The sequence below is a fragment of the Apis mellifera genome, linkage group LG4 (assembly GCF_003254395.2).
Source record: "Apis mellifera strain DH4 linkage group LG4, Amel_HAv3.1, whole genome shotgun sequence".
In the NCBI taxonomy this organism is placed as follows: Eukaryota; Metazoa; Arthropoda; class Insecta; order Hymenoptera; family Apidae; genus Apis; species Apis mellifera.
Window position 1 is genome coordinate 11,285,319 of NC_037641.1, and position 205,884 is coordinate 11,491,202.

Sequence of the window (205,884 nt, forward strand, 5' to 3'; positions counted from 1 at the left end):
ATGTAGAGAATAAATTTAATATTAATTTAGATTCATATTCTTTATCACGTATTCATAGAACGATAAATTTAATAAATCAAAAATAGGAAATTTCTTTTAAGATTAAAAAATTTAATAAATAAAAAGAAATTATATATAGAATAATTATATATATATAGAATAATTTAATACATTTATGAAAAATTTCTTATTTCTTAAATTTAAAAAATTATTACATTGTAAATTATTGCAATAATATTAACAAATTAAATAATAAAGTATTAGAATATATAAATAAATAAAGTATTAGCAGAAAATTATAGCATTTAACATTTTATATTTTAAAATATTTGTTTCGAATTTATGGATAATAATTTACGTATCATTTAAAATTATATCTATAATTCTCGATAATCTTATCTGCTAAGCAACAGTTACTAAGTGAGAAAAAAATCATAAATTAATTTCGCTTCAACCGTTGTATTATTTAGACAAAATAAAATGTTTTATATGCAAATTATATGCGTTTTGTGTATAATTCAATTTTATATTTAAAATATATTTATAAGTAATTTCTTTTGATGTATTTTATTGCAAATAAATTGCACAACAATGTATCATCTCAGACGAGAAACAGAATAGACGTGACATCTTACAGAATTTTGTGTCGCATATTCTAACGTTAATCTCAATCAAAAATATTGATCGAAGTCGGTATGTTAGAACAACATACAATTTCATAAAATGTTCTTTTGGTAAACATTATCAACTGTAGGTATGTCTGTTCTTTTTTTTTGGTAAACAACTATATTATCAACGGTAGGTATTTTACCTTACGAGTTATATTTGAGAACGAAATTATCAATACCATGATTTCTGAATAATATCTACAGTACATATATAAAGTTTCGCCATACAATTTTTCTATATTCAGGAAAAAATAACATTCGTTATACACACATTATAATTTTTGAAGAATAACGTTTTAAAAAATATTAAATTTATCGTTCGTATTTGATCGATCCTAATGGTTTTTTTTTCTATTGCAATATTACGAATCTACAAACTTTTACGAAGTAAAAGTAATATTCTGAAATATTGGCAATAAACGCTAGATATATAATAGCGAAATGAATGTTTCGTTTTAATCTAATAATTATAAAATATACGTACTATGACACTACGTATATACTTGTCACTTTGTGTCATCGTTTTTATGGATGTGGTATCATTAAACAAGATCAAATGTAAATTTCTATGCGGATATCGTGGAAGCCTTTACGAACGTTAAGAGTATCCATGGTTTTCAAGGTGATACGAACCTTGTATCGTAAAAGCAGCGAGGTGTGCGAAAGGTGATCAATAACCGTCAATATGCAGGACGACGTTTTAATAAGAGTGTAAGCCTGAGATCCTGGGGCCCAGTTTATGACTCCGCGACACAGGACGTCACTTCGCCGCTCTTACTGCTTGCTCTTTATTATTACTTGTCTCTGTCTCTCTTTTTTCTTCATCTCTTTCTAACCTCCCTCGCCACCGTACCTTATTTTACAACGCTCTCTCTCTCTCTCTCTCTCCCCCTTTACATTGTCTCCTCCATACTGGTTTCTTCCTTTTCCCTCCTCTTTGTCTCTCTGTTTTCACGCGAATTTATTATTTATAAAGTCGAAGGAGCTTGTACCACCTCGGGCGTATTCTAACTTGCTCTCTCCGACTTTCAGCTTTACAACAAAATTCTTGCGAAGCTACCACCCCAGCTCGACTCGTTTCACGACTTCCTACCATTCTTTTCGTTAAAAAATGTCTCATCGTTTCTCGAGCGCACTCGCCCATCTATTATTTATTCTCCACGCTGACGACGCGAAAGAGAGACATCTCGATTTCGAAATTTTCGAAATACCACGAAACTCACGCGACAGATGTGATAACCGTGGGTGAAGAGTAGTGGCGGCAAGTTACATTATCTCTTCACGATAGCTCGGGTCGAAATGCATTTAAGGGAACCGTGTATGATTCGATCGTTCGTTTTCTCGTTCCTCCCGATGCTGATTAGATTATTGTAAAAGCATCGGATTATATCTGAAGTGGCAACATATGTTAGACATTTCCGGAAGTCGTCGTCGCTCGTTCGAGTGGCTTACCGTCGACTATGCGCTATATGGATGTTAATTTTTATCGGCAAGTTCGATAGACCGGCCGGTTCGAGTAACTCGCGTAACGAGAGAAGTTAAACGGGAGTAGGGGGGGGAGGGTAAGAGTACAACACAACGCGTTCTCTGTAAACGTATGCATTCGCCGGGAAGCCGAGGCCGCCAGGATGCGCCTGTGTCGGCTACGCCAAGTAAACCCAAACTCCCGGCTTTCTGTTCCGGTAAACAACGTTTTAATCCTATCGAGATTGCTCGTTACAGGGCGCGAGACAATATCTAAGTTTCATACCTGAAACCATACCTCGGCCTCGCAACGCGTCTCCTACAACGTCTGCTTCCCGCGATCGCGAACTTGCCACTCGACCTCTCGACAATCGAATCGCCTTTTATCCCTTAAACTGGAAACTTTGGTTGTTTCGAGACGAGGTGAGAAGAGAGAGGGAGAGATTAATTTTGTCACGGGTTCCAGATGTCGAGAGAGAGAGAGAGAGAGAGAATCGAAATGGAGGAAGGGAAGGGAAGAAAGCAAGAGGAGGGAAGCGGGGAGGGGGAAGTAGAAGGAAAGCGGTGGCAGGGCGAGAGAATCGAGGCGATGTGCATGCGTTTAATCGATAATCACCGGCAAGTGGTCTCGTCCCGAAAAGGGTGCGGAGGTTACATCTGCGAGGTATCATCAGAGCGAACGGCCTACGAAACGGCGATCCATCATCTCTCGGCAGTCGAAATCCGAAATTGCTCGGCCATTTCCTCGGGCTACGCGTGCGGCTATAATAGGGATTAAGCCCGGTGTAAATAAATTTCGAATCGCGAGTAATCCTATCTATTTAAGCATTTCGCTGCTCGACGAGTCCCGAAGCAACTTCTCTTCCTCTCTCGTCGAATCTCGTCGGAACGATCGAAAAATCGTTCATCGACAGAATCGTGCATAATCCATTCTTCGTATTAGAGAGTGATTCGAAAGAAACGCAATAAGCCTCGTGCGATACGGAGGAGAGGGGAGGGTGGCTTGATTTTTCCACCTCCCTCCAGTCTCTCATTCTAAACGAGGCGAAGGAGTTCGCGACACGGGTTGATAACGAGAAGTGACAGGGAAGGTGGTTCGTTACCGTTTCACGTTGCTACGGCAAAGCCATCGGACTCGGTTGTCTTCTTGGCCGCGGTTGCTGAAATAGTATTGTTACGCTGTTCATTGAGCACGAGGCACGTCAGATTGTCGGCAGGGACAACCTTTGCCGTGTAATAATAGATATGCTGTCACCAGGATGTTTCGACATTCGATCGCAAACTTTTTCCCTCCTTACCTGACGGCCCAAGGAAGTCGATCGAGGTAGAGAGAAAGAGAAAGAGAGAGAGAGAGAGAGAAGGGGGGAGGAGAAAGGGGAGATTCGGGGATGACGCGGACTTAGGCCGTGTCGGCGAGAGTTGGTGGCGAGGTGGTGAGCGGCGGGAGAGGAAAAAAGGACGCGGAGGAAGATGGAAAGGATTACGGTGCGTCAGAGGCGATGACTGAACGGCCGGTAATCGCCGTTGCCGCTCTAATATTTCGAATAGTTCGCATTTACAATGGGCTTTATTGGCGGGAAAACTGAGGGGGGTATTTTGAGCAGCGAGGACATCCATCACTGGATGTCGACGTGATTGTCTTGCGTCGCGCGTTCACCGTGGAAAAGTATTGACGTGGGGAGAGGGAGAGGGAGAGAGAGAGAAAGAGAGGAGGCCCGCGATTAACCAACGCCATACCGCTTGCGAATCGAATGACGTTTTCGGTTTAGCCGTTGGCCAAAGCTGGAATACCGCGAGTCATCCCGTCGAGTGGCATGCGCTAATCAGTTTTGCACCGTGAATGGAAGAATCGCCAAAGTGTTTCGATAATATTCGGCCGGACCGTTTTTGGACAGAATTATTCCGACCGACCAATGATACCGTGCCGCTGCCATGGACCGCTCGCTCCTGCATTGTGTTATATTTAAATGAGCTTTCTAATGCGTTTAGTTTGAATATCATGGCGGACCAACAACGCGTCACCCGTGCGGATGCGTAGGAAGCTATTAGATATTTCGTCGAATCCCTCGCTCGTTGTTTTTAAATTAAGAATAAAAAAGAAAAAAATCTATCACGGAACAAAAATTTATTCTTATCTTATCGAACTCGAAAAGCGTGGATTTGTCACGAGTTAAGAAATTATTATTATTATTGGGGGGGAGGGGAGGGGAAAGAAAAAGAGAAAGGAAAAAAAAAAGAGAAAGAAGATTGAAAAAAAAAAATGGAAATTTCGAAGTTAAGCGGTATCGACTTTTTCGTCGCTTTTCTTAATAATTTCCCCCCTTTTATGGAAGGCATCCTCGTTTCGTCGAGCAGATATTCAAAGGGAGCGAGAATCGAGAGCGTCGTATAACGAATAAAAGTGATCGGCGTTGTCGTCAGCGTGCGGATTAAAGTCGACGAGAAATAAAAGCTGGTCGTTGGTTGGGAAAACAGTACGGGTGGCCAGAGAGTAGGTACATACGCTCACGGGAGAGGCGTCGATGCATAATCGGAGCGCACCCTCCCGTGGCTATCCGTTTTATTTATCCGATAACACGCCATTATGGGCGAATCGCGGATGCGGCTGTGTCGGTAACGATTGGCTATTTATAATAACACGTGGCATATGGGTAATTAGTTGCGCGTAAGCCGCGCTGAAAAACCGAACGGTGGCGTACGTGTCCAGAAAAATTACCGTCGTTTTTCATCCCGCCTCAAAATCCATTATTTTAGCTCTTGATTTTTCTCTCTCGTGCCCGGCCACCTCTCTGTGCCATGCCGCGTCCTCTATATATACATATATACACACATATATATATATATAAACCGCGCGCAATTAACGTTTTGTAAAATTCCCGCTCTTTCGTGACTCTCGATCGACTTTGACGCCTGTTTTGCCACGACGCGCGCGTATCTTGCACGAACGAGTAATTACGTTAATTCGATCGATCGTTCCCTTTTGCCTCCGATATACACGATATATATCGGTGACGAATCGAAACGACGAGGGATAAAAAAGGTACGAAAGAGGAAAATGAGGAGAGAGGGAGAGAAGCGGAAACAATGTCGAGCGATCGAAGCGACGGACAAGATGGCAAAGAAGACGATCGCCAGCTTCGATTCGTCCGTGATATAAATACACGGCATCGATCCTTTTTCTTCTCTTCCTTTTTCTCTACGCCAGCTAACGCGGACTAATGGAGATAGGATAACGGAGGGAAAAGGAAGAAAAAAATAAGCACGGACAAAAATCCGTGTCGCGGGTTACGGTACACACAGAAGCTCGGACAAAGAAACGGAGAAGAGCGACGCTTCCGGTGCAGTGAAGTCCTTCTGACGCGTGTCCGGTTGGTTGGCGCGGAATACCTTCCTTCTATGCATGCTCTTTCGACAAAAATTCGCGCTTTTTTCTCCCTCTCTTATCCCAACGTTACACGTTACCCTCCTTTTTGCCGTACGCTCTGTTACAGTTCTGTGACGACGACGCGCAAACAATGACGAGGGTTACGTAACAACGCTATGCACGGAGAGAAACAGAGAGAGAGAGAGAGAGAGAGAGAGAGGCAGCGAGCGTGTTTCTCTCTGCTTGCGCTTCGCGCAATTCTCCCGTGCAGGGTGGCCAATGAGCAGTAACAGGAACGCTGCTAGCGAACCGCACTCCCGTGAACGCTCGAACAATGCGTATCATACTCACCCGACTTGCCTGAAAATCCGTCTGTCCACGATCGCCGTTTCGCCTCCCCGACGTAAATATACTCCCTAGCTTATATGCTTGATTATTTAAGGGAAAAAAATTTTCGAACAACTCCTTTCTGGAAACGAAGAACGAGGAGGAAGAAGATTTTTCCGTATCGATTTCTTCTACGAGGATGGGAATTGCGAATTACAAATCGTCGTTGGAGGGTTGGCCGAGAAAGACGCGAAGATCCGTTGGCCCGGGCCACGCTCAAAGTCGTGGGCTCTCAGAGATATTTTCTCGTGACCGCAAAACAAGAGGAGGTAGCGGTTGCTTGGACGAGCGAATGCATCGGGCTCTCTGCCTCGGCCCAACCGACGGGATTGTCCTTCATTACGCACGAAGGAAAGTGCAGTCATCGACGTGCATACCCGTAGGTATGCACACAGAGGCATTAGCTCCCCCAAAGCCAACCGGTATTAATTCCACTAATTGGACGTGGTTTGGTTCGTGGCAAACATCGGTCCCCTACCGATCCTCGACCTTCCTCCGGACGAGGGACTCTTGGATCTCGCGATCGATCGCCTTTTCGCCGCGTACGATCGCTTTATCGCCCATGGAAACGAATATCCCCCTTCCACCTTCGTCAATCTTTCTCCTCTTCGCGACCTACCTTTCACGTCTCTTTTATATGGAAGACGCGAATATATCGTCATTGACGATGTTTGAGATTATCGAAGGAAGAGGAAATGGAACGGAGAAGAGGAGAGTCTGTTGAAAGAGCCTTGGAAGAAGATCAAAATTCCCTGAAACGAGTGGTCAATGAACGTTAGGCCCAGGGAGTCTCGTTTCGTTTGGGGTTGCGCGAGGTCAAGGGATCAGCTGCGGTGGAGGAATACGCGTGTTACGAAGCCTGTTACGTATATATATATATATATATCTATCGTAACAAACGAGGAGGGTCTTTCCTCGTTCGATCTGGGTCACCAGGCTGATGAGGACTGATCGGGGGTTGACCGGTAGAAAAAGGCTGGACGATGCTGCTCCCCTTCCTCTCCTCCTCCCTTCCCATTTCCTTTTTCTTACACATCTCGACACAGCTTTCCCATTCTTTTCGCCACAGTTAACCGTACTCTACTTCCATTCTTAATTCTTCCCGTTTCGCGTATATCGATTTCACAAATACTTGTAAAATACTGTTAACGTCTTCATCGTTTCTCTAAGATACGTTGCAACATTCGTGAGGTTTCGCGATTACCACCTCTCGTACATATGTTACACACGGATCTAGAAACAACAATTCAATTATCTGGAATATCTCTTTATCCATCTCATATTACAGACAGTGATATAACTTCAATTCAAAGTGTTGCATACGTATATATATATATACATATACATATACGTGTTATATACGACGTATTTTGAAGAGGACACACGATGTCGTCGCGTACAGTGAAAATAGAAGTTTTCGGCCATAGGAATAAGTGGCGGTGGAAATTAGCGAACGAGTAAGAGAGAGAGGCTCGAGGCGAAAGTTCGGACGTAAGAGGCATCGGCGAATACGGACGGTTCGGGTATGGTACAAAGATATTAAGCACTCATACTCGAAGCTTACCGAGAGCCGTGGAGAGTGTCGGGTATATGGTATATATCGCCGCGTATCGCCGGCGTGGAGGAGGAGGAGGTGGGGGTGGAGGTGGGGGGAGGAGCGGTGGCAGCGAAGGTTGAGGGGGTGGTGGAGGAGGAGGAGGTAGCTGGTCGAAGGGAGGGAGAGGGTGGTCGAGGAGGCAGCGAGAGAGATCGCGAGGAAGCGAGCCGAGTTACCTACAGAAGAAATAAGTGCGCTCGTGTAATGCTGATGGCGAATATGGTAGAGGAGATCCGAACGAGGGAACGGCGAAGAAGAAGGTGGCAGAGGAGGAAGAGGAGGAGGAGGAGGAGGAGGAGGAGGCTCTCTCTACGGGGAGGGGGAGGAGGAGGAGAGGATACGAGTTCCGGAAGGGGGGACCCCCCCGCGCGCGCGGAGACCGACCGATCGATTCGAACGCCGGCGACATTCTTCGTCGTACACGGACAGAGAGCCGAGGAACACGGGGAGAAACCTGAGAGAGAGACGGTTGGGCATGAAAACGGGACGGTGGGAGAGGGGGAGAGAGGCGGGAGGAGGAGGGGGGGAGGGGAGAGCAGAGGAGAATAGGACGGGCGCGAAAGAGGAAACGAGGTGGAGACTGCTGCCGCTGGTCGCGCGAGAGAGCGCGAGTCGGAGAGAGCGTATAAGCCGTAAGCCAAAGTGGGAGGAGAAGCTGGAAGAAGAAGTGGGAGGGAGGGAGGGAGGTAGGTAGGTAGGTAGGTAGGAAGGAAGAAGAAAGAGAGAGAGAGAAAGAGAGATCGCGTTCGTTGGAAACAGAGAGGGACGCGTGTGCGTGAGAAAAGAGAAATAAAGAGAGGAGAGACGTAGAAAGCGAGGGTAGACAGGTGAAGAAGGGAGCGAAAAAAAAGGAAGAAAGGAAGAGAGAAAGAGAAAAAGAAAGAAAGGAAGAAGGAACGAAAGAAAGAAGGAAAGAAAGAAAGAAAGAAAGAAAGGTGGAAGAGAAGGCGCGAAAAGAAGAGAAGAGAAGAGAACGGGACGGATAGAAGAGAAAGAGGGAGAGAAGCGTACGAAGAAAGCGAAGAGAGGGTGATGGTCGGCAAACGAAAGGGGTCGAAAAACGAAAGGAAACGAGTGGTGAACGGAAGAGAAGAAAGAAAAGGGAAGGTAGAGGGGAGGTATGCATCGCGGAGAAGGAAGGAAAAAGTGGAAGAGAAGAAAGGAGAAGGGAAGAGCCGAAATGCGACAAGGAACGGTGGGGTGGGTTGGCGCGCTAGGGGGAGGTTAGGTTTAGGTGAGGCGCGGCGAAGAGCAACACGGCGGGCTGTAGGGGAGGAGAGGCGAGCGAAGGAGCGAGCGAGCGAGCGAGCGAGCGAGCGAGGCGAGGCGAGGCGAGAGAGAGAGCGAGGGAGAAGGAGGGCGGGGGGGGAGGGGGAGCGCAGGGTGGCGGAGAGAGGTCGCGAGGAAAAAGAAGAAATCCCCACTCGTAGCGCGTAGATCGGCGGTAGGTTCGAATCGTACTGTCTTGTCGGGACTCGCGTCTGCGTCTGGATGTCTCCGTGTGTTAGTCGCCCCCGAAATCGTCCCGGTCGGCATCGTCGGTGCGCGTCGCGTCGTCGGTGGCAGAGGTTGCCTCGTAGTGGGGAATACTCGCTCGTCCCGCCACCAGCCGAGGGAAGGTTCGAAAGGCGTCGACGGTACGAGGTTACCGTCCAATAGGGAGAACTGCCACCCCGGTGGCTCCGCCAACCGGATAGTCGGTTGCGCGCACAGAACGCCCATCCTCCCCGTTCCTCGAGCTCCCACTGATGTTTTTATTTATTACATCTGTGACTGGGTAGGGAAATACTCCCGACTCGACCGAGAGAGCGTTTGCCACTTTGAGAACGAGCGACGCGCGTCCCTGCGAGTTACCGCCGCAGCCGCAGCTGCTTTCGTCGTCGTCGTCGTCGTCGTCGTCGTCGTCGTCGTCGTCGTCGTCGTCGTCGCCGCCGCCGCCGTTGCCGCCGTTCTTGCCGCCGTTGTCGTCGATCGTCATCGCCGTCCTTGTGTTCGTTGACATCGTTCCCGTTGTCGCGGTTCCCTGTCGTCGCGACATCGTCTTCATCTTTATCGTCGTCGTCGTCGTCGTCGTCATCGCCGCCGTCGTTGCGTTCTCTCGTTCGGTGTTGGTCGTGGTGATCGTGCGCGTCGATCGTATTCTATACCGATCGTTCGTTTTCTCGCGTCGACGATCGCGCGACGTTCTTTCTCGGGTTGTTCGTAAAGCGGTGATACGACAGAGTCGCCGTGTGAAAGAAAGTTTGGTTGGTGGTGAGAACAGGAGAGGAGTTGGCGCGTCGGAAAAATCGTGGTTGGTGAATCGTCGAACGAGGAGCAGCTCGGCTGCTCCTCGACCGAAGCGAACCAGCATCACGCGGAACGGGGACCTGTCCGGAACGAGAACGAAGAGGTCGAGATCGTGTGACAACGGGCAATTGACATGGACACGGTTGTTGCAGTGGTTGTGCGCAGTGAATTTGTTACGTACGTGCACGGTCCAACGTACTCCGTGAGACGCGACAACAGTTTACCCGACGAGTGACGACAGTGAGAGGCTCGCCAACGACTCGGCCGATCGATCAATCCTGGATCGACGGGATTTTTCTCGTCGGCTGGTTTCGGCAGCCGAACGAGTGAGAATCGTGGTCGCCGCGAAGAGAAGAGGAAGAGATCGAGCCGATAGTATGCGTTGACCGGTGCCGTTGGTCCCGAGTTGGTCCCGTATCTCGAGGACGCGTCTGTCCACGTGGCGAGAGAAGACGAACGACAGGGCGAGCAGGGATATAGGATAAAAGAAAGGAGGAGGCGCAGGTGGAGGAGGAGGAGGAGGTGGAGAGGGAGAAGGAGAAGGAGAGAAAGAGGGAGAGGAGAGGAAAGAAAAGGGAAGAAGGAAAGGAACGCGGTCGTCGACGAAGGGACGGTCGATGGATCACGGAGCGATGGATAGCGCTTCTGACCACAGCAGCCGCGCCAGCCCCGTAACCGGCAGTCCGAAACATCCGCACAGCCCGTCGGCTCAGCAAGGTCAGCAACAGCTTCACGGGTCCCAGCACCAGCCACCGGCGTCCCATCAACAGCCTCATCCGCGGGACCAGATCCGCGAGCAACAATCCCAACAGCAACAGCACCGCGGCGTTCCCACGCCGGGATCGCCGACCAGAGGCTCGCCGCCCCAAGGACTTCCGTTGAGTCCTCCGCCTCTTTCCGCCGGAGGAGCACCCGGCGCACCGCCAGGCATGGTGCCCCGTATGCCGGGCCTGCCGCCGCCGGGGCTAGGACTGTTGGGACAACTGGGCGGCATGCTGAGCGGTCATCACGGCTCGCCGCTCGAGCTGATGGCCGCCCATCACGCTGTTCTACCTCCGAGATCGTACAACAGCCCTCCGCCGATCAGCACCAGCGATCCGACCGCGAACGAGTGCAAGCTGGTCGACTACCGCGGGCAAAAGGTGGCCGCGTTCATCATCGCCGGGGACACGATGCTCTGCTTGCCGCAGGCGTTCGAGCTGTTTCTCAAACACCTCGTTGGCGGCCTGCACACCGTCTACACCAAGCTCAAGAGGCTCGATATAGTGCCGTTGGTGTGCAATGTCGAACAGGTTAGGATTCTGCGTGGACTCGGAGCCATCCAGCCGGGCGTCAATCGATGCAAGCTGCTCAGCTGCAAGGACTTCGACATACTCTACAGGGACTGCACCACGGCCAGGTAAGCGGAAATAACGCTGCTAGTAGCGCTATTCGACTCACCCTATTCTCTTTGCGTGTTTACCATTACAAAGGGGGAGGGGGAGAACCGATAACGAAGGCGAGAAATCGATCGATACCCCTCCCCCTCCGCTTCGTTTCTCCGCCGATCTCGTTCCTTCGTCCCTTTGCTCTCACGCTATACACGCGTGTACACGCGCGTACCACGATAACTCGCCGCGATAACGATGATCCGGATAGAGCCGACAACCGTTTGTTTGCCCGTCCTCGCTTTTTGTGCATTCTTTTACGGGGAGAGAGAGAACGGAAGCTACGATCCTCGCGCGTATTAATAACGCCCGGTGTCGCCTCTGGGCAGCACTTTATCTTCGCCTTACCGGCTACGTTCCTTATCCCGGTGGCTACCGGTCGACCAAAAAATATTTTAATCGTCCCCTCTCCCCTTAATACTTTTTACGCCCGACTCTTCCTCTCTTCTTCTCCACCCACCGTCGAATTTCTTCGTCTGTCCGAATCGAATTCGTTCTCTCGAATCGAGTCCCGTTCCCGAATGGAGGGAAAAGGAGGCTGCCACGGCAAAGGCACGCGTGCCCTTGTATCTGGAATTGTCAACGGGCCTACGTGCCAACAGGTGTCCCTTTCACGGCAGTTTCTCTGAATGAATCGTCCCCACACCGAGCAGGCAGAGAGAAGTGGCTGTAGTACAAGCTTACCCCACCCACGAGTCAGAGAGACGGCAGACGAAACGGAATGGTAAACGGAACGAGGGGATCCGCTCTTATCCGGGGAAATTATTGTCCCCGACTTCGCACCCCGCCGCCGCCCTCCCGCGCCCCGCCGCGATTTTTCCCCCCCCGATTCGGCGAACCGCGTCACACGTCCCCGCGTCGCGAGGATCGCGATCCACAGCCCGACCGCCGATTCGGCCGAGGGTGGACGGGATCGATCGGGCGGGCGGGCGATCGTGACAATAGGATCGCGGCGAGGCGGCGCGCAGTGGCAGTCGCAACGGAAACGGATTCACAGCGCGACACGGAGAGAGGGCGAAGGAGAAAGAGGGCCGAGGGATGGCCCGCGGAGGGAACGGAGACGGGCGATCGAAGGAGAGAGCGAGAGAGGAAACGGGAGGAAAGAGAGAGAGCCGTAGGGATCCGAATAATCCGAGTCGTAGCGAGGAGAACAGAGTCGGCCGAGCCGTCGGCTCGTGCGCGACAGCCCTTCGCTCTCTCTTTCTCTTTCTCAACGTTTGAAAAATATCAAGCGTTTCTCTAAAATCTCCATTTTATCTCTATCCACGAAAAATATGCCGTTGAAAAATATTCTAGAAGCATTTCTCTTCTCCTCCTTCGAGCGAAAAGCGAAAGTTCGATTGTACGTACATTCGTACGTTCGTGTATATACAGATATATATTAGGGGAGTTGTAAAGGTGGTTGGACGAAACACGCGGTTCGAAAATCGATTGGAAAAACGAGGGGAGGGAGAATCGCCAGGAAAAATCGGATGATTAAGAGACCGCGGTATGGTTCTCGGTGTGCTGCGCGGTCCGGGGTGGTCGCGTGTACCGCTGACGTCGTTACATTCTGATAATGCACGGCGGTGGTAACAGCGCGGCAACGGGCTAACACACCGATGGAAGCATCGATGGAACGTCGCGTCCGAGCGCGGCCGGTTGCAACACGGCCTCCGCCCGTGGCTAAGCGCGCCTCCATCGCTTCCATCCGTGCAACACCATGCACACAGAACCGCACCGATAATTCAGGGGGATTTTTCTTGCGGTTTATAGCCGGGCACCGGGTGTGCTCCAATGCCCGCTTCCTCGTTGTCGTCCACCACCGCTCTGCCTCCCCTCCGGGACGGGGAGTCCTCTTCTCCGGTTCGAAGGATCGAATAGAAGAACGCCCACGCAGGAGGCAAGGAAGAAACGGTCAACCGCTTTGTCCCCGATTCCCGACCGATTCCTTTCTTCCTCCATAATCTTACGCGGCTAATTGATGTATACGTCTACGCTAACGAGCCGGCCAATTATCCTCCCTCTCTCTCTCTCTCTCACTCGTCAATTTCTTCGACCGATTCTTGGAGAGCCGCGGAAAACTTCGATTCGCGTTGCGTTGCGTTCGATCGAAGCGCAACGCGGGGGAAAGAGAGAGAAAAAGAAAGAGAGAGAAGAATGAAGCGAGCGAAGCGAGCAAGCGTTCGCGATCGCGATAAGAATTGGCGCGCACGAACGAGAGATTTCCTCGTTTCTCTCTTCTTTCCTCTTTACCTTAAATGTCTTTCTCGCGTACGCGTACGCGTAACCCACGAACGGAGCAGGATACGTGGGAGTGCGCGCGGCCCTGGACTATAATTCTATGCGCTATTAGCCGTTTAATTATAAAATTGTGCATAGATTAATTGGCTCCCGTAATGGCCCTAACAATGCACAGACGCGCACTCGGAGAGACTAACGGGGAGAGAGGGAGAGGGAGGGCGAGAGGAGAGGAGAGGAGAGGACGTAGACATAGTTGCATCGGGGGAAGAAAGGAGAGCGCGAGAGTGGGAAGAGGTGGAGGAGAGATCGAAAAGAATATAGCGGCGAGGGGGGGAGAGGGAGGGAGCCGGCGAGAGGAGGGTGGTTGGGGGCACAGTTGGGGAGGAAGCATCGTTATTAATATTTATTTCCTTGGCTCGCCTCCTCCCAACTACTCTCGTTGTTGCCGTGTGCTTATGCACAATCGCGTCTCGAGTCTGGATACGCGATTAAATAGGTATATACGCGCTTTCGAGTTAAGCACACGCCTCGTATGGAAAGTGGTACGATTTCCAAATCGAAGCGGAGAGGAAAGATGGTGGAAGAGGTGATAGATGGAATCCTAGGATATTCAAACGAACGGAAAAAAAGTAGAAGAAGAAGAGGAGGAAGAAGAAGAAAGAGAAGAGGAATCGCGTTTTCCAAACCTCGAACGCGTTCTTCCATTTATCTTCCGCAAAGAACTTATCCGATTGTATCGAATACGGCAGCTGCCTCGGCCGCTCAACGTTTTTACCTTTTTTTTTTTTTCCTCCCTTTTTCGGTTTCATAACCCACGCGCGCTCAACTGGCCCGCTAGCCAGCTTTACGTTTTTAAGGGCTTCTATTATTGTCCGGGGAGGGGTTGCTTTTGACACAGATACTTTTTATTATACGGCTCGTCACAGTTTTTCGTCCATCTCCTTTCTCCGCTCCCTTGTTTCTCCCCTTTCTCCCTTCCCGCATCATCGTTTCATCGTTTCCACGTACTTCAACTTCTTCTTCCCTCTTCGACGAACGAATCTCGATTCTTCCATCGAGAAGAGATACCTCTACGCACAGACGATTTTCTTTCCAAGCCCTCCTCGAAGCCCCTTAACCAGTCCGGTAATTCTCGGTAATTAATAATCCGCAATAAGTAATAATCGAGGGAGTAATCCCGCGACAAGCAGCGTTCTTAATTCTAGATAATTAACGCAAAGACAAACAAGAAGGATTAACCCAACTTCCTTCCTCTCCCTCCTTTATTTTTCCTCCCAACTTTTCCTTCCTTCCTTCTTCTCTCCTCCGATTCGATTCGTTCGAGAATAATCCGTTTAATTCTCCTCTCTCTCTGGAAGCAACGAATCATCCGTGAAAACTATTCGAATTTTCCTCGCTGGAAAAAGATTCTTCTCGGCCGCCAAACCTAGGCAGCGGCGACTCTATGAAATCTAATAATAAACGCGGCAGACGATGAAATCGTTGCTCGTGAACTACGTGAATTCGTAGACGTGGGTTGGACGAGGGGAAAGGGGGGAGGGATGTTAGAAGGAAGTCGAACGAAACCGCCTGTGGCTGGGATCCACCGATTCTCCTCCACGTTGCAGCCCGATACGAATGCAAGTCATCTCAGGGTCGGCATTGTATCGAAACGGCGCCAGGCTCCCGTTCCGTTTTCAACTCCTTGTCTCTCTTCCGTCTCGATTATCCGCTATATTTCCATCGATCCCTATTCTCGCGAATCGGCCACATTTCTCCTCGAATCGCGAGTGGAGAGAAATAATATTTTCATCCGTGAATTATTGAATTATTGAACGACGAGTAAAAGTTGATAAAATCGAGTTCTTTCTTTCTTTCTTCTTGATTCCTCTCGAATGCGCGACTATCGAATCGACGGTTGTTTCTTTTTGGACGAATTCTTATCTGAAATATCCGTACACGATCTTCTCGCGAAAGTTTCTCGCTCATTGCGAATGAGTAAACGTAATAATACACCGTATTTGGAGGTAATAAAATACAATAATGAATTCTTTCGTTGCAATTTAAATTAAATACGCGGTATCATGAGAAATATTATTATTACGTATCAACTTTGTTACATATATATATATGTATATATATGTATATACATATAGAATATATATATATATATAGAAAGGAATTGTTCGTATTATATACACACAATAACGTAGCGCCTATAGAAAAGTAATCAACGAGATGGTAAATGGGCGTGACGTGGCATTAATTGCTGTTACGAAGCCCCGTAATGAAAGAAATGTTTAATTTAACTTAAAATAGTTTAATTAAAAATAGATTTAATGGGAAGCGAAGAGAAAGAGAGAGAAAGAGAGAGAGAGAGAGAAAGAGAATGGAGTAAATAAAACGAGAAGGAAGGAACGATATGTTCGATGGATGCGATAGATGGAAAGTTAGGAATACGGGCAGAGAGATGGAATTGAAACGATGAAGGATACGGTTTGTAACTACGACTCCTATGATTTTTAATGGACTCTAATGATAAATGAGGGGGGATTTCAGAGATAAACGCTTTACCAACGATTGTTGGATAGAGATTAACAATTTTTTTTATCATTTCCCTCGAGCGAGAGAGAAACAAAGAGCGAAAAAGAGAGAGAGAGAAAGAGGAAATTTCATATAGGGATATTTTTAGTAAATAAGAATCCACTTCTTCTTCTTCTTATTTCGCCTCTCCTCGAAATTAAAACGTTCCCTTTAAGTCGAAGAATCCCACGTAAAGTGGAAAAGAGCAGTTTCTGTTCTACTCTCTCGACTTTTTTATCGGGTCAGTGAGTTTGTTGGAACTTGGCGTTCTTAGAGCGACGCGAGTTACGCCTCCTACATAAATATGTATTCGCCATGTGCGCGCGTACCTCCAGCTTATATCTTGCCAGTAGCGTGTGCACACCAGCGTTGTTCGGTTCGAGTAAACAACGACGAGAGAGAGAGAGAGAGAGAGAGAAAAAGAGTCATCTTTTTCTTCTTCCTCCGTTTCCACGAAGATTCGTCGCTCCGCGCGAAACTTTCAAACCCTCCCTCAGATTCGATCTTCCTGCAAAGAAAGCTCGACGTACGCAACGACGTACGCTCGAAATCGCGACATCGACACCGACCATCTGTTACATCGGCATCGTCCAACCTCTTATTTTTCCACATTGTGTGTTCGCGCGGGCATAAATCATGGCGGAGTGGATGGAATATTTTAACCGGCAGATCCGGCCTCTCTTTCAACGTTTCTCGATCGCTATCGCGATCGTGTATAGATCGTATCGGCGGCGGTGGTGGTGGTGGTGGTGGTACCCGACGAAAAGTGGACGAGCGTTCACGAGGCGATCGATCGAGAGGGTGCCGAGAAACCGAGCGTTTCGATCGTGCGCTGAATGTTCTTCTCCAACTTTTCAAGTTTTCGGAAGAAGAAAACTGTGGAAAAGGAGAATAGAAATGTGGTCGAATTCGAAGTTGCGGACAGGAAGGAAATCGATCGTTTTTGTAGGAACTGGTGACCCACATTAAAACAGCTGACTGCAGGGAGACCCCTGGGTATCTCGTTCCTTCTCCTCCCCTCCACCCTCGCCTCGTATCAACGAGGCCTACCCTTCTAGCCCGACCCTATCTCCTAAAAGACAACCTACCGCTATCGAGCCGTTTCCACTCCACATTTTTTTCTCCTACTTAACACACTCGACCCTTCTCCCCCGTCCCTTCCAAGATTCGCCGAGACGAGCGCACGACACGAACGCGTTCCTCCTACACATTCGCATATAAAAAAAAAGAAAAAAGAATAATAATAATACCGTTTCGAGAGAACACGCTCGATTCGTTTCTGATGGATTCTCGAGAGCGAGACCTGGGACAGGTTTCGAGCCTCCCCTCCCTTTTCCCCTCGGTTTTGTAATTGCACTGATTATCTGGCTGGATTGAAACGGTTGCGCGCGTAGAAACGCGTACGGGAAAGGTGGCCTAACGTTGGATAAGGCGGAGCGAGGGGTGGGGTTGGAGGCCGCCGGGACAGGAGGTGGGCTGCCAAAGGGTTGATGCGGAAAAAAGAGAGAGAGAGAGAAAGGGAGGGACGCGAGAAGGAGGGGTGGTAACGGTACTCGGTAATTTCGAGTGATTCGTGGACGACGTCGGCGAGCATATCGCACCCCTTTCTCGAGAGAGAGGTTTCGTGCGCGCCACGCCAACCACTCGAACTCGTTACACGCGGTAATTAAACGACGCACGAGACCTCCCCGGTAAGTCTGGTTTCGCCGTTTCCCCAACCCAACCCGATGCGTTACGGTCCTCGAAGCATCTCTCCGCCTAATTTTTCCCCCCACTCTCCCCTCGTGGTTCGCACGACCCCGATTTCCGATTATCTCGCGAACCACCAGGAACACCGCCGATCGTGTTCGGTGGCGTGAGACGAGCAGAGGAATTCCCGATTCGTTTTCGAATCGAGGAGGATTACTTATATCCGTGCGCTATGGCCGGGCGAAACGATGCTTCGAAGAGAGATGGAAGGAGAGGATCGTGGGGATCGTGAAAATCGTGGCAAGAGAAGAAATCGGAATTTCCAATAGTGCACGGATGGATGGATGGATGGGTTTGGCTCGAAGCCACTCATTCGAGGTAACGTCGGTGGACGTTGCATCGTCGGCCAACGACTGTAATCTAGTAATCTGGTAGCGGAGGATAGTCCCCGCCACGTATAATCGGCACGGCCTCGCGTACCGCGCGCCTCGTGCGATGGCGATCCGCGAGCGGCGCAAGAATGGAAGAAATCGCGTGGAGCTGACTGTACACCCCCTTCGGGGTCTATCCCGAGCCGGAGCTCGGGAGTCGAGGAGTTAGTTTGTTTGCCAGTTACCGAGGCGAAATCGCTACCAATCGAGGCCGTTTGCTCGGCTCGCGTGCCGCCGAGTTTGGCGTAACGTCGCGCGTCAATCAACGCTAGTCCCTCTCACGGACTCCCACGACGAGTAACGATCCCTGGGTAAGTACTGTACGGAAGGGGGGTATATCTCTACGTACGTTACGTACACGGATAGCCCCGTCGCTTTTGTCGTCGTGATAGGCGCGATGTACGTTGGAAGGGGATGCTTTTCGTTTCGAAAGCATCGAATCGAGGTACGAAAGGGGGTCGAAGTGGTTGGAAGTCGAAGTCGAAGTCGAAGGCGTTTGCTCGTCAAGAGGGCCGTCGTCTCGTCGACTCGTAACTATCTTTACACGCGTGCGGTCAGCTCGCGTGTTGCACGCACCTTCTTCCGTCCGATTCTGTTCTCTCTTCTCCGCCTCCGCTTTCTTTTCACCCATTCTCTCTCTTTCTTTCTCTTTCTCTCCGCTTTCTTCGTTCACAGCCTCGTCTCGTGCATCGCGTCCGTATTACACTCCCCGATTCTTTGTTCTTCTTCTTCTTTTTCTTTTTCCTCGTGGATCGATATCGCGATATGATTTTGATACGCCTCGCCTCTTCGTCTCGACCGTCTATGATTTCTATGATACGGAGCAATCGAGGTGATCGTCGTACACGTATAATTATATCATTGCGCCAAATTACCTGGCGGCGTTCACGATCGTCGTTACGGTTCCCGACCCTGGAGAAGGAACGAGGCTACGTACGAGGTGTTATTAAGCATCGACATCCAGCTGCGGATCAGTTTCGGCGTCGTATCGATATTTCTCCGTTCGAAAGAAGGAAAGAAAGAAGGAAGAAAGGAAGGAAAGAAGGAAGAAAGGAAGGAATCGGAACGTTTCGCGACGATTCGAGATCGATACTCCGAAAATGTATTACGTTGGGCGATAAAGAAGAGTGGCGTTGCAGGATCGTGGCAGTTATTGGGACATTTACCGATCGCCGGGCGTCGGTTGGGAGAGGCGCGATCGGCACACTGGGCATAGACGTGTAATTACCAAGGGCTCCAGTTCTCTCGAAGCGGTCCGCTATTTATCAACGTCGCTCGTTACCCGACCTCTCTTCCGTTTAACCCAAAAGAAATTGCGCCCGATCTACGATCCGGTTCCACAGCCCGCCCGAATTTCGCATATATACATCTCGTTTCGTTTCGTTCCCCGAAAAACTATTCGTTCCTCGAATATCTCGACGATTCTCGTCGATCGTACGTAAATAGTTGCAGATCGTCGATTTCGATCACGGCGAGAGCGAGATGACAAGAACCGAGAAAGAGAGAGAGAGATTCTTATGCCGATCGCTATCGGCTGACACGAGCCATAAAGTACATTTTAATTCGAGCTCACCGCGATAGATAAAGCACGAACGGGCTAGGCGAGCCGCGCGTGTAAGCCGATGGATCGCACGTACGGACAATCAGACTTGCAAAAGCGGAGCTTAATTGGCCTCTTAACCGCGCGGGACGATGATTAATTGGCGCGGAACCGGCCTGGGCCCCCGCGAGGAGCCCCTGCCACGAACACTCTCCTCCTCCTCCTCTCTCTCTCCTTGCCTCCTCGCGACGACTTGACCGAATCTCTTCAACGTACAGAGATAACAGGGAGAGGCGCGACGAACGGAGACCGGTCGTTAAAACTTGCCGTGAAATATCATCCGAAATGATCGAGCGGAATACGTACAACATTCCCTCCACCGCTTTTTCTATACGTCCAGAGCGTATACCGCGTCTCCTCCTCTCCCTCGAGGTTTCCCTCGTCCGCCTCTGGTACAGGGGGAGGGGGGGGTAGAGGTAGATTCGGTCGATCGTTCCCTTCCACGATAATTCCTGAAAATTCCTACCTTTCGAGCCGGCCTGCGAGCCGGGAACCTTCGATACTTACGATCGTACGCTACTCGAGAGCGGGAAAAAGCAGTCCTCCGAGCGATTCGACCGGCGCCCGTCCTTGGCTTCGTATTCGTATTCGCGCCGACGATTCTTCTTCTTTCTTCTCCCCTCCCTCCCTCCCTTCCACCGTTTCTGAAACTGCAAAAGGAGGGAGAAAAAGGGAAAAGAGAAAAGGAAGCTCGTAACCGAAGAGGCGAAGAAAAGTGCCGCCTTCTTCGAGCGAGTGAACAACAACACGCGATCGTTTCGTTTCTTTTCGCATTTTCGAGCCGTGTGTCGCGTCGAAAAAACTCTACACGCTAGGTGTGTAATTGTCGGTTGTGCGTACACCGAAGAGAAGAAGAAACGGAATTACGAGATGACCAGGATGGGGACCGAGGCCAGGGAGCAGAACGGAAGGGGCGCGGCGTATTCTCTTTTCTCTCTCCCGAGAGAGGCAGAGAGAGTTCGCAAACGAGCTGCCGTTAATGAGGCGATATTTCAGTTTTTGAATAACTGACCTAGCCTGGACCGGACACACGTCGAACCGGTTCCAAGGAGAGGAATCTCGCCTCTGTCTACCGGCGCAAGGCATATGTCTCCACGATATTTCTTCCCCTCTTTTGTCCGTTCGTTTTCGCCGATGTTTCGCCTCGATTTTCGATCGGGGAACGTTTCCTTTCCAAATTTTTACATCTCTTTTTCTTTTCCCTCGGAGTAAATCTATATACAACGAAAGCGAAAGCGAGGAGATGATAGAATAGAATCGTGGTGGAGAGGGTTGGTCAGAGGAGAAGGAGGAGGAGTAACATGGTATGGGTAAAAGATACACAAGAACGGACGTATCGACGGATGAATCGAAATGAAAACCAAACAAGTCCCCTCCCCCCGCCTCTATTCGTTTCTTGCCAATAATTGATAGAATAAATTAAATCATTTGTCTTGGCGGGAAATTAAAAAGGTAATTTATATACGGCGAGGATCGGGGCGTACCTGGGGCCGAGGAGTCCAGGGGACCGACGGCCGCGAGAAGAGAGACGGTTGTATACACCTACGCTCCTCGAGGAACGAGGAGGACGAACGCGTGGAAACGTTGCACTCGGGGGACCCTCACGACGAAACGACGAATCTTTTCTCACAGAGAGGAAAGGCCTGAGACGGGGAGGGAGGAGGAGGAGGAGGAGGAGGAAGGAACGAAACGTACGCGCGGTGGCTCGTTTCGTTTCGTTTTTCTTTCTTTCTTTCTTTCTTTCTTTCGTACACGTCTTTCGATTTATTCCACGTTGATGAATCAGGTGTGGCGCTCTCCTTCTCCCTCCTCCTTCCTCCTCTCTTTCACCGCGCCCGGGCGAGAGATTACTTTTTGTGGGCGGGAACGCTTTCTGTCAGTGCCTCCGAGGGTAAAAAATATTCAGGTATAGAAACGAACTCTTTCTCGTACGTTCCAACGCGCTGGCCGTGCATATATACATATACATATATATATATATATATATGCACCTTTTGCTCTACCGTTTCGACTCCCCTCTCTCCGTTCCTTCTCTCCTCCAGCAGGACGTTTAAATTGGAACGCGAGACGCAAACTCTGGTCCCGCGACAAGCGGGTTTCAGATTCTCGTGGATCTCTCCTCTCGTGGCGCCACGAGAGAGAGGAGAGCCTCTCGTCCACGTGTTTGGCATGGCGATAAATGTCGGGCAGGGCGAGCGGGGGAAACGATGTTTTGACAGATGAAGCGGCGCGTCGCGTGACGGGGGCTCCTTCCCGTTCGTACCCGCTCGTAATCGCGGCCATACTTTCGCCGACTACTTGGTACACATGCACCAACATCCGCGGCGCCACTAACGATATTGGCTCAGGCGTTTCGCTCGTGGACCATCGATAAATAACACCGCGTTTCCGGAGTCGTTCGTCCCTTCCTTTCCCTTCCTTTCCTTTCGTTTCCATCGGAAAAATCTTCCACAGAGAGAGATGTCGGCATTTGGAATTTTTACTTCTCCTCTCCGAAGGAATCGAGTCGGAAAATCTGGCGGCCGCGATGATTCTCGAGGAAGAGGCCGTTTGGTTCGTGGAGCCGGTGGTTGGAACAGGGAGGAGGGAGGGGGGGATTGGAAAACGGAGGAGAGAAAGAAGAAACAAAGCTCACGGCGGCAGCGACGGACGATTTGTTCGCGCCGCGGGAGTTCGGCTTAACGAAAATAAGCCAACTTCTCACATAACTCACTGGGAAGTTGGAGGGGCCCACCGTCTCCTCTCCGCCGCTGAACGAACCAACAAACGGAGAATACAAATAGAAATCATTAATGGTTTTGTTTCACGGGTCTAACCTAGGCTCTTCCTGGCCAGGGAGGAAGAGCGCGAGATAATGATTCGTTAATGATTCCATCGGTTGGGCTTGGCCTTGCTCCAACTGCACATGTATATATATATATGGGAACGTTTCTTTTTTTTTCTGCTTCGACCCCGTAACGATGGAACGAACGAGATTTCACGCGGGACTGGTAAACTGATTCGTTGAAACAGTGGAACAGCGGGGGTGATTGGAAAAGGGAACGAATAGCAGCCGATTCATCGTCGGGTGATTTCCACCGTTCGCGCGGCTTCCTACGAATCTTCTGTGAAAAAAGAGGAGGGGAAAAAAGGAGGAATGGAAAGGAAGAAAAAAAAAGAGAGAGAGAGAGAGAAAGGAAACGTGGAACGGGAAGAAGGCCGACGTTTAACGCGTGACATCGAGCGAAGCGTGGTCGTCGATTTTTAGATAGTAGCACGGGCCGGGGGTTTCCCACTGGAAGGCTAAACCGGGGAAAGCGGCGTCGTATCGATCAATGACACGAGCGTTTCGAACAATGCAACCCCGTTTCTCTATTACGGTCATCAGTCATTCGGTATAAATATTAAATTCGCTAAAAAACTGTTAGACGGTGGGGTCGAAGTTGCACCGTCAGCCGAGTATACAATAGGCGGGGCCAGCTGATCGACATCGCCGCCGATCGAAGGGATCCCGATCGCGAGAATCTTTTTCTCTCCTCTCCTCTCTCTCTCTTCGTTCCTAGAATCGATTCTCTCCAATTCTCCCCCTTTCTTCCTCTTCTTCTTCGTTTGAAAGAACCTCTCCTCTCCTGGTATTTCGGTTCTCCTCCACTCGACGCCGTGTCGCGAAACCACGCGCTTTTTTGTTTCTGTCCGATCTTAAACATCTGTCTCCCTCCCCTCCCCTCCCCCCCAATCGAGCGAATCGAAAGCAGATTCTTCTCCGTTTCGTCCATTCATCGTCCATCGATCGTCCATTCATCCGTTTCTTCCGTCCCCCCCCGAGATCGACAATGAGCGAAGAATCGTTTTTCTTTTTCTCGTTGGAAGACGGGCCTCATTGTCGCCGCGATCGAGGAGGGACAAAACTAATTTCGCTAAAGAGGTCTTGGAGAGGAGGCATTGTCGGTCCCGGAGAAAACGGCCGTTTAGCGTTCGATAATGAAGCGTATCACACGGCGTTGGACAGGGACAGGACGGCGGCGCGTCCGTGCTGCGCGCACTTCTCTCGAGTGCGGCCTCGAGGGCACTCGAGCCGGAGGATCGAAGCCGAGTGGTAAGAAACGCACCGGTTCCCTCTTCTCTTCTCTTCCCCTGTGCGGACAATGCGTTTGATCGTTGTAACGCGTCGCGATCCAGCCACTAGGATCTCAAAAGGGAAGGATTTATCGCCGCTCGAGAGTGCTTCCTTCCTTCCTTCCTTCTATTCTCTATCGTTTCCTCTTTCTTTCTTTCGATTCTCCTTCTCGCGCGTTCCTACGAGATGGACGGTCAAGGAAAGGAAAACAGGAAGCCAGATGGAAGGATCGAAGCGCGCGTTATTCTATACGCGTTTCTATAACGCGTTTTATATATATATATATAGTAATCGTTTGCGCAGGTATATACGCGAGGCACAATGAGACTCGGCATTAATTAACGGAGGAAATTAGCATTGCCGGGGTTAGCGAACGGCAGTGATTACGTTTTAATGATAGCAAGCATCAGCGCGGTAGGAACGGTAGCAGACACCAGATAACTATAACGCGACTCGTACGGGTTGTTGGCTGCGCGTCGAGCCGCCGCAACCAATCTATCTAACATCTATTCCCTACTTTTTCGCGCTTCCTCTCTCGCTTCAACTCTCCTCTCCTTTCTTCCTTTAATCGCGCGATCCTTCACAATTACTCCGATTTCCTTCCCTTCTCCCTTTCTTTCGTGGAACGAGGAAAGGATTGTTAAAATTCGAGATGAAGGATTAAATGGTTACGCAAGACGGGGCGAGAGCGTAGGAAATTCGATTGGATCGGTCGGGGAGGATGGATGGTTATAGAAATCGGCGCCCGGTTTTCCCAATGTTCCCACGAATATAGAGTTACGCGAGTAGCACGTGCGCTTTGGAAAAACTGGAAGGATGGAAGGAAACGCGGCGTCGAGAGAGATGGAAGGATGCGCGGGGGGAGATGCGGTATCCGGGCGAGAAAAATCACGCGGTGCTACGTGGATGCTACGTGGATGGAGGAAGATCGGTGAAATCTCGCGCTGTTCTTAATTAGCCTTCCTTTGGTTAAAGGGGAACGCGAGTAGTAGCGCGCGTCTCGCTTCGCGTTTCCCCTCCTCGCTCGTGCTCACGCTTAATATACCGCAATAGAACGCAAAGCTGGGAAATACGCGCGTTAACACGCCGTGTTAAACGCGTTAAAAGTCCGCGTTGCTCGAAAAGTCCGTTTCGAAAAATCCCATTCTTCTTCCCTCCATCGTGCGTCGTTAATTTCCCCTCCCTTCCCTGTTTTTTTTTTTTCTTTCTTTTTATTTCCCGATTCGTAACGAACCGTACGAAACCGTCGAAGGAAAATCGAAGCGCTATATAATTAACGGACACGTCACTCCGGCGTGGGTATACCTAGCCATTTCATTCTAAAATACCGGCCAATCAGCGGAGATTGCCTATCGCTCGTTCCCTGACTATTTAATTAAACCGGGTCACGGTGACTCGCGCTCCTCCTCCTCCCTTCCTAACTCGCCATAATAAATTCCCGCCAATCTCCCTAATTTTGTCCCTTTTTACGCGATTTTTGCTTGCGATCAAGTCGAGGCAAGGGTTTTTATTTCTATTTTATCCTAATCTCTCTCTCTCTTGATGACGATTCGTCGAGAATTGGAACGGCGAAGGAGGAGGAACGAATCGAACAATGGACGGATCTCACGACGGAGGGAATGATCGAGTGTCGCGCGAGCGAGGGGCCCGTTACGCGTATCGCGTGCACCCGCCGATCCTGTTACTCGTCCTTCTCTCTCTCTCTCTCTCTTACGTCTCACCACGCGCGTGCACGATCCGCTCCGTTTTCTCCTTTTCTTCCTCTTTTTTCAAACCGCTCGGATAATCGTTATATCCGCCGGATAATTAGCGATTACGCTCCCTTATGCTCTCGGGTTTTAAATACGAGCGTTCTTTTTTTCGCAATGGACGGCACGTTGGGAGATTCACTGATCGAGGAGGAGGAGAGACGCGTGTCATACATACGAGCTTCGCGTACGTGCTCTGCTTTTCCGCCCGATCCTTGCCTTTAATCCGATATTTGTATCGCGTCTCTGGGAGCGTCTCCCTTCTCCTCCTCCTCTTTCTTTCTCTTTTTTTTCTCCGCTTTTCGGCGTCACGCTCGAGCGTAGCTGAAAGCGTCGCGTCGCATAATCGCGCCGCGGGTGTCGCGTCCCCCCCCCCCCCCCCCGAAGAGGTGCCCAATTTCTCGCCCCCGTCGATCGCGCGACGGGTGGTAGACCGTTTGGTTGGCAACAAACGTTACCGCCACCGGTAACTGTCGCCGACAAAATGCACCCTAAATGTCTCTCTTATTTCCCTCCGTCCCCAAGGTCTCTCGCCCTTGCGAAATCGCTCACGCCCCGTTTATCGGGGCGAATAGAGCCGCGCCACTGGATTTCACGCATCCCCGAATTATTTCAGACACCGTTCTTTCTCGCTAAAAGCGAGAGAGAAAGACGCCGCCCCCTTCTCTTTCTCTCCCCCCGAATAATCGAGCCGCTCGCAATTTCCACCTCTCTCTCTCTCTCTCTCTCTCTCTCGATCTCCAACTTTCCTCTCTTCCTTTGTCCGCCGGGAAACGAAATGGAAATGCAATAAAAAGTTGTAATCGAGCCTCGAATATCCATTTCGCGCGGATATAACGCGCGTTCCTCCTCGGCATCGTGATTTCTCATTACACAGTTCTCGAACCCGAGAAACGCCACCGACTCGCTTTTTAAATAAGAGATGGAATTTAAAGCCGGAGTTAAGCACCGTGGAACGGACGCCTGCGTTTCCTCGTTCGTTCATTCGTACATTTCTTCCGCGTTACGTTTCGAGCGTGTGCCTCGCGTAAAACGTATCGAGGCCGAGTCGAAACGTGAGACGAGAGAGAGAGAGAGAGAGAGAGAAAGGGCGCGAAATACTCGAAACATTTGACACGATCGATTCGAGGTACGCGGGGAACGCGCGTAAACCGCGCCGCGTTCCCCGAATCGGTGCCGTTCCTCGGTCTCTCGGCTAAGGACGTCGTAATAACGCGACGTTACACCGACGAGCCTGCGTTTTCGTCGGGTTGTAATTTATTCGAGGCCACCCTGTAATTAGCGGGTAGCCCCACGCCGTAATATCCCCCACCCAGCCCGCGTTCCCGGCATTCCATTTATCACAAATCAGCAGCTGCCTGTGCAAACTTCGCACCGGCTACCTCTCCCGCTCCGGATTGGTATTTATACGGTTTCCAAGTTTCAGACGATGGAACGGAATGACGACGATAATGATGACGACGATGATGTTCCATTTTCGCTCCCTTCTCCTTTCTTTCTTTCTTTCTTCTTCTTTCAATCTTCCTTCACTTCTGTAAAACTCTCGTTCTTTTAGAATTGGAGATCCACTAGAATTGGAGTGGACGAAGGAATGAAGCGAAGGTGAATCGGGGAAGGAGAGCAATCGAGCGAATGCCTGCAATTTCCTCCCCCGTCTTCCTTTGCCTCCCCCCTCCGCCCCAGTTTCTCTGTTTCTCCGTTGGACTCTGTTGGGCGCAGAGGGCGCAACGGAGCAACAGGTGTCCGCGGGGACATTCGCAGAAACGCGGAGGGTGCGAGAGACGGTGGAACGGTGTAGAGGGTGAAGGCCAAAGGGTGGTTCGAGAGCAGGGCGGCGAGAGAATTCCTCCTCTTTATTTATGAGCTTTTTTATTCGACTTGTTGAACGCCTTCCTGCTCTCTTTTTCCCTTTTTCCCTCTCTCGCCCCCATTTTTACCCCGTTTCCCTCTTTGCCCCCGTTCCTCGTTCGCGAATCCACGTCCCCTTGCGTTAATTCCACGGAAGTCACGGCACACGATCCGGTATCGCGGGGAGGGGGCGAAAAATCCTCTCTTTCTCTCTCTCTCTCTCTCTCTCGATCGTACGAGTGGAAAAGCAGCCGGAGATATTTCAGGTGGTTGCTCCCCAGGTAGACGCCTCGCATCTCAAAGAGACGCGAGCAGGGGATAGATACGATTTGGGCGTAATCCGTCAAAGAGTTCTTTCAACGTCCGTCGGAACGATTTATCTACGATCTCCATTAAAGTTCAGTTAACGCCCTCTTGCCTCTCTTCTTTCGTTTTTCGTTCCTCGCCTCGCTTTTTCTTCCCTCGCTCCCGCTGCCGCTTCTTTCTTTCCCACCCCGCTCTCTCACTCCTCTTTCTCTCTCTCTCTCCACCTCTGTCTTTCCCTCAACCAAAGGCTTTTCGGATTTGTGCGCGAACAATTCTTCTCCTCGAGGAGAGATCCCCGAGTTTGGGCGCAAAAGCGTCAATTATCTTCGCGCTTCCGTTGCCACGCTCAAAGATCATCGGATCTATTCCATCTCGATCCTCTACTATTATCTGCTACCTCGTGCTTCAAATTTTCTCCAATCCGTCCAATATTTCTCTCACGGAACGACATTTTCCGCGGGTGACGGACCGTTTTTAACGCTATTCCTCCTCTCTCTTCTCCTCCTTGTCCCTTCCCTACTTCGATCGCTCCCACGAGATGCGGACGAAACCGGTGGAAGCCGGCGTAAAAGTTAAACGCAACGTCCGAGCGATCCTCTCCTCGAGATAGGAAGGAAGCGCGCGCGTTCGCGCGTATCGTGTAACATTACGTTCATTAAAGGCGGATACGCGTGTGCGTGTGCTCTCTTATGCGCCTCTCTCTCTCTTTCTCTCAACCCTTCGTTCTTACGTTGTTGAGTCCTCCCTCCGTCTCGTCTCCCCTTTCTTCCCTCTCAACCCGCGAAAAGGTATCGAGTTACCCCCGGCATAATTCCGTTAATTATGATTTCGTAGGATGATTTTCCCTGTCTCGCGTTCCTACGCCGCGAAATTCTCGTTTCACGCTGGCGTGGAGATCGGATCGGGGACGTTCTCGAACAGGGTGGCAGCCACCCTGTTACGCCGATTCTCGCAGTAGACGAATATAAATATATATATATATATATACATGTATATAAGACGGTAGGTGGTGGAGCAATTTAAACGTCGTTAAATGCAAAATCGCGCGATGATTGCGTTCATAAAGCGCGTAGGCAGCTCGGTGGACGTCTCCTCCTTGGCTGATATCTAGGCGGAACGTAAGGGTAATTTACATTGATATTTATGCCGTGTCATAACCGGGGCCTTCGCCACGGAACGGATTGGTATCGCTAATCCCCCGTCGTGCCGGGGGGTTGTTTTAATTGAAATCTTACTCGCCGCCTCGACTCTCCTCCACGATTCGCGTAACGGGGGCGAGGAGAGGGAGGGAGAGAGAGGAAGAGAGAAGAAGGGGGAAGGACGCGTTGCTCGTGTACGAAGGGGTTAACGAGGGAACGTTACACGTGTCTCGCGTACTTCTCGAGTTAAAGCACCTCGCGAGAACATACCATTTTCACCCTCTGACGGAGGAGGAAAGGAAAGAAAGGGGACGCGAAATCGTATTTGTTGCGGCGGCAAATGCAGAGAGATATATATATCCTCCCCGGTTTGCGCAAAGGCCGGTATACACGGTATAATGAGATAAAATTTGGGGAAAAGAAACGATTTGATTTCGGATACGAGAATTGCGAACGTATAGGAAATTGTATTTGAAACAGGAGTTGCTTAAATGGCGCTAAAGGTTCAATTTGCGATAAGCATCGTCTGCGAAAGTCAGTTTTCTCGCGTTTCTAGAAGAAGGCAGGCCCGTGAGAAAATTTCGTAGAATAATTTCTGTTTCCTTCGCGCCTCTCGTTTCGTTTCCTTTCGTTTCGCGTCGAATCGGGGAAATGGGATTCCGAAGAAAGTTTTCATGCGTTGTTTCGCATTTCGATGGGTTCGTCGGTGTAGATCGCCCTTAAGACTCGACCCTTAAGGATGAGGGGGAGGCGAGGAAGACGCTGCGCGATAGCGCAGGCGCGTACATACGTAATTCATAGCGCTCCCGGCGAATATTATTCTGGTTCTGGTTGAGGGGAGGGGATTGTTTCCGGGGGCCGCGTTCCAACGCGTTTTTCGAAACGACGAAAGTTGCTCAATTCCGCGGGATGGTCGGCGCGAGCCGAAATGTCAACCGCGAGACTACTAAAACGAGAGAAACTTTTAATTCGTTCATTTCGCCGGGCTCAAAGGGTCGGCGAATGAGGCTTATTAAAATTTATACGAGCCTCCTCTTCCCTTTTTCTACCACCTTATCTCCTCTCTCTCTCTTCTCTTCCGGTAACGGAAACAATTTTTTTCCTTCTTTTCTTCTCCTTCTTTCAACTTCGGCTATACGATGTCGTTAAACGTTTTCATTTCGCTTGTTAGACGAAATGAAATCGTTCGTAATATCGAGTTTTATCTTCGAAAGGGACGTTTCGCTTGTTAATCCACCTTCTCCTCGCGAGTATTGCGCAAAGAGAGAAAAAAAAAAAGAGAGAGAGAGAGAGATTACGAGGGAGGGATACAAGACCGTGGTTTGTTCTGGAAACGTTAGACGTTCACCCTTTAATCCTTGAGACAATAGCCGGAGATGAAGAGAAAGAGAGAGGAAGCGTGTCCCTTTCGGCAAAGGGTTGCTAGTTCGCATCGACCCTCAAGGTCCGTTTCATCCGTTCCACTCTCTCTCTCTCTCTCTCTGTCTCTCGCCACTCTTCCCGGCCGTGCTAATATTTTTCGAAGGGTTGAAATCTAATTTTTTTTTCAACCCCTGACAGAATTCCCGGCCGCGGTTCGCGTTCGTTTCACTCCCCTCCTCGTCTTACCCCCCCTTCCCCTAGCCGGAGAAAGAACGGAACAGGGGGAGGGAGAGTAAAGTTCGCTCCCAATAGACATAATAAAAACGCCATCTGAAATATGCATCCCTTAATAAAACTGTCCAATTAGGCGAGAATGGAATTAAGTATTTAAGGGGTGTCGGTGAAGACTTTTCTTCTGCCTCGGTGCTCCTCAGGTGCTCCCGGAAACCCTTTTTACGAAAAGATTAGGTTCTTAGATCCCCCTTCCAACCTCCCCTCTTTGACCGCTTCACCGAAGAAACGAACGAGTCGACACGGGGGGTGAAGAAAGGAAAAGCGGAGTAGAGGGAGAAGAAAAGAAGAATCCTGCCTAACCGAAAGGGGAAGGTGGTGGGTGGATTCCCTCGCCGCGAGGACGGGACCTGAATTATTTATGGAAACGAAATTCTTTCGTCGTCTTCTCCTCGTCGTCGCCTCGATCGTTCATCGTCGCGTCCGCTAATTTGTCCGCCACGTACAGTTGCCCGCGTCCATCCCCCTCCCCCTGCCTCCACCTTTCTGCGGCCGGGATATTCGATACCCGTTCGAATCCGTCCACGGATGAAACGGTCCACGAGCGAAAACGGTGGAAGTAGGTACAAGGGGCAAGATCGATGGTGCGGCGGAGGATCCGAAAGGGCTCGTGGCACAAGGGACAGCTTGGTCATTTATAAAATTAAATCCCTCGAATATTTCAGTCGTACAAATCCCCGGGGCTGGGTGCGGGAGGAGGGGGGGAAGGGCTGGCAGTGGGGCAATCGTAAAAATTCCACGAGGTCTGGACGCATTGGAAATCCGCGTAATTAACCGAAGGAATTCCAGGGAGTATACGCCGGGGTTGGAGAGGGGGGGTGGCGGTGGCGATGGTCGATTAAAAAACGCGAGCAACGCCTAGAATGGAAAGGGGGGAGGGGGAGGGAGCAGTCTCTTCCTCTCGCTCGTGCCAGCCACGCGCAAACACTTCCTCCTCCGTTCTCTCACTCGCCTCCTCCTCCTCCTCTCCTCTCCTCTCCTCCACCTCGCCTTCTTCGTTTTTCTTTTTTTTTTTTTTTTCGCGTTTCCACCTTTCGTTCGTTCCGAATCGTTCCGCAACGCGTGTATACACGCTGCTCCCTCCCTCCCTCCTCCGCTCTCGCCAAATATTTTTCGATCCCCGTTTCGGGAGGCAGTTTCGATCATCGCTGGTCGAAAATCCTCGTCAAAAGTTTCCTCCCCGCAGTTTTTTCTCCGCAAACCTCCTCCTCCCACGTGCTCATCGTTCCACTCGATTTCACTCGCCGCGCTACCGTTTCCAGATATTGACACGAATACGAGGAAGGACACGAGGCCTTGTGGAAACAACGGCCCATTAATTTTTAGGACGCATATACGAGGTTATCGCGTCGGGGAGGATATTGTTGTATCGCGAGGAGTGGCGGCGAGCGATTTAATTGATACAAATGGTTCTTTGCGACCGCGAAGAAAAGGCGGTGGAGAAAAGGAGGAGATGGAGGAGAGGAAGGTAGGAATACGAGAGGGAGAGGAAAAGGTTCGGAAAACGTCGTGGCGTGGCGTGGAAACGGAATCTAAGGTCGGGCAAAATTTATACGAAATAATACACGGGGAGTCTTAATATCCAACGGGCGTGCGATGAAAGCAGGCGAGTTTAAAAAGTGCAATATCACGGAATACATAAATGCGAGATGAGGCGATTTGAATGAAAACCAAATAAATTTCGCCACCGACTCCCGCTTCTTTGCCGAGTATCCGTCCGTGTATCCAATTTCGCTTTCGCGCCGGGTTTCATTTATTTTATCCCGCGCCGTCACGCGTCTTCTCCTCTCTCGCCTCCCCCCTCCTTCTCCCTCTCCCTCACCCTCACCCCTCCTCCTGCGCCCGAGATTTCCTCCTCGTCTTAATTGCCGAGTACAAGCGCGTTAACCCATATCTCCGCGTTGCGGAGCGCGCAGAACCGAGCGAATTTCTTCGATCGCGGCCGCGAGCCGGAAAACGGAACGAGAAACACAACGAGCGTGATCCCCGCCGCACACGACTCGAGCTCGTTAACGCTTCTCTTCTTCTTCCTCCTCTTCTTCCTCTTCTTCTTCTTCTCTCCATTGCCGCAACCAGTCCATTTCCACGTACCGTTGGATGAAGAATCCTTGCACGGTGCCAACGGAAGGATGAAGAAAAGGAAGGAGGGGAGGGAGCAATTGGTTAGATTCGCGAGATTCCGCGTTACACGAAGCCCCTGCGGGGAGGGGGGGAGAGAGGGATCTCCGTGCTACTTTCGATGGATGCTCACTCGATACGGCGAGATACGGGTATTACGGGGGATCGAGATAAAAGAAGCGAGTGGGTAGAACGTGACGAGACAATGGATCACCGGTCCACTAGCCATAATACAATCGCATCAGCATCTCGCCGTATTGTTTGCCTTGCTTTGATATCGGGCCCGGACCTCTCCAATTCTTTCTCCCCGTCCTCTCCTCCTCCTCCTCCTTTCTCCGAGATCATCTCTTCCGAGTGTGTTCGATTGTCGACACTCGACGCCTCGAAGGGAGCCCGATATTTCCCTTTCTCTCTCTCTCCCTCTCCCGCTTCCTTTTCACCTCCTCCTCGTCCGCAACACTTTTACTCTTGCTGTTGTTTTCGAAATCTCATCCTGGTCTTGTCGCTCGCCCCTCGACTCGTCAGCGCTTTTTTTTTCTTTTTCTCTCTCTCTCTTTTTTATAGCCACGATACGAGCAACGAGCGAGCAGATAGCGATAGCGGAACAGAGGTGTCGCGGCGGAAATTCGCAAGAAAGAAGCGCAGCGAGATGGAAAGGGAGAAGCGGTTAGTTAACGCGAGTTCTCGCCGAGTTCGTATAGATAATAAGCCACGATAAATTCGTAACCGTGCAAGTATCCACACGATGTGGGCGGGCCGGGCTGCGAACGACCGAGCAAGGAGCACACAGCGCGTCCGTGGATCGCTCTTAAAACGACTAACGTCTATCCGCAACTTTGGCCTCGTTTCACCTTCTTCGATTCGCGCCTAATTCATTTTCGTTTCGTTCCTCCTCCAACCTGTCGATCGAGGTCCATTCTCCTCCTTCGAGTTTGTTCCGAATCTCGACGAGGATCGAGATCGAGAGAAGAGGATGGAACGTTTTACTCTCGAGATCGATCGACTCGAGGCTCGACCTTTTCGAAGCCTCGAATTTTCAAGAAAATTTAAGGGGAGCGGAGATCAAACGAGGGTGGAAAGCCTGGTCTCTCACGGTACGCTGCTTCCTCCTATCGCGACTTCGCGATTGTCCCTCTCCCGTCCCGTCCTATTCCTTTCGAGAGAAGGAGGAGGAGGTGGATCGGGAGTACAGAGATTAAACGATAGAATTCCGCGCCCTTCCAACCGTGTTTTCGCGGGATCGGTCTGCCGACTCTCGACAAATTAGTACAATTAGAATCCCTCAAAGAAAATTGATAAATTCCTTCGGAACAATTTCTCGACTCATTTCACCCCGGCCCACCCTTCGACGTCCCATCCTTCTTCTTCCGTTCCATCCTCCGAGTTATTCGCGCGAAAATTTCTCTCCGCCCGAATCTCTCTCTCTCTCTCTCTTTCGTTTCCCTTCGCTCGGAAATCGAGACGAGGGAAAAACGATGTTTACCGTATCGTGTTTCTCTGTTTCCATACGAACGGCAAGAGGTCACGCGACGTTTGTATCGTTGCGCGTCGTTTCGCCTCGCCTCTGTATTAATTCGGTTCACCGAGCCGGGCGTGGCGGGGAGATAGATTTTAATTTTCTTGCTTGGGACGAATGAGTCAGTCGAGTTTAACGCTTGCCGCGATACGCTTGTCGTGCGATATCGCGCTTCCCAATTACGTTCCAAACCGAGCTCGCCTGTATTCCACGCCATATTCGATCCTTCGTATTGGACCGTCATTGGAAAGAATTCAAGGTAAGAGGATTTCTCCCGTTCACAATTCGTTGTTGGAACGGAGGTGGCCGGATTCCTGTTAATTATCGTACGATCGTATCCCCCTTCGCCCCCGTTGCACACGAGGAAACAACAAAGGTCTTTGTTCCCGCGAAGAGCGAGAAAGTTTCTTTATCGCGATATCTCGCGATTTACATTGGCGCGTTCGAGGCGAGTTTCTCGATAATCGATGGGAGAGCGAAAGGGTGAAAAAGGAAAAGATGGATGGACGGATGGACGGACGGACGGATGGATGGATAGAAAAATGGCGTGGCTCGTTTCCTCCTCGGCTCGGCTCGGTTCCGCACACGGTTGCGCTCGCGTATATCCATCCATCGCGTTGAAGATTCGCACCCACGGCGGGATTCACGGCGATTAATCGTAATACCGTTTCCGAGAGCGTGCGAAGTAACGAGTTCTTTGCCTACCGTGCGAATGCACCGTAATGCAGCCCAGACTCTTATCCAAACGAGATCGTCGGCGTGGCGGGGGAAAAATGGAATTAAAAGAAACATCCGATCCACACAATCGTCCTTCCTCGCGTTCTCGTTCTTCCATCTTCTTTCTCGAGGGAAGCCGTTCCTCGACTAGCCTCCTCGTTAACGCCTCGTCGTTTTTATCATTATTTATTTACCCGTATTTGGGTAAAAGTTTCTTTTCTCTCGGAGGAGAGAAGGAGGGGGGCTTCGTGGGAACGGCGTTGGGACGAACGATTCGAATTCATTCGTCTCGAAAGGAGGAAGGAAGGTAGTGGCACGCGCTCTGCCCTCGAAACCCAGGAAAACCCTTCCCTTATCTCTCTCTCTCTCTCTCTCTTTCACGACCCTTCCCTCGCCGGCTTTCTTCGCCCCCTCTTCGCCTCCTCCTCTCTCTCCGCCACGCTTCCGCGAGCCACCGGCAAGCATTAAGAGCTCCTAGATTTATTTATAACTACATTTACGCGCATGCCATGCCCGCGCAACCCCTTTCGAGCGCTGCGAATTATTGCGTTTATGCGAACTGTGATGGGGTGTTGTGCGTGGGTAGGGCGTTCCTCCCTTGGAACAACTCGTCGAAGAAGCCCGTCTCGAGAATTACTACCAACTTTCCATCCTCTCGTCTTTCCTCTCCTTCTTCCATCCCTCTGCAGTTTTTCTCGATCTCCCTCCATTCGAGTTTTCTCTCTTCGATTCCTCGAGGAACCACGATCTTAATATTAAGAGTGTTGCTTGCTCGGCGAATCGAGAAAAAGGGGAAGAAAAGAGAAGAAGAAGAAGAAGAAAATGGTCGCACGTGTCGTTTCTCGAGCTCGAAAAAGCGCGTGGTGGTTTGGAACGACGTCGAGAGCGGGCGGGCGGCGCAAGGCGTGTGTACGCTTGTCTCGCGGAGCGGATGAACGTTAAACAACGTTACCTTTACCGCGTCACGTATATTTGCCCGAATAAACTTTCCACTTGACAAACTGTGGCTCACCGTTGATATATACGCACGCGTACGTGCGTTCCTCGTTCGTGGAATCGTTGCCTTCCGCCTCTCTCTCCCGCGCATAACCCGGCCCTATATACCATCCTTTCGTCGAGAATTATTCGGGCTTTACGTCAAGCCTTACGACGTCCCTCGAGCTAAGGAATCTAATTTGAGCGATGTACGACTATACCCGAGCGATACCAGACCGTGCGCACCTTCCTAAGCTCTTTCTCTCCTCGCCCTCTTCTCTCCTTCGTCCTCCCCCCTCCCCTTCCGTGCGTGCCTCTATCTCGAGTATCGTGCAAAGTATTCAGCCCGTATACATCCGGTTTCGCGATAGGAGGGGGAATAACACGGCGGAAATCGTGGAAATCGAGGGACGAATCTCTCGCGACTTGTTGATTTTCGATTACTCGAGTCGAGTCGAAGGCGAGGAAGGGGGAGGAGTAAGCGTTGCTTAAAATTAATCGACGCGGAGAGGATTAATTTCGATCGGATCGCGAGTGAAATTCGGGAGGGTGGGCCAGTCTTCTCCTCCTCCTCGTCTGGGAAAACTGGGAAAGATTGGCTCGTGAACGGCGTCGCAGGCGAGGCGAGCAGCGGCGCTCTTCTCGCAAGACGGCCGAATCGAATTTGCAAACTTGCAGATTGGATTCCAACTTGCCTATTATAGGGTGCGTCTGTTCCGGTTAAAAGCAGGGGGGGGAGGAGGGGGGAGGGCAAGGGAATTAATGTCGATACGGCAAGGAAGACCGGAGGATTACTCCAAAGGCCCGTATCTCATTGTCTTAGATGTTGCTCCCTGCCCTCTAACCTCTCTCTCTCTGCTCCAACCCCCGGCGGAATCTCTTCCCCTTCCATATCCCTCCGTTCCAGCTTTGCCCCGTTACTATCTCCTCCCGTTTCCTCGTCATAGCTGGACGAGTTTGCTCCCGATTCGAAACTTTGAGAAGAGAATTAATTCCATCTTGCGCGTTTCCAATTCGATCGTTCCTTTTTTTCTCTTTAGGTTTACGCGCATTTGCCACCTATTCCTTTCCTCCTCCTCCTCCCTGTTATTATTATCATATCCTGCGCGACGAGAGAATACGAGAATCGTGTTCCCCCTTCGAGGAACGGAATTCCACCCTTCCGAGAGAAATTTTCGAGACGGAGGAGCCCTTTCTTTCTCTCCTCCGTTTCGAGTGCTCTCCACGAGACGGATGCGTTTCCAAGCGTATTCTCGATGCTCGTCTCTCTCTCTCTCTCTCTCTTCGAGGCAACTTTGTAATGCATTTTATTTATTCACAAAGGCAAATACTCATTTACCGTGGCGGCACGGGTAAATGTCCGCGAGAGCGAGGCACACAGGGGCCGCGACCGTTCCCTTTTTCCAGCTTTCTCCTCCCCATTGCGTACAGTTGTGGGAAGAGAGAGGGGCCACCCTCTTGGTGGTCGTCGTAGCCACAGCGTCATTAGCTTTCGTCGCCACTTCACCCTTGGCCGCGCGGCAGAGTCGCGGCGCCTCCGGAGCTGGCGAACTTTGAAGAGCGCAACGCGACGCGAGAGATCCCTTTGATGGAGTTTCTGTAAATGGAGCGGCGGCGGCGAGATCGGTCCGCGAGTCAAGGGTGAGCTCGACCCCCCCTCCCCTCGACCCTCCCTGCCCACTTTGAAACGCCACCGAACCTTTCAAAACCGCGGGCATTTTTAATTTCCGAGGATTACCAGCCGAGAAGCAGCGGCGATCCCACTCCTGCCTTTTCTTCGCCTGTCCTTCCTTCCTCCACTCTATTTGCCAATTCGATTTTTCCGCCTCCCTCTCCTTTTTCAAATTCCTCTTTGTTTACCTCCTTTCTCGAAAGCGAATAAGAGTTATAGCAATCGGGGGATGCAGATGTTTTTTACTCTCTCTCCCTTTCTGTAGATGACACTTGTTCTCAAAGGATCTGAAACGATTTAACAAATCGTAGCGGTTGAGAGGCACTGGCGCGGTCTCGGCGGTAGCCTTTCATCGGGTCTTCGTTAGGCCGTGGTAAATGTATTATGACTTCTGATTGAGTGCCGCCGCAGCAGAGTTACGCGCGTGCACATATAGCCTCTCGCTTCTGTCGTCGACCATTTGCACTCCCGCTCCTCTCCCCCCTCCTGGAAACCATTCGGAAACCATCCCTTTCAACGTCGGCGGAATCGTCGGCGACAATACGATTCCGTGCACGCTTTTTGGCGGCGAGCGCTGCGCGATCGATCGTAAACGAAATAAAGCGGAAGCTTTAGTAGGTGGCAGGCGAAGCTTTGGCCCGCCGCGCGTGGCGCAACGGAAAGGGAAACCGTTTCGCCTCCGGGAATGCCCCCGAATTTTTCACCTCGGTATCCACGAAATCGCGGTTTCGCCGGTATATTTTTTTCGCCGGCCCGCCAATAGGCGGATAGAGGCGATCCCACCGGCCGTGGGTATCATTCGCATACGCGCGTATATATAATAATTAATGGCGCTCTCGCGTAGGTGTGGGAACGGCGTATACCGGCATCCAGAGAGATGGATAGATAGAGAGAGAGAGAGAGAACGCGACGTATATCTGCACGGGCAAAGATGCGTAATTGCGTTACCCATCGAATTCAGTTATACCGGCATGGCGAGTCTGATGCATAAAATGACGGGGCCAAATTCAGTTATAGTTCGCTTCACAAAGCGAATATACGCTCGCGTCGTTAATATCGCGCGCCGTATTCCGAACCAGTGTGATATCGTTACGACGGAATTTCCCTCGTCATCGGGGGCCCGGGGAGGGGGAGGGAGGAGAAAGGGAGGAGAGACAGTCATTGGGAGAAACGAGCATCTTCGCGGATGGAGGAGGCGCGCTCCTCGGTGGCGAGAGAACAAAGTTGTTCGCCTTCTTCCATCCCTCCATCCCGTCTCCGAGCTAATTTTTTTTCTTTCGCCTCTGAGGCGGAATACGGCTTCTTTCTCCTTTTTCCTTTCTTTATTTTTTTTTTTCTTCCGTTCATATCCGAGTTGTACGCAGAGATAGAGAGAGAGAGAGAGAGAGAGAAATGAAGGGCAACGAAGAGCGGATGGGAAGGAGAGAGCGTGGTAACGGCGAGGGTGAGCGAGAACGAGAGAGAGAGAGAGAGAGAGAGAGAGATCGATCCGCTTTTACTCTTATTTTTCCCGGAGCTCGCGACTTAATTAATCGCATAACACCGGGCCTAATGAAATCAGAACTCTCCCACCCCCTCCCCCGGCGCCCAAGCTCTCCGAGTCTATTCTCGCCCCCTCGTTGGCCGCCATCGCCGGCGCTACCGGCGGAAAAAACGGAAATATTTGCCGGGGAATACTTTTCCGCCTCCTCCGGCCGTCGGTTCTTGCCGCTTATTTTAGCGCGCCATTGGCGAGCCCCCGAGGGGCTCCACGACGCCCTCGTGGAAAGGAAACTCGCGGCGCCCAGCTTCGAAAATCGATCGTGTCCGTTTCGACGCGAATAAATTTCTCTCCCTTGGACGGAGAAACGAGAAGTTTCGCGAGAACCGATCGTCGACGTATCGTGGTTCCGCGATGGAACTTAATCACGATCCCTCTCTCCCCCTCCTTGTAGAGCGAGAGCGAGAGCGAGAGAGAGAGAGAGGGGGGCCACGTGGAAGTCGAGGAATGCCGGGTACTCGGTGAAGCGTGCACGAGTAGCGGCAGCCAGGATGTCTCGAGTTCCTTCGGGAATCAAGGGGGTTCCCGATTCGTTTGCCGATTGCCTCGCTGCGCCTCGCCGCGGCTTCTCCGTATCGAGGGCAAAGTAATTTCTTCGATGAGAAAGTCCGGATTGCTGAGCGGGATCCTTGCCTCTCCTTCCCTCCCTCCCTCTCTCTCTCTCTCCTTCTCTCCTCTCCGAGGATTAATTAAAATCTCGAGCGTGCCGCCGATTAATCAACGCTGCTCGATGCGCCGAACAGCTTCGTAACAACGATTAATAATGTATACCGCACCGCGTGGCTTGCTCGTGCGAGAGATCGATTTCTTCTTCTTCTTCTTCTTCCTCTCTTCTTCTTCTTCTCCTTCTACGTCTCCTCTTAGAGTTATTCGTCGCCCAGAGTTATTCTCTCCACTCTCAATTTCAACAATAATATTCCCCGCGAGGGAAGAATTGGGACGAATCGTGTAGCAGAAAATCGCGAAACGGGTTCGTCCAGGGAAGTTGTAGGCCGCCTATTGGCAGGCCCGTTAACGCGGGACGACACGGTTCTCGCGCACCTGACCGATTCGCACGACGCGTTTAACACTCGGTATTAATTGAACGACCGCCTCCAACCGACGACCATTCGTCTCGTGGCACCCGCTTAAAATAATAAACGATAGCCGATAGCCTTGGGGGAGGGAGGGAGGGAGGGTTCAACGCTCGTCGAACCGATGGTGTCGCACCACCGATGGCCGATCGATTTCCCCGCGGCCCTTTATGGATTTAGGGCTTTGCGCGATTCCACGCGACCTTCGATCCTCGACGATCCTCCAGGCCATATTTTCGATCGATCGACCGTGTCGTTTTTGCCACGATTCGCCTCGACTCCGCGTGGATCGACGGGGGGATCGACGCGGAATCGGCGCGAGGGGCAGGCCTCGTTTCATCGATCGAGGCCGATTCGAGGCCGGTGGCACGTAGCCGTCATTACACGGGCGATAATTCGACTTATCTGGAGAGATTCGTTAACGCGATACATGGTGGCGCGTGGTCGTTACAGGTGTCGCGAGAGATCGACAACAGGTGATAGAGAATTCGTATTGGGATCCAACTGCGAGCACGGTTTCGACCGGCGATATATCTTCTCGCAAGTACAGCCTTGTCCCGGCCTGCGAGCGGAGAAGAATTTAAATTCGAATTGGAAATATATATATATCGAAGGCAGACAGCCTCGTAAACGGCGTATCTCTCTCTCCGTTCGTCCACGTGTTCCATTCGTGCCCCGATTAAATTAAAACTCGCTTGTAATTTAACGTTATAAATAACGTTCTCGCGTTTCTTTCCATCTCCGCGATCACCCGCCCTTTAAATTTTCTACCCGTTTCGTTCGAACATCTTACATATATATATATTGGTCCGACCGGTTCAGACGTGCGCCAGGTTTGAAACTCGGCCGATTAGCGGCCGATAAACGCGCACTTTCGAGTGTTTGCTGTCGTCCCGGCCACGCCGAGTCGATTGATTTCCCTCGAATAATAATACGCCGGCGATAAGCCGGCGTATCCCCTCGTTACCCTGCGTCGCGTCCGCACCTGGACGTTTCGCACACGCCTTCGCCCGTTTCTCCGATTTGTCGAAACAATATTCTCGAAACGCGGTGACAATATCGCGTTCCCATCCGCTTATATCCGACTCATTATTAATTTCGCCGAACGAACGCCGCTCGGTTACTCGGCGAAAATTACCCGTTGTAACGCTCTTCTATTATTTATTGAAAATGCGACGCGCCCACCGCTTTTGCGAACGAGGTGGGAACAAGGGGGGAGGGGGAGGGGAGGGGAAAGAGGGAGGGAGGAGGGAAGCTGAAAATTCGTTGTTGGTGGAATCTATCTAAAAACCGTGCGCGTGTCCACCAGAGACCAAGTTATTTGCGCAATTTCGAGGCGCAACACGAGTCGCGTAGTTGCGGGGAATCGCGTATGCCGCTACTTCGTAACCGGGAGGGAGGGGTTGGAAAATGTTTGGAACAACGTTTCCGACCAATTTTCCACTAAGATCGCGTCACCACGAGGTGATTATTGTTACTTAAAGTACTATTTATTCGATGCGTCGATATTATTTATTCATTTCGAGAAGACGATCGAGAGTCGTCGTTTCTGAAAAAAATTCCGTTTAACCGTGGAAAAGTCTCGACTCGCGGCACGCGTCCGTGCGAAACGATGCGAATCGAAGTCGGGGAACGAAGTGGTTAGGGACAAAGAGCGCGCGGGATTCGAGTAGCCGTCCATTTACAAGCGCTTACACGCGCTCTCGTTTGTTCCTGCACGCGTTCCTTGGACTTCGTGCGTGCGTGCGTGTCCAGCCGTTAAGCCTGGTTGACTCTCGCCGCCGCCGCCGCTGCCTTTCGCACGCGGGAATGACATTTCGTCGCACCTGCTCTCATCCTGCTTCCCCAGCTTTTCTTTCGCGGAGAAAAAAAATTGAGACGAGAAGAATCCATGTTCGAGTATATTTTATATATATTTTATTTAGAAAGAGATTTCTCTCTAATCACTTAATGACATTTCATTGCACTTGTTCATCCTTTCGCGAAAGAAAAAATTGGATGAGAAACGTGTCTGGATTCCGGAAGAATCCATGTTCGAATTTATATATATACATTTAACTATTTAGATGAGGATTTTATCGAGTTCTCTCTAAACGAGGAATAGGATCTCGTCAACGTGGACATTTCATTGCATTTACTCATCCTTTTGCGGGGGAAAAATTGTCTGGAATCCGGAAGAATCCATGTTCGAATATATATTCATTTAGCTATTTAGACGAGGATTTTATCGAAGGGAGGAATGAGACGAATCTCGTCGCTTAACAACGCGGAAATGACATTTCATAGCATTTGTTCATCCTCTCGAGGATGAGAAAAGAAAGAAATTGGAGGAGAAATGGCGTTTCTGGATTCAGAAGGAATTCACGTTTGAATATATTTATATATATATTAAGCTCGACGAGGAATTTATGGAAGGAAGGAGGAAGGGGATCTCTGGAGCGAGGGCTGGAAGAATTTCGTCACTTAACAACGCGGGAAATACATTGGATCGGTCTATTTTCATGGGCGCGCCCCGCCGCGGTATTACGAGGGCGCGTTAATCCGGTATTCTGACAGGACTCGCGCGCGGCCGCGGAGAGCCTTTTCCAATCCCGACACACTGATTGTTCGGATTCAATGCGCAGTGGCATTTGGCAGTTGGCAGTTCAGGAGGTGGGCAGACCGGTGGAATAAGCTGTCAGAATGTTGCACGCCCGATGAAAACTCTCTGCCGGAGCGAGGAGGAGGAAACACGCTCCTCTTCCCTCCCTCCCCCTTCCACCCTCCTCTTCCCCCGTTCCCTCGTCCCGCCCTCTCTTTCTTTCCCTCTTTTTATTTTCGTTCGGATTCGTTTCCACGCACTTTCTCTCTCTCTTTTTTTTATCGCGACGTCGACGCGCTCACCACGCGCTCGTAGGGAATAATAAGCGCGAGTTGGACACGGACGCGATTCCGAAAGGCAATTTTTCATCGAGCCGGCTAACAATTCCCTCCCCCTTCGTCAGACTCGAAGATCCTTGGATCCGCTTCCATACCACTATTACTATACGTTACCATCGTGCTACTAATACATGATCTCGATCGAGGCTACGACGACGACGACGACGACGATGAGGACGATGATGGGCGCTCGAATATCCCGTAAATAGGGGAGGCAACGTAACGAGGTTCCACTTTTCCACCGTCGCGCAACCACCGAGCGTGGAAAGAAAAGTAATCGAGCCTAGGATTATCGGGGACGGGGGAGGAGGGAGGATAGAGGGGATCGTTAGACACACGAGCTACCGGAGAAGTTTAATTACCGCACTTGAGTAAAGTAATTACAATCAGACACCCTTGTACAGGGTCGAAGCGGAGCGGTCGTTGGTGGGTCGTCGGCGAGCGAGGAGGGAGGAAAGAGGGAGTCGAGTGCCAAGGGAAGCGGGATTCGTGGTCTATGATTAGCCGGAGGTGACCAACTGAAACGAGCCGCGGAACGGCTCCCCCCCTCCCCTTCTCCCCGGTTCCTCTGTTGTAACGGGCAACGCGGACACTGTCCAGGAGGAGGGCTCTTTCGATTAATTACCTGTCGTCGCGTTAGTTAACTCGAGATTCATCGAGAGCCCGAGCGCCAAGAACCCGATAGTTAAGCGGAATTCGGAGAAGGGCGACGATTACACACCGTTACGCCGTTGTAACGTTGTTACCAAGCCTGGAACCGATAACCGGGTGGAAGGTCGATCGATACTGATTCACGCTCCCGATGCGGAAACCGCTTCTCCTTCCCTTTTCCCAACTTCTGCCGGTAGTGCTCTTCCTCCGTGCCGTTCTCTCCCGTGGAAATGGTACGAATTCGGAATTTCATCGTCAAGCTACGTGAAAGAAAAAGAAAAGAAAGGAAAGAAAGAAAGAGAAAAAAAAAAATCATCGGCAGTTTAATTACGCCAATTTTGACGCTCGCAGGCGCGCCGCGAATTTTCGCAATTACCAGAGGAATTTTCGTGGCTGTCCTCGCGAAATGGTACGTACAAAAAAAAAAAAATGAAAAAAGAAAAGAAAAGAGAAACAAAACGAACGGATGCGCCTTCTCTCGAAACGTCTCACCCGTAATTACGATGACGGGCCGGCGCGTTCGGCACGAGCGCGGGAACGCAGATCGGAGCGGATAGAGCGTTCCTCTCCCACCCCCCTTTCGCCCATCTTCTCTCGCACACCCTGTATCCCCCTTTTTTCCCCTCCACCTCCTTCCCTCGTCTCTCGTTTGGACGCGAGAGACCGCCGCGCGCGCACTTTCGCTTTTATCGCCGAGTAGGCCGAGCGGTATTCCGCAAATCCAAGGGGGAGGGGGAGGGTAGATGAGTATATATATATATATATATATATATATCGCTCGTCGTAAAACCACTCCCGAATGGCCCGGTCATTCCGTCGAACGGCCGAGAAGAAAACTTTCCTATTATTCTGCCGATCCTCTGTCGCTCCACGCCGATTCCCCTTCCCTTTGCTTTTTCCTCCGCTCCCACTCCACCCCGCTTCTATCGGTCGTTATCACGGCGGCAAACATACATGTCGGACCGTGTACGACAGCGAGATCTAACAGCAGATGAGACACATTCGGCGACGATCGACACATTCGCCTCGAGGCGAACGCGATGGAGAGGGGAGGGGGGGGGGGGAATAAAGTCGTCGGCGTTATATATTATTATTAGCGTAAAACGGCTCGGCTTACAGGTAATTTAAATCCCATCGAGAAATAAAGGCTCGCCACGTACGTAGGTACGTATGTACGTACGATCAGATTACCGGGCGAAGCGAGGCTGTATTTGCATAAGTCAGCTTGTCAGTCAGACTGCGTGGCAACTGCACGACCCTCTTGCCCTCTCTTGCCCCCGAAACAACCCCGGGACAGGAAACCGCTTGAACACGCTTCGCCTTCGTACTTTCCGATCCCTCTCGAATTTATTCCCCCCCTCTCCCCTCTCTTCCTAAGGCTAATCGAAATCTACTCTCTCTCTTTCTCCACCGACGAACGAATAAACCCAATTCCAAACGGATATTTCCCTCCGTAGTTTTCCTTTCGCGCAAATGTCGCGTATATCGCGTCGTAGAAATATCATCTATCGCGCTCGTCTTACAACTCTCTCTCTCTCTATATATATATATTTATACACGTGAAAACGAGAGGCAAGCACGGTCGATTAATCATACTTTCGTAGGAATTACCCTTGTATACGAGGCGGCGTTCGCGAGGTCGAAGGGCAGTCCCGGCTGCCTCCCCTTTCCCCCCGAGTCGATCCACCACCACCGCTCGCCCCTGTGCGGAGTGCTTATAGCCGGTTCCCCCCCCGGTACACGCGAGCACGCTCTTGCCAGACACGTGAATTACGTAAGGGGGCCCCGCGAGAGCGTGTACGGTACGGAGATTACGATATTCTCCGATCGGAGTTGGCTTGACACGAGCGTTCAAGAGGCACCGCTGACGGCGGCCACGCACGCATGCACACGCACCTGAGCCCTCCCGGCTCTCTCTCTCTCCCTCTCTCTCGCCTCGAAATCCGTCGTACCTCTTCCTCTTCCCGACGACGTGGACTCGAGATATGCGCGAGCCACGTCACGAGGGTCAAATCATCTCTCTCTGTCTTTCGGAGGTGTCGAGGTCCGAAGGATGTCCGAGAGACGTCCGTTGGAAAGAAGGAGAAGCTCGATATTCCTTTTCTCTTTTTACCCTTCCGTCTCTCGTTTCCCTTCATCGATCGCTCTTAGCGAGGCGCCAAGTGTCGCCGCGCCTGAATTTCGGTGGCGCGAAAGAGGGAGTAAAAGGATAGCAGGATAGCAGGAATGCGAAGGAAAGTCCGGGATCGTGGATGTCCGCGGCGAACGTTTCCTCGTTCCCGCGGGTTTCCGCGCACTGTTTGAACACGAAATGGACAACATATGTAACAGCCGTGTGCGCGGTTGACCGATCGCCACAGGGACTTTTCTCCCTCTCTCTCTCTCTCTATCTGGCGGAGAGAAAATAAAACGCGACCGAGGAGGGGACGCGGAGATGTTTGCCGAGCCATCCGCGTGATTGCACGCTCGACGAGGTTCGATCGGTTCTCCGCTTCCTCCTCGATTTCCTCCGTCCTCTCTCTGTCTTTTTCTCTCTCTCTCCGGACTCCCCGCGGTGCAACGTTCGAGGAAGATCCTCGCACGAATGGAATTCGTCCAGTTCAGGGAAGAAGGGACCACTATTCTCTCTCTCTCTCTCTCTTCTCTTGCTCGATCGACGACAGCGGTTTTGCGGTCTAAAACCTGGCAAATCGTGTATACACGAGCGAACGATCACCGGCGCCGCTTTGCGCTTCGCTTCGCTTCCTCGTTTCCCTTCCTTCTCCTCCTCGATCTCCCTCCATCTAAATTTCGCCCTTTTATCCGAGGCGGCAGTTTACCGAGCGAAAGCCGGTCGGTGATTCGGCAAGGGGGAGGACACGTGGATCGGCGGAGGAGGAGGAGGAGGAGGTGAGCGAAGGGCGCGCGAAAATCCGGCAAAGCTACTCCCCGAGATACGACACCAATAACAAAAATCATAAACACTCGGACCCGTTGATTAAGTCCTTTCGCGAGGACGTTCCCAAGCCTCCTTTTCCCCGAGATGAGGATCGTATCGTAGCGAGCACGGCTACGGGCCATCTCTTCCCGCCTTCATTTCGCGTAATACTCTCGGGACACGGCCGGTATGGGTATATAGGAACTCGTCTCTCTCTCTCTCTCTCCCCCTCTTTCTCTCACTCTCGAGTATCGCCGTGCGAGAACGTCCATCGCGGCTTTACGTCGTCGTCGCTTCGATTGCCCGTCTCTAATTCCACCGTTACGATACTCCTCGCGTTAATACTCCTTATTTCTCTTCTTTATCCGTTTCCCCTCTCTCCCTTCCCCGGCATACCGAGGCATCGTCCCTCGACCTCGGCCGATTTTATTAAACGCGGGATGAATCGATCTCGAATCGATTTTATTTTAGAGAAACGAGGGAAACGAATAAATAAACGTTCTTTCTCTCCTCGAGGAGGATGATTTTTGAGAAGGTGGACACGGTGAACCGCTCGTCGTATCGTTACAACGCTAACTCGTCGAGTATCGATCGAGAAGATTTCTGATGGAATTTTCTTCCTCCTCCTCTTTTTTTTTTCTTCTGGTCCACGCGCGATTCTCTCTCTCTGGAGTGCGGAGCATGTATATATACGAGTCTTATGAGAGGGAGGATGGGGGAGAAACACTCGAGGACCCGATGGCGGAGAGGACCGATCCTCTTGGCCGTAGGCAGGCTACAACGCGGAAACAAGGGAGTACATTGTCGCGTGTACCGGGCCCTGTACGTAATACAACGACACGCCGCCGAGCCGAGAGTACTCTCGACTCGGGTTTTCCGTATTCGGTTCTCATGTCGCGGCGGCTTTGCCGACCGTGACGAGATAGATAGGACGGGGCCGATGGACAAACTTGGAAATATTTGCGACAGGGAGCCGTCGTCTCCTCCTCCTCGGTGTGTACCCGCCGCCGTCTCGTCCACGGGATGGCAGCGCGCCTCTCCAAGCTACGCAACACACGCCGCGGCCGAGCGCAACGACGCGTACACGCGAACGCACGCGCATAACGAATGCAACGTACGGTACCGCGTGTCGAGGATAATTACATCGGTCGAAAGAATGATACGGAATTGCGCGGCGCCCCGATCCCACCGTCCAGATAACCACCTCCGATGAATTTGTTACCGTGGAAAAAAAATGCACGCCCATCTCTCTCTCTCTCTCTCTTTTTTTCCTTTTCTTTTTTTCCTTTCCTTTCCTTTCCTTTTTTTTTTCCAACGCCCGTATCACGCGAAATCGTTCTCACACGATGGTCGAACGATGGAAGGAGGAACGGAAAGGGTCGATTCTTTCTACGATGCTTTCACGACAGACAGAGAAAAAGAGAGTTGAAATTTTCTCTCGCAAGGAACAGCGCTCTCCCCTTGTTTCTGTAAAAGATCCCGCGTTATCGCGAAGGGTCTGCATCATTTTTCGAGAGAGCGACAGCCTCGAGTCTCTCTCCTCTCCAAAGAGAGAGAGACAGAGAGAGACTCGAAAGCTCGAGTGGCGCCGGCCTCTTTGGAGAAACCAGAAGTCCTCCTCTCCATGGGACGGATAGGACGAAAAGCAGATACTCTCTCGTTCTCGGTGTTTCTTGGAGCTGGATTCTAAATAGAAAAAAAAAAAAGAAAAAAAAAAGAAAGAATACGTCGAAATGATTATCCCTCTCTCTCTCTGTCTCTCTCTTCCCCTCCCTCCTCGTTCCCTAATTTATCAAGATATCCGTCGAGGACTCGAGGTCTCGATCGAGGGCGCGATCCCAGACGCGATTTCGAATCGAGTGTGTGCGTCGGGTGGGGTGGGGAGGGGAAGGATCGTGAGAAGGCGAGCGATATTCCATTTTTAAAAGCGGCACGATGGCTTTTCCGGTAGACGGAGCAACCGGGGCCCGCCGCGCCGCGTCTCCTCGCCACCTCGTTTGCATAGCCATCGCTGCGAATAATAAATAACGAGCGAACGAACCAGGATAAAAATAAAGAGAGTCGAGGGGAAATGCGGGGGAGGGAGAGAGGGGGGAGGGGGGAGGGGGAGAGGATCCACGGTTCGATGTATGCGTGCGACTTGGCCGCGCGTGAGCGTGCGCCAGACTACAAAGCCACCATCTCACAATGGTGAGAGGTACCGTGCGATATCCATCCTCCCCTCCTCTCCTCCTCCTCCTCCTCCTCCTCCACCTCCCCCTCCCCCCTCCCCCTCCGACTCTCTGCGCGTTTCCGTTCAAACAGACCTCCTCCGCCTCGGTTCTCAAGGCGCAGGTGTCAACCCTGCCTCGCTTCCGGACCAGATTTCTCTCCGTTCCTCTCCGTCGAGAATCGGCATCGACCGTGGGCTAGGAGGGGAAGGGGAGTGGAGGGAAGGGGAGGGGTGGAAGAGGACCGTTCTCTCCTCTCGAGAGATTTTGTATCGATCGCGGAAGAAATTTTTGAGCGTGAATCATCCGAAGAAAGAGGAAGAGGAAGAGGAAGAGGAAGAGGAAGAGGAAGAGGAAGAGGAAGAAGAGAAGACAAGTCCGAGGGGGTGTTGTTCGAGAGAGAGAAGTGGAGCGTAATTCTGGAAATCGAGTGAAGGAGCTCGATTCTGGAAACGATAGGGAGAAAAAAGGAGGAGGAGGAAGGAACATCGTCTTCTATGCTCGTCCTTGCGACCGGTCGTTTCCTCGAGGAAGCGATGATAGTTTCTCGAGAAGCCGCGATTCCCCTCTGCTCGACCTCGAGTGGTCGAGGTATATCCCGTGGTATTGCGTACACGTACACGCGCATACACGCGTGTAGGAGCGATGGTAGCCGGAGAGCACGGCAGTGTCAATACCATGGACGGGGAGAGCGAGTTAACACCGTGGCTTTTAACCTTCCCCGAAGTTGAGTCCGAGCTCAATGATTGCCGATCTAGCTTTTACGATTCATAACTCAAACATAGCTAGGCGAAACGAAGAGAGGAATCGAGGAAGGGAGGAAGGATCGGCCAGACCCCGGGTATATAAACCGTTTATTTATATGTTCTACATAATGTTCGTTGGTTCGTTCGCCACCCTACGGAATTTATTTATTACGGCTGCTCTGTCGAGCGATGGGCTCGACCGACCTAAAACCTTCGCCTAAACCAAACCGATCAACCGTCGATTTTCTTGATGCAAACTTTACCCCTCCCACTCTTTCTCTCCCTCTCTCTCTCCCTCCCTCTGTCGATCGAGCGGAGGAACGCAGCACTCGGAGGAACGTCAATTTGCCGCGATGGACAGGAGAGGAACTGATCGATCGAACTTAAGCATTGTCCTCGGGACGCGAGAGAGACTCGAACGAGGACATGGGTGGGCGCGGGGAAGGAGCGGGTTCGGTAGATAGCATTACGCAATGAAATCTAGTTGTCCAGCCAATGGATCCGCATCCTCTACCGGAGAAGAGCGCAGATTCACGCATCGAGGCTGGTTGCCGCGCGTGATTCGAGCTAACCGGCTCGAACGTCTGTCACCGACGAGCTAACCGTCTCCTCTCCCGGTTAACGACGTCCACTTAACGCTAATAATTATTTTCATTGGGGGCCTCGTGTACCACACGGGTCTCCCCCATCCTACGGGGGCCAACTTCCTGCACGAACGGATATAAAAATAGAGCTCGTATCGCTCGGACATTCTCTCGGCTCAGACGCTTGAAACGATTTGTTTTTTCTTTCTTTTTTTTATTTTTTTTCCTTTTTATCACAATCCGTGTTCGTTCGTTCCATTTCGATTCCTAGAGTCTCGAGTCTCGAGTTTCCTCGAATTTCGCAATGAGAGGACACTGGTGACACGGGAGAAGAGGAAGAAGAAATGGGCTCGTAAATTATTTAGGAGGTAGGGCGAAGGTGTCGGGGTTCTGCCCAATCCGGGAGAAAATTAAATAACAACAAAACGATAAAAGACAATTGTTTCTAAGTTTTATGAGGCTGGTTCTCGCGGCCTCTCCCGACGAACGCTACGAGACGAAGGGAGTGTTTTATTGCTGCTCGGGAGATGTTTCGGCCCAGGTCCACCCCTGATCCATGGTCACTTTATTTAGCAGGAAAGCGTAGCGGTGGATGGGGTGACGACCTCCCTCCTCTCTCCCCCAAGTTGGATCTTTTCCCTCTCTCTCCCTTTTCTTCGTTTCCTCTCTCAACAACGCTCCAACAAATCTCCTCCTCCTCTTTCTTCTCGATTATTTAACGCGCGTTAAAACGCCGCTTAGAATTACGATCGATCGATTCGAAGAAAGGAAGAAAGGAAAGGAAGATAAAGTCGCGAGCGAAGCGAAAATGAAGCAGAAGAAGGGCCAGTTTTTTTCGCCTCCGTTCTTCTTTTCTTCCCTCCCCTCTCGCTTTCCTGTTCCACCATCTTTCCCCCCTTCCTCCCTCGCTGGAAGGTATCGTCGGTGGTGTGCGAGCACGGAATACGCGGCCACGAGTCTCTCTATCATCGCACAACCGTGGCAATAAGAGAGGGGCTTACGGTTCTCGCCATATATTGCGGCCACATTTTTATTTTGACACTAATAGCCACGTGGTATCGACCGCGAGCATGACTCGAGTCCGTCCGATCGTGCTAATCCCGACTCGATATTGCCCGTATAAATCGCCCGAGACTCGCGCGCAGGACGTGAGCAGCGCACACACACACACGCTTACTCGCGTGTACACAAACGACACGTGTGTAGGAATAGAAGCGTGGTAACCGTTTCCTCTCTCTCTCTCCCTCTTTGGCGGGAGGGAAGGGAGAGATCGCGGATCCAATACGGAGTGTGGCGCCTAATGCTATCCTGATTTATCGATCCGATCACCGAGCTACCACCATCCCGTGGAAGAGTTGGAATTAGAAAGAACCTGTTCCACAAATCAACGCCCTTTCTTCCTCTTCCCTAGTTCCATCCACTTCCTTTTGTTTCGCTCCCTTTTACGATTCACCACCGCCGCATCGATCTCTCTCTCTCTCTCTCTCCTTCGAATAACTATAATATCGCTTCGTTGTTAAACCACTTTGCTCGTCACAACACTCGTCCTATCCTATCTCCTCGAAAAAAAAAAAAAGAAACGTTTCATCGTTTTTCTTTTCTCTCTTCTTTGTTCCAGGTATGTATCGGATTGGATTCACCGGTGGATACACATCGGAGTGGCGGAAGGCGACGTTTCGAGAACGGCGAGCAGCCACGGAGACCCGGCAAACGTTTGTCAGTCACGCGATTGCACGGCAAGTGGTTTTCTCGAATTCCACGTTTCGTTACGTTTCTTCGACTTCACCGGTCGTCGCTCGGCCACGGACAAAACCACGACGACGACAATATCGCCAACATATATCGCGATACACGTATATATTTATATACGGAGAGAAATTCGTATGGAATGGAATAGGATAGGATAGGATAGAGCGCAACGGATCGTCGACGTCCCTCCCTCCTTTGTCCAATCGTCGAAATTATTCCGCAAGAGCGGGGATTCCACTCGGCCTACGAGGGATCACAAACGGCGGAGAATCGAAGACGAGCAGAGCAGAGTGGTGCGCGGAAAGAGACGCGGTTTACTGCTTCATAACTCGGGCGCGGGGCACGGACAATCGGCCGTTATGATTTCGGCTGCTATTTTGACTGCTCGGAATCGCGGTGGGTGGCCCACCGACAACAGAACACTACCAGAAATATGCTACCTCGTAAACGAGCGACCCTAGCACGCTCTACTATCCTCCCTCCTTTCCTCCTCCTCCTCCTTCTTCTTCTTCCTCTTCTTCCCTCTTGTCCTCTGTTCCCCGATTTCGTGGAAACGGCGCGCAAGCACCGTTGGATTTCCTCGAAGGAAAAATCGTGCTCGATAACAACGGGGGCGCGAAACGTCATGGTGGAGGAACACGTGGAAGAACCCGAAGAGAGAGGGAGAGAGAGAGCACGTTCGTTCTCGATTAGTTTCGTAGCCGGGGCGAGGTATGGTCGATCGATGGACGCGTTCCCCGGAGAATAGACGACTTCTCTCCCTCCCTCTCCGCCCGGTAATAAATTTGTCCGAAGCAGTCTCGAAATCGTTGCGTAATAGCTATCGATCTCCCGCGCGGCGAATATCGTTGTCACCGGACACGGCCTCGCTTTCCGTCTCCGTGGCCAATCAAACCGATGGACGAAATTATTATATATCCCTCCAACTCCACCGATCGTTGTTTCCTTTCCTCGTGGCTCGCTTGGCCGGCGCAAATTGTTTCCAACACCGTTCCACGGATTCCACGGTGGATAAGTGGATTCCCTATCTTGTTATACAATTTTACCGTCTCTCCAATTGCTCTCTCTCTCTCGGTTACTTAATAATCTTCCACTCCACGCTCGAGGATCGATGATTCTCCTCCATCGGGAATACGCGAAAGCACGCGAATCGAAAACTTGGTACTTTATAGGAGGACGCTCGTTTCGAAGGGACGAATGGTTGGTAAACACGAACAACGGTCGTGGCCGCGATTTTTCCCGCGTTCGAGTCGCGGCTTTGTTGAACGTTCCGCCGCGTAATACCGCGGCGAGGGCCGATGACACGCCTCGGCAGTAAAACGAATCTGTTAACGATTCCATCCATCTTCGCGATAACTCGACCGAAGGGAAGAAGCGAGAATGATCGAAAAAGCGTTCGAGAGATTAACGATCGAAAGGCTCGTAAAGCCTTTTACGTATACGCGTCGAAGAGACGATTTCGATTCTCTTTTCCGAGAAAGTAGCGACGATGTCGATCGCACGAGGAGAGGAAGAACAGTTTGCTATCAGGTTTTAAAGGTGGAAAGAAGGAGGAAAAAGGTGTGTCGCGAAAGGAGTCACGAAAATCACGAAGATATTATGATTGTATAGACCGATACCTCCCCACAGGGGGAGGAAAATAATATTAACATAAGCTTTATCTAAATGATAATACGAGGCGTTGGTCGCGTCGAGCGTCACGCACAGAATTCCCAGAGTGTCGTCGACTGCTTCTCTTTCTCTCTCTCTCTCTTTCTCTCTCTCTTTGAGAGCCTCACCGAGCCTGTTCACCCCACGTTGGTTGTTCGTCTGTCGTTGGGCGGGGGTTGCCGCGGGGTTGCTCGAAAACGAACGCTTAAAAATGTAATAGCGAGGAGCCCCGGAATCGTCGGACGCGAAAACGACGACGCCGGGCCTCTTTATTTTCCCCATTATTCAAATATAAATGTAAATGTTGATACAAACGGATAGGTAAATGGAAAGAGAGAATTCAATTGTTCGACACCGAGCGAGCCGACAGCAGGGAGGCGCTCCGCGCGAAATTAGTTTATAAGGAAGCGAGCGAGCGAGCGGCGCGACGGGGGTAAAAAATACACGGTCGAGGAGGGAGGGACGGAGGAGGAGGAGGAGGGTGGTCGGCCGTGGTGGATGCCTTGGTCGCTCCTCCCGGCTATTCGAATTTCCGGTTTTTCCAACGCGTTTTATAACGCGACCGAGTCTGTCTATCGGTGTTGCTTCGTTCCGTTGTCCCCGTTATACGTATATATATATATATATATATATATATATATATATTTGGAAGAGGAGATACGAATTCCACGAGATTCTTGGGAGAAAACAGAAGGGGAGGAGGAGGTGGTAATATCGTTGGGGTTCTCTGTCGCGTTCACCCCGGCATCGCATTGTTCTCGCCCTTCGACCCGGCATTGTGCCACGATCGGCGATTGGGGTTGCACCATCGATGCAGGGTGCATACACGCTGATAGCTCGTAATGCCATCTCTAATTCCATGCAAGAGCCGATTTGATTTTGGCATTAAGATAAAGCGAGGACTCTCCGTTTACCCTCCCCGACTCATCGCTCCCTTCGATATTCCACCATCACTTTCGCAACTCGAAATAACACGAGGGACGAATCCGAACTTGAAACGCGATATCGATGCTGTTGCAATAATAACCGCGTTACCGCTTAACCCCATCGGGACCGGCGTGCCGTCCACGTACACGCGCGGCCGATATTCGATGAGAGCCGTAGATAACTCGTGCTCGACGAGAGAAAAGAAACGGCTAGGATCGTGTCGTCCTCGGGGATGGAGGGACTGAGAGATGGGGATGGACGAGGTCTGGTCCGAGGAAGAAAAGGAGGGGGGAGGAGAGGAAGGGGAGCGCGCGCTCGATCCGCTTGGTCGCCAAGGAGTGACGAAGCGTTTCGCTAATCCTTCTCGATCGCGTGCCACGAGAGGGCGCGAAAACGCTTGGTAGGATCGCGCTCGAAGCGCGATCTCCTCTTCCGCTCGATCGACGACGACGAGGACGACGATAAAAGCGTTGCTCGTTCAACCGCGACACGGGACTCGCGCAAGGGACCGGTTCTCCTCTCCCAGTTCTTTTCGCGCGAATTTTCGAGAGCAATTTGCAAAGGGAGGGCGCGGATTCTTGGAGGCGTCGTTCCCCACGTCGTCGCCGTTATTGGCGATGCGGTGGAGCCGCGACCGCAGAGGTATCGGAGCGCGGTACGGCACGGGTCGACCGCAAACCGACAACGTCCACGCGCCCTCCCCCTCCCTCTCGGTCGGTTGTTCGCGTTCCGTTGCGGCTCCTTGGATGGCGCACACCCTCGCGCATCGTTTCGACGACGCGGCTCGCTGCAAGTAAGCAACCCCCCCGAACTAATGCCGCTGCGACCACTCGATAATAATCGGGGAAGCTGGTGAATCAAAGGATACGCGGGGATAAGACGGGGTACATGGCGCATAGCTGGGGCGGTAATTGGGCGGAGGATGGCGGAGCGGAGCGGCGGATCTACGGAGGGAGGAGGAGGGAGGGGAGCAACCGGTTTACGTAGAGCGAAATTCGTTGGGCCGTTGCGCGGCGGCGGCGGCGTTCAGGGCGGAAGCGGGCGCGGCAGGTGCAACCGGGTAATTGCAAACGTTTGATATTTAATTATAATTTAGCGGCGCGGCGTGGCGCGGCGGGGGCTGTCCTCGACGAGTAACCCTCGTCTCCGCTTCGATGGGATCTCGAGATCCTCTTGGAAACAAAATAATTCCCTAATTATTCTTGCCGCGGCGGCTGGGCCACGACGCTCGCGTTGAGTTACGGCCTCGGCTTAATTACGATATTAATTAGTCCTCGTCGCGGAACGACAACGCCGTGTCCGAACTTGCTCCCCTTCTCCTTGTTCGTCGAGCAACGACGGAGTTTCGCCCGCCGATATTCCGTCGGTTTCGACGTCCAAACGTTCCTCCTCTTCTTCTTCTTTAACGACTCGATAACGAAACGTAGGAGAAGACCGATGACAGAATTCTCTCACGAGAAAAAGATTGGAGGGTTTACGTATCTCGTACTTCGTTGGATACATCCCAGGGACTTATTATTTCGATTTGGACGCGTTAGAGCGCCCCGCTCGTAAAAAAACCGGCCGCATCGAGCAGAGCGCGAAGGAGTGAAAGAAAAGCCCGTTGGAGATACGCCGCCCGTTCGTTATTTATTCGAGGAGTCGCGTGGAGTCGTAAAAAGGGTCGGGGCGCGCGGATTTATCGTAGAAATATTAAAAGGAGAGGCGGGCGCTGCTTTTGGCAGGTTTTCCCCCCACCTTTCGTCTCGAGGTCGAGGCAAAAAAATTATCGACCGGCCGTCCAAGTCGACGTATTTTACCCTCCCTTTATTATCGAACCTTATTCGACCTTCGATGTCCCGCATTCGAACGAATAGCACGAGGAGCACACGTTCCAAGAAGAACGACAGAGGGTTTCCCGATCGAAACTTTCCGACGCCTCTTCTCACACGCATTCCTCTTCCTCCTCCTCCTCTTCTTCTTCTTCTTCTTCTTCTTGGATAATCCGAGGTCCAAATTGGCAGGATTACCCGTAGCGAAGACCGGGCCACGTTCTCGAGATTGGCGGGATTACGCGGGTGTAACGCGCGTCGTGCACGCGCAAATACAGGTATTACGGAGGGGGTGGGGGGATTACGATATATCGCGAGGAGGAGGAGGGGGGGAATCCGAAATCGAGCGCGAATCCGAGGTATCGCGTGCCGGTAACGCGGCGAAGGAACGCCACCGGTGCAGCAATAAACTCGCCCGATACCTTCACGAGGGTTTCGAAATTGAAATTGGCGCGTACGAGGCGCGAAGAAAAAAAAAAGAATATACCCCCGTACGATTACGACGAGCGAAGGCCTCGGGACATCTGCCTGGAGGAGCGCGCTTACACGCCTCGTACGCGGATTAATCGTATCGCGCATCTGCGCCCGCTCGACCAACCTCGTCTTCCTCCTCTCGCCACCGATTAATCGCAATCGGCGAGTCAGGTGTCGCCACCTGATTTGCCTAATTTTCTCGCCACCTCGCCGTTCGTCGAAGAGCAACGTCTGATGATGAGCAACGGCCCGCCACCCACCATTAAGGAATCGAGAAACATAAATAAACCGAGGAGGAGGAGGAGGAGGCGGCACGTTGAGGTGTCGTAACACGGGGTGGTTTCCCCAGCGAGGAGGCATCGAAATTAAAATTAGCCCTAGGAGGATGATGGGGAGCGGAGGAGAGATCGCGGATCGGGAGGAGATGAGGGGTGTAGGATGCGAAAGGAATATTATGCAAAGCCGCGAGCAATAAAAATAACGTATTGCGACCGAGAGAAGCATAAGTTTTAATCCAATATTACTAAGATAAGTCTCTACTCTCCCCTCCCCTCCCCCATTCTCGGCGAACAGAGAGAAAGATTTCTTTTGTGCGTAACGCACCCCAACTTTACGTCGTGGTTATTAGAAAATGCTCTCTCTCGATGCTAGCGCGAGGGGAGAGTCTCTCTCTCTCTTCTTCTCTCTCTGTCTCCCTTAATAGCGGCTCGTAAAGAGATACTACGGGAATACTACGCGTTGTTAACGTTTGCCAATTTGCTTACGCTACTATTATTACGCGGGGAACGGACCGATCTTTTCTTTTCTTTCTCCTTCCTTTCCTTCTTTCCTTCTCTTTTTTTTTCTTCCACTCGCGAACGATTCCTTCGCGAATGAAACACGACCTTCTTACGAATCGCGCCGCTCGAACGGGTATACGATTTCACGACTCGTTCGTAGGCGCACCGCGTTCCTACGACTTCCTATTAGTATTTCACTCTCTCAGCAAAATATCAAGTGGAACAAACGTTAATTCAAAGTTACGATCCATCGAGCAGCACAGCTTTCTTATTACTCTATTTCACGCAACTCTCTCTCCCTCTCTCTCTCTCTCTCTCTTGTATATATATATATATATATATTCTTTGATTCTTTGTTTCTCGGTCGAGGAACGAGAACGGAGCGTGAAAAGGAATAATATGGAGGGTGGTTGAGTGGGAGAGAGAGGGAGAGGGGGGGACGCGCGAGGGAGAAAGACGAAATGGACCGCGCGCATCCAGACCCTCGCACCACGTTCTTTTCCACTCCGGGCGCGAAATCGGACAAATCCAATCTGACTGACGGGATTGCCGCGATCCAGAGGAGGAAGGGAGTGAATTGTGCGTGCGGGGATCGGAGGGCGGATGGAAAGGAAATAATAGAGAGAGAGAGGGAGGGAGACGCTCGCTCTTCTGGCTCTATCGAGCCCTCGTAAAAATTTATAATTTGGAAAATGCTTGCCCGATTTCATGCTGAGCCGAGCGATCGAGTTTATAAACCGAGAAATCGAAAAGAAGACCGGAGGAGCACGAGAGAGAGAGAGAGAGAGAGAAAATGGAAAAAAAGAAAATGGAGATCTCGCGCTACGACGACGACGACGACGACGATAACGCCGAAAGACTTTTGACGAAAATTGAAGTCGTTGTTATGACGGGAATTGGCCGCGACGACGCTTTACGAGAGGGACGCAACCCGTGTCGACTCTCGCAACTTTTGGAAAAAGATTTCATGGGATGAGGGGATGACTCGTGTGTGCTGTGCGTGCGCGTGTATGCACAGCGACGAGAGAGAGGAGGGACGGAAGAACGATTATGGTCGGCAATGGGCGGAAAAGCGGGGAAAAGACGTAAAAGGCGAAACTGACAATTAGAAGCGGAGCCACGAACGCTCGTATTATTATTCGTTATATCGTTTTACGACTTCGCGTCGGTTGCGAGCCGCGCCGCGGTTAAGCGGTTTATAGTTTTTTTAATTGCCAAAGGGTGGTTCCGCGTTGTACAAGAGGCCTCCCCTCCCTCCCCCCCCTCTTCGTGCGTCTACCGCGGAGGAGGAAATCTGTATTATTGCGGAGGGGAGACGTTGAGAGACGCGTCGATAAATTGCGCGCGGATGCGTCACGACACGGTCGCAAACGAGAGACACACGAGGTTATCCCCGTTACTTCGAATTAACGCCCGTTAATGACATGGTTGACGCTTCCCTCCCGCAATCGCGACACAATCGTAAAAAAGAGAGAAAAAAAGAATCTTTCGCAACACGACGCGATCTATCTTTCGAGATCTTTCTTTCCTTTCGCGCGCAGGCCTCGACACGCTTATCGCACACGCTTAAAATTCCCCGAGTGCTTATTGTCTCCTCCTCTTCCAGTATATATATATATACGGGAGAGGAAGTGCTCGATATCGGAACAGCGTGCGGGGCGCGATTGGTGATGCAGATGTTGCGAATCGACGTCGGTGGAACGGACGTCCGAGAGGGCTGTCGAGGGACGACATCCTTTAGTGGTTTAACGGAGAAAGAAAGACAATAGAATTCGTGAGCGACAACGTGGCCACGATGGTAACGCAACTTGTGAAGAGAAGAAGGATCTCACGGTGGAAAGAAGGCGGCGTTTAATAGCCGGATAATGCTGGTTCGTTCCTCTCTCTCTCTCTCTCGTTTCTCTTCCCGCGTTTTCGGGGGAGGTGGTGGTGTTTGGACGGCGCAGAACGGTAGCAGAACGGATGCGATAACGCTGCTCTCGCTGGCATCGTAATTCAAAGATAGCGCTCGTGTTGTTTAACGAGAAACAGTGGCTCCTTTGTCGAGGCGTGCCCCGCGAATTCCAACGCCGCCGTTGCGTTGGACAGAGAAGTGGGTTGGGACGGTGGAGAAAAATCCGGAAGAAGGAATAGCGAATAGGAGGGGGAGAAGGGAGAAGGGGAGGGGATCCCCGATCAACTCGTGCGCGCCAAGTGTGCCGCGTAGTCGACGACTCGGCGAGCGCGCGCCGTTTAATCCCGGAATGCCGAATACGAGAGAGCGTATCGCCGGCCCCGAGCGATAGATTTGGCCAGTGCGCGAAAACGGGGTTGCAACCCTCCGCTCCAGAGTGCACCCTATCCCTCGCCGGCCCATTAATAATATACCCATATTGGACACAATTCACCTTGAAATTAACCGGCAGCCGATTGGTAAGCCCGGCCAAATTGACTTCGAAATTGACAATTTATAGTCGCTCCATTCCGCTCTCCTCTCTCTCACTCTCTCTTTCTCCTACCCTTCTCCTATCCCGCGTCTTTTTATTCCCGCTCCACTCGTCGTTTCTCGTCTTTTCTTTCGAGTCTATCTCCCGTCGTCGCCGATTCCACGAAAATTTCGACGAAACGAAACGTGCGAGGCGATCGAAAGGGAAGGAATTTTGGAAGATCGATCGCTATAAGAGCTCGTCCGTAGAATTGGAACCTCTTTGTATTCCTTTCAGCCTCGAAGAGAAGATAGAATTCTTTTTTACGTTGCAACGATCATTAAGGCGGGGAATGATCGGATCAAAGCATAGCAGCAGCTGGCGCGATCATCGCGAATCCTACACGCGATACTCGACCGGACGCGAACCGAAACTCGTACTCTTATATCTGATCGATCCGATCCGGATAGGTGAATTCGATCGAGATATCGTAAATCGTGGGCGTATCCCTTTTAACCGGCCATCCGCCCGTCCAAAATTCCAACGAACGCGTTGTTTGCGGATTGCCTGCAAAATTATACCTGTAATCGCCGAGCTAATCGATGGAAAAGTTCGATAAAAGTTGCGATCGAAAAGTGTCGAGGATGAATTTACTGCTTTCAATATATATATATATATATATATATATATATATATATATATATATATATATATATATATATATATTATATATATATATATATATATATATATATATATATATATATATATATATATATATATATATATATATATATATATATATATATTTCGTTCACTCTGCGTGAACCACTCTCCGTTCTGTCGTTTCGAGCTCTGAATTAATCATCGATTCAATCCGCCAAAAGCAAACACACCTTTCACCGAGTATAAATCATCCGCCGAACGTCCGAAATTTAAATTCTGGCCTTTAAGAGGGCAGACCCTCGTTACCTCGTCCATCGTTCCCTGTGCTCGACCGTTCCAACACAGATTCCTTCGATCTCGTTTAACGTCAAATAATCCATCGCCATTGTACAATTTAGAATTTCCACGAGTCGGTGGAAATTCCAACGATCCCTTTCCTCCTTGAACGAGGCCGCGATTACGATCCATCGCGATTACGGCCATCCCCCTCAACACCCCGCGAAACCAAAGGGGAGCAAGTTGTCAGCAAACACCTTTCTAGATATCCGGTTTGATCGTTTCCGCTGCGACTCGTTTCTTCGATTTGCATTCGCCACCTGCCTCGTTATTAAACGGAGATCGGTCCTCGATCGCTGCCAAAGCGTTTATTAAATTTCCCAAATTTGGAGCGTGGGGTAACACGCGTTTGAAAGTGGAAGAAGCGGTTCGCTTCGAGGGGAGGGATAAGAGACGAGTCCCGATCGGCGAGAAACTTTTCTTATTTAGCCGGTGTACCGAAACGCGCGCAAACAAGTACGTATTATACGGGGTCTAAGCGTTGGAGAGCGCGTTCTTGTTTTCGGTGTAACCCGAAGCTAAGCGGTTTAAGAGATCAACGCCGTATAAACCGGCCGTCTGAGAATCGTCTGGAGATCTCGTGCGTGAGAGGGCAAGGAGGCGCGGAGCGAGGAGGAGGAGGGGGAGAGGGAGGAGAGGAGAAGAGGTGGCGGGAGAGGGCGCCAGGGAAACGAGAGAAGGAGGAACGGAGATGCTCTCGCGATGAAGAGAATCGGAGAAAGCACCCCACTGGAACGATAGAGGGACGCGGAGGTGAACCCAGAATCGAGGATGAGGAAGAGACTCTCCCTCTCTCTCTCTCTCTATGTAAGAGATGAAGAAATAAATAGAGACAGAAAGAGAGAGAGAAAGAAGAGCCAGAAAGACGGGATGAAAAATTAGATTTACAAATCTGTCCTGACTACTATGAGATTGCTCGCTTACCAGAGCAGAGATCCTCAACTCGAATATACTTCTCGTCCCGTCATAAAAGTATATATATAAAGAAAGAGAGAGAGGAATACTTTCGAAGGAGATTTCTCGTTTTCCTTCTTCGTTTCACCGATTTTCGTCACTGCTATACTGCCTCTTCCTCTCCCCGTTGTCTCGACGTGGCGCTCTTATCGCGAAACTTGGACGTAAAAAAAATTTGTTTGCGAGTAGGCGCGGTTTGGGTCGAGATTATCCGGATTAAATCGCGGAAAAGCGATTCGACGAAAGATAAAGGGAGAGAGAGAGAGAGAGGGAGAGCGAATTCGAAGGAATCGAGCACCACTGGATGAAGCACCGGGCCGCCGCCCCGCTATATCGGGAACGATACAGAAGAGGAAAGGATCCTTGTTGGCTTACGGTAACGACGCGAGCGTCTCAGACACGCGGCGTTTCCCCGGCGCGAGCGAAAGGAATCGAGGAGGCGCGTTTGTTGCGAGTCGATACGGCCGCGCGTATATATGGAAGCGCCTCTCCGGCGCCTGGCGGAGCCGGCTAATGAAAAATGAATGCGTTTGCTCGCCGCGGCATCGTTCGCTTCGCTACCAAGACGTTTCCACGGCATTTTCACGCCGATTCGCGACACAGTGACTCGCGGTGGTCCGATCGGAGAGCCGGCATCGTCCCACTCCTCGCTCCTCGGCCGGGGAACGGAGTTGGAGGAGTTGGAGAGAGAGAGAATAATGGAGTGTTTTCGAGACGCGATAAGTTGCGCAAATGCAGCCTGTTTGGCCCGTTTCGTCGCGTACTTTTATCTTCCCCTCCGCTAGGTTTATCGCGGCAACGTCACTACTTATTAGCCGGTGGTATCTCGTGGCTGCGAGAGCTCGCTCGCTCGCGACCACGCTTGTCCCGCACTGATCCACGCGGGAAGGTGAGTTTGATCGGGCCGTGGTCGGCCGAGAACCAGTTTCTCGAAACGTAACCGCCGCCGCCGCCGCCGCGTTCCACATCTCCAGAGAGAGAGACTACTAATCGACACTTGTAGCGAGACCAGCGTTTCCTCTCTCTTCGATCGCGAGGCCCGAGAAGGAGTTGTGTTCCTTCGAGTCGAGGAGCCGGAGCCAAGATTCATCCATGTTTTTTTTTCTCGCGAGAAAATACGCGGAAATATAATTTCGATCGATCGAAAAGAAAGAAAGAAATAGGAATAGGAATAGGATTAGGAGTAGGAATGAAGGAAGGAAGGAAGGAAAGAAGGAAGAAAGGGAAGGAAGGAGAGGCGTGTTTTCTCGCGCGAACTTGCAACTTTTCTCAAGTTTTCATCGCTTGCGACGAACGTCGTAAGCCCTCGGATCGGGGTAAAGCGTTACCTCGATGACAGGTGTCTCTAACCACAGTAACTCTCTACCACTGTGCAGCTCCAGGCCGGGAAGACCACCGAAGAGAGCTTCAGTCGGTTTGAGCCTCGCAGCCAGCCACTTGGCCGCTGCCACCACCGGCCACCACCCCCAGCATTCGCTCAAGAAGCACAGAATGGACAACGGGGATTACTACGAGAACGGGCATTTGGGTAAGTGTATCCAACCTCTCTCTCTCTCTCTCTCTCTCTTTCTCTTTATCTTTCTCTTCTTCTTCTTCCACGTTTGTCCTTTTGTACGCCTCGTAACAGAGGCCATCATCCAACGCTCGATCGATTCCGGTTACGAGCGCGCGAACGACTTTTCAGCCATTCGCGGCCTCTCCCTCCCTCCCCCTATCGTCCCGTCCCGTCCCGTCCCGGCCCTCCGAGACGTTCGTATTTCACGCCACACGTTCCGCCACGTCCTTTCTCTCGATAACCGCGCCACGTTTTATGGAGACGGCGAGGATTTCGCGACAACGTTGTTTCACGATCTTGCCGGCCGGCCATTCCACGCCACCCTTGTCCCACCACGGCTGTTGGCGACGCGCGACAACGGCCGAGACATCGCGCCTCGATGCGTTGCAAATGCTTGGCGGAGGGCGAGAATTCCTCCAAATTTTCGAATTAAAATTTCCATATTTTTCTCTCCATTTCGAAAAGTATTCCAAATTTTTCTACAGGGGACGGAAAACGTGAAACTTGGATAGATTCGTTCGATAAAGGAGGGAGGGGTGGTGTATCGAATCGAGGATGAAAAGACGTCGGAATAGGAGTGCGTGGCTCTCGTAGGTAAACCCTATTGCTCGCGTAGATAGGCCTGGTACCGGGGGCACGCACTTGATTACCGCCATCCGTATATACGCGCCATGGTGACCCTACCGATCAATTAATTAGGGGAATCAAACACACTTGGAGTGAGCAAATTAACTGCAACTGCACCGTCGTGTTGCGGCCTGCGCTAGCGGTTCCCGACTCCGATATTCGCCCGTTTCCAAACTACTCCACCTACTTCGACTTCCCACTCCCCTTCCCGCTCCACTCCACCTCCTCTAAATCTTCTCGATGCCCGTCTCCCCCTCGCGTCGTCGAATAAATTTCCAAACAACGACGAGGAGGAAAAAAAAAGAAAGAAAAAAGTAAAAAACGGGGAAAAATTTTCCCAAAAAATTCCACGAGATGGAGAAATTTCCATCCATTTCCGTTTTTTTTTGGAAGGACGCGTTGATCAACGATGCGCATCGCGAAAGTCGCGAAAGAGGGGACGAATGGGAGGGGAGGGGAGGGGGAGCGCGCGCTTCTACGATCGCCGTTTTCGGGAATTGGTTAAGCAAATAATCGCGAATACGCCGCCCGTTCAATTTTACGGGCAAATACGTTTGACGGTGGAACGTTAATGAATTAATGGCACGCGGACGGGGCGTGAGCGCGAGAGCGCAACAACTCGACGATTGCAGCCGGGGTAAACGTTGAAACGGCTGGCAATTAATTACGAGCCCGCGGTAATTGTATAATTGTTTTACGATTGGATCCCCCGTTCCGGCTACGATTGATCGCGGCCGCGATTTCCTTTCTCTCCGCTTTGCCGATCGTCCAGGATGCCCCCGCCTCGGCCGAGGAGCTCGCTCGTTACTCGCCGCGCACGCAGCCTCGTAAAATCGGGATCGTAAACATTGACGTGTCGCGCGCGTATATATATACATGTACGTATATATATTCGTCTTTTAATCTCTCCGCACCATCGCCGTGGAAAAGTGGTTCTCTTCCTTTCTCCTTTTCGAGGAAATACTTGTAGCCTTTTTTTTCTCTCCCCCTCTCGTAAAAGGAAGGAGGAGGGGATCGCGTTTGTCACGGGTTGGCAAAAGTTACGAGAGTGAGTGCGCATGTATATATACATATATGTACGTGGTTTAATCGTCGTGGGCAATAAACGAAGGGTTATCGAGGACGCGATCGAACACCCAGAAGCACGCGTTTCGCGCCGAGGATTATCTTCCATCCCTTACGATATCAATTTACAAAGTGCGCAAGAGGAAGGGGGAGGAGAGACTCTCGCGTCCCTCTTGCACGCGAACAAGAAGAATAAGAACAGAAGAAAGTGAAGGAGGGAGGTTTAAAAACGGGAATGAAAGAGAGAGAGAGAGGGAGGGAGAGAGTGGCGTGGATTTTTTTTCAATTTGAACCGGTAGGCGAGCGCCACTTGCCATAACGCAATTAATAAACTCAACGAGCGAGATCCGATCCCGATAGCGGCGGCATAACATCCATTCGGGACGTGGCTGGCACAATGGCCGGCACAATGGCCGTGTATATACGTGGATCGAACGGTTCTCGGGCACGGGCAGCACGCCCGATACGCATCTATGTTGTCTCTACAAAATTAAAACCCATGAGAAAAATAAATAGCTCGAAGGGGTAGGAGCCCTGGGCAGGAGGGGGTGGGAAGAGAGAACGGAGGGCGCGCGCGGGGGTTGTTGTTGGCTCGGCTTAGGTTAACGACGCGATGCTCTCGACGAGCGCGTGCACGAGAGACGGAGTCTTTTCCCGATGGATCGCGCCGCCTTCTGCTCGAATCGCTCGCGAGCTCTCTCTCTCGCTCTTTTTCTCCCCTCCCCTCTCCTCGCATTCGGTCCGATCGTTTTTCGATCAAACTATTCCCGGAGCTGGAACTATTAGGCTACGCTGCGTAATAAACTAATGACTATCGGCTAACGTCGAGCCGTTCTCGACGTGTGCGTTTTCGGCCCCCGTAATTATTTAATGCATCGATTACCGAAATAGCATTAATCAAATTGGCCGGCCGCTATTTATATTATATGACCTAATGCATGGCGAATCGTGTATTAATGCGCAAACTAAGTAAATTATCCAAGCATTCCCCCCTCCCCTTCTCTTGGCGAATTCGCGCGCCAATTTTCCTTCCTTCCTTCCTTCCTTCCTTCCTTCCTTCCTTCCTTCGTTCGAGAGAACGCGCACGACGGGAAGGGTTTCGCCTACTTTGCCTTCGGCTTTCGTTTCGATCCGTATCGATGATCGGACGAAGACGGGTTCGATGGAAATCTAACGTTCGGGATGAGCGATCGAACGACGCAGTATCGTCGAGCGAATCGTAAAACGAATCGTAAAAGCATCGATTGAACCGTTACCGGTCGTAGGCCAAAGCGCGACTGTCTCGCGTACAACCTATAAAATCCGGTTAATAATAGGGGGTCGATATCTCGCCATATCTACCGTTCCCTTTTACTCCAACTCTCTCTCTTTCTCTCTCTCTCTCTCTCTCTCTCGAGGTCCAATGCAAAATAATTAATTAACGAATAGTAAACGAAGGAATAGAGGGACGAATTCTTGAAAGGAGGGAATCGAGTGGTTCCTCTTTCGATGAAACGACAATCGAAACAACGATTGAAAGGTGGGAGGGTGGTCGAGAAGCAGCGGGGGTTCGCGTGGAATTTTCATCTGGCTGCGGTCAGAAATTACGCGGAGGGGCCAAAACCGAGTTTGGACGCGGAAGTGAAATAATCCTAGCGATTAAAGCGCGTTAATAATCGTGGCGCGAGATTATTACAACGGTCGAAGCGGTTAAACGCTACGCTACGATACGGCGAGGGGATATACGCGATGTTTTCGTTCCTCCGAGTATCGGCGCTCGAGTATCGTGGCCTCGCGCGGGCGACGGCTTCGGAGGCGAGCGGAGTACGGGACGGAACGGGCTCTCGGGCCGGGATGAATTAAAACCCGTTCGTTGGTGGAACATCGTTCTGCGTGGCACGTCGCCGTAAATCAGGCGGGAATTTTCGCGTTTCGCCCGGTTTTTGCCTCGTCGCACGAAACGCGGCCCAAATGAAGACGTTAAGAGGGGAGAAAAAGTGGTGGTGGTGCGCCGTAGGGAGTTCCGTGTTCGCTTCAACCGATCTATTCGCGTTAATAAATCCGAAAATGCACGCGGTTTCGAGCGTTATACTCGCGCATAAAGGATCCCTCGAAACCGGACGCGTTTCCAACCTCGACTCGGGGGACAACGCGGGGACTCGCCGCGGTTTTACCGCGACTCGATTATCGCCCTCCGTTTAATCGGCCGTTTTGTGCCGTTGCATAGAGCTCGGCCCCGATTCGCAGCTCCATCCGCGTTGACGGACATTGTCCGCGAATGGTCCGTCAACGGTAATGGTATAACTCGCACGACACGCTCGATTGAAATATCGCGTCGAATATATTTCCAGGGGGCGATCGTCTTACTCTCTCTCTTCCTTTTCTTTCTTCTTTCCACCCGCGAATCGTTCGTGGAACGCGATACGAGAGAAAGAGAGAGGAAGAAAAATTGGGAGAAGGAGAAAAGATGTTGGCGAAAAGCGGGGGGAAGATGATTCGTAGGCTTTTTAGAGAGAAGTGACGGCAATTTCCTGCGGTTAAAACCGAGGTTAATTGGTTCAAAAATCTGTACTAATTTGCCGGCCATTCCGGGCGCTCGCGAGAGGGAGGAGAGGGAGAGAGAGAGGGGCAGGTCAGCGCTCGCCCCGGCACCGGGGCGCGATGGTGGTAGTCAACAATTTACTCGTTAGCGGCCGGCAAGTGCCGCGCCGCTCAATTAACTCGCGAATCAACGAGCGGCCCGCTTTGTCCTCGAGCGAGCGGGCACAGCGCTCTCTAGCGCTCTCTCTAGCCGTCCGCCGCTCGTTTCGGTATTTTTATAATTTGCACGGGGGCCCTCGTGACCAACAAACCGGCGGAAGTGCGCGGAACAACGCGCGGCCTCCGACGTGTCGAACGGGGGTGGAGGGACGAGAGAGAGAGAGAGAGAGAGAGAGGGGACGAGACGAACACGAACGAGAACACGCGCGCGCATCGACAAACGCGGGTGAAACGCGGGAGGAGGGGGAGTAACGCGAAAAAAAAAGCGCGAGGGAAATGAAAACCGACACCACGGATCGTGGCTTGTTTTCTGCCGGTGAAACCAACCCCCTCGACACGGGGTAAATGTCTACTTTGGAGGGCGGCCGGCCCGGTTGCTCGTTTACACGGGCACATGTCAAAGGTCCTGGTTACGCGTGTACCCACGCAAACGAGCCGCGGTTTTTTGCCGCGCTATTTATTTTCTTTTCATTTCCGTTCTCGTTCCGGGCTGAAAGGGCCGCGGCGGTGGCGAGAGCACGCCACCACCGCCACGAGTGGTGTGTCGGGCTCGCAACCGGGACGCGCCGCGCCCGGGGATTGCCTTTAAATCGCTCCCGACACTCGATATTCGTGCGGTGTGCCGTGCACCCCGCGCTCCAACAACGCCTCCTCATCGTTCCTAAATAATACTTAACCCCCCCCGCGCGATGAAATCGGAAACGTTACGTTACGGGGAGGGAAAAAAAAAAAGAAAAAAAGAGAGAGAAGAAAAAAGGGAGGAAAACACGTTTCGATTCGATTGGAGCGGAAAACGTTTGCACGATCGATGCGAATTGGAAACGAAACCGTTCCTAGTTCGGGATAATACAAATCCCGGTAGGCATTGCGCGATAAAGGAAACCGGTATCGAGCATCGTCTCCCTTTCACTCTCTCTCTCTCTCTCGCTCTCTCTCCCCGTCCCCGTTCAACCGTGCTACAGGCAGGTTTACCTTCGGCGAATGCACAAAAGTGGCCCGGTCCCGGCTTCTGGGGCCCAGCCAGTCGGAAGATATTAATAACAAAATATGATATAATGGGAGCATCCCCGGCGAAATACAATACAATGTTTATACAGAGGATTAACCGATGTTACGAGCACACGTGAAAAAGTATCGGAGTGTTGCAACGCTGGCCGGCGTTGGCTGACGGGCAGATGGTTGGCCCACGATCCTAGGGTTTTGATTAGGCCGCGGGGAAGATTTACCTTCGAGATTAGGCATTCGGATTTTTTCGAACGAGGCATTCTCGTTCCCGATTCCAAACTAAAAGTGTATATATACATACACGTGTACAACTATATTCCGTTTCGAAAATAAAGATCGCGTGGACGAAAGATGGTTGCGTTCGGGTGTCGAGAGATTGGAAACGGAACAAAATCGAAGCAACGTCGTCGAATAGAGGTTTTTACGAGGGACGGAGAATCGGCGGCGCCACTGCGTTCCGTGCGAAGAAGATTGGCGAGAATCGGAGCGACCGGCGGCGGCGTCGAATTGGCGCGATAAAATCGAACAACAGCGTGGCGATGGAGATTTCGTGCGTATCATCATCATTTCGAGAATAAAATATGCGGTCCCGGTCTCAGTTTCGGGAGGAGTTGCGTGCCGGAGTCGCAGGGCGAAATTCGAAATCCGCGCCGCCGGCTATACTACGATCGGCCGCGTACGATCGGAATAGATAATTTCGCGAGGAAGGATGGAATGGATGGCGCGATCGTGTCTAATTTTATAAATTCGCGGTGCCGGCCAATCTACGCTGGGACCAAGCGAAACCGATCTTCTTTCCTCGTTCGTTTCGTTCGATTCGGAAGGAAGGATCGCGCGTCGAATCGATCGATGGAAAAGCAAAAAACGGGAAAGGGGATTTTTCGAAGAAGAGAAAAAAAAAAAGAAACGGCGATGACGTTGTCGAAGAGACAAACGGGGCGAGCGAGAGGAGAGCCGCGAAACGGAGCGAGCGAAAGAAAAACGAAACGAAATGAAAGGAAAGGGGGGCGGATGGGGACGAAGATGCGAGACAACCGACTACAAACCACGAGGAGTGTAAATAATACTAAGGCTGATTGTGGGCGTGGCTGACAGAACTCTAAAAACCTTCGACTATATATCAAAAGGTTTACTGCCCTCGGATGATGCTCGTATCCGAGAAGAGTCTGGAAGAACAAATACCGGACTGCTCTTTCGCGAGGAGAAGGCGACGCGTGGTAGGCAGCCGGACGGGTTCGAAGGGACCGGGTTTGGGGTTGGGGGATTTCGAACAGGAAACCCTGCACGTCGAGCCTCTTATCGCGGTCTTGGGTCACTACGCGAGAATCATCGACCGTATCTTATACCTTTTCACCCGCCTTCCGTAAGGTAGCCCCTACGTCTCAATATTCTCTTCCTCCCCATCTTTCCTTCCATCACTTTCCTGCCTCCTCCTCCTTCTCCTCCTTCTCGAGGCCCCGTTTCTCGATCTCGATCGAATCTTCGCCTCCCCTCCCCGAATCTGTCGGAGGAATGGAAATTATCGAAACGGAAGGAGGCACGAGGAGGGAATGGAAATCGGCGGCTGACTCGCGGCGACTCGAGACGACAGCTACGTCTCAATACGGGAGGGCGAGCTCGATTAAGAAGAATGGGTGTGGTGAAAGAGGAAAGCGAGGAAAGAAGAGCAGCGGGAGGAAGGAAGAGGAGAAGGAGGAGGGGCAAGGAGGAGAAGGATGAGGAGGCGATATACGTAGCGATGGTATCCACTCCTCTCTCTCTCTCTCTCCCTCTCTGGTTGTTTCCAGACTGGACGCAGGGAGCTACCTCGATGGCTGCCCGCCTGCCTGTCTGCTCGCCTGCCCGCTCGCTCGCTCGCTCGCTCGCTCGCCTGCTAGGCCCGGCTTCTCTCGATTACTTGAAAAACCGGATTCCTCCTGCGCGAAACTGTGTTTCCCGTCTCCCGTGTTTATATACCAATACACGAGTCGGGGAACAATGTTGGATGCGATGCACGTGCACGACGGGGCCCCGGCTAACGGGCCCCGCGTTTCCCCCCGCGTAGTTCACCGAGAAGTTCCACCGGGGCTCCCGATCCCGAGCGAATCGCGCAGGAAAACACGAACGGGAGGAGAAGGAAGAGGAGAGGAGGGCAGGGGGGAGGCAGAGAGAGCGGCGTGGAAGGTACTTAAAGGGCCACGATGTCATCGGCCGTAGCCGGAGGGTCGGTGTTCGAGGGTTAAATCCGAGGGTTTTGAGGGAGTCGGTGTCGAGGGTAAACATATATATATACACATATCTATAAGTAACAAGCAAGTTACAGTAGACGATGGTCGAGCATCGAGAGAGTGGAAAGAGAAGATTCTTGGCCGATTTCTTGGCCGTTTGGTAAGAACAATGACGGGAGCTGCGGGGGTTGCCGGGGATCCGCGGACAAAGGGCAAATTTTCCGAATAATTTCACGATACCTTGGTCTCCGGTGGTGGTCGTTCAAGCGGAGAAAGTGGCGGCCGAGAAAAAGACTACAAAGGGAGGAAGGAAAACTCACCTCCCCCCTCCCCACCCGAACGCTTTTACGTACCGAAGAGGCGGATATCGAATTGGAAATATTCGAAGGATCTCCACGGACAGAAGCGAACGTCGGATTCTCTCTCTCTCTTCTTGTAGCGGTTCTCGGTGGGAAGAAGGAGTTGGATGGATGGAAGATGAGATAGATGGAGAGAGAGAGAGAGAGAGAGAAAAGCGTACGGCCGTGATCGCGACGCATAACGAATTCCACCTGTGCGCGGGACGGACGGCTCGCCCTTCCATTCATCCGTCCGTCGCGGAGGGCCGCCGCTCCTCCAACGAGGAACAGACGTGACGAGGTCGCGGCCGAGAGAGGGTATGCCGGCCGCCGCTCGTTTCACTCGCCAATTTATTCTCGCGTTTTGTAATTAACACCAGAAAAGAAGTAGCTTAGTCGGTGACTCCCTCCGCCTTCCTACTCGCTCTCCCGAGTCCGACTGCTGATCTCCGCTTCTCCCCGCCTCCGCCGCGAACCACGTTATGCACCACGTTATAAACACGGTGAGCGCGCACGGAACGAGAACACGCGGCGCGTTGTTGTATCGTTATTGCGAGCGGCGTGCACTGGGCCGAGAGTAGGCCGGATCGGAAACGGTGGATGAGAAACCAGCGTGCCGGTTGGAAGGAGCGAAGGGGGATGAACGAGGATGAAAAAGCGAGATCCGAAGATACGTGGAAGGAGCGCGGAGAGAGTGGAGATAGGAAGGAGGGAGGGAGAAAGAAAGAAAGAAAGAAAGAAAGAAGGGTAGGAGAGGAGAGGAAAGGGAGAGGAACGAAGGAGGAGGATGATGGAGGCCTCTCCTCCGCATGCCACTGCAGTCAGCCCAGACAGAAAGCGGTCTGTATAATTATGGGTTGTCACCTCATCAGCCACGAGAGGGGCAAAGAGGTGGCGGTATACGTCCGCGCGCGGGCTCATGGGGTGGGAAGTTATAGGAGCGCGGTCTTTAGCTCAAATTGTGTTTTATCGTCCCCCTCGCGTTCCGCTCTGCCCGCGATCCGATAGAACATCCTCGGCTCCTGCTTCCTTCCTTTCTTTCCTTCTTTCTTTCTTTCTTTCTTTCTTTTTCTCCCAATTCTCCCGATTACCCGTTCCACGCGATGGACGTGGAAGAAGAATGTTGCGAGCGAAACCGACCAAGTTTCGAATTTTCGAAAAGGGTTAAAACTCGACGCGAGGTTTTCAGGGTTTCCAGGTTTCGGTCGAAACGTCTTCATCGGTCGTGGTCGTAGCGTTACGACGACGGTACACACACGTATATATATATATGTATATATGTATATATAAAACGCGACTGGCAAATAGCCGTTGTCGGGGTTATAAAATCGGGGAACGTGCGTTTTAAGCGATCCAACGGTGATCGGAACGTGCCAAGCTGTTCTCTCTCTCTCTCGCTCCCTTCTTTTCACGACCCTTTTCACCCCCGTACCCTTTTTTTCTCGCTTCCCGCCCGCCCGTATCCGCGCACTCTCCTCTCTCTCTCTCTCTCTTCCCCCTCCGTGGGGTTTTTTCTCTCGGTCACGTCGGTGCACACACGTAGCAATCTACGAAAGGAGAGGGAGGGAGGGAGGGGAAGAGAAAAAGGAAAGAAGGGTACCGCGCGAGAAGGTACTGAGGCTAAGTGGAGAGTTTAGAGGGATTTCATTAAATCATATGGATTGGGGATAATGTATGTTATCGAGCGGAGCGTTCAAATCGCGCTCTATAAGTTGTAATAAGTCCAATTTTAGGGCCGGTCATGGGCCGGGGTCCCACAGTGGTTGTCAAACGATCCACGCCGTCGTCCCGTGCCGAGTCGCGGGCCGTGCCGGGATCCGCGGGATCGACAGTCACTGTCCAGCGAACCCGCCACTTACTCGTCAAACGGCCAGCCGGTCCGCCGAAATCACTGCCATTTAGATAATTTGTAATGAATAGGCACCGCTCATTTTCTACCCCTTCCCACTCTTCTCCTCCTCCTTCTCCTTCTCCTCCTCCCCCTCCGCCTTCCAACGCTCTCTTTCTCTCGCCCTCGCCTTTCGTTGCACCGTGTACACACACACATACATATATATTTATATATATATATCGTGCCCTCCTTTCGACCTCTCTCGCAATAGCATCATCTTCGACATTTAGGTCGACTCGCACTCGGGCGGAGTGGCAAAAAAAGGGACCTGGTTCGATGATCGTCGCCTCTGTCAACGATGCAAACGTTGAAGCGTATCCCCGTATCTTCGTCGCTGGTCGCCCCCCGACCGCGTCCAGCCTTGTGACGAAGATATACGGGCTGTTTCGAAGCGCGAGAAATCCTCTCGGCAAATACGGCGTATTTGCGGGGAGGACGACGACACATCTATCTATCGACCCCTGGCGTGCGTTTCCCCCGAAACTAACGCGAGACTTGGCTGGTTTCCGGTTTCAGATGTGCCGAGGATGGAGAAGTCGCCGCTGCTTGCGAACGGGTACAACCATCCGCCCACGCACCTCAGTCACATGCAATTCATGCAACTGGGCGGACATCCGGGCGCAGGACACACGGCCATCCTGTCGCCGGCCAGTCTGCCGCATCATCTGCAGGCGCAGGCACAGGCGCGGGCCGAGCAGGGGCTCAAGGTGAACCCGAACATGTCCAACATGGAGGCGCTGGCGAGGTAAGATGGTGGATCCAGGCCGCGGGGATTTGGCCGCGAGAAACGCGGGACGCGCCCGTTCATCCGTTCGGGACGATAGAGCTCGCGTTTGTTCCGTGTTGTTGCGTACAGTCGCGAGGAAAGGGGCGGCGAGGCCAAAAGAATACAACTTTAAGAGGATTTGAAGAGACGGCGAAGCCGTGGAAATCCGAGGGGTCTCGACACCGCTTGATCTTTTCTTCCCTCTCTCGCCTTCCACGTCTCTCGATGGCGGAATCCAAGTCCGTTTCCTTGGCTGACTCGCGTTCCTTCTAGGTCGTTTACTCGGCTCGCGTTACAATCTCTCTCTCTCTCTCTCTATTTCTCTCCCTTCGCCCTTTCGCCTTCGTTTCGCTGCGAATCGACTCCATCGATCTCACCGCGGGGAGAGTTTCGATCCAGAATCCCCTCTTTTCCGTACCTAATGTTATACTCGTTCGTCGTTCCCTTTGGGAGATCCACGACGAGATCCACCTGGAACGGGAGGGGAGCAGTGAGGTTAAATAATCCTGGCGTTGCGGTCCCGAGACGTATATCGCGGATTTAACGCGAGCCCCTGCACGAAGGAGAAACGAAGACGCGCCCGGTAGTCCGCCGAAGGAGTCGATCCTGCTCCGCAGCGAAGGATGTAGTCTGGTAACCGCTTCGGTTAATCCAAGCATTTGTTAACGCGTTTCTAATAGATGCCGTTCCCTTCTTCGTTCCACGGGGCGGAGGGGAGCTTTTCGAGGATACTTAGAAGTGGTGCTGTGATCAGCCTCGCTCTCTCCGTTCGTCATTCTCGTCCATCGATTCGATTCGTTCGATTCGAAGAAGGAACGGAGAAGGGAATCGGAATCGGTTCGATTCGACTCGACTCGCCTCGGTGTCGCTTGTCCTTCCGAGGCTGTACACGTCCGTATGTATAACGGCGCGACGAAGGCGGTGGCGGCGCCGCACGTTTCGCATTATGATTTCAGCGCTTTGCTTTTAATTAAAATGCAAATCTATCGTGGCAGAGGAGCGAGAGAGATCGGGAGGTAAGACGGATTACGTCTGGGGGCGGCACGACAAACACCGGAATATGATTAATTCAACGCAACCCCATCCCGGGCCGTCAGCGCACCGTTTGCCCTCCATCGCCTCCACCCTCCGATTCAACCCTTGCCGCGACCACCTCCACCTAACCTCCACCCCCCCGTTTCTCCGTTTCGCTCTCTCGCCGCGGCCGGAACTTGCTCCAAGAGTAGCGCTCCCCGTTTCTCCGCGCGATCAATTTCCCTCCCCCCCCTCTCCTGTCGTGGAAATCGTTCTGGAAAAAAGAATCGGCCGATATTCGTCGCTCTTTCCACTCCGACTTCGAGTGGAAAATTAGCGAGGAGAGTCTGGACGGGACTCTGGGGGAGGGAGAGGAGGAGAGTCGACGACGTCTTTTTTAATCAACGACTTCAAAGCGCGTTCGTTTTCGTTGGAGCAGCACGCGATCGAATCAAAGGACAAACGAAAGACGGCCGAGAGACGAGGCACGAGGCGAAGGCGCTCTTAATCAACTCTGCGGATCCACTTTCCTTCGAGGATATCCCGTGGCAGGCTTATAATTAACCGATTCGCTTATCAACTCCCACCCCACCCTCCCTATCCCCGCTCCCCGTCCTTTCTTCTCCCCCTTTCCGAGCTTTCGCGGGATCTCGGCCGAAAAGAAAAACACCGTTCTTTCTCTCTCTCTCTCTCTCTCTCTCTTTTTCTTTCTTCTTTCTCCTCAACCGTGTATCTTCGGATTCACGTTTCACCGTCGTATCTCAAGTGTCGCTTTTTTTTATGATCCACAGGTCCGGGACGGTTTGGGAAAACTGCCGTGCTGCCTACGAAGATATTGTCAAACATCTCGAAAGGTAGGAGATCACATTGAAATCACATTGAACCCGTAGTGCTTGTAAACGAACTGAAAGGGTCGGATGAGGGTGGAGGGGGAAGAAAAGAAAAGAAAAGAAAAGAAAACAGACGAAGGAAAAAAGGAGAACGATTGAACTCGTGCGGGATACTTTTCGCGTAGATGATTCTCGTAGAAAGAGAGAGAGAGAGAGAGGGGGGGGGACGAGAAAAACGATGCCGCGAGACGCGGGAAACGTAAGCGGACGCACGGTGCAACGCGCGATCGTTTCGCGCCCGATAAATCAGCATTATCTTTGGCATCGAGTTTCCGGCCGCGCGACAGGTTGAGTCCAGCCGTGACGCTGTAATGCCCGCATGATTTGTACGGTGTGCGAGCGCACCCTCCTTCCGCACCGTCCTCAAATCCATCCGCCACCGCCACCAGTCCGTATGGGTCCCGCCGTCACCGATACGACACCACCAACGTCGACCACCGACCATCGCCACCACCGCCACCCTTTCTCTCTCTCTCTCTCTCGCTCTCTCTCGCTCTCTGCATCCGCACCGCGCGCGGATCGCCCATCAAGCGCCATCACCCATCGTCATCCGCCACCGAGGTTTCCCCGTGATCCTAACCACTTGTCACTTCACGGCACGCAGATCATCGTCGCGACGTGCCCGTCCATCATTCGGGGATTAAATCATTCGACTGCCTGTGCGAAATACTCGCACCACGGACAACGCAGCTTCCTTTTACACTGATCGGGGAGATTTGGACGCGCGAGTCTCTCTCTCTCTCTCTCTTTCTCTCTTCGTACCCCACCGTCTTTCCCTTTTTTCTCGCGAGACAAGACGGGTCTGAGGGGTGAGGGATTTCTCCTTTTGACCCCGTGGTTGAAAGGAAGAAGGAGGAGGAAGCAGCGGCTAGGTGCGAGAACCCCAGCCTCTCCTTCGTTAATACGGGGGGAGTGAAAATCGACACTTGACCGGCCGAAAACGTAATTTCCAATTCAAAGGCAATGACCATTGGCTCGCTCCTCTCCCTTCGTACGCGTCGCTCCCTCACTTTCTCTCGTTCTATTTGCTTTCGGCCGTTCGAGTCGACTTCGTCAACCGGACAAACGCGTATTGTGATTTCAGCCTTTGACTGGTAGCCGTTCGATGGATATCGCAGGGGGTGGCAAATGGGTCGTGGAGCCGTACGGAGCGATACACGAGGCGAGGGAAAGGGTGGGCGAATCGACGGGCACGACGACGAAGGGCTGGGAAGGGACGGGCGGGCGGACGGACGGACGGACGGACGGACGGAGCACCGTGAATATTCATGCCGAGAACCCTAGACGAATTCGGACTTGTTGCGACTGACACTGATGTAAACCTTTGTTTATCCCGCGTGCACCGCGCCCTCGCCGTATCCCTTTCGAGCCTCGCTGCTCGCCTCGTCCATCCCAGCCGGAGTATTTAACTGCGAGTTAAATTCTGATTAATCGTCGGTAGCGGGGTTATTAATTGTTTGTCCTTTTGATTTTACAAGCTCACGAAACTCACGCCCGCCGGACGAAATCTCGCTCTCTCCCTGTCGGATTCCAACCCTTTTCCACCCTCTCCTCTCTCTCACCCTTCCGTATTTCTTTCTATCCGCGACTCGATCCAACCCGCGCCCCTGTTTCCGTTCTAATCCCGATGATTTGTCGCCGTTGATCCCGCCGTTGAGCCCGCGTCACATCGGAAACCCGAATTCCGCCGCGAAACTCGCTCCGCTCGTTTGTCTTTCCGCCGATCCGCGCAATTAAATCTCATAAGCCAGAAGTCGAGGCGGCCCTCGAAAAACTGGGGAACAGGAGGAGCGTATCCACGCCGGTTTTTCGCTTTATCCACCGAGAAACTCGGGCGGAGGGAGGGAGGGGGAGAAATCGCGGAAACGAGTGGATGGAACGTGGACGGATCCATCTACATCCGACCCCCGCCCGTCGCGAGCTACGCCCGTAAACTAAGTAATATTAATGGTCCGCGGCCGATGGCGCAAGGTATCAATGCGCTAATGTCGGCTTCCTGCCTTTAAAACTTACCCCGTCATTCCGGGATAATTCTGGCGCATTGTCGTTCGCCATCCACCCATCCACCGGTTTTCCCTTATCGCCGGCCAACTTACCTCTCAAATTCTCCTCCCCCCTCCCCTTTCTCGCGCCGAATTCGCCGACAAACCCCCGGAAAGATGTCATTAATTACGACGACGACTACAACGACGACGACGACGACGAGGTTCTATCGTCGGGGACATCTGCTGGAAAATAATATTCATAAAGTTGAGCCCCGAGACGTTACGAGCCTCGTTTTCGATCCATCTTCGCGCCTATTCCATTTTACACCCAACCCTCCTTACGAGATATTCGATTCTGCTTATCTCTTGGGAGACGGGAGAAGCTTCGAGACGAAGGAGAAAAGAACGTTTCTCGACGTAACGAAAACGATTAAATAGCGGAAACGACGAAACTCCTATTTCTACTATTCTCATAATCGTACTTCGAGTATATCTCTTTTCCCACGTCTTCGAAAAAAAAAGAACATCTCGATCGTTTCTCGCGTCGACTTTTTCGCTTTAAAGAACGGAAGAAGAAGTGTCGTTCCCCTTCTCCGATCCCATCCACACCCCTCGACGGGGTAAGCGAGGAGAGATTGAAAAGAAGCGTGAAGAACTCTCGAGATATCTCTCTCCCCTCCCCTCCTCCCCTGGCGCGGGGCGCAGTGGACCGTTTTGCGTGGAGCGGGGTTCGACGAAACGGTTAATTCGATTCGACGATCGTTGGCCGCGATAGGCGAGGCTTCGCGCCGACGACTATCAAGCGGCTGCGGCGGCGGCGGCGGCGCGTTAATTGCGTTCAAACGAACTGTCAGCGCGCCGACACGCACGCGCGCGCATCCGAGCCGCGTGCAAATACGCGCATTATGATTAATACCGTGACACGCGGGCTCCAGGCGTCGGCTTGTCAGCGGCCCGCAATCAGGGGATACGCTAATTACGATCTCGCGTCTCGATCGTTCACCTACTACCTTCCCTTTCTTCCGTACATATATATATATCTACGCACACTTACACGTACACACATATATATATATCCTTCTCGATATTTCGAGCACCGATATTTCGATCGAGAAACGAAAGGCGCTGCGGGCCCGCCTTCTCGTGACAGGAATGGCAAGACCGGACCCAGATGGCTAATGAAGTCGATAACGCGAAAATAGCATAAGCTTGGAATTCGAATTTAAAGAGTAAAGTTATATTTAACTCTCGAGAGGTAGAAAGGAGAGAGAGAGGGAGAGAATTAAAAGGAAGGAGAGTAGGAGGAGGAGGTGGTGGTGGTGGTATTCGATTCGATGCCCGGCCGAACATGTCAGAACGAAATTAGTAATAACAGGTTACTCGTCCGCTATAGATCGCTCCGAGCATTAGTCACGCTCTTCCTTTTGTCTTCCATTTTTCCACCGCTATACACCGATACACGTACGTGATCGTTCCACCGATCATCCTTCCCTCCGCGAATCACCTCCGCAGGCGCTCCGCGGACGGATAATAGCGCGCCCACGTGATTTAGAGATCCAGTTCACGGATCCACGATCCGACGAATCTAATCGGTTATTCGTTTCGTTACCCGCGTTCGTGGAACGAACGGCTCGATCGAAGTCCCGGCCGGGCGACACCAGCCCCGTCAAATCGGCTCACCACGGGAATCGGTTCCCCGAAACCGAGCCACGGTCCACGCTCGTGCCTCGAACGGGGACGGACCTGACCCCGAAATCGAGGACCCCTCTTAACGACCCTCTTACGCAACAACGATACGCTCTCGATCTCGGGCCCCTCGGCTTTTCAACGACCCAATAAATTGCTCCTCGCCTTTCGCGCATCGATCCGGATGAATCATTCTCTCCTCTCTCTCTTCGACGTGGAAGAGCGAGTAAACTCGAGTGCCGAACTCGTAAAGCTCGGCTCGCGACAGGGTGCCGTCCGAGAGAAAGAAAGAGTCGTCACCACCTGGTCGCCAACTTTTCGGGACATCCGTTTTATTAACTCGACGACGAATTATTTACTTGGTTAGCGGCGGTGGAGCAATTTCGTTCGGGGAGGACGGCGATAATTATCGTTCGAACGATAATTAACGTCGCGCCGTTAACGATGTCGTCGCGGCGCCCTCTTTATTCTCTCTGTCTCTCTCTCTCTCTCCGCTTGGAAATTTTCGCTCCGCGCCCGTATTTTTACCCACGAAGCGCAGACGGTTTCCGGGTCATTTACGCCGCGAACCACACCTCCCCGGCTTGCTTCGGGATTATTTCGATAGCCTTGTCGCCCGGAGAGAAGGAGCGGAGAAGAAGGAAGGAAATAACGAGGAGGAAGACGGCCGCCTCGGTTTACAGGGGGAGGGGGCGTGAACTTTGTCGCCCGTTTCCTCGACGCGCGTTATTAGGCCGCGTAACGAGCGTGGACGAGTAAACTTTGCCCGCGACGAAACGCGATGATTAATTAAAAACATAATTAGTGGCCGTGTTCGTACGGCCGGATCCACCCACGGATCACCGATCTACCGTGAAATTGTCAACCGTCTCCACCTCGAGAGAGCGGAGACCACCTTGTTTTCCGACCGTCTTTTTCCACCAGACGCGATCTCGTTATTATATTTTCCCGCTCTTTCCAGTCTTTCGGAAGGCGACGGCGACGGCGCTCGATCTTCGTGGGAGTATCGAACGTCGTGACTAACGAGCTACTACTACTATTACTCCTCCTCCTCCTCGTCTAATTTGCCTGCTCGATCGCCTCGTTTAGCCGGCTCCGTGCCCCTTCCACGCTCTTTTTTCTTCCTTTCCCTTCCGTCTATTTTTCGAAGAAGACGAAAGGATCGAATTCGAGGCGAGGAAATAACACCGAGACTCTAATGATAAAATATCTTTCTCGAGTCGAGCTCGCCTCTCCCCTCTCTCTCCCTCCTTAGCCTCCTTTATTTCCCGGCCACGATTCCCATGTACCTTGGCGACGTCCGAGATATATTGTTATTAAACGGTCTCCCTTCGACGGTGCACTATATTACGTAGCTTGTACACGCACGCACGTGCAGACGTACGTATCCCGCACGCACCGCGTCTAGCCTTCCGCGCCTCGAATTCGCCGCTCTTATTTACGATCCTCCGTCATGCGAGTCAACTTCCGCCTCGCTTCTCCGCCTCCTTCCAATCCTCGAATCCGCGAGAATATATTTCCAGATATCGAAATCCTTCGAAGGTCAACGTGTGGAAGGAGAGAGAAAGAGAGAAAGAGAGGGAAGAGGCGATGGGGAGGTTAATTGAAAAGCAGCGGAAGGGTGTCATTAAATAAACCGCGGACGAACGTTCCTGCGGTTCCGCGGCGCTACCGTTCGCAGCCTCGGTTTCGCCGCCACTTTTGGTAATGAACTAATATTTGCAGTGTCCGTCCGGACGGCGGTTTCCACGCGGTATACGCAATACGGCTTACCTTTTTCCCCCTCCCCGCCCTTCTCTCTTTCTCTCTCTCTCTCTCTCTCTCTCGCTGCGGCGAGATTGGCCTTGGACAAATACGCGACCCTCGCGGGGATGGCCTCTGGTACACGGCTGGGTTTAAAGGTTAGGGAACGATCGGAAATTCAATCGTCCCGCGGCAAGGAAGCCGCGCATATCGCCATTTGTATTATATACCGATCGGTTTGCCGGTCGAAGAATCGGTCGTCGAATTCGATAAATAATTCGGATGGAAAGAGCGGAGAGGAAGGGAGAGGGGGAGAGGAAAAAATTGGATGACAAACGAGGCGAGGCGACGGAACGCCACTCGAGAGGCGTTCGTTCATCGTTTCCCTTCGAATCGAAACGATCGAGTGGCGGCTAAACGACACTCCGACGCGCGTTCCGTTCCATTGATCATCGGTCTAAACTGTTTCTGACGCGAATTATGCGCGAAACGGTGGCGGACGGTTAGGAAAAAAGCGAGGACCGAGGTGGGAGGAGGGTGGGCATCGCGTCGTCGCCCATCCTTCGCGACGCGCCGAGGACTTCGCGTGGAATTTTCAAGAATTTAAATAATATCCTTTTATATTATCGAGGATGGGGCGAAAGTAAGAGGGGTGGACGGGAGGAGCGGGTCGTAGGTTGACGCGGCGACTATCATAAATCCAGCGCGGTTGCGGTGGCAGCCACGGAGAGAGAGAAAATCTACAATTCTAAAGCTTTCCATAAAACACTCGACAAAACGCTTCGCCCGCGGTTTTCGAGTGGCTACCGGGGCCCCTTCTCCGCCGCGTCCCTCGCCACTTTTCCCGCGTCTTCCCTGCCTCGTCGGCCGCGAATCTGTTGAAATATGTAAAACCGTGTAACCTCTTCAATTTACATAGGAACGCGTGGGCGCGCTCCCCCTCCCTCCCGCTCCCGATGAAAAGTGGCCGATCCTCCTCTTATTAATTGATCCGTCGTCCAACGAACCAAATCCACCGATCCCACTCGCTTCGATGTATAACCCTTCCTCGGTTTTTCCCCTTGCGAACATTCCCTCTCCCTCTCCCTCTCTCTCTCTCTATCTCGATCCGAAAGAGCGAGAGTGGAATTTCGAAGCGGAGAACTAAAAGGGGAACTCGGCGAAGAATGAGAGGGAACGTTGTCTCACGTGATAGACGTCCATCATCGGGCACGACGAAAGCCTTAACGTCGCGGACGCGACACGTAAATACACGCGTGTATCGTGGTTGATACAAGCATCATTTTTTTTCCTTCCGCCCGCGTCGACGATAATCGCAGTCGCCCGCTTCGTTTTCCTTCCACCTCTGCCTCGTCGTTCCATCCGCGCCGTCTACTGCTCTTCCTTCTCCCTCTCCCCCTCCCTCTCTCCCTCCCTCTCTCGCCCGATCTCCATATACCGCCGCTCTCGCCGCGCTATCCGTGATCCAGGGCGACGGCACGCCGTTGCCACTGGTATTTCGAAACTCGCTGAACAAACAAGCGCCGATAAAAGTACCGCGGTATATAGTACATCTGGAAGTAGGGACCATCAGTCACGGCGCATCTGCGAACCACTTTCCTTCCCATCCACCACCACCCTCCTCCCCCCTCAGCCTCTGCCCCCTCCTCCCGCCATCGCCATCGCCATCGCCATCGCCATCGCTATCGCCGCCGCCGCCGCCGCCGCCAGCTCTCTCCCAGACCCCTCCGGGAGAGAGAGTGCAGCGGGTGTCCCGAACTTCTCCTATCCACCCACCCAGCGCCGCTAAAAACCATTTGTCATCGGCCGCGTAAATATGTTCTCGAGCGAAACGTGCGTTCGACTTTTTTCTTTTTTTCCTTTTTTTTTTTTCCTTTTTTCGCCCCCTCCTCCCTTCTCTTTCTCTCGCGCCCACGGAAATACGAGTCCGCGCGTCAAACGACGATGATGGTCACGGCCGACCATCCATTTCCTGGATTCTTTCTCTCTTCTTTCTCTATCCTACTGATATACCCTTTTATCGCGAGGGAAGGGGAAACGATTCGATTTTTTTTTCGAATTATCAGCGTTTTCGCGATCGTTCGATTTCGTTCGAGACACGAAATCGTTGGCGGATTTTTCGGTAAAATTAAAAACGAACGGACGAATTGTTTCTCGTTCGACATTTTTTTTTTTTTCGTTTTCGCGAGACGACTACGAGCTACGAGCTACGAGCTACGAGTTGCTATCGAATATCGGAATACGAATACGATCACTATCCTAATCCCGTGTATGTTTTCGCAAGCTTTCACAACCAAATCAAGCCGGGGCTAATAGCAGGCTCCCTGGCGTTGTACCAAAATTGCTGGCCCATCCACGTTTATCGTGGAAACGAGTAAATAAGCATCGCTCTCGTTGAAATAAGCATCCTCGCCTCGACGGAGGAGGAGGAGGAGGAGGAGGAGGAGAAGAGTTTATCTTTATTTCGAGGCGAGGATGGTTGTTCGCCGCGTGCAGGGAGCGCGAGTAGGTTAAAAAGTTGGTCCAATAAAAGCGAGGGCCCATTTGTCAAGGGGGTGGCGGCATTTGTACGGCTGCTCTGTTGCGAAACGTATGTAAAACACATCTCGGCATGAGTCGTAACACGCGCGGGCGGTCGTGATGGGCCGACATCTAAAATAATAAAAGTTGCCTCCGTCATTTGTCAACGCTTCCTCTAAGGAGCGACTACTTCCACCGCCACCTCGTAATTTCGCCATGTCGCAGCTGCTACTCCCACCCCTTCTTGCCTCCTCCCCTCTTGTCTCCTCCAACCCTCCAACGTTACGCGATTCCCTACCTTAATTTTACGACACTCGACACCAGACGTCGCGCTTCTTCCTCTTCCGCTTCCCTCTTCTTCTTCTTCTTCTTTCGTCACACGCGCGGAAAACGCGATTTACTCGACTCGACGAATCTCGACGATCTTTGCTTCGGGATTCTTTTGCCAATAACGTGGCGAGAGATCCAAGTGGCAGAGGGAGAGAGAGAGAGTTCGGTTTCGATTTGGAAAGTTTAATCAGCGGCGCGGTTCGAAGAGGAATAAATACTATATACCCCGACCGTTTTGCACGGTTCTTTATGCGAGGGCCCTTTAATCCTTGCTCGAAGGAAGACGCGCGCGTTTTAAGTGAAATAATAAATAAAATAATACGTGGGAAGGTTGTCGGTGTCGGCCGGCCCGCGCTGCAATAATCTACGGGAACAAATGTGCCAGACGACTTTTATGAAACCGGGGGTCCCCTTCGCTCTCTTCAGCCCTTTTTACGCGGTTGAAAAATAAAATCCTTAACCCTTTCTTCCTTCCCCCTCTGCCCTCCCGGAGCCAGGCCGCGGAGAGGCGAAACGGAGGCGGCGGGATAAAACCTTAAATACGACCGCTGAACACCGGGGGCCGACAATAAAATTCTCGTAAACCATTTCGCTCGAACGACGCACCTGCTTTCGCGTCGCGTCTCTCGGACCCAACTTTCCTCTCTCCCTCTCTCTCTCTCTTTCTCTCGTTTCGCGCTTCGTCACCCCCCAACGAATCGCGCCACGCGATTTTCCTTAGCTCTCTTTCCCCCGCGGAGAAATGAGGAGAAATCTCGCGGATCGTTTCTATTCGCACGGGATGGAAACGACGTTCCCGCGTTGAAAGAATGATCGAGCACCAAACGGAACGGGGCGGGATAAGCTTCGTTCCTTTCCGAGTTTATTTTCCGAGTAACCCTTCAACATTACGCTAATGTATTTCTTTGAAAACCGCTATTCACCTCGTCGACGTTTCAATCCGGTCCATTCACCGTCTCTCTCCGCCTCCCCGCCCCTCCCACCTTCGTTTCTCGAAACACACCGACCGATCGATCTAACCACCTCCCCTATCTATCGTCAATTTTCGCACGACTTAATCCGCAACCGCTCTGCTCCCCCCCCCCCTCGGTGACTCGTACTTTTACTCTTCCACCCCGCTGTTTTTCTTTTCCACGCCGCATTTCCTCCGAGCGGAGCGAGATGGGGCTGACGGATCGATCGATCGAAACCGGTGAAAAGAGGGGGAGGGGGAAGGAAGGTCGATCGATCCCGATCATCGACCGACCAGGTGTCGCGCGCGCGCGCGATCGTCTTTGTGGGGTGGAAGGAAGGAGGTGGAAGGAAGGAGAGGAAAGGCAGGAGGAGACGCGTGACGCGCGACGACAAGGGGTTATCGCATTCCAGCTCGATTCGACGGCTAACGGGTCGACCGACAAAGGGAATATAGGGGGTGGGCCCCGTTTGAGCGCCCCCCCTCGGAGGATCGCTAAATATTTCATTTCGCATCCCTCGAAACGTTTAATCTCGGCTCAGGTGCGCGCTCGCGAGTCGCGTTGCACGCGCGTTTGTGCATCGTCGTCGATGGCAACTATCCAGCGGATACGATGCACCTTCTCTCTCTCTCCTCTTTCGATACTTGGAACGATCGAATCGATCCTCCACCTCCTCTTCCTCCACTATTCCAACCCCCTTCTCTCTCTCTTTCTCTCTCTCTTCGTTTGATCTCTCCAAACTCTTTTTCTTTTCCCTTCTATTTTTTTTTCTCCCTCCTCTCCCCTCCGACTCGGCAAAGGCCGGTCGAGGAAAAAGTCGGATGGCAGCATTCAGCCGGAAAATCATTCCCGTAGCCTCGATAAATCGGCAGGCGTAAAACCGTGCCACCGGTTATATCGCTTGGTGGCTCAGCTTTGTGGCTCCGAGGATCGAGGAACTTTCATTATCGGAGCGGAGGCGCGCGCGCGCGCGCAACCCCTCCCCTCTTGCCCATCTTCGTTTACATTTATGATTTAATATGATCGTCCATTGTTGCCGTCCCCTTTGATTCCTCCCCGCCCCGTCCCACCCTCGACAAATATCTCTTTCTCTCGGTTCCCGTTACGTGTGTAATTCGAACGCCACCCCTCTCCTTTCTCCCTTTTGTATCCACGTTTCTTTGGTCCGTGCTGCTCCAGATGAGAACACACACACACACACATATATATACGCCTAGATAATAATAATAACAAGGAAGAGGAAAAGATACGCGGGAAAGGAAGGAATCTCAATTTTCCTTGACGCTCGTTGCCCTACGAATTTTCGTTTCTCCCATTCCTTGTCCCGCGTCTCGTACTAACCCTCGAAAGATGGGGAAAGTTCACCTGCGATCTCCGCGCGAGAGAAAGGAAAAACTGCGAAAACCGCGCGATTTTTCGGATACTGGAAATCGCGGTGGTGGAAATACGCGGTGCGTCGAAACGAGAGAAGAAGGAGAGTAGAGGTGGAGAGGGGAAGAGAGGCGGGCGACGCGCGGTCGGAATATTAAATTGGCGCAAAATTCGAGCAACTTTTCAGCGTGGTATTATGGGCCGGCTATCCGGATGATGTAGCACCGAACTTGGAAAGACTCGGGCCGAGGCGAAACCCCCGAGAAGCCTCTTCTTCTCCACCCCGTCCGTGCCCGTCCTTTTCGTCGCTTTCTCCGCTCGCACGCGCGTCTTTCCTCCCTTCTCTCTTTCTCACTCCCCCTTATCCCATCCCTCTCTCTCACTTTCTCTCTCTCTCTCTCTCTCCCTCACCGGGCATAGCTTCCAGGGTAGCAATCTTTTATTATTAGCGCAGGCTTTACCAGACAATGAAACGAAAGGAACGGAATATGATATTGTAGTACAGAGGCTCGGCGGAAAGGGAAGCTATTGTCGGTCTCTTTGAATTTTAAAGTCAACGATCGATACGGCTCGGGGGATGCGCCTTTAGCCATATAAACCGCTCGCTCTCCTCCTCCTCCACCGGCTCTAGACCCCCTCTTTTCTCCGCGCCACGTTCGTCCCTCTTCCAGGCCCGATTTCACGATTATTTATTCGGGACCGCGATTACGCGAGTCGACTGCTCGGCTAGCCGCGGAGAACTCGAAAGCCTCGAGCGGAATCGGGAACGGGCGTGAAGGGCCGTGTCACCCAAATTGTCGGCCGTAATGATAAATTGCGCCCTCGGCCCCCGTCCGCACCGCCGACCGACCATGCGGCAAATCAAATTGCAATTTGTTATTTGTAATTCCGAGTGTCGCTTAATATACTCTCTCCCTGCTCGTTTCACTCGTTCACCCTTCCGCCAAGGGGTTAGAAATTAAGCGGAGCTTGATGAGAAAGCGCCAAGGTGTGAGCGTACCTCCTCCTCCTCCTCCTTCCCGCGAATCTCCCGCGCGTAATTAAGCGCGACACCCTTCTTTTCTCTTTCATATCTTTTTCATTATACGCGTATATACGTCGTAATATTCGTCCATTTCGTTCCGTTTTTCTAGACGACGCGTTTCGACAACAGTGTCGTCCCAATCGAAGAATTCGCTCGACGCGAAAGCGTCAGGAGGCAAATATAAATTCGATTTCGTCTATTCAATTTTCCAGAAAAATAACGCTTCGTTCTCCCTTCCTCGCGCACTTTCCTCCCTCTCTTGCCTCGGTGGCGGCATTATCGACGCCGAAGGTGGCGACGGAAGAAGGAGGAGGAACGATGGAGGAACGGCGGAGAGGAGAGGAATAAGTTGGATCAGTCAGAGGGTGGCGGTTACCGTTTCGGTTATGGGTTTCGGAAGCGTCGTCGAATCCTATTCTTGCGCAAACCCGATAAGCGGCCTTTTACGCGTCTATTTCTCGCACACGCGCCGCGCGGACAGAGGGAACGGAGAGGGGTTCTCTATCGCGGGCAAGCAGATCTCTCCGCGCGACAGATATCGGTCTCTCCTTTCCCGCGATAAACGATCGCCCCGCGTGCCCCGTATATTTCATTCCCTCTCTCTCTCCTTTCCTCCTCGCTCGAAGTCCACGATTTTCGCCAGATATCTTCTGCTCGAAATACGAGAGTACACCTACCTACCTACCTACACCTCCCCCTCGATCCGCTCTCTCTATTTTTTTCGCCGCGGCATATTTTTCTTCGATCTACTCCGACGCAGACCGGGACGGGCAAAGGGACGACGGGTCTCGTCGAGGGTGTACCGTGAAGGGGATTCGTCCGTTTATTTGCGTATTGCCTGCCGGCTGAGCATCGAGCCGTTCGTTCAACCTCGCGTTAAATCCCTTCGAATCGACTCGAAAATTCGCTTCGAGAAGCGGTGCGGAGTAACGAACGATGCGGGATAAAAATCTATACTCGTACGCGAGAAAAAAGGAAGGAAAGGGGAGGGGGGGAAACGATGGCGCGTGGCGTGGAGGGAATGCGTGGAACCCTCGATGGAAATCGGGCCCGTTCGAGAAAAAAAACCGCGATAAGCCTGGTCGCGTTTCCTTCCTTTCTTCTCTTTTTTTTTTTTCTTTTTTCCCTTCCACGAGGGGGTAGAGAGATCGACGAGGCGAGCCCCAGAGCGACCATCGATGGCCCTTAATCGAGCGATCCGGCCGCCAAAGTGATTTTTATTTTCCACGAATCTTGATTTATACGCGGAGGCTTTTCGCCTCGACCCCTCCTCCCCCGGCGTCGACACCCCGAAGGACCCCGAACAGGGTGGAAGGGAGAAGGTGGAAGAGAGTGCAGTCGGACGCGCATACGCGTACGGGCGTGCGGCTGCGGTTGCCTTCACGAGGGGTTTACCCTACGCGTTATCTCTCCGTTACGCGTTGGCAGGCATATGGCCGGTCGGTTGCAGGGTCGCAGGGGCGAACGGGGAACGGGCTCATAATTTTCAGATTTATGTACAAATGTTTCTGGCGAAGCGGTCGTTTCAGTCTCTCTCTCTCTCTTTTTCTCTCGCCCTCTCGTGGGGAAGATATCTATCGTAAAGTTTCGCGGAATTGAAAAATGCTTTCGAAGCTTTCTCGCCCTCTGGCGCACGGCCGGGGGAAGGGAACGTCGCCCGACGACGTCACGGATGACGTATCGTTCACGAACGAGATCCAACCAGCGCCCTCGCTCTCCCCTATCTTCCCCCGGATAAATGATTCTCGCGCAACGCGCGGCTGTTTCTCCTCCTCCCCCCCCCCCCGTTTATCGCTCGAATTTCTTCGTGACATTGACCCCGTTTGTAGATATAATTCAATTTCCGTAAAACGTAGGAACGAATTACGAAACGAATTCTATATTCTACCATTATTCTTGAAATCCAAGCCGAGATCTCATTCTCGCCTTTTAAACGAAAGAAATTCTCGTCGTCGAAATCGAAATAATTCCGAAACGAAACTTCGACTCGACGAACACTATCGAGAGAGAGAATGAGAGAGAAAGAGAGAGCCACGTGGTGCAAGTCTCGCGAGTCGGTATCCGAACGACCGGTTATCTGGCCGGTCGATCGGCATTGTCTTCCCTCATTGCCAGCCCAGGGAACTCCATTCGGAAGCGAAATGAAAGAGAGAGAGGGAGAGGGAGGGTTCACGATCGGGAGCCGGGAGGCTGAGGAAACAATTTAGCTCGATCACAACGGTTTCCAGCCGGAATCTCAGGCGTCGTCGTCTAATTAAACCGTTGTCCTGCGCGGATATAAAGTCGGAGGTTATCACCGTGGCGCGGGTGGGGTATCTGATCCCGAGACCTCCTCCCCCTCCCCTCCCCATCCTCTTAATCCGACTGTGCTTCCAGCCGGCCCGCTTTAAACGGGCCGCCCCCCCGTCTTACACAAAGCTCGCGTGTATTTCGCGTGGATATATACATATATACGGAACGAAATAGAAACTCGGGTAGTCTCATTTCCTGTCTGCGGGGGTCCCGCAGGGGATGCATAATTAGCCGCTACGCGCCCAACGCGTAGGGGAACGTAAGGAGCTCTCGTCGTCGTTGCAAACTTTTCCTCTCCACCGACTTATCGATTGCTCCACTGCAAATTATCGATTAGGTTAGAGAAAAGAAGCGGAAAAGAGCGAATTTCATTCCTCCCGAGATTGAAATTATTTTTCAACGAGAGAAACGTTGTTCTTACACGCGCGTGTAAATCGCAGGGATCGTTTCACTCTCTCTCTCTCTCTGTTCAGACCAATTTTCGGATGCTGAGGATGAACTCTCGAGATCGCGAGAGTATTAAAGGGGCGCGCGAAGTAGAACGAGAAATTAATCTGGATCGTGGTGGCGGGGCCTCGGCCCCGTCATTTATCACCGCTCGTTACTCGGGAACGGAATCCACGGATTGATACCGAAGTTGGTCGGTCCGTTGTTGCGTTGTCGTGGCCGCCGTTCGTATCTATTAGTCAAGGCAAGAGAGGAGGAGGGGGAGGGGTTGGAAAATGGAAGAAGAAAGCGCGCCACCCTTCCGGATGGAGCAGAGGGGTAGGAATCGCGAACAGGGGGATGAAAGGGGATGGGGCGGTGGTAGTTGATACAGCGCCGTGGGTGGGCTTTGTCGCGGGGATTCCTGGTCGCGAGACCTGCAGCAACTTCCCTCGACGACGAAACGACTCGCGTAAACGTCGCAATTAACGGCAGATCTCCCTTCCCTTTTGCCTCGATTCGGCCGAAACCCCGTGCGCCGACCTTAGCTTCGTTCGAAGAGGCGAAATCTGCATAAGTATATCGCGTCGCGTTAACGAGTTTCCGAGAAACGTTCGTTTTTTTTTTTTAATTCGCGTTAATCTCCCTCGATACGGAAAGAAAAGGGAGGGGAGGAGGAGGAAAGAGATCGGAGATTCGGAATTTACGATATACACGTATAATTGAGGGGTTCGCGACGAAAACAACTGCTCGGTCGATTTACGGCCAGGAGGGGAGAAGATAATCCTTAATTTTTCGATCGTGAGATTGAAAAAAAATTTAACGAAAAGTCGCTTTTTCTTCTCCTTTCTTTTTTCTTCTCTTCTCCACGAGAATCTCGTCGACTCGAATCGTTGCATCGAATAGATTGAAATTGAAAGGATCGAGTTGTTTCGAAGTATATATAAAATTGGATCTCGTGGATTGGAGCGACGCGACGGGTATATATATATATATATATATAGAAACGTTAACGAGTCTGGAAGGCAAGTAGGGGGATGATAGCCGCGAGGCGGACGTCTTACTCCGAGGCGGCATCGATTTGATCGACGAGCGGAAGAGAAACCGGAATCCTAGGAATCCGGTGATTGAAACGGTTCGCGGCCTCCTCCCCCTCCTCCCCATCCCCCGTGTCCGAGCGGTCGCGCGCAGTTTGATAAATGTTGTCCGTCTGCCGATACGTCGGATAATATTTGCGAGCGGATCCGGTAGAAATCGAAAGGCAGGGCTCGAGACGGTCGAGATCGGGCGTAATTCGATTCCATCTCCGACCCTTTATTCCATTCGTCCGGAGGAGCAACGTTCTGACACTCGTCCCACACGCACACGCACACACGGATCTCGGCCACTCTTGCCTTCTCCCCATTCTCCCCGAGCCAATTTTCTCCCCCTCCCTGCTCCCCTTCCCCCGCCTCTAGTTGTTGAATTATGTTTCTCATATTTTTCTCCCCACGCGAAGCCAGGAGAGGAGAGGAGAACGAACCGTTTCGCCCGTTCTTCCTTCGCGGAAAAGAAATTTCACGAAATTTCTAACATTCTCCTTTCTCTTCGTTTCGATCGATCGATCCAAGGGACGAATGAACGAATATTTTTGGTTATCGTTCGAAAGATTGGATCGAAAAGTTGAAATTTGGAATCCATACCCGCTTCTCTCCAGCTTCCTTCCACAAAGAAGGATATACGTCCTCGAAGAAGGAGAAGGACTCTCGTTAGGACACCCCTTTCGCCTCGAATGTCACACAGCTGAGCAGAGAGAGAGGGAGGGGAGGACGTCGTTTTCGAGATCGCGCACTTTGGATCCCGTTACCACTCCCAACCTCGTTTATTATTTCAACTCGGTGGAAATTTCGAGGGGGCGAAAAGCCCGACCACCGACCCGGTATTATATCGTCCCGGTGTCGTTTATCCCCCTTTCGTCCTTTCCGAGCTGTAACGCAATCGCGCCTCGGATTCCAGGGTCGTAATTAAAATTACGACGGCGTCGGTCAATCGTCGCTCGCGTTCGACTCGAGAGTGGAGGAGGAGGAGGAGGAGGAGGAGGGAGGGTTGGACGAAAAATATCGACGTTCCCCGCGTGTATCGTTTATCGAAAAAGCCGCGGCGGCCGGGTGGCAGGCATACTTTGCCCAATTAGCCCGGGCCCTCTTTGTCCTCTTGAAATTACAACTGTTCCCCTCCCTTCCCTTCCCCTCGTGTCATTATCGGAACGCGCTTTTGATTTTTCGCCAAAGTAACAACAACAACAACAACAACGAAACATAGGACGCCGCCTGCTGAAACTAGCTATAGTCGTTGATTAAAAACCGGCCGAAAAACGCAATCTGTGGAAACGGTTTCCAAACCGTTTCTCCTTTTTTTCTCTTTTTTTTTTTCGAAATTCGCGGTTCCACGCGAAAAACGCGAGTCAATCGTCCGATCCCGGAATCGAGAGAATTCGGCTTTAGCGGTTCTCCACCGCCGCTCTTCTTCGCGTTCGAGATACGAACCCGTTAATGAACTCCCGCTGCGCGGGGCCGCCCGTTCCTCCGCCATCGGGGAGGGAATCCCCGCGGAGTTCGTCATTACCGAATCAAAATTAAAGGCAAAGATCCGGGGAAGGGTGGGTAAGGATCGTTCCGTTCGGCTTATTAGCCGCGTACGTACCCCGTTTCGTATTCTCGCTAATGGATACGAGACGGGTTCGATCGAAAGCGGCAGAAATAAAATCTGCTGCTCCCGAAAGGGAGCGAGATCCTATTCTCGATTTGGAAAACGCACGCCTCGATCGTATAGATTTCCAAATATACCTACGATACGATATTTGTTGTTTAAGATTCGTTTCTCATCACCTTTTTCCATCTCTCAGGAAGCCTCGTTATTCCCTCGTTCCAAAATTGCTTGGTAACTTAAATATTCTTCGAGATTTTTATTTCTAATCTATGGATTGGAATTGTTTATCATGAAGAGAATTTTTTAATGAATAAGTGATAGTCAAACACAGAGCAAGATTTGCGAAGTGATGCAAAGTAGATCGTGCCAATCAAACTGTAACGATGCCTCGTGTTTTTGGCCGTTTTTCTTCTATTCAAACTTTCGATTTATCACGCTGATCAATATTTTGCAAAGCTCATAGTGGACTACCTTTCTTAGAACCTTTCCAGTCCAGCCTAATGGGCAACGAAAAAACCTTTTTCTCTGGGTGACGTCCACAATTTAAAGTCTATTGTCGTTAGATCGAGCGCACGTTTCGATACCGAAAATCCAAGAAAGGATCTCATTTATGCAAAAGCAATACACGTATACATATATATACAAGGAGGAAGTTTTGCACGAATCTCGCGACGCCTTATTAAAATTGAGCCGAGGCGAGATAGCGAGAGCGTACGGCGTACAAAGAAAATGCGGAATTACCCTTGACGTTTCTGGTAAGGAAGGGGTGGGGGGTTGAAGCTGTCGGTCCTCGGGAAGCGGGGCGCTCGCTAATTATTCGCGACTAGGAGCAAGGCCCGGCCGCGCTCGGTAACCCGTAGGCACGCGTAATGAAATCCATGATGTATTAACGCGGGCGTAAAGGCTCCGCTCGCTTCTACCAGGTGTCTACTCACGCGAGGCTGGGTAAACGCGCGCGGCTGAACGCACGCCGGCGCGCGTAAACGCGCACGCAAACGCTCCACCGTGCCGGCATACATGCGTGAAGGCGGCGGGGCCTTTGCCTCGCGCTTGCCCCTAATATTCGACTAATTAGAAATTTAATAACACCGTGGCGGTTGTTACGAGCTTACGACGACGACGACGACGACGACGACGATGAGAATCACCCCTTTCCTTCCCTTAATTTCAACCTTTTCTTACTCCCCCTCCTCTTATTCTTTCTTTTTCTTTTCCTCTCATCATCCTATATTCGAAATTTCGCCTCAGACGAGGGGAATCGAAACGGAGGCGGATCGAGATATCCATCGGTCGCGACTTAATCGACTCGTATTACCAATTAAAATTTAATCATCCTCGAAAATTAAGTCGTTACGAAGACGCGCCTAAGAGAGAGAGAAAGAGTGTTTATTACTTCGATACTGTTGATCGTGAATGGAAAATTTTATTCGCATCCCGATGACGAATAAAATTCCGGCTAAAATTTCGCAAGCTTCGTAAAATCGGTGGCCGAAAAACGAGACCCGACCGACCAGATATTCGTCTCCAGATATTCGCCTTCGTACTCGTCGCTCGAAACCGACGCCTTCTTCTTCTCCTCCCTTGCCTCGTAGACGGAGGCAAGGAGAAGGAAGGGCGAGGAGACAGAGAGAGAGATTCTCCTCCGCTCGCTCTTCCTCCATTCCGCTTAACGCGGCCGTAACTTATCGCTCGTAGACGCGCGGTATTTCTCTCCGGCTCTTTGAAAGCATTTTCTCATTAAAAAATTAAGGTTCGAGGGGTCGAGGACGGAGGAGGGAGGAGGGAGCGAGCGGTCGGAGGGGGGGAGACGGTTTCGCGGGTTTGCGGGGCGGAGGTGGTGGCGGTGGTTTGGGGCGAGTCGGTAAGTGCTCTGCGGCTCCCAGATGCGCCCAATATTATGTTTAATGATATTAACTTCTTACTTAATGGTCCGCGGTTCGATTCGAGGTGCGAAGAGGAGGCGCGCCCCTCCCTCCTCCCTTCCCGGCGGGGAGAAAGAAAAAGGAACTACACCCGGGAGAATAATTTGCGGGACGAGGAAAGAAACGTGGGTACTTTGGGGGTGGCGGGTGTGGAAGGGAGGGAGGGTGTCTAATCGTCCGGGAAACACCCATTTTTGGACGATTTCTTGCTTGGCCTCGCCTCGCCTCGCCGTGGAAAATAAATTCGTAAATACAATCAGCCCTCCCCCTCCTCCTTCCCGTAAAATAATTTCCTTGGCCGAGCCATTAGAGCGACCCCTCCGAAGGGCACCTCCATTGTCCCCGAGATTCCGGGACGGGAAGGAAGGAAAGAAAGGAAGGAAGGAAGGAAGGAAAAGAAATTTGAATTTACAACTTGGTTGTAGGAATTTGCAAACAGGCGGATGACAGTCGGAGTCGTTATCTCGATAAAGGCCGCGAATCTTAACGATTGCCGGCCGAGCTACCGGACTCGCGAGAGTTTGGAACGATGCGCGAGGAGGCGGGATTAAAAGTTTCGCGATTCGGAAAGAGGCATAAAGGCTCGGTGGTAGCTTAACGAGCCGAGATCCTCGTAAAACCTCGTAAAACATTCGAGGTTGAAGAAGAGCAAGAAAGAGAGAGAGAGAAAAAAGGAAAGGCGTCTCGCGAGTCCGGGAGTTGGAACAGCGGCGATTGCGGCCGAGACTTGGAAACGAACAATGTAATACGAGAAACTCGCGCGATCCCATCCGGGCGATGGAATGGAAAGAGGATACACGGTGGTGTGTACCTGGCACGGGTCGCGATGGAAATAAAAAGATGGAAAGAGAAAGAGAGAGAGAGAGGCCGGTTTTACGCGAGAACGGATGTATCGCCTCGAGGCGATACGCGACAGCTCCGCAAAGGGAGAGGGAGGGAGAGAGAGAGAGAAAGGGAAAAAGAGAAAAAAAGCGAATCGATTAACGGCGATAATCGGATGGAACGCGCGGCCGACAGAGAGACCGGCACTTATCTTCCTACGCGGCCGGGTTGGGTCCAAGACTTGGGAATAATTATTTAATTAATGGGGAGGGAGCGCGGCCGAGAGTCCACCTCCGCGCCCGCCCCGATTCGCGTCCATCCCGGTTGGAATCGATACTAAACATTTTCCCCCCGTCTGATTTGCTGATTCCAGGCTCCGCGAGGAGAGAGGAGACGCCGAGAGGGCACTCGCGTTGGACCAAAAACCCAGGGATCTGAGCTCGCACAATGGTAAGATAAATACGCGTACGCTCGTTTAACCGTAATTACAGTAATCGGCCGATAATACGGCGAATAACGCCGAGTTTTCGTATTATCGGGTCGAGCAAACCAATCCTTCTCTCTCCTTCCTTTCGAGGAGGAGGAAGGAGATTACTCGCACGTTTCTCTTCTCCCCTGTATTTTTTTCCCCCGAGTTTCGTTGGCGGATCTCCTCGTACGCGGCGCGAACGCTCGATATTCGCAATTGGAACGAGTCGCGGAGAGAAAGAAGATCGAACGTCCCCTCGATCGGTGCGGGAGAGGAGAGGAGAGGAGAGGAGGCGGCCGCTCGAGGCCAGGCCTGGAAAGAAGGAAGGACGAGTTAACCGAGCGTGTCCCGGTCCCTTTCTCGATTTCTTTATTTCTCTGGCCGCTGGCCCGGCCGAGCGTTTAGGCGGGCCGGGCAGATTAAGGCCGATATCGGGTTACCGGGGCACCACCGAACGCGCCGCCTTTCTTCTCATTCCCCGTAATATTTTAATCCGTTCGATCGAACCTTTTATCCCGGTGGCGAGTGCGCGCAAACTGGACGGGGGCGACAATCCCGACGTTTCGAGTTCGAATCCGATCCTCGGACCCCACGGAACCCCGCTTCTTCTTCTTCTTCTTCCCTCTTCTTCGACGGGGATATTTCGACGACCGGCCGACCGGAGAAGATGGGGGACGTCGACCGGTGTGCTTAATCGACCGCGGTCATCTTCCTCCGATCCGCTCGAATCTCCTCGCTTCGAAACACGACCGATCGAACAATATCTATCCACGTCAGGATTAAAATGCCTCGGATACGAAACAATAATAGGAAGGGAGGGAGGGAGGGAGCTCCTCCCTCTCTTCCTCCCTCTCGAAACACGAGGAGAAAGAAACGAGAAGATTTGCACGGGTGCAAATAATATCCATCAATCCTTGTCGTGTTCCACGTATTCCATTCTCGGGAAGGGAAGAAGAACGGGAGAATCGCGCGAGAATATGGTTTTGGTTATCGTTCGATCCGATCGATATACGCACACACACACATACACACACGCATATATATGTATATACGATAGATTGACGAAAGAATCGTGTCGACAGGTTCCTCGAACGGGCACAGTCCCGTGCTCAACCTGTCCAAGACGGCGGGAAGCGGAAGCGTGGGCGAGCACTCCGGAAGCGAGGCAGAGGCGTCGCACCGTTCCCAAGACGACGAGGAGGAGGACGACAATCTGTCCGAGGACCTGGACGACGACAACGAGAAGGACGAAGGTGAGATAGGATGCGCCTAAGCGTCGATCGATAAAGTCGGACGTGGCGATCGTGGTCGATCAATTAGAGGCAGGTAGAGCGTGACGCCGGATTTGACGTGTGCCGAAAGTCGGAACGATGTTGTGCTCGCCGTTCCGTTCCGCGCGGCGCGCATACGTAAAATAATTATATCGAATGGAGCGGACAGAGCGCGTTTAAAGATGAGTTCCCCGGGACGACTGGTAGGTCAGACCTTCTCATCGATCATCCCGGGGCCCGCCGCGGAACGACGCTTCTCTCTGGGATTCGTCTTCCATCTACCGACCGACCGACCGACCGACCAATCGACCGACCACTCCTCAGCGGTTGTCAAAACTTGTCAGTTGATCCGTACGCGATGAAATTTTCACCGCGTCAGAGATACGCGACCAATTTCACGCGCCTTCCATCCTTTTTTTCTTCCTTTCTTTCTTCGTCGCTAACGATATAACATATTCCGAGAATCGTATTTCTTTTTTCAAAAGGAATCGTATTCTTCGGAATATTATTTAACGTCAAACGTTTCCCATGATTCCGATTTAAATAAAAAAAAAAGGAAAAAAAGAAAAGAAAAAGGAAGAGGGGGGCTGATTACTCACTCGGGCATGGAAGAAGAACCACTGGCGGAAGAAGGGCCCGTCGGTCGTTAGACCAACGCATCTTCGGTATTTAGTTTCATTTTAATAATGAAAGATGGGTCGAGATAAAAATCTCGGAGGGCCGAGGAGCGGTGCTATCTCGGCGCTGTCCCGCCGCTTCGATCCACCCAAGCGTCATAATCACGCTGATTTCTAATCGATTCGCCGATTGTCCGCGCGTTAATTGGATATTCCAATTAGGGGCTGCGACTGCTCGCCTCGCGCGACGAGAGAACGGCGACACGTCTCCCTTTCGATCGATCGTCGCGCGAGCGAAACGTAAAAAAAAGAAAAGAAAGAAAGAAAGAGAAATGGAAAGAAACTCGAAATGGGGGATGGAAAACGGTAAACTGGCGCGAGGTTGGGCCCAGGCCAGAGAGGGATTAGCGGGCCCCTAAATTTCGAGAAAGACACGAGTTAGACGTATAAATTGCGGTCGTGGCCGTGTAGCCGGGAGGAGGAGGGGGGAAAGAAATCCGTGTCTCGCAGCGTGTCGTATACACGGGCTACATCCTACCTATGGTGCACGACGGTGATCGAAGTAGAACCCCATCGAACGGCCGTGGGAGTGTACACGCCCGTGGAATGCAGTTCTGATTTAATGAGACGCGCCGCTATCTCGCTCTCGTTCCTGGAATCCGCCGATCCACCGCCGATTTTCGCCCTCGGCCAGGAGGAGGACTTCCTGGAGATTTCGTTCTTTCCATTCCACCGACCCCCCTTCCTCGAGAGTCGTCGCGAAATTTCTGCAAAGGCTGTTTTCTGCGTTGTGGCCCCTTGGCCCGAGATAATTGTAATGGGTTTCCGAGCGAGGGACATCGATGCGTGGTCCACCGCGAGCGGAGAAACGGGGATTGGGGGGAGGGAGGGAGGGAGAGAGGGAAAAGGAGTGGAAGGAAAAGGAGGGGGAGGGAGCGTGGATGGTTCGCTATCAAAAAGGTTGCCGGCGAGAAAGGTTGGGGCAGAGAGCGAGCCGCGCGAGCATTAAATCGGCCAATGGCAATAAGTAACCGAATGCCGTGGCGTTGTAGGTGCGCGCTGATAATTAAAAGACGATACAATAAAGCACGTATCATTGGCCATAAAGCAAGGCCGGGCTAAAGCGTACGGTGTGGGCCGTAGGAGCGCGCGGGACCGGTCACTTAAGCTACGTAGAACCCACGCAGACGTCTTGTCTCGCCACTCTCTCTCTCTCTCTTCTGCTGCGAGACCTCTCTCCGGCCAATAACCATAAGGCATCCTTTGCACCACCGATCCCCGGGCCCCGGATCCTTCCTTCTTTCGACCACGAAAACCATGCTTCCAGGCTAATCGTCGATAGAGAGAGAATAACGAGGCTACTCCTCCTGCCCTCCTCCTCTCGGCGCGATCTTCTCTCCCTAAGTAAGCCGCGGCCTCGAGTAGAAAATGGAGGAAGAGAGAGAGAGAGAAAAAGAAGAAGAATCGCGCGTCCTTCGTGGAATCTCGAGAAGAGTTTTCCCTACCGAAATGAAGGCAGGCGAAATAAATAAATCGCTCGGCTGGAAACGAGCGACACGAGCACGGTGTATGCGGCAAGGGTTCGGCTGGCTAATCGGTCGGCCCGAGTGCCGTTTTAATTCGCGAATTTAATTCGTCCGCGGTGACGTTAAATCAGAGACGTGGCGAAGGGTAACAAGTAGTCGTCGCGGGATTACGACTCTGGAACACGCACGCGTTGTAAGTTGAGCAAGGAGGGAGAGATAGAGAGTGAGCGAGTGAGAGGGAAGGGGCGCGAGACCTCCCTCGAACGTTGTACCCCACGATCCTTGAACGAAATTTATCGGCAAACCGATCATCCGTTCTCTCGTACGTATGTGTGTATATATATATATGTATATATACGCGAGAGCAGACCGGACAAAAAATCGGAAAGAGATCGTAAGGAAGGGAGGGTTTCTCGTTGCGTCGAATTATTATCGTAACGAAGAAAGGAAGAAAGAAAGGTGGAAAAGAGGCGAACGAGTGGATTTTCTTTTCTCGTTTCAGATCTGTCGGACGTGCCGGAGAACCTGCCGTTGCCCGCGCCAGGATCGGAGAGTCCTCAGGCCCTCAACTATTCCCAGATCGCCTCCGCGGCGGTTGCCGTTTCACAGGGGGGCCAGGATCCCTCGGTCTCGAGTACGGAGACCCTGCTCAGGAATATCCAGGGCCTGCTCAAGGTCGCGGCAGACAACGCGAGGCAGCAGGAAAGGCAAATCAACTACGAGAAAGGTCAGTGCCGCATCCCCAGCCGAGGTCGTTCCTCTTATTATATCCTTTCCCTCTCGCGAGCTTGCATTAAGGGACATTAGGGATCTCCTCATCGACCCTCCTCCTCCTCTCCTTCGATCCACCTATTCCATCTTGTCGTTGGCGCGAAACGCGAACCCATCCACGATTAATTTGTCGTGGGTAATACTCTTGTTCGCGGATCCATTAAGGCTCGAAAAGAACGGCAATTTAGGTGCACGGATTTCCTTCTCCCCTTACGAACTATTATCTCTTCCCCCTCCCCCTCTCTCTCTCTCTCTCGGTTTACGAAATCTCGGTGGAAGATCTTCGCGTGTGCGGAGACCGGTCAACGTTCACCTCCGGTTTAATAAACGTAGGAAAAGTTCGGCTCGATCTCAATAAAATGGAACGAAAAGGGGGGAAAAGCTCGTTCGCTGGCAGATATCCAAGTCTCCGTGTAAAGAAAACGTTTATTCGTCGAGGTATCGTTGAAATATCGTTGTTGTAAAAGCATCGCAGATAAGCGACGCGTGTCTCGAGCAGGTAACGCGATTAACAAGGGTACGCGAACCGTGGCGTCGTGTACCCGCGCCTTCGTTCTCATTAACCGGCTGATAGATCGGCCTGTCTTGTTCTTGTTGTTATTATTATTATTATTATTACCATCATCGTTATTATCATTATTATTATTAGCGTCCGGCATGCAAAGTTGCAAAGGAAGTGATTGCGAAAGAAAGGATGGGAGAGAATTCGGACGCGATTTCGATGGGATCGTTCGACGGATCGATCGATCGATCGATCGACCGGATCTTTCTCCGCGGGCGGCTGGATCGCGTGCCCCGAGATGGAATGCACCGCGATCGGATAATCGAAATTAAAATATAACGAGGATAAAGTTGCAGAACGCATCATCCTCCATCCGAGAGGAAATGGACAGAGGAGGAGGAGGATGAGAGCGAAAGCGAGAGCGCGATCCTTCCCCGTCCCAGTTTCCGTTCGGTCGGATAACAACAAGGACGGCGAGAACGGAGGCCGCTTAATATATTCGAGGCGAAACGTAAAGCCGGCCTTTAATTGCCCATTAACCGGCGGTACGAAGTGTCGTTTCCACGGTCGTCCGCGCGGTGGAAACGCGCTTAACGACGTCCCTCGCTCGCTCGCTCGCTCCAGAGAGCTTCGCGTTCTATACCTTCGACCGCGTTTTTCCTCCACCTCGCGGCATTCTTTCTCGCGATGTATCTCGGCGGCGATCGCCGTCCGCGAGGAGGCCGTCCTTTGTTTCGCGATCGGTCGCCCGATTAAACCGGCGGACTTTAACGCGAGAGGACGTCGGACGTCGGCCGAGGCCGACGCGTGCGCGCGCGCGGGGAAGAGGAAGGGGAACGCGAGGATTCGACTTAGCGCGGATTCCCGCAGCAGCCCGCGCTTTCCTCCGCGGGGAGGGAAAGACGAAGGGATTCCAGGCGCGGGAGAGGCGAGGGGGGATAGAAGAGGATCGACGTGGGAGGAAGAGAATCGAGGGCGGCCTCTGATCGACGAGAGGATCGACGAAAAGAGTGTGTTGGCCTGGGCACGGGGGCGGAGGGGGCGGGTGGAGGGTGTAGCCAGGGGTGAGAGAGGGCCGATTTAATACTCGAACGAGCCAGCAGCTCGTTTTACACCAGATGGTTTTACATACGGCCGCTATCGTGTTACCGAGCTTCTCCGAGTATGGCTGCGTTGTTCGCCGCTTCGACGGGGCGCCCTAATACGCGCGGACGCGCGAACACGAGCAAAGTCCTCCGCGGAGATCCCCTCTCTCTCTCTCTCTCTCTCTCTTCTCTCGAGAAGAATCTCTTTCGAGAACCGGACTCGATCGCGCGCGCGCGTTACCTCGCTCCTCTCAAAGGCAGCCACGACGACTGTTATAAGGAAACCGGGCGGATTTTCGAGGAGGAACGCGGCGCGATGGAATCCTAAACTACGTTAAGGATCTACCTCGATGAACGCATCCTCGCTCGATGAAAAGGAGCTCGAGAAAAAGGAAGAGGAAAAGAAGAGAGAAGGAAGAGAAGCGAGCGTGCTCCGTTCTCGTTCGCTCGGTAAGTTACACGGCGCGCACGGAGGAGAACAATATGAGCTCGGCGAGGAGCAACGTGGAGAGCTCGCTATCTTCGATGCTCGCCGAGATAAGGGTACGAGGGGTAGCCAAGCGGCGGGAGCGCAAAAGATTGTGCGCGCCTCCTCTTCGTGTCCGCGGCAGAGGGAGAGAGAGAGAGAGAGAGAGAGTCCGTGGCGGGCCGGTTAAGGCTTAAGGCCCGCCGAGAGAGCGGAATAGAAAGAGGGGATTGAGTTGTAGCCGCGAGTGGAGGATCTTATGTAGATTCCTTGTAGATCGTGCACCCGATTCGATCGCGATCGGCTACCCGGTACCGGGTTAATTAAAATTGTACGGGCCGAACGTCTTTCTTTCTCGTTGCCCCCCCTCTCTCTCTCTCTTTCTCTCTCTCCTTTTCCTCTCCTCCTTTGTGTCCTCCGCCCTCCTCTCCCCGCTCGTTCTTCGGTGTCGCGTCGCCTTCCTCCGCCCCCGGCCGCCTCCTTCTCATCTTCCTTTTTCCCCCTCGGCCGTTCCGCGTACGAGCCAGCACGCTCGCTGCTGCACCGGCCGCATCTTCCTCCGTAAGCTCCTTCGATTTTTGGCCGCTGCCTGGGAGGCTGCTTACGTGAAATCCTATTACCGCGAGCCACGCCACGCCGCGCGACAGCGCACCGCGACCCAGCCTCTTCTCTCCTCTTTTTCTCTCCACGTGCTTTTTCTTTTTCTCCCTCCTCTCTCATTCCCTCTTCTCCTTGTCGTATCTCGTTGCGTACCGCGTGCACAGCTATATCCTCGCCACGGATACGACGAACTGTCTGGCTACTGGAGATAATTCGATTCTTATTCTTATTCGGAAACGATACATCACGCGTCTCTCTCGATTTTGCTAGGAATTCTTTTCCCTCTCGAGGAGGTGGATGATCGGCAAAGTTGGTTATCGTAAATATCGGAGGAACGGAACAACAACACGAGAGATCGACAATTTGTAGTATATCTTGGAGCGCGGCGGTACATCTTCCTAAACACAGTTGTAAACCGCAGGAGGGTCCGTCTCTCGGGGAGCGAATCGGTACCCCGATTCTCGAGCCCCCTCCTCACCCATAAATAGGAAAAGGGAGAAGAAACGTACAAAGAAGAAGAAAAAGAGGGGAAAAAAGCAAGGGAACGAGAGTTGTGGAAGGAATTACAATCCCACCAGGTCCCTCGTTCCTCCTCCATCCTCTCTCTCTCTCTCTCTCTCCTCCCTGTTCCCGTTGGATTCGCCCTTATTCGCGAGGCGAATCGGGTTTGGCCCCCCCGAGCATCATTAAACGTCCGCAACCGGTCGCAGGCTACCTTAAAGATCGTCGAGGGGTCGGAGGTCGGTGGCTGCGAGCGCGCGAACAACCAGCCGCTGCGATTATTATGCTTATTAAGGTGGAAAGTAATAAATTACGGGTTGGCTAATAGCGAAGAGAGAGAGAAAGAGAGGCGGAAAGGCGGAGGGGAAGAAACTTCTGGATCGTTCCAGCACCGTTCAGATCGATTCGTTCGAGGAACTTCTTCTTCCGGCCACTGAAAACAAAACCGACAACCCCCTCTCCCTCGCCGCTTCCTCGAGTCGCCCCTTGGCCGAGGTCCCTCGGTGGTGGTCTCTCACCGCGACACCAGGGGAGAACGTTTCCGTGGCAATAAAGCTGTTCCATTCTTAATTAAATCCGAGGCCACGCGAACGAGCTAATTAAAGCAAACATCCGACGTGATAAACCTCGAACGTTGCCCCGGCCTTCCCGAACGACATCCTGGAATAGGGCGAACCTAGTAGTCGTAAAGCTAGTAGTAGTAGTAGTAGTAATAATAGTAGTAGTGGTAATACGTTGCGAATTTAACCGACCTTGCTTCTTCTTCTTCTTCTTCTTCTATCTCGTCGTATCGATGGAGAAATTAGGAAACAAATTCGCGTCACATCAGTTAGACATCTAGCCATTCTTTAATTCGGAGGGACGAAGAAAGATCCTCGATCAAAAATATAACTTGTTCCTCCACGAATCTTACGATCAGCATCAGTAGAAAAGAAAGTACGAAAAGAGAGAGAGAGAGAGACACAATTTTATCCCCCGGTATCGAACTCTCGTGGAATTTTCATAACGAGCAGCAACAGCAGCAGCAGCGGCAAAGTCGAGTCCCGACCGGTTGGCAGAAAAAGGGCGCCTTTAATGGGACACGTTGGCGCCCGGGTCAGGGTGGCCCCGTTGTTACTCGTTAATTCGAGCCCGCGACCGAGAGAGCACGCACACCAGCGGGCCCTGTGTGCCTCCCCCCCCCCTTCCTCCCCCTTGGCCATTCTCGCGCGAATCCGTGGAAAGCGTAAACGAGCGTGATCTCGAGGTATGCGGTTCGTGAGCGCCTCCACCCTTTCCTCCCTCCTCTTCTCCCTTGGCGCGTAGCGACGAAGGGAATAGGGAATAAAAACGCGAGACAATACGATGTTGGAGCGGCGAGGTCGTTGTCGGTTCCCACCTTCGAGGCCCGAGCCCTCCTCTACGGGTTGGAGAACGCGGCCGATTGTCAATTAGAGAAACCAGGGGGCCTCGGTTTTAGCATAAGCCACCACGGCCAAAAGGGGCCATACGGCGGGGGGATATACGGCGGCGAGTTGTAGGCGAGGATCGCGGCGAAAGAAAAGAGAGAGAGAGAGAGAGGAGAGAGAGGGAGGGTTAAGCTAGGAACGAAACGAAGGGAGAAAGAATTCAAGAGACCGGGAGGGGCCCGATGGTGTTGGGGTAAAGCTAATAAATTATAGCTAACGTGGCTCCGCACAACGCGCACGCTTGATTATTTATTTAACGATGAAACGAGTCACGAACTCGCGAGAGTCGATTCGAGAATCGCGTTTATTTTCTTTCGTACGTGGATTTCGAATCGATCCGGGGAAGAGAAGAAAGGAAGGAAAAAAAGAAGGAAAGAAGGAAAGAAAAATGGTGGAATTTTCTCGAGGATGGAAACGGTATTTCGTGGGAAGGACGTTGGAGAAAGGTGGCGACAGGGATAGAGGAGGAAAAGTACGGGAGAGACGGTAGGCGATAAACTCGAGGTGTACGGGTGTCCCTTAAATCTTGGATTTAACGATCCTCGAACATCGATCCTGCCGCTCGATCGTCACCGATCGTTGTCGCGTTGGAATTAAGCGACAAAACGGCGGCCAACGCCGACTAACGACCCCGCCGCGATTTCCCGGCTGGAAAGGAGGCGAGACCACGCTCGCATCCAGCACACGATTATAAAGCGAAAATTTACGAGCCTCTCGAACCCCACGGGAGGAGATCTCGTGGATTCTTTCTCTTCTCCTCCTCCACCTATCTCCTCCCAGGCCCTGTTCGGGACTTTGTTGTTTGCGTCGCGGGTTTTATCGTCGCCGCCGTTTTTAAGTGTCTCCCGCGAGACTTTGTTGCCGAGAGGTCCTTCCTCTCGCGACCTTCGGCCGATTACCGATCACCGCCTCGAGATCCTCGCCCCGTCTCCTCTTCCTCCGTAACCGTACCCCGTGGAATCCTTCCCCTTTTCCGGATATTATTAGATAGTCAAATCGGCTTGAAATTCCTCCAAGATCGATAAAAAAGAAAAAAAGAAAAATCCGAAAACTTTTCGAAGAAACTTTCATCGTTCGCAATTTTCCACGAATTATTATTATTAAAGGGAAAGATATTTTGACCCGCGTATCGCGACACGTTCATTCGTACAATAATTTTAAATTCGAAAGAGTATCGCGAACGAATGAAAGGAATGGAGAATAAAAGAGAAAGGGAAGAGAGAGAGAGAGAGAGAGAGGTGGAAAGAAACTTGACCTACCGCAGTTTTAACTACCGTTCAATTATACAGTTTGCTTTCGGTTGGGTCGTCGCGCGGGTCGAATAAAGCGTGTAATTTACCGGCAATAAAAGAGCAGTGGTAACGGCCACGCGAGAGAGAGAGAAAGAGCGACGGCCGCGACGCTGTCCGGCGAAAGAGGGAAAGGGAGAGGAGAAGTCGCGTCGTTAACGACGCCGTTTACTGCCCCGAGGTACGGATATTTTGTTGCGAATCTCCGATCCGGGGATGGCACGCGGCTTCGCGCCTCTCCTCTCTCTCTCTCTCTCTCTCTCTCTTTCTCCCCCTCCTTTACTCGACCCACGGCCGAGGATCCATCGACGAACGAGCGAGAGAGGAGAAACGAACGAAAAATCCCGTCCTTTTTTTTTTCTTTTCTTTTTTCCCCGAGAGAGAGAGAGTGTCATCCGAGCCGGGGATTCTCGCCAACGGCGTAAAAGCGGCGCCGATAATTGGCCCTTAAAGCACGCCCCTCGCGGCCTAATGCATATAATCGCAAGCATTATGCGCCTGCGACTCCGTCCTCTATCTCGACCCGCGACACGGGTCTCTGGCTAATTTCCCCTCTATGACGTAATCGGCCGATTAGAGGCTTAGAGAGAGAGAGGAGGTTGCAAGCTGGGCAAATAAGGAAGAAACTGAAACGTGTTCTTTGGCTGCCAGGTGTTTCACCTGTTTCCCCCAAATGTCTCGAACAAAGTGCATCTTTCTTCGGAAAATTATGAATCACGGTTTGTACAGTCTCGCGTTCGGGGCTAAGGAACTCTTTACAAAAAAAAAAAAAAAAAAAAAGAAGAAGGAAACCTACGTATAATCGTAGGCAGGAGAAAATAATCGCACGCAAAAGTTGGAAACGAGCAAGCTCGATTTGCTCGGACCGATTCGGGACGATCGTATCTATACGACGTCTAATTACAGGTGTCGGTGTATACGCCACAATCTAGCCTATCCGCGTTTCATACACGGCGCGAAGAATGGAATAGGTTCGAACGGTTCGGTCGAATCTACGCGATCCATCTACGGCGGTGACAACTGGCTAACGGTGGATGCGCGATCGCATCGGGTAACGAAGAGGTCGATGCGCCCGGAGGAGATGAAGATACGACGACGACGACGACGATGACGACGACGCATTATTGCTCGTTCGTTGTAAAGCGAATTCCTTAATTACGGAGTGTCGAGGAGCTGCCGATTTTATAACGCCGTTTCCGGTGCACGCGATACGCCTCTGCCTCGAATAAACTATCCGGCAACGGTGTGTCCTCGGGAAGCGTGGATGGAAACGTGGAATCGCGATGGAATGGAATCGAAAGGAGGAAAGGAAGGAGCGTGGGAGGAGGAGGAGGAGGAAGGATCGATCGTTAAAAAGAGAGACGGACGGGTCGTCGACGGGTTATTCGATAAATACAGCGAAGATTCTTCTTCTTCTTCTTCTTCTTCTTCTTGTTGGCGGTGAACGTTTTACGATCGGTAACCATTAATGTCCGGCCGGCGTGCACGGGCGGTCTAGCACGCACGCCGCGTACAGTTGGACAGACACTCGTAATAACGATAAAGATCCGCGTCCTCGTCGTTGTCGTTAGAGGGGGAGGAGGAGGAAAAGGCGGGACCTGGGATGGGATTACGCACGCGGTTGTTCGAGTGCGCGGGATCGATTCGATCGGCTCGATTGACCGGCTAAAATTATCCTTTTCCCCTTTCCTTCTCATTCCGCTTTATTTCCGAGTCCCGTTAATTATTGGATCGTTACGGTATGCTCGTTACACGTTGGCATCCGTATCGGGGAATCTTTGTTCTCGAGGGGTACTCGATTTTCCAGCTAAAGTTTCGAGATTCGTCCGTTCCTCGGAGGAGGAAAAACGAGGATGGTTGTTGTACCGGGTCGAAGGCTCGGCGATATCGTAGAAGCGGCGGTTTCTAAGCGACGGTCGTGCAATAACTCGGCGAGATATCCCGGAGAGGGAGAGGGAGGGAAGGAGGAAGAAAGAAAGAGAGTGAGAGAGAAAGTGTCTGTTCCCGAAGGAAGGAAGGAAGAAAGGATTATCTCGAAACGCGAAAACGCTCTTCGCCGTATCTCCGGTCGAGTCGGTTCGTCGAATATGGCCACCGAAGTCTCGCGTCCTCTCTCTCTCTCTCGATCGCGAAACGAGAGATATCGAAACTATTCACCTACGATCAACCGTGACGTAGTAGCCCGCCGAGTTCCATCTGCCTTCGGTATCCTCCTTCGATCGTCTACTTTCCTTATCTCGAGAGAGAGAGAGAGAGAGAGAGAGAGAGAAAGTTGCAAAGTTGTAGCAAAATAGTAGGGGAGGGGGAGCTGTTAAGAGCGTGTCTCGATTGTTGTTGGCGCGCGAAAAGGATTAGTTAAGAAGAGAACGAAGAAGGAAGAAGGTTGGGTCGAAGGCTGGAATCGATAATAATACAGGCTCGCAACACGGTCGTTCGTATTGTGTACTATAAAATGACGACGCCTCGGACTGTTTGATACCGTAATTATAGCAACGGAAAGGGAGGGAATTGGCTTGGAATGGGAAAGCATCGAGAGGAAGACACATGCACCAATATTTGCCATGACTCGAAGATAAGTCATTTCGATCGATGGCCGCGCGCACACACACACACGCACACGTACACGAGCGCGCGTACACTCGTAAACTCTGCGACATTCGTAAACTCCGTGGCCGTAATTACACGTCAAACTCTTCGCCTTCGCCGAACAGGCCCCGTCCCTTCTTTATATTTACCAAACCGGTAACGCGAAAAGGAGAAAAAGAAAAAAAAAAATAATCCGCGATCGCGGCTTTTCGGCGAGGAAACCCGACGCCCGCCGCTCGTTTGTTTTAGTCGTGCGCTCCGACGTTAGCTCTCCTATCCTAATCCTATTTTCGTTGGATCCGTTAATGGTTAATGGGAAGCAAAGTGGTCAGCGACCGGAACAAGGCCTAAGTCCGTCTTAAATCCTGTAGGAGGGAAACCCTTGTAGACCGTAGCCGAGGATCGAGTAATCCGTGCAGGATAACTATTGCCCCCGTCGTCGTCTTTACGCTCGAGCAAAGTCTCGCGTCTTGCCGCATTATCCGCGCGGCAAGCCTCGTCTCCATCGATCGTCCGGGGAATCCCTGGTCCCCCGACGCGAACGGACGTCTTCGCCTTCCTCCCCCGCGCCGACCTCTCCCGAGGAACACCCGCCCCCTCCCCCTCCCCTCGGACAATTAAAGCTCAGCCGCGGAGAAGGGCATGCCCGCGGGAGAGGACAAACTTGCGATCGTTACGCGTTTATAATATGCAAGGGTGGAAACAATAATATCGTCGTGTCTCGGGATACTTCTCCTCCACCCCCTCCGCCCGAGGAAACCAACCCTCGCGAATAACGCGTGCCGTGGGATTAATCGGGATTCGGGGGTCAGGAAATTTATGAAATTCGCACGCAGGAAACGAAGGAAAGGCCGAGATTCCTCGTCCTCGCGGAAAGGAAGACGCTTGGCTCGAGCGAAGGAAAGCGCGAACGTGGTGGCGGGGGAGGGTTGCAAATTGCCGAAATAATCCGTCGGTTAATTCCTAACGTCGGTTTATTATTACCGCGCCGGTGATCCTTCGAAATTAAATTCACCGATCCTTTTTTTCTCTCACTTTTCATCGACGGAAGAAGAAGGAAAAGAGGGGGGTTGGTTTCGCGAGGAGATCGCGTAGGAGAGTAGTAGGTATGCGTGTATGGATGGACGCGTGTCGGAGGGGGGCGTAACACGAAAGCTACATTATACTATTCAAACGATTGCAGGGCACGGCGCAGCGGGTAAGTTGACATTGTTGTTTCTGAGGGTGGCCTCGGGCCCTGGCGAATATCTTAGCGCCGCGCAGAAGCTATACCACGCGTACACGTCGTCGTACAAGCCCTGCGGGGATGTGAACGCTACACCGCCACCACCACCACCACCACCCGTCTTCCCGCCAACTATATACTAATCAATAACCATGAATCGCTCCGGTAACAGTGGCATGCACGTTCCGTTGCACTGTTATTGTTGCCGGGCCCAGAGTGCTCCAGCTACCGTGAATATTATTATCGCCGATGAATCCTTCTTGGCCCGGGACCACCCGGATTATCCTTCCAAACGCCCGGCCTATTTTCCCCAACTATTTCGCAATTTTCAACCAGGGGATATCGAAACTCGAAACGAAGTGCGATTCTTTGGATCGAGGAAAGGAAGACGAGAGTTTTTTTACTCGCTCGCTTACTTACGAAGTTCGTCGCGGCCAACGTTAATCCCTGAAATTTTAATGGCTCCGAGCTCGCGGTCGAATTTCAATAAGCTCGCAGCAGCAACCTCTCCTTCCCTCTCCCTCTCTTTCTCTCTCTCTCTCTCTCTTTCTCTTCGCCGCCTTCTCGAGGAATTGATTTTCGCCACTTCCGACTTTATCCCGTTTCCCTCGAAAATATGTAAAGGTTGTATTTAAAAGGGAGCCGTCGACGTCGATGAAAGCGTAAACAGGAGGGAGAGGGGGGAGGGGAGGAGAAGACAAGGAAGGAGACAAGAGGGTATGTAATGGTTAAACCCAGATCGATTCGAATCGGCGCCCCGGGGATGAGCGAGGCAGGGTTGACGCGAGCGTCGACGACGATCTCTAATAAAGTTCAATTATCCCCCCGGAAAACGTTAGGTACCGGAGGCGGGGAGGGGGGAGGGAAAGGTAGACGAGCCGTGTAGAAAGCGAGCGGGGCCGGGATGGATACCCCTAGACGTCGAGGCCGTCGAGAGAAAGAGAAACCGGGAGAGATGATAATCTAAACGATCGCAAAGTGGGCTGCAGAAACGCGCCGAAATTGGCAATAACAGGGCGGGGAAGGGGCAGGAAAGGGTGGCGGAGGAAGGTGGAGAGGGAGGGAGGGAGGGAGCAGCCGCGTAACGTGTACACGGCACCGGCGCGAACTTCCTATTCTGGTTAGCATTCAAATTGAATCTTCGTGGCGGCCGGTCGTGAAGAGTTACCGCCGTTAATGGACCTCGCAAACGCTCTCAAATTGCCGGCAGACTGCTGAGACGCGCCACCCTACCCCTAATCTACCGGCTCCGTTCTCCCGCGCGGCTCATCGCCTCTCCTCCCCCATCCCCTCGCCCTACCCATTTCCAAATTCGAAATTTCGAATTCGAGACGACTCGAAAGAGAAGATTCTCTTCGTAATGAGACGATTCGTCCTCGAAGAGGAGGAGAAGGAGAAGGAACAGGGGATGGAGAAGGGGGAAAGGAACGGAGAGATATTAAATTTGGAACGGACGCGGTATTTCGATATGGATACGTTCGAAGGGTGGAAGGTTGAAACGTTGGAATTAGCTTTCTCTCTCTTCTCCCCTCTCTCCCCGGTTTAGGGATTAGGTCGTTTCGTCCAAGTGGTTGGGGAAGCAGGTTTTTATCGGTTTCGAGAAATCGCGAGAAAAAGAAGAAGATCCTTGCGAAATGTCCGCAAATTGGTAGCGATCTAACGAGCGGATTGTCGGTCGATGAGCCGCGAGACGCGTTACGAGGCGCGCGGCTCATTGGTTACGGAAATGTAATTCGAGGAGCAGGGAGAGGGTGGCTTCGGTTTCTTCGTTCTCCCTGTCCCCCGCTTTCTTTTCTTCCGTTAAACCGAATTAGCCCGCTTGATTTAGAGAGGCTGGGAACGTTTTTTACCGACTTCTCCCCCTTTTCATCGATACTCCCCCACTCCCAAGGGAAGCGTGGTCGGTGAACGTCGATAATCGAGCCGTGTACAATCGGCCACGCTTCTTCCCGCGGCTTTTCTTTTCCTTAAACCGAAAATCCGAAATCAGAGGGAGGAAGACGAAAGTCGGAATAGGGAATTTCGAACGAGAGGAGAGTTCTCTCTCTCTCTCTCTCTCTGTCTCTCTCTCTCCATCATCTCTCCATCGTCCTCGCCGAGATTCGAAATGGCTAATTTAGCGTGGCGAGTCCCAAGGGTGAGAGAAGGGGGTTGTTGTAGCCGAGAAGACGGAGAAAGGGGCGAGCGTCTTGGAGACAAGAACACAACGGAGGATTTCTCTCATCCTCGTGGTGCGTTTCCACGTAATTCTATTAGAGCTAACTATCCGGTCCGGTCCTCGTCCGTTGGATTTAATCACGGACCCGCCAGACCGTGCAATATTCTTCTCCTATGCCATCTTCCTTCAAAGGAGGACGAGGAGACAATTAGAGGAGGGTGAGAGAGAGAGAAAGTTCTCCTCCTAACTAAAATCCTTGCGCTTTAGAGACACGCCACGTTAAGATTCCTTTTTATCTTTCTGATTACAGCCGAGTTGAAGATGGACGTTCTCCGAGAGAGGGAGGTTAAGGACAGTCTCGAGCGACAGCTTCAGGACGAGCAGAAGGTTCGAGGTGAGTGATAATGCTCGATATTATCGATATATATAAAAATTCGCGCGAAATTCCGCAACGTTCACGGATGCCTGTCCCAAACCGACCAGACGGACGCGCGTTTACGACGAATCTAGACGTGTTGCCATACGCTCGCCGTCGTATCCTCATCCGCGAGGAGGAGAGAGAGGTTTCCAGAGAGAGGGCGTAACAGCGTCGAGCCATTTAACTCCGCGATAAATCAAAGCGGTCGCGAAGAGACACGCGGCTATAAAGTCTCTCACCGTATCCTATTATTCCAGCCTCGAAGGACCCTCTAGCCTACGGAGTCTCTCTCTCTCCCTCTCTCTTCTCTCTCTCTCTCTTTCGTCGAGGATTCGTCCCGGCTGTTTCGCGACTTTAATGGAGTACCAAGGGTAGAAACGCAGGGGTAGAGGAAGGAAGGAAGGAAGGAAACGTGGAAGGAGCATGGCAAAGGCCGTGATCGCTCGACCAAGTTTGTATCGAATGTCAGTCCGTAATAGAATAGTCGTCTCGCGTTTACGGGCTCCGCTTCTCTTTGACCACCTCCTACTATCACCACCACCACCACTACTACTACTATTATTCGATCCTGCCTCGATCGACACCCACACCCCTTTGTCCGCCCGTCTTCTCTCTCTCTCTCTCTCTCTCTCCCTCGTTTTTTCACCTCGCGCCGAAAACAAAAAAGGAGAGAAAAAGAGAGGGGAAAAAAGAAAGGAACGAACACGCAGAAGCGGCTTCTCCTCCCTCCTCCCCCTCCATTGTGACGCGGCTCCGGGAGGATCGAGAATCGAGATCTCGGCCGAGAGATTTCGAGGCTCCCGTTACCACTCCCCCCGCACAAACGGGGAACGAGGAAGAGGGAACCAACGACGCGCGGAACCACGCGCGAGAGCGTCCTTTTTTTTCTTTCTTTCTTTTTCATTCTTTTTTTTTTTTTCACTCTTTTGGACCACGTACGTCCGGTTCGCGTACGAATCATCGATTCGGCGGTCGTGGACGAAAGGAGCGGGCTGGGAAGAGGGGGAGGGCGAGGTGGACGGAAAACGGCAGAAGGGTGGCGGGCAAATTCAATATCGCGGATTTTCCTGGCAAAAGATGTCGGCGTCCCGGCTGACGCGAGCACAATGCGAGACGCGATAAATATGTAAAAGTCGAGAAGACCGACAGGAATATCCGCGTGCTTCGGGGCGGACGTGCGCGCGCGATCCTCGCTATATTGCGATCCGTATCAAAAAAAAAAAAAAAAAAAAAAAAAAGAAAAAAGGAAAAAAGAAAAAAAAACTCCCTATCCGACGCGCGCGTTCTCGCCGCGTCGATCCGTCCACTGGCTCGATCGAGCCGATATATATATATATGTATATATTTTTTTGTTTTCTTCCTATTTCCCTCTTCCACCCTCCCACCTCTCCCCTTTCGTTTCTTTCGCCACGTCGATGATTCTCCCTTCGGCAACGCGGGCGAATGAAACGCGTGGACAAAGTCGTGGCCGCGTTCGTTTCGGTCGATTCGCAGGAAAAACGAGTTGCAGGGGGCCCGGCCCTCGCGGTAACACGAGCCTGTGACAACACCAGTCCATTAGTCAACCAGCTCAGTGTCAATACATGAATATGACAGCCGGTCTCACGGAATAGCCCATCTATCCCTCGGCGCCACCCCCGACGCCACCCATAATGTCAAGCGAGTTCTATGATATCGCAAATATAGGAAATAGTCCACCAATCCCCTCCCCACCCCTCCCCGACTATAGAAACCTTTATCTTTCCGAGGCGAAACTTTTCCTTCCACGTCCCCTTGCCCTCCCCCCCCCCTCCCCCTCGCGCGTTTATACGAGGATGATCGATGCCGCGCGGCGACCGACCGATTCCATCCACCCCGTGTATTTCCCTCGTATTTTTCGACGATTCTTAGAGGCGGCGGCCAACGTAAGACGATACTTAATTTGCGCGAGGCCTCCCGCGGTTCCGGCCGGATGGATGATCGATCATCCGGGGATATTGACTCAAACCGCTCGCCTAAGACAATCCTCTTTCCCTCCCATCCGGCTAATGACCAAAGCGCGAATGAAACGAGCCAGCCTTTTTCTTTCTCTTCGAGGAACTGGGCGCGACAGAGAGAGAAAGAGAGGAAACGAAGGAAACGGATCGACCCGATGTCTTTATCAATTTTTACGGCTGCGTCCTCGCTGGCGAGGCAATTTGTGCAATAAGGGGAGTCGAAGGGCGGAGGGAGGGCGCGGCGTTATTAGCCCGTTTAAAGCCGCTCCTCTCCCCCTCCCTGCCCGGTTGGCATTTCGGTAAAGGTCGAAATCTTGGACCCCCCGCGGGCCGAGCAGCTCGCTATTATCCTGGCAGGGGTTGGGAGTCGGTGCCTCCTTCCGAAGGGATTTGTAATGGGTACACGCGTCGAACAACGAACACGACCTTTGCGATTCCTCCAACGAGAATCCATCCTCGACGATTTTTCCGCTCGCTCGATATGCTGCTCCATTCGAGGAGCGAGTTAACTCTTTATTTGGAAAAGACCGAGAGAGAGAGAGAGAGAGAGGAAGGGAGAGAGGGAGAGAAAGTTTGTTTGCCCACGCCACGGGTGTGCGCGAGAGGAAAACGAGGTGCGTTTTTTTCCCCCCCTCTCGCGGAAGAAACGCGGAGAAACGTTTCCCACGTTGTCTCCGTAATTTACGGGAACCGGATTTCGTTAATCGCACGGTTTTTCGAGACGGAAGAAGAGGCGAGGGGAGATCGAAGGAGCGCGATCGAAGCGGAGCAAAGATACCGCAGGGCCAGCTGATCGGTGGTGGAGGGAGGCTGGGATAACAAATATAAGCAGAGAGAGAGGAGGGAGGGAGAGAGAGAGAGAGAGAGAGAGCGGAACGAGAGCGACGTGGCTCTGGATTGGATCCGCGGGCGGAAATTCTGGCCGATGTCGTCTCGCGTCAACCGAGCTGGCGGCGCAAAAAGGCCTGGCCGCGCGTATAAACGTTGGCGCAAAGCCGCGGCGGAGATCGGCTTGGGAGCCGACAGCTGCCTTTGCCTCAGCTTCACGGGAATTTGCGGCCTCCCCGTAATTACCCGATCCTTTTGTCGCAGCTTCGAAACTCGCCGCCACCCACCCTCTCTCGTGGCCTGGCCTCCGCCACTCGTCGGTTTCGCGTCCGTCTAACCTTGGAGCCGCGCTTTCCCCTTTTCTCCGCGATGGATTCTGTTGGAGAAAAAACGCGAAGCGAAGGGGAGGAGAGGGGCGATCGAGAGGGCGACGAGCGCGCGCGGAAACGGAATAATCGGCCTCTCTCTCTCTTTTTCTGTCTCTCTCCCTCGCTCGTTGCTCGTTTCGTCGGTAACGAAGCGCGATGGTGGCGACAAACGGAATTGAAACTGTACAATCAACCAACCTACCTACCGAGATTTATACACGCGACGCTCCTTCCTCGCCCTCCCTCGAATTAGCCGGCCCGTAATGCCAGGATCGGGTGTCGGTGTAATTGGGACCCAAGGGAGTTTGCCGCGTTTCAACCCCCCTCCCTCTCCTCTCACTCTCTCTTCCCCCGTTTCGAGCAGCGCTCGTCACGCTATCGGGCCGGGAGGAGTCTTAGCGCGAGGATTACATCCACTACCGTTGCTCGAACCGTTGGATTTTTAAACCAGACGAAACTAAACAGAGGGCAGTCCGTGGTTTGTAAATGTCAAGGTTCGCGTTGAAATATACAGAGAGGCCTGAATCGAAAAAGCTGGACGGTGGAATGATAACCGTTCATTAGGCACACGTTCACGGTTGACGATCCCCTCAAAGATTATTGACGCAATGCTCAAGCCGATACAATACACGCTCGCGCGTCCTATAATTACTCGTATTAGATTCATCCCTCGTCACGGATCGATAATCCGTGACTAACATATCCATCGGAGGTATCTGTCCGCGGCCGCAAAGAAACACACGGAGCTTCGAAGAGGCGATTCTCAAAAGAGCTTGCGATCTACGACTACGGCTACGACTACGGCTAAGACTACGAAGAGAACAACGACGACGACAATAACAACAACAACATCAACAACAACAATAACGAGAACGGGTATGGACATCGGATGACGTCGATGCTCCCGTGCGTAACGATAGCTGATTTGCTTTGAAGTGAACGTTTACACACACCGATACCAGGCGGAACCCTCCCTCCTGTATTGTAACTGCTCTCGAGGCAACCGGTGGAAGGAGAGGGAGCAAGGGGGGAGGGGTGATGCGTGCAACAACGTCGTCCTCCCTCGTCTCCGTTCCAGCGTAGGGCACGCAGTCCTTATGCTCCTCTAGACGACGCCACTGCGTGGAAACGTGTCGATTACCACCCTACAACACTTGGCTTCGCTCGAATCCTTTGCGAGGCGACCATTCTGATTCACCGATCCCGGAAACTCGTCGCCGCGCGTTTCGCCCAAGTCACGGCAAAACGAAACCAGCGTTCTAGAAACAAGATGGAAGAATGGATCTCGCTTATTATGTCCGGAAATATTCTTAACGGTTAGGTCGGGACGGTGATAGAAACTTAACGTCGTGTTAAACTTCTCCAAAGTTTATGCGTATGGGTATACGGTCGGAGGAGTAAACGGACGACACGCGTAGTTATAAGATTTACGTCACGTCAAAGAACACGCGCGTGGCACGGTTAGTTTAAACAGTTAAGAGGAGAAGGAGGAGGAGAAGGGAAAAAGAGTAAGATAGTTTATACGAACGCTCGAATTTGGTGGTTTTTGCTCGAGCTAAAGTAAGTGAGTGAGTAAGTAGGTGGTGTTCTTCGGTCGATGATTCACGAAGGAAGATGGGCGAGAAGACGAGGACTGGTGGAGAAGAGGCTTTAAGGGGCAATAATGGGTCGCGAATTGGTTGGGAAGCGAGGACAGGAACGGAAGCGAATCTAATGCGGTGTGACAAAGAATGGAGGGGGGATGGGACGAGAGAGGGCGACGGGGTTTCACCTCGATCGGGTGCGCGCGATCGTGGGCAAAGGGTTCGATCGGCGGCTCACTCCCCTTTGTGGCAGTTTAGCGTTTCATGTCGTATTCCGACTCATTAGAAATTGAGGAATACAAAAGAGGCGCAAAAGGGATACGGCTTTGAGATAAAAAGAACGTCCAGAGTACACTGTCCCGCGCCATCCACCCCCACCTTGGTGGCGGGGGCAACGACAAAGGTGTCGACCGCCGACCGCCCCTTTCGGCCCCGGTCCCATTCCCTTCTCGCGTCCATGGCTTCGATTTTTCCGCGAATTTTTTGCCCGCCTCCGCTTTGTCCTCCGGAGAGCAGAGGCGTCCCTTCGTCCCCGAGCTTCGCCTCCAGAGAGTATATATATATATATATATACACACGTGTGTGCACACGTGTATAGGTATCGTGAACCGAAAGAAGAGGAGAGGAGGAAAGAGAGCGGTTTTAAAGGGGGAGGGAAGGGTTTAAAAATCTTGGGAAAGAGCGTAGGACGCGCGATAAAACTGAAGGTTCGACCCGATGGATCGGTCGACGCGTCGTTGGAAGCCGATATACCGTGTGGGCTCGGTATATACCCCCAGAAGGTTAGCTATATATCGGCGAAGAGTCGATGCTGGTGGCTACAAGGGGGTAGGTGCCGCGGTCACTTTGTGAACTAACCTGGCTTTGCCCGCTGTTTAATTAAGTCTCGCCGAGACTACTCGTCCTCGCCTCTCTCTCTCTCTCTCTCTCGCTTCATCCCCCCGTCCGTTTCTCTGGCTCTCCCCCAACGCTCGATTTCGCTCTCTCGGTGCGGTGGTGGCCCTTCGATCATCGAGGGGGTCGGTTTATATCTCTCTCTCTCTCTCTCTTTAGCTTTTGCGCGCCATCCACGCCGGCCCGTGTCGCGAATATGACACTCTCTCTTTCTCTCTCATCCCTCTCCTCGCTCTTTCTCTCTCGGACAGCGAGAAAAAATTAAATCACGCAGCCAGTGCTAGGAGACGCGAGCGAAAAGGGTAACCGAAGCTGTCGAGGGTCATACTTTCGACCCTTTCGAGAGCAAAGCCCCCTCCTCCTCTCTTCTTCGAATCGGTCCAAGTTTCCTTTCCACGAAATGTTTTCGATCGACTCGAAGGGAGGGGAGAAAAGCGTTTGGATTCTCCTCTTCGAAAAGCGAGGAGCCACGAAGGGAGGAATCGTTGGTGGATAGATTCGAAGTCGAGCGGCCGCCGCTCTCCGCCGATCTTCCTTTCCTCCGCGGTGGTATTTTTTTTTTTTTTTCCCCCTCGCTGGTTGCTTCCACCCCACGGAGCCCCGAGGGCACGCGTATGAATTCGCTCGCGCGTAACAGTGAGCTTCGTAACCGTAATATAATTGTTAATGCGCTGGTGGGCCCCGGCCAACGGCGTTTAACGCGCTCCAACGTCCTACGCGCCCCGACGACCCACGTCGGATTTCAACCCCTTACGTAAAAATAGAACGTTTCACCTTACCTCCCGACGCCCGAGGTTTTCTTCCCAGCCGGGGAGGAGAGGGGGAACTCGAGATCGATCCCCTCCAAAAGATTACTTTTCGAAAACTTTCGCCGAAACGAACGAATAAGCGAGGATCGATCGATCCAAGGTTAACGATTGAGGGGGTGAGGAAGCGGAAATCGGGGATAAAAAAGAAAGTTGGAGGACAATAGCGGGAGGATCGAGCGTGGCACGGACACGAGCTCGAAAGAAAAGTTAGCATCGATGAGAGCGGTCTAGCCAGGGGGTTGAATTTCTCGGTTACCTGGCCAACCGTGCAATATTCTCTGGCTGGAATATTCCGCGAGACGAGACAAGAGAGAGAGAGAGAGAGAGAGAGAGGGAGAAAGGAAAGAAATAAAACGCGACAGCTTATTTACGCGGCCGTGCAGGCGTGAGCCATTCCTCCGGGAAATAGATGGTGGTGGTAGTGGTGGTTCTGCTCCTCCGTCTAGTTACATCCTGCTGTCAGGCCGAGGCGTAAGCACGTCTTTCCACGATTTATCGCCGAAGAAATTCGCGCAATTATGATAAACGTTGCTCGCTCGCGCTCGCGTAATCGCGCGCGTAGGGAAGGGAAAGTGAATTTTCAGAAGAGGGAAGAAGAAAAGAAAGAGAGAGAGAGAGAGGGAGAGAGGATTTTAGAACCGTGCGAAATTTCGCATCTGTTGAATATCCCGAAGACATGGTTTCGTTGGTAATCGCGGCCAATGAAAGGCGCGAAACAGAAGCGACAACGCGATACGTACGATATTTCGAGCGATGTAACTATCGTTCCAAGCGTACGCGAAATATAGCTCGAGGAACGGAAGAAAGGAAAATACGTAGTAACGCGGTGTATACGATCTAATCGCGTTCAACACCGAAACGCTCGTCGTGTTGGTTGGCCCCGTCACCCGGCCCCGTGATAAATAAAGACCGTAAGAAATACCATTAGGGAAGCTGGAAGCGAGCTTCCATCGAGGAGAGCGCGCGTGTACACCGAGTTTGTGTACACCGTAGAGTCGGCCGGGCACGAAGAGAGAGAGAGAGAGAGGGAGCGAGGGAGAGAGAGGGACGACGACGCGAGAAATTTCGTTGCTGCGGAATTTAGATGAAATTGCGCGAATTACTTGAACGCCCGACGCGCGCGTGTGTATGCATACGTGGCCGGCTTCCTCTCCTCTTTCTCTGCCTCTTCCTCCTCCTCCTCCCGTATCCGCGCGAGCGCAACCTCGATTCGTATCTGGTGCGCGCGTGGCGAGGTGAGACGGTTGCGAAAATTCTGCGCGTACCGGGGGCATAGTGTTCGCGAGAAGGCCGTCGTGGAACGCGCGCAGCTCTTTGTTCCTCCTCGCGAGCCACCGGTCCTTTGCGATAAACCACGAGCGTCGCACGCTCGATCGATTCTTGGCGGCCACCGAATCCAGCCACGGGGGAGAGCGCCCCTGCTCCTTCTCTCCTACTCCTCGCCTTTCCACCGATTTCCAATTGTTTCGTTTCCATAATTCGGTATAAGAATCTCCATCTCGTTTCGAAGAGCCTCGAAATTTCGATATTCACCAACGGGAACGAAACCTGGAATTACCGCGAAATTAAAGCAGGGCGCGAAAGGTGTGAATAAATGAACGTCCACCCGGTAATCGGTAACCCGTTATTACGTGGGCCGGTGTCGCTCCGACACCCGAGCAACCATTGTCCCCCTCCAACGATTCACCATGGACGAAACGAACGGATCTCGAATTCTCCTCCAGGAAAATTAAGAAGGATCCTTTCTTCTTAATCTCTTCTCCTTTCCTTTCCTTTCCTTTCGAAAGGAATCGAAAGCAGGCGAATTCGATTATTTCTCGCGGCGCTCGCGAAACAATACAGATACGACCCTCGAGTAATACGAGTTTCCTCGTAAAGTAGCATTCCCGTGTAAGTCCTTCTGTCGGTCGGCCGACTACCATCCACGGCTTTCTATTATGCATGCGTCCCTTATTGGCAGTAAACGCGCTCACCCTCCTTTTCGGGGGCGCAGGAGGAGGAGGAGGAGGAGGAGAGAGAGGTTAGGCGGGCCCCACCCCGAACACGATACCGTTCCGCTCCGCCGTACGGAATTACGGCCGTAAGCATATTTCTAATTATAACGTCGCGAGAGGAAAGGCCTCACGGACAGACGGAGAATCTCATAAATTATGGAGGAACGAGCCGATTTCGCGGGACGGAGAGAAATGGAGGGGGAGAGAGGGAGGGAGAGAGAGAGAGAGAGCTCGTGGCTCCCGGCAAGACACGCGTTTCCTCCTCGTGGATTGCAAAAGTTCCCGCGCGTAGCTTGCGTGTGCCGGCGGAAAGATGGGAAAGCGGCGGGGCGGGGGGAAGAGCCGTGGGGTCGAAAGGCGGGCGGAGGGGGACGCCGGCGTTTACGTTTTGATTCGTCGTAACGGGGATTAAACGGGAGGCGCAAATACGTTCATCATCGACCGCGCGAAGCGTCCGGCGTTTACGCGGTTACACGCATACCGCTTGTGTTCACGCGGCCGTGCATTATATGGAGTGCTCGCGATCGCCACTCTCCCGAGCCCATTCGCCGCCACCAATTTGGCATCGAGAATGGTCCATAGTCATTAATGGGTCGTACGCGTTAACGATTATGTTTCGGCTGTAATCATTGGACCGATTGTCCCGATCGCCGCGCTAATAAAGCGTGATGGCCCGCCCGGCCTACCCGCTCATCCGGACCGTCGATGACGATGACGATCACGTCCGCGATCGCGCACCGACCCCGTAATTGCGCCATAGAGCCGCGGCCCTTTTACAACTTTTAACGAGTCATCGAGTCATCTCGCCACCGTTTATGTCGCGGTACCCGATCGTTCGTTTAAAGGGAAATACGACGTCCCCGTCCGTTCCGCTCCGCTCCGCTCGGTGAATCGCGAGTGGAACGCGGATGGATCGCGAGCGAATGAAAGGGGAAGGAATCGACGACGATTCGCCGAAAGGGGGGGGAGGGGGACGTAATATCCCGGTCCGGAATTTGATCCAAGATCCGAGGGATGGGATACGCGTTGCGGTGTCGATCCGCCGATTAGCGGACGAACCTTCGGCGAACCGTTTCCTCGGGGGGAAGGGGGGCCGAGGAAGGGTTGAAAGGGGGAGTTTAAGACGTTGGCGGTTTCGAAGGGGGCCGTGAAGGTCCTTGGCCGCGTAATTACGTTAACCGCAACCGCCAAACGCCGGTACGAACGGTGGCAAGGGCTCGGGAAACGGTATAATCCGCAACGAACCCACCTATCCACCCACCTTACGGGATCCACCCTCGTTGGAACGACGACCAGCTTCCTTCCGGCCGGTGGATACGAGCGTTACCTACTCGACGACGACGAGTGGATGTGGTTCGACCTCGAGATCTCGGGGCTCTCGCGTTCGACGAGAGCCTCGAGTTGGCGAAGGAAGCGCGGGGAAAACGGGGAGAGAAAGAGAGAGAGAGAGAGAGAGAGAGGGAGGGAGAGTTGGAAGCCTCGCCGGAAACACATCCACGCGCTCGATGAATTAGTAATACCGGAGGTCTTAGAGCCGAAGGGACTTGTAAGCTGTAATTGCATTAATCGCGGTGATATTTTGGGCTCAGGTGTCTTCGCGCCCGCTACTGCTCGTTAATAGCCGCCATTATCGTTCTAGCCGTTCGTCGTGGACGAACTACCGTCTCGAAACTCGAATCGTCTCTCCCTCTCTCGCCCCCTCTCTCAAGATGGCAAGGGAAATATAGGTTTATCGGTTCGAGGACAGACGATGCTTCGATGCTTTCTTTCCTTTCCACGAGAGAGAGAGAGAGAGAGAAAGAGGAACGTCGATTAACCTCGGGTTGGACGCGAAGGTGACGATCGTAACGGAAACGATCGCGAACGATCTCGTTAACGAGGACGCGTGGCGAATACGCGTAACGAGACGGACGAGCGAAAGGGATATAATAACAGCGAGGGCGTGAAAGAACGAAGGAGAGCGTTGAGCGGAGAGGACGGCGTTGCGGGGATGGGCCAGGACGAAACATTAATCTCTCGCGGTGGCAATATCGGGCCGATGATATTCGAGGCACGAGTATTATAGAGGAGCCGATGTCATTAGTCGGGCCGCGTGTGCGTGTGTGCGGCCAGGGTGGGTAGCGTGGAGCGGCGCTAAGCGGAGGACACCCTTGCACCCTGTCTAGCGTGTGCGCGCCGCCCCTCCCCCTCGCCCACTCTCCTCTTTGCCGCTGTCTCTGGCTCGACGCGCGCGGCTCTGCGCCGCGCGGCCCTCTGTGTCCGACGGTAGTATCGATATGCAGGACCGTGATAATCGATTGCCGCATTCCTCGAGATGGAGCGACGCTGCGCGCTTTGAATACGCCAGAGGGCCCTGATCGTGCACCATGCATACGAACGCTCTCCCTCTCTCTCTCTTCCCCGTATTCTGCCTGTTCCCTCTCTTTGTTCCCCCTCTCGCGATAGCACGCACTTATGGATATGCATGTACGTACGGATGGAGGCGCATCGCCACGCATACGCCGCCGGATTCACGCGCACACTCAAGACCCGCCGGGGTCTTGCGGATATTGCTTTCTCGCCGAATTCGTTACCGTTCCCCGATTATCGTTACGATCCTCGAAAAGGGGGAGAAAAGAACGAGAGGGGAGGGTTAATCCGAGGCGAAACTCCTTCGACTCCTTCAGGATGGGTGGAGAGTGGTACGGGAAGAAGGAGTTGGCCCCTGAACGTTGGACGCTCGCTCGCTCGCTCGCGCCATCTACCCTTCCCGTCACCCCTGGCGGGGCTCGGTTATTGTTCACGTTAATTGATGCGTTATGTTTGATGCCGTTGTGATAGCCATTGTACGCGGGGTGTCCACTGATAACTGAGTTACCGACTGCGGCGGCCAGAGTGCACTCAAACCTAATTATCTCGGCCCAACTGCGACTGCCGCATTGCGTTCCCGGTGAAATCGCGCGCGCCACATGGCTCGCTGATCGTTCGTTCGTTCGTTCGTTCCCTCCGAAATAACCGCCGCCTTCTATTTCCCCCGTTCTCGCTTTCCATCATACGCGGAAATACGCGCAATCTACGCTTATACCTCGCTCGACGAGGGGAAGGCAGGGGAAGGCGTCGGAAGAAGGCAATGGTCCGCGAACCAACGAACGAGCGAGCGAGCGAGCGAGCGACAGAGCAAAGGGAGCGGACGACTCTTCTCTACCGGAAGTTGAACTACAAAGAGTACAAAAGAGGAAAGGTTGACGCGAAAGGATGGAAATAAGAGTGGAGGCGTGGGGTGTGGAAAGGGAAAGAGGACGGAGGCGTTCGCCCGGAACAAAGAACAAAGGGTGGCCAGCTCTTTCGTTGGCGGTGGCCCGCGGCGCGATTAGGCCGGCCTTCCAATTAACCGGTCGAAGGTGCTCTCGGGTGCGACCCCGTCGTAAACTCGGCTTGTTTACGCGCCGATTGCGAGACGTGGCGGTGCGCGGCGAACGGAAGCTCGCCACGATAAATTCCAAAAATCAATTCGGGCGGAGATGGTTTTTCGGCGGGCGGGGAGCAGCCACCGGCGGCGCGGCCGGAGACAAGCCGAGGGGGCCCCGTTCCTCTCTTTTTTTCTTCCCCCCCATCGCGGCGGCCCCTTTCTCTCAGAACCGAAGAATTCCCATCCGACGCTGTTCTTTATCGTCCGGCCAATATTTACGATCGACACCGGGAGTCGCGGATCCTCCGCAATAATTCGATCGTCGCGCGGCGCCCGCGACTGCCACCGCGCGCCATCCCGCCTCGAAATTACAAGCCGTGCCTCCCCCCTTTCCCCATTATAAACGTCGTATTTGAAAAAACGTATTTGAAAATTCCTCAAATTTTATAGCTACGGTAAATCGAACGATACGATCCACCTTCGTTATAATAACCTTCGATTCCTTGCCTCGTCGGGTACGGAGGGATACTCGCGCGCTCTCTTGACCGAGGGTCGGCCATGGACCACCTTTCGCCCGGCTATTTCCGCGACTATCGCCTCCTCCTCCTCCTACCTTCGCCTTCGTCTCCTTCGGGTTTCCGTCCCGCGGCTTCGACCCCCTCCCGCCGTATACACACATATCGCAGAAAATTACATTTTGTCGGTTGTAAAGGGAGCGTCGTAAAAATCGTAACGCCGGCGACGCTCACCACGCTCGCTCGCTTCGAAATTGCACCTCCCCCCATCAACAACATTGCCCCAACGCTTGATAGACCCTTTGCGAAACGTCATTCCGCGCAACGCTTTTACGCCGCACGGCCTTTCAGTCGCGATCGAGGAGAGAGGATCCTTCGCCGTTCTTCTCCTTCGTTCTCCCGAAAAAACGTTTCGAATCGTAAAGAGAGACGTCGTGCTTACGGGAGGAGAGATTTCCCTGAGAGGGAATCGGGAGGAGGTGACCATACGCGCGAGCGCGTCTGTGTCCCCGACACCGCAAAGCCCTGTAATTAAACTCGAGCGTCTTAGACGCGAAACGTACTTAGCGAGCTTATTCTCTCTCTCTCCCTTCTCGTCTGAGAAACCCTCTTCCGGGTCTCTTGCGCCGCCCGGGATTCTCGCAGCTTTGTGAACCAAGAGGGATTCTCTTCTGGACGGTCCAGCTAGGTGGAACGAGACTCTCTCTCTTCCTCTCAAGGGCGTTGATGGGTTTTGCAATCCCCCCGAAATAGTAGAGGATGCCGCGTGTAGTAGCAAGTCGAATCCAGTTTCGAGAATCTGGGCTGGCATCCGGCGAGAAACCGGACAAGAGGAAGAAGAAGATGCCTCCTCGGTCGTCGCTTTACGGGTTGGAGAGACGCTCTCGACGGAAAGACACGGTTGGAATTCGTGGAAAACTACGACGATGATCGGTCGGTCTAGGATTTAGAAGAGCAGTTTTCCTCTTTAGCGAAGGGTTGGCGAGCGCTAATGGAGACATATACCCGTGGAATAAAGCGATCGGTTTTCGGGGAACCGCCCCGAGCTTTCTCCCCGATTGACACGCGATACGTGGTGGCTCGTCGAAACCAGGTTTTCCTCTTTGAGAAAACACCTCGTACACGGTTTCGAATGGAAATCTCGACGGAAGAAAGGAATCGAGACGGGTGCGAGGGAAGGAACGAGGGAAGGTTTCGAAATCGATCTTCCGGAACGTGTCTTGATCGCGGAGAAGCGGAATTAAAGGGGTCGCCGGCTCGGTAATTGTCGGCAAATATTAATAACCGCGGCGGGGGCGACAATTCTCTCTCTTCCGAAAGCGAAAGAGAGAGAGAGCGAGGAGAGAAAGCGGCGACTTCGCGAGGGTGAACTCACCGAACCGGTTATACTCGAGAGCAAATATATAATGCCTGGATGATTTTCCGACGACGAGAGCAGGCCGTGATTGAAATTCGTCGACTGGCTTTGACGCAATTACCGCTTCGAGATCGGAGGATCGAACGAATCGAGGGAACGAGAATCGAAGATGGAAGAGGTTTTTGCGGGGCGGGGCGGAGTTGCGGGCGGTCAAGTTTCTGGAAAAAATTTCAGAGAATTCGTTGCGAAACGAAGCCCCCGAGGTGCTCCGCCATAAGAAGCCCCTGCTCTCGATATCCTTCCATGCCCGTACGTTCGATCGTTCCCATACCGTTCCCGATTATCTCGCATAATCGCTCGAATCCTAGTCATATCCGTTCGCGGTGCTTCGCGTATTACGTGGCCGATCGCTTCGTTCGACCGGCCTTTTTTCCGCTTTCCTTCGTTCCTCGCTCGCGCGCGCAATGGAACAACGCTGGCGGCCGGCTGTTGCCGCAATCCTATACGGGAACGATGGATGGACGGATGGAACGCGAGGACGGTTCCGGCGCGAGTGGAGAACGCGCCCTCCTCTCCCCCCGATAGCGTTAGCCACGCGTGTAACGCGACACCGTCTGCTGGTAGATTGGAGACGACGATCGCCGGCCAGGGAGGTCGGCCGTCTTCCACCTGCCATAATTCCATAGAGTCTCTCCTCTGCCCGTCCCCCCTTCTCTCCCTTTCGCCCTCTTGAATTACTGGACGCGTCATCGAACGACAAAGAGGTCCCCGGGTGAGAAAGAGAGGAGGCGTTCTCGAACGAGGAGGAGGTATCGAGTTTTGATTTTCTGCGGAGGAAGGGGAGAAACGAACGCGATGGAAAGAATCGGGGAAGTAATCCTCGTGGAAATGAACGCACGACAAGACGACGACGACGACGACGAGGAGGAGGATGGTGCACGCGGAAAGGGTTGAAATTCCCTTTGCTGGATGTTTAATGCGGCAATCTGGGGGCGTGATAAAGTGCCAAACGAACGCCGAAAGGGAATCGCGAAGCGGCGGTGCGCACGATGAGTGGTGACCGGCCGTTAGCACAATGCTGGCACAAGCCATTACATTGTATAAACACGGGCGGTGGAGAGTTGGTTTGGTTGGGTTTTGCGGCGCGAATGGAGACGAGAAGAGAGACAGAGAGAGAGAGAGAAGAGGCACTCGAACGGAGCAGAAACGAAAGGAAAAGAAAAGCGAGAGAGAGAGGGAGGGAGGGAGAGAAAGAGCGCGGTCATTGCGGTCTACGATTGAAACGATCCATCCAACCCTTCCGGTACTTCTGCAGTTCCTTGCCCTCTCTTTTCTCTCAAACCTCTCAATCCGTTCCCCGCTTTTCTCCTTTTTCCATTCCCTTTGCGGGGATGCCGCCGTCAAAGAACGACCCGAATGGATCTCGTTTTCCGCGTGTGCCTCCTTCCTATCGCCGCTTCACATCTCTCGGAGACCAACCTCCCCCTCCCGTGGTTTCGCAAGCCAAGGTGAGGGGGAAGGGCAGAAAAAGAAAAAGAAAAAAAAACGAAGCACGTTCGATCTCGTAGAAGGATCTATCGACGCCGTTTCTCCGTGAAACGCGAATTTTTATGGGATGGATCGCGATTATAATTAAATTTAAACGCGGCGGTTTAAAAACGGAAATCGTGTTTTTCGAAATCCGTAGGTATTATATACCTCGCTGCGATGCAATTTCGCCTCGAAAGGGAAAGAGATACTATCTCGATCCATATTCCATTTCGCGCATTCGCAATTACGCCGACTGTTTTTACCGGTAAATACTCGTTTTACTTCTTTTAGAAAATTTAAGAGAAAATTTAAGGTTTCGCGAGCGAAGAAGCCATTTTTTTCCTCGCTCGATGGGACAAACGAGTTCTCTTTTCCTCCCCCACCCCCCTTCTCGAAGACGAAGAGGCAAAACGCGATGCGTGCGTTCCTTTCGGATTTCGCCAGCTTTCATCGGGTCGTTAAATATTGCAAGATCTCGTAAGCGCTTGTTGCCTCGACCGCGCCGCGTTGCCGCCCCCTTTCCCTCCTCCTCCTCGCTCCGTTTTGTCGACGGAAAGGAAGAATAACGTTCTTTGCATACTCGGATTAAAAGGCAAACAGAGTCCTTTGCTTTCGAAAGGGGGGGGCGAGGGGGTGGCGAAGGGGCGGTGGATCCGCGCACGTTTGAAAGGAAATTTATGGGAATTAATATCGGTTCCCCCGAGAAGAGAGCGCGACGTCGTGCACGGAAGCAGCCTAGAGGTAAAACTCGATTCTAGATGTCTCGGGGACTCGCGGAATGCGACATGCACGGGAGGGAGGGAACTTTAAGAATTTAATTCGTACACCGTTAGGGGAGGAGGGAAGGAGCAAGTTGTTTCTCATTCCTCCTCCGCCGCCGTTAAGTTGGAGAAGCTTCTCTCTCTCTCTCTTTTCTCCCTTCTTCCTTCCGTCTATCCATCTTTCAGATTGAAAAACCTAAAAAAAAAAAAAAAGAAAAGAATAGGAAATCATTCGCGTAATCTTCGTTTAGATTCCTCTCTCCGTTTCTCGTGGTCACGAGGTGAAAACGGTCGACACGTACGACGAAAAATCACCATTAAGCAGGCGCACGTTTCCCAGGGGATGCTCCCGCCGGTTTCCTCGCGCCGCCTGGGGATGATATTAAACGCGATAAACTAAAACAGTTCTGGCCGTGGAGCGCTGCGGGATCCCGACACCCTCCCGATCGCCCGTGTTTTCTCATGTTTTTCTCCTTTCTTTTTTTTTCTTTCGGCGGAAAAATGAAACGTCACGCGCCGTGCCCCGTCCCCCCCCCCTCTTCCCCCGTGCGTGTATCGATACACACAGGGGAGGCGAGAAAACAGCGGGGGGTCCTCCTCCCTTCGAGTACGGGGCGCCACAGGCTGCCGAAAGAGGGGAAAGAAAAAGAAAAGAAAACAAGAGAAAAAGAAAAACAAAAATGGAACAATGCCCCGCTTTTAACGGAGAAAACATCTTCGCCGTAATTCGTGAATATTTGACGAAATTCTTACGCCGTATTCGGATTGTGCGCAGATGGCGCTCGTTCCTTCGCTGCGAGATATAAAAAAGGAGATTCTAGGGGGAGGAGGAAGGGAGGGGGAATATAATATCGGACAACAAGAGGAGGGGTGGCTCTTACGCGACTGCGAATCGAAATTACCCGGTTCGAATCGGGCGTTCTACGCGCGAAAAAGGTCGGGATAGTTTCACCCCGGCCGAGAGGGGGCACACAGGTGAAGCAGGCACGGGAGAGAAGACCCCTGCCTCCCGAGATCGAGAGCGGGCCATTTAAAAAAATAACCCGGCATTAGAAAGTCTCCCCGGTTTTATTTTATCGGCCCGGACCCCGCCGATTACCACGATAACCATCTAGCTAATGTTTTTTTCGAACTTTGCATCGCCACCACCGCCTTTGCCAAAGGCGCAACGCTCGCTCCCATTATATTTAACGCGATTCCTTCGATTCGACCTGTCCCCCTATTCTTTTTCTCTCTCTCTCTCTCTCTTTCTTTCTCCTTTTCTTTTCTCTTCGCTTATTTTCCGATCGAATCCATTTCCCTCGTTTCGAAATGCTAGCCTTCCAAAACGCGAAAAGACGAGTCGCGAATTCCGGCACGGGTCGAGGTCCGTTCGAGCAGAAGAGAATGTCTCTACGATTCTCCCCCTCCTCCTTCCTCTTCCTCCCTCCGGTTTACCGGTTTCGTATCGCTTTCGATGGCGGAGACGAGCTGGGACGTGGATGGGAACACATAATCCTGATATCTGTCGGTTTTCGGGCAATAAAACACGCGTCGTATAGAACCTGCCCCCTGCGAAAACTGGCGCTGCACGGTGCCGATAAAGGAACGACCGCCAGATACGGATCCCCTCGCGTCCCATTCCATTCGGAGAAGAAACTTTTGTCAGCTCGTATTCCTTCCTCTTTTTTTTCTCTTTTTCCTTTCCTTCCTTTCTTTCTTTCTTTCTTCCTTCCTTCGTTTGCTGCTTACTCGGAACGGCCGAGTAATTGACCAATCCTCGTAACGGGCATCGAGGTCGATCGACGAGCCGTTAACGGACGAGCGTGCGCGCGAAATGCGTTATCACGGCGTGCCCCTATCATCCCGCTCGATCAACGATCATACTTACCCGATAATATTATATAAATCGGGCCAAATTAATGTATGCCGGTCGTAATCCGGCAACCGATTGCTACCTTTAAAACAATTATCCGGGAATAGACGCGAGTATCCTCTCTTTTCTCCAACTCCAATATCGAATCCTCCTCTCTTTTTTTTCCTCTCTCCTCGTTTACGCCTCGATCGATTCGTCAGGGACGAGCACGCAACGGACTCGTTCCATTTCCTTTTTTCATTTTCTTTCCTTTCCTTTCCTTGCCCCCCTCCTTCCTTCGATTCGATTCGGGGAACAAAACGCCTTCGCTTCGAGAGCAAAACGTTCCTTCCTCCGCGCTATTACGTTTCCGCGCGTCGCTGGACCGAGCCAGTAACCAGATCGGCCGGTTTCGAATGACCCACGCTCTCCCACCTCGAGGAGTAAACATTTTCGTATTGGTTGACGTAATTCAACCGCCGCTGTTCGCACACGCTTCCCAAAACTGGCGAGACCACACCTGGGTGGCGAGGGGTGGCCGCTTCTTCGATCGCTTCGCTTTCTCCTCCTTCGCCCCCGCTCCCTTCCGCTTCTTCGCCGCCTGCGTTTCGTTTCTCGCGTTACCGTCCAACTTCTTCTCTCATTTAACGCAGATCTAAAACGATGAACGGAAGAGAGAGAGAGAGAGAGAGAAAGAGAGATCTGGCGAGAGACGTGCTTACGTACACAACGGATGTTAATAGGATAAATTAGTTTGTCCTATGGAAACAGACGAGAGCGGCGAGACGAAGCAGACGCGCTTCTTCTTCTTCCTCCTCCTCCTCTTCTTATTCGTCCTCTTCGAACGAGCCATTTCTTCGTTGGAAAAAAAAAAGGTATCAACCGCGCAAAGAGGATTTCCACCCCCGGTATATCTCGCCTCCGGATACAGGCTATCCCGATATCGGATAAAAGAATAATACGTAAAAGCGAAAAGCTTTCGACTTTACGACGTCCCTACCCTACCCGTTTACGGAGTGTAGGAGAAGGAAGGGAAACGCGGTTGACCCTTCCCTCCCCCTATCTCTCTCCCTCTTTCTCTCTCTCTCTCCCTGTCGGGGATGTTTCCCAAACTGGCAAACTGGATTCCGATGACCGATCTCCATTTCCATATGGGTCACGGAGTGGAAGAAAAGGAGGGTGGCGAAAAGTTGTCGCCGCAAAATTGATATTTGAACGAGGGGCGACCCCTCGGGTGCGTGCGCGAGCGAGGGGAGGGCGAGAGGGAAGGTAGAATCCGTCCGCGAGGGATGGATGGATCGATCGATCGTTGGAAAAAAGGCGAACGAAAAAAACCTCCATCCCTTCCCGCCATTGAGGGCGAGGAAGAAAGAGAGAAGGAGAGAAGAAGAGACGAAGGAGAGAAGCGGAAGAGCGCGCTCGGTTCGCGGTTTCGTCGATTAGGGCCGTCCTTTCGGACGGGCTCGGCCGGGCATTCGAGGAGCCCGGGCGAAATTAGCATTCGCACAGGATACACGGTCTAACTGGTATCGACGCTCGTCGGACTATAATCGTACGCGGCGTGGCTTAATATTATTCACCAGACGGCTTTTGTATGGATATCGTGGAGCACAGATGCTGTCCGTCCGGAGGAGGAGGAGGAGGAGGAGGAGAGGCCGTGGTGCTCCCGCGTCTCGAGTAGGTGCGTAAGAACCCCTTTAAACGCCGGCTAACGGCTGTTCCCCGGCCCCTCGAGGACTCGTATTCGGCCTCAAGATTACGCGCTTGTCCAGACGCCGTACAGTTCATCCGCCTTCATGAATCGTAATTACGCATTAAGTGCGCGCGTTCCTAATCTTCCCCGCCCTCCTCCCCCCCTTCCCCTCCTCCATACCCCTTTCTAAAACTCTAGATCGCGACCGTTGGGGCCGTTCGAGGATCGTTAACGAGCCACCGCCTTCTCCCTCTCTCTCTCTCGATTCGATCTCAAGATGTCGTGATAGAACGTCGCATCGAGAAACGTAAACGGAATCTGTGAACTCGAACTACTTGGCGAGGCGTTATTAATTTGAGACGGTGTTATTAATTTTTTCCCAACCACGATCCCGACGGTCATCGACTAGGCCGCGGGCTAGGAAGGAAGGAACGAAGGAAGGAAAGAGAGAGCGAGCGAGTGCTCCAGGTGGCGGGAATGGTCAATATAACCTCAAAATGTAAATCATATTGCTATTTCCCGGAGGGACTGTTCTCTCTCGCTTGCGGAAGGAGGGACGCGTATTAAACGCGAGCCTCGGTAAGACGACCGGCCTCTATATTAGTTTCTGCGGGTTTCCCTATTGGATTTGCCCCGTCGCGTTTCCCCCGATTGTTTACGCGACCGGCCGCTAATTCCGCCGGATAGGCGACGACTTCGAAACAGGCCCGAAGCGACAACCCGAACGCGCGAGCCAACCCGACCAGATCTCCAAGGATTCCGAGCGGGGCCGGATCGATATCGTTCCGGATCCAGTTCGCTATCTCGAACGTCGTAGGCGTCGAGCCTTCGACGTGGGTAGTCTCCGCGCGGACACCGATTTCTGATCCAGCGCACAGCGGTAGCTGATGTGTTATGACGTGTCCAGAGAGCGAGAGAGAAAGAGACCTCTCTTCTTTTCCCTTCCACTTTTCGAACGCGTCATCCGATCGACCAAGGTACTCTCCTATTCGCGATACCCTTCGACCTGGAATCTGGACCGCGATCGAAGCGATCGACGGTTCTTCTCGAACGATATCGCCACGATCTCTGATTCCGTTCGCTCCTGCTTTCTTTCTCTCGAGCGCTGTAAAACAAGACAACAAGGTTTACTATACTCTTCCCTCGATTTCATTGAAAAATTGCACGATTACATAGATCGAGATTGAAACAGATTGGATAAAGGAGAGGAGAGATCGTTATTGTCCGCGAAGCGATATAAACACGGAGACGAATTCCTTTTTCCGAGTAGTCGAGGGGAAAGAGACGTCTCGATCGGCTTCGAAACGGAAAAGGAAGCGGAAAAGGAGCGGATTGGGAGAGGGGAGGAAGAAGTTTCGGGATCGTAGGTGGAAATCGGTGGCGAAGCAGCCCCGGATCGGGGCGATTCTTCGGCAGGCTCGCGTGTATCCTTAGTATGCAACGTATGCAGTCGGTTGTTACCGAAGGAGTGGTTTGCCGAGCGGCCAATGGCGAGTGCTCGAGCTAATTCTAGGGTGCCGCAGCCGCGCCATCTTTGCATCATAATGCTGCGCCCCCCGCTTCTCCCTCGTACCCCACAAGCCCCGCTCCTACCACCGGAGAGAGAAGTCTGTCCCCCTTCTTCCCACCCGCCACCGCCGTACTTTGCTTCGCGTCCCTCCTCCTCCGCCTCCTTCTCCTCCTCCTCCTCCTCCTCCTCCTCCTTCTCTCCGCACCCTCGCGCTTTCTCCTTACCCTCCCGTCGTTGCACACCTATTCGACAAACCGGCAGAGAAGACCGGCATCCGAGGACTCGGCGAGAGAGCGTCCAACTTACGTACGTACGTATCTATGTATGTATGTATGTACGTACATATGTATGGAAGTACGTACGTACGTATGTGTCGAGAAAGGGAAAAGGAGAGGAGAGGTGGAGACCGTATTCTCGACGAAAGTCGGCGAGAGCGAGAAAGTGAAGGACGGTGAAAGACAAAGGGAAGACAGGTATAGCTGGATCGTAGAGGGGGCAAAGGGGTTGTCTGCGCCTTGTCTGCCGGGAATCAATCACGGTATCAGTGACGCTCAACCGCTGTCCACCTGTCGATCGTGTGAAAAACATCTCCCTCGAAACCTGGCCAACTTATCATTTGTCGATGTTCTTTCTTTCTTTGCGTTTCGAAGCGGCCCGTCATTCTTTGCATCGAGATTCCTCGACTTTTCGTAATGTTTTGCAGTCTCGTGGCGGAGTGAAAAAAAAAAATGACGATGCACTCGTTAAGCCGGTGACGAGACTAATTGGACGTTAACTACCGACTTCCCCCCTTAAACACAGTGGCGGAGGAAAGGGTACAGTTATCGTTTTCCGCCGTGTTCCGCGAAATCGAATCCATCGATCGTAGGGAACGAGGCAGCAAATCGAAACGAGGCGAATCGCGGCACGATCGAGGCTCGGACAACAATGCCCGCAACGGGGCTCGATCGCGAGAGATCGGGCACGAGAGCGGCGTTGCGGGAGCGGGGGTGATCCCGGCCAAGGCACAATGGCCGGACGCGGCGGCGGTTCGCAATAATGGAAAATAATTAAAGCGGGTAGAAGGAGGGGGAGGGGGCGGGTTCAAACGCGCCGACCCGAGATCTGCCTCGACGATCCGCCCGTCTGCGAAAACCTGCGTCCGACCATGTCCAATGCGTCTCGTCGCGAACCAATTTCTTCGAATTCGAGCGGATCCTCCAAGCCTCGATAATTTTTACGACGAATTTTACTCGATAACGATGGACGAAGAGAATAACGCAGGGACGGACAGGAAATCGATCGAGGAGGAATAATTCGAGGCACGGCTGTTAAACCTTATTAAAAAGCGGTACGCTGCGACTCGATCGTTACATCTCGTTGAGATAAAGTAATCAACGAATGCAGATAAAAAAATGGTTGCAGTTCGCAAAACGGAGAGAGAGAGGGGGGGAGAAGGGGGAACCGGTTTAACCGGGCGACCGATTCGTAGATGGATCGATCGATAAGTGGACCGATCGATCGATCGATCGACCGACGTCGATCTCGGCGGATCGTGGTGGACGGCCGCGCACGGTAGCGAAACGGACCCATCAGACCCCCGCTTAGACGCGTGTTCGAGGTCCGAGGCCCCCTGCACGGCCGCCCGTGAAACCCCCCGCGGTACAATGATACGCCAAGATAATTTCGTTCGACTTTGACCGCGCAGGGGTTCCACCACCTGGGGGAACGCTCGACCATCTTCGGTCCCCGTCGTTAAGTCGTTTTGACAGGTGTCCGTCCGAGGGGAGACGCGCACGCGACATCCGTCCCCCCCTCCTCTCCTTCCCCGACGAAGAGGCGAATCGTCCCCTTCGCCCGTCTTTCGAATGCTCGAAACAGCGCCAACCACTTCCTCCCACTTTCTTCACCTCGGTGATTTCTGATTCCAGTGATGTACCAAAAACGGCTAAAGAAAGAACGAAGGGCGAGGAAACGCCTGCAGGAGCAACTGGACCTGGAGATCAAGAGGCGCACGCAGCTCGAGGAGGCGTTGAAGGCAACGGGGGCTTCCTCCGAGCAAGTCAGAGCGATTACCGGTAAGTATCGGTTCCGAGTGAAAATGGAGCGGGAAAGGAGGCGACTTGGCGCACGTGCTTGCTCCGCGATTATCGAGATATCGAGAAGAGAAACGGAGAAAGAGAGGAGGAGAGAAAGAAACGGGAGAGAATTTCCATCTCTCGTTCTCTCTCTCTTTCTCTCTCTCTATCTATCTATCTCCCCACCCCCTCCCCCTTCCGTCATCCAGGATTTTCGAGTTGATTCTTCGGAGGCCGAGCCCCCCCTTGGAGGGGGGCTAGCGGGTGATCTCGGGAATAATTTAATTAATACGAGGCGGGGAGCCAGAGAGCAAACAGGCTGACACCCGACGGAATACGATTCCTTACTTATCCCCTTATCGAAGAGGCGGAAGGGGGAAAGATCTTTGCGCTCTCCTCCCTCCCCCGTTTTCGTTTCGAACGAAACGCTGGGTCTCTCGAATCTTCTCGACGCTCCTCTCTTTCCCGATTCCTCACCTCGAGCAGTGAACCACGAGTCGCGAGGGCAAGAGGAGGAGGAGGAGAAGGAGGAGGTAGCGCGGTGCTGCGTTCCCTCTCCCACTCCACTCCACCCCCTCCTGTCACTAACAAAACTCGAGCGCGAGGTTGAAACCCTTTAAGTGAAATATCTTATTCCGATATAGAGAACGAGCGGCGAGCCAGGAATCCTATTCGCGTCGCAACTTGTGCCGCTACTTCCCCGTCGCTGCTGATTAACCCTGTCAGACGCAGGGAAGTAGCGATACTAATTTCGAACGAAACGGAGAGCACGCGAATTCGAAGCGATTCCTCCGAGGGGTCGTCGCATTACCCGCTCCCTTCCCTTCCTCCACCTCCTATCCACTCCCTTCCACTCTTTGCCGATCAAATCGAAAAACCGCGCGCGTTCTCTGTTTTCTTCTTTTTTTCTGATCTTATTCGTTTTTGTTTCCCTTGAACCGCCATCTGGTTTAGAAAACGTGACGGTGGAGGCACGCACGAGTTCGGAGCCACCGGAAGCCAGTCCGGTACACTCGCAGTCGCAGCAACAGCCTTCGCAGCAACAGTCGTCCCAGCAACCCCTTCAACAGCAGCAACAGGCCCAACAGTACAGGGAGGCCCAGGTGCCGCGCCCCTCCCAACAACCCTCCACCCCCGAGAAACCGGCATGGGGATACGGGTTGGACCTGATCGGCAGCCAAGCGTCCGCCTTCTGGCAGAACTACCAAGGTCAGTTGGACACGCCGATCTTCCTCTTCTCTATCCTCGATCCCACCGCTCTCGATCCGACCACGGGTTCTCCACGGTCGAGAGAGGGGGATCGGTTACGGGGAGTTACGCGCGTACCGAGATAACGTTCGAGTCGTCCTTCCTTTCGTCCCTTCTCTCGCCGAGAAGGAGAGAGAAATAAGGGCTGGCTCGCAACAATGGGTATCGAGCGAAATTTAAGAAAAAGCTGCGACGAGCCTCGGGGCGATCCCCTCCTCCCCTCTTCTTCCCTCGAGGAAGGGAGGGGCGCGACCGCGATGAAAAGAGGGCGAGGACCCGGTGGCAAGCCGCTAATTCGGATAATCGCGTTCCCGTATTAGGATCCACTCAATTTTTCTGATCTTCCGCCCGGCTGACTTCGATCCTCGATTACCCAAACAAAAAGAAAGAGAGTAAAGAGAGGGGGAGGGAGAAAAAGGAAAAAAAGGAAGGAAGGAGGGGAGAGGCATCGCGAAAGGGGAGAGGGAGGCCGAGGGCAAAGAGGCCCCGCGTCGCGTCTGTATATCGCGCAAAGTAAATTATTCGAAAGATCTCGGAAGAGAGACGGACAGAGAGAGAGAGAGAGGGAAAGGGAACAATCACGCCGGGGGCAATAACAACCCTGTACGCGCGTGGTGAGGGTGGACGGAGTCAGGGACGATGAGGAGAGGGGGGGCAGAGTCGGTTCCGACGAGGAAACACGAGGTATTTGAATAGGGTCCCGTAACCACCCGGGCATCATGATGCGGAATCCATTTGCAATAAACAACGGAGATTTAGATGGGGCGGAGGGGGGCGAGTAACAAGGAGAGGAGCATAGGTCGGCGTAACGCCGTCGTCTGAGGTGGGTACTTACTACGCCTCTGAAGGGACTTCGGGGCCGTCGCGTCTTCGAGTCATGCATTCTATACGAACAGCGCTTCTCATCCTCCCCGTGGAAAACCTCGGCCGAAAATTGTTATGCATACCTGAAAAGGAATCGTAGTCACGTTTCGTGAAATGGATAACGAATGATGGAGGGGGGGATAACGGACTCGTCAGTTCGTCTCGGTGAGATCCGTTAGAGGGAAACGGACGTCGTTCGATCGTCGTCCCCCTTTAAACGGTGGGAGAACGAGCGAGCGAGAACAAAGTCGATCGTCGATAACCGGAATAGAGCGAAGAGAGAATCGCGGCAGCGTTTAATAAGACGAGGAACGATTTTATCTGTCCCGGCAGGCATCCGATCCAAGGATGGTAGCCACGAGCGCCATGAGCGCCACTGAACGTAATGCAGAGTTTATGCACATCTCTGGCAAGTAAGGAAGGAGCCGTAATTTCCCCGGCGGCCACCGTGGCTCTCGGTGGCGTTACCTGTCCTCCCTCTCCTTTCTTCCTTCGTTTCCCTTAAACCCTCCATCCGACGTTCTATACTTCTCCCTCTCTCTCTCTCTCTCGTTCTCGCTTTGTCTCCTCTGTATATCTCCTCTGTACTCTCCTCCTCCTCCTCCTCCCCCTCGAGTATGTACGCGTTACATGCACAAACCACGATTCCTTCGCGTCCATCTATCCAGCATCCGAACCACCAAACGAACGAGTACTACGCGCTCCGCCACGCTTTAATATTCGCTTGTACGCGATAATTTTACGCAGCAACCGTAACTATCTATCTATCCTGTCCTATCCAGCGCGTTTCCTCCTCGTCTTCGGGTTCCTCTTCTTTCCTCCCGTCGTTCATTTCCACCCTTATTATTTCCACGCCACCTTCCCCCCTCCCAATTCCACCCCGCGAAACGAGAGAGATTATCCACCGCGATCTATACACGGACCATTCTTTCACGCGAGTGGGAATCGAGAGAGCGAGCGATTAAACGGCTCGGTTAGAGGCATGTGCGTGCACGAGCATTTCTGCCGGGGCAGAATCTATTAATGGCCGAGTAGAAACTCTCGACCGTAAAACCGGAACGAAGCGAAGCGGGGAGCAATAAAATGTACATACGTCGACCGGTTGTAGATTACAAATTCGTCCGCGTTATCTGGACGGAGGATCTCGTTCCTCCTTGTCAAACACGGAGAGGAGGGTTGGAGGAGGTAGGCGCGAGACGCGTTCGAGAAGAAATATTGCGCGACACGCGGCCTGATTCCCTCCTGATGAAATATTCTCCTCTATATATACATACGTACGTATATATATATATATATATATATATATATATATATATATATATATATAAATATACGTATACATATCGGATCCCAAACTCGTTGCTCGACTCGATTCCGGTGTACGCACGCACCTGTACACGAGAGAGGGGCCAGGCTCGCATGCGTCTACCATTAGACGAAAGACAATAACCCCGCGAGAGTGATAAACCGTGACGCGTGTACGCGAGCAATATAGAGGCGAAAGGAAGCTGACGCGTCGACACGGGAAGCCTGAAAATGTGGTAGCGGAGAGAGGGAGGGGGGCTGGTGGTTTGAAAGCGTCCCTCGCCGCGAATATATCCACAAGACACGACGCGGTTTTCCGGCGAACAAGCCAGGAGACTAGAGAAATCGGGAGGGTGAATCGGAGCAAGGGGAAGAACGAAGCGCCGCTTCCACGTATGTATATACTCTCTCTCTCTCTCTCTTTCTCTGTCTTTCTATCTCTATCTCTATCTCTATCTCTCCGGTAGTTTGCGTTAGGTTCCTGTCTCGAGAAGAATATCTTCTCTTTGTCTCTTTCTCTCTTCCTTTCCGCGATTACGATTACGAGACCTCTTACGCGGCGCTCGCTGAGCTTGGATTAAATTTTTTTTCTGTCGTTTCTGTCGCCTAGCCGAGCGAGAAACGAGAATGAATTCGTCGGGGACGAGAGGGAAGAGGAGGCGGTCCGAAAAGCTCGAACGAACGAAGTGGCGTTTCAATTGGAAATCGAGGCGAACGGAGCAGTCGAGTAGATCGTTTCCTCTTTATCCACTCCTTTATCCTCTCCCCGTTTTTTCTTTCGCTCTCTCTCCCTCTCTCTCTCTCTCTCTCGTATATCGCCGCTTTTTGTGTCTCCGCGTTTCTCCATGCACCTCCTCGATTCATACAATTTCACGGTTGGCTTGGCGCTCGAGCGCCTCTATCTCCTGCCCTCCCCCTCCTCCCCGTCCCCCCTCCTCTGCCCCCGCATCCTTGCATTCCTCCCTCCCTTCCCCCCGCGCTCCGTGTTCCGTTTTACATAAAGATCAGAGCATTAAAAACGCGGCGCTACACGAAATCAACCCCGTGGCCGCTCCTCCACCCCGCGCGCCATCATCTTTTCAGTTCCTGCCTAACGTCGCTTCTCCCTTCCTCCTCCTCCTCCCACTTTTCCCGCTCCTACCACCGCCGCTGCTCTTTCTTTTCCTCTTCTCGTTCGACTGCTGCCAACAACCCTCGACTCCGATCCTCCGGAGGAATGGAGGAGGAGGAGGAGGAAGAGGGGGAGGAGGAGGAGGAGGAGGAATGGAGAGGCATCGGCGCAATTACCGCGGCCGGGACACGATCCCTCTCTCACGTGGATGGGTCCCTCCGCGAGGGAACATCGTCGAACCGGCTACGACGTTTGTTTTTCACCGCGCGAGGTCACGATGCCCTTCTCCTCCTCCTCCTCCCCCCTCTTGGAAATTACTTATTACACGCCGGTGTATTAACTCGCCACTCTTCGGGTATACCAGCCTGTACGGATACGCTCGCTCGTCCTTCCCTAGCTCGAGATTGCGACGAGGACCGACCCCCTTGCGCCGAGGCGATTAAGCCAAGTTTCTCTTTCTTTCGCGCGAGGCGTGTCAAGTTGTGTCAATCGACGTTAAAAAATACGATTGGCGGGGAATATGAGGGAGAGCGGAGGGAAGGACGGAGGGCGAAGGACGCGCGTGCACGTGGAATTTCGAGCGTTCCTTCCCGGGATAGAGAAAAAAACCGATCGATCGAAGCTGCTGCTGCCGCACGTTTCCGATGACGTTGCCACGTCGACCGGCACGATATCGAGATTTTTCGAGAAAAGGAGAGGAGATATATATATATATATATATATGCCTCTTTTCTTTTTTTCCCCGAGATGCCGCCGGCCGCCAACCGCCTTCCCTCTCTCGTTTTCTTTTCTTCGTCTCCTCTCCCTGTGAGGAGAAGACGAGTTGGCCTTCTCTCGCGATGCATTGTGCGCCGAGTTAATTACGTGCGGATAAACGCACCGTCATACCGGATACACACAGTATCGAAGAGAGGCTACTCTTCTTTCACCGATCTCGACCGGGCAGGGAGGGATCCCCTCCCCTCCCCCGTTTCGCGCCGCTCGACAGCCGAAAAAATCGGGTGCCGGGACGAGGGCACAATGCGAATCGTTTAGAGGCGAGAAAGAGGGGCTGAAATTGTTTTCATTGTTCCCGCGATTTGTCAGGGTGTGTAATACAGTAGCAAAACTATTAGTCGGTTGATATCCAAGGGACGTACGTTTGCCTCGATCGCGATCGAATCACGGTCCAAATCCACTTCCACTCCTCCTTCTCCTCCGCTTCTCTCCTTCCCTCCGCTTCTCTCGTTCGGCACCTCGAGGCGAAGAAAAACTTGGACTCGAACAACGAAGTTATCCCCCTCCTCCTCCCCCTCGTGCCGGGGATAGAAATCTCCGGTCGAACGAGAGGCGGCACACGCGACGCGGTACAACAACCGTTGGCAATCGCGGGTGAAGAAATGGAGGGGGAGAGGGAGAGGCGAGGAGGCCGTATCTCGAGCAGTTAAATTGTCATTTGGATATCAAAGGGACGAGAAACACCCCGCGCGCGGATAAGGGCGCCAGAGGTAATTTGGCTCAGTGAAACGCAAACACAGCCCCCTCCCCCCTCTCCCCCCCCTCCTCTCGCTCCGCAGGAATATAACGGCCCTGACGAACGCACGAATTCACACCCACGAAACAGCCCTCAGCTATTGTTGCGCAAAGCATAATGGAATCTCGGCCCCAAAGTCTCCGGCCCCCGCGACTCGTGCTACGAATTCTCCGTCTCCTACGAGTCGGTTAACTCGGATTTAATGGCCTTGCAATTGGATTTTACCATTGCTCGTTTGCCCAAGGAGCCGCCATTTCACGCTTCCCGATTATACGCGCGCGCTCCCTCCCTCTCTCTGTCTCTCTTTCTCTCCTCTCGCGGCTAATCCTTTCGAGCAACGACGATCTTTCGCTCGAGGCGCGTCGAGATCCTCCTCGACCGTTCTTCTTCCAATTCACGTTCCTCCTCGATGAAAACCTCGATCGATGAACTCGGTTTTTCAATTTTCCGCGAGAAAGGGACCTTATCCTTTCTCTTCTTCCTCTTCTTCTTTTCTCGGAGAAAGGAGCGAGCGGGAGGGAGGGAGAGAGAGGAAGGGTGGGTCGGCTCGGCCACAATCGCGGCGGGCTTAACGAAGTAGACCGAAACGAGGATCCCGGCCCGCGGTTAATTCGGCGCGATATCATTAAAGGGACATTTTCCAGTTTTCACCCCTAATCCTTGCGGAATTCAGTGAGCAAACCCGCGGCCCTTTCACGCCTGCCTTCATCCGTTATCCCTGTCCCGTCCCATCATCTCCTTCCCCCTTCGCCCCCAACCCCCCGCCGCTCGCTGCTTTTCCACTAATTACCGCTCCGTTTCATCGTTCGCGTTCACGCCTCGATGAATTTCGACGCCTAGATCGGCGTCGCGATCCACGCCCCTCCCCCTCTTCTTCCTGCCTCCTCCCGAGAGACGAGGAACGCAGCATCGTATTCCCGTATTCCCACGATTCCCGCGATTCACGCACGCACGCACGACGACGACAAGATAACCAACGAATTTTCTCTGTTTTTTTTCCCTGTCGCAGAATCGCTGGTGCAAGAACTCGAGCTGGAGAGAAAATCGCGGCAGCACCAGGCGGCCGAGAGGGACCAAGTCAAGTCTCCTCTTCAAGGTGGGTTCGCCGACTCGACCTCCTCGTCGCCGCCCCGCTCGTCCATCTCGGCCAAATACTTGACGTGGATCGAGTCGAGGTGTAAAAATTACGCGGACCGATTCTGAGCAAATACCCTTCCACCCGCGTGAATAAAACTCGATCTTGTGATCTTGTGATCATCGGCCGCCAATTTCTTGCGAACGGCCAACCAAACTTCCTTGGATCTTTAATTAGAAAGTCTCTCGAGGGGGAGGGGGAGGAGAGAGAGAGAGAGAGGAGATTGGGAATCGAGGAGGGTGCGTTTCTTACGACAACGGCACACGCCGCAGGATTCGAAACTTGGCATCGCCTCGCGCGCAAACTTGCACAAAGTTAGGAGAGGAGAGGAGAGGAGGCAAAAACGGCGTAACCGGTGCGGCGCGCCATTTCGACGCTCTTTCTCCTTCTCTCTTTTTCTTGCGCCGCTCCTCCTCTCCTCCCCCTCCAACGCCGCTCCGTAAATAATCGTTTTTCTCCCCGCGAAACCGAGATCCGCCGCGGCTTGCTCCAGCCGCTTAACGAGTGGTCCCCTTAATTGGCTTCCTTAGAGTCTCCGCTCTTCATCGGTCCAATATAACCGTCCCCTCCTCCCCTTGGGTTAGGCAACGAAATTGGCCAACGATTTCGAGAAATTTCCATCTACCAACTATCGAGGGCAGGGACACGTTTTTCGAGAGAGTGAAAATTCCTCTCGCTCGCAAGTATTATTCAGATATGAGAAAGAGAGAGAGAGAGGAGAGTAGTAAGAAACGGAGTTAAATCGAGATCGGTGGACTATTAAGGAGCTCGCTGGTGATTTTCAATCATAAGCGACAGTTGGATAAAAAGTCGAGTGGCGGCTCGGATCACAAAGGCGCCCTAAGGGCCCCCGATGAGTCGACCGGTCTCGTATCCACGAACGCGATAGGCCTCTCTCTCTCTCTCTCTCCATCTCTCCTTCCCTCTCCCTCCCCCTCAAATGTTCGTCCACGTCTCAAGAGGGAAGGATAATTAGTGAGCGGCGCCTCTTCCACCCGAACGATCATCGAATCATTCGCTCGGCCTTCCCCACTTATTCGCGAATCGGTCTCGATCGCTTCTTCACCCGCGAAATCAAATTTCGTAAACCGCGGCGATCCTCCAAGATCGATTTCTACGATCTTCCGATTCCTATATCTATCCCTACCTATCCTCTTCCACTTCCGTTCTCAACTCTCGCCGTTGGAGACAATCCCGAACTCTTGACCGCCGCTTACTGTTTCAGAATCACGGACGGGTTATTACAAGAACTCGGTTCTGTTCACGAGCGCAACCTAGAAGAGGAGGGCGGAGGAAGGAAGAAGAGGGGCAGAGCGCGTTCCAGCGAGCAGCCAAAACGAGTGAGATCGAGATCGATCGGTGGATGGGAACGCAGCGAGGGGGGAAAGTGTGCGCCCCCGCTGGCCGTCGAGGAAAATCGGCCGAAATCGATCGAAATCCACGCGATCGTCCGTGCTCGCGGGGGGGGGGGGGAAGAGGGAGAGAGGGGGAGAGGGAGAGACTCTTCGTCGTGTGATTGTCGCGCGATCCTCGTGGGAGGAAACGGCCGCGACGTCTAACGATTCGTCGAATATCGAGCGAGTATCGAGGCAAACGTGAAAACGTCCCCCGTGAAGGGAACGTAGTTTCTGAGAATATAGAATATACGTTTACGAGAACTCGACGAGGAAGAAGAAGAAGAAGAGGAGAAGGAGAAGTGCGCGCGCGAGAATGAAAATGTCGCGAGTTCGAAGAGGAACGAATGGATCGTTCGAGAAGAAGCCTCGATCGAGGTGCCACGCGATGGACGCGATTTCGATCAACCGAGCGGAGAGGCGGTCGACTTTGGGGTCGAGATGGAGACACATATCAATGAGAAAAAAACACGAGGCGATGTAAAGCGTGTATTCCTTTCTTTCTTTCTTTCTTTCTTTCTTTCTTGTTCTTTTCTTTTCTTTTCTTTTCCTCCCCCGAGTATTCGTTCCAGGAAATGGCGTCACGCCGGCCCAGTTCGATGGTGAGAAACCTTCCCGTTCGTCGGGAAACGAATGCCACACCACGTTATATACCGCGTGTATGTGTATATCGATTTACCCAGGGACGAAAAAAGAAAAAGAAAAAAAAAGTCGAAAGATCCGCGCGTCGCTTTCGCGTTTTTCTTCCCTCTTTTTTTCCTTTTTTCCTTTTTTCTCTTTTTCTTTTTTTCTTTTTTCTCCCCCTCATCGAAGCGTAATAATATTCCTAACGCGAAAGTTGATTCTTTGCGATTCACCGACGATTCATGCGACGATTATTATTATTCATCGGCGTGGCGAAAAAGGAAAAAAAAGAAAAAAAAAAGAAATATATTTCTAAAGACTGCTTGAGAGTGCGTGCGCGCGTGCATGCGTTCCTAGAGGTACCTATCTCCTAATTATCGACCGACTTCAATTAGATAATCGTGATTAAGCTGTACGGACGATCGGGCGCAAACCCTCTCGGTTTCGAGTATTATTATCATTATTAATATTAAAATATTATTTTACCCGAGGGCGGTGTGCCAGGCTCGAAGGCTCGATCGTCGACGGTCGTCGGGGGAGGGGGGAGGGGGAGAGGGACGGGGAGGGAGGGGCTCGAGTTGGAGAGGAGAGGGAGCGGCAAGTGGAAGAAAACGCACGGTTTTTCGAGACGACGCGGTCTCGTCGACCGATTTCAACTTTCCTCGTTCGAAACAGCGAGAGAGAGACAGAGAGACCCGTTTATATACACCAGAGTCGGGATTCGACGAGCCGCGACTCGATTTATCCTGTACCATATAGAAAGAGGGGAGGGGGGGAAAGATTGCGTGAATGATGATGAGAGAAAGAGAGAGAGCGAGAGAGAGAAAAAGAGAGACTTTTGAAGAGAAAGAACGTGAGAAGAAGACGATTCGAAGGGCGAGGGCGAAGCTGAATTAGCGATTTAGGACGATAGAATATACGCTTCGACTCGATGGAAGGAATCGAGCGATAAACCGAGTGTGCGCGTGCGAGAGAGAGAGAATGAGTGAGAGAGAGAGAGGGAGAAAGCGGAGGACGATGGAAAGAAGAAGAAAAAAAAACGATTAATTCTTGGATGCGTTTTGAGAAAAAAAAAAAAAAAAAAGAATCGTAACACCTTATTTATATAAATAAACTTAGTTACTACCGTCGACAAGTAAGGCTAATGCATATTGCGTGTGTCCCGCGTTTGCGTTGATCGGCCGCAGCTCGGCGAAATATTTCCTAGGTGGGACGTGGACGAAAACACGCGCGGTCCGAGGGAAAGGAGAAGGGGGAGGGAGGGAGGGGGGAGGGGGCGCCCGAGAATCGAACCGCGACCAATATATTTCCCCGAGGCCGATCCCCGTATTTAAGATCCATGTACAAAGTCTTTTGCCCGTAAGGTTCTTGTGTTGTAAAGTTCACATAATCATAGTGTCTAGATCGTACGTACCGGCTAAAGCCCGTTAAGACGATGCTACACGTAGTGAAACGAGAATTTAACCACCGATAGCTCATCTGTATTTGCCATCGCCGCTACCAGAGATCGGTCGACCGATCGATCGATCGATCGATTCGTACGAACAAACGAACGAACGAACGAACGAACAAATTCGGGGTTCGAAATTTTTGTCCCGCGGTCGAGAATCGCCGGCTCGAGGACTCGATTCGAAGGGAAAGAAAAGAAAAGAAAAGAAAAGAAAAGAAAAGAAAACATTGTCGCACGTGCGAGTCGAGAGAACGAGAAATACGTGGTTGTCTCGCTGCTCGAGGATGACGGAAAAAAAAAAGAAAGGAAAAACGAAAGAAGGTTCGACGATCGGCGATTCTCGATCGGCGAGATCGGGTTGAATTCATTCGCGAGAGAAGCGAGAGAGAGAGAGAAAGAGAGAGAGCAAGAAAAAAAAATAAGAATAATAATAATAATAACGATATACGCAGGAAACGGGGTGGGTATACGGGGCGGGTTGCGTACAGGGGAAAAAAACTCGTGGGTCGGGGGGTCGGGTGGGGAAAAAAAAAAAACCAGTATCACCGCACTACTGTGTAATACGTGATGACGACGAGCGATGACGATTTCGCGATCGGACTTATACAATCTAGTATCGAGGCAAAAAAAAAAAAAAAGTGTATTCATTGTAATTCAGCATTATTACCTATAAATAAATAGTTGTTATTGTAAAAAAAAAAAAAAAAGAAAAATGTGTGGATACTATTCGCTAGTTACCTTTCCCCCAGACGCCATCCCGAGTTCCTTCGCTCTTTTACGAGTACTTCGTGAGAACGCAACGCAGGAGAAGGGAAGAACGAACGACGAGAGAAAATAAGGAGGAGGAATGGAAAAAAAAATTTAGCATGGTAAGTAGTAAGTGAATACTTACTTACGTAGAAAAATGAGGGGAAAGGAAAAGGTGGAAGAAGGGTGGAGGACCGGCGTTCACGTTACAATTACCGGATTCCAGGCGATAGATTCGTCGGGGTTTGGTCCCGCCGCGTACAGATTAAAGGGTGCAACTGCTAAGGCAGGCGACTAGCACACGGGAGCGTGCGACGATGCATTCTTATCAATTTCCAAGCGCCCTAACGACCCGAGGCACGCGACGGGTGCCCATTGGTCGAGGCAGGCTCCACCCTTTCGACAGGGAATATATTTTAATAATAAATAACGACGATCCGGCTTACTCGGTCTCGCGGTCTCCGCCGGGGAGTCGGAGTCGTCGAGTCGTAGCCACTTAATTAAATCGCCGCGCGAACGTCTTAATAGGCCCTGGCCACGACTCCGCCAACCTTCGATCTATGCACGCGTTTCGCTTTTACGCGTAGTCACGTTACGAAGGAATGGAAAGGGGAGGCGGGAAAAATCCAGCCTTTTCAAGCCTCTCCTCCTATCCTACGCGTAGCAAGTATATACGATCGGAACCTCGGCCCGATGAGACGAGAATCCAACGAGTTCCACGATTAACCGTGGAAAGGGAAAGGGAAAGGGAAGGAAAAGGCGCGTTTCCATGCAAATTAAGCCCGTTCCTCTCCGCGCTTATTCGCAAGACGAGGACGACGTATCCCCCTGCCCTTCCTTTCTCCCCTCTCGGCTTTTCACCCCAAAGCTCGGCCCGTTTCGCGTTTCAGAATCATAAAGATAACCGAATTGCTCCGACTCCGACTTTTATTCCGAGGACATATTGCCCGACAATCATTCCGGCATTTGCATAATTATCGAATAAAACCAAGAGAGAGAGAAAGAGAGAGAGAGAAAAGGGAGGAGGGAGAAGAAACGCCAACCGTCGTGCCCTCGGGGTACTTCTCTCTAATACTCGGTGCCGCGAGTACGACTAATTTCATGCTCTCCACTTTTTCCTCGGCTGCGAGGGTCGGCGTTTGCCTCTCGTCCACCGCCCACTCCTTATCCACTCCACTTTTTTCTTTCTTTCTTTCTTTCTTTTCTTCTTCTTCTCGACGATCGTCCCCTTCGCCTCCTCCCTCCTCTCGCTCGATCTCCGTTTCCGCGTCTCGCACGCGCGCGCGTTCCCAGCCGAGACGAGACGAGACGAGACGAGACGAGACGAGACCCTCGTTCGTCGCGGCCGATTAGCTTAATTCGGCCCCGGAACGACCAAATTCCTTCTAATTAGAATCGCAACGACCGCCATTCATGCCGCTCTCTTTACGATCCGCGCCGAGTCGCTTCTTCGATCTTCTCCACGAGCGAACGAACGACTTCCCCTCTCGAAATTAGCCCAGCAATCCTCTTCCATCCTCTAACGGGAAAAAAACGTCCATCTTTTTCCATAAAGAGGAACTTTTATGAGGGGAGAAGGGGAGAGAGAGGACAAAGAAAAGAAAAAGAAGAAAGAAAGGAAACTTTCTCTCCTCCCGATAAACCAATCGGTGACCTCAGCTTCGCGCATTTTACCGCCAATTTTCCGGAGAGGAGGGGACCGGGGCGAGGACGAATCCCCGAAGGATTCTCCCCGTTTAACGATCCCCCTCCTCCCTTTCGTCGAGATGTCACCGGGACGATGTTGTAGCGGGAAGAGCACAGCCGAGCGGAAGGAAAAACAAGCGATTTTCATCGGGAGCAAAGGCGAGAGGAGAGGAGGAAGGTCTCCCCCTCCCCTCTTTCTCGAATTATGCTAAACGGTTTTACTTTGAACTCCCGCGGAGGCGAGGGACACTTCTTCCCGCGAGCCAACAGGAAAAAAAAAAAAGGAGAAAAGAAAAAAGACAACCGCGGAATCGTGGCGAAAGTTTCGTCGCCGCGGAGAAACGCCACGAGGCGAATAACAACCCGTGGAAAAAAATTTGCAATTATAATTGGCCTTTCGGGAACGGGGCAATCGCGCCCCCATTTTTTCCTCTTTTCTTTTTCCTCTTTTCTTTTTTTCCCCTCCCCAGCCTCGCAACAACGCTCGTTTCGAAACGAGCAACGCGCGAAATACTCGATTTAACGATCGAATTCTCGGTTAACTCGAAAAGAAAGAAGAAAAATCCAATCGTGGCGAGAGAAAGCCGGTTGGTTTCGATATTGAAAAATTGGCGGGAGCGAATGCAGTAGTCGTCGTTTCTCCTCCTCTCGAATCTTTCGAGTATCGAAAGATTGGAAAAATCGGCGGTGAAACGTGGAGGAAAGGATCTCGTTCGAGCGACTTTGCCGCCTCGTTATCCTTCGATAGCGCGAGGAAAGGCGAAGAGACGCGTTCATTTTTTTCCCTATTTCGGTCGACTCGACACGGTTGTCGAGAAACGAGGACGGAAGAAGAAACTAAATGGGGGAGCGAGAGATATTTGTGGGAGAGTAGGAGGCCCGTGGTCCACGCGGCTCGGGGCCCCGGACGCATAATTACACCCTTGCGCATCAAAAAAGCGAGAGAGAGAGAGAGAGAGGGAGAAAGGATTTCGCTCAACACTTTCCAAGACGTTGAGAGTCGTGCGGGCCGGGTGGAGGCAGACACGAGGAATTTCGTAGTTTGATTTACAGCTGGTCGGGTCTCGAGACTCGGTCCATCGGCTGCTTCGTTTTGATTGCGCTTCCCTCTAATGGAGGGTAAACGGTTGCGTTCATGAATTTGTATTAGAGAATCGGTTCCAGGAGTCGAGAGGAGTCGTTCGCCAAAAAACCATTTCCCCAACCTCGTCCTTCCACCGTTTTCGCCCGATCGGAGCGGAGGAGACCTTGGCCGGCCAATTCGGCCGGCCGCCGTGTTTTCGAAACGCCGTGTTTTCGAGGGCCGGGACGTCTTTCTCGAGACGCGAAGGGAACGCGATTAGCGGCGCGGCCGGCCTCCGTGGCGAGAAGGAAGAAGGATTAATTTCCTCCCCCCCGCCGTTGCCACGCATTGGAAACACGTAAGACGCTTCCCCCCGGGGCTGCCGTATCTCGCTAATCTGTTTAAATAACGAAACATCCCTAGGGGACGGGTGGGTGGAGGAGGGAGGCGGCGAAAGGAGGCCGTTGAAAGTGGGAAGGTGGCGCGGAGGGAAGTGTGGGTAAACGAAAATCAATGCATCCGACACCGAGCGAGCAACGTCCCTTCGTCTACCTAATGAAACGTACAACGCGAAGAACCCCCCCCTCAGCCGAGTCTCGAGCACCGTTCCTTCCATCCTACGCTCCGGGGGGTAGTTCCATCCCTCTCTTTCCATCCGCCGCTACCGGACAAGCCCTCGTCGCCAAACTTTCCAACTTGCCAACCCTTTCCTACGGCTTTCCTACTCCAGCCGGATCCCTAAGCTCCTCCATCTCCCTTAATTCTCTCGAATCACGCGGCGAATGGAAATTTTTTAAAATTACGCCGATTCTTTCTCCTTCTCGTCAATCGAAGATCGCTCCCTCTTCGTTCGGAGGCAAAGAAAAGAAGGAGGAAGAGGATGAAGAGAGAGAGAGAGAGGGACGAAGCCCGTCGGAAATTCGAAAATTCGTTGCGACCGAGCATCAAGATTTCGTCGCGGCGCATGAATTTCTCGTCCCTGCGGAACAAAAACGGGGGGAAGGGGTTCCCCGCGATTCCGCGAGGGAAAATTTAATAAACGAGAACGACGACTCGAAGCTGTGCGCGCGCGGATCCTCGTTATCGCCGCGGAATATCAAAACTCGGCTTGGAGCCGGGAGCTGCGGCGAGCGTAATTTCGGCCGGGCTGCTCCGCGCCGATACTTATCGTCCGAGTAATCCGAGCAGTGGAGGGGGGAGTGGAAGAGAAAGAAAAGAAAAAAGAGGACGATCGGCGGAGGGAGGAGATCGTGACCGAAGCAAGAAAGGAAGGAAGGAAGGAGGAAAGCGCAGGTCGGCAAGGATCGGGACGCAACAGTTGGAAACTTGGATCGTTCAGTTTCGTTTGCAAGTAAAACGGACGAAATTATCGAAGGGACCTCTCGTCGCCAGGACCTCGACCGGAAGGAAAAGGTGGAGATGAGAGGCGGCGGTTTCTCACGGAAGAGATTTTTTTCTTTCTCCCCGATTGAACATCGTCGGCCGACCACATCCGGTCCTGATCGTTACTCGAACCGAGTCGCAGCTACCATCTCCCCTCCCTGGCTGCATTCTCGCGTGTAAACTCTGTCTCGAGAAGTGGAAGAAGTTAAGTACAAGAGAGTGCGCGCGCCTTGTCAAGGTCTTGCGGGCGCCACGACTGGAAAAAACGATCGACACCTCGACGGCGAGCGTAGTCGGTTTTTTCCAGTCCTCGATCGTCGGCTCTGTAAAGAAAAAGGGGAGGGAGAGGATTCTTATCCGTGAGAGAGAGTGAATGCGCGTTATTGGTAAATCGTATCACTACTGTGCAAGGATAATAACGGTGGAAACGAGCCTCTCGAAAGATTGATCGTGTTTTGGGAAATGTTCGGGCCGCGTAGAAGTTTGGAGGAGGAGAAGGAAAGAAACGGGGATCGAATCGAACCGGAAAATCGCGTCGAAGCGAGAAGGATAGGTGGGAGACAGTTCGTTGCTTCCTTTGATCTCTCCGTAATTGAAAACACAGTTCATTCACACCATTAACGCAACGAGCATTACACTACAATTAAGACGTCAGACGAGTCTCACGATCCGGCACTGGCTTTGTGGGCTAGATTAGATCGCCACGGTACATTTACGTGCGCGCCCGGTTACGTTTCTCTCTGTACTTAATTATTTTTTTCCTTTCTTTTCTTCTTCTCCTCCTCCTTCTCCTCCTTCTTCTTCTTCTTCTTCTTCTTACCCCTTCTCTCCCTCCCCGTTTTTCCCCCTTTCGAGAATTAATTCCATTTAGCGAGGAATATTCAAAAAAGCGTTGAAATAATAATAGACGGTTATATATATATAGATGTAGAGGCCGCGGGCTGTACGGGCGCAATTGCTACACGGCTCGGTGCGCTTGATCTTTTCCTGTTTTTCAATAAAACTGGAAATCACGGCGATGCTTCTTTCGCCGAAGCATCAAGGTTACTACGACTCATTAATGTTACATTTATTACCGCCGCGCCGCTGGCAGTTGCGTCTAATTAACCATTCGCGAGGCCTTCTTTTCCCGCCTTCGTTAAAACTCGGCTTTCAAACGGCGTCGCAGAAATCGCGATCGCTTCCTCCCTCCCTCTCTCTCTCAACAAATTTCCCCTCTTCTTCGATCGTTGCTCTCGATCGTCTTCTTATCGTCTTCTTCCGTCCAACATCTCTCTCTGCATCGAGGAGGAGATTGTCCTAGGAGCACAACAACACGGATCGATTGGGTCGATTCTGTAGAAAGAGAGAGAGAGAAGAAACGCGACGAAAGGAGCGAATCTCGAGGAGGATGTCGTTTGGCATCGGTCCTCGAAAAGCGGATGACCAAGGAGGGGGAGGAGGGGGAGAAAAAGTCCAGGTGATCTACGAGAGTTGTACGGTAATGGAATAACCACAGGGACGACGAGTAATTGTAAGAATTAACTAATAACACGGCAGCGAAGTAGGGTCGTGCGAACGGCCCGTATCCTGGCCCGTAACCTGTCATTCCTCGATCCCTCCTCCGCCATCGAGGGATCTATCAATTACTTCGCCTAAGTGGATCCTAGATCGGACAATAGAATTGGCCCTGCCGTATTTTCTACGTCGTAGTCCGTAGTCCTCCTCGTCCTCCCGCTCCCCGTTCCTTCTCTGCACCAGATTTTCGACATTAAAATCGAGAGAGAGAGAGGGACGAACGATGACGAGTCAATACGGGATCGAATCGTCGCGATTCGACGCGAAAAAAAGGGAAAGAAACGAGGCGAGACGTCCGAGCGAACGATCGGGAGGGGAGCAGGGAGGTGTCGTTTGTTTGTTTATTTATTTTCACTTTTTTACTTTTTTCCTCTCCGTCGCTTTACTTTCCAGGGTGCGAGAATGAAACGCGAGCAGTGGAGAAAACGTGTGGAGGGGGAGGGGGAGTGGAAATGGGCAGAGCGCGGGAGAGTAGAGTTATCGATCGCATCGATCCACCCGTCAAACGATCGCGCTCACGCTCTGTGACGTGGAACCGGTAAAAATTACGTCCTCCTGTCGGCCGTTCTGTGTGTATATATATATATATATATATATATATATATATTCCCCGCCGCTACATTTTTAAGCCGACAATTCAAGCCCCCCTTCTTGGCGGGGCGCGCGATGTGTCATTTAATTTCCGCAATAACGCTTTTGTTTCCGATTAAAAAACGGCGCGAGGCTACGAGGCGATGAGAATGCGGGACTATCGCGTATAGAGACGCACGAGTGAAATTCACAAAGAGAGAGAGAGGTGTGGGCGAGTGGCGCACGGAAGGGTGGCGAGAAGGACAGGGAGGGAGAGAGAAAGGGAGAAAAACGAGCGGCGGCGGCGGCGGTGGTGGTAACCCGTTGGTTCGCGAGCACGGCATTGTTTCGCGCGTACACGAGCCCTGTCGCGGCTAAATGCCGTGAAATTGTCATCCTACAGTCACAAAGGGAATTCACTCTCGCAGCCGGTGAAATATAAACGCGTTTTTCCAACCGCCCGCTTTTCCAGCCCGATTGTTATTTGGGTGCTGAATCGTTGTTTTCCATCGGCGTGCCTGGCCTCGCTTTCCACCACCACCACCACCACAACCATCGTGCCTCGCTTCTCTCCGATTTTACTACTTTTCCCTCTACTTGGACGCCTCCGGTTCTCGCGCCCCCGCGCACGCAACGAATATCACGCGCTCGCGCGTTTCCACAGATCCGAGCGAGCGCGATGAAACTTTAACGAGAATCGGCCAACACGGCCCAACTTATTGCGGAACGAATGTATACCACGCGCGCGTACTCGCCCGGTATAAACGCAATTTTCCATCGACGATCGCGTTTTATCGTTTCCCGTTCTCTCCGCGTATTTCGTTCTTTTTCCCCCTCCAAACTATCGTCTCTCTACCTCTTTCCCTTCTTCCCTCTTTCTCTCTTTTCTTTTCCTTTTTTTTTTCTTTTTCTTCCTTCGTTTCGACATCGGGACGAGAGAAGAATCAAGGAGAGGAGATCGAGGGCAGGCAGGAGGACCGGATCTCGGTCCGAACTAACGCGAAAATTACTTTCCATCTCGCCGGCCACGAAGAATTCATCGGCACGAAGGTAGCAGGCAGGGCTGGCCGCCGATTCCTCGAAGCGAATTAAAAGATTATCCGGCCGGTCGCGGACAACAACGTTTTAAATTGCTTCTTTATTTCCGAAGGCGGTGCACGCGAACCTTTCAATCTCGATTCGAGTCGGGAGTGCACGATCGATTAGGGAATTTCGAGACGAGGACGACGACGACGACGAGGAGGACGCGTCCCTCGGGTCCGTTTAGACTCCACCTCCCCGGGACCCATTTCCCCCAACTCGGAAATTCAACCGTGCGTGATCCGATGGACTATCTTTCTCCCTTCCCCTACATATCTCTCTCTCTCTCTCTCCCCTCCTCCCTTTCGTCTTGGCCATAAGTTCACGTAATATTGGAAAATAATGCACCGGCGTATCAACCGCACGACTCGAGAGAACACGAGAGGGGCCGCGTAACTCCCCGTTCTTTATCCTTGAACGTTCTCCTCTGTTTCCATTTCTCCTGCTCGCGAGAGAAACGAAGAAACGTTTGAACGTTGGAAAACGCGAATCGAGACGAGGGGGAAGATGGTCCCCCGTTCGAATCCGATGAGGTGGCGATACGACGTGGCGAGCGCAACATCAACGCGGCTGTGTACAACACGCGCGTCAAGACGATATATCGCGTGGTGGTGGTGTTGCGTATGCACGGACGATGAAAACCCGAAGGCAATTAAAGGAGGAGCTAACAAGCTGGAATCACTATCGTTTCCTCTGCATCTACCCGCGGAAAGGATCCACCGTCGCGTAATAATGTACGCGATACATTCAACGTCCGCCGCGCTGCGTATCTTAAGTGCATACTTAAGCCGGTTTAATGCGTGTACTGTATGACCGACAATTAGGTCTTCTCCTGCTCGATTTCAAGGCCGATTTCTTCGAGCCGCGGAACACGGGCTCGTACGAAACGGGGAAACGGCAGGAAACGGCGCGTTTCGATCGACGCGCGTGGGAATCAGCCCGGCCCGATCGTCCATTAAATCACGCCAACTTCACTCCCGACAAATCGATCGAACGTGGAAAAGATTTCTCGCCGGCCAGTTTACGCGAGAAAACGCGTTTTATCTCGCATCTTTCCCGCTCCGCGTCGTTAGCGCCTCCTCCTCCTTCTCCAAGCCCGGTCGTAACCCGTGGACCCGTGGAAAAATTTACAACCTTAGCGGTTGTTTATACCTGAGGTAAGGAGAAAGGTGGATCTGGGAATGGCGAAAAGCTTGCGACACAACCGCGAGTCGATTCCGCGTTTTCCAGGATCCGCTTTTCGAGAATAGGTTCTTTCGAGACACGATAAATACACACTCGAGGGAAGGAGGTAAAAATCGATGAAATCGAAGGTCGAAAGGAGGAGAAACGATCGACGAAGAGGCGCTGGGCAGCTGTCGACAGATTAAGATAACCCTGAAGTTAAGCGAGCGCGGGGTGTGTCTGGGCTGTGGATTTAAGGTGATTAAAGGCACCTGATATCGAGAATTATTATACCATATATTTCGTAGTCGGCGAAACCATATTTCGGACGGGTGCATGAATAGTCGAGATTATTAAATTCGTGAGATTGGAAAATGTGAAACGAGATTTCGAAGATCCTCGAGGAGATTCTCTCGTTCGGGCGATCGTTAATTGGGGTGAAGATCGGATCGGGAATACGGCCAAGGTTTTTGTCACGACGAGCCACTCTCGCCTTTCTCTCCAACGACGTCGTCCTCGTCGTCGTCGTCGTCGTCGTCGTTGTCCTCATCTACGGCGTGGGGGGGCATATAGAGGTTGGCCGAGGACGGTCCAAGGAACGTGACTCCGAGACGGAGGAATCGGTGAACCCACGATCCCCACCCGATCAGATGATCCCGGACGACTTCGTGACTTCGTATTTGCTCAGCCATTTCCAGCCCGAGCTCTATCCGTTCCACCATCGATACATACCCTTCCAGGATACATAATTATATTATAATAAACTGTAACGATACGATGCGCTCGTTCGATCCAGCAGGCTCCGCCTGGGCCCTCTCTCTCTTTCTCGAGAACCGTGAGTGAAGAAGAGAAAGAAAGAAGAAGAAGAAGAAGAACGCGTTGCGCGAGTAGGAAAGGTCGAGGAGAGGAGAAGAGAGGAGAGGAGAGAAAGTGGAAAGGTAGAAAAAGCAGGAAGGAAGAGGAGAGGAGGAGAAACGGCTAATTCCTGCTAGAGGCAGGCACGAGACAGCGACGGGAGAAGAGAGAAAGACGGAGAGCGGCGTGTCAGAGGGGTCGAGTTTATCACTGTCATCTCTTGACGCCGGAGCTATGCCGTCTTAATAGGTTTAATGCCCGTCGTTGCAGGCCCAGGGCCTGACTCTAACCGCGTACGAGGCCCGCGTACTTCCAGCTTCGTAATACTCCCGACGTCCTTTCACCCCGGTTCATCCCTCCTCTCTTCCTCTTCTTCTTCTTCTTTTTCTTATTCTCACTTTCGGAAGACTCGAATCGAAGAAGAGGGAAAGGAAAATCATTGGCAATAAAGAAAAGGAGGAAGAAGAAAAAGAGAGAAGGATAATGAGGCGACAAGAGAGTCGGGAGTCGTTGACAAAACGGATTACTCTAAGACGACGAGGAAGAAGAAGGAAAGAGAGAGAGAGAAGTCTGGGCGTCGAAGAATGAAATGGGCCGAGATTCGAGGCGCTGTCCAAACAACCCTTTTCCTTAATCATTTAAGTGATTCGGTAAGCACTCGCCTAGCGTCGAATCGTTGCTAACTCTTGTGTAAACTCAACCCTTTCTTGCACCGCCGTTTCGCACTCCCTTCGTCCGATAATGATAATACCTTCGTTCGCCTCGACTCCCGGGGTGAATAAAGCTCCGCTGTCTTTCGCGTCCGATCGACCCTCCTCCTGAAAGCTCCTCCTCGACACCTCGCGGCCGAACCGTATCGCGAGAGACACGGGCTTTCGCGAGAGCTTCTCCGGAGCACCGTCCATTTATTTCCTTCCAAGCATCTATCTATCGATATATATATTTATAGAAGCTACGCTCTTTGTTCGAGGCACAGTTTCGCTACGGGACGAGAGATAAGCGAGAGAATTTTATTCGCGGCGGGTTTTATACATCCGTGGAGCGGAATGGATGCAACCGGGCATCACAGTTGACGAGGCGGAGGAATCCGAGGCGACGGGTCGAATTCGATTAATTTTCCGGTCGTTATTTTTTACGACTCCTTATCGCCGACTCAGCCCTCGGCCTCGTGAAGCGTGGGATTTTCCTCCGCGCTTATTCCATCTAACCGTGCCCTGCATAAACGTCTCCGCAGATCGGCTGCCCTCCTAAAGATGTCAACGAGATAAAGGAGCGAAATCGCGACCGAGTACGTGGAACGTTTTATTTATCCCCGGCCACAAGAAGGGTGGGGGGGGGCGAAAGATTAAGAAAAAGAAGAAGAAGAGGGAGAGAAATTTCGCGCGAACGTGCGAGACGATGCGTTAAGAGGCAGTGAAGAGATATCGAGGTGTTCGCGGTACCAAGACGCGGAGAGAGAGAGAGAAGGAGAAAGGGAAAGGGAGAAAGAGGGAGAGAGGGAGTTGTTGTTCGGCGTTTCGGTGGGCCGAGCTTGGGCACGGTGCGGTGCGCAGAAAAGTCAAGGAGCGAGCGGCCGTAATTTATACCGGTAACACAGTCATTATCGAGGGTAATAAGCGGCCGAGAGATCGGCCGGTGGAAATTGAAATTTCGCGAGGCCGAACGACGCATCGGTGGATCGGTCGCGGCGCGTCGTCGGCCGATAATCACGATAATGGTTAATTACAAGAACGTGGTAATTCCGCGTAAATTACACAGCCAAATAAACCGCGCGGCGCGCGGTGAGCGGTCGGCCGCGCGCGCCGCCGCCGCCGCCGCTCGGTGGAATCGGGATTCGACGCGGAAAAAGGTGGTGCGTGCACACGCGATCGAGGAAAGGAGGAACGGAACGGAACGGAGTGGAAAGAGAGGGAGGCTTAACGAGGCCTCTCTCCTCCCTCTCCCTCTCTCTCTCTCGGCCCTCCTCGCGGGAGGAAGATAATCGTAAATCTTGGCGGCGCGACACCATTCACGGGACCCTCGTCGTCTCCTCCGCGTTCTCGTCTCCTCGGCTTCGAGTCGTCTTCTCGGTTCGGTTTGACGGTAAGTCGGGTCTCTTTGGCAAGTTGCACGGGCGCAGGGAGGAGCTCCGGAGTCGAGCTGGGCGGAGCCTGCGAACCACAAAACAGCCGTCGACTCACTTCGCGGCTCTCTGGCTACTATTAATTATTTATGCTGCGAGTGTTGCGCCGCTACCAACCCCGCCGCTACGACGAAACCTGCACGTTGCACCGTCGAAACGGGGCCCGGTGCACCATCGTGCTACCATCGCTCCTATACACCGTCGCTGTATACCTGGTACCGATCCTGGGACCCGGCCAAACCGAGCCAATCCTATCGAGAGCCACAATCGATTCGCCGGCAATAATAATTATGATTGGATTCCCCGTGGTTCTGGGGGCAGGACTCCTCGCTTTTTTCCCTTCTTCCCTTCTTCCCTCCCTCCTCCACAGTCCTTCTTCCTTTCCTCCTTTCCTTTCCTCCATCTTTTCTCTTCTCCTCTCTCCTTCATTTCTAATAATCCAGAAAACGTCACCTAGTGTGTTCTCGTCCAAAATTTCTCGCGCGAAATTCGCCACGTATACGGGAAATGGACGCGATCCTCTCCGCCAAGCGGGTTGTCACGTTGGTCAGGGTAGGGGGAAAGTTTTCGAAAATTCGCGACGCGTTTTCGCGGGAGATACGAAGGGGGAGGAAAGAAGAGGGAGAGAGAGAGAGGAGGATCGGTGGAGAGAGAGAGAGAGGGAGCAAAAGGAAATAAGAAGGAGCAGGCGGCGAGGCATTTTTCTTTGGACCGTGGAGCAGCCACCGTGTGATTACCCAGGACGAGGGGCATATATGAGTAATTTGTATTCAGCCCGATCATCCGTATCGAAATTCGAATCTACTTAGTTCTGAGAAGCCATGGTGCCTCGGCCATCCTCCAGCTTCGATCCTCCTCTCCCTTCTCCGTCCAACCCTGCCCGCCTCGCTCTTTCTCTCCCGCGGCTCTCGATCCACTATTCCACCCTCTCGATCTCCCTCCCGACTACAGCTTAATATAATATTATTCCCGGTTTAGTTTAATGGTGCTGGGCGATTATTACGCGGCCAGAGTCCGACCGACTGCTTCTTCGGCCCCGGGTACTCTCGTCCTCCCTCTCTCCTCTCTCTCTCTCTCCCTCTCAGCTCGAGAGTTCTTCTTCTTCTTCGCGTTGAACGCGCACGCACACACGCGCGCGCGTACGGATACTCGTCCCCCCTCGCATAGGTACGCCGCCGCCGCCCCGACGGGGGCTCAGGACCGATCCTTGGAACAAAAAGCCCCAAAACAAAACGCCATTATGATTAGTCCGGAGGATGGGTGGTCCAAATTACCGCGGCTTGCATTCTTGCACCGAGAGATCGATACACTTTTCGAAAGCGGCCCTCTCTTCCTCCTCTCTTTCCCCCCATGGAGTTTCTTTCATCTGGAAGGGAGAGAGGCTTCGTCGAAGGGAAGGGAATGGAATGGAGGAGAGGAGAGGAGAGAAAGGACGAATCGAAAGGTGGCGAATTTAATAAAGGGTCGAAGAGAGAGAAGGTTGCACGGAACGTGCCGGCTACGCTTATGAGACCGCGTTTCAAACTCGTTATACCGCGTAAGAGTCATTAAGAGTCGAATAATTACTCGTATCGTTCCTGACTTGATAGATCGTTCGATCGTGGCCGGGATGACCCACGGGCCCGGCCGTAAAGCCGAGAAACTCCGAGCCCGGGCCGCGATCCGTGCGAACCGCCGCTAATGGCGTACACGCGCAGCATCGTAGGATTGCTCGCGAGGAGGAATCGTCCGCCCCGAGAAGGATTCGCGCGAGCGAGTCGTCCGCCGGTCCGCTGGCCGCATACGAGAAGAGAGGAAGAGGGGAGGGGAAGAAGGGAGGAGAAGGAGGAGGAGGACGGGACCGATATTGGATCGAAGCAGCCGCGGGGCGATCGAGTCGATCGTTGGCCGAATGACAAGCCACGAGGCGACAAATCGTCCGTGGCTTCGTAATTTACGGGGCGAGATCGATTAAATGGTGGCAAGAAGTCGGGTAATGCATGCGGTCCGGCGGGTGGAGCCGCGCGCGGATATTAATGAAGATATTCAAATGAGACAAAAATGAGGGGGAACTGGCCTTTGTCGGGCGCAGGGTTCGACCGGTGACTCGGCCTATGTAGATTACCCTTCGTCTCCTCCTCCTCCTCCTCCTTCTTCTTCTTCTTCTTCTTCTTCTTCCTCGTCCTGGATCCGCCTCGACCTCCTTCTCTCCTCCTCCTCCTCCTCCGCCTCTCCTTCGGCTTCCTCTCGTTCGCCGACCGAACGATTTCGAATCTTCATCAAGCTCGAAAGCTGGTGGCCGCATACGAAATCGAGTACGGTCGAGTTGGCCGTAACGCCTCGATCGTCGTTGTCGTCGAGCGCGTATATCGGAACGGATATGCGGACGGACGGCGAGAGCGTTTTGATCGATAGCCGCGGTGGAGCGGGTTGGCAAAGTGGATTAAGCAAGACGGGAAAACGCAAATTGGGGGAATATCGTTAGGCGGAGAGGCAGCGCGAACCCGATCTGTCATTAGCGGGTTGCTTAATTCACTTGTTTCTTCAGTTTCCACTGGGATGAAATTAGAGCCGCGAGGAGGCGAGGCGGAGCGGGCCGAGCAGACAGGCAGAGCGAGGCGGCGAGCCAGAGTCAGCCCGGCGGATGTCATTAAGAGCCTTTTAAATCGCCCTTAAGACCCGGCGGGCCATTAGAGGATCGCGGGAGGAAAGGGCAACCCTTGTACGTATCTTTTTTCCCTCGCGCGGGGTCGTCACCGTTCGTGGCGTCGACGACGTCTCGCCCAAGAACCACGCGGTTCCCCGGTTAACGCCATTTCCCTCTCGACGCTCAATGCTCGGCTCAGGGCTCTCCACCAGGTATCTACTTTGCGCTTTATCCGGTTAGTCGCAACTAATATCGTTACCCGTTGTCTTCCACCTCGCTTTCCCGCGCGAAAACGAGCCGCTTCTCTCGTCGCCGCTCCACTTTTCCACCGCCCGCCCGGAATCACGATATCGTCGCGTCTCGTCGAGAGAAGAGGAAGCCTAATCGGCTGCTACCGTTTCGAGCAACCGTTTCGAAAGAAGAGAATTCGCTGGGACGGCGCCACGCGTCGTTAAGGCGTAAAGCCTCTACAGCCACGTATTCTTTCTTCCGTTTCTTCCTCCTCTCTCCCTTTGTCCCTCTTCCCGCGTTACTCGTCCTACGAACAATGAGAACGATCCACTCTTCTTCTCTCTCTTTCTCTCTCTTCTTCGTCCCAGTTTTAATTGATATTTCGTCGGTGGCCGAGGCCCATTGTTTCCTTCGTTTCCATTATCGACACCTTTGTGCTCCGCCGATACGGACCAAACGTCATTTTCGCAGACACTCCCCCCGTGTCTGTGCGCCCGTCTTATTTGTCGAGTCATTACTATTGGAAAGATACCTGCATCAGAGAGAGAGAGAGAAAGGGAGCACGATCAGTGGTGCCTCCGCAGATGATTACCAACTTAGTCGAGCGAGGAAACAAAAGAAAGCGGAGAAAAAAGCGGATGGAGTTTCCTGCCCTAGGCCAACAACAATCGGACCGAGATACGTAGGAAGGAGAAACCGCGATAAGATCCAACGGTTTTCTAGGGAAAACCTGCGATGCACGACTGCTGCCCATCCACGGATGGAATTACGGGAAAATCAGGAAGGCGAGGGGGAGGTTCGGATAGAGCGGCGGTGATTAGCGCCTAAGTAAATACGCGGGATTCGCGATAGCGCGAGCCAGTTGCGGGAGGTCAAAGCGGCGATCCAACCCGATAACCCTATCTGGTTGGAGTAGTACGGTAAATCATAAGCTTGGGTTATGGTTAGCGAACTCGGTATTTATCGTCCACGATTCCCGTGAAAAATTGCGCCCAACAACTTCTCCGTCGGGGAGGATATTTTTACCCGGGGACACGAGACCGGCTTTCCCACGATACTTTCTCGAAAGAGGTAGCGAAATTATTACGAAGCCGTTTCCGCTCCTTTCTCGCTCGACACCGATTTTATTTTTATTAGTCGTCGTGATTCCGCTCGAGGCCTCGTCGAGCGAAGCGATACCGCTGCGACATTCGGACGGTTTAGGACGAGAGAAAGAAACGCGCGTGGGCCGCAATTATCCCCCCCCCCCTCCGCGCGCATCTTTAATAGGATGGCTGGTGATTATTAAGCGCGACGACAATAAGAGTAAAGGCGAATTAAACTCGAGGAGCGACGTCGAGCTGTCGTTCGTTCGCTCTGCATATCGCCGCGGGAGGAAGTTTCGAGTTAATTGTTGCACTCTATATGCTAAACGCGGGGCCGCGTGCGCGATATCGCGAGCGGAGTCTCGAGCGAGTTATGGCACGGTCGCCGCCTCCGTCATGCGAAACATCGAATCGCTTATCTCCCTTCCAGCGAGCAACTTATCTCGTTCCAGCTGATTAATCGATCCCTCGAATCTTCTCGAGAGAGGGCCAACTTCTTCCTCCAACAGAAGAATTCTAATCTCCTATCCCTATCTATACGTATCGAATGTTCGATGTTCGAACGAAACTCGCGCGACGAACGGATACACCGGAGGATGCGTTGGGTCGGGCTCGAGTGTCGGCAGCCACTGGAAACCGAATTCCATTTGGCGTCACTCAATATTGGATGGAGACGAAGAGGCACGCGAGACGAGGACGCGTCCATCCGCCGCGGGATCTTTTGTTTCACGATGCGGGCAGCGGCACAGGTGGCACTGGCAGCAAACTACTGCGGCGCAGGTACTTACGCAACAAAGAGACCGATATCCACCGCGATGCAACGTACGCTCCCCCGCGATCGTTATATAGGGGTAGTATCGTGTATCGCATTGTCCGATCGATAAATCATCGGCCAAAGAAATCGGGGGATTTTCTTACACGCCCTATCCGAGGAGGGGAGAGGATAACGTTTCTCGTCGATCGAAACGATCATTACCACCGGTCGCGAAAAAAAGATCGGATTCTTTCCACCAGCGAATTGGCGAGACGTGAGAAGTAATCGAACGAATTCCAATTCGAACCCCCCTTCCTTTCCATCCAACCTCGTCTCGTATTAACACTCGTTGTATTAATATTTCGATCCTGGAGGAGATCCTGTGTATATAGCAGCTGCGCCTCGGAGAACTCGATCTTTCCTCCCGTCCGTCCTCTTCCTTTCTCCGCTCCTCTTCTCTCGATTCTCTCCCCTCCCTCCCCCGGAGGAACGCGTATATATAAGCGGGGGATCGCGAGCGAGAGAGTTTAAGCGGAAACGCAAACGCGTGCTGGTATCGCGTGTAACGCGATATCGGCCGAGTCGAAGATCCTCTTTAGCGGGCTAAAGCCACGAACGCGGAGAACGAGAGGAGAGGGAAAAAGGGGGGGAAAGAGAGAGGGAGAGAGATCGGTAAACGCGAAATCGCGGTGGCACGCACCAGCAACGGTAACCCAATAGCGCACGTGCGTGCACCGTACGGGGGCCGGTCGAATTAACCGCTTTTAGATCGGTTTACGTTAAACATCGCGCCAAAGTAATCGGCTCGAGCCCGCCGCGAACGGATCGGGAGCACGGAACGCGACGCACGGCCGCAAAAAACTCGGCGTGCCGTTCGAGGTCTCCGTGCGGCGGCCAACGATTCGAGGAGCGAAAGAGAGAGAGAATCGAAGAAACGAGGAAGGGAGGGGAATCTAGATCGCGGTGGATCGACGAGGACGAGGGGGAGAGGAGAAGCGAAAAAAAAAAAAAGAAAGAAAAAAGAACGGTATTCTCGTTACTAACTTAATCAACGCGGTCCTCGATGTAATCGGAGCAACAAAAGAGACAGCGGAAAGAGGGGCGGGGAGGGAGAGGGAGAGGGAGAGGGAGAGAGAGAGGATATCGAGCGGAGGGAGGGATGGGTGGCGATGGGAAGTTTGGCGAGGAGAGCGGGGCGGGGGACGGCGAGGATGACGAGGCAACGATAATTGCGATCGGAGCCGATCGGTGAAATCCTAATATAACGGCGCGGAAATGCATGGAATATAAGCGCGGCTAGGTAAGCCGTAAGCCACTAGTCCTGACGGAGACGGGACGGGGAAGGGAGAGATGAGATCGGCGGCGAGGCGGCGGTGAAGGGGTGACGGTGAAGCGCGGTCGTGGGGTGACGGGTCGTGGAGTAACCGGGCGGGTGGACCGAGGGGGGGAGGAGGTGGAGGTGGAGGAGGAGGAGGAGGAGGAGGAGGAGGAGGAGGAGAGGCCAGGGCGGGACGCGGCCGAGCAGGTATAACCTATTGTAATCAATATTAATTACTCGAGACAATGGAATCTCATTGGACTCGATCGTTCGAGCGGGTTCGCAACGAGATGGCTGCGGAGAAGCGACGATAGAGAGGAGAGAGAGAGAGAGAGAGAGAGAGACCGGGGGCCGGGGACGAGGGGGGAGGGAGAGGAGGGAGAGGCGTCCAGCTTGTGTGTTTGCCTCTAACGGAGGGCGGTAATGTAACGCGCGCTTACCGCGAGTGTGAGCGCGCAATACGTACGTGATTCTCGAGAGAGCGAGGCCTGCTCTATGTTGTTGAGCATAATCTATTGTTGTTGACGTTATGCGTTGTGCACGCGCAACTCGCCGCTCTGCCGCCGTTGCTGCCGCCCGTTGCCGGCCGCTGCACCGACAACCTCTCTGCCTCGATGGCTTCACCGCCATCCACCGACGCGACTACTACCCCCCGGGTTGTCTCCCTTGCGCCTCTCCTGTGTACCACCGCCCGACCTGTACACAACACCTCCCCCCCCTTCCCTCTCTCTCTCTCTCTCTCTCCTCCCGCTCTATCCGTCCATCCTCTCCTTTCCCCCTTTCTGTCACCCTCCTCCCCCGCCCCCCTCGTCCGCCAAACCTCTATCGGCCCCGTTTCTCTTTCGCTCTCTCCGGTATATCGTTGCGGAGGTTGGGCGCGATGGACGGTCGAGAAACAACGACAACAACGCTGACACACGCCAACGACACACGCCACATCCTCCTCGGCGCCGAACCGAATTCGACGCCCGAACGCACACCAACACTTATCTCGCCGTTACGCGAGCCTAACTTCCGACTACAGCCTCGTCATTATCGCGATGCGTTGTCCCTAGAAATTAGATATTATAGCAGCGGGAGACCGCGCTTTAACCGCGCTTCGGTTAAAACCTGGCCCCGCGTGTATCCTATCGGGGAGGGAGGGAGGGGATGGGAGAGGGATCGATCGGCCATCCTTCTTTCCCGATCTATCGACCGTAATCCTCGCAACTTGACCCGGAACCTCGCGACGAAACGATAAAACGAAACGAAAGAGGAGGTGAACGTACGAATCTCGAACGAATCTATCGGAACGGAGAGAGGATATTGGGGAGGATCGAGAAAAGTCGCGGGGGATGATGATGGTTAATTATCGGGCGCGATAATTAATTAACCGAAGGGTTACGTTCCCTTCGACGCGGAAGTGTGTGGCGGTCATTCTCGCTCGATGACTTTTCGCGTATACGGGGGAGGGGGGGAGGGCAGGGTACCGTACGGTCGAACGACGACGAACGACGCGGGTGGAAATTAGTTCCTGGAAGGGACACGGTTTCGCGTGTCCACCGCTCATCAGCTCACGGTGCGTGTTACGACGTTATTTCTGCCACGCTCCGCCACCGTTAGGGACCTCCGAGACTTCCGTTACTCCGGGGCGGCGTTCCCAGCCGGAGATTCGTCCGATCGACTCTCCCGATCGGCCTGAAATTCCCAAACTACCTTAGATCGTATCGTATCGCCCGTACACGTACGTATATATATATATTCGACGCAAGTCACATATATATATATATATATATACACGTATCAATCATTGTTTGCCTCGATATCGATCTGGTTGTATCGATTCGAGGGAAGAAATATCGATCGATAAAGATTAATCGCGAGACGCGGGAAAGGCGAGGAAAAGGAGTGGAAAGACGCGTGTAGACGGCCGGGTTGGGTCACGTAACGGGCAGACCGGGTGGTTATTTTCTCCTGGGTAGGTGTTGGCCCCGAGTGGAGGCGAACACCACGGTCGTTGGAGTCGTCCGGCTCGAGCGAGAGTCGAACGCGCCGCCAACCCCTCCGTGTTCTTAGTCCGGGCACGAAGGAAAATCTTTCCTCGTGGCCGGACACCTTCCGGCGCGGTATCGTTTCCGTTTTGAAACCGAGGTTTCACCACCGTATTACACCGCGTCATATACTGCGGACACGTGGCAATTACCGCGTGGCGATAATCACGAAGAGGTCGTTGAAAAACCGGTAACCGAGCTGGTATCGTCGATGCGGCTCATTAGGTTTCGAACGAGAGAGAGAGAAAGAGAGAGAGGGAGGGAGATAGTTCGACCTGGTTTTTTTCATTTGCCTAAGTGGCGCAACATGAACCGCGTCGAAAAATCGTGGCAAAGTCACGGATCGCGTCCAATTCGCCAAGGTGTGTAATTGTTGCTCCCAGACGCGATCATCTATCTCCTCTCCACCTTTCTTCACGAGTGGAGAATAACGAACGATACTTTTTTTTAATTATAATTATCGGAGAGACGGGACTCGTTTCACGGGTGCGAGTGAATCCTTTTATAAAAATAATCGTAATTTCGGCTCGACCCCGCGGCCGAGATAGGCCGGACGAAAGAGGTGGCCGCTTGTGTCCGGGCAAAGTGGCAGGTGCCAAAGGCTTTCGATTATTCCGGCTTTGATCGGAGGAGGTGAGCCACGTGTAATGGGGTTTCGCTACCTCCACGGTTGCCATATGCCCTCCGCCTAATTTTTACGGTGTCGATCGCCTCTCCCGCCAGGGTGTAAGAGAGAGGGAAAAGGGACAAAGAGGGAACGGTGTGTACGTGTACATATATATATATATGAATATACATACATATATACCTCGGGCGACTTCGACCGAATTTATAGGTTTTCAGCGCTATTCTCTCGGCGAGCCTCTCCACCTCAGGAAATTTCAAGAGCCGCCAAATTTGCGTTGAAATCCATACCCTCGGATAGTTTATTATCGCTTCGCAACGATCGTCGGCCAAACGACTGCCTTAACCCGGCCGTCTACGGGCAAAAAGGGAGAGGACGCGAGACGGACGAGAGAGAGAGAGAAAGAGAAAAAGAAAAAGGCCGAAAGGAACAAGTTGGGCAAAGAGGAAGGGTTTATATATCGACGCGCCTCCTAGTTTTCTACGCGGCTTTCAGAAAAAGCGCCGTTCCGACGTAACGCGGCATAAGAGCGGCGTGCAAACAGAGACGGGGATAGATTCGTAGAAAAGTACGTCCTCGAGATGAAAAGGGAGAAATTCGATCCGACGAGAGTCGGAATCCTCGAAGAGTATCGAGTTGCTCCAATGATCGAGGGCGGCCGCGACTTTTGGCCGGAACACGGAAACGGCAGCCCACCGCCGAGCAATCGGCTCGAGCGACGGTTAATTGGGCAAGCGCAGGATCTGATTTCGGATGTAATCGCATTCGACCGTGCCACGCCACGTCGTTCTCCGTGCGAGTTCTCGCGCGCTTAAATTTCCATGCCGCGCTCTGCCGCCAACCAATTTCTCGCGCCTCTCGCCTTTCACCCTCCCTCTCGCAGCACGCGCGCGCAGCCTTTCGTTCAACTACCCGCATTTTCATAGATTGCGATCTTTACGAAGGTAAAGACGCGTTGTATTACACGGAACCTGTAATTAAAAGAAATTGTCGTGCCCGGTCGACGACGACGACGACGAGAGAGAGAGAGAGAGAATATTTCGAGTCGCAGCCGTCGCGACTCGCTTTTGGAATAAAAAGGAGAGAAGAGAAAGGGGGAGAGGCGCGAAACGAAATTAAACGGACGGAGATAGGAGCCGCGATAGATGGATGGATGGAACCGATGGAGGAGGAGAATCGCGGCGATTTGCATGCGAAGACGAAGCGTTTCGCCCGCTTTTATCGAGGAGAGCCCGATAGATAGCATCGCGGGCATCGTTGCTCGAGCGCGCGGCGAGATTCGACCGCGACAAGACTTTCCCGGCGTGGCTGAAAACTATTAGAGAAGATACGAGTTGTTAATGCACTTATCGCCGGCCGAGATAACGCGGCGGGCTTGTCGGCCGCCGAAAGAGAGAGAGAGAGAGAGCGAGCGAGAGAGGGCGCAAGATAGGCAGGTCGTCGCTAATCCTTCGGCCTCGCGCTAATTCCAATCGATATTCCTGGACGAATATCGGATTTAACGTCGGCGGCGATAGCGTGTCGCGACGAGTTCCCCCGCCGAACGAACGCGGAAATCCTTTGCTCTACGAACGAAAGGAAGGAAGGAAGGAAGGAAGGAAGGAAGGAACGTTTTCTCGTAACCGGTTTCCGCAAAATTTCCGCTCTCCAACGCCTCCTCTCCCCTTCGGCTTCCCCGGCCACTCGACCATGTTCATCAACGATCTTTGTGGAACGGCGGACGCACGGTCTCACGGGGCAATCTATCGGGATCGAGCGATCGAATCGAATCTATCCATCCATCTATCTATCTATCTATCTATACGTGGATCACGAATTTCCGTGTGTACGAGCGACGAGGCTCTCTCGCTCGACGTCAACAAGCCTTCCGGCCTTCCAACCACGGGGCAATAATTAGAAAATCGTCCCGCCACCGAATAACCGGGCCCTGCCCCTTGTCGCCGCCTGCAACACGATGCGCGTGTGTATATCTCCATACCCGCACGCCCTGTACAACCATATTTTCACAGCCTCCGGTTAATCCGCGAAAAATATCCCGACGCGCGCTTCGATCGTTAAAACGAGGGAAGAAGAATCGGAACGGATTCGAATCTCGACGAGGAAGTGCGCGTCTTCCTTTCTCCTTCTCTTTCTGCTTTCCTCTTCTTTTCCTTTTTTTCTTTTCTCGAAGAAGAAAACGTTAAAGGAGAGAGGAAAAAAGGAAAAAAAGAAAAAACGAGAGACGGAGGTCGGAGGAATCCTGAGCTCGGGCTCGTTGATAATAAGGTTCGGTTTTGATTAGCACGGAGACTGTTTAACGGTTTGATACCTCGCCGGTAATCGAATCCGGACCTAATCTCTCAAGTTATAACCAGATTATTGCCTCCTCCATGCACTTGCAACGTTCTCTACGCTCCGTTCCGTACTGTCGGCTCGTACCGTCATTTCCCACCTATCCACCCTTCTTCTTCCACCCCTCGATCCACGGTTCCTAGGAACGTCTTACGTGCCTCTCGCAGACGGAACAGACCCAAACAGATATCCGGTTACGTATATACACTCGCTCTCTCGAGAATTCGTTCGAGATTCGCGAGCGATCGGCCCGAAAACAACGTGGTTTCGTTGCAAAACGAAGGCGAGGAGGGGGGGAAATGGGCGGAAAGATTGTCGAAAGATCGGGTAATAATAATAACGATCGATAATAGTCCGCGTAGGAAAAGGGCGCGGGATAAATAAAAGGAGGGAGGGAAGGGCGATCGATCGGGCGATCAAAAAACGATGCCCTTTCATCGAACGGGGCGCAACGTCTCGCGGCCATTCCGTACCCCGCGTCTCCTCCAATTTATATACGGCTGCCATCTTGGATCGATAGTAGTCGTACAACGTTACGCGTTATATATACGCGGGATCGTTGCAGGTAGTCGTGTTAGGTTACAGTTTTAAACGCGGCCAAATTACACGTTTGTGCCCGCGCGCGGGGGCACGTTTAAAATATTCGAGCGTCGGATGGCGCGGGAAAGGGCAAAATAAATGTTACGGCATTACGATGGACAACGTGCACTCGCTCACCTATACCTCTCGGCCCCCTTAAGAATACCACCACCACCACCACCTCGTATCCTCCTCCTCCTCCTCCTCCTTTCCTTGTTCCTCGACCACTTTCTCTCTCTCCTTTCCACTCCCGATTTCTCCCCTTCGTTCTCGCCTTCTCTCTTTCGATTTTCTGCGCTCGGTAGCAGCGGATAATACACGCGCGAGCGTGGTCGTGTAGCGGACCTCGTTCGCGTATTTGCACGTATTGAGCATCGGTATCTATATATATATATGTACGTCGAGAGTACGACGTCGCCCGCCACGGGACAAGAGAGGAAGGAAAAAGAGCAAAAGCGAAAAAAGAAGGAGAAGGAGAAGGGAATAACCGCGGCGGAAGAAAGAGGACGAGGAGAAGAGAAGAAAGAGCGATACATCGTGAACGAGAGGAGGAGGAGGTGGTGGAGGAGAGGAAGAAGGAGGTGGAAGAAGAAGAGGAGAAGGAAAAAAAAATAAGTGGAAAAAGTAGCGAGCTTGATTGGTGGAAATGAATTCAAAATGGCCGAGGCTCGAACCCTTGTAAAATGGCGTCCGAACGACGTTTAATAGCCGGCTATCGTTATTACGGAAATTTGACGTATCTATTTGTAGTATTGGTAATAGGCCGCGAGTTTCTTCGTATCGAGGGAGGCGTATCAACTCCGCGTATCCGCGGAGAGTTGGCGAGATCGGTGGTCGATCGGTAGCCGGTATCGATAAATCATCCTCGGGCTAAAAGCGCGGGCAACAACCCGCTCGTAATTAGCTGCTCGTATTTTACGCGCAAACTTTACTCGTCCCGTTGATACGGGTTCTCGATGTACCGGCCGATCGGTTGAAAATTCATCGCGGGTATCGTCGGATCGGGACGACGCATGCCTCGAGTCCTCCGTAAGTCCTCGGAGTCTGCTCGAGAGGGGGAGGGGAGAGAGAGAGTCTGGACAACGCGCTGGAAACACCGCGATGCGAAAGGGTGCAGCACGGGCCCGAGCAGAGCAGAGAGCGAGTTTTGTAAAACAAAGAGGAAAGGGAGTCAACCCTCTTCGCCCTCGAGGCAGATTCTTTTAGCTTCTCTCGCTCTCCCACCGGCGGGGGGAGGAGGAGGGGGACCGGTATCAAACCATTCCCTCCGTCTCGCTTCCTTCCACTCCTCGCCTCCTCTCCTCTCCCTCTTCCTTCCTTCCTTCGAGAGATCGGGCACGGTTCGTTCTCGTCCTTTTCTCTCCCTCCCTCCCCCTCCCCCTCTCTCCTCCCTTTCTTCCTCTTCTTCGTTTGGTCGAGAACCAGCACGGATTCTTAATCGGGACCATTATCTCCGTGCGATCATCATCCCGAAAACTAATTCGTATTTTTTACTACGAAACCGAAAACTCATAAATCAAAGCTCGCTGGCTCTCTCTCTCTCCCCAGCGATGCTTTTGGCCCCTTTAAGAGTTGCGCGGGGCCCTGGCCCCGGTGTGTAGACAATGGACGCGCGTCCATTTAAGGGATTCGAATGAACGCAATTTTCTATGGGAGTTTGTAATTATGGGTAGTTTGTTGGCGCAGTCCAAGGGGGCCTAACACCACCTCCTCTCCTTCCACCCCCCCCCCTCTTCGTGACCATAAAAATTCTCGAATTAAAAATTGAAAAGAGGACGCGAGACTCACCCTTCCAGGGACGGGCGGCTGCCTCGAGGAGAAACCCAGGCGGGTTTCTCCCGGATTTTTCCTTATTGCGACGCTGAGGACGTAACTGGCCTGGTTTTCATGTTTCGCCAACTTATCGATAATCCTCTAAATCTCCCTATATCCAGCGGACGTTGATTCCGGACGTCGATGAAATAGCGGAAAACGATCGACTTCCAGAGGGTGGATATGATACTCGACGTAATTGACAAAAAATGTCCGCGTAGCGGCAGCTCACGGCCCTGTATATTCGCGTTACAGACGCCAAGAGTCATAGAGAAACCGGTATTTAATTTCAAGCCATTTTCAGCGTGCTTGGAAAATAATCTTCATCGTATACACACCGGTGTCAGCGCCTCTTTCAAAACTCGGCGAGAGTTTTTTTTTCTTTCTTTTTTTTTCTTTCTTTCTCTCTTTCTTTCTTTCTTTCTTTCTTTCCTTCTCGCGAAACAAAACGGCGTGGTCTACGAGAACCGAAAAAGGAAGGGAAAAAAAGGGGAGAGAGAGAGAGAGAGGGAGAGGGAGAGAAAAGAAAAAAAGGCACGGGAAAAGAGAGAGAGAAAAAAAAGGATGGATCCTTTGTATCCTCCGGTTAGGATTTAAGAAACACGGAAATCCTTTCCCTCTCGCCGCGGTAGCGACAGTTTTTAATTATCGCCAAAGTAGCGAATAATCGATAGTAACCCTGCGGCGTTATCACGGTCCACGCCTTTGTCCTGGTAATAACTGAAGTAAACGTAATTATCCGAGCGAGAATCAAAGACGAAGGACTCGTTTTTTTTAAAAAGCACCGCGATAAATCTTTTCTCTCCCTCTCTTCCTTTTTCTCTTTTGCGAATCACGACGTGTTTTTCCGTTCGAAAACCGTTGTATATACATGACGATAAGAAACTACGACGATACCTGCGGAGCAGAGTCGTCGCGAAAAAACTCGAGACGATTTGGAAACGAGAGATCACGATCGTACGGTTTATTTTTATACATATTTATATACGGACGGAAACGGTCGGGATCCCTCGAGATTTATACCTCGTAATGAGAAATCATTAGCCGGCAAGTGTATTAGATAATCTGGGTAATTGGCAAAAATTGGCCACTCTTTGGAACGGAGGAGGATTCGCGAAACACGGTCTCGTAACACGGCCCTCGAGAGCCAAGGCCTCTCTTTCGGCCCCTCGTACAGCGTTTAAGATGAAGGAATAGCCCGAGGCGCGCCGATTTTACCCGGATCCCGGTCTTGATAGCTTAGAAAAAAGATATTCGAAATTAAACGAGAGTGGGAGCTGGAATCCATCCATCCATCGGGCCCCGTTTCACGATATTAAAATACAATGGAAATGCCTGCGCGTTTCTGCAGGAATCGGCGAGGCTTCTCCTTCTCGGTTAATTCGAGACCCCTGCACGAACCGCCTTACCCCGATTATCGACCTATCTTTTTATAAGTCGAAAAAAAAAAATAACCAAACGGGGAAAAGTACGAAGAAAGGTCCGAAGCTGTTACGGCCAACAATTATAGATCGATGGAATAGCAGGGATTGGATATTAAAGAAAAAAGGGAGAGGGAGAAAGAGAGAAAAGTAAATCAAAGACGAGAAAGACGAGGGCACCCTCTCGCAAACCGAACACAACATGTGCAGTCGGCTACGTTCCCTGGGGTCCGAGCACGAGCATAAAAATCAATCACAACGAATGACGGCCGGTCTAAGCGAAAAAACAGAGAGTGCAACGTACGTAAAAAGAAGGAAGGTTGAAAGCTCCGTTCGAGACTCCGTCCGAAACGTTTCCTCTCTTTCCCGTACCGGTGACACCGAAACAATCTGTCGCGTTCTCCCTGATATATTACTTTTTTCCAAAAAGAAAAAAAGAAGAAAAAAAGAAAGAAAGAAACGGTAAGAAGAAGGGAAAAAGAGGGAAGAATAAAAGAAAGGGGGAAAAGAAGGAGAAATCAATAAGATCGGGATTGATTGGAGGAGAGAGAAAGGGGGAATGGGACGAAATAGGTGAAATCGAGGTAACGATATCGAGAGAGAGAGAGAGAGGCAGCGTTCGAAATTAAAGCCACGGTTCAACGTATCTGGACGAGAATCTGCATATCATACTAGGCGTTCCCAATCAACTAATTAACAAAAAACCGTAGAACGAGCCATTAATCATCGTCGAGCCACTCGGAATACGGGGCGCGTACAATGTATCAGATTGGCGAACCCTTTCGGATCCGCGCAATCGCCAAAGAAGGAGAGAACCCTCTCGGTACCACTAATTTCCGACTGACCCCGCACACCCCTCCTCGCTTAATATCGATTATCCGGAGATATCGACTCCTCGCGGCCGGCTTCCTATAAATTGGAAACCGCGGGAACCGAGGGGATTCGTCCCTTTACCTCCCTCGTTATATTTCCTCCTTCGCGTCCCTTTCGCGTTTATTCGTACGGTTCATATATGCGAGTGCATGACGTCTACCGGCGCGGGTCGTTGGATTAAAACAAAGTATCTTGCATTCCTCGCGGGAACCGCATGTGCCAGAATAAATCTCTCGTTTCGAGATGTCTGCCGCATGCCGGTGCATAAGTTTCGCGGCAAATTGCGCCCCGTCGAACAACGGTACAACGGCACTTGTCGACCGCAGTGAGCACACGAGCACTCCGCCTCGCCCGACCCTCGACCTCCTCCTCCTCCTCCTCCTTCTTCGCCGCGACTCGTCACAATTTTATTCTTTTCCACCCGTTTCGAATCCGAACGAACGAACGAAATCCGAGCGAAAACGTCAAAAACCAACGCGTTGCGCATCGCAATTATGCGGGGCAGAGAGAGAGAGAGAGAGAGAGAGAAAGAGAGTGAGAGTTCAAAGAGAGGTTAATTCCACGACTAATGTATTCACCCCTTTTTACCCCCGAACCCCGGAGATTTCGTATGTATTGGCAATTTCGCATTTATACATATACCGGCTTCCATCCAATGAATAAATTCACCTCTCGATTTCGTTCTCGCCTTTCTCGCCCATTCTCTTATTATTCCCATTCTCTTCCCTCGAGCTCCGACTTTCGCTTCTTAACCTTAACCGCGAGAACAGATCTCTCCACGGATCCCATCATCGACTCTTCGACCGTGAGCTCTTAATTACTCGGAGCGGAGAAGAGGAGGAGGAGGAGGAGGAGAAGAGAAAAGAAAAAAGAGAAAAGGAGGGGAAAAAACGGAAGAGATCGAAAAAAGAGATCTGTTGGAGGAGGAAAGGAGAGGAAGGGCTCGAAGAAGAAGAGGGAAGGGAAGGATGTGTATCAATCAGAGCAGTGTCTTGCCCACGCATCTCTCCTCGCCCCGGAAACATCCCCGATAACCCTCGAGCAGGACCTCTCACGCTCTCCTTGTCAACCGCCCTCTCCCATCCGATTCGGATACACAACCCCGCGCTAGAAGCTGCACGCGGAGGGTCGCGGGAGGGTGAACCGTGAAGGGGGTAGGGTAGGTACGTGCCATTTATCACCGCAGGGGAAAAAGTGCGCGTCATCGGCCGTACCGAAACCCGGATGACTTCGTGAGACGCCTGTCAACAATATCGCTCCCTTCCTCCACCACCACCACCACCACCACCACCATCACCGTCTAGAGAAACGACAAGAAAAGGATCCGCTGTCGACGCTTATTTTCGCTTTCCTCGCGCGTCCTCGCCACGAAAATTTGCCAGCTGTTACGTTTTCACCGCCCACGACGATTGAATACAATCGAACCGGAGAGAAAAAAAGAAGAAAGGAGATCGAGGGATTAAAATTAAGACATCGCGACGAGTGGAGGGGGAGGGAGATGATTGGCCTTTTGAACACTGATCGGATTCCTGAAGTCGCCGCGGGGGAGGAGATTATCGAGAAGACTTTTCCTCCCTGAATCTTTTCGCCGTGGACAAATAGTTTGGAGAAGCTGTTGGAAGAAGCTCTCCCTCTCTCTCTCTCTCTTCGTATCTACAACCAGATTTCAACCTGTCGAAACTCCACCACGGGGAAACTTAGTCAATCTGCCGTTGCTAACTCATCCCCCTTCGCCGCCCCCAATCGACCTCCAAAGCCTTGCAACCAACTTGCCAGCCGATACCTCCTCCGAGATAGCGGATCGTATTTCGAGCCGCTTCCCCTCCCTCTCTCTTTCTCTCGTCAAAGGAACAACTCGAGGAACAAAGATTCTCCACGAGAGAAAATGGAGGGGCGGGGGGTCCAATTCCAGTTTCCGATGAGGCGTTAAATAGGGCGAACGGAAAAGAGAGAGAGAGAGAGAGACGGACAGTGTTCTCGTTCGATGAGAGACAATTTTAGGGGAGATTCACGGAGTGCACACGGTTTTCTGGTAACGAGGGAGAGCGAGACGCATCTCGTGGATGCAAAGTTGCGCGCGATGGCAAAATAGCGGGGCGGGAGGGGAGAGTGTTGGCATACCAGGGTATACCCAGGCCCGGCATAGTTCGTAAGAGACGCATTTTTCTCGGGCGTAACCCCACGGCACTCGAGTTGAAGGGTCGTTGGGTAGGGACAAGAGAGTAGTAGCTGCTCGCGGCGCCGAGCTAGAGAACTCCGGTGCGAACCCCTCCGGGGGAGGGCAGGATGCCTTCCGGGACTCAAAGACATTCTCGTCTTGCAGACTGGTGAAGTTTCACAACCATCCTCGATGACGGAGCCACGAAGGAATCTCTGACCACACGATATCCCCGGGCTACGTTTGCTCGACTTAACGTCCCACGCATCGTACTCCAACCTCCCTCTCCCTCTCCCCCGATTAAACGAGAAAGAAAGGAGAGAGAGAGAGAGAGAGAAAGGGAGGATCGTCTCCAGTTCTCCCGGTTCTCGTTCCTCGTCGCAACTTGACCCGTCCTCCGCGATCTCGCCGAAAAGTCTTGGGGCGAACGTTTTATTAGGTGGACAGGGGGGGAGGGGCGACGGATTGGCGGATCGTTGGTCGGGGCCGCGCAAGGAGCAACAAAAACTCGCGTATGCCGGTTGCGAACGAGATGCTCGCCAGTTTCGCCGGTTTAATAATTGATTTGCATAATTACGTATGTGCATATTTATGAATTTAAAGCGTAGCCGCGGTACACGGGTACGCGGGGCCTGATACGTTTTACCGGTAATAGTAATAAGTTTCTACCGGACTTGCCGCCATCCATGACGCTCTCCTCCTCCTCCTCCCTGTACATCGTTTATCGATCGGATAACGTATTTACGGCGTATCGGTATATAAAACCGCGCTCGATGCTTCCTCCACGACTCGAAACATTCGCCCAACTCTCTCGGCCAGCTAACTCTTCCCCCCTCCCCACTCTCCACAACGCTCCAACCACGCGTTCTACACGCGTCTACGTCGTGGCGAGGAGAGATATCTTCGACAACTTGAACCGTACCTTTCGATCTCGCGAATCGCCTCCACACCGAATTTCCGTCGCCGCGTTCATCATCGCCGCGGACAAATTCGTTTCTCCTTCGGGAAAGAGAATTCCATCTGACGGGCGCGCAGGAGGCGAGACGACGCGACGTTTCGAGCGTGGTATCCCGGCTATTTCCCGGAGGAAGGAACCGCGTTGGAGCCGGAGGAGCGAGGCAATGGTAAACGCGTAGAGGCGCGAGATAACCCGAGGGGGGAGGAGGAGAGAGAAGGAAGAAAATGGAAGGAGAGGGAGGGAAGGAGAGCCGTAAAGGCGAAGTTATGGGTTTTCGCGAGATTCGCTCGCCTCCGCCCCTAATAATGGATAAAACGATCATAAATTCGACGAGGTGGGGGAGGGAGGAAAGGAAGCTTTTCGGCCTCTTAGGAAATATTAATTAAAATGTAATTGTTCCGTACGGGGGAGACGGGAAAGGGTTACGCCCTCCCCTACGCCCCCCCCCCCATCCCTTTTAGATCTTACATCGCGAGGAACCTCTTTGTTTTCGCATTCGATAACTCGGTACGGTGGCGCGCCCGCTCCTTTTATCCTATCCCCGCAGCCAAATTCCCCTCTCGCACACTCTTTAAACGCGAATATAATTCTTCCGAGGGAACTGTAATTTATTCGCGCGAGATTCGGCTCGATCTCCCAATTACCCGGATCGCGCCATGAATACCCACCCTGCGAGGTATTAACCGTCGCGGGAGGGAAGGGGAGGGGAACGCGCTTCCGTGCGGACGAAGTTTTCGTGACGCGCGGAAAAGGTGTAAACGGAAAACGGAGTGTGGCGGTGACGGCGGCGGCGGCGATTGCCGAAAACGAAAATTTTTGACGCACCGTTCGGTTTCTAGCGGGTGGGTTTTCGGGCGAGGCGCTCTCTCTCTGAAGTCCGTCGGGTCGAGGTGGACATCAAAGAGAGGACAAACAAACGGGGCGGTAAGGGTCCTACGATACGATGCAATTCGGACACGGGACACAAAGTGATGACGTCACCAACCGGCCAGAAGCCCTGTCGTCGTCGGCCATTGTGTGTTCAGTCGCTGGTTTACAAGTTCATTGCACACTGCCACTTTATACTACCACGGCAACGTTACAGCCTCCGAGTCGGCAGCTTGCTCCAATCTCTCTCTCTCCTCCTCCTCTGCACTCCCCTCTTCTCGCACCGCGTTAGATTCCAACGATCGGCGCTCATCGATTTCCGGTTTTACGAAGGTTCCTCGAAAGGGGGAGAGTGGAGGAGTGGGAGAGGCGTTCGCGCTCGCGATAGATCGAGATAGATCCATCGTGCAACGCGGATCGTGCAACGTTCGAAAAGAAGAATTTTCCGGGTTAGGCGGAGGAGAGAGAGAAGTTTAAATGTCCGAGGGAACGGACGGGGCTACGTGCGCGAACGCCATTTTGAAAGTTAAGTCGTTGGTCGTTCGGTCGGAAGTCTAGCACGGTGCACCGCAGCTGCCACGGAACTCATATCCGACGATCGATCTGAACGCGTGTGCACCACTCGCCATTTTGAAGGGGCTCGTTCCTACCACCTCGTGGCCGCCATTTTTTTCCTCTCTTTACGCACGAATATCGGCTCGCGTCACGAATAGTCGCGAGCCAAGCCAACGTTTCCAAAACCTTGAGATTCGACCGCCGATAATTAACCAACCATCGCTCCCGAATCGATCCATCGATCCATCCATTTTCCCGATTCGCCACCAATTCCATCCTTTTCCATTCGACGAACGATCCATCGCCAAGAGTACGAGAAGAGCGTGAAAAGAATCGAAAGGATGAAACGATCGAGAGCGAAAGGACAGAGGCGGCGGCAAAGAGGAGGAGGAGGAGGAGGAGGAGGGAAAGCGACGCGGAAGAGAGGGAGAGAGGGTGGACAACGTCGAGCCGAGCGTACCACCCAATTACACTGCAGTTCAAACACATGCAAATCCGGAGAATAAGCTTTATTTGTTGTGCAAATTAGCCGCATATTGGCGCACCGAACGAACGGTTTTGTTACCACGAGAATGAGAGGCCGAAAGTGAGGGGGGGCCGGGCGGGGGTGCAAGAGAGGAAGAGGCATCAGGAGCGAGGGAGAGTACCGTGGGTCAATTGCTTATTTTGAGTTGGGCCGGTGTGCCCACCGGCCTGTAAATATCACACTCCCTGCGACCACCCACATCCCCCATCCTCTCGTCCCACCACCCTGCCCCGCCGATATCGCGTGACGAAACCATCGAAAAATATTGATAACGATAACGGTGACTAATTTTCGTTCCCAAATTACTCCGTTCCGAAGGGAGAATCGAAAGGAAGTGATTTATGGAAAAAGCGAGCCCAGCACATACATATATACGTACATACGTTAGAGAGGCGCGATACCACCATCGTCGCCAGCAATCGATGAAAAGGTGAAAGCGTGCCGGCCAAATTTCCACCGATTCTTTTCCAACCGCGGCGGACCCACCGGAACGCTCAAGGGCCGCGCGATCGATCCCATAAAAATGCACACGAGCAACGCGGAAGGAGGGAGAAGGTTAATAAAAAAAAAAGGAAAAAAAAGGCTAAGAGGGTAAGGGAACTCGGTTATAGCCCCCGCAGCAGGCAGGAATTGGATTGTAATCGAAATCAATAAATATATACAGACTCTCTTCCGCCTCCGAAGAGAACAGTTCCTCGAGGCGTTTTCCGTTCCCGTCGCCGTGACGAACGAGCCAGTCTCGGGGGTTCGATCTATCCTCCTCCGTAAGAGGAGAAAACCAGGACGAGGATGAGCAAGTTCGCGATAGCCCCTGACCCACGGCTATCCTTCACGTACATCGAACTCGCGCATTCCGCGGGATCTCTTAGTCAAGACGGCGGCCAAACCTCTTCCCGGTTCCGTGTAGAGGAGACGACGACGACGAAACATTCGTCTTCGGTCCTCCTCTTGCTTTATCGCCCTCCCAACAAATCATCCGTTTCGTCCCATCAAATAATTATCACCGCGACAACAACGCGTTTTCATTTTCCTTTATACTTATTTATACGAAGTTTTATCAGAGAAACAATTATCAAGGAATCTAGATAAGCGCGAGGACTTGCCTTTTTTCGGGGATAATATCATTTCGCGAATGATAATTAAAAAAAGGAGAGTTCCGGCACGGCGGGATCGCCGTGTACGTTTCAAGGTCGTCTCGTAATTACGATCGCATCTGTCCATTTTGGTATCCCAAATTACACGCTACAAATCTCGAAGAATTTATGCCCGAGTCTTCGTCCTTCTCCTCCCCGCTCGGGGTAGAGTAATCGATACCCCGATTGGCGAAATGACTAAATTAAGAAGGCCAGCACCGCAAAAGATGTTATCTTCTGCCGAGCGCAAGGCGTAATAACCCCGCGCGTAACAACCTTTTTCCCAATCGTACGAATCGCGACCCGATTTTTTTCCCGCAGAAAATTCCAAATTCCTTCACGACGGGCCGTGGAATCCGGCCGGGGCGGAGAAAAATGTCACGAGTCACCGTGTACGAATTAGAATCCTCCCCGCTTTTGTCCCTTTATCGTCTCTGTGTATCTATACCCGATACAAGGCAGGAAATCAAAATAGAGTCACGATCGCGTCGCGTTTTAACGATTCTCGGTCGTTTATCCAGTGACTTGCAACCTATTGTTAACCCACCTCCCTCTCCCTCTCTTCCAGCTCTCGCCGCGTTTCCACCCTCCCTTCGTTCCTCTCCGGTCGCTTCCTCGAGCGCGGCCACCGCTCGACCTCGCGTTTTTTAAATCCGCACCGATTTCGCCCGCTTGAATTTGAATCGACGGCGGGCAAAATCGTGGAGTCACCGAGCGTTCATATGTTAGCCTGCTGCCACGCGGCGTACGTACAGCAACGAAGGGGTTCGCGTTCTCGATCCTTCTCCATCCCGCGGCCGGGCGCTCGGCGAGAGATCGGCCGGATTTTCCGAGCCACTTCGCACGCCAAGATGTTCCGCTCCTCCGCCCCGCCCCTTCCCCTCCAACCAACGTTGCATCGCTTCGTCTTCCTCCTCTCCCGGGGCAGGGAACCGATTTGTCGGAGAAATCGCGTCGAAAAATTCTAAGGGACACGATTCTTTGACCGATCGAGAAATTTGTCAAACGATCCATATATGAAATAACGTACGTTTATTCCTCATTTTTCGAAGAATATATAGAATAATAATCGAAGGATAGGAATTCTTTCATCATCCACAGCTACGAACGATTTTACTCTTTTTTCAACCGCACAATTTCTCTCGAGGATTATGTTTTCGAACTGTTCGAGAAAAGTAGTCATCTTCGAGAAGAAAACCTGATCCAAATCTATAATAGATCGTATAATAGATCGATGTAACGACGTGTTACGTTTAAAAAAAAAACCATTCTATTTCAAATTCAAAAGCACACGAAAACAACGTTCCTCGATTTCTTTTTTTCCGAAAGATGCGAAACGATTTGGAACGAAAGAGGAGATAACGATGAACGATAACGGCGAATACGAGTGGAACGGGCAAAGTTAAATCAAAGTTAAATCGAGGAGTGGATCGGAGATTCGTCCGTGTCCACTTCTCACGCCGTAAAATTTGCCCGGAATCCTGGACACCGGGTATCAGGATGAAAAGAGGGCAGTGAGTCGAGCGTCGCGGCGACACGTTCGCTTCAATCAATATGCAAATACGACTGACACTAATTATACGGAAGCTCTCCGCGTCCTCTTTGATGTCGCTCGGCTGACTGCACCACTCGTCGTCTCTCCACGGCCGACAAAAGAGAGAGAGAGAGAGGGAGGGAGGCGAAAGAGGGGAAAAAGAGAGGGAGAGAGAGAGAGTCGAGTAGGCGAGTCCTTGGTCGTTTCGTGGTTCTATCAGGACCGGGGAAAGTGAACTCGTAACGAGTTACTCTCGTCGAGGAATAAATCAACGCGCATCAAGTTCGCTTTCGTTACATTCACCAGGCAGAATCCGGCTAATCGATGCACCGTCCCCGAATTAGCCGCCAACGGCGATGTTGTCTCGAGCACGCCAATTAGGATGCACTCGATTAAAAGTTTTCGAAAATTATCGACGACATTAACCTCGAAGGGAGGAGGGGGAGGAGAGAGAAAGGGGGGGGAGCTCGTTAAAAGTTGCGGCGATAACGCGACGCGTGTGCCGATACCCGAGATCCCGTCCATCGTCCGTCCAACGTCCCTCCCTTTCCCAATCCTTTCCTACAACGTAAAATCGGCCCGTTCCGTTCCACGAACGAGAATCGGGAAAGCTTATTTGAGCGCGTCGTCAATGGCAATGGCGGATAAATATAGTCGAGATGGTGATAGATGCAGCGCGAATGGAACGCTGTTGTATATATATACGTGTGCGTGCACATACACTCGCGCGTGATGCGTCAACGCGCGAAATAATACCGCTTTATATGCATACGTGATTTGACGCGTAAAGCCATGATTTTTCCTACGGGGTCCCCCTTTCGCGGTCGCGTATATACAGGCAGAGAGAGGGAGAGAGATAGAAAGAGATGGAGCGAAAGAGAGAGAAGGAAGACGAAAGGGAGGAAAGAACTCTCGGAAAGAAAGAATAAGAGAAAGCGGGAACAAGGGATGGCAAGGGGTTAGGAGGGTGGAGGAGGGGCGAGAATAGGTGGGCGCGTTACCGCTTTACGATTATTACCGTCGAAGGGCTCAAAGCTCCCCGACGAAAGCAGTTCGATCCACCTCGAATCTAATCGTATCGTTTCGCGAAAGAAAAGACGTTCGGGTCGAAGCTCGAGAGTTGATAAAAAAGAAGAAAAAAAAGAAAGAATATAACTCTCTCGATCGGAGCACCGACCGGGTAATACGCTTATCGAGAACGAATCTACGAGCTACAGTAAGGAACAATCGATGACCGATCTATAGTCGGAAGTTCGTAAATGAACGCGATTCTTCGCCAACTATCAGCCGTGCCGTGTATTTGCATAATCTCTGTAACCGTAAAATAATGGATTAAATGAGACGGGGATACGTTTGATAAATGCGATCCTCGAAATACGTGGATAGGGAGGGGGAGGAGGTGAGGAGGAGAGTAGGTGGCGGGTGGAGGAGGAAGTCGTTAGGAAGCGTCCAAACACTTTCCGGGCAAGTTCTCCAAACTCGGCGAAGCACGGACCCACGTCAAGGCATCGGGGTCGCCGGGACCTTAATCTTGCCGGTCTTAGACAAGAGAAACGCGTGTATATATACGGGAGCGGAGGCGCACGTGCACGGAACTCGTGGAACGACAGACCGCCCCTAACTCCGACCGTCACCTCCTCCTTATCTCGGGAGGCCGAGTTTCCTCGGACAGTTTACCGGCGCTAATGAGCTGGCAAGATAATTAGCATTATGTTAATGCGTGACGCCGCTAGCCTCCTCCTCCACCTACCTAGAAGAGAACCTAGCTACCGGTACCTAACCTAACCTCGTTGCGTCTGAGGGAGCCTTCTGCCCACGAGGGTTCGTCGTGCTTTCGCCAATTCCAGAAAGAAATTCTCTCCCTCTCTCTCGAAAAGTAAAAAGAAGAAACTCTAATTCCATTCGCCGTATCCGGAAAAAGAGTGTTTGTGAAACCTCCCCCTCGTGTTTCGAAACCACTCGGAGCGAGAGGTTAAAAACTAAGAGAAACTAAGTATCCTCGGTCCGAGAGAGTGTCCTCTCGCCGAGGATATGTAAAGCAAACGTATCCGGGGATCTGTGGAATCGCCGGTGTACGCGCACGCACGACTTGGCGAAAGTTAATATCCAAAGGGTGGTCATTCAGGGTTATATTTGCCGACCGATAGGATCGGGGAGATAGGATTGTGCGTTGGTCCGTGTCTCGTCCCGCGTACTTGTATACTCGCGATAACGCCCTCCGTTCTCTTTCTCCCCCCGCCCTCCCTCCACGCCTCGACCCTCACTTTCTCTCTCTCTATCTCACCACGAGTTCGTCCCATGTATATTTCACGCGCCTACTTGCCCCGTTTCGATCTTTATTCCACTTTTCAAAGATCCGTTCGTACCGAGTACACACAGATCTCCACGGATAACGGACGAAGACAAGAGGATCTTCAAGTCTGCCTTCGCTTTTCGATTTGATTTTTTTTTCCTTCTTCTTTTTTTTTTTCCCCCTTTTCCTTCCATATACCCCTCCGTTCATAAATTACTATCCTCGTAGGATAAAGGAGCCTCGGATCTCTTACGCGAGTGGCCGCAGCGTTCTTGTGAAGCTATTCTTTAGAAGGAAAAAAAGAAAAGGAGGAGGGAGGGGAAGAAAGAGAGAATAAAATCGCGAAATAAAACGAAAGTGGCAAAGTATCGACGATGATCGATCCAGAGTGTTGCAGTTTAGCTACTAGAAGCAAAGCGGGCGCACACCTACTTGCACACGCGTAAACCTCCGCCGTCCTAACTAGCCCGGGCTAATTAATTAATCATGCGCCTCCTTCCGAGCTCAAGTCGGGCTGCTTATCCGGAAGCCTCGCCGGGCTAAGTTTACCGTCAAGTTGCGTATCTTCGGTATTGTCGGTAACGGTTTGGTCGAGGTGTCGAATGTCTCGTACAGACGCTCGCTCCATCCGTCCGTCCGTCCATCCGTTCGTCCTTCCTTCCTTCCTTCCTTCCTTCCACCACCCACTTTCGCTCCACCCTTTTCGTCTTTGCCTACTAGTTCTCCGTGCCACGACTCGCCTCTCATTATCTTGATTAATTGACCGATGGACTCTCTCTCGCGCCTTCCTTCTCCTTCCCTCCCTCCCCCTGCCGCTCGTTCTCCCTCGTTTCTTCCCTCATTCTCTCACCACTCCCTCTCCCTTTTTTTCTTACGACCATCTATCGTCGTTCGACTCTCACCCATACCCCCCTTTGTCATTTACCGTATTTTTACCAGACAATTATAGCCCCGCTACGATGACGTACCGAAACGTTCCTCTTCGTTAACCCACCTACAACGAACCACCTCGAATAAAAATATTATCCTGGGAGAAGGGATGGGTAAAAAGAAGCCACTGGGCAAGATTCCGAGAGACGAGAGAAGAATTCGTGGAGGAGATATTTACGATAATAACGGATTAACAGCCGCCACGGGATCCGTTAATTTTATCTCGCGAACGTCCTCGCGAGAATGGATAGACAAAAGCGCGGGAAAACTTGGGCACCACCTCTTCTCCCCCTCCCCCGTCCGACCACCCCTCTTCCTCCTCGGGAGATGATTCAACCTCGCCACCAGCAACGAAAAGGTTGCTCGACAAAGAAGCGGACCAAGTATCGGGGCGAGTCTTAATTTAAAGTTAAAATTAATTTCTCGCGGCACGGCCGCCCGACTACTCCTCGCCAAACTCGCGCTTTCACTTCGGGTGAAACGCTCGTGGCCCGGCCCCTTGGCTCGCGAATATCTTTCTACTCCCCCTCCCCCTCTCTTCCCTCGATCAAAGATACGAACAGACAATTGAAAACGATCGAACGGAGAAGAAGGATTGGTTGGGAGCGAGGCGGGCACTGATTAAAAGGAATCTTTGATTAGCGGAGGCGGGTCGAGTCTAAAAAATATTTACAGGCGGAATCTGACGCGACGGAGAGCGAGCGACGGTTAAATTAAGAGAGTCAAAGGAACTCGACATAATTAAATCGCGATAATGATGCAAAGAATATCGTCGAGCTTTTGCGCGCGAGCGCGCGCCCGCCACCAGCGAACCCTTCGACCGACCTCGACTCGCCGCCTCGACTTTGGTTCGCTGATTATTTTGTCGAGCGCTTTGATATTCAAGAAACAAGCATCCCCCCGCGAGCTTCCCGTAATTATCGGCCGTCTTTAAGACGTCTTTTGGACCGTTTTGCCGAACGGAAGAAGACCGGCCGCCGATTTCTTTCAACTCTCGAATCGTATCCCCGTATTCGAGTTCATCAAACTTGGCTGAGGAGAAGAGTTTCGTTCGAACGACCTCTTCAATTTAATCCTCTGCTATTTTTCTCCACGCTGACATATTATAGTATTACGGTATAGGTAGAAACCACGCCCGAAGCGAGGGGAGGGAAGATACATCGATTAAGTATCAGGCGAGCGAAAAAACGATTTCCATTCGATTTGCCGAAGAAGTTAGGCGCTAAATGTTCGTACGTAAGGGACGTAACCGAGCTGAGTGAACGTTGAGGGTAGAACGAAGAGAGAGAGAGGGAGAGAGAGAGAGAGAGAGAGGAACGCACAAAAGCCCATGCATACAAATGGTATGCTAACAAGATACATTTGTCTATGGTGGTGTGTGGCCCGACGTTAGTAGATGCTTCCGATGTTGTCGAGAAAGGTAGCGGTGGTGGTAGTGTGGAAACCACCCCCGCCGGTGACGTGCCCCTCTTCCCGGAACCTTTCTTCCCCGTAAGCAGATTTATAGATCGATTATAGACTTCGCTTATGATTGGAACCATTTGCATGATGTAGGTATATACAGTCGGCAGCCTCTTTCTTCTATCACATCCTCCCCTCCATCCCTCTCCTACCCACCCCTCGCCTCGGCATTTCTCCGTTTCACCCCCTGTCACCTCTCTTTTTCTCTCCCCGTTCATCCGCCCATCTCTCCGACCATCATGAATCATCCGCGCCAACTGCTCTCTTATGGTTTCACGCGATAAACGTTTGATGCGCGGTGAGCGATGCGTGTAACGCGGTTCTTTGCATATTCCACGCTTCTCCACCGAGCTCACGATATTTGACAACGTGCCATCCACCCTTTCGATACACCCCCCCTCCCTTCCCTATTCCCTCCTCCCTCAACCATCCCAAGAAATTTTACGAAATAATAATAATAATAATAATGATAATAAGAATAATAGGATGTAAAAAAAACGAGAATGTTTAAAATTCTTAAGGCTTTCGAAAAAGTTAAATATCGATGAAATCCGATAAAGAAGAGAGAGAGAGTAAAAAGAGATTTCGTTCGCTTCGAGCAGGGCTCCACTCAGAGGAAAGACAAAACTGGCATCAACCCCCTCGTTCTTACACTCGTGATTGATTAACTTCTTTTTTCCCCGTGGAGGACGAGAGAAACGTAATTATAATTTTTATTCATTAGACCGAGGGACAAGCCGGCGAAGCCGGGGATCGTTTCGTTTGATTTCCCATTTAGAGTAGCTCGCTTGTGGTCTCGAGATACGATTCTTTTCAACGCACGAACCTCCTTTAGTCGGCGGGTAATCAATATTCATTTACATCGCGGAGGGCGCTCTCAGGAATTAACCGTCTACGAGACACGCTAATCACCGATATCGCGTGTCCTTCCTTCTGCAACTTCGATCCCCTTTGGGAGCGCGCCGATAAAAGTTACAACGATTGTTACCGCAATAATTGAAATCTAACCCAGTCGAGATTCTCTCGAGATATTTCTTAAATATATACTACAAGTATATACACCAGATATATCTAGATTCCATTCCTGTATATATAGTCGTTAACGAATCGTTCGAGGCACGTAATCACCGATGGACGATTAAAAAAAAAATGTTAAAAAATCATCTTCGAGACAGCCTCGTCTCCCATTCTCCAATCTTTTCCATCCCGGTGCACCTCGATCGCCATTCAACCTCTCGACGTTACCTTTCTTCGCGCCTATTTTTCTTCCTTCTCTTCTTATCTCCCCGCACGATTTCTAACCTGTCGCGTGATTCATTTATCTTGTAATTAACGCCTTGTCCTCGCGATCGTTCGCGTAGGAAGGACGGCTCGACGGAGAAAGGAGAGAAAAAACGATGAGACGAACGCTCGAGACGAAGCAAGCGAACCGGAAGCAAACGCGAGGAAAGAGAGAGAGAGAATCGAAAGGTGACTCGCCGCTGGCAACGATTCGACGAGGACGATGATTCCACTCGACACGAGCAATAACTTTAAACCGAATCGAACCCCCGAGACATCCGGGAGTGGCTTATTTGCATACCGACCTGAAAATCCCGCACCCTCTGTCATTCCAAGTCACCCACTCGACATAAGGTGGCCTCGTGCCGTTTTCTCTTTCCCGATCCTCGCCCCTCCAACATCCCCGATCGCCCTATTCCCGCACACCAACACGCGTAAAAATACAAGCTCTCGACCCACAGACTCGTCTGTTCGCGATCGTTTAGCACTTTGCCGTAATTTTTTTCCACCCCCCGGTATTTGCATAGCCACGCGGCCCCTTCGAAGACGAGCGACAACCCACCGATAAAGATCGATTCCGTCTAATCGAACCAAAACACTCGATGCTCGTTATTTTTCCATTCGTACGCGACTTTTCTCCTTTATCGATTGCTTACGGATTGCGTACGTGTTCGCCAATGAAAACGATACACAGTTTTGATTTATACGAGATTCGATCGAAAACGCTTCGATCGTAGCTCGTCTATGTATTTAGAAAACGCAAAATATGTTTACGAATATCTAAATACGATATGTTTCCATACAGAGCGGCAAAAGAAGGGATTAAACGTTAACGTTCGTTTTTAACGAGGAAACTCGCGCGCACTCTGTCTACGATATATCTAACTAAAACTACGTAGACTATACTCGTCCCTTGCAACGCCTGTCGCGTATCGAGAGCATAAATAAAAAAATAATCCCGAAGAAAGGAAAGATAAAATCGAAATACCGTTTCATTTTATTAGAAATACAACGTAGAACGAAGGAAGGTTGTTGCTTCTCGTCGATGGGGTGAAACCGCGAAAATGTATCCTCCCGGAAGAGAATGCGTGCAAAGGAACGCCGCGCCGCGAGTACCTGTACGTCAACGTAATGCGAGACCTCCATCCTCCGCTATAGTGGAGTATAAGAGGCGCCTAACGCGAAGAGGTTCGCCACTATCGATGGCCTATCCTCGGGCTTCCGTGGTTTACTGCTACCATTACTTCATGGATAACATCCCGAAATAAAAATCTTTATAACCTTACCTTGTTCTCCGTTCTTTTCATTCGTTCGATGTCCACCTTCGAGACGCTCCTTTCCTCGAGACGCTCGCTTCCACGCTTCGATCCCTTATCCCGACGAGATTCACTGACACTCGTGATTATTAATCAACGCTTAAAAGCTGTATCGAGTTTCGCCACTCTCGGTATTCACTTATCGTACGTTACTTTCGACTACAATTTCAAGGTTAACAACCGTCGAATTTATACACTTTCGTACACGACGCATATCGAAAAGGACATCAACATGGCGGACCGGCGTCGGTTAATAATAACCTATCGCGGTTACCGGTAATTAGACAAGAAAAACGCGATAAATCCATTTCCACGTAATCGAGAACAACACTCGCGATAAATGGGAACATTACGGGCGATAAACGATGCGAAAACAATCACAAACACTATTCGATGTTACGCGAAGGAACGATGCACGACGTTCTTACGACTGCGAAATATATTCGACTATTTGAACGTTGACTAATGCGCAACAAATAATTCGCAGATCGCGCGTTTGAAAATCGGTCGCCTGAGGTCGCTCACGTAGCGCCATCTGGCGACGCGTTGAACGAAACGCGAAGCGAGAGAGTTGCTCGGCCGGTAGCAAAACTGGCGAACGGCGCGGGGAAACATGCACGCGAAATTACTAAAACTTTAGGAGACAGTAAATTAAACAGAATTCCGGCTGCTGTGCCACCACGTCGACATCGCGTCGACAAGGTTGTTCGCGAAAAACCGATCAACAATGTCTCTCAACGTCGCGTATAAAGCTCGCCTCCATCGCTCGCGTATTTCGCATAGAAGAAGAGTAGAAACCTGAAAAAAAAAAACGTGTTATACGTGTAAAACGCGTATCGTAACTTTTTCGTTCGTTCAAGATAAATTCCTCGTTTAATCGTAAACTGACTATTCTCCCAACGGAGGAGGAGGGGGAAAAAAAAAAAAGAAAAGAAAAAAGAAAAAGAAGAATTCGAAGATAAGAAGACGGGAGTGTTAAGTAGCAACCAAGAGATAAAACATTTACCCCCGGGAATCGATTCAAGGGTATGAAGAACGAAGAGAAAGAAGATACGTAGAAGTAGAAGCTGGTAGTCTGGCCACATTTACCCCTGTATGCGCTGGTTCTTTCACGCGCGCACACGTTCTTTTGAAAAAATAAAGCGAAGTAGACCGAGTTCGCGCCCGCGTCGACTTTGTTTACTCCCCGGAAAACGGTAGTGGAACCGCGGGCAGAGGCGAGAGCCGACGAGCTGCTCTCGACGAAACATGGAAAGGGGAGGGAAAATGACGAAGCCGTCGGAGAATGAAGAGGAAAAGACCGCGAAGAGAAGAGTGCAAGTAGCGCGAGACCACGATGGACGCATGGGGGTGGCGAAAGGTATGTATATATATGTATATATATATGAGGAGGAGGCGGTTGGTGGTGCAAAGGCAGACGCCTTCCCCGGTTTCATTAACCCCACGCATTCATAATCTCGAGTGTGTTGGACGTGCGAATATAGATTGAGATGGGAATGAGACCGTTTTGTCTGGCGAATACTCGAGGCGCGAGGCGTGAGGAGAACGCCGTTTCAAAAGGGTGAATTTGAAAGAGGAACCCGTTTGCCGCGCTCTGTTTGGCGGGTAAATAGGCAGTCGATTGGTCCCCCCGAAGACGACTCTCTCTCCGACGTGTCTCGAGTAGCTAGGCCTCGACCCGCCGGAGGATCCTACTCCACTCTTATCCGTCGATCTAAGCGAATTTTCCAGATCGGATATGCGCCTAATCGACGGGAGGACGAATCTCCGAGTGCCCTCGAACGATAGATCCAAGGATAACGCTGCCGTTTGTTTCGCTGCCTCTTTCTCCCATCAACCTCCCTCCGACAATCAATTAATTTACCTTCCTCTCTCGAGCTTTCCCCCGCCCTGGATTCGAGAGCGAAAACGATCGAGTTCCTGCTTCGAATCAAAGATAAATGGATAGAGAAAAAAAATGCAACGAATAATGGATAAACGAAACGGAAGAGAGAGAGAGAGAGAGACTTGGAAATTCTCGGGGAAAGGGGAACGAAATTGGACAGAAACTAGGATTTAGGAGAAGAGAGGAGAAGACAGGAGCAGCGAAGAGAAGAGACGACGGTTAGAAAGGGAATGAGTGGAAAGGGGTGGGAGGCGGCAGGTGGGCAAGAGGGTGAGTCGAAGAGACGGTAGAGGAAGAACGTAGGATAGGGGAGTGAGCGAGCGAATGCACGAGTAAGAGAGGGACTGGCTTGGGGTGTGCTGTATGTAGCCGGGTCGATTCAGCCCCGGGCACTCGACTCCAAGCTACCTCTATCTGCTGTATTCCCTCTATTCTCTCTCTCCCCGCAAGCATCGCCACGGTGTTACCTACCGATCGTACCTCCCTCGCGCTCTTACTCCCTCGGTCTCGCTCCTCCACCTCCTTCCTCCTCCTCCTCCTCCTCCTCCTCCTTCTCCTCTTCGTCCGCCGCCTCTGCCTCTAGTCGTCCACTCCGCTGCGGTTCTGCCACTAGGTCTCGATACAACTTCCCCAACGACTACCACGACTCGCGTGTTCCTGCTATCGGTGCTACCAGCTCCGAGCAGTATCGAGAAACTCGAGCAACTCGGGCAGTTGGAGGATACCGGAGGAGAAGAACCGGGTTAAGAATTCACTTTTCGAATTTACCCACGACCTTGAGATATTGTCTTTTTCTCCTCCTCTATCTGTCAGTTTCGAACGAATTCGCAGTTCAAAGAGAGAAAGAGAGATGGAATCGTAAACGAACGTATCGAGCGAAGGGGGAGCGAAAGTGGAAATCTGGTCGAGTGTAATAATATCGGGGACGGTAAATGGAGTCGATGAGCGGGAGCGGAGATTAAACGGGACGAATAATCGGCGGGTTTGAGCCTCGCCTTTTGTAAAAGGAAAAAGAAGGTTTGGTACCCCCTCCTTCCCCAAGGGTAGATCGCGCTCGCTCGAAGGCATCGACACCGCCGTAAGAATCCGTAAGCAGCTCTCGATGGATCCTCGACCCCTCGGAGGCTCCATCGAGGTTCGCATTTCGGTAAACGGAAATGGCAAGCAATGGCAGCGAAGGCAGTCAGGCGGGACCAAAGTCGGGGCCGGGGCGCCTAGGAAACGAGGAGAATCGTCGTCCTCCTCGGTATATAGGGGCGGTTCTCCAGCCGGGTCCGCTCCAGGGGTGGCCCAAGTACACGGTTATTTGTACGCAGACGTAAGCCACCTGGCCTTTCGCGCATTGGTTTCTACGTCTGTGCCGTTTGTCTGTACGTCTGATGACGTCAGTTACGAGGCTCCACCCAAGGTGGTGGTGGATGTGTCGGGGTACCCGTTGCCTACCTCCGCTTCCGCCGGGGTGGCAGAACGGAAGGGGAGGGGGTGGGTGGTGGTAGCGACGTCTGTAGTAGTGGCGGTGAGAAACGCGGTAGTGGTGGTGGTGGTGGTGGTGGTGGAGAGAACGGTGGTAGAAGCTAGATTCTGGAAACGCGCTTGCGCGAAACCGCCGGATCGTTTATTTGTATCTGTCATTGCCAGCTAAGGGGAAGAGGAGGAGGGGGAGGCCACTTTCAAGATCCCCTTCCTTTTATTCCTCTTATTCCGCTTCTCCGTCTTTTCCGCCGTCCCACCCCCTCTCCTCCTCCCTCGAGACGAGTTCCGCCGCGACGCCATCGTTTCACCCGATGATCGTGGGCTACCGTGGCAAACTGATCCACGGTCCAATCCGATATTATTATCCATTTTTCTTTCTTTCGTTTTCGTTTTTAATTACGTCCTCGATCCTCACTCTTTTCCCCGAAACGGAAAACTAACTTTATTATACGAAAATCGAAGGACGGATTTCTGTTTTTCGAAGAGAAGCCACAGCATTCTCCTCCCCCTCCTCCCTGTTTTCTTCTTTTTCCTTTTTTTTTATCTCTGATAGTCGATAAGACCAAGCTGCTTCTCGTGGAAAGCTCAAGGGAGGAGGGAAGGGTGACAAGTTCTTTTCTCCAGCTTTGCCGTTAAGTGGTGCCGAACGGAAAACTCCCCAACCGACAGGCAACCGACCGATCCTGCGGTCTAGACTAAAGGGTTTTAACCCACGCTTGCCCTCGCGCCCTCGGTTCTTTCTCCATCGTTAGTTGGAAGAACGTCGAGGCGAGAAAGATTAAAGGAAAAAAGGGAGGGAAGAGAAGAAAGAGTGGAGAAAAAAGGGGAAAAACGAGAAGGGGATCGGTCTCGATAGACCGAGCGAAGAAAGAGGGGGATGGAGGGAAAATGCGGTCCGAAGTTGGCGTCCCGGGAAGCTTGGAGAAGAAAAATAGCGGCGGGAACCGCGTAATTTGAAATTCGATTAAACTGAATTGGCTTTACGGAATATGCGGGTAAATAGCGCGAAAGAATGAAAGGACGTTTGACGCTTTGGCAGAGGCGGGGTCCCGGACACTTTTGCCCCTTTTCGCCGTTCCGCGGCCCGCGCCGCGATTTTATAAAGACGTTTCAACGAAGATTACCGGTACACCGGGGCGAAAAATCAACCGGCAGTGAAACCGGCGCGCCGCCCGTCTCCCCGCCAACCGGCGACACGAAGAGCGCTTTGATGAAACCAATTAGCTCGTTTTTAACGACGCGCCGTACGAGCCCTCCGGTTATAGGAGAGCGAGTAAAATGTCAACCTCCCCCGAACTCCTCCCGATTCCCGTGGCCGTGCGAGACGCGTACAGGTGTTACGGTAACCTTGACTTATAAAAATAAACGGCCCGCGCGATTAACCGTAACGAACGCGCTTTAATCTCGCCTCTCCTTTCTATTCTCCACCGCTTCTAAAAATCCGTCTATTGAATTTCACTATTGTATTTTTCCATATCGTCGTCTCGAATCGCAAATACGTATTCAATTCGAATCAATTAAACTTTGCCTAAATTTCGAAATTTTCCTACGAACGCGTCTCAACGATAATTCCTTCCACGACGAAAACAAAAGTGAGAAAAAGAAGAAGAAGAGGAGGAAGAAAAGGAGAAAACGGAACGAAAAGAGAAAAGGAGGAGGACGAGAGGCAGAGAGACGGAGGGAGAGCGGAGGAGCGAGGGGCGAGGAGGAGATAGCAGCCGCGACCAAGAGGGATGGTACGGATAAAGTAGTAGAGAGGGTAGTAGTAGTGGAAGGCAGATTGCACGGCGGAGGGAAAAGAGGCGAGCGGCGGGAGGGGGAGGGGGAGGGGGAGGGAGAGGAGGAGAGTTTAAGTGCTACCGAGTGTCTACCTCCTTGTGGGATCGAAGCCAGGACTCACTCTCCGACTCTCTATCCGTGTCTCTTTCTCGGATCGAAGCAAGGCGGCCCTCGCCCTCTCCTCGTCCTGGTCCTCGTCCTCGTCTTCGTCCACATCGCCATTTCCCTCCCCTCCTCCTCCTCCTCCTCCTCCGCGCCCCTCCTGTCCCCCCGTCTTCGTTTTCCTCCTCTCTCCGGTTCTCTCCTCTCTCGACCTCTTCACGGCGCACAGACGTCCGTATACATCCACAGTGCAAGCACACGGACAAAGACTCCGAGAGGGAGAAACTCCCTCTTTCCCTCGCAAATACGGAGATAGTGAAACGGGAATGGAAGAGGGAATGGAAGAGGGATGGAGGTCGGCGGGAAGAGGGAAATCTCGCCCGTTCCTTTCTCCCTCTCTCTCCCTCCCTCCCTCCCTCCCTCTCTCTCTCTCTCCCTCCGTCGGCTCGTCGGAAGCGGCACACTCTCACTCCCGCTTTCTCCGTTCCTCCGTTCCTCTATCTAGCCGTTTCATTCGATGTGTAGGTAGAGCGTGGGGCGTAACCAACCCCTCTAGAATCCGCATCGCGGCACCGACAGTCGGCATTCGTCGTGCCATTGGCCCCAACGACACTCGGAAACCCAATGGAAAGCGCAAATACGAATCCCGACTTCCGGTCCGTGAAACGAATTCGGGAAACTCCCGATCGCGCAGGACTGCTCCCGGGTTTCGCCTGCTCGTCTCCGCGCGCTTTATATCCACCCCCTATCCGCCAAAGGGGGGAACCCGAGCTTCTTCTTCTCTTTCCGTCTCTTCCCTCTCTCTTCCATTACACTCGCGCGGCTCCCTTTCGCCACACCTGTTCGCAGTCACATTCCAATGGTGGAAACTCGACGATTGGTCGCGAGACGGAGGCCTCGGTTTCATTGGACGACCTCCGTTTCCCTGCTTCCGCGGGAAAGTGGAAAACGTTCTTTCCCTCGTTTCGCCTGCCTCCTCGCTGAGCGGAGTCCTCTTCGACAAAGGAGAGGGGAAAGGAGAAGGGAGGATTCGTGACAGGATACGTACGCGCATACGTGCTCGATTCGTATCGTCGAAGCATCGAAGTAGTATCGCCGCGATATAATTCGGACGAGAAGAAGGGTGGACGGGTAATCGCGATACAATGGGGTTTAACCGTGGTATCCGTGATCCAACACGATCGCCGGAGAAACGGTGGCCATTAATATCGAGACGTAAAGCTTCGAGATTACAACGAGTTGGCCGTATTCCCCGTGAAAATCTATCCCGAAAGATCGTCGAGATAGAACTCGATAGAATGTTCTCGAGTAGAAAAGAGAGACGTCGTGGTTGAAGGAAAATTTCATGGGTCGATTTTTTTCTTAACGCGAAAATAGGTAGGCCGAAAGATGTCGGAAGTGTTGAATGCGATTGCGTTCTCTATCGATCCTGAAACAGAGTCTTCTTAAAGAGATGTAGCACTATCTTCGTATACGAAATACAAAGCTACGTATACGGCAACAAGCGGCAGCGCGGTCTTTAAAGGCATGGAGAGACGGGCATAGGTATTTTTATTCCGGATACGATCGAAGAAGATAATCTTACGTCGAACGGACACATCCTTCTCGCGATTTAACGCGAGTTTTCGTTTCGAGAAACTTTCTTTCAGAAGATCGAGAAACTTTACTTTCTCGTGGATTGGAAAACTGGCGGCGAAAAAAGGATCGCTTTCTCCTTCTTTCTTTCTTTCTTTCTTTTCTTTTTGCGCGAGCGAAAATTCGCGAATAAAATAAAGGATCGGGGCGACGAAATAACGCGGGGACATAATTCTTTCTCGCAATTCCTCCGTTCGGACGGTCGCGAATTCCGAGCGAAGCGACACGGGGCCGCGAGACGAGGCACGGTATTGGATAATACCAGGGGCAGACGGGTTTCTGCGAGAGAACCATCCATTTAAAATGTCTCCCTTAAATCTCCAACACCACCGGCAACCACTACCATCACCGCTGCCACCGCCACCATCTCCGTCTCCACCTCCACCTCCACCGACGCCACCGACTTTCGCAATAGTCGCCTCCAACCTCGCCTCCCCCTCCAACCTCCCGCCCGCCCTCCTGAGGGCCTCCCTCGTACAGCCACCGGTTTCTTCCACCCCTCACTTTTATATCCACCTAAATCCATCCATTTTAAATGACGGATATTTTCTCCGAGCGACTGTATGGATTTTCATACTTTCTTCGAAGGAGAGGAGGAAGCGTGCATAGAAGCGGGCGCGCCATTTGTCCCTTGATATTTTCGCGCGCGCGATCAAGGAGGGACGCTTTCCCTCCCCCTCCGATCCCTCTTTTAACCGAAACCCAACCCCTTTTTTTCCGTTTCTCCGCTTGAAAATTCGATATCGAACGGTATCGTCGTCGTCGTCGTCGTCGTCGTCGTCGTTCTTCCATTCGTAAAATGAAAAAGAAGAAAGATCCTCTCCTCTTTCTGTCTCTCTTTCTCCCTCCCTCTGCCCCGCGATCGTCCTATCTCGCTCGAGGTTCCGTTTTCTTTTTCTCTCGAGGCTGAGGAGACAGGTCGATCGAGTCGAGGTGAAATTTCGAAGAGGAGGAGGAGGTCCACGAAGAATCGAGAGAGGTCTTGGTCGCCGACAATGCGCCATCGAACAATAGCAAAGCTCGGAGAAGAAGAGAAAGAGAGAGGTCAGCCGTGTCAACGCGCGAATGTAAGTGTGGAGATGTCACGGGGAGGGCAAGAGGGTGTCGCACGTAGGTATCGAACGTATCATGTATTATTAATGCGGATGTCGTCAACCTGATTCTTTTCTCTCTTTTTCTTTTTCTTTCCTGTCCCGTCTCTTTCCTCCTCCTCGACCCGCGGGGAATCTAAATGCAGCGCGTACAACGCGTTACACGCGCGCGATCGAAAATATTCATCGCCGTCCCCTTCCCTTCTCCCTTCCCTTCGTCTACGATTCCGATGGGTGAACGAGTGTGCGGATGGATGGACGATGGGTGGATGGATGAGTGGATGGATTCGTGGCCATCCGCGTCGATAGTCAAAAGCGTGCGTTGTAAAACCGGCAATAATTACGCAAGTCTGTGGTGCGTTATGCACGGTCGACCGGGTGCGGAAGGAGCGTCTTGGAGAAACCAAGTACGAAGCAGAAAGGGACGCCGCCTTCTTCCATTAATCTCGCGGCAATCGAAATTAGCATAATTGACGGAGCGGAGAATAGCGGCCTGTTCGACTCTGAAACGCCATCTCGTATAATCTGTCCATATATCTCACTCAGTGTTTTCCGATAAAGCACGCATCCGCGAGAGGGCCGATCGATCGACAGAGGGACAATCGTCGATTATTCGAGAAATCGTTTACGTAATACTCGATTGTTATTCGAAAATATAGAAATCGAATCGAAAATCGAGCATCGCTTCACCATCTCTCCTCGAACCATCCCCCTCCACTCTCCCTTCTCTCTCTCCTTTCTTCCTCCCTTATCCACACCAACTCGCATCTTCTCGAGCAAGACGTATCGACACGGATTTTTTTCCGCGTCAGTCATTTATCAAAGCCGTTCGTTCTCTCTCCTCCGCCTCTTTCATTCGATACACGCGAACTTAGACGAGGATTTAGGCAAAGAGACGGCCAGAAAGGGGGAGGAAGGATGGGGGAGGAAAAAGGAGCAAGCGTTCCTCCCTTCTTTCCCTTTTTTCCTTTTTCCCCTCTATCCGCTCTCCGAAAGGAAAAACGTTCCTTTCGCGGAAGATGAGAAAATCCTCGAATCTTACGTAAGAGAGTGGTGGTGGTAATACTGGTAGTGGTGGTAGTAGTAATAGTAGTAGTACGGTGCTGATAGAACACTCTGAAAGAAAAGGTGAAAGAGGTCGCGAGCAAGAGGTGGTCTCTATCTATCATTGCCTCGCGGGTTTCGCATCCATCTTCCTTTTCCACCTCGATCCGCCTCGTCCTACTGCCCCCGAGCCTCTTGCGCATCCTATCCTAACAGCCATATTCTGCGCCGTTATTCTCTCCATTTTCCATTCTTTTCTAGCCCTGATAATCTATCAAGAATGGAATAGAAATCGCGATTTCGCAATTGCTCCTCTTTGCAAAAACCTTCCCTTCTATCTCGGTTTCAAAATAAAGAAGAGAGAGAGAGAGAGAGATACGACACGTTGCATGCGTTAAAAATTCGAAAAAAAAAAAAAAAAAGAAAGAGAAACCCACAGATGTTATTTAGGATAAAAGAAAATTGTTTAGCCCGACAGTCTTGATCTAACGAGGAAACCTAATCCAATATCTCGGGAGGGTCCAAGTTATGTTTAGGGTCCAAGCGTATGCAAATAGGTGGATACCGGCCGAGAGTGCAAATAAGTGGGAAACGGAAGATAAGCCCGAATCCCTGTAATCGATTGGAAGAAACTCGCTCCCGGTTTAATTTATCAATTATTAACCTCGGTGGAGAGAAAGGATCGCGGGAATCCGAGTGTAAAAGTAACGACGACACGTAGAGAAACACGCATGGCAATCGAGGGTGGCTTTTAACCGAGCGAGTAATACAATGTTTGCTCTGAGAAAAAAATAATTATGGTTCAATTTCTTCGATTCGGACTTTTGACGATCGAGAAAGGAAACGAGAGTTGACGGTAATGTTGTATTGTAATCATCTGACAATCAGATAAATATTTGTACACGATAAAGGTGTGAAACGGATACTGCCTCGGTCACAAATTTGAATAAATTTGATTCGAACTGAAATCTGACTCCATTATCTTCGATTAATCTTAAGCTTTTTATAAAAATAAAAATAAGATTGTTATGATTCAGATATATATATATATATATACACATTACGAAATCTTAATTATATACGATACGATTATAATTTTAAAGTATAATTTAACGATGGTGGAATATGATCATTTTATATTTTTGCTTACCAATCTATACGTCATTTGAAAATATTATCTGTTTTTTTTGTACCCACACGTGCGGCTAAAATATTCATTAACATAAATATTAAATTATTATTAATCTACTATAATTTCCTATTTATATTTCGATTCGAGAGAAATATAATGAGATTTATAAAATATTAAAATTTTCCTTTATTAATCTTTATTCATTTTATAATGCTAATGTTTTTATTTCTTTCGTAATCTTGATTTCTTTTTCCTTTTTTACAATATATATCTTAAAATAAATGTAAATATATGAATATCGCTGTACCGATATGTGTACTAAATATGTTTACATATGGGTTATCAAAAATGGACGATTCTTTTATCGAATGGAAAAAAAATTAATAAAAATTGAATAATCAATTTAAATGATTTTTTTTTTTTTAAACGAGTCTCTAAATTTAAAAAAGTTCCATATGCTAATCTAAACGATTGAAACAAAAAATTGCATTTTAATTTAATTGTCATGGAAAGAGTAATTTATATCGAAATTAAAATGTATAAATAACATCAATCGTTGTTGTTAAAAATTTCTAGAGTTTTTCTAGAGTTTCTGAATTCGAAATTAATTCGAAATTTTTTACTTGAAAATTATTCGAAAAACATTCGATTCAGCATGGAAAAATTTATTCGAAATTTTTCCATAAACAAATTCTATCCAATTCCACGTGTGTCATTAAACTTATACACGGATCGAGCTTGTTTAGAGATTCGTGAGTGTTCGGTAAAAATCGGACGATACCGTGCTTAGACGGCTACGAAAAACCGGCTACGACTACTCTCCCCTTTCGTCTTGGAACCAGCTTATTTCGCCCAATGCGAAAGGGACGCGAATCTTTCCTATCAAATTTCGCCGTATTATATGCACGCATGTGTTTCACGCCCGTGTGTCGAAATGATAAAAATTCCACGTTTTTCCCCGATAAGAAGAGATATCAAAGAAAGGCGCGAGTGATAAATATAGTTTAGAGAAATGTCACGGAAGTGTGAATCCATCCAATGAATCCAAAGATTGTATGTGTAAAATAGAGTCGGTATAAAAAATAGTTGTTCGAAGCAAGGGAACGGATATTGTATCCCCGTTCCTAAAAAACATTCCAGAGGTGATCGTGAAAGAAGTCGTTGAACTTTAAAACGTGACCATTGTTGTGCGAGCTCTAGCCCCAGTGTCTTTCGATAGCAAAGCTAACGAAGAATTTGGATATTGAGGTAAGTACGGATGAAGGAGGGAGGGGGGGAAAGAGAGAGAGTCGAGAACAAGAGAAGGAAGAAAAGAGAAGACGGATGGGGAGCGGAGTGGAGGAAAAGAGAAGCAGAGGAAAAAAAAAATAAAGTTGAGAAGTGGGAATAGTATGAAGAAAGCTATTTGTACGAGTCACCGAATATAAATACCAAAGTCGGGTTGAAAAGTCAGCAGTAGAGGAGTCGATAGTGCATCGAGTCGATTCACATTTTGACTCGTGCGCTGGAAAAAAAAATTATATTTTTCTCTCTCTATAACACATTTCAAAATTCGCCTCCTCGAATTTAGAATCTCGATTTCGCAAACATTACAGATATTATTCCTGATCGTTCGTAAATTAAAAAAAAAGATTATTCGATAATCGTCGTTTAGAAATTTGGAATATATTTCATAATCGTTAAGAGTCTGACAAAATTTATATCTGCAGCGAAATTAAAAATATACAGTTTCAAGATGTTCTTGGTCGAGGAATACGTGAAAGCCAGCACGATACAATACCGTGACGCAGCCGACATTATCGGGGAATTCGCAGAAGAGATGTCCGAGATGAAAGGGAAGTGTTTGGACATAGGTTGCGGACCTGGAATAGTTACCAAAGAACTGATCTTACCAAACTTGTCACCAGAAGCTAAACTAGTCGGTAAGAGAAGTTAAAAAAAAAAAAAAGAACGATCGAAAAAATCGAAATATCATTCGTTAATATGTTTTTGTTAGGGATGGATATATCGAGACCGATGATCGAATATGCGAAAAATATGTATCACGACGAGGAACGCTTATCGTTCCAGCTGCTGGACATCGAGACCATGGATTTGCCCAAAGACACATTCGACCAATTTAACAACGTATTGTCCTTTTATTGCCTTCACTGGTGCCAAAACTTCCGGTACTTCTTTTTCTTTCTTACGATTTCATCTTCCTTTATTTTTTTAATTTGCCGATGAAATTTATTACAATGTCTCGCACGATCGAATTCATCAGGAAAGCATTCGACAATATTTACAAATTGTTGCGGCCAGGAGGAAAAGGATTGTTTATGTTGCTTTCGTGGAACGACGGTTTCGACGTCTACAAAAAATTGTACGCGAATCCTCGATATAGGCCATATATGCAGGTAATAATGTTTAATGTTATATAAAATATAATCGATCGAATGAAAATATAATACAATAGATCGATTTTCAATTACTCACACTTGAACTCGTCGTTCTTGTCGAAGGAGCCAGAACGTTTCATACCTATTTTCCACGAATGTAAAGATCGCCGGGTAAATCTGAGAAAAATACTGGAAACCACAGGTTTCGAGATTCTGCATTGCAGCGAAAGAGAGAAGAGCTACATTTACAAGAATTCTGAGATCATGAAAAGTAATTACATAATATATATATTTATTTATATAATTAAAAAAAAAAATTTTGAACAATCTAACAATCTAAGATTAACGACGAGGCAGAAATATTGAAGATTGAAATTATTATTATTGCAGAGCATATAATGGCTATTAATCCCTTCATATCACGGATCCCTAATTCCCTTAAAAAGGAGTTTGAGGACGAAATAACGCGGGAAATAGTGAACATGAAAATTCAACTTTTGAACAAGGACGAGAACGGTGAACAAGAATACAATATATTGGATAGATATCAGATTTTTGTAACGTATATAAGAAAGCCTGTATGTTGAAAAATTTGTTTAACAACAAATGTTTCATTCGTCGTAAAAATGGAATGGAATAGATATATTTACCATGTTGGTTGTCATCAATAAAACATGTAAAACGTGCTAATTCTCTTGTAACTCCATTTCTTTTGCAACAATCATACAAACTTGTTAAAAGAGGCAAGGGAACGTTTGAAAAGGAAAATCATGTCGTCATTTCTACAACACTAAACTTTATTTATTGTACGCTATATCTTTGATTTTACAATACGGTACAGCCATTTATAGAATATCGTTAAAACTCATATATATATGTGTATATGTATATATATATACATATATATGTGTATATATATACACATATATCGTCGTATGGGTATAAGTGGGTTTTTTTATTATTTTTGTTTTTTTTTTTCTTTTTTCTTCTTTTACTGTGTGCTTACGATATCCATAGAGGGAGTAACAATTTTTACTAATGCATCTTTCTAAAAAATACACCCAAGTTTATAAATCGGTTGAGAAACCGTCATCGACATCGACGCGTTTCGGTACATTCTAACGTTTCCTCGAGCTCCGACGTTTCATCATTTTCTGCTTCCGCGATTCGCCAAAATTGTATATACATATATTTCCACTCGTTTCCCTCGAGAAGAACGGTACCGAAACTCTAAATGGAAGCGACTCGAGATTACTAGTTACATTTCGCGATTACTCTTCCCTTCGCTTTCCCCCACATATCACATCCCACGAAACTGACTGGATCACGGATCACGCACAAAGTTTCAACGTGCAGCTTGCCTTACCACGTTTCCTTCCTCGTGCGTTATCGGATAATAACATCATCTCAACGGAACACTTATCTATTCAAGCGAGAAACAATGTAAATGCGTCGAAATCGAAAAATATCCCGAAATATAGGAAAACAGTCCGAAAAAGGGGGAACGTTAAACTCAGTCGCGCGGCGATGATGGCGCGCGCGACTCCACAGAAATATATTGAAACGTATATATATATTTATATATATGTACGTGTGTAAAAAACGGCTCAAAAAATTCTTATCGTTACGGAAGATCTGCGCGAATTTTCACCCCTCCCCACTCCCCACTCCCCCTCCCCCCTCCCCCCCGACGACGTGGTCGATCGACGCGTGAACAACTGGCGAAAAACGGAGGACTGGCTTGGAAGGTCAACGAACGGGGGGTTCGCGTTTCAAGCGAATCTCCCGATGACGATATCAATAAATCGCGGGGGAGGATACATCGATACATCGTGAGAGACGAACACGGAACACGGATAATTGCGCAAAGAAGCGAAGACAACGGAACACACCGGTCCGATGCGAATCAACACCGCACGTTTTACCTCCCGTTCCATGGATCAATACCTACGCACGGATATTTCGCGCGTATATGCATACGAGCCAGCCAGAGATCGATCAGAGATCGTATTCGTAATCATCGTGAATCCGATGATTGCCACGTCCGATTCGAACAGTCAGATTCGAAGCTGTTTTTTCTCGATTTTCTCGCGTGATAAAAAAAAAAAAAAACGCCGGTTAAATGTATCTTCACGCGAGATATTACCATTGAAGATGAAAATCGAGTAGATAACTCGCGATACGATACGATTGGTGTGTACGAGCATGGCAGAATTCGAGCCTGATCGTTCAGATGCGATAAGAGCCGTAAGAGAATATCATGGAACGTCGGGATACGGAAATGTATACGTATATATGGCGAAGAATGGCCGAGGGCAAGGCACGAGTAAATCAGAGTCGAAACTCAGAATCGATACGGCTTAATGGATTTTGTATTTACGATTGAACACCGAATACTTTCATAATGAAGAAATACATTGAGCTTCGAGGTGAAGAGATTTCAAAGTCTAAATAGGAAACCGATCCGCTAAACTTATAACGGCCCAACTTATTCATATCCGATCCAATCCCATGCTCGTCTGAAAATTTTAAAAAGCGAAATAACGGTTCGATCGCAATTGGTTTGTGTCCATGCTACGTACGTATGTTGTTACGAAAAATCGAGTTTTAAAAAATCGAGTTTTCGTGGAAAATTAAATTGGCGCGTTAAATCAATTGACGCGCGGCGAGTATATAAAGTAGCTTAAAATATGTATCGGGATAAAATCTTGAGAACGTTACAACGAATAATCCTCCCCTGGCCGGTCTAATGTGGAAAACGACTCGTGAATTACGGTTAATAGGTACGCACGGCCAATTAAGAATAACCGAGGAAAAGGCGAGGAAATAACTCGAGGACGACCAAATGGCCGAAACCCTTCATTTTCTCGGTATGTTGCGTGACGCTCGGCGAAAGGAATCGACCGTGCCGCGGCATGGAGAGCAACCCCGAGGGAAAACAAACTGCGCGCGACACACAAGCTGTCGTTCTAATTTGCGGAAGAAAAACGCGGTTATGCCTCCACACCGCAAACGGATCGAGCGTTATTAATCGTCCGTAAATATTCCGCGGCGATCGATACCGCTGCTTCTTACGCGATACGAAGGGAACAATAAATTTAGCTCGAATAGCTTTCCAAAGGATAACCGGTAAATGAGAGTAAAATATCGGTCAACTCAACTGTTTCATCAAACATACAAAGCTAATCGTTACGATGCCGTGATGATCGCGTTGCCCCGTGTCCTCGCATCCAACTACGCTCTAAACGTTTTAAAATGGAAGGCAAGAATAATCCTGACAAGATATAGTAATGTTTGGCAAGATTAATTGTCTACGCGTACGATGATAGAAACACTTTACTCGAGATAATCAAGAAAAAGACCGTGTGGACGATAAAATAACCATTGAGAAAATTGTAAGGACGAATCAGCTCGATAGAATGAAAAAATCACATTGAACATCGAACAGCATTCGAAGCATCGAAGAATTGACAAATTTGACGATCTAAAAAGAACGGTTTGTTTTCAAAGATTGATATTTGAACGCGGTCAAAAAGCGTCCCGTTCTCCCATACTTGCTTGTATTTCGCACGCCTCGCTTTACATTTCTCTGGTATAAACCATTCGCCACGGGAAAACATGGGACCGATAGAAGAATCGAGTCAGGTACGAAGAATCGTTGTTTTACAAGAGATCTTTGTTGTGCGGAAGCCGAATAATTGTACGGTATCGTAGAAAAAGATCGGGCGTGATAGAAATTTTGTTTATTCGCGCGAGACGCCTGGACAGTATCAGCGAAATTCGCGGGAAAAAAAATCGATTACCTTTCGAGAGGAAATTGATTTCGAAAGGAACGTGAGCGACGCCAAATCTCCACGATCCTTTGATAGGCCGTTTCAATATTACCTACAATTTACATTTGCAATACTGTACCTACGTACGATCCGTATCGCGTCTTTTTTAATCGAAACCTTGATAAAGAGTATCACTCGATCAATCGTGGCCGTTATACGACGTCCGATACGATTCAGCAAGTTTCACGATTTCTTT

The 205,884-nt window shown here is 51.6% G+C and overlaps 2 protein-coding genes across 5 annotated transcripts; both read left to right on the forward strand.

Annotated features, from left to right (window-relative positions):
- The first annotated feature begins 9,683 nt into the window (after positions 1-9,683).
- Positions 9,684-144,365, forward strand: LOC411009 (dachshund homolog 2). 4 transcript variants are annotated; one of them, XM_006567227.3, is made up of 12 exons: positions 9,684-11,168; positions 63,257-63,408; positions 73,824-74,052; positions 75,879-75,941; positions 96,113-96,189; positions 97,291-97,461; positions 100,125-100,349; positions 112,564-112,647; positions 135,622-135,768; positions 136,723-136,977; positions 142,819-142,905; positions 144,170-144,365. In XM_006567227.3, exons 1-12 carry the CDS (start codon positions 10,387-10,389, stop codon positions 144,220-144,222), a joined length of 2,325 nt encoding a protein of 774 aa, XP_006567290.1. In that variant the 5' UTR covers positions 9,684-10,386; the 3' UTR covers positions 144,223-144,365. The 4 variants fall into 4 exon arrangements, with proteins under 4 accessions (XP_006567290.1, XP_394482.4, XP_006567292.1 ...); XM_394482.7 differs by having other exon boundaries at positions 63,263-63,408; XM_006567229.3 differs by lacking the exon at positions 142,819-142,905.
- Positions 144,366-200,928: 56,563 nt separating this feature from the next.
- Positions 200,929-202,542, forward strand: LOC724216 (juvenile hormone acid O-methyltransferase). The gene is given in 5 exon segments (NM_001327967.1): positions 200,929-201,399; positions 201,474-201,645; positions 201,741-201,873; positions 201,979-202,126; positions 202,246-202,542. Coding segments are annotated over 5 exon segments (837 nt in total). The 5' UTR covers positions 200,929-201,212; the 3' UTR covers positions 202,443-202,542.
- The last annotated feature ends 3,342 nt before the right edge of the window (positions 202,543-205,884 follow it).

Coding starts and splice junctions, on each gene's coding strand:
- LOC411009 (XM_006567227.3), top strand. CDS start 10,387: ATGGATCACGGAGCGATGGATAGCGCTTCTGACCACAGCAGCCGCGCC. Junction 97,462..100,124: donor CGACAACGAGAAGGACGAAG/GTGAGATAGGAT, acceptor TTCTCGTTTCAG/ATCTGTCGGACGTGCCGGAG. Junction 112,648..135,621: donor GGACGAGCAGAAGGTTCGAG/GTGAGTGATAAT, acceptor TTCTGATTCCAG/TGATGTACCAAAAACGGCTA.